General features: G+C 49.5%; 1 protein-coding gene across 1 annotated transcript; it reads left to right on the top strand.

Annotated features, from left to right (window-relative positions):
- Positions 1–4,223: 4,223 nt before the first annotated feature.
- On the top strand, positions 4,224–153,973 carry LOC147725242 (nicotinamide N-methyltransferase-like). Its single transcript, XM_086966555.1, has 5 exons — positions 4,224–4,384; positions 117,518–117,725; positions 138,902–138,950; positions 142,294–142,343; positions 152,267–153,973. The coding sequence occupies exons 1-5, from the start codon at positions 4,234–4,236 to the stop codon at positions 152,688–152,690; spliced, it is 882 nt and encodes a 293-aa protein (XP_086822681.1). The 5' UTR covers positions 4,224–4,233; the 3' UTR covers positions 152,691–153,973.
- The last annotated feature ends 134,385 nt before the right edge of the window (positions 153,974–288,358 follow it).

Consider the following 288,358-nt stretch of genomic DNA (forward strand, 5'->3'; position numbering starts at 1 on the left):
ATGACCATCTTAAATGCCTCCCACAGTGACACAGAGGAAGACACGGAACCTTCGTTCTTGGCAAAGTACGGATCCAGGGACTTAATCAATTCAGCACGGATTTTGGGGTTACGAAGATACCAGGGATTGATCGGGGCAACCCGTCCCTCGACACTCACACTAGTTCCGATTTGGAGCCACAATGGGGAGTGATCCGATATACCCCGGGCCAGCTGTCTAATCTCCCTGACAGAGGAGGCCTGCATCGCTGGCATCAAAACATAGTCAAGTCTGGAGAGACTGCTGTGGGCCCCAGAGTGGAACATGTACTGTACTTGTCCCGGATGCATCAGCCTCCAACAGTCTACCAAACCCAGTATATCTAAAAACCCACCTAACCAAGACCGCGACCTGGTGAGGTCTCTAGGGGGGTAGCGATCTACACTACCGGAGACAACTGAATTGAAATCTCCACCCAACACCAGGATACCTTCCGGAAGCCCCAGCACCACACGCCCAAGATCAGCAAAAGTCAAGGTCTGTAGACCAGGCGGGACATAGACAGAAACCAGCGAGACAGTCCTCCCCTCCAACCTTCCTGTGAGAGCAGCGTAGCACCCCCTGTTGTCAAGGATCATGTTGTCTATTTCCAAAGGGAGAGAGTTCTTGACTAGGATGCCCATGCCCCTTGAACCAGTGGTGAACCCAGAGTGTACAGCAAGACGATATCCTCGCCGATTCATGGCTTGACAAGTGTTTCCAATCAAGTGCGTCTCCTGCAACAATACAACATCAGGGGAGAGGCGTCTCAACAGTTGCAACACTACTCCCCGCTTTATCCTATCCCCCAACCCATTGACATTCCAACACAGTATCTTCAACCCACTACCCCCATCCTGAAAATAAATGCAGAGTCCTCCCCATAGCGAACACAGTACCCAGATATAAGAGTAACACAATACGTTGCCTTGAGAAAAAGTAAAACATGCCCAAACTCCCCCTTCCACCCCCCAACATGAACCCGTTACAATATCCCCCACCCTGCACCCCTGCGTTAAACTAAAAAACATCTCCAACTTGCAGTGTGCCTTTCGCCCTAACAATAAACTAGTCTACTAAAGAAACACAGAGGATGAAAGAGTCCCACTCCCACCGCCACCCTCGGGTATACAATCATAGATCACATAAGTATGAAAGAACTCAAACCGAGCTGTATGGCATGTTAATTGTTCAGAAATCAGGGACCACATTGTCATTCTTGCTCCGGCCGCCACCCTCTGCTCCACCCGAGTGCTCCGTTCGATCGCTCCGCTTTGGTAATGAATCCAGCCAGTCACTCACATTCTCAGGACAATCAAAGAAAAACGTCCGGTCCTCATATTCGACACGGAGCCTGGTTGGAAATAGCATTGCGTATTTCAAGTCCATGATTCTCAACCGTCGCTTCACCCCCTGAAACCCCATCCTCTGTCTCTGAACGAACTGGGTAAAGTCCGGGTAAAAGCTAACCGTTGTGTTTTCAAACTTCACAGGGCCTCCCACCCGCGACGCCTGCAGGATAGCGTCTCTATCTCTGAAGTTGAAAATACTGGCGATAATCGGCATGGAGATTCACCCGGCTTCGGCTTCCCACCAGGTACTCGGTGCGCACTTTCCACGGCGAAGAATTTACGTAGGCCTCTGGGGGCGAGGTGATTTAGGATGAGGTTGTCCACAAGGAGATCAACGGCAGGATTTTCCATTTTTTCAGGGACCCCAATTATACGTACATTATTGCGTCTGGCCCTCCTGTTTTCAAAATCCTCAAGTCGACAAGCCATGAGATCATTGGAGGATCGCAGGTTGCCGACCTCCATCTGTAAGTCGGACACATCGGTCATAAGGCTGGAGGTCTTTAGATCTAAGGATTTGACCTTCTCGTTAGTCTTCTATAAGTCCGCTCTAATCAAATTGACGTCAATGGCCACAGTGTCGAGCTTAAGGGCGAGAGACTCATATTGCTGGCTGATGGAAGACTTAATAACAGCAATGGCACCCATGACATCCTGTAGAGTCAACTCGGTCGACGCAGCCGGGTCTCCCCCCACCTCCTCCAAAATCTTATTCGTACCACCGGGGGACCCCTTAGGCTTGGTACACCGATCCATGACATTCGTTTGAATAGTTCTCCCGGGAGGGGCGTCTTGGTTTTCCGCTTCTCGTTGTCGGGTCTGCCCGCCATATTGGGCAATGTGCCTCCGAGGGGCCTGTGAGACCTGGTGAAAATGGCCCTTCGCGGTCGACCCACCGGCGTCTTCAAAGGCAGGCGTCAGCAACTGCAGCCCAGCACACAGACGCTCGCGACCGTTGGCATACGGTGGAGTCACAGAGTTCGGAAGATCTCGAGTGACCAGGTCAATCTTGGGATAGGATAAGGCCAAAGACCGAAAGAGAAACCGAAAGTTAACTTCAAGGCAGTGAGCTCAGCCCGTTGGGCCGTTGCTGTTCAACTACTGCCTAGGCATCGCAATGACTCGAGCCACAGGCGTCGCCATGGGGTGGGCCTCAAAAGGTCAGGTTGTCGTAGCAAAGGTTCCCGAAGTCCGAATCAATTTTTGAAAGCAGCTAGTTCATCAGCTGAGTTTCATCTCCAACAACCCTTCTTCGTAATCAGGATATCGTTCAGGATATATGCAGAGGGTGGCGATGGTCTCGGGAGCCCTGTGCTCACGCGCCCATCTCGAATGCGCGCGAAGCTCCTCCTCCGGGTCAGGCATTTGTTGATGTATACTGGCCCTTCATTGTGCAGGACCTTGTATGTGTCGGTCAGCATCTTGAACTGGCATCTCTTTTGAATCGGGCCAGGGTAGTTTCTTGATCCCGGCTGAGGTGTGGTCCTTCTGGGGTGGTCGAGTATGAGTCTTGCTGCTCAGTTCTGTATTGTCTGGAACCTCTTCAGGAGGCGTGCAGTGATTCCTATATAGAGCGTGTTTCCATAGTCCAGTCTGCTGGTGATGTGGGCCTGCGAGACGGTCCTTCCGGTGTTTACCAGGATCCATCAGAAGATCTTAGGTAGGAAGCGAACTGAGTGAAAACAGGAAGGTGAGACTGCATTGACATGTTTCATCATGGATAGGTTGCTATCCAGGATGATGCTGAGGTTGTGGACATTATCTGTTGGGACGGGGAGTTCCGAGCACCCTGGACCATCAGGTGTCGTTCCATGGAGCGGTGTTGTTCCCAAAGTTCATTACTTTTTTCTTGTCCGAGCTGCGTTTGAGACAGTTGTCCTTCGTCCAGTCTTTGATGTTCATCATGCATCTGTGGAAGTTGGCTTTTGTGGTGGAGGGGTCTTCAGACAGCGAGAGGATAAGCTGTGTGTCATTGGCGTAGGAGACGGTGTTGAGTCTGTGTGATCTGAGGTAAAAGGACGCTCAGATGAGGTGTTCTGGAGGTTAGTGGTTCTCAGGACGAGCATGAGCGGTGCAAGGTCCTGAAGAGCTGGGCCCGGCCGGAGGGCTGAAGCAATCATCTAAGGTGGTCAGGCAGGGCCAGGCAGGGCCAGGCAGGGAAAGGCAGGGCCAGGCAACACCTTCACGATGGCTGTCGATGCCGCGGCCACCATTAGGAGGGTTAGAGAGAGCGATGCAATTCCTGGGGCGGCGGTCGGGACTGGAATGTGTGGGGGAGACTGCAGGAAGCAGAGGAGCAGGTGAGAGAGTGGCAGGATGGTCAACAGTGGGGAAAAATCTGTGTGGATGGAAAATAACAAAAAGAGCAAGAGAAGCTAATCCAGAGAGTGAGAATACATGGAAAAAAGGGTGACAGAGCCTAACTGAAGCCAAGGGTCTGGAAGAGAGAGCCAAGGTGGCCAAGAGTGGGAAAAGATAAGCAGGGACATGGGGCATCGTCCCTGTTGAAAGGAGTACCCCTGGCGCTGGAGATGACCTGCAGCTCCCTCTCCCCGGGGCAGTCAGAAATAAAGAAAACTAGAGCAGCATGTCACATGGGGCGACGCAAAGGTGACCTTCATCAGGAAATGCAAAGAAGCAACTAGAGGGGGCTTATTTACAAGCCCCTTGCGCCGCAGGTGGGTGGGAGGAAGTGAGGTCCCAGCCGCGTGCAGGGCTTGTAAGTAAGCCCGCGGTTTGAGCTGAAGGCCCCTGGGTCTGTAAACAGAGCAGCTCGTGTTTGACGATCATTTGCAATGCAGATGGCTTTGTATTGATATATAGGCGGCTGCAGGTGAGCACAGCAGCAGCAGCAGCAGCAGACATGGCGCCCACCGCAGCTGACGTCAGGGCCTTCTACGATGAGCACTTCAACCCCAGGGAGGTGATGGAGAGGCAGCTGTCCCCCCACGCCCCTTTCAAAGCAGACTCCTTCATCTGCGCGCTGCCTTACGTGCTGAAGCTCTTCCCAGCAGGTATGTGCCGTCTGCTTCTCACCAGTGCAGCCCCATAGCGCCTGGTGGCTGCCTCAGTGAGCTAGATGGAGCAGCTCTCCCACCGGGGGGAGTGGGTCTGCATGTTTGTAGGTACTTACAAACTTTTCTTTGCCTGGTTCTCATTCTGGAAAAGATCTAAGGTGTACTCCTTCAAAGGCAGGAGTAAATCCATTTCCAGTGTAAAAAGGGATCAGAACCCCACACAGTTGAAGTGTATACTCCTTCAAATGCAGGAGTAAATCAATTTTCAGTGTAAAAAGGGATCAGAACCCCATAAACCTGAAGTGCATACTCCTTCAAATGCAGGAGTAAATCAATTTTCAGTGTAAAAAGGGATCAGAACCCCATAAACCTGAAGTGCATACTCCTTCAAATGCAGGAGTAAATCAATGTTCAGTGTAAAAAGGGATCAGAACCCCATAAAGGTGATGTGGATATTCACAACGGGCTCTCAGCTCAGTGTAAACATTTCTCCCGCGAGGGGAGCAAATGTGCCACTTGCACTGATAAAAGCCATTTCTGCTTGTCTCATAAGATGCCTCAGAGTAAAAGTAAACAGGACTCGCAGGCTCCTCCTGGTGGGCAGCACTGACCTGCGCCTGCAGTCCTTGTGAATTTAGAACAAGCATTTGCAATGCAATCGGTCTCGCCTTTGGGACCTCATATCTATTTAGCTATGCAGCACATTAGCCCCGGTGCTGAAACATCTACTGTCCTTTAACATGAAGAGAAAGTAAGCACCAGACTGTGTGAAACACCATGTATGGGAACACATGGAGGGAAATATTGCCTTTCAGCTGGAAATAGTGTAGTCCAAAGCTCTGTTTTTAACAAAAAATCAGGGCCTTCAGTGGTCATATCACTGAAGACACAAGATTGAAAACTTTTTTTATTGTCTACGGGTGCTCGTGGAAGCCAATTTCAATGGCCTGGAATCTAGAGAATGCTAAAGTAATTCTGGTATTTTACTGACCAATGCTAGTCGTTTTCTATCAAGACAGTTAAATAGAGGCAGTTGAACAGAAAAAAAGTCCCTACGCAGAAGCAGACAAGTCCTAGGGCAGATCTCCAGAGTTTACAGAGTACATACACATATAAGTCTATACTAAATTATATACAAGAGGTCTCAAATGCGCGACCTAAAAACTTACGATGTGTGAAAGCTACTTGAGAACATTTCTGATTTTTCTGAATGTGGGCCAGGATTGTTCTTCTCTGAAACTTATACTGTTTACTTTTTTTAATGTCTTTAGAGGATATAAGAACATTGTTGTTTTACAAGTTATTTTCCAGACTGCCCAAGAGTGACACATTTTTATCTGATATGTAAGACTTCAATATAACACATATTTTTGATTTAAGGTCTTTTTATCGTTGCCTGAAAGAAAATGCAGTAAGCATGGAGACGTGTCTCTGTTTCTTTATTTGTGATGAGCTAACGAGAAATGAGCAGTTAAAGCTGTCCTGGTGAGTGAGTACAATAATGCAAGACATTCAACAAATGAAGGGGTTTATTTATGGGATTTTGGCGTAGGGCAGTGCAGCAAGTCAGCTTCCTGAGCTGGCCTACACTAAAGGGAAAGGGCCGAGATGCACAGTATTCATCCAATTTGGTGCATTCCTGTTCTTTCTCCTGCTATGGCACCGTTTCGGCACCCTTGCACCAATGCAGGCGCCCTCAAACCATGGTGCAGGGGCACCTCCATTGCAAGCGGGATTGTTTTTGGCCAGGAAAGGACACCGTCCTACACAAACACAATCCTGAGAGGCGTTTTACTCATTCAATGTGTGCTGCAGAATGTGTCACACATGTGAAGTGGTAAAAAAAAGGAGACATCAACATATTATTTCTCCTTGTTACTCCTCACCTCAAGAGGCGTTTGTATTTGAGTCTTCCTCAGGTTTACATGATTTACTAAATCTGGGGCAGCGTCAAATTCTATGGCTGTTGCAAGGAAAATCCCACCACCACGCCCATGGAACGCCTCCCGAGTGCAGAGTAGGGCAACGCGCGACTTGTGCTACTTCGCCTTACACGTGATTCATGAGGCCGCTTAGTGCCACGCAGGGTGGCTTTGCAGGCTTCAGAAATCTTTATGAGAGCCCTGTACCATGCATGTACCACGTTATGTGGTGCAAAGGTGACACAGGGCTCTCATAAATAAACTCTTTATCTTTTACGTCATGATTTTTTATTTTTTAATCAAGTCTTTCCCTCGATTGTCACCCAACCTGCATCCGTTCAGTGATTCCCACAATGTTCTGCACTACACTTGCCCCACACCACATAAAGTAAGCACTGAAGGGAAGATTTACAAACATTTTGGGGCATATTTACGAAAATGTTGGGACAGGGCAGCTGAGTAAGTCACCTTGTTGCGCTGCCCTGCATCACTGGGAAATTGCCGGAAGGAGCTCTATTTAAGCAATACGGTACATGCCTGTACTTTCCCCCGGCACTGTTGTCGTTTTGGCACCCCAACACCAATGCAGGCACCCGTGCAGCATGGTGCCTGCATTGGTGTTGACGATTTTTCCCCTTTCTGAGTGTGTGTGCAGAATGCAGGCAGCACACATAGGGGCTTATTTACAAACCCCTTCCACTGCCGGTACGTGACTCACCGGAGGCGCTAAAGCCCCATAGAAAGAGGAAACAATGAGGAGAAATCAACATTTTTATCCTTATTACGCCAGGATCTCCTGTTGAACTGCTCTGGTCCTAACAAGCAAGGCAGCACACTCCAACTTTCAACATCTGACAGCAATTCATCTGAGGGCCTCAAGGAGTCTCTGGAATTCTTTTTAACTCATATACTCTATGTAGTGTTTCCTCAGTACCTGTCACCGCTGCCAGAGGGTGACTTTAAAGGAGTACAATTCCACCGTATGTAAGTACTCCGTTTATTTTATCCCATCAAGGCAGCCCCCAGGCAGCAACTGGCGAAGGCAGAACATTCCATGTTCCACGCAGGGAACCGTGCCACGAGAGCATTCTACAAGGTGAGTACATTCCAACATATTACATATCCAAACAGTGACCTTCTCAGTTTCCTGGTTACTCCACTTCCTGAGTACCTTCCACTTCCTCCAGTGGGTGAACTTCTTTTTCTCTTAAGTTACTCCTTATGGTATTTCCTGAGTACCTATTACTGCAGCCAGGGGGCAAGCTTCTCTGTCTTGTGAGTTACTCCATATGGTGTTTTCTGAGTAGCTTCCACCAGGGATGAACTTCTCTCCCTCCTAACTTACTCCATATGATATTTCCAAAGTACCACTGCTGCCAGGGGGTGAACTTCTCTGTCTCAAGTTACTCCATATGGTTTTTCCTGAGTACCTTCCACTTTCACCAGGTGGAAAGAATCCCTGTCTCTTGAGTTACTCTGTATGGTATTTCCTAAATACCTATTACTGCAGTCAAGGGCAAGTTTCTTTGTCCTTTGGGTTACTCCATATGTCTTTTCCTGAGTACCTATCAATGCAGTCAGGGGGCAAGCTTCTCTTTCTGTCGTCTGAGTTCTCCATGTGGTGTTTCCCGAGTACCTTCCATTGCTGCCAGGTGACATGCTTCTCTGTCTCCTCAGTTACTCCATATGGTATTTCCTGAGTAATTTTCACTTCAGCCACGTGGCAAACATCTCTGTCTTCTGGTTATGCCATACTGTGTTTCCTGAGTACTTTTCCATTGCCTTCAAGAGGCAAACTGTCTCCTGATTTACTCCAATGGTATTTCCTGTGTCATTTCTACTGCTCCCAGGGGGCTAGCATCTCTGTCTTTTTATTTACTTCATTTGGTATTCCATGAGTATCACTGAGTACAGGGCGAGCTTCTCTGTCTCCTGGTTGCGCCATATGATGTTTCCTGAATACCTTCCACTGTTTCCAGGGTTGACCTTCTACTGGCGCCAGGGAGCAAGCTTTGCTGTCACCTGGTTGCCCCATATGGTACTTCCTGAATACATATCACTGCAGCGGGGGGCTTCTCTGTCTCCTGGTTGGTCCATATGGTGTTTCTTACATACCTTCCATTGCCTCCAGGAGGAACGTTTCTCTATCTCCTGGTTACTCCATGTGGTGTTTCCTGAGTACCTTTAACTCCTGGCAGGGGACGAGTTTCTCTGTCTCTTGGTTGCTCCATATGGTGTTTACTGAGTGTCTTTAACTGCCTCCAGGAGGCGAGTTTCTCTATCTCCCAAGTTTCTACAAAGTGTGTTTCCTGAGCGCCATATAATACCATAAGGGAGGAACCTTCTCTGCCTTTTGCGTTACTCGATGTGGTGTTTCCTGAGTACCTTTTACTGCAGCCAAGGGGTGAGCGCCTCCGTCTCTTGAGTTACTCCAAAGGTATTTCCTGAGTACCTAACTCTGTGGCCCGGGCACAAGCTTCTCTGACTCCTGGTTATCCCCATATGGGGTTTTGTGAGTTCCTTACACTGCCGCCAGTGGGCGAGCTTTGTTGTCTCCTAGTTACTCCATATTGTATTTCCTGAGTACCTATCAATGTGGTAGGGGGTGAGCTTCTCTGTCTCCTGGTTGCCCCATATTGTGTTTCCTGATTTCCTTCCACTGTTGCCAGCGGGGGAGCTGCCATGTCTCCTGGTTACTCCATATTGTGTTTACCTACTACCTTCCAATGCCGCCAGGGAGGCGAGCTTCACAGTGTCTTGGTTACTCCATATGGTGTTTCCTGAGTACCTACCTCTTCCTCCTGTGGGCAAGCTTTTCTGTCTCTTGAGTTGCTCCATATGGTATTTCCTGAGTACTTTAAACTGCTTCCAGGGGGCGTGTTTCTCTATCTCCTGAGTCACTCAGACTTCCATGGTACCTTTCACTGCTGGCCAGCAGCCGAGTTTCTCTGTTTCCTGAGTTACTCCATATGGTGTTTCCTGAGTACCTTCCACTGCTTCCAGGGGCCCATCTCTTTGTCTCCTGTTTACTCCATATGTATGGGTTTACCTGCTACCTTCCCCTGCCACATCGGGGTGCAAGCTTCACTGTTTCTTGGTTATTCCATATGGTGTTTCCTGAGTAACTACCACTTCTCATTGTCTGCAAGCTTCTCTGTCTCTTGAGTTGCTCCATATGGTATTTCCTGAGTACCTTCCACTTCAAACAGAGTTTGAGCTTCTCGGTCTCTTGAGTTACTCCATATGGTATTTCCTGAGTACCTTCCACTGCTTCCAAGGAGAGGGCTTCTCTGTTTCCTGAGTTACTCAATATTTCCTGAGTACCTTTCACTGCTGGCCAGCATCCGAGCTTCTCTTGCTCCTGAGTTACTCCATATGGGGTTTCCTTAGTGGCTATCACTGAGGCCGGTGAACCTCTCTGTCTCTTAAGCCAGAAGCTGGGTTCTCTCTACTCTTTGCTGGGCTTGATGTGAAACTTCAGAGGTTCCACTGGTGCCAGATGTTAGGTATACTTTGGCTCAACAGCCACTCCCATGACAGCCTGCATGGCCACTTCTTTTCCCCATGCTTAATCACCTAACTCACCAATCATTAATCACCTGAACGATCGGTGCGTGACAGACTGCATCACCTCTTCAAGACACGTCCCATCACAGATTGCATGCCGCTATGTGACGTCTCACCCCCCACAACTGCCTGCTGTTCAGCAACAATATTCTGGCCTTTGACCACTTCTGACCAAACCAAGATAAACCACTTTGGAAGAAAATTCAAGTCCTTTGGTGCGCAAACCTCATACTCAGGAAATAGAAGTCTGATCTCTGACAGACTGGCTTTAAATTCTATGGACATATCTGTTTGAAAGAAGAAATGAGACCAGGTCCTGACAAGGCGGCTGCCTTTACCTAAGCGGTAACCCTCAAAAACCTATCAGTGGTTCTCTATTTTTATGGCCTGTCCAGATGTTCTACAGGACACATCCAGAACTTTGTGTCCACCGCTGATGGACCAAACTATCAAACAGAGGGCATTTACAAGGGCTTTGCACCATGCTTGAGCCACGCAACGTGGTACATGCACAACGCAAATCTCTCATTATATCTATGAAGCCTTGCAAAGCCACTCTGCATGGCATGAAGGGCTTCGAAAATATGGAGTCATTCAAAGCAGTGCAAATCGCTGCATCGCCTTACTCTACGTAATATAGGTGTTCCATGGCCACTGCGGTGGGTATTCTCACGCAGCACGCATGAATTTTGATGCTTCAAAGTCTTGGGCCTCCGTGGGGAGGCAAAAGAAAGAGAAATATTTTTATGATCCGCAGCACACATTTTATGGATCATTTTTGTGTAGGAAGTTGCTCCTTCCTATGGTATGTTAAAATATTTATAAAGTGTATGGCTGCCCCCGCAATGGGGCGTCCGAGCGCTAGAGACGGAAAAGCAGCGTAGGTGAGAGAAAAATGCGAAATATCAGAAAATAGCCAGGTCTTTATGGCTCTTCTGAAAGCCCAGTGGTCCTGGATGTACCGAGTGGAGAGAGGCAGGGAGTTCCAGCGGACGGGTGCTCTTGCCCTAAATGGACATTCGCCTGCTCACTGGAGCCTTTTAATCACGTCTTAGTAGACCCTAGGAGCATTGCAATTGTCTAACCTCGAGAGCACAGTGGATTGAATTATCAACTGGCGCATGTGGGAATCAAAACGCAAAAATGGGCTCTAAGCCACGTAAGAGTCTGAAGCAAGTGCCTGCCACTGATTTAGCCTGGGCATCGAAGCATAGAGGGCAGTCCACCCAGACACCCAAGTTCTCAACAACTGTTTTTTTCTGCGTGGAGGGCGCTAGAGGGCGCACGGCCGGGATGGCCTGCCAGACCAGGCAGTAAAACAAATGTAATTCCTATCCTGAACCAATATTAAAGCGCACCACGAGCCTAAACGGAGAGCGGACACTATTAGGCACTCCATGAAGTGATTCAGAGAACGAGATCAGCGAAGGTCTGTGCCAGGGGAGGTGGTGAACGGCTGGAGCGGTGATTCGGCTGAGGATGCTGGGACAGGCCGATGCTGACGGGGCCTGCGGCGAGAGCGTGACACGGGCGCTGCGGAGCCACAATACGATAGCAGTGGAATAATAGACACGCAGCAGCTGCTGAGATACAACCGGCACGCGAAGCGGGAGGTAGGCAGATGAGCGTGAGAGACGTCCGGGGGTAGAGGCCCACAGCTACTCCCACAGCGCGAGCAGGTAGAGGCACACAGCTACTCCCACAGCTCCCACAGCGCGAGCAGGTAGAGGCACACAGCTACTCCCACAGCGCGAGCAGGTAGAGGCACACAGCTACTCCCACAGCCCGAGCAGGTAGAGGCACACAGCTACTCCCACAGCGCGAGCAGGTAGAGGCACACAGCTACTCCCACAGCGCGAGCAGGTAGAGGCACACAGCTACTCCCACCGCGCGAGCAGGTAGAGGCCCACAGCTACTCCCACAGCGCGAGCAGGTAGAGGCACACAGCTACTCCCACAGCTCCCACAGCGTGAGCAGGTAGAGGCACACAGCTACTCCCACAGCGCGAGCAGGTAGAGGCACACAGCTACTCCCACAGCCCGAGCAGGTAGAGGCACACAGCTACTCCCACAGCCTGAGCAGGTAGAGGCACACAGCTACTCCCACAGCTCCCACAGCGCGAGCAGGTAGAGGCACACAGCTACTCCCACAGTGCGAGCAGGTAGAGGCCCACAGCTACTCCCACAGCGCGAGCAGGTAGAGGCCCACAGCTACTCCCACAGCCCGAGCAGGTAGAGGCCCACAGCTACTCCCACAGCCTGAGCAGGTAGAGGCACACAGCTACTCCCACAGCTCCCACAGCGCGAGCAGGTAGAGGCACACAGCTACTCCCACAGCGCGAGCAGGTAGAGGCACACAGCTACTCCCACAGCTCCCACAGCGCGAGCAGGTAGAGGCACACAGCTACTCCCACAGCGCGAGCAGGTAGAGGCACACAGCTACTCCCACAGCGCGAGCAGGTAGAGGCACACAGCTACTCCCACAGCCCGAGCAGGTAGAGGCACACAGCTACTCCCACAGCCTGAGCAGGTAGAGGCACACAGCTACTCCCACAGCTCCCACAGCGCGAGCAGGTAGAGGCACACAGCTACTCCCACAGTGCGAGCAGGTAGAGGCCCACAGCTACTCCCACAGCGCGAGCAGGTAGAGGCCCACAGCTACTCCCACAGCGCGAGCAGGTAGAGGCCCACAGCTACTCCCACAGCCCGAGCAGGTAGAAGCCCACAGCTACTCCCACAGCACGAGCAGGTAGAGGCACACAGCTACTCCCACAGCGCGAGCAGGTAGAGGCACACTGCTACTCCCACAGCCCGAGCAGGTAGAGGCACACTGCTACTCCCACAGCCCGAGCAGGTAGAAGCCCACAGCTACTCCCACAGCACGAGCAGGTAGAGGCACACAGCTACTCCCACAGCGCGAGCAGGTAGAGGCCCACAGCTACTCCCACAGCACGAGCAGGTAGAGGCACACAGCTACTCCCACAGCGCGAGCAGGTAGAGGTGTGCTACTCCCACAGCGCGAGCAGGTAGAGGCACACAGCTACTCCCACAGCACAAGCAGGTAGAGGCCCACAGCTACTCCCACAGCGCGAGCAGGTAGAGGCACACAGCTACTCCCACAGCGCGAGCAGGTAGAGGCCCACAGCTACTCCCACAGCGCGAGCAGGTAGAGGCACACAGCTACTCCCACAGCGCGAGCAGGTAGAGGCACACAGCTACTCCCACAGCTCCCACAGCCCGAGCAGGTAGAAGCACACAGCAACTCCCACAGCTCCCACAGCGTGAGCAGGTAAAGGCACACAGCTACTCCCACAGCTCCCACAGCGTGAGCAGGTAGAGGCACACAGCTACTCCCACAGCTCCCACAGCGCGAGCAGGTAGAGGCACACAGCTACTCCCACAGCGCGAGCAGGTACAGGCACACAGCTACTCCCACAGCCCGAGCAGGTAGAGGCACACAGCTACTCCCACAGCGCGAGCAGGTAGAGGCACACAGCTACTCCCACAGCCTGAGCAGGTAGAGGCACTCAGCTACTCCCACAGCCCGAGCAGCTAGAGGCACACAGCTACTCCCACAGCTCCCACAGCGTGAGCAGGTAAAGGCACACAGCTACTCCCACAGCTCCCACAGCGTGAGCAGGTAGAGGCACACAGCTACTCCCACAACTCCCACAGCGCGAGCAGGTAGAGGCACACAGCTACTCCCACAGCGCGAGCAGGTACAGGCACACAGCTACTCCCACAGCCCGAGCAGGTAGAGGCACACAGCTACTCCCACAGCGCGAGCAGGTAGAGGCACACAGCTACTCCCACAGCCTGAGCAGGTAGAGGCACACAGCTACTCCCACAGCGCGAGCAGCTAGAGGCACACAGCTACTCCCACAGCGCGAGCAGGTAGAGGCCCACAGCTACTCCCACTGCTCTCACAGCCCGAGCAGGTAGAGGCACACAGCTACTCCCACAGCTCCCACAGCGCAAGCAGGTAGAGGCACACAGCTACTCCCACAGTGCGAGCAGGTAGAGGCCCACAGCTACTCCCACAGCGCGAGCAGGTAGAGGCCCACAGCTACTCCCACAGCGCGAGCAGGTAGAGGCCCACAGCTACTCCCACAGCCCGAGCAGGTAGAGGCACACTGCTACTCCCACAGCCCGAGCAGGTAGAAGCCCACAGCTACTCCCACAGCACGAGCAGGTAGAGGCACACAGCTACTCCCACAGCGCGAGCAGGTAGAGGCACACTGCTACTCCCACAGCCCGAGCAGGTAGAGGCACACTGCTACTCCCACAGCCCGAGCAGGTAGAAGCCAACAGCTACTCCCACAGCACGAGCAGGTAGAGGCACACAGCTACTCCCACAGCGCGAGCAGGTAGAGGCCCACAGCTACTCCCACAGCACGAGCAGGTAGAGGCACACAGCTACTCCCACAGCGCGAGCAGGTAGAGGTGTGCTACTCCCACAGCGCGAGCAGGTAGAGGCACACAGCTACTCCCACAGCACAAGCAGGTAGAGGCCCACAGCTACTCCCACAGCGCGAGCAGGTAGAGGCACACAGCTACTCCCACAGCGCGAGCAGGTAGAGGCACACAGCTACTCCCACAGCGCGAGCAGGTAGAGGCCCACAGCTACTCCCACAACGCGAGCAGGTAGAGGCACACAGCTACTCCCACAGCGCGAGCAGGTAGAGGCACACAGCTACTCCCACAGCTCCCACAGCCCGAGCAGGTAGAGGCACACAGCTACTCCCAGAGCTCCCACAGCGTGAGCAGGTAAAGGCACACAGCTACTCCCACAGCTCCCACAGCGTGAGCAGGTAGAGGCACACAGCTACTCCCACAGCTCCCACAGCGCGAGCAGGTAGAGGCACACAGCTACTCCCACAGCGCGAGCAGGTACAGGCGCACAGCTACTCCCACAGCCCGAGCAGGTAGAGGCACACAGCTACTCCCACAGCGCGAGCAGGTAGAGGCCCACAGCTACTCCCACAGCTCCCACAGCGCGAGCAGGTAGAGGCACACAGCTACTCCCACAGTGCGAGCAGGTAGAGGCCCACAGCTACTCCCACAGCGCGAGCAGGTAGAGGCCCACAGCTACTCCCACAGCGCGAGCAGGTAGAGGCCCACAGCTACTCCCACAGCCCGAGCAGGTAGAAGCCCACAGCTACTCCCACAGCACGAGCAGGTAGAGGCACACAGCTACTCCCACAGCGCGAGCAGGTAGAGGCACACTGCTACTCTCCCACAGCCCGAGCAGGTAGAGGCACACTGCTACTCCCACAGCCCGAGCAGGTAGAAGCCAACAGCTTCTCCCACAGCACGAGCAGGTAGAGGCACACAGCTACTCCCACAGCGCGAGCAGGTAGAGGCCCACAGCTACTCCCACAGCACAAGCAGGTAGAGGCACACAGCTACTCCCACAGCGCGAGCAGGTAGAGGTGTGCTACTCCCACAGCGCGAGCAGGTAGAGGCACACAGCTACTCCCACAGCACAAGCAGGTAGAGGCCCACAGCTACTCCCACAGCGCGAGCAGGTAGAGGCACACAGCTACTCCCACAGCGCGAGCAGGTAGAGGCCCACAGCTACTCCCACAGCGCGAGCAGGTAGAGGCACACAGCTACTCCCACAGCGCGAGCAGGTAGAGGCACACAGCTACTCCCACAGCTCCCACAGCCCGAGCAGGTAGAGGCACACAGCTACTCCCACAGCTCCCACAGCGTGAGCAGGTAAAGGCACACAGCTACTCCCACAGCTCCCACAGCGTGAGCAGGTAGAGGCACACAGCTACTCCCACAGCTCCCACAGCGCGAGCAGGTAGAGGCACACAGCTACTCCCACAGCGCGAGCAGGTACAGGCACACAGCTACTCCCACAGCGTGAGCAGGTAGAGGCACACAGCTACTCCCACAGCGCGAGTAGGTAGAGGCACACAGCTACTCCCACAGCCTGAGCAGATAGAGGCACACAGCTACTCCCACAGCCCGAGCAGCTAGAGGCACACAGCTACTCCCACAGCTCCCACAGCGTGAGCAGGTAAAGGCACACAGCTACTCCCACAGCTCCCACAGCGTGAGCAGGTAGAGGCACACAGCTACTCCCACAGCTCCCACAGCGCGAGCAGGTAGAGGCACACAGCTACTCCCACAGCGCGAGCAGGTACAGGCACACAGCTACTCCCACAGCCCGAGCAGGTAGAGGCACACAGCTACTCCCAAAGCGCGAACAGGTACAGGCACACAGCTACTCCCACAGCCCGAGCAGGTAGAGGCACACAGCTACTCCCACAGCGCGAGCAGGTAGAGGCACACAGCTACTCCCACAGCCTGAGCAGGTAGAGGCACTCAGCTACTCCCACAGCCCGAGCAGCTAGAGGCACACAGCTACTCCCACAGCTCCCACAGCGTGAGCAGGTAAAGGCACACAGCTACTCCCACAGCTCCCACAGCGTGAGCAGGTAGAGGCACACAGCTACTCCCACAACTCCCACAGCGCGAGCAGGTAGAGGCACACAGCTACTCCCACAGCGCGAGCAGGTACAGGCACACAGCTACTCCCACAGCCCGAGCAGGTAGAGGCACACAGCTACTCCCACAGCGCGAGCAGGTAGAGGCGCACAGCTACTCCCACAGCCTGAGCAGGTAGAGGCACACAGCTACTCCCACAGCACGAGCAGCTAGAGGCACACAGCTACTCCCACAGCGCGAGCAGGGAGAGGCCCACAGCTACTCCCACTGCTCTCACAGCCCGAGCAGGTAGAGGCACACAGCTACTCCCACAGCTCCCACAGCGCGAGCAGGTAGAGGCACACAGCTACTCCCACAGTGCGAGCAGGTAGAGGCCCACAGCTACTCCCACAGCGCGAGCAGGTAGAGGCCCACAGCTACTCCCACAGCGCGAGCAGGTAGAGGCCCACAGCTACTCCCACAGCCCGAGCAGGTAGAGGCACACTGCTACTCCCACAGCCCGAGCAGGTAGAAGCCCACAGCTACTCCCACAGCGCGAGCAGGTAGAGGCACACTGCTACTCCCACAGCCCGAGCAGGTAGAGGCACACTGCTACTCCCACAGCCCGAGCAGGTAGAAGCCAACAGCTACTCCCACAGCACGAGCAGGTAGAGGCACACAGCTACTCCCACAGCACGAGCAGGTAGAGGCCCACAGCTACTCCCACAGCACGAGCAGGTAGAGGCACACAGCTACTCCCACAGCGCGAGCAGGTAGAGGTGTGCTACTCCCACAGCGCGAGCAGGTAGAGGCACACAGCTACTCCCACAGCGCGAGCAGGTAGAGGCACACAGCTACTCCCACAGCCCGAGCAGGTAGAGGCACACAGCTACTCCCACAGCGCGAGCAGGTAGAGGCACACAGCTACTCCCACAGCGCGAGCAGGTAGAGGCACACAGCTACTCCCACCGCGCGAGCAGGTAGAGGCCCACAGCTACTCCCACAGCGCGAGCAGGTAGAGGCACACAGCTACTCCCACAGCTCCCACAGCGTGAGCAGGTAGAGGCACACAGCTACTCCCACAGCGCGAGCAGGTAGAGGCACACAGCTACTCCCACAGCCCGAGCAGGTAGAGGCACACAGCTACTCCCACAGCCTGAGCAGGTAGAGGCACACAGCTACTCCCACAGCTCCCACAGCGCGAGCAGGTAGAGGCACACAGCTACTCCCACAGTGCGAGCAGGTAGAGGCCCACAGCTACTCCCACAGCGCGAGCAGGTAGAGGCCCACAGCTACTCCCACAGCCCGAGCAGGTAGAGGCCCACAGCTACTCCCACAGCCTGAGCAGGTAGAGGCACACAGCTACTCCCACAGCTCCCACAGCGCGAGCAGGTAGAGGCACACAGCTACTCCCACAGCGCGAGCAGGTAGAGGCACACAGCTACTCCCACAGCTCCCACAGCGCGAGCAGGTAGAGGCACACAGCTACTCCCACAGCGCGAGCAGGTAGAGGCACACAGCTGCACACAGCTACTCCCACAGCGCGAGCAGGTAGAGGCACACAGCTACTCCCACAGCGCGAGCAGGTAGAGGCACACAGCTACTCCCACAGCCCGAGCAGGTAGAGGCACACAGCTACTCCCACAGCCTGAGCAGGTAGAGGCACACAGCTACTCCCACAGCTCCCACAGCGCGAGCAGGTAGAGGCACACAGCTACTCCCACAGTGCGAGCAGGTAGAGGCCCACAGCTACTCCCACAGCGCGAGCAGGTAGAGGCCCACAGCTACTCCCACAGCGCGAGCAGGTAGAGGCCCACAGCTACTCCCACAGCCCGAGCAGGTAGAAGCCCACAGCTACTCCCACAGCACGAGCAGGTAGAGGCACACAGCTACTCCCACAGCGCGAGCAGGTAGAGGCACACTGCTACTCCCACAGCCCGAGCAGGTAGAGGCACACTGCTACTCCCACAGCCCGAGCAGGTAGAAGCCCACAGCTACTCCCACAGCACGAGCAGGTAGAGGCACACAGCTACTCCCACAGCGCGAGCAGGTAGAGGCCCACAGCAACTCCCACAGCACGAGCAGGTAGAGGCACACAGCTACTCCCACAGCGCGAGCAGGTAGAGGTGTGCTACTCCCACAGCGCGAGCAGGTAGAGGCACACAGCTACTCCCACAGCACAAGCAGGTAGAGGCCCACAGCTACTCCCACAGCGCGAGCAGGTAGAGGCACACAGCTACTCCCACAGCGCGAGCAGGTAGAGGCCCACAGCTACTCCCACAGCGCGAGCAGGTAGAGGCACACAGCTACTCCCACAGCGCGAGCAGGTAGAGGCACACAGCTACTCCCACAGCTCCCACAGCCCGAGCAGGTAGAAGCACACAGCTACTCCCACAGCTCCCACAGCGCGAGCAGGTAGAGGCACACAGCTACTCCCACAGCGCGAGCAGGTACAGGCACACAGCTACTCCCACAGCCCGAGCAGGTAGAGGCACACAGCTACTCCCACAGCGCGAGCAGGTAGAGGCACACAGCTACTCCCACAGCCTGAGCAGGTAGAGGCACTCAGCTACTCCCACAGCCCGAGCAGCTAGAGGCACACAGCTACTCCCACAGCTCCCACAGCGTGAGCAGGTAAAGGCACACAGCTACTCCCACAGCTCCCACAGCGTGAGCAGGTAGAGGCACACAGCTACTCCCACAACTCCCACAGCGCGAGCAGGTAGAGGCACACAGCTACTCCCACAGCGCGAGCAGGTACAGGCACACAGCTACTCCCACAGCCCGAGCAGGTAGAGGCACACAGCTACTCCCACAGCGCGAGCAGGTAGAGGCACACAGCTACTCCCACAGCCTGAGCAGGTAGAGGCACACAGCTACTCCCACAGCGCGAGCAGCTAGAGGCACACAGCTACTCCCACAGCGCGAGCAGGTAGAGGCCCACAGCTACTCCCACTGCTCTCACAGCCCGAGCAGGTAGAGGCACACAGCTACTCCCACAGCTCCCACAGCGCAAGCAGGTAGAGGCACACAGCTACTCCCACAGTGCGAGCAGGTAGAGGCCCACAGCTACTCCCACAGCGCGAGCAGGTAGAGGCCCACAGCTACTCCCACAGCGCGAGCAGGTAGAGGCCCACAGCTACTCCCACAGCCCGAGCAGGTAGAGGCACACTGCTACTCCCACAGCCCGAGCAGGTAGAAGCCCACAGCTACTCCCACAGCACGAGCAGGTAGAGGCACACAGCTACTCCCACAGCGCGAGCAGGTAGAGGCACACTGCTACTCCCACAGCCCGAGCAGGTAGAGGCACACTGCTACTCCCACAGCCCGAGCAGGTAGAAGCCAACAGCTACTCCCACAGCACGAGCAGGTAGAGGCACACAGCTACTCCCACAGCGCGAGCAGGTAGAGGCCCACAGCTACTCCCACAGCACGAGCAGGTAGAGGCACACAGCTACTCCCACAGCGCGAGCAGGTAGAGGTGTGCTACTCCCACAGCGCGAGCAGGTAGAGGCACACAGCTACTCCCACAGCACAAGCAGGTAGAGGCCCACAGCTACTCCCACAGCGCGAGCAGGTAGAGGCACACAGCTACTCCCACAGCGCGAGCAGGTAGAGGCACACAGCTACTCCCACAGCGCGAGCAGGTAGAGGCCCACAGCTACTCCCACAACGCGAGCAGGTAGAGGCACACAGCTACTCCCACAGCGCGAGCAGGTAGAGGCACACAGCTACTCCCACAGCTCCCACAGCCCGAGCAGGTAGAGGCACACAGCTACTCCCAGAGCTCCCACAGCGTGAGCAGGTAAAGGCACACAGCTACTCCCACAGCTCCCACAGCGTGAGCAGGTAGAGGCACACAGCTACTCCCACAGCTCCCACAGCGCGAGCAGGTAGAGGCACACAGCTACTCCCACAGCGCGAGCAGGTACAGGCGCACAGCTACTCCCACAGCCCGAGCAGGTAGAGGCACACAGCTACTCCCACAGCGTGAGCAGGTAGAGGCCCACAGCTACTCCCACAGCTCCCACAGCGCGAGCAGGTAGAGGCACACAGCTACTCCCACAGTGCGAGCAGGTAGAGGCCCACAGCTACTCCCACAGCGCGAGCAGGTAGAGGCCCACAGCTACTCCCACAGCGCGAGCAGGTAGAGGCCCACAGCTACTCCCACAGCCCGAGCAGGTAGAAGCCCACAGCTACTCCCACAGCGCGAGCAGGTAGAGGTGTGCTACTCCCACAGCGCGAGCAGGTAGAGGCACACAGCTACTCCCACAGCACAAGCAGGTAGAGGCCCACAGCTACTCCCACAGCGCGAGCAGGTAGAGGCACACAGCTACTCCCACAGCGCGAGCAGGTAGAGGCCCACAGCTACTCCCACAGCGCGAGCAGGTAGAGGCACACAGCTACTCCCACAGCGCGAGCAGGTAGAGGCACACAGCTACTCCCACAGCTCCCACAGCCCGAGCAGGTAGAAGCACACAGCTACTCCCACAGCTCCCACAGCGTGAGCAGGTAAAGGCACACAGCTACTCCCACAGCTCCCACAGCGTGAGCAGGTAGAGGCACACAGCTACTCCCACAGCTCCCACAGCGCGAGCAGGTAGAGGCACACAGCTACTCCCACAGCGCGAGCAGGTACAGGCACACAGCTACTCCCACAGCCCGAGCAGGTAGAGGCACACAGCTACTCCCACAGCGCGAGCAGGTAGAGGCACACAGCTACTCCCACAGCCTGAGCAGGTAGAGGCACTCAGCTACTCCCACAGCCCGAGCAGCTAGAGGCACACAGCTACTCCCACAGCTCCCACAGCGTGAGCAGGTAAAGGCACACAGCTACTCCCACAGCTCCCACAGCGTGAGCAGGTAGAGGCACACAGCTACTCCCACAACTCCCACAGCGCGAGCAGGTAGAGGCACACAGCTACTCCCACAGCGCGAGCAGGTACAGGCACACAGCTACTCCCACAGCCCGAGCAGGTAGAGGCACACAGCTACTCCCACAGCGCGAGCAGGTAGAGGCACACAGCTACTCCCACAGCCTGAGCAGGTAGAGGCACACAGCTACTCCCACAGCGCGAGCAGCTAGAGGCACACAGCTACTCCCACAGCGCGAGCAGGTAGAGGCCCACAGCTAATCCCACTGCTCTCACAGCCCGAGCAGGTAGAGGCACACAGCTACTCCCACAGCTCCCACAGCGCAAGCAGGTAGAGGCACACAGCTACTCCCACAGTGCGAGCAGGTAGAGGCCCACAGCTACTCCCACAGCGCGAGCAGGTAGAGGCCCACAGCTACTCCCACAGCGCGAGCAGGTAGAGGCCCACAGCTACACCCACAGCCCGAGCAGGTAGAGGCACACTGCTACTCCCACAGCCCGAGCAGGTAGAAGCCCACAGCTACTCCCACAGCACGAGCAGGTAGAGGCACACAGCTACTCCCACAGCGCGAGCAGGTAGAGGCACACTGCTACTCCCACAGCCCGAGCAGGTAGAGGCACACTGCTACTCCCACAGCCCGAGCAGGTAGAAGCCAACAGCTACTCCCACAGCACGAGCAGGTAGAGGCACACAGCTACTCCCACAGCGCGAGCAGGTAGAGGCCCACAGCTACTCCCACAGCACGAGCAGGTAGAGGCACACAGCTACTCCCACAGCGCGAGCAGGTAGAGGTGTGCTACTCCCACAGCGCGAGCAGGTAGAGGCACACAGCTACTCCCACAGCACAAGCAGGTAGAGGCCCACAGCTACTCCCACAGCGCGAGCAGGTAGAGGCACACAGCTACTCCCACAGCGCGAGCAGGTAGAGGCACACAGCTACTCCCACAGCGCGAGCAGGTAGAGGCCCACAGCTACTCCCACAACGCGAGCAGGTAGAGGCACACAGCTACTCCCAGAGCGCGAGCAGGTAGAGGCACACAGTTACTCCCACAGCTCCCACAGCCCGAGCAGGTAGAGGCACACAGCTACTCCCAGAGCTCCCACAGCGTGAGCAGGTAAAGGCACACAGCTACTCCCACAGCTCCCACAGCGTGAGCAGGTAGAGGCACACAGCTACTCCCACAGCTCCCACAGCGCGAGCAGGTAGAGGCACACAGCTACTCCCACAGCGCGAGCAGGTACAGGCGCACAGCTACTCCCACAGCCCGAGCAGGTAGAGGCACACAGCTACTCCCACAGCGCGAGCAGGTAGAGGCCCACAGCTACTCCCACAGCTCCCACAGCGCGAGCAGGTAGAGGCACACAGCTACTCCCACAGTGCGAGCAGGTAGAGGCCCACAGCTACTCCCACAGCGCGAGCAGGTAGAGGCCCACAGCTACTCCCACAGCGCGAGCAGGTAGAGGCCCACAGCTACTCCCACAGCCCGAGCAGGTAGAAGCCCACAGCTACTCCCACAGCACGAGCAGGTAGAGGCACACAGCTACTCCCACAGCGCGAGCAGGTAGAGGCACACTGCTACTCTCCCACAGCCCGAGCAGGTAGAGGCACACTGCTACTCCCACAGCCCGAGCAGGTAGAAGCCAACAGCTTCTCCCACAGCACGAGCAGGTAGAGGCACACAGCTACTCCCACAGCGCGAGCAGGTAGAGGCCCACAGCTACTCCCACAGCACGAGCAGGTAGAGGCACACAGCTACTCCCACAGCGCGAGCAGGTAGAGGTGTGCTACTCCCACAGCGCGAGCAGGTAGAGGCACACAGCTACTCCCACAGCACAAGCAGGTAGAGGCCCACAGCTACTCCCACAGCGCGAGCAGGTAGAGGCACACAGCTACTCCCACAGCGCGAGCAGGTAGAGGCCCACAGCTACTCCCACAGCGCGAGCAGGTAGAGGCACACAGCTACTCCCACAACGCGAGCAGGTAGAGGCACACAGCTACTCCCACAGCTCCCACAGCGTGAGCAGGTAGAGGCACACAGCTACTCCCACAGCTCCCACAGCGTGAGCAGGTAAAGGCACACAGCTACTCCCACAGCTCCCACAGCGTGAGCAGGTAGAGGCACAAAGCTACTCCCACAGCTCCCACAGCGCGAGCAGGTAGAGGCACACAGCTACTCCCACAGCGCGAGCAGGTACAGGCACACAGCTACTCCCACAGCGTGAGCAGGTAGAGGCACACAGCTACTCCCACAGCGCGAGTAGGTAGAGGCACACAGCTACTCCCACAGCCTGAGCAGATAGAGGCACACAGCTACTCCCACAGCCCGAGCAGCTAGAGGCACACAGCTACTCCCACAGCTCCCACAGCGTGAGCAGGTAAAGGCACACAGCTACTCCCACAGCTCCCACAGCGTGAGCAGGTAGAGGCACACAGCTACTCCCACAGCTCCCACAGCGCGAGCAGGTAGAGGCACACAGCTACTCCCACAGCGCGAGCAGGTACAGGCACACAGCTACTCCCACAGCCCGAGCAGGTAGAGGCACACAGCTACTCCCAAAGCGCGAGCAGGTACAGGCACACAGCTACTCCCACAGCCCGAGCAGGTAGAGGCACACAGCTACTCCCACAGCGCGAGCAGGTAGAGGCACACAGCTACTCCCACAGCCTGAGCAGGTAGAGGCACTCAGCTACTCCCACAGCCCGAGCAGCTAGAGGCACACAGCTACTCCCACAGCTCCCACAGCGTGAGCAGGTAAAGGCACACAGCTACTCCCACAGCTCCCACAGCGTGAGCAGGTAGAGGCACACAGCTACTCCCACAACTCCCACAGCGCGAGCAGGTAGAGGCACACAGCTACTCCCACAGCACGAGCAGGTACAGGCACACAGCTACTCCCACAGCCCGAGCAGGTAGAGGCACACAGCTACTCCCACAGCGCGAGCAGGTAGAGGCACACAGCTACTCCCACAGCCTGAGCAGGTAGAGGCACACAGCTACTCCCACAGCGCGAGCAGCTAGAGGCACACAGCTACTCCCACAGCGCGAGCAGGTAGAGGCCCACAGCTACTCCCACTGCTCTCACAGCCCGAGCAGGTAGAGGCACACAGCTACTCCCACAGCTCCCACAGCGCGAGCAGGTAGAGGCACACAGCTACTCCCACAGTGCGAGCAGGTAGAGGCCCACAGCTACTCCCACAGCGCGAGCAGGTAGAGGCCGACAGCTACTCCCACAGCGCGAGCAGGTAGAGGCCCACAGCTACTCCCACAGCCCGAGCAGGTAGAGGCACACTGCTACTCCCACAGCCCGAGCAGGTAGAAGCCCACAGCTACTCCCACAGCGCGAGCAGGTAGAGGCACACTGCTACTCCCACAGCCCGAGCAGGTAGAGGCACACTGCTACTCCCACAGCCCGAGCAGGTAGAAGCCAACAGCTACTCCCACAGCACGAGCAGGTAGAGGCACACAGCTACTCCCACAGCACGAGCAGGTAGAGGCCCACAGCTACTCCCACAGCACGAGCAGGTAGAGGCACACAGCTACTCCCACAGCGCGAGCAGGTAGAGGTGTGCTACTCCCACAGCGCGAGCAGGTAGAGGCACACAGCTACTCCCACAGCACAAGCAGGTAGAGGCCCACAGCTACTCCCACAGCGCGAGCAGGTAGAGGCACACAGCTACTCCCACAGCGCGAGCAGGTAGAGGCCCACAGCTACTCCCACAGCGCGAGCAGGTAGAGGCACACAGCTACTCCCACAGCACAAGCAGGTAGAGGCCCACAGCTACTCCCACAGCGCGAGCAGGTAGAGGCACACAGCTACTCCCACAGCGCGAGCAGGTAGAGGCACACAGCTACTCCCACAGCGCGAGCAGGTAGAGGCCCACAGCTACTCCCACAGCGCGAGCAGGTAGAGGCACACAGCTACTCCCACAGCGCGAGCAGGTAGAGGCACACAGCTACTCCCACAGCTCCCACAGCCCGAGCAGGTAGAGGCACACAGCTACTCCCAGAGCTCCCACAGCGTGAGCAGGTAAAGGCACACAGCTACTCCCACAGCTCCCACAGCGTGAGCAGGTAGAGGCACACAGCTACTCCCACAGCTCCCACAGCGCGAGCAGGTAGAGGCACACAGCTACTCCCACAGCGCGAGCAGGTACAGGCGCACAGCTACTCCCACAGCCCGAGCAGGTAGAGGCACACAGCTACTCCCACAGCGCGAGCAGGTAGAGGCCCACAGCTACTCCCACAGCTCCCACAGCGCGAGCAGGTAGAGGCACACAGCTACTCCCACAGTGCGAGCAGGTAGAGGCCCACAGCTACTCCCACAGCGCGAGCAGGTAGAGGCCCACAGCTACTCCCACAGCGCGAGCAGGTAGAGGCCCACAGCTACTCCCACAGCCCGAGCAGGTAGAAGCCCACAGCTACTCCCACAGCACGAGCAGGTAGAGGCACACAGCTACTCCCACAGCGCGAGCAGGTAGAGGCACACTGCTACTCCCACAGCCCGAGCAGGTAGAGGCACACTGCTACTCCCACAGCCCGAGCAGGTAGAAGCCAACAGCTTCTCCCACAGCACGAGCAGGTAGAGGCACACAGCTACTCCCACAGCGCGAGCAGGTAGAGGCCCACAGCTACTCCCACAGCACGAGCAGGTAGAGGCACACAGCTACTCCCACAGCGCGAGCAGGTAGAGGTGTGCTACTCCCACAGCGCGAGCAGGTAGAGGCACACAGCTACTCCCACAGCACAAGCAGGTAGAGGCCCACATCTACTCCCACAGCGCGAGCAGGTAGAGGCACACAGCTACTCCCACAGCGCGAGCAGGTAGAGGCCCACAGCTACTCCCACAGCGCGAGCAGGTAGAGGCACACAGCTACTCCCACAGCGCGAGCAGGTAGAGGCACACAGCTACTCCCACAGCTCCCACAGCGTGAGCAGGTAGAGGCACACAGCTACTCCCACAGCTCCCACAGCGTGAGCAGGTAAAGGCACACAGCTACTCCCACAGCTCCCACAGCGTGAGCAGGTAGAGGCACACAGCTACTCCCACAGCTCCCACAGCGCGAGCAGGTAGAGGCACACAGCTACTCCCACAGCGCGAGCAGGTACAGGCACACAGCTACTCCCACAGCGTGAGCAGGTAGAGGCACACAGCTACTCCCACAGCGCGAGCAGGTGGAGGCACACAGCTACTCCCACAGCCTGAGCAGATAGAGGCACACAGCTACTCCCACAGCCCGAGCAGCTAGAGGCACACAGCTACTCCCACAGCTCCCACAGCGTGAGCAGGTAAAGGCACACAGCTACTCCCACAGCTCCCACAGCGTGAGCAGGTAGAGGCACACAGCTACTCCCACAGCTCCCACAGCGCAAGCAGGTAGAGGCACACAGCTACTCCCACAGCGCGAGCAGGTACAGGCACACAGCTACTCCCACAGCCCGAGCAGGTAGAGGCACACAGCTACTCCCACAGCGCGAGCAGGTAGAGGCACACAGCTACTCCCACAGCCTGATCAGGTAGAGGCACACAGCTACTCCCACAGCGCGAGCAGCTAGAGGCACACAGCTACTCCCACAGCGCGAGCAGGTAGAGGCCCACAGCTACTCCCACTGCTCCCACAGCCCGAGCAGGTAGAGGCACACAGCTACTCCCACAGCTCCCACAGCGCAAGCAGGTAGAGGCACACAGCTACTCCCACAGTGCGAGCAGGTAGAGGCCCACAGCTACTCCCACAGCGCGAGCAGGTAGAGGCCCACAGCTACTCCCACAGCCCGAGCAGGTAGAGGCACACTGCTACTCCCACAGTGTGGTAAATATTTAATTACCGTCCTAATTTCTATGCAGGTAAGTACTATAAAATAACTCAGTCGGAAAGAAAGAGACAGAGTCCGTGGTGTTAGAGTTCTAAGGGGTTTTATTCCTTAAAAAGGAATGGTTCTGAACCGGATATCATGTTCCTGACACCGCTGGGGTTCAGGAAGGGATAGAGCATACTTTTTTGACAAAACACAACATTTATAGTTAATGTACAGAATGGTAACCAATACAGAAGGCGTAACAGCTGAGAGAAACGAGATAAGAACACACACGTGTTAGCAATACGTAATCAGGAGGCGTGAACTTGGGCGTACACAGGGGTGTGTGCTAGAAACGTCACATGAAAGTGTCACAAGTGGGTGGGTACATAGCAGAATCTTGCAATGTCAGCAGAAATCTGGGGTCTGGATGCGCGCGCAGCTGCATGACGTGTGATTGACGTGAAGCTGGAGGGTGCAAGGGACTTGACATTTACACTAGAGGAAAGAGACAGAAGTCTGGCATGTCAGATCAACTCGTTCCTATATCATATCTGATATCTGATGTTTGGGAACCATATTATCTAGAAGGAAAGGTCTCTTGGGCAGAGGCTATCCTATACTGACTATGAATGCGTGCATATGTGCCTACGTGTCTGTGTGTAAAGCGAGGGGGCCATGGGCCTACCATGGTAACGGGAGCTATGAATTACTTGCATGGAGACAGAAAGGCCGGGCCCTTTGCTCTGCAGCTGAGGGGTTGTTTATCTACCCTGCTAGACTGGAATGTGTTTTCGGGAAGCTGAGCTTGGCTATGCTGATAACGTGAAGGTAAAATACTGTCTTTGGCAGGCAAGCAGGCCGAGCCAGGCCCCGCTCGCCTCGCAGGGAGTAGGACTGAGTTCATGGGGGCATCCCACGTTGCAGTTTCAGGAGGCAGAGATGACTTTGTAAAAGAAAAGGCTCGATGACAGAAATCGGGGCCTAGCTCACACAGAGCCAGGAATACAGGAAGTGCACCATACAAAGACGGTGGCAAGGCATACTTAGGAACGGAATATCCGACCCATTCAGGGTTGATCTGAAAGAGGACATGTTAACGTTGGACGCAAATGTATTTGCGTTTTCATAGCTGGCACAGGAGGGAAGTTACATGCACTTTAAGCTCGTACATGGAGACGGTGGGGTACACGTTAGGGAACATTCCTGACCATAAAATTTCTATTTCCTCATTCCCTCCTTGTTCCCTACGGACCCTTCATGATATATCAATCTTCATTAATCTATTTATCTGTGTAGTGAGCATCATCTGCTCATCCTTTCTCAAACGGGATTTAGAACGTTGACTTGAATGGGGAGTGCAGGATGTGGCGCACAAGCCGCAAATCGCTGGCCCACATTGTAAACATAGACAGCAACTGAATACTATAAGTAGTATTATTCCAAGGAGTGACAGTATTTTCCATCCCCAAGCTGAAATAGTAGTCCAGAGCCAACCGGACCAAGTCCAGGTGCCTGGGTTCTGATGTATCTGACTAGCTATCTTATGGAGACGGGTAATAGCCTTATATACGGACGGAGCATTATCTGGAATGAAAACACAACAAGCTGACCCGAGGACACTACAGGCTCCTCCTCGATCTGCAAGTATGACGTCAAGAACAAGACGATTTTGAAGAACGACAAGTCTCATAGCAGACTGTTCTTCGGTCAAGTTACCTAGGGCGGAAGTAGTCTCTTTCACTACTGCTTCGAGAGTTCTGGTCAAGTGACGGATAGACTTACTATTAAAGATAGCACCTAAATAGGGAAAGAAACCTTTATTGAAATCTGTGTACTGTTCCCATGCCGTCTCAGTATAGTCGACAATTGGGAGATTTCTTTTGGGTCTGTGAACTAGACGGGAATTTCTATGATAATCGGGTGGAGCTAGGAAAACAGGTGGCAGTAAGAATCCAATGTAACAGGTACCATCCCAATCTAGTGGCAAACGTATGTATGCTGTCTGACCACAAATGAAATAGGAATGACGGGTAGCTTTGAATGTGGACTTTCCCTTATCACTAAATTCGATCACAGTAGTACATTTACTATGACCCAGGTGTACTGAACCATTCTTTCTGACACATAATTCACCCTTAACTGGTAATACTGACATAGTGGGCAAGTCCGGCTCGGTTTCGGATTCAACATTCAGAATCATGAGGTTAAGTGTAAAATTTCCTCATCCATATACTTCATTTTCTAGATCAGTCCCTGTCCTTTTGGGAAGTCCCTCCTTGTCAGGATAACATACTTTATGCAGAACTGTGTTCAGGTTTCCCCATACCCAGTTACCCTGATAAACTACGGAATTTGAATCTAAAGAATTAATCAAACTAAACCATGCGCCACATGAACCATTGTGTGTAAACGGGTACGGGAAGAGGGGCAGAACTCCCTTATATTTCTGGTAGGGGGGGAGTCGGCCACATATCCAACAATTTGTAGCGTTGCTGGTCTGATGAGAGTGATGTAACATACTAATGAATGTATTGTTGCGCAGCGCAAGTCGGTAAGAAAACTCGTGAGGCGGTAATTCACTGAAAGAATGCTCGGCAGTGTTATTAGAAGAAGAATGTGCACGTGTAGCAATAGGAAAATAGATATGCAAAATTACACTTGTGACAATAATCGTAAGACTTAAAGAAAACATGATCCATAAGGTAACAATACAGTAACTTTTGAGAGATTTGCAATATCGTTGCTTCTTGATCTGTTTCTCTCTATCTCTCTCTCCAATGGGGTCTAGGGGATACATGTCAGAAACTATTTAACCGATTCACCTAGGGGAGGACTTAAACAATTAAAACTGTCTGACTTGCTAGACCGCAACTTTGATTTATACTCCTCTTGCGGAGTTTTCTCTACCATGGGAAGTTTAGAGTCACTAGAATCTGGGCAGTCCTTTGAGGGGGTGGAAGAGTCAGTCTCTGGCAACAGTTCATTACATTTCTTTACGTGACTCGAATGGATCCACCCCTTACGGCCTTCAACTTTAATTGCAGTCCTCGTGGTCAGAAGGACGAGCTTCGGCTCCTGCCAGCGGGGCTCCAGCGGACTCCTCCTATCGAAATTTCGTACTAGGACAGTATCACCGGGACGGACATCGTGTGGCTTTACATCAGTGTTGTCGGGAAAAGCTGCAGCAACCTGTGAATGACATGATTGGAGTGCAGACATCAAGGAGGCAAGGTAATCTGTCAGCATATTACAATCAACATCAGTTATTCTCTTAGGCATGGGCGTCCCCCACATATTTGGTGGCCTGCCGAAGACCACCTCATACGGGGATAGTCCTGATCTCGAATGTGGGATCATTCTCATATAGAATAGTGCAACTGGCAGGGCGACTATCCAGTCGACCCCTTTCTCTTTACAGATTTTAGCAAGACGTGTTTTTAGTGTCTGATTGTGCCTCTCTACAAGGCCAGCTGCCTCGGGATGTCGGACGCAATGGAATTTCCACTGATATCCTAGCAAGAGTGAAACCTGCTTCATAAGCTCGGATGAGAATGGCTGTCCGTTATCTGAGTACACGATACGAGGCAAGCCGTACCATGGGAAGAATTCTCGAACCAGCTGCTTGGCGGTGGTCGGAGCAGTGTAATCTGGGACTGGATATGCTTCTGTCCAACGGGAAAGTGCACAAACAACTACGAGGACGTACTTGAATCCTCGACAACGTTCCATCTGGATATAATCCATCTGGAGGACTTCAAAAGGGTGATCAGGAGGATGAAATCCACCTTGCTCTACAGGGACGCTTTTACCTGGATTGAACTGACAACAGATCATGCAAGTACGCACTTTCTGTTTTGCTGCTGCTCGTAAATGTTTGTTGTACCAGAGATTCTGTAAACTGTCTAACATAGCTTTTTCTCCTAAGTGTGCTGGACTATGTGCTGTATTAATTATGACTTGAACCATAGAGTCGGGGAGAAACCATGTGGCTTTCCCTTTTGTCACCCATCCCTGGTCTGTCTGGATCCCTCCTAGTTCAGTCCATTTCTTGATTTCGTCTGGAGTAGCATGCGTCTGAATATCAATTACATCTAGTGTGGGATCCCTAACTGTCATACAATGTGTCGGTACTATTGTCTTTGTCACATCAGTTGTCTGGATGTGAGTCAATGCTGTATGTTTTGCTGTTTGGTCTGCCAGGTCGTTACCCTGGGAAATAGAATCTGTAACTCTAGTATGTGCTTTACACTTCATGATGGATATGCCTGAAGGCAGATGTTTTGCTTCTGACAGTGCTTGAATGAGGGGACCGTGTTGGATCTTGGCTCCGTGAGAGGTCAAGAAACCTCGTTCTTGCCATAACATTCCGAAGTCGTGTACAACTCCGAAGGCATAACGTGAATCTGTGTATATGTTAACATTCCTGTTCTTGGCTAGTATACAGGCTCGGGTCAGAGCGATAAGCTCTGCTGCTTGAGCGGACAATATATCAATACGGTATGTTTCTTTGACTTTAGTTTCAGTGGTCACTGCATATGCGGCCACTAATTCTCCTGTGCTTGTTCTCATACATGAACCGTCCACGTAAAGTGTCAGGTCTGGATTAGTCAGTGCAAAATCTGTCAAGTCTCGTCGGGGCTTTGTTACTGCATTAATGATCTCTATACAATCATGCGGGGCTGAATCTGTCATAATCGAGGGTAACAATGTGGCAGGATTGAGTATGTTACAGCGTCTGATTTCTATGTGTGGCTGGAATAACGTCAATTCATAACCTGTCAGTCGTGCTATAGTCAGGTGTTGAGTCTGTGTTCTATTTAGCAGGACTTCTACAGAATGTGGAACTTGTACTGTCAATGGATGTCCTAATACTATTGAATCGCTTTGTCTGATTGCTAGAGCTGTCGCTGCAACTGATTTTAAGCACGCAGGCAGAGCCTGGGCCACTGGATCTAATGTACTTGAAAAATAAGCGCAAGGCTTATGTGAACCTGCTTGATCTTGTGTGAGGACAGACAACGCTGTACCATCACGTTCTGTAACAAAAAGTGTAAAAGGTTTGCTGTAACATGGTGTCGCTAAAACTGGTGCTTGACATAAAGCTTTCTTTAATTCCTCAAAAGCCTGTGTATGTTCCTGAGTCCAAGGGAGGACAGTCGAAGTCGCTGCCTCCTGTGTTGTCAACTGTATCAGTCGTTTAGCTAGAAATGCATACTGAGGAATTGTCTGCAGTACGAGGTGAGGCCTATAAAGGCCCGCACTTCCTTTTGTGTCTTGGGTTGTGGTAACTGTGCAATTAACTGAATGCGATCAGGTGTGAGCTGTCTCCCCCACTTGGACAGCAAGTGCCCAAGGTACACCACTTGCTGAACACAGAATTGTAGCTTCGAAGGAGACACCTTGTGTCCCTTGTCAGCCAGAAAATGTAAAACTGTCAGTGATGCTTGTTCACATTCGGGTTCACTTCGTGCGGTGATCAGCAGATCATCGACGTACTGGAGTAAGGCAGTGTTAACTGGCATTTGGATACAGTCAAGTTGTCTTTTCAGTGCTTGGCTATAGATGCTGGGGCTTTCTGTGAATCCTTGAGGTGCGCGTGAAAATTTGAAGCTTCGGCCATTTAAACAGAATCCGAAGAGATATTGGCTCTCCGGATCAATGGGTACACTGAAGAAGGCGTTCTTGAGGTCAATTACAGTAAAGAACGTCGCCTCTGAATCAATAGCAGTCAATAATGATGAGATGTCGGGAACCACAGGATACTGTGGTACAATGCATTTATTTAGTTCTCGTAAATCAATCACCAGCCGATATACAGGCGGTGCATTGGGATTAGTACGTTTAAGAATCGGAATGATAGGGGAATTACAGATATTGGAGTCGGCTTCTACGACCACTCCTTGGGCAATGAGCTCTTCAATGATTTCCAGTAAAGCCACTACAGCATCGGGTGGTAACTTGTATTGTCTGATTCGGGTAATACAACTCCTGGCTTGAGTGTAACACGGTATGGTGTGATGTGCATACAACCTACATCGGTTGGGCCTTGTGCCCACAGGTGTTTCGGTACATTTTTCAATCTGACATCAAACTCTCGCAGTACATAGTGACCCTTAAAGTCACGTAAGAAAAGCCTAACTCCCTCCGGAGAACAACATATCACTGCTCCTAGAGCCTTCAGTGTCTTGATACCTAGCAAGTTTTCTAGACATGATTTCGTGAGTAACAGGTCTGTAACACGTGATAATGGACCTACTGCTAGGGGGACAGGTTTTGATACTTCATTTGCAATAGGCTGTCCTGAAAAACCAAGGGAAACATTCTGTGAGCCTGAGAGGGGTGCCCCTGGAACTTCGTCATGACTGATCGTGGTGCGACTTGCCCCTGTGTCAATTAGAAACTTTCTGTCTTTTCCCAATACTTGACTATGTACATAAGGACCCTCTTGATCTACAGGAATTTCAATAAGAGGCAAGCCAACCTCCCTCTCTAGGCTGTTTCATGTGTATCGCTGATAATCGGGATAATCAGATTGGGCATACTGGTACATCTGCTGTGAAACTTGCTGCGTCGCGGCAATAGGCTGTGGCTGTGATACCGCTACGGTCTGTACTGTCTGTGGTGGAGCATGCATAGGCTGTATGTTCTGTGAAGTCTGTTGCTGGACCTGATCTTGTCTAGGCTGACGTGGTCTTTCTTTAGTTTTACCTGTTGCTATATTATGTTTTAGGACCGAACATTCATGTACGTAGTGACCTGGCTGCTTGCAATAGTTGCATGTCCCTTTAACGGGAGCCGCTGAATTACTTGTCTGTGTCACACCCTTTTTCTGACCGTCAGCTGGAACTGACTGGGGAACTAGCATCTTCATTTTTGTGTCTTTCATACGTCTCTGTTCGTGATCTTGTTCTTCTCTAATTCTGTTCTGGTGATATTGTAACATTTGTAACATCTGGGATGGCGTATTTGCTTGCCAAGTGCTTTCAACTTTATATACACGATTCTTAACCTGTGTCAGGGAATTCTCGACTAATTTTGTTACAAAAAGGTGCGGGTATGACTCGCTACTTGGTTTCAGGCCACTATTAATAATAAAACATTTTTCGAATCTTGAATAGAAATCACTAGTATCTTCATCGTGTTTCTGTTTACAGGCTGAGATTGCGTCCCAGTCTTCCTTTTTAGTTGTCAATAGTCTTGGCAAAACCTGTACTATTAAACCTGGTAATGCTTTAGCTTTTTCCCCAAGGCCCAGCCCTGGAGTGCGACCTTTTTCCTCGTCTTCTATTTCAGTCCAAATAATCTTTTTATCTCCCACCTCCCATTCTTTTTCCTTGAGTTTCTCGTAAATGCCTGTGGGCAACAGTACTTTTAACATTTTCATAATATCCGTATACGTGTAATCTCCCATGAGTAACATGTCTTTAATTTCTCGGTGGAAACCTGCCGGGTCTTTATCGTGGCAGGGTACTAGTTTCTTCATTTCTAGTAATTCCATTTTAGTTAAAGGTGTATATACAAATACGCGTTCTAGCGTGTTATCATCTTTTCTGACTGGATGTACTTCTCGTAAAGGATTCTGTCTGTCGAGGTAAAACATTTTTCTTTCTGGGGGCGGAGCTGAAACATATTGTGGGCCTAAGAAAGCGTTATATCTGTGCCGTTGTTCTACAATTATTCTAATTAAATTGGTACTTAGGCCTCTCCATCTATTTAAAAGTAGTGCTTCTAATGTATCAGGTAGGGGACCTGGATCAGAATGTTGATTTCTGTATAACGTAATGAGATGCTGAATCATGTACATACCAGCTAATTTCTGCTCGTCTGGGGAAAGATTTAAAAATGTCTGAGCTACTGTATCATCATTATATGTGCTAGGATTGTCAGCCCATTGTACTGCTGACCGGGCTAGTTCTTGTTCATCCATAGAATTGAGTACATGGTACCCCATTCGTTCTTGAAGTATTTTATCGGTAACCTGAAACAGATATTCAGGAGAGCTCGTTTTTGAGATGCCAGAGAGAAAAACTCTCTTGCTTTCTGGACGAATGCCTTTCTTAAGGTAATTTCCCTTACCTACATATGCTATTATTTCTTTGGTCGTGTCGTTATCCTCTGGTTCTTCCTCCTCTGAGGATTCAATCTTGTCGCTATCTCCTTCCCTTTCTGGTTCCTTTCTTTCATGTATTTCTATTACTGCTTTCCTGATTCTTTTGTACATATTTGCTATACAACTCTGTTTATCATGCTTTCCGTCGGCTATATTCTGGCCCCACTTGTTTAGTGCATCCATCTCGTCCTTGTCTACACCAGGCCTGTCTCGTTCTCTTATTAGACAATTTATGAAGAAGCGTAATATACAACCTTGAGTGTCAGTTTTCTGGTGAGCCATGGCATCTTTAATACTTTCAGGACCTTCCCCTGTCTGGATAAAATGATATATTCTGTCTAGATGATTAGTCATTCCTGGTAATAACATTAAATAATCTGTAACTCGTCGTAGGCGTAGTGATGCTAGCTCCATTCTATCGGCTTTACCGGGTACTGGATCGTATCTGCAATATGGAAGGGGTTCTTTAAGTAGGTCGTAACTCTGTATTCGGGGTGTACGTTGCTTTGCTAGGTCCCTAAGGGTCAATCTGTGTGTTTGTGGCGGGGTCTGGTAACCTCCTGTCGCACCTCCTGAGGCGGAGGCTTGAACATGGCTTGTCTGTGGAGTCTGTATGTGTAACGGAACTTGTCTTTTACCAGGATCAGGCCCAAAAGGATTTAGTGGATTAATAGTAGGAGCGGGAAGTGGTGGGGGAATAGGTGGTACAGGATGTTGAACGGGTGTAGCTTGTTGCGGTACTGGCTGGGCATTGTCTTGGGGTAGGTTGCCATCTCCGTCACCGTCAGTAGGCGGTACGTGGGCACGTGGATTTGTATAAGCGGGAGCTACATCGTCTAGATAGGACGAAAGGAATATGTCTTTTGTGGTTTTGTGCCTTACTTTAGTCGGAACCAATGGTGGCGGCAGATCTTTCGGTATTTCTGGAGTGGCCTTAGGCAAACCCTCGGCCACTAGATACATGCCATTTGCAAGAGTGTTTCGTATACGGTCTACTTGTTCTGCTTGTACTCGGATACCTTCAGCACTAATTCGTTTTCTCGGACCTCATCCGACTCTTCTCTATGTTTTTCTGCTTTTCGGAATGCTTTTTCTGCACGTTTATGCGATTCTTTACGCCACAATTCTATGGCGTCTTTCTGAGATTGTCTGGCTTTCTTTTTCCATAGTGCTTCCTCTACTCTCATGATGCACTCGGCATCCCATGTCCCTGTAACAGGCCACCTATGTTTCTCTTCTAGGTGCTTGGTATAATCGGCCCATAAATCTAGATACAGTATGGCATCTAGGCCATGTTTATGGTACATAAAATTTCCGGGAGTGTCCCTAGGTGGGACAGGAATCGCTTCCTCTAGTATCCCTTTCCTAGTTCCTAACTGTCTTAATTTATTGAATAATGGCATCCTGTTGCTTGGTACTTGATACTCGATACTTGTTACTTACTCTAACTCGAACACAGTTAATATACAAAAACACAATAATGTCCATCAAAACAGTCACTCATACCACGACATTAATCACATGAAACATTTTAAACACATATGGACTACCCTTGAACTCCAGAAAACGAGAAAAAAAATAGAACCCTTGAATACTTGATATACTGCTAAACAGTACAGATACACTGCCAAAAACAGTGCAAGAACTTGAATGCCTGATGTACTGCTAAACAGTACAGATACCCTGTCTAAAACAGTGCAGACCGTGTTTGTGTACCCAAACCCGTCTTTACCGGATACATAATAATGAACCCGTCTAGATGCGTCCCCAGCAACGGTACTCACCGGGAAGCACGGAACGGAAGGCCTCGGACAACTCGACTGGACTGGATCGGACTGGACTCGACTCGACTCGATACGTGAATACTTCGGAACTGGTGGGCCTCTTGACACCTCGGACCTTGTTTCTTTCGGCTAGGCTCTGGTCGGGATCCTCCGCACTCCTCACCGCCTCGTCTGGGTGCTGATCGCAGTCTCCGTCACCTCCGTAGGCCTGAGGGAGATACAGGAAATCCTGCGGGTACGCGTAATTGTCCGTCTTGACTGTGGCAGGGGGCAAAGGCTGCAACGCACCTACCGGCGCGTGGGGTGGGGGAGGGGTCCCTGTTCGGGCGCAAAATTAATGTGGTAAATATTTAATTACCGTCCTAATTTCTATGCAGGTAAGTACTATAAAATAACTCAGTCGGAAAGAAAGAGACAGAGTCCGTGGTGTTAGAGTTCTAAGGGGTTTTATTCCTTAAAAAGGAATGGTTCTGAACCGGATATCATGTTCCTGACACCGCTGGGGTTCAGGAAGGGATAGAGCATACTTTTTTGACAAAACACAACATTTATAGTTAATGTACAGAATGGTAACCAATACAGAAGGCGTAACAGCTGAGAGAAACGAGATAAGAACACACACGTGTTAGCAATACGTAATCAGGAGGCGTGAATTTGGGCGTACACAGGGATGTGTGCTAGAAACGTCACATGAAAGTGTCACAAGTGGGTGGGTACATAGCAGAATCTTGCAATGTCAGCAGAAATCTGGGGTCTGGATGCGCGCGCTGCTGCATGACGTGTGATTGACGTGAAGCTGGAGGGTGCAGGGGAATTGACATTTACACTAGAGGAAAGAGAAAGAAGTCTGGCAAGTCAGATCAACTCGTTCCTATATCATATCTGATATCTGATGTTTGGGAACCATATTATCTAGAAGGAAAGGTCTCTTGGGCAGAGGCTATCCTATACTGACTATGAATGCGTGCATATGTGCCTACGTGTCTGTGTGTAAAGCGAGGGGGCCATGGGCCTACCATGGTAACGGGAGCTATGAATTACTTGCATGGAGACAGAAAGGCCGGGCCCTTTGCTCTGCAGCTGAGGGGTTGTTTATCTACCCTGCTAGACTGGAATGTGTTTTCGGGAAGCTGAGCTTGGCTATGCTGATAACGTGAAGGTAAAATACTGTCTTTGGCATGCAAGCAGGCCGAGCCAGGCCCCGCTCGCCTCGCAGGGAGTAGGACAGAGTTCATGGGGGCATCCCACGTTGCAGTTTCAGGAGGCAGAGATGACTTTGTAAAATAAAAGGCTCGATGACAGAAATCGGGGCCTACCTCATACAGAGCCAGGAATACAGGAAGTGCACCATACAAAGACGGTGGCAAGGCATACTTAGGAAGGGAATATCCGACCCATTCAGGGTGGATCTGAAAGAGGACATGTTAACGTTGGACGCAAATGTATTTGCGTCTTCATAGCTGGCACAGGAGGGAAGTTACATGCACTTTAAGCTCGTACATGGAGACGGTGGGGTACACGTTAGGGAACATTCCTGACCATAAAATTTCTATTTCCTCAACAGCCCGAGCAGGTAGAAGCCCACAGCTACTCCCACAGCACGAGCAGGTAGAGGCACACAGCTACTCCCACAGCGCGAGCAGGTAGAGGCACACTGCTACTCCCACAGCCCGAGCAGGTAGAGGCACACTGCTACTCCCACAGCCCGAGCAGGTAGAAGCCCACAGCTACTCCCACAGCACGAGCAGGTAGAGGCACACAGCTACTACCACAGCGCGAGCAGGTAGAGGCCCACAGCTACTCCCACAGCACGAGCAGGTAGAGGCACACAGCTACTCCCACAGCGCGAGCAGGTAGAGGTGTGCTACTCCCACAGCGCGAGCAGGTAGAGGCACACAGCTACTCCCACAGCACAAGCAGGTAGAGGCCCACAGCCGCTCCCACAGCGCGAGCAGGTAGAGGCACACAGCTACTCCCACAGCGCGAGCAGGTAGAGGCCCACAGCTACTCCCACAGCCCGAGCAGGTAGAGGCACACAGCTACTCCCACAGCGCGAGCAGGTAGAGGCACACAGCTACTCCCACAGCTCCCACAGCCTGAGCAGGTAGAGGCACACAGCTACTCCCACAGCTCCCACAGCGTGAGCAGGTAAAGGCACACAGCTACTCCCACAGCTCCCACAGCGTGAGCAGGTAGAGGCACACAGCTACTCCCACAGCTCCCACAGCGCGAGCAGGTAGAGGCACACAGCTACTCCCACAGCACGAGCAGGTACAGGCACACAGCTACTCCCACAGCCCGAGCAGGTAGAGGCACACAGCTACTCCCACAGCGCGAGCAGCTAGAGGCACACAGCTACTCCCACAGCTCTCACAGCGTGAGCAGGTAAAGGCACACAGCTACTCCCACAGCTCCCACAGCGTGAGCAGGTAGAGGCACACAGCTACTCCCACAGCTCCCACAGCGCGAGCAGGTAGAGGCACACAGCTACTCCCACAGCGCGAGGTACAGGCACACAGCTACTCCCACAGCCCGAGCAGGTAGAGGCACACAGCTACTCCCACAGCGCGAGCAGGTAGAGGCACACAGCTACTCCCACAGCCTGAGCAGGTAGAGGCACACAGCTACTCCCACAGCGCGAGCAGCTAGAGGCACACAGCTACTCCCACAGCGCGAGCAGGTAGAGGCCCACAGCTACTCCCACTGCTCCCACATCCTGAGCAGGTAGAGGCACACAGCTACTCCCACAGCTCCCACAGCGCGAGCAGGTAGAGGCACACAGCTACTCCCACAGTGCGAGCAGGTAGAGGCCCACAGCTACTCCCACAGCGCGAGCAGGTAGAGGCCCACAGCTACTCCCACAGCGCGAGCAGGTAGAGGCCCACAGCAACTCCCACAGCCCGAGCAGGTAGAGGCACACTGCTACTCCCACAGCCCGAGCCGGTAGAAGCCCACAGCTACTCCCACAGCACGTGCAGGTAGAGGCGCACAGCTACTCCCACAGCGCGAGCAGGTAGAGGCACACTGCTACTCCCACAGCCCGAGCAGGTAGAGGCACACTGCTACTCCCACAGCCCGAGCAGGTAGAAGCCCACAGCTACTCCCACAGCACGAGCAGGTAGAGGCACACAGCTACTCCCACAGCGCGAGCAGGTAGAGGCCCACAGCTACTCCCACAGCACGAGCAGGTAGAGGCACACAGCTACTCCCACAGCGCGAGCAAGTAGAGGTGTGCTACTCCCACAGCGCGAGCAGGTAGAGGCACACAGCTACTCCCACAGCACGAGCAGGTAGAGGCCCACAGCTACTCCCACAGCGCGAGCAGGTAGAGGCACACAGCTACTCCCACAGCGCGAGCAGGTAGAGGCCCACAGCTACTCCCACAGCGCGAGCAGGTAGAGGCACACAGCTACTCCCACAGCGCGAGCAGGTAGAGGCACACAGCTACTCCCACAGTGCGAGCAGGTAGAGGCACACAGCTACTCCCACAGCGCGAACAGGTAGAGGCCCACAGCTACTCCCACAGCGCGAGCAGGTAGAGGCACACAGCTACTCCCACAGCGCGAGCAGGTAGAGGCCCACAGCTACTCCCACAGCGCAAGCAGGTAGAGGCACACAGCTACTCCCACAGCGCGAGCAGGTAAAGGCACACAGCTACTCCCACAGCGCGAGCAGGTAGAGGCCCACAGCTACTCCCACAACGCGAGCAGGTAGAGGCACACAGCTACTCCCACAGTGCGAGCAGGTAGAGGCACACAGCTACTCCCACAGCGCGAGCAGGTAGAGGCCCACAGCTACTCCCACAGCGCGAGCAGGTAGAGGCCCACAGCTACTCCCACAGCACGAGCAGGTAGAGGCCCACAGCTACTCCCACAGCGCGAGCAGGTAGAGGCCCACAGCTACTCCCACAGCGCGAGCAGGTAGAGGCACACAGCTACTCCCACAACGTGAGCAGGTAGAGGCCCACAGCTACTCCCACAGCGCGAGCAGGTAGAGGCACACTGCTATTCCTACCGCGCGAGCAGGTAGAGGCACACAGCTACTCCCACAGTGCGAGCAGGTAGAGGCACACAGCTACTTCCACAGCGCGAGCAGGTAGAGGCCCACAGCTACTACCACAGACCGAGCAGGTAGAGGCACACAGCTACTCCCACAGCTCGAGCAGGTAGAGGCACACAGCTACTCCCACAGCGCGAGCAGGTAGAGGCGCACAGCTACTCCCACAGCACGAGCAGGTAGAGGCCCACAGCTACTCCCACAGACCGAGCAGGTAGAAGCCCACAGCACGAGCAGGTAGAAGCCCACAGCTACTCCCACAGCACGAGCAGGTAGAGGCACACAGCTACTCCCACAGCCCGAGCAGGTAGAAGCCCACAGCTACTCCCACAGCGCGAGCAGGTAGAGGCCCACAGTTACTCCCACAGCACGAGCAGGTAGAGGCACACAGCTACTCCCACAGCACGAGCAGGTAGAGGCACACAGCTACTCCCACAGCCTGAGCAGGTAGAGGCACACAGCTACTCCCAAGCGCGAGCAGGTAGAGGCCCACAGCTACTCCCACAGCGCGAGCAGGTAGAGGCACACAGCTACTCCCACAGCTCCCACAGCGTGAGCAGGTAGAGGCACACAGTTACTCCCACAGCTCCCACAGCGTGAGCACATAGAGGCACACAGCTACTCCCACGGCTCCCACAGTGCTAGCAGATAGAGGCACACAGCTACTCCCACAGCTCCCACAGCGCGAGCAGGTAGAGGCACACAGCTACTCCCACAGCGCGAGCAGGTAGAGGCACACAGCTACTCTCACAGCCCGAGCAGGTAGAGGCACACAGCTACTCCCACAGCCCGAGCAGGGAGAGGCACACAGCTACTCCCACTGCTCCCACAGCGCGAGCAGGTAAAGGCACACAGCTACTCCCACAGCTCCCACAGCGGTAGCAGGTAGAGGCACACAGCTACTCCCACAGCTCCTAAAGCGCGAGCAGGTAGAGGCACACAGCTACTCCCACAGCTCCCACAGGGCGAGCAGGATGAGGCCCACAGCTACTCCCACAGCGCGAGCAGGTAGAGGCCCACAGCTACTCCCACAGCGCGAGCAGGTAGAGGCACACAGCTACTCCCACAACGCGAGCAGGTAGAGGCACACAGCTACTCCCACAGCCTGAGCAGGTAGAAGCTCACAGCTACTCCCACAGCGCGAGCAGGTAGAGGCACACAGCTACTCGCACAGCCCGAGCAGGTAGAAGCCCACAGCTACTCCCACAGCACGAGCAGGTAGAGGCACACAGCTACTCCCACAGCGTGAGCAGATAGAGGCACACAGCTATTCCCACAGTCCGAGCAGGTAGAGGCACACTGCTACTCCCACAGCGCGAGCAGGTAGAGGCACACAGCTACTCCCACAGCGCGAGCAGGTAGAGGCACACAGCAACTCCCACAGCTCCCACAGCGTGAGCAGGTAGAGGCACACAGCTACTCCCACAGCTCCCACAGCCCGAGCAGGTAGAGGCACACAGCTACTCCCACAGCTCCCACAGCGCTAGCAGGTAGAGGCACACAGCTACTCCCACAGCTCCCACAGTGCGAGCAGGTAGAGGCAAACAGCTACTCCCACAGCTCAAGCAGGTAGAGGCCCACAGCTACTCCCACAGCATGAGCAAGTAGAGGCACACAGCTACTCCCACAGCGCGAGCAGGTAGAGGCACACAGCTACTTCCACAGCCTGAGCAGGTAGAGGCACACAGCTACTCCCACAGCGCGAGCAGCTAGAGGCACACAGCTACTCCCACAGCTCCCACAGTGCGAGCAGGTAGAGGCACACAGCTACTCCCACAGCTCCCACAGCGTGAGCACGTAGAGGCACACAGCTACTCCCACAGCTCCCACAGTGCGAGCAGGTAGAGGCACACAGCTACTCCCACAGCCAAGCAGGTAGAGGCACACAGCTACTCCCACAGCCTGAGCAGGTAGAGGCACACAGCTACTCCCACAGCGCGAGCAGCTAGAGGCACACAGCTACTCCCACAGCGCGAGCAGGTAGAGGCACACAGCTACTCCCACAGCCTGAGCAGGTAGAGGCACACAGCTACTCCCACAGCGCGAGCAGCTAGAGACACACAGCTACTCCCACAGCGCGAGCAGGTAGAGGCACACAGCTACTCCCACAGCTCCCACAGCGTGAGCAGGTAGAGGCACACAGCTACTCCCACAGCTCCCACAGCGTGAGCACGTAGAGGCACACAGCTACTCCCACAGCTCCCACAGTGCAAGCAGGTAGAGGCACACAGCTACTCCCACAGCTCCCACAGCGCAAGCAGGTAGAGGCACACAGCTACTCCCACAGCGCGAGCAGGTAGAGGCACACAGCTACTCCCACTGCTCCCACAGCGCGAGCAGGTAAAGGCACACAGCTACTCCCACAGCTCCCACAGCGTGAGCAGGTAGAGGCACACAGCTACTCCCACAGCTCCCACAGCGGTAGCAGGTAGAGGCACACAGCTACTCCCACAGCTCCTAAAGCGCGAGCAAGTAGAGGCACACGGCTACTCCCACAGCTCCCACAGCGCGAGCAGGTAGAGGCCCACAGCTACTCCCACAGCGCGAGCAGGTAGAGGCCCACAGCTACTCCCACAGCGCGAGCAGGTAGAGGCACACAGCTACTCCCACAGCGCGAGCAGGTAGAGGCACACAGCTACTCCCACAGCCTGAGCAGGTAGAATCTCACAGCTACTCCCACAGCGCGAGCAGGTAGAGGCACACAGCTACTCGCACAGCCCGAGCAGGTAGAAGCCCACAGCTACTCCCACAGCACGAGCAGGTAGAGGCACACAGCTATTCCCACAGCGCGAGCAGGTAGAGGCACACAGCTACTCCCACAGCGCGAGCAGGTAGAGGCACACAGCTACTCCCACAGCCTGAGCAGGTAGAAGCTCACAGCTACTCCCACAGCGCGAGCAGGTAGAGGCACACAGCTACTCGCACAGCCCGAGCAGGTAGAAGCCCACAGCTACTCCCACAGCACGAGCAGGTAGAGGCACACAGCTACTCCCACAGCGCGAGCAGGTAGAGGCACACAGCTACTCCCACAGCGCGAGCAGGTAGAGGCACACAGCAACTCCCACAGCTCCCACAGCGTGAGCAGGTAGAGGCACACAGCTACTCCCACAGCTCCCACAGCCCGAGCAGGTAGAGGCACACAGCTACTCCCACAGCTCCCACAGCGCGAGCAGGTAGAGGCACACAGCTACTCCCACAGGTCCCACAGTGCGAGCAGGTAGAGGCACACAGCTACTCCCACAGCTCCCACAGCGCGAGCAGGTAGAGGCAAACAGCTACTCCCACAGCGCAAGCAGGTAGAGGCACACAGCTACTCCCACAGCCCGAGCAGGTAGAGGCACACAGCTACTCCCACAGCCCGAGCAGGTAGAGGCACACAGCTACTCCCACAGCTCCCACAGCGCGAGCAGGTAAAGGCACACAGCTACTCCCACAGCTCCCACAGCGTGAGCAGGTAGAGGCACACAGCTACTCCCACAGCTCCAGCAGGTAGAGGCACACAGCTACTCCCACAGCTCCCACAGCGCGAGCAGGTAGAGGCACACAGCTGCTCCCACAGCTCCCACAGCGCGAGCAGGTAGAGGCACATCGCTACTCCCACAGCGCGAGCAGGTAGAGGCCCACAGCTACTCCCACAGCGCGAGCAGGTAGAGGCACACAGCTACTCCCACAGCGCGAGCAGGTAGAGGCACACAGCTACTCCCACAGCCCGAGCAGGTAGAGGCACACAGCTACTCCCACAGCGCGAGCAGGTAGAGGCACACAGCTACTCCCACAGCGCGAGCAGGTAGAGGCACACAGCTACTCCCACAGCGCAAGCTGGTAGAGGCACACAGCTACTCCCACAGCGCTAGCAGGGAGAGGCACACAGCTACTCCCACAGCGCGAGCAGGTAGAGGCACACAGCTACTCCCACCGCGGAAGCAGGTAGAGGCACACAGCTACTCCCACAGCGCGAGCAGGTAGAGGCACACAGCTACTCCCACAGCCCGAGCAGGTAGAGGCACACAGCTACTCCCACAGCGCGAGCAGGTAGAGGCCCACAGCTACTCCCACAGTCCGAGCAGGTAGAGGCCCACAGCTACTCCCACAGCGCGAGCAGGTAGAGGCCCAGAGCTACTCCCACAGCCCGAGCAGGTAGAAGCCCACAGCTACTCCCACAGCCCGAGCAGGTACAAGCCCACAGCTACTCCCACAGTGCGAGCAGGTAGAGGCCCACAGCTACTCCCACAGCGCGAGCAGGTAGAGGCACACAGCTGCTCCCACAGCTCCCACAGCGCGAGCAGGTAGAGGCACACAGCTACTCCCACAGCGCGAGCAGGTAGAAGCCCACAGCTACTCCCAGAGTGCGAGCAGGTAGAGGCACACAGCTACTCCCACAGCACGAGCAGGTAGAGTCACACAGCTACTCCCACAGCCCGAGCAGGTAGAGGCACACAGCTACTCCCACAGCTCCCACAGCGCGAGCAGGTAGAGGCACACAGCTACTCCCACAGCTCCCACAGTGCGAGCAGGTAGAGGCACACAGCTACTCCCAAAGCTCCCACAGCGTGAGCAGGTAGAGGCACACAGCTACTCCCACAGCCCGAGCAGGTAGAGGCACACAGCTACTCCCACAGCCCGAGCAGGTAGAGGCACACAGCTACTCCCACAGCTCCCACAGCGTGAGCAGGTAAAGGCACACAGCTACTCCCACAGCTCCCACAGCGCGAGCAGGTAGAGGCGCACAGCTACTCCCACAGCGCGAGCAGGTACAGGCACACAGCTACTCCCACAGCCCGAGCAGGTAGAGGCACACAGCTACTCCCACAGCGCGAGCAGGTAGAGGCGCACAGCTACTCCCACAGCGCGAGCAGGTAGAGGCACACAGCTACTCCCACAGTGCGAGCAGGTAGAGGCACACAGCTACTCCCACAGCCCGAGCAGGTAGAGGCACACAGCTACTCCCACAGCTCGAGCAGGTAGAGGCACACAGCTACTCCCACAGTGCGAGCAGGTAGAGGCACACAGCTACTCCCACAGCGCGAGCAGGTAGAGGCACACAGCTACTCCCACAGCACGAGCAGGTAGAGGCGCACAGCTACTCCCACAGCGTGAGCAGGTAGAAGCCCACAGCTACTCCCACAGCATGAGCAGGTAGAGGCACACAGCTACTCCCACAGCGCGAGCAGGTAGAGGCACACAGCTACTCCCACAGCCCGAGCAGGTAGAGGCACACAGCTACTCCCACAGCGCGAGCAGGTAGAGGCACACAGCTACTCCCACAGCGCGAGCAGGTAGAGGCCCACAGCAACTCCCACAGCTCCTACAGCGTGAGCAGGTAGAGGCACACAGCTACTCCCACAGCTCCCACAGCCCGAGCAGGTAGAGGCACACAGCTACTCTCACAGCTCCCACAGCGCGAGCAGGTAGAGGCACACAGCTACTCCCACAGCTCCCACAGTGCGAGCAGGTAGAGGCACACAGCTACTCCCACAGCTCCCACAGCGCGAGCAGGTAGAGGCAAACAGCTACTCCCACAGCGCGAGCAGGTAGAGGCACACAGCTACTCCCACAGCCCGAGCAGGTAGAGGCACACAGCTACTCCCAAGGCCCGAGCAGGTAGAGGCACACAGCTACTCCCACAGCTCCCACAGCGCGAGCAGGTAAAGGCACACAGCTACTCCCACAGCTCCCACAGCGTGAGCAAGTAGAGGCACACAGCTACTCCCACAGCTCCAGCAGGTAGAGGCACACAGCTACTCCCACAGCTCCCGCAGCGCGAGCAGGTAGAGGCACACAGCTACTCCCACAGCTCCCACAGCGCGAGCAGGTAGAGGCACACAGTTACTCCCACAGCGCGAGCAGGTAGAGGCCCACAGCTACTCCCACAGCGCGAGAAGGTAGAGGCACACAGCTACTCCCACAGCGCGAGCAGGTAGAGGCACACAGCTCCTCCCACAGCCCGAGCAGGTAGAGGCACACAGCTACTCCCACAGCGCGAGCAGGTAGAGGCACACAGCTACTCCCACAGCGCGAGCAGGTAGAGGCACACAGCTACTCCCACAGCGCGAGCTGGTAGAGGCACACAGCTACTCCCACAGCGCTAGCAGGGAGAGGCACACAGCTACTCCCACAGCCCGAGCAGGTAGAGGCACGCAGCTACTCCCACAGCGCGAGCAGGTAGAGGCACACAGCTACTCCCATAGCGAGCGCGAGCAGGTAGAGGCACACAGCTACCCCCACAGCGCGAGCTGGTAGAGGCACACAGCTACTCCCACAGCGCTAGCAGGGAGAGGCACACAGCTACTCCCACAGCGCGAGCAGGTAGAGGCACACAGCTACTCCCACCGCGCGAGCAGGTAGAGGCACACAGCTTCTCCCACAGCGCGAGCAGGTAGAGGCACAGAGCTACTCCCACAGCCCGAGCAGGTAGAGGCACACAGCTACTCCCACAGTGCGAGCAGGTAGAGGCCCACAGCTACTCCCACAGTGCGAGCAGGTAGAGGCCCACAGCTACTCCCACAGTGCGAGCAGGTAGAGGCCCAGAGCTACTCCCACAGCCCGAGCAGGTAGAAGCCCACAGCTACTTCCACAGCCCGAGCAGGTAAAAGCCCACAGCTACTCCCACAGTGCGAGCAGGTAGAGGCCCACAGCTACTCCCACAGCGCGAGCAGGTAGAGGCACACAGCTACTCCCACAGCTCCCACAGCGCGAGCAGGTAGAGGCACACAGCTACTCCCACAGCGCGAGCAGGTAGAAGCCCACAGCTACTCCCACAGTGCGAGCAGGTAGAGGCACACAGCTACTCCCACAGCACGAGCAGGTAGAGGCACACAGCTACTCCCACAGCCCGAGCAGGTAGAGGCACACAGCTACTCCCACAGCTCCCACAGCGCGAGCAGGTAGAGGCACACAGCTACTCCCACAGCTCCCACAGTGCGAGCAGGTAGAGGCACACAGCTACTCCCACAGCTCCCACAGCGTGAGCAGGTAGAGGCACACAGCTACTCCCACAGCGCGAGCAGGTAGAGGCACACAGCTACTCCCACAGCCCGAGCAGGTAGAGGCACACAGCTACTCCCACAGCTCCCACAGCATGAGCAGGTAAAGGCACACAGCTACTCCCACAGCTCCCACAGCACGAGCAGGTAGAGGCACACAGCTACTCCCACAGCGCGAGCAGGTACAGGCACACAGCTACTCCCACAGCCCGAGCAGGTAGAGGCACACAGCTACTCCCACAGCGCGAGCAGGTAGAGGCACACAGCTACTCCCACAGCGCGAGCAGGTAGAGGCGCACAGCTACTCCCACAGCCCGAGCAGGTAGAGGCACACAGCTACTCCCACAGCGCGAGCAGGTAGAGGCGCACAGCTACTCCCACAGCGCGAGCAGGTAGAGGCGCACAGCTACTCCCACAGCGCGAGCAGGTAGAGGCACACAGCTACTCCCACAGCCCGAGCAGGTAGAGGCACACAGCTACTCCCACAGCCCGAGCAGGTAGAGGCACACAGCTACTCCCACAGCGCGAGCAGGTAGAGGCCCACAGCTACTCCCACAGTGTGAGCAGGTAGAGGCCCACAGCTACTCCCACAGCGCGAGCAGGTAGAGGCCCACAGCTACTCCCACAGCCCGAGCAGGTAGAAGCCCACAGCTACTCCCACAGCCCGAGCAGGTAGAAGCCCACAGCTACTCCCACAGTGCAAGCAGGTAGAGGCCCACTGCTACTCCCACAGCGCGAGCAGGTAGAGGCACACAGCTACTCCCACAGCTCCCACAGCGCGAGCAGGTAGAGGCACACAGCTACTCCCACAGCGCGAGCAGGTAGAAGCCCACAGCTACTCCCACAGCCCGAGCAGGTAGAGGCACACAGCTACTCCCACAGCTCCCACAGTGCGAGCAGGTAGAGGCACACAGCTACTCCCACAGCTCCCACAGCGTGAGCAGGTAGAGGCACACAGCTACTACCACAGCTCCCACAGCGGTAGCAGGTAGAGGCACACAGCTACTCCCACAGCTCCTAAAGCGCGAGCAAGTAGAGGCACACGGCTACTCCCACAGCTCCCACAGCGCGAGCAGGTAGAGGCCCACAGCTACTCCCACAGCGCGAGCAGGTAGAGGCCCACAGCTACTCCCACAGCGCGAGCAGGTAGAGGCACACAGCTACTCCCACAGCGCGAGCAGGTAGAGGCACACAGCTACTCCCACAGCCTGAGCAGGTAGAATCTCACAGCTACTCCCACAGCGCGAGCAGGTAGAGGCACACAGCTACTCGCACAGCCCGAGCAGGTAGAAGCCCACAGCTACTCCCACAGCACGAGCAGGTAGAGGCACACAGCTATTCCCACAGCGCGAGCAGGTAGAGGCACACAGCTACTCCCACAGCGCGAGCAGGTAGAGGCACACAGCTACTCCCACAGCCTGAGCAGGTAGAAGCTCACAGCTACTCCCACAGCGCGAGCAGGTAGAGGCACACAGCTACTCGCACAGCCCGAGCAGGTAGAAGCCCACAGCTACTCCCACAGCACGAGCAGGTAGAGGCACACAGCTACTCCCACAGCGCGAGCAGGTAGAGGCACACAGCTACTCCCACAGCGCGAGCAGGTAGAGGCACACAGCAACTCCCACAGCTCCCACAGCGTGAGCAGGTAGAGGCACACAGCTACTCCCACAGCTCCCACAGCCCGAGCAGGTAGAGGCACACAGCTACTCCCACAGCTCCCACAGCGCGAGCAGGTAGAGGCACACAGCTACTCCCACAGCTCCCACAGTGCGAGCAGGTAGAGGCACACAGCTACTCCCACAGCTCCCACAGCGCGAGCAGGTAGAGGCAAACAGCTACTCCCACAGCGCAAGCAGGTAGAGGCACACAGCTACTCCCACAGCCCGAGCAGGTAGAGGCACACAGCTACTCCCACAGCCCGAGCAGGTAGAGGCACACAGCTACTCCCACAGCTCCCACAGCGCGAGCAGGTAAAGGCACACAGCTACTCCCACAGCTCCCACAGCGTGAGCAGGTAGAGGCACACAGCTACTCCCACAGCTCCAGCAGGTAGAGGCACACAGCTACTCCCACAGCTCCCACAGCGCGAGCAGGTAGAGGCACACAGCTGCTCCCACAGCGCGAGCAGGTAGAGGCACATCGCTACTCCCACAGCGCGAGCAGGTAGAGGCCCACAGCTACTCCCACAGCGCGAGCAGGTAGAGGCACACAGCTACTCCCACAGCTCCCACAGCGCGAGCAGGTAGAGGCACACAGCTACTCCCACAGCGCGAGCAGGTAGAGGCCCACAGCTACTCCCACAGGGCGAGCAGGTACTCCCACAGCCCGAGCAGGTAGAGGCACACAGCTACTCCCACAGCTCCCACAGCGCGAGCAGGTAAAGGCACACAGCTACTCCCACAGCTCCCACAGCGTGAGCAGGTAGAGGCACACAGCTACTCCCACAGCGCGAGCAGGTAGAGGCACACAGCTACTCCCACAGCTCCCACAGCGCGAGCAGGTAGAGGCACACAGCTACTCCCACAGCGCGAGCAGGTAGAAGCCCACAGCTACTCCCACAGTGCGAGCAGGTAGAGGCACACAGCTACTCCCACAGCTCCCACAGCGTGAGCAGGTAGAGGCACACAGCTACTCCCACAGCTCCCACAGCGTGAGCACGTAGAGGCACACAGCTACTCCCACAGCTCCCACAGTGCGAGCAGGTAGAGGCACACAGCTACTCCCACAGCTCCCACAGCGCGAGCAGGTAGAGGCACACAGCTACTCCCACAGCGCGAGCAGGTAGAGGCCCACAGCTACTCCCACAGGGCGAGCAGGTAGAGGCACACAGCTACTCCCACAGCTCCCACAGCGTGAGCAGGTAGAGGCACACAGCTACTCCCACAGCGCGAGCAGGTAGAGGCACACAGCTACTCCCACAGCGCGAGCAGGTAGAGGCACACAGCTACTCCCACAGCGCGAGCAGGTAGGAGCCCACAGCTACTCCCACAGTGCGAGCAGGTAGAGGCACACAGCTACTCCTACAGCGCGAGCAGGTAGAGGCACACAGCTACTCCGCTACTCCCACAGCGCGAGCAGGTAGAGGCACACAGCTACTCCCACAGCGCGAGCAGGTAGAAGCCCACAGCTTCTCCCACAGTGCGAGCAGGTAGAGGCACACAGCTACTCCCACAGCCCGAGCAGGTAGAGGCACACAGCTACTCCCACAGCGCGAGCAGGTAGAGGCACACAGCTACTCCCACAGCTCCCACAGTGCGAGCAGGTAGAGGCACTACAGCTACTCCCACAGCTCCCACAGCGCGAGCAGGTAGAGGTACACAGCTACTCCCACAGCGCGAGCAGGTAGAGGCACACAGCTACTCCCACAGCCCGAGCAGGTAGAGGCACACAGCTACTCCCACAGCGCGAGCAGGTAGAGGCCCACAGCTACTCCCACAGTGCGAGCAGGTAGAGGCCCACAGCTACTCCCACAGCGCGAGCAGGTAGAGGCCCACAGCTACTCCCACAGCCCGAGCAGGTAGAAGCCCACAGCTACTCCCACATCCCGAGCAGGTAGAAGCCCACAGCTACTCCCACAGTGCGAGCAGGCAGAGGCCCACTGCTACTCCCACAGCGCGAGCAGGTAGAGGCCCACAGCTACTCCCACAGTGCGAGCAGGTAGAGGCCCACAGCTACTCCCACAGCGCGAGCAGGTAGAGGCCCACAGCTACTCCCACAGCGCGAGCAGGTAGAGGCACACAGCTACTCCCACAGCCTGAGCAGGTAGAGGCCCACAGCAACTCCCACAGCCCGAGCAGGTAGAGGCACACTGCTACTCCCACAGCCCGAGCCGGTAGAAGCCCACAGCTACTCCCACAGCACGAGCAGGTAGAGGCACACAGCTACTCCCACAGCGCGAGCAGGTAGAGGCATACTGCTACTCCCACAGCCCGAGCAGGTAGAGGCACACTGCTACTCCCACAGCCCGAGCAGGTAGAAGCCCACAGCTACTCCCACAGCACGAGCAGGTAGAGGCACACAGCTACTCCCACAGCGCGAGCAGGTAGAGGCCCACAGCTACTCCCACAGCACGAGCAGGTAGAGGCACACAGCTACTCCCACAGCGCGAGCAAGTAGAGGTGTGCTACTCCCACAGCGCGAGCAGGTAGAGGCGCACAGCTACTCCCACAGAGCGAGCAGGTAGAGGCCCACAGCTACTCCCACAGTGTGAGCAGGTAGAGGCCCACAGCTACTCCCACAGCGCGAGCAGGTAGAGGCCCACAGCTACTCCCACAGCGCGAGCAGGTAGAGGCCCACAGCTACTCCCACAGCGCGAGCAGGTAGAGGCACACAGCTACTCCCAAAGCCTGAGCAGGTAGAGGCCCACAGCAACTCCCACAGCCCGAGCAGGTAGAGGCACACTGCTACTCCCACAGCCCGAGCCGGTAGAAGCCCACAGCTACTCCCACAGCACGAGCAGGTAGAGGCACACAGCTACTCCCACAGCGCAAGCAGGTAGAGGCACACTGCTACTCCCACAGCCCGAGCAGGTAGAGGCACACTGCTACTCCCACAGCCCGAGCAGGTAGAAGCCCACAGCTACTCCCACAGCACGAGCAGGTAGAGGCACACAGCTACTCCCACAGCGCGAGCAGGTAGAGGCCCACAGCTACTCCCACAGCGCGAGCAGGTAGAGGCCCACAGCTACTCCCACAGCGCGAGCAGGTAGAGGCACACAGCTACTCCCACAGCGCGAGCAGGTAGAGGCCCACAGCTACTCCCACAGCGCAAGCAGGTAGAGGCACACAGCTACTCCCACAGCGCGAGCAGGTAAAGGCACACAGCTACTCCCACAGCGCGAGCAGGTAGAGGCCCACAGCTACTCCCACAACGCGAGCAGGTAGAGGCACACAGCTACTCCCACAGTGCGAGCAGGTAGAAGCACACAGCTACTCCCACAGCACGAGCAGGTAGAGGCACACAGCTACTCCCACAGCGCGAGCAGGTAGAGGCACACTGCTACTCCCACAGCCCGAGCAGGTAGAGGCACACTGCTACTCCCACAGCCCGAGCAGGTAGAAGCCCACAGCTACTCCCACAGCGCAAGCAGGTAGAGGCACACAGCTACTCCCACAGCGCGAGCAGGTAAAGGCACACAGCTACTCCCACAGCGCGAGCAGGTAGAGGCCCACAGCTACTCCCACAACGCGAGCAGGTAGAGGCACACAGCTAATCCCACAGTGCGAGCAGGTAGAGGCACACAGCTACTCCCACAGCGCGAGCAGGTAGAGGCCCACAGCTACTCCCACAGCGCGAGCAGGTAGAGGCCCACAGCTACTCCCACAGCGCGAGCAGATAGAAGCCCACAGCTACTCCCACAGCGCGAGCAGGTAGAGGCCCACAGCTACTCCCACAGCGCGAGCAGGTAGAGGCACACAGCTACTCCCACAGCGTGAGCAGGTAGAGGCCCACAGCTACTCCCACAGCGCGAGCAGGTAGAGGCACACAGCTATTCCTACCGCGCGAGCAGGTAGAGGCACACAGCTACTCCCACAGTGCGAGCAGGTAGAGGCACACAGCTACTTCCACAGCGCGAGCAGGTAGAGGCCCACAGCTACTACCACAGCCTGAGCAGGTAGAGGCACACAGCTACTCCCACAGCACGAGCAGGTAGAAGCCCACAGCTACTCCCACAGCACGAGCAGGTAGAGGCACACAGCTACTCCCACAGCCCCAGCAGGTAGAAGCCCACAGCTACTCCCACAGCGCGAGCAGGTAGAGGCCCACAGTTACTCCCACAGCACCAGCAGGTAGAGGCACACAGCTACTCCCACAGCACGAGCAGGTAGAGGCACACAGCTACTCCCACAGCCTGAGCAGGTAGAAGCACACAGCTACTCCCAAGCGCGAGCAGGTAGAGGCCCACAGCTACTCCCACAGCGCGAGCAGGTAGAGGCACACAGCTACTCCCACAGCTCCCACAGCGTGAGCAGGTAGAGGCACACAGCTACTCCCACAGCTCCCAGAGCGTGAGCACGTAGAGGCACACAGCTACTCCCACAGCTCCCACAGTGCGAGCAGGTAGAGGCACACAGCTACTCCCACAGCTCCCACAGCGCGAGCAGGTAGAGGCACATAGCTACTCCCACAGCGCGAGCAGGTAGAGGCACACAGCTACTCTCACAGCCCGAGCAGGTAGAGGCACACAGCTACTCCCACAGCCCGAGCAGGTAGAGGCACACAGCTACTCCCACTGCTCCCACAGCGCGAGCAGGTAAAGGCACACAGTTACTCCCACAGCTCCCACAGCGTGAGCAGGTAGAGGCACACAGCTACTCCCACAGCTCCCACAGCGGTAGCAGGTAGAGGCACACAGCTACTCTCACAGCTCCTAAAGCGCGAGCAGGTAGAGGCACACAGCTACTCCCACAGCTCCCACAGGGCGAGCAGGTAGAGGCCCACAGCTACTCCCACAGCACGAGCAGGTAGAGGCCCACAGCTACTCCCACAGCGCGAGCAGGTAAAGGCACACAGCTACTCCCACAACGCGAGCAGGTAGAGGCACACAGCTACTCCCACAGCCTGAGCAGGTAGAAACTCACAGCTACTCCCACAGCGCGAGCAGGTAGAGGCACACAGCTACTCGCACAGCCCGAGCAGGTAGAAGCCCACAGCTACTCCCACAGCACGAGCAGGTAGAGGCACACAGCTACTCCCACAGCGCGAGCAGATAGAGGCACACAGCTATTCCCACAGTCCGAGCAGGTAGAGGCACACTGCTACTCCCACAGCGCGAGCAGGCAGAGGCACACAGCTACTCCCACAGCGCGAGCAGGTAGAGGCACACAGCAACTCCCACAGCTCCCACAGCGTGAGCAGGTAGAGGCACACAGCTACTCCCACAGCTCCCACAGCGCGAGCAGGTAGAGGCACACAGCTACTCCCACAGCTCCCACAGCGCAAGCAGGTAGAGGCACACAGCTACTCCCACAGCTCCCACAGTGCGAGCAGGTAGAGGCAAACAGCTACTCCCACAGCGCAAGCAGGTAGAGGCCCACAGCTACTCCCACAGCACGAGCAAGTAGAGGCACACAGCTACTCCCACAGCGCGAGCAGGTAGAGGCACACAGCTACTCCCACAGCCTGAGCAGGTAGAGGCACACAGCTACTCCCACAGCGCGAGCAGCTAGAGGCACACAGCTACTCCCACAGCGCGAGCAGGTAGAGGCACACAGCTACTCCCACAGCTCCCACAGCGTGAGCAGGTAGAGGCACACAGCTACTCCCACAGCTCCCACAGCGTGAGCACGTAGAGGCACACAGCTACTCCCACAGCGCGAGCAGGTAGAGGCACACAGCTACTCCCACAGCCTGAGCAGGTAGAGGCACACAGCTACTCCCACAGCGCGAGCAGCTAGAGGCACACAGCTACTCCCACAGCGCGAGCAGGTAGAGGCACACAGCTACTCCCACAGCTCCCACAGCGTGAGCAGGTAGAGGCACACAGCTACTCCCACAGCTCCCAGAGCGTGAGCACGTAGAGGCACACAGCTACTCCCACAGCTCCCACAGTGCGAGCAGGTAGAGGCACACAGCTACTCCCACAGCGCGAGCAGGTAGAGGCACACAGCTACTCCCACAGCCTGAGCAGGTAGAGGCACACAGCTACTCCCACACCGCGAGCAGCTAGAGGCACACAGCTACTCCCACAGCGCGAGCAGGTAGAGGCACACAGCTACTCCCACAGCTCCCACAGCGTGAGCAGGTAGAGGCACACAGCTACTCCCACAGCTCCCACAGCGTGAGCACGTAGAGGCACACAGCTACTCCCACAGCTCCCACAGTGCGAGCAGGTAGAGGCACACAGCTACTCCCACAGCTCCCACAGCGCGAGCAGGTAGAGGCACACAGCTACTCCCACAGCGCGAGCAGGTAGAGGCACACAGCTACTCCCACAGCCCGAGCAGGTAGAGGCACACAGCTACTCCCACTGCTCCCACAGCGCGAGCAGGTAAAGGCACACAGCTACTCCCACAGCTCCCACAGCGTGAGCAGGTAGAGGCACACAGCTACTCCCACAGCTCCCACAGCGGTAGCAGGTAGAGGCACACAGCTACTCCCACAGCTCCTAAAGCGCGAGCAAGTAGAGGCACACAGCTACTCCCACAGCTCCCACAGCGCGAGCAGGTAGAGGCCCACAGCTACTCCCACAGCGCGAGCAGGTAGAGGCCCACAGCTACTCCCACAGCGCGAGCAGGTAGAGGCACACAGCTACTCCCACAGCGCGAGCAGGTAGAGGCACACAGCTACTCCCACAGCCTGAGCAGGTAGAAGCTCACAGCTACTCCCACAGCGCGAGCAGGTAGAGGCACACAGCTACTCGCACAGCCCGAGCAGGTAGAAGCCCACAGCTACTCCCACAGCACGAGCAGGTAGAGGCACACAGCTATTCCCACAGCGCGAGCAGGTAGAGGCACACAGCTACTCCCACAGCGCGAGCAGGTAGAGGCACACAGCTACTCCCACAGCCTGAGCAGGTAGAAGCTCACAGCTACTCCCACAGCGCGAGCAGGTAGAGGCACACAGCTACTCGCACAGCCCGAGCAGGTAGAAGCCCACAGCTACTCCCACAGCACGAGCAGGTAGAGGCACACAGCTACTCCCACAGCGCGAGCAGGTAGAGGCACCCAGCTACTCCCACAGCGCGAGCAGGTAGAGGCACACAGCAACTCCCACAGCTCCCACAGCGTCAGCAGGTAGAGGCACACAGCTACTCCCACAGCTCCCACAGCCCGAGCAGGTAAAGGCACACAGCTACTCCCACAGCTCCCACAGCACGAGCAGGTAGAGGCACACAGCTACTCCCACAGCTCCCACAGTGCGAGCAGGTAGAGGCACACAGCTACTCCCACAGCTCCCACAGCGCGAGCAGGTAGAGGCAAACAGCTACTCCCACAGCGCAAGCAGGTAGAGGCACACAGCTACTCCCACAGCCCGAGCAGGTAGAGGCACACAGCTACTCCCACAGCCCGAGCAGGTAGAGGCACACAGCTACTCCCACAGCTCCCACAGCGCGAGCAGGTAAAGGCACACAGCTACTCCCACAGCTCCCACAGCGTGAGCAGGTAGAGGCACACAGCTACTCCCACAGCTCCAGCAGGTAGAGGCACACAGCTACTCCCACAGCTCCCACAGCGCGAGCAGGTAGAGGCACACAGCTGCTCCCACAGCTCCCACAGCGCGAGCAGGTAGAGGCACATCGCTACTCCCACAGCGCGAGCAGGTAGAGGCCCACAGCTACTCCCACAGCGCGAGCAGGTAGAGGCACACAGCTACTCCCACAGCGCGAGCAGGTAGAGGCACACAGCTACTCCCACAGCCCGAGCAGGTAGAGGCACACAGCTACTCCCACAGCGCGAGCAGGTAGAGGCACACAGCTACTCCCACAGCGCGAGCAGGTAGAGGCACACAGCTACTCCCACAGCTCAAGCTGGTAGAGGCACACAGCTACTCCCACAGCGCTAGCAGGGAGAGGCACACAGCTACTCCCACAGCGCGAGCAGGTAGAGGCACACAGCTACTCCCACCGCGCAAGCAGGTAGAGGCACACAGCTACTCCCACAGCGCGAGCAGGTAGAGGCACACAGCTACTCCCACAGCCCGAGCAGGTAGAGGCACACAGCTACTCCCACAGCGCGAGCAGGTAGAGGCCCACAGCTACTCCCACAGTGCGAGCAGGTAGAGGCCCACAGCTACTCCCACAGCGCGAGCAGGTAGAGGCCCAGAGCTACTCCCACAGCCCGAGCAGGTAGAAGCCCACAGCTACTCCCACAGCCCGAGCAGGTACAAGCCCACAGCTACTCCCACAGTGCGAGCAGGTAGAGGCCCACAGCTACTCCCACAGCGCGAGCAGGTAGAGGCCTACAGCTACTCCCACAGCTCCCACAGCGCAAGCAGGTAGAGGCACACAGCTACTCCCACAGCGCGAGCAGGTAGAAGCCCACAGCTACTCCCAGAGTGCGAGCAGGTAGAGGCACACAGCTACTCCCACAGCACGAGCAGGTAGAGGCACACAGCTACTCCCACAGCCCGAGCAGGTAGAGGCACACAGCTACTCCCACAGCTCCCACAGCGCGAGCAGGTAGAGGCACACAGCTACTCCCACAGCTCCCACAGTGCGAGCAGGTAGAGGCACACAGCTACTCCCAAAGCTCCCACAGCGCGAGCAGGTAGAGGCACACAGCTACTCCCACAGCCCGAGCAGGTAGAGGCACACAGCTACTCCCACAGCCTGAGCAGGTAGAGGCACACAGCTACTCCCACAGCTCCCACAGCGTGAGCAGGTAAAGGCACACAGCTACTCCCACAGCTCCCACAGCGCGAGCAGGTAGAGGCGCACAGCTACTCCCACAGCGCGAGCAGGTACAGGCACACAGCTACTCCCACAGCCCGAGCAGGTAGAGGCACACAGCTACTCCCACAGCGCGAGCAGGTAGAGGCGCACAGCTACTCCCACAGTGCGAGCAGGTAGAGGCACACAGCTACTCCCACAGTGCTAGCAGGTAGAGGCACACAGCTACTCCCACAGCCCGAGCAGGTAGAGGCACACAGCTACTCCCACAGCTCGAGCAGGTAGAGGCACACAGCTACTCCCACAGTGCGAGCAGGTAGAGGCACACAGCTACTCCCACAGCGCGAGCAGGTAGAGGCACACAGCTACTCCCACAGCGTGAGCAGGTAGAGGCGCACAGCTACTCCCACAGCGTGAGCAGGTAGAAGCCCACAGCTACTCCCACAGCACGAGCAGGTAGAGGCACACAGCTACTCCCACAGCGCGAGCAGGTAGAGGCACACAGCTACTCCCACAGCCCGAGCAGGTAGAGGCACACAGCTACTCCCACAGCGCGAGCAGGTAGAGGCACACAGCTACTCCCACAGCGCGAGCAGGTAGAGGCCCACAGCAACTCCCACAGCTCCTACAGCGTGAGCAGGTAGAGGCACACAGCTACTCCCACAGCTCCCACAGCCCGAGCAGGTAGAGGCACACAGCTACTCTCACAGCTCCCACAGCGCGAGCAGGTAGAGGCACACAGCTACTCCCACAGCTCCCACAGTGCGAGCAGGTAGAGGCACACAGCTACTCCCACAGCTCCCACAGCGCGAGCAGGTAGAGGCAAACAGCTACTCCCACAGCGCGAGCAGGTAGAGGCCCACAGCTACTCCCACAGCCCGAGCAGGTAGAGGCACACAGCTACTCCCAAGGCCCGAGCAGGTAGAGGCACACAGCTACTCCCACAGCTCCCACAGCGCGAGCAGGTAAAGGCACACAGCTACTCCCACAGCTCCCACAGCGTGAGCAAGTAGAGGCACACAGCTACTCCCACAGCTCCAGCAGGTAGAGGCACACAGCTACTCCCACAGCTCCCACAGCGCGAGCAGGTAGAGGCACACAGCTACTCCCACAGCTCCCACAGCGCGAGCAGGTAGAGGCACACAGTTACTCCCACAGGGCGAGCAGGTAGAGGCCCACAGCTACTCCCACAGCGCGAGAAGGTAGAGGCACACAGCTACTCCCACAGCGCGAGCAGGTAGAGGCACACAGCTCCTCCCACAGCCCGAGCAGGTAGAGGCACACAGCTACTCCCACAGCGCGAGCAGGTAGAGGCACACAGCTACTCCCACAGCGCGAGCAGGTAGAGGCACACAGCTACTCCCACAGCGCGAGCTGGTAGAGGCACACAGCTACTCCCACAGCGCTAGCAGGGAGAGGCACACAGCTACTCCCACAGCCCGAGCAGGTAGAGGCACGCAGCTACACCCACAGCGCGAGCAGGTAGAGGCACACAGCTACTCCCACAGCGCGAGCAGGTAGAGGCACACAGCTACTCCCACAGCGCGAGCTGGTAGAGGCACACAGCTACTCCCACAGCGCTAGCAGGGAGAGGCACACAGCTACTCCCACAGCGCGAGCAGGTAGAGGCACACAGCTACTCCCACCGCGCAAGCAGGTAGAGGCACACAGCTTCTCCCACAGCGCGAGCAGGTAGAGGCACACAGCTACTCCCACAGCCCGAGCAGGTAGAGGCACACAGCTACTCCCACAGTGCGAGCAGGTAGAGGCCCACAGCTACTCCCACAGTGCGAGCAGGTAGAGGCCCACAGCTACTCCCACAGCGCGAGCAGGTAGAGGCCCAGAGCTACTCACACAGCCCGAGCAGGTAGAAGCCCACAGCTACTTCCACAGCCCGAGCAGGTAAAAGCCCACAGCTACTTCCACAGTGCGAGCAGGTAGAGGCCCACAGCTACTCCCACAGCGCGAGCAGGTAGAGGCACACAGCTACTCCCACAGCTCCCACAGCGCGAGCAGGTAGAGGCACACAGCTACTCCCACAGCGCGAGCAGGTAGAAGCCCACAGCTACTCCCACAGTGCGAGCAGGTAGAGGCACACAGCTACTCCCATAGCACGAGCAGGTAGAGGCACACAGCTACTCCCACAGCCCGAGCAGGTAGAGGCACACAGCTACTCCCACAGCTCCCACAGCGCGAGCAGGTAGAGCACAGTGCGAGCAGGTAGAGGCACACAGCTACTCCCACAGCACGAGCAGGTAGAGGCACACAGCTACTCCCACAGCCCGAGCAGGTAGAGGCACACAGCTACTCCCACAGCTCCCACAGCGCGAGCAGGTAGAGGCACACAGCTACTCCCACAGCTCCCACAGTGCGAGCAGGTAGAGGCACACAGCTACTCCCACAGCTCCCACAGCGTGAGCAGGTAGAGGCACACAGCTACTCCCACAGCGCGAGCAGGTAGAGGCACACAGCTACTCCCACAGCCCGAGCAGGTAGAGGCACACAGCTACTCCCACAGCTCCCACAGCGTGAGCAGGTAAAGGCACACAGCTACTCCCACAGCTCCCACAGCGCGAGCAGGTAGAGGCACACAGCTACTCCCACAGCGCGAGCAGGTACAGGCACACAGCTACTCCCACAGCCCGAGCAGGTAGAGGCACACAGCTACTCCCACAGCGCGAGCAGGTAGAGGCACACAGCTACTCCCACAGCGCGAGCAGGTAGAGGCGCACAGCTACTCCCACAGCCCGAGCAGGTAGAGGCACACAGCTACTCCCACAGCGCGAGCAGGTAGAGGCGCACAGCTACTCCCACAGCGCGAGCAGGTAGAGGCGCACAGCTACTCCCACAGCGCGAGCAGGTAGAGGCGCACAGCTACTCCCACAGCCCGAGCAGGTAGAGGCACACAGCTACTCCCACAGCCCGAGCAGGTAGAGGCACACAGCTACTCCCACAGCGCGAGCAGGTAGAGGCCCACAGCTACTCCCACAGTGTGAGCAGGTAGAGGCCCACAGCTACTCCCACAGCGCGAGCAGGTAGAGGCCCACAGCTACTCCCACAGCCCGAGCAGGTAGAAGCCCACAGCTACTCCCACAGCCCGAGCAGGTAGAAGCCCACAGCTACTCCCACAGAGCGAGCAGGTAGAGGCCCACTGCTACTCCCACAGCGCGAGCAGGTAGAGGCACACAGCTACTCCCACAGCTCCCACAGCGCGAGCAGGTAGAGGCACACAGCTACTCCCACAGCGCGAGCCGGTAGAAGCCCACAGCTACTCCCACAGCCCGAGCAGGTAGAGGCACACAGCTACTCCCACAGCTCCCACAGTGCGAGCAGGTAGAGGCACTCAGCTACTCCCACAGCTTCCACAGTGCGAGCAGGTAGAGGCACACAGCTACTCCCACAGCTCCCACAGCGCGAGCAGGTAGAGGCACACAGCTACTCCCACAGCGCGAGCAGGTAGAGGCACACAGCTACTCCCACAGCGCGAGCAGGTAGAGGCACACAGCTACTCCCACAGCCTGAGCAGGTAGAAGCCCACAGCTACTCCCACAGCGCAAGCAGGTAGAGGCACACAGCTACTCCCACAGCCCGAGCAGGTAGAAGCCCACAGCTACTCCCACAGCATGAGCAGGTAGAGGCACACAGCTACTCCCACAGCGCGAGCAGGTAGAGGCACACAGCTACTCCCACAGCCCGAGCAGGTAGAGGCACACAGCTACTCCCACAGCGCGAGCAGGTAGAGGCACACAGCTACTCCCACAGCGCGAGCAGGTAGAGGCACACAGCTACTCCCACAGCTCCCACAGCGTGAGCAGGTAGAGGCACACAGCTACTCCCACAGCTCCCACAGCCCGAGCAGGTAGAGGCACACAGCTACTCCCACAGCTCCCACAGCGCGAGCAGGTAGAGGCACACAGCTACTCCCACAGCTCCCACAGTGCGAGCAGGTAGAGGCACACAGCTACTCCCACAGCTCCCACAGACCGAGCAGGAAGAGGCTCACAGCTACTCCCACAGCGCGAGCAGGTAGAGGCACACAGCTACTCCCACAGCCCGAGCAGGTAGAGGCACACAGGTACTCCCACAGCTCCCACAGCGCGAGCAGGTAAAGGCACACAGCTACTCCCACAGCGTGAGCAGGTAGAGGCACACGGCTACTCCCACAGCGCGAGCAGGTAGAGGCACACAGCTACTCCCACAGCGCGAGCAGGTAGAGGCACACAGCTACTCCCACAGCGCGAGCAGGTAGAAGCCCACAGCTACTCCCACATTGCGAGCAGGTAGAGGCCCACAGCTACTCCCACAGCGCGAGCAGGTAGAGGCACACAGCTACTCCCACAGCTCCCACAGCGCGAGCAGGTAGAGGCACACAGCTACTCCCACAGCGCGAGCAGGTAGAGGCCCACAGCTACTCCCACAGGGCGAGCAGGTAGAGGCACACAGCTACTCCCACAGCGTGAGCAGGTAGAGGCACACAGCTACTCCCACAGCGCGAGTAGGTAGAGGCACACAGCTACTCCCACAGCTCCCACAGCGCGAGCAGGTAGAGGCACACAGCTACTCCCACAGCGCGAGCAGGTAGGAGCCCACAGCTACTCCCACAGTGCGAGCAGGTAGAGGCACACAGCTACTCCTACAGCGCGAGCAGGTAGAGGCACACAGCTACTCCGCTACTCCCACAGCGCGAGCAGGTAGAGGCACACAGCTACTCCCACAGCGCGAGCAGGTAGAAGCCCACAGCTACTCCCACAGTGCGAGCAGGTAGAGGCACACAGCTACTCCCACAGCCCGAGCAGGTAGAGGCACACAGCTACTCCCACAGCGCGAGCAGGTAGAGGCACACAGCTACTCCCACAGCTCCCACAGTGCGAGCAGGTAGAGGCACTACAGCTACTCCCACAGCTCCCACAGCGCGAGCAGGTAGAGGTTCACAGCTACTCCCACAGCGCGAGCAGGTAGAGGCTCACAGCTACTCCCACAGCCCGAGCAGGTAGAGGCACACAGCTACTCCCACAGCGCGAGCAGGTAGAGGCCCACAGCTACTCCCACAGTGCGAGCAGGTAGAGGCCCACAGCTACTCCCACAGCGCGAGCAGGTAGAGGCCCACAGCTACTCCCACAGCCCGAGCAGGTAGAAGCCCACAGCTACTCCCACATCCCGAGCAGGTAGAAGCCCACAGCTACTCCCACAGTGCGAGCAGGCAGAGGCCCACTGCTACTCCCACAGCGCGAGCAGGTAGAGGCACACAGCTACTCCCACAGCTCCCACAGCGCGAGCAGGTAGAGGCACACAGCTACTCCCACAGCGCGAGCAGGTAGAAGCCCACAGCTACTCCCACAGCCCGAGCAGGTAGAGGCACACAGCTACTCCCACAGCTCCCACAGCGCGAGCAGGTAGAGGCACACAGCTACTCCCACAGCTTCCACAGTGCGAGCAGGTAGAGGCACACAGCTACTCCCACAGCTCCCACAGCGCGAGCAGGTAGAGGCACACAGCTACTCCCACAGCGCGAGCAGGTAGAGGCACACAGCTACTCCCACAGCGCGAGCAGGTAGAGGCACACAGCTACTCCCACAGCTCCCACAGCCTGAGCAGGTAGAGGCACACAGCTACTCCCACAGCTCCCACAGCGCGAGCAGGTAGAGGCACACAGCTACTCCCACAGCTCCCACAGTGCGAGCAGGTAGAGGCACACAGCTACTCCCACAGCTCCCACAGCGCAAGCAGGTAGAGGCTCACAGCTACTCCCACAGCGCGAGCAGGTAGAGGCACACAGCTACTCCCACAGCCCGAGCAGGTAGAGGCACACAGCTACTCCCACAGCTCCCACAGCGCGAGCAGGTAAAGGCACACAGCTACTCCCACAGCTCCCACAGCGTGAGCAGGTAGAGGCACACAGCTACTCCCACAGCTCCCACAGCGCGAGCAGGTAGAGGCACACAGCTACTCCCACAGCTCCCACAGCGCGAGCAGGTAGAGGCACACAGCTACTCCCACAGCGCAAGCAGGTAGAAGCCCACAGCTACTCCCACAGTGCGAGCAGGTAGAGGCCCACAGCTACTCCCACAGCGCGAGCAGGTAGAGGCACACAGCTACTCCCACAGCTCCCACAGCGCGAGCAGGTAGAGGCACACAGCTACTCCCACAGCGCGAGCAGGTAGAGGCACACAGCTACTCCCACAGCGCGAGCAGGTAGAAGCCCACAGCTACTCCCACAGTGCAAGCAGGTAGAGGCACACAGCTACTCCCACAGCCCGAGCAGGTAGAGGCACACAGCTACTCCCACAGCTCCCACAGCGCGAGCAGGTAGAGGCACACAGCTACTCCCACAGCTCCCACAGTGCGAGCAGGTAGAGGCACTACAGCTACTCCCCCAGCTCCCACAGTGCGAGCAGGTAGAGGTACACAGCTACTCCTACAGCACGAGCAGGTAGAGGCACACAGCTACTCCCACAGCGCGAGCAGGTAGAAGCACAAAGCTACTCCCACAGAGGGAGCAGGTAGAAGCACACATCTACTCCCACAGCCCGCCAGGACAGAGAGGTGGCTGCAGCCTACATAACGTGATTGCCACCCCACCACCCCCAGAGTGTGTAGGGGGCATAGAGACTGGGGGCACAGACGGGCGGCCTCTGAAGCTGTAACCAGCATGGAAACCACAGCAAAGAAGCGACGCCACCAGGCAAGGAGAGACCACAATATAGGGCCAGGCTCCAGCAAGAGAGGTCACTCACAGCAATAATTGGCGCAAGGATAAAGCACATAAACCTAACTACCTTGCATAGGAACGCGGAGGCACAATTGGGACACATACAGGTAGTGGGAAAGTGAATGATACAATCACGCTGCTCAGTCACCATTTCAAGAGGACATAGCCACCTGAGAAGAAGAGATTGAGCGGAGACTAACTGAGGCCCAAACAAGGAAATTAAGCAAGGTGGGCGCGGCAACTAGAGTAGGGGGTTTGCACGCGTAGTGCAGAATTAAACTTTGCCTTCCAGCTTAAACCTCCCTAGAATAGTAGAGATTCAAGGGGACCCGGAGCCGGGAATACAGCAGGACTGGACGGCCTAGCTGCGGGGGCAAGTTGGAGATACAAGCTCCGAAGAGATCGAGCATCATAGACACAACATACTGGACTCCAGTCTCAGGGAGGCGTGCAGATAAGGATCGCAACAGTAGAGACCCTATCGCTGGACCCACTGAGAGGCCCATCCGCACATGAGCACCAGTAGGCAGAGAACACCTACAACTCGGGGTGCTGCTGTAGATCTCTATCCCTACATACTGCCCCAAGCACATAACGGACAATCAATATGGAGCGTACCGACGCCAAACAGCCTAAAATATCGTTTGACTCTCGCATACCGCCAAGATCACGATCATCGGAGAAGATGGAATTGGAATCGGCTGACCACCAGGAAGAAGACTGGAAAGCACTGCTGCTGGTTATGAAACAGAGTCTCAAGCTGACGATTCCCCGTGTAAAAAGAGCTAAAATGGGAGGTCAATCTTTTGGAGTCGTAGCTGCTCTAAGCTGGAACAGACTCCCGATGTGCCTCAGACTAGAAAGATCGGAGGCCAAGTTCAGAAGTCTTCTCAAAACTCACCTGTACAACTTATAAAGCTAAGGTGTGGGTGGGTGAGGTGTTAATGCTACCTGCGGATTCTCTCCACAGCGCGGGGACACGCCGGGATGGCGTAACCATGTGCTTTATAAGCTACTTTATTATCATTATTATTATTATCAAGTCCATTGATGCGAAAATGGACACCATGAACGCCAGAATGGACTCAGTGGAAAATAAGTTAAACCAGTATGACCAGCGAATCAAGGAAGCAGAAACGAGGGTATCGGAGCTGGAAGATGAGGCAGTGGCAAGCAGAGAACAAGTACTCCACATGGACAAGTTCCTTACAATAATTGCACTTAAGAACAAGGATTTGGAGGCGTGCTCCAGAAGAAATAACGTTTGAGTCCTGGGCCTAGCTGAATCCACCAATACTGGCAAAATGGAGGACTTTATAGAAAACCTGATCATCAAATTATTTAGCAGAGATGCCTTTTCAGCACACATGACAGTGGAGCGGGCTCCTAGGTCGCTAGCGCGCGCCCACCATCAGGAGCGGCACCGCGACCTATCATTGTTTTATTCCTCAACTATCGAGACAGGGATGCAGTGCTACGTCTGGCCCGGGAGAAGCAACCAGTACGATACGAGAATATCACTCTGGCATTTTTCCCTGATTTTACGCAAGCGGTACCGGAGGCCCAACGTAAATTCGCTGCAGTGAAGAAAAAGCTAGCGGCACAGAACATACCATTCGCCATGATGTACCCTCCAAAACTGCGCATAACACACATAGGGAAGCAAAATGTTTTTGGCAACCACAACAAGCGGAAGACTATCTCAAGAAGAATCGCCGAGCAGCATCCCAAGAAGCTGAAGCGCGTAGGAGGTCCAGATCCCTCTCGCCTATGGCGAATCCAGACTGAAGAAATTTACTGTTACCAGCGTGAGCAACACTATCAAGGCACTTATACTGTCTGTGAACTTCTCCAAATTGGTGACGTATTATAATGTTTCTAACAGTATATTTAGTTCCCCCCGTACACTGACCTCCATCCCACTGAAGTCGTCTGCTTTATTTAGCGGAGTGGCGGGTAGGTGAAATAGAGGAGGAGAGGGGCAGGTTGTGGGCCTCTAGCGACTCCCATACGAGGGCGAACCCCATAGATTCACCCCCAGTGAGGGTGTCGTTAATGCTTGCCTATGTTTTTTCTTGCAGGGACTAGTATATATACCTGGGAAGTTGGGGAAGCCAGAGTGGGAGGTGGGTGAGAGGGTAGGGAGGGAAAAGTTGTATATTACAGAGATGTGTACTGAAAGCGAAGTAACTGTACAAATTATCAGGAAGAATACAGGGGATGGCAGACATTACAAAAGATGTAAATGTGCTGAATGTCCTCACTTGGAATGTACAGGGATTGAACAACCCAAGGAAACGGAGGCAGGTGCTTGGGTATTTAGATTGGCATCATGTCAAAGGGGGTTTTTCTGCAGGAAACACACCTAGACCCAGAGGAATATGCTCCGCTTTGCAATGAAATGGGCGTCTCATCAGTGTTTGGGGTCGTACTCTAGTTATTCTAGAGGAGTAGCCATCTTAATTAAACGGGAGTGCAGTTTGTGATAGGAGGCTCGGATACGGATAGGGAAGGAAGATACTGCCTACTCTGGGGGAGGCTGAACTCTCAGGAGGTAACATTCGCAAACTATTATGGAGTAAAATTCAAGAAATAGGCACTACTTATGTCATATGGCGGCGACTTCAATACTGTACTAGACCCGTAGAATGAAAGATCCCGCGCCTCTCCCATGCATTATACCAACACGCACCGAGCATTCAAAGACATAATTGACACCAATTATTTATTGGATGCGTGGACGTATAAGCACCCTACGCAGCAGGAAGGGACACACCACTCAGTGGTGCATTAATCATGGGCAAAATTAGACTACTTGATAGTGTCAGTAGGAATGGCGCACTGGTTGTACAGAGTTGATCATCTAGCCCGCACCTACTCTGACCACTCCCCCGTTATTGCGGCCTTGCAGGCTTCAATTACTCAGACCCATATATTGACTGGAGACTTAATCCCTTGCATCTACAAGATGAAGTGTTTAAAGCAGAAATTGTGAAGGAAACCCAAGATTTATTTAAGAGAAATGTGGATTCGGTATCAAACCTCACAACTGTGTGAGAGGCATTCAAAGTCACTGCACAAGGTTGGTGCATCTCTAAAGGGAGAGGAATTCTTAAAGACTTGCTCAGAGAATTGCGTAAATTGGAGGGAGAGATTAAAACTCTTGAGAGGGAACTAGCATCTGGAGGTAAGGTGGATGCTACGAGGGCCAGAATACATACCAAAATTACAGAATATGGGGAAACAGCCGACCGAGAATGTAGGTTCAGGGGAAAATCCCATATGACGCTGATCTATGGAGAGGGAGACCGCCCAGGAAAGGCTCTAGTGAATGCTGTGCGCCCTTCCAAATTTGCGAATTTCATAGTGGAAATGCAGGATGAGCAGGGCCAGACACATAGGATCGTATAAGGGCAGCTGGACACCTTTGTCAACTATTACAAAAAACTCTACACCTCTCAGAGGGGCCTTCCCCTGGATTTGCAGAAATATATTGTGGATACGGCCTTGGCATGGCTGGGCGAAACCCAGCAAAAATTCCTCAATCTGGACTTGGAAGTAGATGAGATTAAGGAAGCAATAATGGGCATGAGTTCGGGGCACGCACCTGGATCGAATGGATTGCCGGTGGAATTCTACAAAACATCCATGTGGATCCTCGCTCCCATTCCGAAAGCAGTGTACTATGAGGCACTGGAGGAAGGCAGACTACCGGAGACTATGAGGGAAGCCCAGATAAGTTTGCTACTAAGGCCTGGAAAGAACACAGTATATTGCGATTCATACTGCCCTCTCTTGTTGCTAAACTGTTACTCCAAAATATTAGCAAAGGCTTTAGCTACCCTTCTCAACTTGCTAATGGAGCGATTGGTTCTGCCTGATAAGGCGGGATGTGCCCCAAACCGAGCTACGTCCCACAATCTGAGAACCCTATTAGCCGTAATGCAAGATGTATATCAAATTGATCGGCGGTGGCAGTCTTTTTAGACTCCATCAGGGCGTTCGACTCTGTCGAGTGGGACTACTTAATGGGAACTCTGTGATATATGGTGATGCAGCAAACCTTCCTAAAATGGGTGCAGCTACTATACCAACACCCGTGAGCCACATTATTACTGAATGGGAACCGATCTGCCAACTTCACCATCTCAAGGGGCACGACACAGGGGTGCCCGTTGTCCCCAATTTTATTTGTGTTCGCTATTGAACCTTTAGCGTCGAAATTGAGGCAGCATCATAATAACAGAGCATTAGTGTACCCGTCTCGACAGCTGCTAATCTCCCTTTACGTGGACGACATGACCTTCTATATAAAAAATCCCCAGGAAAACCTGAATCCGGTACTGAGAGAGATCACTAAATATGGGGCTATCTCAGGGACACAGATACATTGGAACAAATCTGCTGTATTCCCTTTCACGAATAAGACTATTCAGCACCAAATCTGTTCTTGGCTGCGGGGGCAGGAGTAGCGCGGTAGGCCACCAGTGGTTGCCCCATAGATGGTATCTCTTCCTAGAAGGAGAATTTCTGGTTTGCTTGAACGATCATCAAATCTTCTTGGAATTTCACAGGATCCTGCATAGGGTCATTGGAAAAGGAGAACACCAGCTGCTTGTCGTCGGCATATGACACCAATGTAATGTTGCGAGATATCGCAACCAGTTCCAGCGGCCGTATATACATTTTAAAGCGTATGGGGCTCAATGCAGAGCCCTGGGGGACCCCATATCATGGCAATTGAGTGTTTGAGTGATAGGGCGGTGAAATGACTTGAACATTTCTATCAGCTAGGAAAGACATAAACCAGGTCAGAGCTTTGCCACTGATAGAGCGCTTACAGCACCCTAAATTGTATGGGTGCACTATACTCATGGTTTAAAGGCACTCACATGTACTTTTGTCGTTTTCAGTGTTTCATGATTATTAAGATGCTTTATTCAAAGTTATGTTAGCATTGAACTGTAGTGTGCACATTTGAGTAGGACTATATCTGTATTAAAGAACCTATAATTCCTGTATGTATAATGTGCAGGACGAAATATTACTTGTACAATGTAACTAGTGTTTAGTTTATGTTGCCTGAATTGTAAGCCCAAACAGCAGGTTGTTTTGAGTTTCGTTTCTACTTGGTTGCTCAAGAATTATAATTAAATTAATCCTTTTTGTGCTCGAAGGTAGTGTGTTCTCATCCTACTGCAGGTGCAGGAATTCAACCTCATTATTCTTAGATTTAAGGAGATACCCGGAAGGTCTTTGAAGAAGGCTGGAAGGCGAAAAGGGAGGACGCCTTTTGTGTCTGGCCTATCTGTGACCCAGTTGTTATATATATATAGGTAGACCCAAAGGTACTGGTACCTGGGTATTAGACAATACAATGGGGAATGGTCCCAGTAAAATGTTCCTTTGCCACAAAACTTATGTTGCATACTCTCACACATTTTAGAAAAAACATACATAGAAATAAAAGATTGACCAATGTTATTTATTCACACTGTCATGTTCTCAAATATATCTAGTACATAGTCAAAATTCATATACAAAGTGCCTAGAGCGACAGGGTAAGGAGGTCATACAAGAAGTGATTTTGTGAGGGTAAGGTGTGTTTAGCAAGAAGTAATTGTGCAAACAAATGAAGCATAGTTGTCAACAAAGGATTCTCAGTTTGTTTTTGCCATTAATGCACCATAATATACATATTTTATTGTAGCCAGGCCCCTTCTCCCCCCCATGTCCAGAAAGCTCCTCATCCAGGGCCTAGTACTGTCCCGTTTAGACTACAGCAATCTGGTCTATTTGGGAGCACCCGAGGCTACCATCACAAAACTCCAGCGGACGCAGAATGCGGCAGCACGCCTGATCACCAACACCTCCTCCAGAACTTCCGCCAAGCCAGCCCTTAAAACCCTGCACTGGCTCCCTGTTCGCCAAAGAGTGCACTTTAAAGCTATGTGTACCACTCACAAGCTCTATAACGGCTCAGGCCCAGCGATCCTTAGCAAAATGATTACACCCTATATAGCCTCTAGATCGCTACGATCTCAAAACGAGAATCTAGTCCTCATTCCTAGATTCAAAAAAGTCCGCACAGGAGGCCGTCAATTCTCCGTTCAGGCGGCTAAAGGCTGGAACGCACTCCCTCGCACCCTCAGACTGGAATCCAATTTCCTTGCGTTCCGAAAAAAACTCAAGACCCATCTGTTTCCCAAATAACTCCCTTCAGCCAGCTCCCCTCTCAGTAGGTTCAAGCTACATAGCGCGGGGATACCCACGGGTCACCAGGCGCTGTAGAAATCGCTAAATAAATAAATAAATAAAAATTGAAAAAAACACAATGGAGCAATCTCTGTTGTTTCTGGCTGGCTCATGAAGGATTTTCATCGTTTTGACCCCGAATATATGTAGGTTTAGTCGCACCTCCTTTATGAGCCAGCCACAAACAACAGAGATTGCTCCACTGTGTTTTTTCAGTTTTTGAGAACATGACATTGTGAATAAATAACACTGGTCAATCTTTCATTTCAATGTATGTTTTTTCGAAAATGTGTGTGATTATACAACATACATTTTGTGGCAATGTAACATTTTAATAGAACCATTCCCCATTGTACTATCTGGGAACCAAGGCCACTGGAAGAGAATTAATGAAAGCTTTTGTGTAATCTTACTGAAAGATGTTGCAAATGGAAAAGTTTACCTTGTGACGTATTGTGGGTTGAACATTGCCTTTTTGTATGATGCGCAGGGACAGATTCGAGAGACTTCTGCTTATTTCGGAGGAGAAGGAATATCTTAGAACGAGCTCCATAGCTTTAAGCTAGCAGACCCATTACACGTGAGTACTTCTTAGGAAGTCAACACGTGCTGACACCTTTGGGATAGGATATCGGGGAAATAGGTAGGATTTTAATCTCGAGTAGAGTAGGGAAAGATGCATTTGTTTTCTTTTCTAATAAAAAGAGAATTGGACTCAGCTTCTATTCTTTGTTGCATTTTGATTTTGGAGTTCATCATCTTATGAAAAAACAAAGGTGGTGATGGACGGAGCGTTGACAATACAAACACTCACCCCCAGTCAACTGATCTGGGTTTAATCCATCACCGTTATTGGCTCACTCCGCCACCCCAGTTCAAACATGGCCATATGCAAATCAGTCAGACCCTGTGCCTCTTTGGAACAGTCCAGACCGAACTGCCAAGCCATGTCTTCCCTGGACCGGAATCAAGCTTCCCAGGACCTGTTTCTGGCATTATAGCCTTCTTCAGCCGGGCTTGCTTGACTCCAGTGGCAAAGTGAGCAAGGGACTCACGTCTTAGCATACCCTGCCAACTTAGGACGAACAAAGAAAAATCAAAGGTGGTGATGGACGGAGCGTTGACAATACAAACACTTGTAGAAAATGAGCCCGCATTACTATCGATGCCCAGGCTGCTGGCGCAAGTCGCCTATTAGTTTCCATTCTGGATAGTTACCAAAAAAGAGACGGGCGCTGGGAGCAGGAATCACAAGAACAGAGTTTATTTCTCATGAGGAGAGCCAGTCATTTCAGACACGAAACAAGGTGTCATCGGGAGGTGCTCTAACAAGTGAGCTGAGACTCTGGCTTTTATACCTTACAAAACACTTGAGAGTACAATCAGGACAGTGTGACGCAAAGGAAAAGACATCCCTCTAATCCTCGTGTCAATCCTACCCCACATGTGTTCACAATAGGGACCCTTGACCTGCTGATAAGAGGGGAGGGCAATCACGCAGCTGAGTGTTTCATCAACAGTTTAGGATGTGCGCGCCTAATCATAGCCAGGGGGTGGGGTGGCCAGGATCAATAGTGGGTCCTTTGAAGAGGAGTGACTTCATACAATAAGGGCAGTAAATGGTATCTCCTGGCTTAGGCGATGGCCTCGGACATGTGTGGTCAGCCGGGCTCGGGGAAAGGGGGTCATCAAAGGAGTGGCATTCATGCTGCGTGGACAATCGAGCACGGAGGGAAGGCTTGTCAACAGAGGGGCATTCATGGAAGGAAAGGAGGTGTTGGTCAGGCGCGGTCGTGGTTCTCAAGGACAGGGTCTTGCAGAAGAAGAAGGTTTACGGCCTGCTCATGTGAGGAGAAGGGAGGGGGAGCCAGGGCGGACACGGGGGCAGAGTCACATAGAGAGAGAGAGAGATCCTATGACCCGTACAAGAGAGAGAGCGGGGGCAGTCAGGTGCAGCTGGGGAAGGCTATGTCAGCTAAGGCGAAGGATGCCTCTTCAAGAGGGAATGGGGGGGGGGGATTTGTGCGGGTCAAGCAGGAGAGTTGCCTTTCACAGCAGGGTCGCGCAGAGGGAGAGGGTTTCATGGTTTATGCATGAGAGGGGGGGTGTAAGATACGGGCAGGAGGGAAGCCGGGGATTCCAATGGGTAAAAAGGCCATGGTGCCTAGAATGGCTGTGCATATGCATATAGGTATGGGCTCTTACTGGCAGAGTGATACGGTCAATAGTTTATGGTATTCATGGTGCTCACAGGGAGAGGAGTGGGAGAAGAAGGGAAATGAGTGCTGTTCATGTACATCAATTTCTTCAATTTCTACAGTCGCCCCTTTTTACATTACAGCAGTCATTTTTTGTAATTGATGGGGTTACAGGCAGACAAGCATCGTTGATGAATTAGCATTTTGTCGATACTAACATTTGGCGTACAATCATAGACAGTTGAGGTGATGGGCAGAATGCAGCACATAGGAAATTGCATTTCGTTGTGTTCCTGACAATTAAACGCACTACATAGCCTAAATCTTTCTAACTTAAAAATGTGACCAATGAACAGTTTTTGACCAGGTAGTTGAGAGCGGAATTCAGTTCAATACACAAGATTTCTTCGTCACAGTGTCTTTTTATCAGCGAGCCATCACTGGTAGGCTCTAATCCGGGTACTTTCGTTGGCGCTGTTGAGCACCGGCGGTGGAGCTATAGGTCCAGCTCGGTTCTATCCTTACGCGTTGCAGGGTGCGGTCAGTCCTCTGCTGTTAGACCACAGTCCTGTTCCCTAAACAATCCGTTTGGCGGCGCCTTATGCTCGGCACCTATATTTTCCGTGGCAACACCCTATTCCCATATGAATGCAGTTCTTCCTTTTGGCAAAAAGTCACGTGGAAAAGAGGGTGAGTGTGGTTCAAATAGTCGATAGGAGAGAGAGAGCGGAGTTGGGTCAGAGTTCCTGGGACGCACAAAAGGGACCAAGGGAGCAAAGGATAACAAGCAGGCAGGCCCATCAATCGGGCCCAAAGAAGGGGGACAGAGACTCCAGGCACACGTGGGTTAGCAGACGGAGGGCTTCAAGGCGGCCCGTCATTTTTCATTTTCCACGTTGAAATTGCGGTCTCGTCCCGTATCTTGTTGCTCTGCAGCTCCACCTTTGGTCGAGGTCATACGTGTCCCAAGATCTGCAGTCAGGCTGTACGTCACATCTGACCCATCTCCTTCTGTGATCGTGAATCTTTGAATAGGTACAAGACAAGGTTTTAGAGAAATGGCAGAAGAAGATATCTACGCATGTGAATTCCTCCCTCAATTCTACGCATTTGGGAGATACGCTCACTGGTCACAGTCAGAGGTCCATTACCAAGCAGTGCATGTGTCAGCATTCCTACTGAGTTTATGGCAGGTCTATTCATCGTCCTATTTATAACTCAAGTGAGGATAAATGAGATTCCCATCAACTGTGCATTACATCATATTCAACATTACGGAGCATTTCCCTTCAGGACTGGCTAACCTTTTCAAACAGGGCGGGGGGGGGGTGCCATCATCGAGAGTCAGGCAAAACAAGGTTTTCTCGAGGGTCAACAGCTACTCGTGGTCATCATGTTTATATCCGGGACAGCAGCTGGGGCCTATCAAATGGGATGGGGATACTTCGGGCGCTCGCGCTTGGGTGCAAAGGGGTGGGGCAATCTGGGCATTGGGGGTCAATCTAGACGTTGGCGTTCGCCTCTGATGAACGGAAAAATAAGGTGCCATTGACATACAGTTCCCCTATAAATGGCCAGATTTGGGGGACTTTAATCGTCTTACCTGTCCTTTCCTTTTCAGCCAATTCAAGTTCATTCATTTTGTAGAAAGGAGAGGTAGTAATATGGCGAGGTACAATCATTTTTAGTTTTGGTCAATTTCGCTGAACACCTTCGCGTTCAATGAGTATCAAATCAGACTGGTGCCGGTGGGGCACAATTTTACCAAAAAGAGGGAGAGAAAATAGGGAGACCCTCATAGAGAGTGAGAGTCGTCCGCAATCTAAACGAGCCATTCGGTACACGTATGACATGTAGAGAGAGAGAGAGAGAGAGAGAGAGAGAGAGATAAGGGGGTGGTGAGAGAGAGAGAGAGAGAGAGAGAGAGAGACGTGTACGAAAATAGGTCATTTAGTGCGCTCACAATACAGAACAGCAAAGGTCAGGTAACACGCAAATACAGACAGAGGGAAGACATAAATCCGTACATTACACACACACAAACTCAGACAGGGAAGACGGCACATGCATTACACATATATAAGACATTCACGACAGGACAGGAAACAACAGGTGGCCAACAAAATCCATATTATATCCTACGTATCTTTACTATCCTATTTATCTATGTGCTTAGCTCTTTTTACCCTTTCCTCCTTTTCTTTCTCACCCTTTATCTCTGTGAGTGTTCTCAATTGCCAATACTTACACCTCGATCAGTCGCTCAGAAATTGACCGGGTTGCGCTATTTACCCACTGTTGGATCTTAAATCATTTTTCAGTTCCTTCTTTTGGTGGGAAGCACTCCGGGCTGAGGCAACGGCAAGTATTGATCGGGAGAACAGTCGGACAGCTTGGCTAGATCTATAAGAGTATGAGAAGGGGGAAGCAGTACTTTTTTGAACATCAGCAACATTTCTAATTCCCAGACGGGTGGTGCCGTGGTAACCCTTACCCGTATATTTTTCTTTGTCCTTTCCCTACCTAGTCAAACGTCCAGTTACATTATTTAACGCGTCATTTCTAGTCAATTTTTCGTCATTCAGTACCTGTCAAGTCTCTATGTCAGTCCATCCTCCCAGTCACTATGTTCTGGGGAGATACAGTCATGTCAAATCTACGTCTTTTTAGGAACTTATCGTTATGAGGACTATGCACATATTCCCTCCTTCCCTTTTTCGTCGGTGGTTCGACCATCGCTCTCCCATATTTCAGCCGACGTTCTGACGTGACCTGCAGAAGGGAGGGAAAAGAAGGGGTGGGGGGCAGCATTCAAAGTACATCAGCATGCAGTAGTCCGTAAATGTTTTTACCTACCACATACTCGACCTATCTCCACGTACTGCATTTCTTTACCATCTCGGCGTTTAAGCCCAGAGGGACCAGTAATGTCAGACAGATAATCATTGACGATCTGCGTATCTACATGAGTTACTTGGTCGCAACCCCCTTTGTTGGGTGCAAGGGTGGCGGCCAGGTGGCATTTCTGTGGTGTTCTTTCAAGGGCGTCTAAAACACTTTTTCCGGCTGCCTGTGACACATAATGTAGCTGCTAAATATCTGATCCTTTTTAACCTTCAGCTTTCATCATACTTATTCTTCGCTCATTGTAGTAAAACATCCAAGACTCATTAATGCAACTGCTACAACCATACTTTCCCTTTCAAAATACTTTTAATAAAAAAGTGTTGAGGTATAAATACAGGCCTACAATCCCGTGGACCAGCCACGGAGCAGATTGGAACTGTACATAGGAAGAAAGAAGTTGATGGCAGTTCATTGCATAAAGTGCGGCAGTGCAATAAAATCGTATCGAGCTTTACCACAGAGCAAGCATGATGCATGTCGAGTATTCAGTCAAAAATAAATTAATTCATTATCCAGATGCTCGTTCACTGTCTAAATTACACCAATTCATTGTTCCCATTCTCAATCAGTACCCACCCTAAATCAGTTCATTTTCAAAACACATGATCAATATCTGCATTGCTTTCTTCTCTAAGCACATAATCACTATCCATCTTATCGACTTTCATTGTCCAAAAATGCATACATATCTCAGAGCACCAATATTCGAGCAATCCGGGCGAACAGGGAGTTCGAAAGTTCCGTTTTCGTGTATTGGCGCCATTTTGGGCGAGGTCAGGCAGGTTCCGGTGTAGTCAGAATGTCAGCCAATGACTCATGGTTGGACCAGAACCTTCTGTTGGCAGTTCAAAATGTTTTTCGCAATGTGGTAACAGTCTAACAGATGGACCATCAGTCAAAGAGTGGGGAGGGCAACAACAAGTTTCCTACCGGGTCATTCTGGAGTTCCACCGGAACTGAACAAGTCTGTACTTTGGCTGCGTTTTAGCCATTTCCAAACTGAGGCTGGCGCCGGCAGGGGTGTCGATGTCGCGGGTCCCAATGAGGGGGGACGGGGGCACCCATGCAGAGGGGTCGGGGGCCCCCCGGCTCTTATAGAATCTTCAAGGTCGAGGAGAGACGGTATGGGGCGTGTGCCCGCCCCGGGTAAAAGACCGCTTTTCGATGTGGACCCTCTTTAAGTAAGAGCGTTGGGGTGTCGCTGGAAGCCTCCACCTGGAGGGAGGTGGGGGAGGCTCGTTCGCGCCACCTCCCCCTTCCAGCGACCCCTCGCCGATCCTCGGCTCCGCCGTTTCGATATTGGCCGTGCCGGCTATTGAAGATGGGGGGGGGGTGGTCGGTGGCTGAGGCAAGACAGCCCCCCCCCTTTTTGACATGTGGCGGGACTACCTGTAACTGTCCAGGCGTTGTCGTGTGGCTGGGCTACCTGTAACTTCCAGGCGTGGACATGTGGCGGAACTACCTCCAACTCTCCAGGAATTTGAAATGTGGCGGGACTACCTGTAACTATCCAGGCGTCGGCATGTGGCGGGACTACTTGCACTTGTCCAGGCGTTGACATGTGGCGGGACTACATGTAAGCGCCGCCGCTCTTGTTTGTGGCTTCGGCCTTCTTCGCGGGCCGGTCCAGGCGAGAGACAGAGGAGGGGGGGGGTGGTCGGTGGCTGAAGCAAGACAGCTCCCCCCCCCCCGTGGCCCGCAGGGCAGCAGAAGAGGAGAGAAGAAGAGGCCATCACCGTTTTCTGGGCCGTCCGCCCCACAACCTCCCCCTCCAACTGCGTCCAGGCGAGCCCCGCATGCCTCGAGGCCTCGCCTACCGGATGGGCGTAACCGCGGACCTGTGGCACTTCGGGAGTTTCCGGAATGGGGGTAGGTACCTATTGATTTGTATCTATTTCATGTGACCGTTATTTGGGCGTGGTGGGCAATGAGGCGGCATTTTTAGGGCAGGAATAGGCAACGGAACCTAGCTACCTCGTGGCTTGCCTTGGTGTCAAGCTTGTCTTCCCTCGCCATTTTTATGTTTCTTATTACGGGTTGTTTCTAACATTTCTTATTTTATTTTTAGCGAAGTTGATAACTCCTCAGTGGCCTACTGATTTCGCTCAACTCCTTTTCTTGTATTTTTATGCCATAACCTATTATAAGCTATAACGACTAGTCCACACTTAATGAACAGGTCCTTATTAGGTGTGCCTTCCAGTGGAGCTGGATGGTTCGACTCTAATAAATGGTCCGGGCTAAACAGGCTACCAACCAATGGGGAGAAGATAGGCATGACGGATTACAACGGGGACAAAAGTCTGCACTACCTATCTTATCACGGCGGACAAAGACTAGACAGAATATTTCTATTCTACGTTGTTTGGAGGCCGTGAATACCTCAAAAGAACCAATACCGAATAATCGGTCAATCAAACAATCCAGTGGGGAGAATAAGTGGGCACGAAAAGTTATCGTTACCTACTCTTTCTCTACCTGCAAAGAGAGACCTTGTTCCTCCCCGTTTGCAGACAGAGAATCTCCAGACAATAATCCACGAACGGTAGTTCGGGAAACAGTGGGGGAGGAAGATAAGCACGACGGATTACAATGGGGACAAAAGTCTGCGTTACCTATCCTTCACTGCTTGCAAAGAGAGAGCCTGTTGTTTTCTCCGTTTGCAGACAGCGAATCTCCAGAGGGTTTCAACAAAGCGTAATACTAGTATTATCCAAAACAATCATTTCACAATTTGTCGCATTTACGCGACCTTACCCGGACCGGACCGTGTGGGCAGTTCTTCGCCTTCCTCCTTCCAGCGCCCGATCGTTCTCTTACTCCGTGTAGCATTCCTGTGGGATTCCAGTCAGGAAAATAGGTCACTCAAGAGAGGTCCGTTCAGAATTGGCGAAGTTCTTTTGATCGGCAGCCGGGCTAGGGCCCTCTCAAGGCAGGTATACTCCGATCATTTAGATGTTCACCTCATCGTCTGGATCTCTCTCATTGGACCTTATGTCACTGATGGACCCCGCGTTGGGACGCCAATTGTAGAAAATGAGCCCGCATTACTATCGATGCCCAGGCTGCTGGCGCAAGTCGCCTATTAGTTTCCATTCTGGATAGTTACCAAAAAAGAGACGGGCGCTGGGAGCAGGAATCACAAGAACAGAGTTTATTTCTCATGAGGAGAGCCAGTCATTTCAGACACGAAACAAGGTGTCATCGGGAGGTGCTCTAACAAGTGAGCTGAGACTCTGGCTTTTATACCTTACAAAACACTTGAGAGTACAATCAGGACAGTGTGACGCAAAGGAAAAGACATCCCTCTAATCCTCGTGTCAATCCTACCCCACATGTGTTCACAATAGGGACCCTTGACCTGCTGATAAGAGGGGAGGGCAATCACGCAGCTGAGTGTTTCATCAACAGTTTAGGATGTGCGCGCCTAATCATAGCCAGGGGGTGGGGTGGCCAGGATCAATAGTGGGTCCTTTGAAGAGGAGTGACTTCATACAATAAGGGCAGTAAATGGTATCTCCTGGCTTAGGCGATGGCCTCGGACATGTGTGGTCAGCCGGGCTCGGGGAAAGGGGGTCATCAAAGGAGTGGCATTCATGCTGCGTGGACAATCGAGCACGGAGGGAAGGCTTGTCAACAGAGGGGCATTCATGGAAGGAAAGGAGGTGTTGGTCAGGCGCGGTCGTGGTTCTCAAGGACAGGGTCTTGCAGAAGAAGAAGGTTTACGGCCTGCTCATGTGAGGAGAAGGGAGGGGGAGCCAGGGCGGACACGGGGGCAGAGTCACATAGAGAGAGAGAGAGATCTTATGACCCGTACAAGAGAGAGAGCGGGGGCAGTCAGGTGCAGCTGGGGAAGGCTATGTCAGCTAAGGCGAAGGATGCCTCTTCAAGAGGGAATGGGGGGGGGGGGGTTTGTGCGGGTCAAGCAGGAGAGTTGCCTTTCACAGCAGGGTCGCGCAGAGGGAGAGGGTTTCATGGTTTATGCATGAGAGGGGGGGTGTAAGATACGCGCAGGAGGGAAGCCGGGAATTCCAATGGGTAAAAAGGCCATGGTGCCTAGAATGGCTGTGCATATGCATATAGGTATGGGCTCTTACTGGCAGAGTGATACGGTCAATAGTTTATGGTATTCATGGTGCTCACAGGGAGAGGAGTGGGAGAAGAAGGGAAATGAGTGCTGTTCATGTACATAAATTTCTTCAATTTCTACACACTCACCCCCAGTCAACTGATCTGGGTTTAATCCATCACTGTTCTTTAGCTCACTCTGCCACCCCAGTTCAGACATGGCCATATGCAAGTCAGTCTGACCCTGTGCCTCATGGGAACAGTCCAGCCCGAACTGCCAAGCCATGTCTTCCCTGGACCGGAATCAAGCTTCCCAGGACCTGTTTCTGGCATTACAGCCTTCTTCAGCCGGGCTTGCTTGACTCCAGTGGCAAAGTGAGCAAGGGACTCACGTCTGAGCATACCCTGCCAACTTAGGGCGAACAAAGAAAAATCAAAGGTGGTGATGGACGGAGCGTTGACAATACAAACACTCACCCCCAGTCAACTGATCTGGGTTTAATCCATCACTGTTCTTTAGCTCACTCTGCCACCCCAGATCAGACATGGCCATATGCAAGTCAGTCTGACCCTGTGCCTCATCGGAACAGTCCAGCCCGAACTGCCAAGCCATGTCTTCCCTGGACCGGAATCAAGCTTCCCAGGACCATCTTATGCCCTTTGTGCAGAATGAATTATATTCGTAGACTCAGCTCTGTATTGGTTTTTATGTACCTATATACTCTGATATTGAGGTGTGTTCATATTCAATTATTGTTGGCCTTATAATAGATCGACAAAACTGGAATTCGAATTTGTGGTCCTTGACTGACTAAATTGAAAGTATAATCTTGAATTGTTTTACTCCCCTCAAATCTTTTTGCAGGCTATAAAAGACCATCTGCCTTGAATCTAGTAAGGAAGGCAAGGAGTTAAATTTAGCGTAATCACCACCAATACCAATCTCCGCAACCGGTGCAAAAAGCTCTTATGAGAGACTGTGTCGAATGCTGCACTCCGATCAAGCTGAATCAGTGCCAGAGAACTGCCCTTGTCCAGTGAGATTCATAGCAGCTCAGTGACCATTAACAGAGCAGATTTTGTGCCATGCCGGGGTCTAAAACTGTTTTGGGTGGAGTCCAGAATTGAGTTGGATTCCGGGAACTGAGTTAAGGTAGCATTGACATCTGAATCTGTCATTTTTAGCACAGACAGGGAGCAGAGAGTATGGACGGAAGTTTTGAGGCCTGGAGATGTCCAGCCTAGGTTTCTTTAGCAGTGGAATAATGTTTCCAAGATTCTGGTACCAAAGCTGAAAATAGAGACAGATAGGTTAGTCCCCGACACTCAGGCAGCAGGCAGTCCTGGAACTTCAGGAAGAGGTCAGTTTTGATGGGATCATCTGGAGACCCTATCTTTAACTTTAGCCCCAGATCTTTAAGGGTGCATCAATTTGTCAGGAAAACCCCTGTCTAGTGCTTGGTCGATCCTGTCCAGGAAGGAGCTTTTAGCTGCCTCTATATTAGAGGAAAGTACAGGGCTCAGAGTGCTAAGGGCAGCCAGTAAGTTATTCGAATCAAGCTTATGCCACCGATGTTTGATCAAAGGATTAAGATGGAACTGAGATTCAGTGACTTTAGGGCTTAAGGATATGCAAATGAGAGAGTGGTCAGTCTATGTGAAAGCAAGGGGGGCCTGAACCTTTAGGAAGGGGATATTAGAAAAAACAGGGTCCAGGAGGTGTCCAGCCAAGTGTGTGGGCCCTGAGACTGATTGAGACAATTGACAAGCTGCCACGTCTCCTAGGACATTATCAATGTTGGAGTCCAAATGAGATTCCAAGTGGAGATGGAGGTTGCCTGGAATATTAAAATTTGCTGTTTTTACTGCCTGGGTGGTAACTGCATTCACCAGAGTTTCTCTGCATGCTTTGGACAGGCCTGGCGGGCGATACATTAACAACCCTAAGAATGTGAATTTGTCGGTGAATGTAATTTTTAATAAGATATTTTCGCAGTCAGAAACAGCCTCAGAGATAAAACTACAAAGGTAAACTACTTTGTGAATAACTGCTGTGCCATGGTCTATTCAAATGGGGGCAGGGACAAAGCTGGTATAGCAGCAGAGTGCCGGGTCAGCCAGGTCTCTGTCAAGAATAGAACATCAGGGGTCAGTTCTTGTAGAAGGTCAAACACCTCAGCATGGTGTTTGACCAGAGAGTGCTAATTTAGGCTGCAGAGTGGAGAAGCGTGGCTCAGTGGTTAGAGGCGGCAGACCCGGAAGCTGAGATCGACCGTGGACCAGGGTTCGATTCCCCGCCTCGGCGGGTCTTGGGCTCAAAAATTCCACGGACTCGACAATTCTCGCTCCGGTGCCTTCTCAACTCACGGGGTCACACTCTGCGACTCTGGGCAATAGCTTGCTTAATCTCCACTACGGCCCCTCGCGGCGGGATGCCTGGCTTTCACCTTGTGGACACCCTTCTGTGGTTTCTCACAGGGGAATACCAGGACGGGTTCCCTAAGCAAGCGCCGGGACGCTTACGGGCAGCTGTGCGCTTTACAAGTCCAGCACATTTACAAGTCCAGCACATTTAGAGTTTAAAGTCCATCTTATGAGTGAAGGTACGTGTGTGACCAGACAGGTGCTTGCCTTAACCTGACAGAGGCTGCAATGAAAGGTGCGACAGGTGGAGATCAGCCTTGATTCCTACAGCCAGGGACTGCATGATTCAAGCCAAAAAGGGACTCCTGCGAGTAGACCAACCTGTGAGGGGGCACAGAGGCAGAGTGCCTGGCTCCTGGCGATGTCCTGGCGCGGACGGGCGCACACGTGCTTGCCTTTGCATGAAATACCTGGGGGCACAACTGCCCCTGCCCAAGCTCGTCACTGATTGGCTAAATGTGCCCAATCAGGATGAAGCAAGGCTGAACGAGACAAAATATTAAAATGTTAAAAGAAAGTTAGCTGCAGGAGGTAACCACATAAAAAGAAATTATGAGCAGAGTGCAGTTCAAGCAAATTAAAATAGTTCCCCAGATCAAAGACTTCGAATCAACCCTGCAACAGCACCTGTACTCTGACATCTGTAAGCCCTGCCTTGCCAAATATTGCCACTCCAGTCCTGGGCCCTTGAAAGTGCTTGTCTCCATACTGAGCCACCAGAATCCACGCTGCGATGACTTTGCGCCAATTGGAGCCGACACATCGCCCTTTGACGCTGACCTAGCTGCTCCCCGACTACATAACTTTAACAGTCTGTGCTCGACAATGAAGGGACTGAGGGCTAGACAATGACACATCACCTGCATTGCAAAGGGGTTCATCGATGAGGGGAAACAGCCTTTACTCCGAAGTACTAACTTTGTAGTACATTTTCCTCACATTTTTTCGATCGTAAAGACTGCTGGCACGCATGTCTTTACATTGCAAAATAAAACCAGGCATTAGAGGATAATTAAATAAGGGAGCTTGGGGGTCTCCCCCCAAAAAGATACCATGTTCAATTATCTAAAAATGTGTAAACGACAAATGGATTGGAATTTAAAAATTGTTTTGAGTTAATGTACACATTTTCAACAGTAGGTGGAAGTGTTGCACTGTGATATAATTTTTCCGAGGTAGTAAGAGTGGTAAACGTATGTGTGGTAGTGGAATGTGTGGTGAAGGTGTTTGAATGTGAATGAGGGTAAATGCCTGGTAGTGGTATGCGTTGTGAAATATGCGATGTAAAGACATGCGTGGTGAAGGAAGGCACGGTAATGACATACAAACCATCGATGAGGCTTCACTGTATGGGCAAATCGGAACCGATGCATTGCCTGCATCCACAACGATGCATAACCTCCTCTACTCCTGGCACCAGCTCCTTGGCATCGACCCCTCCTCCATCCAAGGTACTTTTTTCAGTGGGACATGCAAGAGTCCTGTTGCCGGCCTTCCCTCCATCACAGTTGGCTTGAACTTTGGATTTACCCCGGTCTGGTGCGACCAGGTACCCCCGGTTGGAGCTTTACAATTTTAAGCACTATGGGGCATATTACCAAGATTAAGCGATAATTATCGCTTAACATGGTTAGCGGCAATACCAAGGTTTATCTGAAAAGCAATAAAAATCGGCCGAAATGCATGATTATTGCTGAAAAGTCAGCGATATTCATGCATTACTGAGCTAATGCTCTTAGCCATGTTATCCACCTCCCATTGGATAACATGGCTAAGAACTGCTCAGGGCAGGCGTTAGCTTTTGGAGATATTCGCGCTTAGTGCGAATATTTCCAAAAGTACACCTTTGTAGGTAATAGGAGATAGCGATGTTAGCGACTGTTTACAGTCGCTAACATCTTGGCACGCCCACTTTGCATGTCATTAGCGATAAATATAGCTGACATGCAAAGTGGGCCTCAAGATGAGCGCTATCTCCTACTAGCTGTCACTAACTGGTGTTAGCGACAGCTAGGTAATAGGGAGATAAAATTATTGCCGCTTTAGCAGGAAAAATTCCTGCTAAAGCGGTGATAAGGCCCTTGGTAATATGCCCCTATATTTTGATTTACTCTTAAGAAATTCCTAACTGAGGTTTTACTTATTGGATTTTTGTTATTTCGGTTTTGATTTGCTTATAACATTATTATCTAATTTCCTCACTCTGTGTGGAGTATTTTTTGTGGTATTTCCATTGTTTTACTGTGTGTGTCAATCATTCAATCAATCACGGCATTTGTATAGCGCGCTACTCACCCGGGAGGGTCTCAAGGCGCTGGGGGAGAGGCAGGTTACTGCTCGAACAGCCAGGTTTTGAGCTGCTTCCTGAAGGAGAGGTGGTCTTGGGTTCGCCGAAGGTGGGTGGGGAGGGAGTTCCATGTCTTGGCTGCCAGGTAGGAGAAGGATCTTCCTCCGGCGGTGGCTCTGCGGATGCGTGGTACGGTGGCGAGTGCGTGGCTGGTCGATCGTAGCTGGCGGGTGGGCGTGTAGAAGGTCATGCGCTCTTGAGGTACTTGGGGCCCAGGTTGTTGAGAGCCTTGTGTGCATGGGTGAGGAGTCTGAACATGATTCTCTTGCTGACGGGGAGCCAGTGCAGGTCTCTCAGGTGTCTGGTGATGTGGCTGTGTCGGGGGATGTCGAGGATGAGTCGTGCGGAGGCGTTCTGGATGCGTTGGAGTCTTTTTTGAAGTTTGGCTGTGGTTCCGGCGTAGAGGGTGTTCCCGTAGTCTAGTCGGCTGTGTTGCACAAATAGTTTATGCTACTAGAGGATGAGCACAGGTTACCTTTTAGTGTGCATACCTCTACCTACAAAGAACTCTAACCCTAAACCGCGAGTTGTGGTAGATTACAAAGATTCATTACATCTAGTGAAATTCTGTGAGCTATTGTTTCTTTGAAAATTAATATCTGCAAAGCCCTCAGGTGGATTTTTGATATTAAGTTCTCATTTTAAAGATACAAATACAACCTATATGGGTAATGTGGGGTTAGATTTGTATTGCATTATGTTTTCTTCTTGTTCACCTGTTTTTGTACTTCTTATAGGTTGTTCTTTAGTAAAGCCTGACTGCTCTGGAACTACAGTTACCAAGGACAGAGCTAAGGTTTTAGAAGGAGCCTGGTACAGGTTTGTGTCATTACACGGAGAGGCTGCCCATACAATAATACACATTTCCATCCAATTTGTCTCTTAATATCAGAAAATCCTCAGTAAAAACTGCCCAGCGAAAAAAACAAAGAGCACATTGACCTGACAGAATAGTCCTTCAGCCTGTGCCTTATTGCCCCACAGGCCAGTCTGACCTTGGGGTCGGTTGTGTCATGGAGTGAAATGCAAAGGGCTCTGTAGTCTGGTGAGCGCACCATGGGGCATCTTAGCAACAAATAGCAATATTTGCACTAAATGAGCTTAGCACATTTTTTTTATCGCCGCGCATTGCCGGATACTATCGCTGAGATAACGTGCTATTAGCAACGTTTATCTCAAAAGTGATACAATATCTGGCGATAGCGGCTTAATGCATGAATATCGCTGGAAACCCAGCGATATCCAGGCATTATCGCTAATGGGGTCTTAACCTGAATATCCAACTCCCATTGGATATACAGGTTAAGAAGTGGTCTGAGCAGGAGTTAGGTTTTGGCGATATTCGCGCTTAGCACACATTTTTGTATCACTTCGCCTGCCTTAGTACTAGGCGATAGCTGTGTTAGCGACTGCTTTCAGCCGCTAACAGGTTGGGTACGCCCACTTTGCATGTCATTAGTAATAAATAGTGCTGACATGCAAAGCGGGCCCCAAACCAGTCGCTATTGCGTAAAAGCTGTCGCTAACTGTTGAAATTATCGCCACTGTCGCAGGAAAAAGTCCAGCTAAAGCAGCGATAATGCCCTTGATAATATGCCCCCATGATCTTTGGCTGACGAGAGCGGCAGTATGTCAGTCTCAGTAGCAGGACAGGCTTCTGTTACCTATGACCTGCACTCGGAGCGCTCCTACTGCCTCTGTTGTCAGTCTCCTGAAACCAGATACTTTACTAATGAATGTTATATTATAGTTTAATATAAAAACAATAATGTGTCCTTAAAGAACGCAATTTGTGCTCATGTAAAGCCCTCTGATACCAGATACCTTTGGGTCAAGTTCGCAATATATAAAACTCAGAGAGAAAAAAAATGTGCATGTGTGTGGCAGAGTAACAACACAATCTGCTGCCTTTTTTTACAAACTAAACCAGGAAACATTTCTGCACTCCTTGTTGTAGTTTTAAAGGCACTAAAATGTGTTGAGCCTGTTTTTAGTGATTCCTGGAACGAAAGAATACAATAATCAATGAGAGAACCATTGAAAGCCGTGATCACAGACTTCCTGCAGCCATCAGGCAGCAGTGGGAGACTGGCCTGTCCATCCTGAGTTTACTATCAAACTTTATGCCAGAGCCAAAATGTGATGCTTAGACTTTAGAAAAGGCCTTTCTGACTGTGGGCTGGAGAGGAGACCAAATGTGGGGATTATTGGGGACTACTAGGTCCTCAATTTTTTAGGTCGAGCCTGCGACAAAACAAGTTCTTCATACGCTCATGCGTGTGAGACACTATTGTTTACAATTAAGGGTATAGAGACCGCCCATTGCTTACCATTTGGTTTCTTCAATGTCACCCTTCCAAGCAGCCTCCTAATTGGCCAGCACAGGCCAAGTGCCACTTCAGCTCCTTTCTGTGGAGCACTGTCAGAACCACCCTGCCCTCTAATCAACAAGGTTACACTATTAGTGTCTGTAGGTTGAGAAGTCCCACAAAATTCAGCTATGGACAACATTTACATAAAATGAGAGTTCAGAGGCCACCAAGGAGCGACCATTGGTTTACCAGGTTAGCGTTCCAGTGCCTGTTGCCAATTTAGAATGTTCAGGTGAACCTCCCTCTGAAGTGCGCCCCTCACCTGAGGAGTTTGAGTAGGAAGGAGCTCAGAAGATATTGGCGCGAGAGTTTAGTCGGGGAAAAACTCATTGTGTTTTCTCTCGACGTTTTACCCGTGGTGCTATTGAATTTTCGTCTTGAGGAGTAGCGTTTATGGAGTGTGCAAGTCAGTAAGCCTTAGTTTTGGTTTAATCATGTAGGAGGCTACAGAGTACAAGAGGAGTTAGTCGGATAATGCGGCTTTGCTCCTGCTTTTCCCAGAGGATTTTTCTTCACAGACTTTGGGAGAGTAGTGCTTTACAATAGGCAGAGTCAGCACAAATGTGTGAATACTGTATATTTGGATTTGAGAGTAATTTAAGAGGATTTAACCTTTGAGGTTGCCGAGAGAGCGTGTATACCTGTAAAACAGCAGAGTACACTGATGATTCACTAATCCTTCTGTCTGTCAGGACTAGGGTGGCATGCGGTCTAGGCCGCGCCCCACTCAGTACCTTTTTGAACAAGTGTTGCAAGAAATTGTGTGGCAAAGCACACAAATCCACCCTTGCGGGACGTTGGTGGTTGAGGTGTGCAGCAGGGGCACAGTCTCACAGAAATGGCCTTGTCTTTGTCTTCCTGTAGTCTGGGGTGCTGGGGGCCTGAGTGCATCGTGTATTGGGGGTTTTGCAGTGTCTTTGCATGTTGTTTTGTTCTCTTTTGTTGTTTCCTCAGCTTGCGTGGGCTTTGGCAGGGACAGGAGCGCATTCGAGGGGCAGATTTGGACATCCCACAGAACATCCAATTTGAATCCAAGCTAAGTGCAGAGTAGGTCGTACTCAGCAGGTAGCAATTTTTGTTTAATAGTTTAACAGTATCCTAGAAACATTCGAACTAAGTGCAAATACTTAGCTTATTGAGAAGGCTCATTTGCATAAATCTCGTGTGCCCAAAGGACCACAGTTTGTAGATAGAAATAAGTAAAGCTAAAGAAACTGAGAACTGAATTACATGAAGTACGGATTATTGTTTATAAACAAATGGTGTTTGATCAGTAATTTTATTAAGGTGATATCAACCTTAGGAAAGAATAGCAAAAATCAGAATTCAATTGTTAAAATCAGCAACAGGTTTACATGCTGGAATCTTTTATTACTCATTTGAAGTGCCCAAGTAATAAACCAACAATACAGTGTTTTTAGTGAATATTTAACTAATCACTAGATGGTTCAAGAACAATTCATGTGTTTAATGTTCATAAGTCAATCTGAGATATATGTGAAGACTTTTATCTAATTAATCACGCATAAGGGGATAGTAAGTTATTGTGCTTTTCTTCGCAGTTAACTTTTCCTTTTCAGATCTCCTTCCCAGCAGTTCCTTTCCCTAAATCCCTTTTTCCCCCCGCTTAATCACTTCAATACTCTGTGTAAATATTACATTCAGAGGAGTTGGAGGTATTGAGAGGTGGGCCCTTTTGTCATCGCATCAGACCCTGAGGAAGACTTCACCTGACAGAATACTGAGCCCACAAATATTATTCCTCCTGGTCTGTGTGCGTTAACATAATGGCCACCTTGGATGACTTGATGAAAGTAATTATTCAAATGCAAAATGATTTAACTGACACTAGAAATGCTACTGCACTTCTTTCTGATAAAGTGGATCGTATACAACGTTTGAGTGCACCGCTTCCTCAAGAAGCACAGGGTGCGTAAGCAAAATCTTCAATAAATATTTCTGGAACTGTGCCTGCTCAGATTCCTTTGGCACCCCCAAAACGCTTTTCAGGAGACCCTTCTAAAGTGCAGATATTTTTAACTCAAATTGAACTGCATTTTACAATCAGACCAGCTGCCTTCCCTGATCCCCAATCTAGGATCACCTTTTTAATCTCTTATCTCTCTGGGGATGCTGCTAATTGGGCCGTTACTTTGGTTCGACAAGACAGTACTTTACTATATAATTGGAGACGTTTTGTAGAAGAATTCGAAAAAATCTTTGATAGACGAACAGTGACTCTGTCTGCTGATCGAAAACTTTTGCAATTGCGACAAGGAAATCGGGATCTTATATCTTATTTGTCACATTTCAATAGGCTAATTGCAGAAACCTCATGGCCGGAAGAAAAGAGAGCAGTACTCTTTTATCAAGGTTTAAAAGTTGATTTGAAGGACGTTCTTGCTCAAATTGACCCTCAGCCAACCACTTTTTCTGAACTAATTAATCTAACTTTACGTTTAGATCACAGATTATCTGAAAGAAGAATAGATAAAAAAAGATGTGATAAACCAAATTGAAAGTTTGAAAGTAAACCTAGGACACAAACAAACAATTCAGAAGTAACTTCTGAACCAATGGAGAACGGGACTCTAAGACAACCATTGTCAAAAGAAAAGAAGGACAGTAGGCGAAAAAATGGTCAATGTCTCTTCTGCGGACGGAAAGGACATTTCATCAAAGATTGTCTATTAAAACCTAAAGGAAAAAACGTAAGTACAAATAAATCTTTGGCGATCACAACAACAGAACAGACGTCGGAAAAATAATTTGTCCAAGATATCTAGAAGGAGATCTCTTGGGAACCATCGCCTTCCCTTCAATAAATTCCTGTGTATCTAACTATAAAGCTCATTTTCGTTTAGCTTTTCAAATTCAATTGACCTCAGAAATATACCAAATGGAAGTTTTGATCGTCTCAGGGGCTACAGGAAATTTCGTACATTTGGTATCTGCACAACGATTACGAATAGTTTGTGAAAAGAAAGAGACACCATAAATAGTGCAAGCTGTTGATGGCAAAGTATTAGCTGGGGGGCCTGTTACCATGCAGACTTCTCGAATTCACATGTTTTGCATTGATGCAAAGGAACAACAGCATAACAAAGAAGTTCATTTTGATGTGATTCAAGCTCCACAATATGGCTTTATTTTAGGGATGCCCTGGCTTAGTCTGCATAATCCTTTCATAGATTGGCAAAAAAGAGAACTTGTTTTTCTTTCTCCATACTGCCATTCCACATGCTTGAAGGCTGTAAAAACAACAAATGGACAAATAGAAACAGCAGAAGAGAAGGAAACGGTCCTCCCAACTTCCTATGAACAATTCAAAGATGTCTTCAGTGAAGCAATGGCCTCAACTCCTCCTCCGCATCGGACATATGACTGTCAAATCGATCTTGTACCTGGTTCATGTGTGCCTAATTGTAGAATTTATGCATTGTAAGAAAACGAAAACTAACATTTAAGACAACATCTTGATCAATATTTAGAGAATAGTTGTATCCGCCCTTCCAAATCACCGGCAGCCTCTCCACTGTTTTTTATACCAAAATCAAATGGTGAATTAAGAACTTGCATCGATTACAGAGCCTTGAACAAGATCACGGTGCAAAATAAATATCCTCTTCCATTAATCCCTGTTCTTTTGGACCAAGTTAAAATGGCAGTAATCTACACCAAACTTGACCTTCGGCGCGCGTACCATTTGGTACGCATTCGAAGTGGTGACGATTGAAAAACGGCGTTTAAAACCAGAAACAGATTATTTGAATATTTGGTTATGCCCTTTGGGCTTTGTAACGCCCCAGCTGCGTTTCAGTTTTTTTTTAACAATGCTTTGCGAGAGTACCTTGACCTTCCCGTCATTTTCTATATAGACGATTTTTTGATCTATTCCGATTCCATCGACCTTCATGAATGGCATGTTAAAAAGGTTTTAAATTCACTTCAGAAACACAATTTGTACTGCAAACTATCTAAATGTGATTTTCATGTTTTTGAAGTCGAATTTTTGGGAATACTCCTCACACCTAATGGCATGAAAATGACTGACAGAAAGATTTAAGCTGTTGCAGAATGGCCGATCCCAAAGACAGTTCGTGACATACAATGTTTTATGGGTTTTGCGAATTCTATCATCACTTTATAGATCTTTTTTCTGCAATAGTAGCACCAATCACTCGATTGCTGAGAAAGAAAGTGAAATCTGAGTGGACTCCAGAAGCCAATAGAGCATTTAACACTTTGAAACAAGCCTTTACAGCAGCTGCGATTCTAAGGCATCCGGATGTTCGAGAACCCTTCATAATTAGCAGATGCCTCAGATGTAGCTATTGGTGCCATTTTGTCTCAAAGAAAACAAAATTCTGGTCAAATGCATCCTGTGGAGTACTTGTCACGAAAGTTAAATCTAGCTGAACAAAATTACACTATAGCTGAGAAAGAACTGCTTGCCATCCATGATGCTTTCAAAGAATGGCGTCACTACCTTTTGGGAGCACGATTCACAGTGACTGTATATACAGACCACAGAAACTTACAATTTATGAGTTCTGCAAGAATGTTGACTTCAGGTCAACTTAGAAGGATGATGTTCTTTGCAGAATACAATTTTATTGTAACCTATCACCCAGGACAAGACAACAAAAAGCCTAATGCACTTTTCAGAAAAGATTCCTCATTCCATAGGGGTGAAGGTACTCCTCAAGCTATAATCGATCCAGACACGATGATTTGTGTTTTAACGGCGGATCCATTTTTGGACGCCCTCCATGAAAATTTTCCTCCATCATTATGGACAAAATGGTTAAAAGAAGATACAATCCAAACCATCAAGGAAGGAATACCATTCCATGGAAAACAGGTTTATTTACCCACTAAAAGCTTACAAGAAACAGCATTCAGTTGGTTGCATTCCTTTCCTTTGGCCGGGCATCCAGGACCCAAGAAAACTGTGGAGAAATTACAAAAATTGTTCTGGTGGCCTTCTATGAAAAAAGACGTTTTCAACATGGCCCAGAATTGTGAAACGTGTGCACGTTTCAAGACTGATCATAGTAAACCAAAGTGTTTATTACAGGTTATTCCTACACCAATTAAACCATGGGATCACATTTCTTTGGACTTTATTACCGGTCTGCCATAAGTAAGACAACATTCAGTAATTTTGGTTGTCATAGATAGTTTAACGAAATATGCTCATTTCATTGCTTGCAAATGATTGCCAACTGCAGGACAATTAGCACAAATATTTTTGCAGAACATAGTGCGTTTACATGGATTACCAACAGTACTTTTGTCTGATCGAGGTTCGCAATTTTCATCTAAGTTTTGGCAGCAATGGTGTTGTAGCTTACAGATGTCATTAAACTTGTCAACCAGTTATCATCCGCAAATAGACGATCAGACCAAACGTTTAAATCAGACTTTAAAACAATACTTAAGATCTTATGTCTCTGACACCAAAAGTTTGTGGTTAGATTTATTGTGGATGGCACAAGTAGCTTACAATTTTAGAAACAACAAAGGTCCCCAAGAGTATGAAAATCCACAGTCTGATGAATAATAGTCCACAATGGGAACTACCTTGGCCACTGTCCAGCCGGACAGGGTAATTTATTTTTTCAATGATAGAGATACTGGGGTGTGGAAGGGCACAGTCCTGTACCGTTTCCAGGAACAAACAGGGGGAGTTTTTAGGCAAGAAGGAGCATAATTGGCCACTTATATTTCAGTAGACATTGGAAGTAGTGCCAAAAAACAGTGCTAGATACAGCATAAATTAAACATAATAGTAAGTCTGTGAAAACACTCAAAACAAGTCGACGTTTCGATCCCATATGCTCAATGTTGCGGGATCATCATCAGGACTAACAATACATATATTTGCTTGCCTGGTAAAAGTTAAACACACAACCGCCTAATAGAAACCGGGAATAAAGAGACAGGTTGGGAAACAAAAGAGAATTAAATAGTAAATATGCGTAAACCCCTTTTGGTTGTACTCTAAACGAAATGACACTGCATTATAATCGGAACCGACTTAACGTGTTCGTCTAACGCATGCAGGTGGTATCATTAGCATTGGAACATGTGGTTGTTGTATTGCGTGTCAATAACCTTGATTCATACAAGTGGTGCAGTGCGTGACACGTGTGTGTGGAAGATCATACTGTACAGTAATTATCCGTTTTATTTAGATGTATATACATCGGCAGATCCGCTCGCATTCCTTCCGTTTTATGCATATTCATGCTCATGCATTCATCACCTTCTAATGTGAACACTTACCCATATGGGTCGGTGGGGTTTTACAGGGATTTTTATATATATGCGGGTCCTCGTTTTGTTTTCGGTATTTGCCTACAGGGGGATAACCAATGGTGAGCCATAGATTCGTTTAACTAGGGTTTAAAAGAGGTTTAAAATTGTGCATCATATTGGACTGTTACCTGTATAATGCAGGACGCACCGTTATGTCCACCTCGCTGTCCGTTAATTGGAACAATATCTATGGAAATTAAGGTTTGAGGGGCTGCTATCAGTCAAGGGGTTCATATTCAGAGCAGCCGGTATTACAAAAAAAGGGGGGGGATAAGAGCGACGGCGAGCTTACCTCTTGGAGGGGATCGGCCTTGGAAGGTCCGTGTAATTCAAAACGAGTCTGTGGTACAAAACTGAGTTTTAATATCAGCGCGGGTGGCCAGCATAGCGTTAAACGCCCATAGGTCTATAAACTTACCGGGGGGAGGAAATGCCTCCGCGGTGTCTCTGGTCCCTGGGTGCCCTGCCGGATCACAGTCACTGGGGCCCGGGGAGTCAGAACGCTAGATATGCGTGCACTTTGGGAAATAGAAAAAGGACTGCGCGCACATGGGCGCCATCTTGGAGTGGGGTAATATTGGTAAGGATAGGATTCGGGAAAGGATGTGGAACGTGAAATCGTGCACAAGTGATCAAAATTATCGGCGCAGTGACACAGTGAATAAAGAAAATTTTAAGAATACATTTTTTCAAAAAACATAGGTTATTTGCAATAAATAAGGTTCCTTCCTTTACATGTATAGAGAATTTTCATATACAAAGAATTAATAGCCATAGGACAAGAATATTTCCTCATTCATAGTTAGTTAATGTCCTGTTCTTTGTGATTTCTGCTGTTTTCAAAATAGAACATTCACAGTAATGTTGTCCAGTCCTCCGCACGGTTTAGACCATTGCGGATGGTGTTGAATTGGATCATTATACGCAACTCCTCTCTGTTGAGCATCTGGCTGAGGTTGCCGCCTCTTGGCGGTGGTTTGACCACTTTTAGAACAGTCCATTTGATATCATTCTCGTTGTGCCCTGCTTCGGTGTAGTGTTGCACCAGCGGTGCATTGGCGGTGTGGCATCTGACTTTACTCCGATGTTGGCAGATACGGGTCTTCACTTTTTGTGTGGTCTGCCCCACATACAATTTGGGACATGGACATTCAATGGTGTAAATCACGTTCTGCGTATTACAGTTTGACAAAGAACGCCTCTCATACGTGATACTATTGTGGGTGAAATCTTTTCCCTCCACCGTGAAGTCGCAGACATTACAGCCACCACACTTGACATGTCCAATGATAGGCGGCAATCCCCATAATAGGTCAATGGTAGGATTCATGGCTGGGGAAGGTAAGGCCGCTCTTACTAGGTGGTCCCTTAGATTTTTACTCTTTTTAAAGGCAAAAAGTGGTTTTTCAATAGTCAGGGTACCTACATTTAGCGTTGGCCAATGTTTTAATACTGACTTCCTGATTTTATTGGAAATAGGTGAGAAGGTTGTTCGAATAAATTGAAAGACAGGGGCTACCCTAAAAGGATCATAAAACAATCCCTAAAGCGTGCATGGTATTGCCCTAGGGAGGTGTTATTATTCCCCAAAGAAAAAATCCAGAAAGAAATCGTTGCATGTGTAACAACCTTCTCACCTATTTCCAATAAAATCAGGAAGTCAGTATTAAAACATTGGCCAACGCTAAATGTAGGTACCCTGACTATTGAAAAACCACTTTTTGCCTTTAAAAAGAGTAAAAATCTAAGGGACCACCTAGTAAGAGCGGCCTTACCTTCCCCAGCCATGAATCCTACCATTGACCTATTATGGGGATTGCCGCCTATCATTGGACATGTCAAGTGTGGTGGCTGTAATGTCTGCGACTTCACGGTGGAGGGAAAAGATTTCACCCACAATAGTATCACGTATGAGAGGCGTTCTTTGTCAAACTGTAATACGCAGAACGTGATTTACACCATTGAATGTCCATGTCCCAAATTGTATGTGGGGCAGACCACACAAAAAGTGAAGACCCGTATCTGCCAACATCGGAGTAAAGTCAGATGCCACACCGCCAATGCACCGCTGGTGCAACACTACACCGAAGCAGGGCACAACGAGAATGATATCAAATGGACTGTTCTAAAAGTGGTCAAACCACCGCCAAGAGGCGGCAACCTCAGCCAGATGCTCAACAGAGAGGAGTTGCGTATAATGATCCAATTCAACACCATCCGCAATGGTCTAAACCGTGCGGAGGACTGGACAACATTACTGTGAATGTTCTATTTTGAAAACAGCAGAAATCACAAAGAACAGGACATTAACTAACTATGAATGAGGAAATATTCTTGTCCTATGGCTATTAATTCTTTGTATATGAAAATTCTCTATACATGTAAAGGAAGGAACCTTATTTATTGCAAATAACCTATGTTTTTTGAAAAAATGTATTCTTAAAATTTTCTTTATTCACTGTGTCACTGCGCCGATAATTTTGATCACTTGTGCACGATTTCACGTTCCACATCCTTTCCCGCATCCTATCCTTACCAATATTACCCCACTCCAAGATGGCGCCCATGTGCGCGCAGTCCTTTTTCTATTTCCCAAAGTGCACGCATATCTAGCGTTCTGACTCCCCGGGCCCCAGTGACTGTGATCCGGCAGGGCACTCAGGGACCAGAGACACCGCGGAGGCATTTCCTCCCCCCGGTAAGTTTATAGACCTATGGGCGTTTAACGCTATGCTGGCCACCCGCGCTGATATTAAAACTCAGTTTTGTACCACAGACTCGTTTTGAATTACACGGACCTTCCAAGGCCGATCCCCTCCAAGAGGTAAGCTCGCCGTCGCTCTTATCCCCCCCCTTTTTTTGTAATACCGGCTGCTCTGAATATGAACCCCTTGACTGATAGCAGCCCCTCAAACCTTAATTTCCATAGATATTGTTCCAATTAACGGACAGCGAGGTGGACATAACGGTGCGTCCTGCATTATACAGGTAACAGTCCAATATGATGCACAATTTTAAACCTCTTTTAAACCCTAGTTAAACGAATCTATGGCTCACCATTGGTTATCCCCCTGTAGGCAAATACCGAAAACAAAACGAGGACCCGCATATATATAAAAATCCCTGTAAAACCCCACCGACCCATATGGGTAAGTGTTCACATTAGAAGGTGATGAATGCATGAGCATGAATATGCATAAAACGGAAGGAATGCGAGCGGATCTGCCGATGTATATACATCTAAATAAAACGGATAATTACTGTACAGTATGATCTTCCACACACACGTGTCACGCACTGCACCACTTGTATGAATCAAGGTTATTGACACGCAATACAACAACCACATGTTCCAATGCTAATGATACCACCTGCATGCGTTAGACGAACACGTTAAGTCGGTTCCGATTATAATGCAGTGTCATTTCGTTTAGAGTACAACCAAAAGGGGTTTACGCATATTTACTATTTAATTCTCTTTTGTTTCCCAACCTGTCTCTTTATTCCCGGTTTCTATTAGGCGGTTGTGTGTTTAACTTTTACCAGGCAAGCAAATATATGTATTGTTAGTCCTGATGATGATCCCGCAACATTGAGCATATGGGATCGAAACGTCGACTTGTTTTGAGTGTTTTCACAGACTTACTATTATGTTTAATTTATGCTGTGTCTAGCACTGTTTTTTGGCACTACTTCCAATGTCTACTGAAATATAAGTGGCCAATTATGCTCCTTCTTGCCTAAAAACTCCCCCTGTTTGTTCCTGGAAACGGTACAGGACTGTGCCCTTCCACACCCCAGTATCTCTATCATTGAAAAAATAAATTACCCTGTCCGGCTGGACAGTGGCCAAGGTAGTTCCCATTGTGGACTATTATTCATCAGACTGTGGATTTTCATACTCTTGGGGACCTTTGTTGTTTCTAAAATTATAGCTACCCACGGTCCCCAGATAACCGTTTGGGTTCCCTTGTTGTTTTATACAAACAAGTAGCTTACAATACATTGCTTCATTCTTCTACTGGATCTACTTCCTTTGAAGGACTCTATGGATACATGCCTAACACCATTCCTTTGACTTTGACAAACATAGAATGTAACACACCGGCCATACAGGACACTATTCGTTCTATGCAAAAAGTTCACCAGCAAATTCACAAAAGGTTAAATCAAACCAAAGAAAAATACAAGAGGCAGTATGACAAACATCACCGATCAGGTCCTTTGTATGCTCCAGGAGATAAAGTATGGTTATCCACCAAACATTTCATTTTTAAACAAAGAAACATGTTGCATCCGAAATTCATTGGCCCGTATTCAGTTATACGTCAGGTTAATCCAGTCACATACAAGTTGCTTCTACCCCAAACTTTGCGAATTCATCCTGTATTTCACACATCCCTCTTGAAACCTGCTGGACAAAACACAACCAAGAAACCCGCACCTCTCTTAGTTCAAGGAAACTGGGAGTATGAAGTACAAAACATTTTGGACTCAAAACGCAGAGAAGCTAAATTATGGTGTCTCATATCTTGGAAAGGGTATGGGCCTGAAAATGACTCTTGGGAACCAGCTGAAAATATGCATGCTTTTCGCTTGCTGTGACGCTTCCACCTCCGAAAACCTCTAAAGCCGGGCCCTAGACTGCTTCAGGGAGGGGGAAGTACTGTCAGGACTAGGGCGGCATGCGGTCTAGGGCCCGCCCCACTTAGTACCTTTTTGAACAAGTGTTGCAAGAAATTGTGTGGCAAAGCACACAAATCCACCCTTGCGGGACGTTGGTGGTTGAGGTGTGCAGCAGGGGCACAGTCTCACAGAAATGGCCTTGTCTTTGTCTTCCTGTAGTCTGGGGTGCTGGGGGCCTGAGTGCATTGTGTATTGGGGGTTTTGCAGTGTCTTTGCATGTTGTTTTGTTCTCTTTTGTTGTTTCCTCAGCTTGCGTGGGCTTTGGCAGGGACAGGATCGCAAGGAATATCCTGCCCGCAGCATGCACGGGAAAAGGCATGCGTGACGTCACGTTTATTTCCGTGGCCGCGCCCTGTCTCCGGTGCTCACTATTCTTTATCATCCGGAGAGGAAGGAAGTGGAATCTGGGCTCATTCTTCATTTCCTTCTGCAATCCTTGGTTGGCAGAAGTAAGTGCTCGGTTTTGGACAGTTTCCAGAAGGCTTTCAGGAGAGTGGGCAGAGGAGCTTAACGCGAGCAGAGAAGCAGTTCCTTTTGGTGATTTCGAGCTCCGAGCGCATTCGAGGGGCAGATTTGGACATCCCACAGAACATCCAATTTGAATCCAAGCTAAGTGCAGAGTAGGTCGTAGTCTGCAGGTAGGAATTTTTGTTTAATAGTTTAACAGTATCCTAGAAACATTCGAACTAAGTGCAAATACTTAGCTTATTGAGAAGGCTCATTTGCATAAATCTCGTGTGCCCAAAGGACCACAGTTTGTAGATAGAAATAAGTAAAGCTAAAGAAACTGAGAACTGAATTACATGAAGTACGGATTATTGTTTATAAACAAATGGTGTTTGATCAGTAATTTTATTAAGGTGATATCAACCTTAGGAAAGAATAGCAAAAATCAGAATTCAATTGTTAAAATCAGCAACAGGTTTACATGCTGGAATCTTGTATTACTCATTTGAAGTGCCCAAGTAATAAACCAACAATACAGTGTTTTTAGTGAATATTTATAGATGGTTCAAGAACAATTCATGTGTTTAATGTTCATAAGTCAATCTGAGATATATGTGAAGACTTTGATCTAATTAATCACGCATAAGGGGATAGTAAGTTATTGTGCTTTTCTTCGCAGTTAACTTTTCCTTTTCAGATCTCCTTCCCAGCAGTTCCTTTCCCTAAATCCCTTTTTCCCCCTGCTTAATCACTTCAATACTCTGTGTAATTAATACATTCAGAGGAGTTGGAGGTATTGAGAGGTGGGCCCTTTTGTCATCGCATCAGACCCTGAGGAAGACTTTGCCTGACACTCTCAAGGACTGGGCAGAGTCAGCACAAGTATTGAAGATTCCCTAGTTGGTTAAATATCCATTGTAGAGATTGTTCGTACCTTCCAATATAATCCTAATGGAAAAGTTTAGTTGGGACAGCGTTCCTGAACTGTTATTTCCACATTATTAAAGGGAAAAAGATGTATTTTAGAGATAAGATTCCCAACTGTAAAAGGTGTAAATATATGTTAATACTTCAAGCTTATCCAAAGAAAAGAAACTAGAGATGATTACCAGATATACATAAGATCTCATTTAAGGTACCTTCTGTACAGGAAGAGGTGAGAGAAACTAATAATTAAAACATAGAACAACATTGTAGAGATACTAATTAAGAAAAATCGCATTAAAATTACAATTACTGAAAAAGGGCACTTAAAATATTAAAAGAAGAAAGAAGAGAGGCATTGGTCACCAGAAACTCAGGTAGGTCCTATCAAGTCAGTTATTAAAGAAAAATAAGATTAAAGTATGATAAGGTTAAGAGAATAAAAGTATTAATTATATTAAAACATTTGTTGCAGTTCCAATGTTGATGAAGCAATCTTGCAAGAAAAAAAGATAGCGGAATTCTAGAAGAGCAACCAGAGTGAAGAAGTGTGGCTGTCTCTTCTCTCTCTTTTTCCCCTTCCCCCCCTGTTGGTTCCCCAGTTATTCATGTGCTTGGCATAACATGGTTGGCTGGGAAACTGTAGTGGGGTCATTGGGACCTGACGTCGTTCTGCTCCCGTGCATCTAGTGCAATATCCCCGTCCTGACAAGCACAGACCAAGCACAGATTGATTCAACTTAATCAGTGCCTTCCCACTACCCCCGTCATGATTGAGGTACTGTTTCTTCTCCTCACTACTCCATCTGCCCCTGTCTGCTTCTCCCTACATAGTGCTTTATTTTCTTGTTTTATTATAGCGTGTGAAAAGCCCAACAATTTTCCAAAGTGATCGGTTCCGTCAGATGTGTCATTCCAGTAAGTAAGATATCCTGGTGGCGCAAGCAAGTTTATAGTTCGGTATTATATTCATAGTTTTCCCATAAAAATCACTAAAACAGCTCAGGCCAGAAACGGGCCGCCCAGCACTTTGAAATTCAAAGATCATAACCCTTTTTTTCCTGTCAGCGTGTCATAGCTAGCACAGGGCATCTCAGATTAACCCAAATATATACATCTTTTGCTGAGCTTAACTTCACCACTGCTTAACCCTACTGATCTTACAGTTAAAAAGGCCTTCTGTTTTGAGAAACGCATAATTAATATTGGGCAGTTTGACATGGGTTCCGCAACACACGCTGGCAGGACGCATAGGACTTTGACATTTGCCATTGTACACTTGGGCCCATAATTATCAATATTTCATGCAACGTAATGCAACAAAGCTACCTCGCTTCACGGCGTGAAAGAGGGAGGGCAGGAATGGTTCGTATTTAACATTATACTGCTTATTCCTACTTGCTGCCGGCACTGATGCATTAACTGCTGTCATGTACCAATGTAGACACCTTTGCACCATGGTAAACCATCATAAAAAAGGGGTACGAGTCTATGTGAAATTACTCAGCAACGAGGGAGGACCGGTCTCTTGTGAGTGTGGTGCACGGCTCCTGTATGTTTAATTTTCTTGTTTATTTTGCCTGCTTGTTTGCATGCCATGCTGGAAAGGGGACCCTTATCACTGGGGTCCACAGATTGCACTTAAGATGTGATCAAAAATAAAGAAAAAGAATTGGAGCCATAAGACCACTTCATTCCAGAAGATTTGACGTCTACATTTGTTGTGCGTTTTTTTTAGTATATGCTTTTTTATTGTTTTAGGTCTGACATTAGTAAAGGTTTTTTTTATTCTAAAAAAATGCATACATAAATAAAGGAATGTTACCCCAGCAGTCTTCAACTATCAGTCTGTTAATTTGTCATTCACATTTTGTTTCTGCCTACCAAAGTATTCAACATGGGTCAAGGGGTCAACGGGTCAGCCCTCTAATTTAACTTCATTACTTTTTATATTTGCAAACGCTGCTTTAACATTATTTAATTTGTGTGCAGGACTGGCAGTTTCATACACACCGCAAGTGGGCCATTCACCACAAACAACAATCAGCAAACACACAAAAAAATGCAGGTCCTGCCTTGAGTTAACTCACCAGCTGTTTCTCCAGGTTTCAGGGACGTTATAGTTAGTGTGACATTTCAGTCGTACAAAACCAGAAAAATTCAGCCGTTATAGTTGGTTGAGCTAACTATAACTCGCTCCCCCGTAATGCAATGCTGAATACATCACTCCTGACATGGTCAGTGACATCACTGATCACATCAATATAATGTCCTTGAAACTTCTGTTTTCTTCAGTGAATATAAGGTTTATAAAATGCTAATTCCTAACTATAGCGTCTCTGAAACCTGTTTTTTTTGTGAGTTTCAAAGGTTTTTAAATGCTAATTACTAACTATAACGTTCCTGAAATCTCCGTTTTTTCAATTAAAATACATATATTTATATATACTACATAATATGAATGTACTAATGAAGTGGGACTTACTTTAAGAACATATACACAGATTCATAGACTCTTAAGCAGTGCAGTCTGCAAAGAAGGCTGCCTCGTCTTCCATCACCATATCACTCTCCTTAGGAATCAGCGGTTAAAGCCCTTGAAAATTATCATAAACACCTCATATGGTTGGTAGCACCAGTAGCAGTGCATGTTTACTTCACTATTGTGCTTTTATAGCGCTACCGACACCTATCCTAAAGTCCTGAACGCATCCATGGCTCAATGAATGGTCCACGCTGTTATATTCGAAGAGTAAAGGAATGGCTGTGTGTCATTTCCTAAAATTCCATGCATATAATGTGCTTTTATTTAATATTTCTAAGGCTTGTGGTTGTCCTCAGGCATCCTGGCGGGAGCATAGTTAAGCTAATAATTTACTCAATAACTCAGGGTGATGGCTGCTCCCACAATGAGGGTTGGGCCCACTTCAGGGTCACAAGCTGATTACTGCATGGCTGCTGCAGCTACTGGTTGTTTACAGGTGTGCAAAGAAATTCTGGCATTCTTGCCATCTTAAAGAAAATGCAGAATTTATTTGAGGACTTGAAGGCAAGACAGCAGCACAATAGAAGCTTATGACATACATTGTAATAGTAAGGACTGTGAATTTCGGCCCCTGTCTTATACCAGAAGTTACAGGATAACCAATGTCAATAGAAAATGAGCGAGCAGCTGAAATTCAAACCAGAAACATTGGCTTAGAGACCCAGAGATGCTCATAAGTGTTTACTGGGGCTGCAGGGCAGTGCAAAAATGCACTTCTATTTCCTATTGGCTGCTTTGGGGCACCTTTATCAAGACCTTACACCATCACAGTCATGCTCTGCAGCACTAAAATCTTGAAATTGTCTTTTAAGTTGAATAACAGCCTTTTTTAGAGCTTTGCACTTTTTCAGCACTTTGCCTCGATGGGCCTCACATAGGTGGTTCTGGGTATTCCAGCAGAAGCACTCATATTGTTTGACACAAAGCTATATTTAGTGATTTGTCAGACTTTAATTTTGCATACAAAATGTCTCCTTGAGGCCAGCCCAAAGTTGGAAAAATATATTTGTTTCTCAAAACTTCACACATTGCATGTGTGTTGCACTGTATAGCACACATCCGGTGTGTAAAATGTTTTAAAAAATGTCAAGTTATAGAATTTTCTATGGGGTTTATGCTTTTAGTTCGAAACCTGTGCTGGAACACACATTCACCTGTGCATCATGGTGCAGGGCTGTGTGCCATTCAGCCTGTTTGTGCGGCAGTGCAGGTAAAGAGAGCAGCACCAGAACAGATTTGACAAATGTGGCTTTGTGTTGAGCTATATTAGTCTGCCCCATTGTGTGAGCATACATCTGTTCAATGCTTCAGAAGGACATTGTGTTAGAATAATTACATCACTCTTCAGTGATCCCCACTGTTCACATGTAAAGTAACTGAGTTACAGATGCACAACATGATCACATACTGGGATGCTTTAAGTGCTGCCTCACTCATGCTCTATGAAGTCTCAAGCACGAAGACAGCTGTAACATCTCTGAATTCATCCATGCATTCACTCATTCATCTAGACTTCCATTCATCCATGCACAAACATGCGTGTGTGCATACACATAGCCATGTCACTCACTCATTCATCCATCTGTCCATGCACTCACCCCCCACTCACTAACTTATTTTCACATCCACCAGAACAAACAGGCACACAAGCAATACACACGCCAACTAATCTATATAGAAGCACTTTGACCAATAAGTTAGCCTGCCCAATTGGTTTTGTCAATGTTTGTTCTTAAGATGAGACATCACTGCATTTCTTGCTCTATGGTGGCAGGTGGTGCCTCCGGTTTCTCTTTTCTGGTGAAGTGCAAACTTACGTGGGCTTGGTTGATGGAAATGTGCTCTTGCATGATCATTTCAGTGCCTGCGTAAATGACATTATCCTTTAATACACAAGCAGCAAAGAAACACTGGACGGCCTATTGTAAGAGAACAGGGCTCTTTGCAGACGCCCCCACTTTGGGCTCCAATGCAGATGGTTTTCGACTCTGACGGTGCACTGGGGCCTGCTAACCACACTCCACTGCTCTCTCCCTAAAACTGTTAAGCGTAAATTGGAGGCTCCAATTGGCCAGGACTTCATCCGTCCCCAGTATATGGTACCTGTGGTACCCAGGCCATGGGTGGTATAGGGGTCTCCAGGGTACGCAGCACTGTTAGTGACACCCTGAGTCACCCAAGTAAATTACTGGCAGCAGGCCTGCCATTGCAGACTGCAGGAGCCGAGCACACTACTGAAATTCAACTTTGCCCTCACCATGTGTGGTAAAGTCAATGCACTGTATCAATACATGCCAGTCACTCCTAAGGAAGATCTTACCAAAGACCAGGAGGCAGGGTGCCTGATATTAAAGGGGTGGACATGTAAGTGCAAGCTCATATATACCTATTGTGTCCTTTACCATTAAAGGACACTATAAGTGATAGAAGGTCCACAGGATGACATGGGCTGGCACCAGGCAAACACAGGGTTGGCAGCTTCTAAATATGTCATGTTTGGTACTAACAATGTGCCTTCTCACCACTGACATGAAACTCTTGCTAGGAGCAAAAGCAGGACTGTCTGTGATATGTGTCCAGGCTGCCTCCCAAAGGTCGGAATAGTCATCCCCATGCATCCAGGCACATTTGCATCTGGGTGGGTGGGAAAATTCGATAAGCAAGAAACGTAAACCCCCAGATGGCTAGCCACAATTCCGTATTACCGCTCCAGGGTGAAACCTAAATGCAATTTCAGCGCCGAGACGCCTAAGGGTAATTGTATGCGCTTTATAAATAGCATTAAATAAATAAATAAATAAATAAATAAATAAGGTGGGCTACCTGGTCTGTACAGTAGAGGAAGTCTTCTGCCATTTTTAAAAGTGGTAGAATAGTGGGTTCTAGGTAGAAAAGGTGACCTACATCCCCGGATGTGGTCTATTCAGGGGGGGACTAGCCTCTGGGGCTAGTAGCCATTGGCCACTTGCACCATGCCACTAACATACCTAAATCTAGGGTTTATGCCCACTCCTGACACCAGAACCTCAGTTCTGAATCAACCTGAACCGAAAAGGACAAAAGAAGACACCAATGTCTGTGAGAACATGATTTGCACAAACCAAAATATGGTAATCTGTACTTGTGAAAACGCTCCCAGAACTTCCTGATCGAGACTCGTCCTAGCCAAATTCTTGGTTCCCCTAAACAGAGGCACCCCTGTGAGAGCCTGAAGCCCCCTCAGACTCTCCTGGACTAGTGGCACTAGCCCCTGCAAACTGCAGGTACAACAACACTCCAGATCCGAAGAATTGCTGGGCATCGTGCCTGCCCAGGGTTCACCCAAATCCACTTTTTTTATGTTTTCTTCTAAAATCCATAGCTCCAGCTAAATGTATTTGATCAAGTTCACTCTGGTGTCTAAATTAAGATAAAAATCAGTTTTATTTTTATGAATTGGTGTCAGATTTTTTTCGAGTCGAGTGAATTACTTATGGTCCATGCTGGTGCTCTGAAATGCTTAACACATGTTCCTCTAGTAAAGACTGACTGCTCTTTGCCACACTTCAGGGACTGAGGTATAGATTTATCTTTGTGAATGCGAGGAGATTCTTTGGGGTTCAAAAAAGTATTGCACAGTGAGGCACCTATGAATGCTCGTAGAGCCATCTGAGGTAACATATGCTGTGAAATTGTACTCAGGACACCTTGCTCTGGGTCTCTTCCTGTCCACCCTGTCAGTTTTTCCCCAAGCTATAGATTTGTTGTCATCGACTCTGGATGGTTCTACTGACATCCCTGTCAGGAAATCAATCTATCACTCCCCACTTGATTGACTCCATTCACTGGGTGTTGTATCATAAGCTACAACTCTGGTGTAGCTCTACAAGGTTTGCTTTCCCACCCACGGGTGACCTGAGTAAAGGCAGTTCAATGCACCAATGCTGAATACTAAAGGCAGATTATTGATGTCCCTCAAAACTCCACTCAATACATTGTTGAAGGGAAATCAGTGGGCTAATAACAATCTCTAAAAAGGGATCGGGCATCACAGTAACACTAATCCTATTTCACTCTTCCCAGTCACACACACAGAACTAAGAAGAAGAACAGACACTTGTAACTAAAAGTGTTTATTACAAAAGGGTGAAACTATTTTTCAGTATATCTAGAAGAATCATGTAAGATATCATAAAGACCGCAAGGAGACGTTGTAAACAATGAGAATAAAATCAAAATTTTTAACAATTTAGAAAATGTGATCTAAGAGTCTAGCACTCTAAATCTACTTCTAAGCGCTACCCTAGGAGAGCATGTAGTAGAGCAACTAGTGGACTAGAGTTTCTTGGAAATAAGCAGCACATTGCACACCTTGTTGACCGCTCAGGCCTTTGTTATCAGAGGGGCCCTGGCAGAAGTATTCCCTGCGAGTGGCAAACGCACTGTGGGAGCAGCTCTCTGGGGTACTTCACTCCTATCAGCTTCAGGCAGGATGCATCAGCTGATCTGAATGCAGGCAATCACCAGGATCAACTTCGAATGGTGTCTTGCAGGATAATCTTGGATGAAGGACCTCTCTCCCTAAGGGTCTGAGTCGTGGTCCTTAAATACTGAACATTATCAGGGATGAAGACCTTTGACATAGTTTAGGAATGTGGCGTATAGATGACAGGCACCAGAGAAAAGGACCTGGACATATCTCTAAGAAAATGGGAGACAAGTTGACGTAAATTTGAACTACACGTCTTTGATAACTTGTCTGGAGAGGGTTCTTGGTGGCCTTGACATATTGATAGAAGCACTTAGATCTTGGCGGACGGGTAGCTCGGTCACATCTGTAACGGATATCCTATCTGCTGAAATACAAATCCCATAATATCACGTAGGATTCATGAATCGGGGGACTGGTTTTACATCACTGTTGTAATGAAGTAACCCATCCGTTGAGTTCTAAATCAGGCCTCAAGTGTCTAATCAGATGCTATATTTGGGCCTTTATCAGAACACATTGACTCTTTCTGTCATTTCCTTAAGTCGACAAATGATAAGGCAGAACGACATGCATGAAATTATTTTTTATAACAGATATGGCTGAACCTGGAGGGAGTGTGATCGGGGTTTGATCTGAGGACCTGTCAGAAATGGAGTCCTATCTTTAGGGACTTTACGTCAGTGTAACTCTGTCAGAAAACTTGCTTTCAGTGCTTGCTCACTGAGATGAGGCCGAAGGGAACTTCATATACACATTAACTTACACATAAAGCCAATCCTCTAATCTCAAAAATAATTAAAAAGATGCTGATAATGTATACGATGTTCCCAACTTTGAAAAATATTATTACTGTGCGCAGGCGCACTTTGCAGTATATTGGCTCCACGCGCCTCCATTCATGCCTCATCTGGTGGTGGAGGATGTCTTATGGCCCCGACACCCCCTGAGGGGTACCTGTTTACATCAGTCAGGGAACGAGAGCGCGATCCGTCCACCGTGGACTGCACTATAGCGGCGTGGCAGTGGATGGCCCACAAGCTGGAGACTACCTTAATGTATTCCCCTAGGATGGCCTTGTCTTGTAATCAGCTTTTACAGGTCACATATGAAGGAATATGTCGTAGAATGCTTGACAAACTGCACTACAGCACCAGCGGGGGATCTGTATACCGGGGGACAGTTCAGGACCCAGAAACAATTTTTGGGGGAGCACCCACCTACCACTATGGACATATTTATGTATACTCGACTCAGACAAAGTGTAAAAGCTATAACCCCGTCATTTCCAACAGAACCTGATACATTTGCACCGCTGCACACACTGCTGCAGGCAGAAGCCCCCAGACATGTCACTTCCATGTTGTATAAGTGTGTGGCCAATTCCCCATCTCACCCTCTAAGAGCCAGAACGGGATGGAATAATGATTTGGACGTTCCCCTCACAGACGAACAAGGGGAAGCCTGCTGTACACAGACAGAGGCAATAATGGCTAACAGGAGATTGTAGTTAATGCATTTTACATTTTTACATAGACTGTACCATACACCGGTTCGGCAACATAAATTCCTCCTACGGACCGATGACAAATGTGAACGATGTGGGCAGGAAGGGGCGGATTTCATGCATTTGGCATGGCCCTGCCCTCAGGTGGCAGCTTACTGGGCAGAGGTTTTTGAGGGCATGTCCGCTATGATAGGAGCAAAAAACAGCAGCGGCCGTGGAGGGAGTTACGGTGGGGCAGGGAGGCGGGGAGGAGGAGGGGCAGGGTGGAGGGTGCTAAAAACCGGCACATGGATAATTGGCAGGTAAGTACACAAATTAATAAATAAAACGAATTTCGTAGCTCACACTGCATCGCAAAATGCGATGCTGTGTGTGCTACGAATTTCGTCTGTTGCCTCTGGATTTCGAAGTGGACTGTCGTTGATTTCTGGAACATGTCATCAAGCTGGGGTGTTTGGGATGGGGAGGGTTATATTGGGGGGGGAGGAAGGCATATAGCATGTTACAAACTTTTTCAGCAAGGAACATGTACAAGATGATCTTAATAATTTTGAGTGAACTTGATGTCATACAATATGTACTTTGCAAGTCTCCAATAAAGGTTTTTGAAAAGTAAAAATAAATAAAAAATAAAATGCTGATAATGTTGAACAATCACCTGTTTTTTTGCAGCACTTGATAACCTTTGGTGCAACACTCTTGCCTTATGCTACCTGTGCTGGTACATTATGCCATTCATTAAACGATTTCAGCGGAATACCACTGTCACTACTTTTTCATGAAATTAAACTTAGCAGATGAAATGCAATTGACCCTCTTCTTCCCATCCTCTCCCAGGGTGCACCTTTGTATTATTTGTGATCACTTCAAATTTCCCTTTTTCTTCCCATGTCCCCTTCTTTCATTGTGCATTTTCTGCCATGTGTTTAATATATTGTTTCTTGCTGCAGAAATGTTGCTCTTTGTATCAGTTCCCATTCTTAAAATAAAAAATGTATTGATTATTAGAAAAAGAGAAATATATTCAGTACACACGTAAAAAGACATTGGCAGGGCCAATGGCTCTCACAAAGAAGAGAACTATAGACTTTGCCAATGCTCTTTTATCTTGAGGAGACAGTCAATAAATCTGTAATTTTGGAAGACACTTGGAAAGTCAGAATATTAACTGCATAAAAACTACAATGGAACTTTAGAATTACTGAGCTCCACAGGAAGATGGAAATGGTAAATAGATGTGGTGAAAGAAATGATCCTTATGGAGCTCCAATGTTGAGAGCCCTTGGTCCAGAGAAGATCATATCACCCATAATGGTATGGCTGCGTCCTTTATTCCACAGTCCAGAAGTCTAAAGAGGAGTAGAATATGGTTTACCGTGTCGAATGCCACCGACAAATGCAGCAATAGGCAACAGAAGAGATTCTGCCTCCGATTCAGGTGAAACCCTCCTTGGGAGTAATCTAGGGTCCATCATGACTCAGTTGTTGGCTGGCTACAAAGCGTTCCATAATCCCTGAGCCTGCGGGGAGAAGAGTAACCGGCCAATGACTGGCGAGTTCTATAGGGTCATGCATATCCTATATTTGGGTATTTGCAGTTAGTATCTGTAACAGCAATTGTGGGTGAGGAACTTACTTCGTTTCAGTCTTACCGTGTTGAGATCCCCAGTGCTTTACCCCACACCCCCCTTTATTGTTAATGTTGTTATATATGTATATGACTTTCACATCTGTCCTGGGTGTAGTTATTCTGAATATCAAATCACCTTTTGAGTGCCTATCCTTTCTGAGTTCTAGCTATCTTGTTCCTTTGTGCAGGATTCTACTTTGGATCCCTTTTCTCCTCTGACTTCTTGTGTGATCCTGGGCAGCACTGTGCTCATCTTTGCACTTACATTTTCTACTGAGTTACCAGTGCTTGACTGAGTCCCTGATTGTGTCCAACACAGTCCCAGACAGTCCTCAATGTTATCCGCTGGAGGTGCATCACCCTGACAGTGAGTGTGGCTGTTGCTTGAGCAGGGTTAACTCCCAGGTCAACCAACAACCTAATTTCTCCTATTCATCTTTTGATTTTGCATGGAATAATAAAAAGGCACTATAGGTGCAGTGTCGGTCTTCGTCTGATGCTGAGGGGGAGTTCATTCCAAGTCTCTGCCGTGATGTAGGAGAAGGATCTGCCACCCGCTCTGGCCCTGTGGACGCGGGGGACCAAGGCTAGAGCACAGGTTTCTCTTGCGGGCATGGAAGGAGATTCTTTCATTGAGGTATTGGGGTCAGTGCTATGGAGGGCTTTGTAGGCGTGTTTGAGCAGTTTGAAGGTTATTCTTATTTCAACGCGGAGCCAATGGAGGTTGCAGAGGTGCTGGGGGATGTGGTCCTGTTGTCCGACGTCAAGGATAGGTCTGGCTGCAGCTTTCTGGACGGTCTGGAGTTTGTGCAGGAGTGTTTTGTTGGTTCTGGCATACATTACGTTTCCATAGTCCAGTCTGCTGGTGATAAGTGCGTGGGCGACGGTCTTCCTGGAGTCGAGGGGGGATCCATTTGAAGGTGTTGTGGAGTATGCGGAGGGTGTTGAAGCATGTGGAATACAGCATTGATCTGTCCTTTGATGGTGAGTGAGGAGTCGACTCTGATGCCGAGATTGCAGGCGTGGTCTGTAGGGGTGAGTGAGTTTCCAATAGGCGGGTAGCCACCTGCTGTCGTCCCATGGGGAGGCGGCGGATCCGAGGACAAGAACTTCCATTTTCTCCGAGTTGAGCTTCAGGCAGATGGTGCTCATCCAGGATGTGACGTCCTTCATTCCTTCCTGGAAACTGTGCCTGGTGATTTCGGGTTTTGTGGTGAGGGAGAGGATGAGCTGTGTGTGGTAGGCATATGAAACTATGTTGAGTCCATGTTTTCTGATGATTGGTGAGAGGGGTCCGTGTAGACGTTGAAGAGCATTGGGCTGAGGGAGGATCTTTGGGGTACTCCACATCTGATCTCTGTGAGTTCAGAGAGGGAGAACTGTGTTCTGCCTGAGAGAAACAATTAAATACAGTGTAAGGCTGTTCCCTGGATAACGGCATCGTGGACTCTGGTGGCTAGTGTGCGGAGAGAGGCGGTGTGAAAGGCTGCTGAGAGGTCTAGTAGTATGAGGGCTGCAGTGTGGTCTTGTTCGAGGAGGGTGCTGAGGTTCCGTGACGATTTGAACCCGTGTTTTCAATATTGTCGGAAATACATAATATTAGTATCAGCGAACCGCAAATGATCCATTTAGCATATCCTGGTGTTTTCGCTATACTACGAGCAAGAGCACTCCTGTTATGAACACATTTCTGATCTACCCACGGCATCCATCTTAGATCATGGCCGCCATTTTGTGTTTCTTGCCCTCACATATGCAATAACCTCTGATCACTTCATTTCGATTAAGGACACGTAGCCTTAGCCGGAGATTCACCTCTTTCATGACACGTGCACCTTAAAACAGATCACGCTGTAGCTACATGACTCGACAAAGGCTGCCTCCTCTGCCCGAGGCCAGCCCACCTGAACTGGTTCTCGTGTCCATTGTCCCGATCATGATTAGGCGGCCGAAGCCGGTAGCCTTGCCCATTTACAACCCACAAACATCTCTTATCCCGCTTTCCTATCTTCTGCACCTGGCTCTGCTCCTTTCCTTCTTTGCCTTTATTAGGGGGAGGTAACGAAATTTACGATGGGGCGGTCCGGCTCTTGAATGCAATATTGACAAGGGATTGTGATGAACTAGTGGGAACCCCTCTCCATAGATGTTTTGTATCAGATTTTATCAACGGTTCCTGTGTACACCAAATATTTATTGTTTGTGACACAAAGGTTTTTGGGAAAGTACTAACATGTGAAGAATTCGCCTGAAGGCCAAAAAATCAGTATATGAGCAACCCTCTTTGTACAATTTGAACAGGCTCCTAGACACTGCCCATGCGTAGTTTCTGTGACTTCTGTGTCCCTGCAGTAATAAACCTTTGGTCTTTGACGCCACCATCGAGAAGCCCGTGTTTCTGTTCATTTGCGCACCAAGGCAGGTGGAACTCCGGGGTCTTTGGGTGTTGTTCCCTGACACCTCTGGACGGAACCAAAAAGTCCAGAACTCCAGTGCGGATGTTGTCAGTGGTGGCTATGAGGGTGGTCTTGGTGCTGTGGTTGCTGCGGAATCCGGATTGAGGGGAGTCGAGGATGTTGTTGGTTTCTATGAAGTGTGTTAGCTTGGTGTTGACGACTTTCTTGATGACTTTGGCAGTGAAGGTGAGAAGGGAGATAGGCCTGTATTTCTTGAGGTCAGTCGGGTCTGCAGAGGGCTACTTGAGGAGGGGTTTGACTTTGGTGCACCTCTGGCCATTGGGGAATGTGGCTGTTTCAAGGGTGCAGTTGATTGTCGTAGTTCTGGTGCGATGGTGGTGGCTGCCCTAGTGGAAAATGTGCAGCAGGCAGGGGTCAGTGGGTGCTCTGGCGTAGATGCTTTTCATAGTCTTTGCGGTGTCTTCTGTGGTGACAGGGGTCCAGGTGAGGAGGGTCTGCTGGGTTGCTTCCCTGATGGGGGGGTAGGGTCGGTGCCATGGTCTTGGTCATCGAAGTTGTCGTAGAGCGTCTTGAACTTGTGTGGAAGAAGGATCTGAGTTTGTTGAAGAGGTATTGGGAGGGAGGGACGTTGGTAGTTTCACTCTGGGGTCTAGTGAATTCTTGTATGATGGTGAAGAATTCCTTCAAGTTGTGCGAGTTGGAGTGAATTCTGTTCTTTATGGGGTTTCTCTTACTTGATTTGATGATTTGGTGGGGGACGCACAGTGATGCCCACTTTGCATCTCATTAGAGATGCAAAGCGGGGCTACGGCAAAACGGCTGCTAACATGTGCTAATGCATGTTAGCACTGGCTTGCAAATAGGGTGAAAAGATTATCTCTGCTTTTTTGGCTTTAAAAGCCAAAAAAAGCGGAGATACGGCCCTTGTAAATATGCCCCCAAGTGCTTGGGCACCTACATGTCATCAGTGATGTTATTTGATTTCACTGACCATGTCTTGAGTGATGTAACATGTGATGTCATCAGCAGTGCATTGCGGACGCGCGAGTTATAGTTAGCTGAACTAACTATAACAGGTGAATTTCAATGGGTTTGTATGAGTGAAATATCCAGCTAACTATAACATGTGTGAAACCTATGTTTTTTTCAGTGAATTTCTAAGGTTTTTTAAATGCTAATTCTTAACTATAATGTGGCTGAAATCTATGGTTTTTTCAGTGAATTTGCAAGGTTTTTTAGATGCTAATTCTGTTAAATAGGTAGAACCAAGGCACAAGAAAGCAGTGAAACAAAGGTGCACAACACATAAAGGGGGTAGGGTAGAAGCACCCTGACCCCCTAGGCCTGTTCAGGGGGTCCTACAAGGCCCCCCCAAAATATTTATTTTTGGGAAATCGCGGGGGTACGCGTACGGTGCGCGTACCCCCGTGATTTTCTGAAAAAATAAAAAATTAAGGCCTGGGGGGGCCTTGTGGGATCCCCTGAGCAGGCCTAGGGGGTCAGGGTGCTTCTACCCTGCCCCCTTTTTGAGTTCTACACGTTTGTTTTTCTACCTTCCTGTGCCTCAGTCTACAGAGGCACAAGATGGCTGCCAACAATGTCTGTTTTGGAGTCTTGACAGACAGTGGCAGCCAATCAGCATGCAGCTCATACTCGGGAAGGTATAGAGTACAGTAAGCTTACAGTCCACTCACGGTGTCCCGCCCATAGATGTATAATTTGGGAAAATTCAATTTTCTCAACAACTACTGGAGCGATTTTCACCAAATATAGAAAAGGCACTACTACATACCAGTCACTACCATTTTGCCAAGTTTGGTGTAATTCCATTGAGCCGTTCGGGCTGTAGCCGTGTCTAAAGTTTCCTATGGAAATTAACATGGCAAAAACACGTTTTGGGACCCCCCTTTTTTCTCGGCCCCCGATTGACGAATCCCCCCGAAACTTTCAAGGAAGGAGCGGAGCGGAGGGAGGCAATTTTAAGGAAAATTACACACAGATTCCTCAATCAGCTCCAAAGTTATTCCCAATAGAATGTTGGGGATTTCCTATGGTAACTAGGTCCTAACTATATATACCTACTGGCTATCGAGTCGCCCTTTAGCCACCCTTTTTCCATTTTGTAATATTACTTGTGAAGACACACCCATCTAATTCAACCAACTCCCCCCCTCTTTTAATTCAGTCTGTCTCAGCGTGGTTCATTTTGTCCTGAAGAAGTCCCTACATGACTCCCTTTCCGTAATACAGATACCAGGGTTGAAACGTTGATGTACAATTTACTCATGTCCTTAGTCACTGTAACCATGAACTGTTGAAATGGCGGGCAACTTTTGAACTTTATAATTGGACAGAGATCCTTCATTGTTTTGTTATTTATGCGTTTATGGAAAGTTTGTCATTCTATCATTGGTAAATCATATATTACTATATGTCACATCAGTCACCTATAAACTGTTTTTGTTCAAGTTGTGTATGACAGCCATACTCACTAAATGAAATATATATATTATTAGAATCCATACTCACTAAATGAAATATATATATGGCTTGAAGTATCTTTGTGGTGTGTCCAGTTCTATATTTAGACTACAAAAAAAGTCTATTAATTTAATTGTCATGGTGCAAAAGTAATATTTTTCACCCAACTGAACTTTTTGTAGACTAGATCAACAATATCCACGTTCCTGGAGGCACAGGGTTATTCCTTCGCCTTTAATGGTATGCCCACTAGCAACAATTAGTTTACAGGCCCTGGGTACTTTTAGAACCATATAACAGGGATGTTCTAGTACCATGTGCCATTTAGGTATAGGCCAATTTCACCATCAACAGACGACTCAGCTTCTACACCCCCACCCACCAGCTCTGCTCCGCCAACCTCGCCCTCGCCAAAGTCCCCCACTTGTGAAGAGCGACCTCCGGCGGCAGATCGTTCTTCCACCTCGCCGCAAAGACCTGGAACACCCACCCCATCCACCTACGGCAGACCCAAGACCTGCTGACCTTCAGAAAACTCCTCAAGACCTGTTTTTTCGAGCAATAGCAGCATTCGCCACCGCAGCAACTTGAGACCCTCACGGGTGAGTAGTGCGCTTCACAAATGATATGATTGATTGATTGATTGATTGATTGACTGATGTTGAAAGGGGAGAGCATAAGCACTTTAGCACTGGTTATTGGTGGTAAGGTGTGCAGAGTTGTTATGCCAACAAATCACGTTCAGGAAAATAAGAGGAGTGCAGGCAAAAGCTTTGGCGGGGATACCACGCCATGTATGTCAGGGCATAGAACTCGCCCCATTCTTCACAATCATCTACTTAAATTAGAGACTGCTTGAGACACAAGTACCTGATGTTTCATCAGAAAGAGACAGCTTGCATCTGAACATGAAGTCCCACCACCTTTATTGATGTCTTATCCAAGGGGCAAGAGTGACAGAGAAAGAGCTGATGGAATGGCAAACATAATAAAGAGACAACTCTTTGAAAAGGGGGAGGAACTGTGATCAGCAAGGTGAGAAGGACAAATAGAAACCAAGTAGGAAGAGGAGATCTGAGAGAAGAGCAGGAACCTTCAGAAAGCTCCCACGAGAGGTGGAAAGGGGGCTGGCTTTTCATCGGCAGCATGGAAGGAGGTCCCAAAGCCGAGCATTGCTCCCACCTGGATGGCTCAAGAACATATGCCTTCCTACCAAATAAACGCTCTTGTGAATGGTGTCACCACTTTGGACCAGTCTCTGCATCTCTCCGTCCCAGGCCAAAAGGCTCCGGCTGTGGCCTCAAGTAATTGCAACACACTGGTCTGCACAAAGGAGTATGCGAGGGGTGATAGGGAAAAAGATGGAAACTCGTGGAATATCCTTTTCTTTCATGATAGGGGACACAAAAAATTGCTGCACGGTGACAAGTTTGTTTCAGAATGAAATAGATCCTTGCCTCCAACGTTCTGGATAGCTCACAGTGCACCAAATGTACCCCTAACCTACCAAGGTAACAGGTGGTATGTGCAGTCTCAGAGCATGACAACTCTAACTCCCAAAGGAAATCACGGAAATAGAACTAGACCCCTTTCATTTGGGCAACTAATATATGGCTAAAGAGAGACACACGATATACATATGGAAGCAAAGAAATTCCTGTGTAAAATACATGCTGTGCAATGAATAATAGACAGAAACCAAACAGAGTAATCAGCATCACAAGAATGTTAAAGAAAATCAACAGTCCAACCTTTGTGCTGTTACATAGAATATATGCTTTCATATATGCACAGCGATATTTATGCTCCTACTCAATGCTCAATATCTTAGTGTTCCTAAGATGGGCAAATCCTCCGGAATCCCTGGCGGGTGATCTAACTCCCAAGTTACCTGTAGGTATGTATCATCTTGTTAGAGAGTTGGGCACCATCCTTCTCAGGATGTAAGGAGGATTAATCTGGGCTTGAAATCCATCAGGGGACGACCTCGGCAGTGCAGCGAAATGCTCCTCTAACTAAACAAAAGAGTGATGTTGATTATATAATAAACTGCAAACATGTTACCATACGGAAGCCCCAGTCAGGCCGTTATTATTGATTTCATCCTGACACAGCTGTCGCAGAGCAAACAAGAACAAACATAGCAATGTGCGCAGTAACCTTCAGCTGTCATACAGAATGCTCTGGGTGCTGAATATATGCCGACGAAGAAATGTAAATGTAAGAAAAATTCATTTCAGAGAATATTATCCATACAGGCATGCAAGCAGATGTGTGTCAATTGTCAACACTCAAGAAAGATGACAACTTTAAAAAATGAACATGTAAAATGGTGTTGCATTTACCCATGCCTAATGTGACCGCTTATTACTTGTAAATAACCGTCTTCTGCTTTTCTGTGACGGTGCAATATGGCACCTTCTGAGGGAGACTGGGCAGCCACAGCATATGTGTCAATGCTCATGGGAAGGGCATGAAAGTTCCAGTTTGATGATTTTAAAGACATTTGGCTCATATTATCAACTGAAGTTCACTCACATGTACTCTTTCTCTGCACAGGTGCTCCGAAGGGAGGTGTCTTCCTGGAGATGTCCCTGGCCCCGCTGGCGCATTGCGCTGTGACTGTCAGTGACCGGTTCGCGGATACCTACTTCGCCTGCCCCAACGCTAAGGCCATGGAGGAGGTGCGGAAGTGGGTGAAGAACGAGCCAGGTTGTTTCAACGTTACTGACTTAATAAAGACAGCGATCGAGCTCGTGGGCAGTGGGTAAGAATCCAACGGTGTATTATCTTTATACAACTTTCCCTTCCTATTAAAAGTCCCATAGAGTCTCAATAAAACCCTCATGAAGATGCTCTTAGATCCTGACTCCGGGTTCATCATCATCGTGACGCTGTTTCTCACAGTTTGTGAATAATGTTTGCGCTGGATCCGTTGTTTATTGAATGTGTTAAATAACACCTATTATGAGTTCTTGGGGAATAACATGCAGAGATTGCTACTTACCGCACCAACATCAGCATGGAACGGTATATCATGTATACTTTTCCCCTGTTAAATTTCAGCAACTAAAACCTGCCAGAAATGAACCAATGGTGAGCTATTAAACAAACGCAATGATTACTGGGTGTGTTAAAAAAAATACAACTCATAATTCCAATCCGTCTGCAAACACCGACCCCCTCCAGATGAAGGCTTTAGATTGAAAAAGAAGGGACCAGGACATGTTCCTTCCTGGAGACCGACCACAATGCCACGACTCAGCTGTTCAAAATCAAAGGCTTACCAAAACTCTGTCAGGATTCCTCAACTCTCTTTTTCATAATTTTTTGCTATACCTTGGGCTTCACTTGGAAAATTTGTTGAATTATGTGAAAAATATACAGAGGTCGAACCATGAACTAAATACATAGTAACAATCTACACAGTTTAAAGTCAAAATAATATACATGTCAGAACAAGAACAATATATAATGGATCAAAAGAGAGCAATATAATCATGCCAAAGTAAGAACAATGTACACTGGTGAAAACAAAAAAAAATTGTCACAGGTTAAAACATGAACCATATATATTGGATGATGCATCAATGTAAATTATAGGGATATTGCAAGTAATTGAGAAGCTCCATGACCATATAGAGATGTGAGGTTGAAGGCTGAGTTTCTTTATAAGGTCAGAAAAACAAGTGTAGCAGAGGGTATTTTATTCCTTCTAATAAATGGTTGCACCAACACCCTTCACAAACACTGCTTAAATCCTTGGTAACTTGTTCTTTCATACTCATTGCAGGCAAGATGAATAAAAGTAGAATATTTACTATGAAATTAGACGTACTAAGTAATGTTAGTATTTTAAAATATGTTGCTCAGCAAATTTGCCCTATTTTTTGTTTTCCTCATTCTTATTCTCCCCTGATCATTCTCCCATTTCTGAACCAACAATGATGGCATGGGGGGACAGAAAAGAAGGAACTGCCATTCCATGTTACACCATGCGGGGAGAGAATGCCGAGGCAGAATGCACAGATGGATTATAGAGTCACTGTCCCACCCTACAATAAAAGAGAATGCTCTCTACTTTGGTCATTAAGAACCAACATTCACTGTCCGGCCATACACTGGGAGAGAATGTGGCACAGACAGCAGAGACAAAATGGGTATTCACTATCCGGCCAGCCACACAAAGAGAATGATGTTATGGGCAGTGCTGACAGTATTGATATTCACTGTTCATCCATACACTTGGAGAGAATGCCAGTACAGACAGTGAAGATGGAATGGACATTTGCTGCACAGCCCTATAGAAGGATGATCAGGCCAATTGAGTTGCCACTGGTGTTACCCTTAGTGGCTGCATGCAAATGCAGTGGGGAGTTGAGGGTGTGTGTTGAACAGAGATGCTGGCAGCATTGGTTAGGGCCAAGTGTTCCAGTAAGCTTGAAATTGTGTGACACAATGACCAGGAAGAACTTTCCCCCCAATCCTGGCATTGCACTTCTTTTGTGTTTGCTGTGGGAAATCTTCAGTTTTAAAGGATACCTGTTTGGAATGGTCTCTGCAGCTTCTGTTTTCCAATGGATAAAGTTCAATATGTTTAAGGATGTAAAATGATATCTTATTTTTCAAGATGACAGGCTGGCTTATACTGCTAAACGGAGTGAGTCGCTCTACTGCCCTGCTCCTCATGCCTGCAGCCAGAATCTACAGTTATCCTCTCTTTAAAACTTCTATTTCAGGGTGCGCTAATCTGAGTGTGACACCTAGGATAAGGTAAACACTGCGGCTGTGATCCAAGGACTCCAGCCAACTTGAAAAACTCTGCCTGAACGTACACCTAGAATCAAGGTGGTGGCTCCCTTCTGAGTAGGCCGATGAGGAATGTGGAGTAGAAGACATCCTTGAGTGGTGAGAGACTGTCCTCTTATTCGTTACTTAGATATGACGACCCAGCGGAGTCAGGGAATATGACGTTTGGGCCCTGAGGAAATATAAATTTTATGGTCAAGAAATGTTCCCTAACGTGTACCCCACCGTCTCCATGTACCAGCTTAAAGTGCATGTAACTTCCCTCCTGTGCCAGCTATGAAGACGCAATTACATTTGCATCCAACGTTAACATGTCCTCTTTCAGACCCACCCTGAATGGGTTGAGTATTCCGTTTCTAAGTATGCCATGCCAACGTCTTTTTGTGGTGTACTTTACACGTTTTCCAGCCCAGGCGAAGTAGGCCCTGAATTCTGCCATCGAGCCTTTTCCTGCCTTCAGACTCTGAAATGCCTCAGCCTGGGCCGGCCTCTGTACCCGTGACCTCTGCCTTACTCCCTGCGCGGCTCACGGCGCTTAGCTCAGCCTGTTGCCTGCCAAGACTGTATTCAACCTTCGAATTATCTGTTTCGCTCCTCAAAAATACATTCCTGCCTACTAGTTTAAGTAAACATCCTTCCAGCTGCAGAGCAAAGGGCCCGGCCTCACTGTCTCCGTCCAAGTAATTCATAGTCTCTGTTACCATGGTAGGCCCATGCCCCCTCGCATCTCATGCAGACACCTAGACGCTTATACACGCACTCACAGTCAGTATAGAATAGCCTCTGTCCGAGAGACCTTTTCCTTCTAGATAATATGGTTCCCAAACATCAGATATCAGATATGATATAGGTACAAGTTGATCTGACATGCCAGACTTCTGTCTGTTTCCGCTAGAGTAAATGTCAAGTCCCCTGCACCCTCCAGTCCCACGTCAATCACACATCATGCAGCTGCGCGCGCATCCAGATCTCAGATTTCTGCTGACATTGCAAGATTCTGCTTTGTATCCACCCCTTCGTGACACTTACATGTGACGTTTCTAGCACACTCCTCTATGTTCACGCCTAGTTCACGCCTCCTGATTACGTATTGCTAACACGTGTGTGTGCTTATCTTGTTTCTCTCAGCTGTTACGCCTACTGTATTGGTTTTCAGTATATGATTTAAGTATATAAGCTATGTATTGTCAATAAAGCATTGCTCTATCCCTTCCTGCACCCCAGTGGTGGCAGGAACCCGATATCCGGTACCAGAACCATTCCTTTTTAAGGAATAAAACCCCTAAGAACTCTAACACCACAGACTCTGCGTCTTTCTTTCCGATTGAGTTATTTTTGTTTAAGTACTTACCTGCATAGAAATTAGGATGGTAAATCAAATATTTACCACATTATTCTGGCGCCCGAATAGGGACCCCTCCCCCACCCCACGCGCCGGTTGGTGCGTTGCAGCCTTGGCCCCCTGCCACAGTCGAGACGGACACAACGCGTACCCGCAGGATTTCCTGCATCTCCCTCAGGCCTACGGAGGTGACGGAGACTGCGATCAGCACCCAGACGAGGCGGTGAGGAGTGCGGAGGATCCCGACCAGAGCCTAGCCGAAAGAAGCAAGGTCCGAGGTGTCAAGAGGCCCACCAGTTCCGAAGTATTCACGTATCGAGTCGAGTCGAGTCCAGTCCGGTCCAGTCCAGTCGAGTTTTCCGAGGCCTTCTGTTCCGTGCTTCCCGGTGAGTACCATTGCTGGGGACGCATCTAGACAGGTGCATTATTATGTATTCGGTAAAGACGGGTTTGGGTACACAAACACAGTCTGCACTGTTTTAGACAGTGTATCTGTGCTGTTTAGCAGTACATCTAGCATCCAAGTTCTTGCACTGTTCTCAACAGTGTATCTGTGCTGTTTAGCAGTACATCTAGTATCAAGGGTAGTCATATGTGTTCAAAATGTCTCATGTGATTAATGTCGTGGTATGAGTGACTGTTTTGTGTACATTACTGTGTTTTTGTGTAACTAGCTGTGTTCAGAAGTAAGTAACAAGTATCGAGTATCCAGCACTAAGTAACAAGATGCCGTTTTTCAATAAGTTAAGACAGATAGGAACTAGGAAAGGGATGTTAGAGGAAGAAATTCAGGACTACAAAAGACATATTCCTTGCTTCCTATCTAGATGATGTAGCTCCCGCTTACGCCAATCCACCTGCCCAAGTACCGCCGGCTGACGGTGACGGAGGTGGCGACCCACTCCGAGACAATGTCCCGCCATTACCGCAACAAAGTTCACCCGTTCGACAGCCTGTTCCTCCACCTCCACCACTTCCCCCATCTAAGATTAATGTACTAAATCCGTTTGCGCCTGATCCTAATAAGAGACAAGTTCAGGTACACATACAGACTCCACAGAGAAATAATGCTCAAGCCTCTGCCTCAGGAGGTGCGACAGGAGGTCTTCAAACCCCGCCATCAACACGCCGATTAAACGTTAGGGACTTAATGAAGCAACGTACACCCCAATCACCAGGCTTTAACGTACTTAAAGAACCCCTTCCAATTTGCAGATACGATCCAGTGCCCGGTAAAGACGATAGAATGTTGTTAGCATCACTACGTATACGACAAGCTACAGATTACCTAGTGTTATTCCCAGGGATGGCTGACTACCTAGATAGAATATATCATTTTGTCCAGACTGGGGAAGATCCTGAGAGTATAAAAGAGTCCCTGGCTCACCAGAAAGTTGACACTCAAGGTTATGTATTACGTTTCTTCATAAATTGCTTAATAAGAGACCGAGACAGGCCTGGAGCAGACAAGGAAGAGATGGAAGCACTAAACAGGTGGGGTCAAAATATAGCCGAAGGAAACCATGATAAACAAAATTGTATAGCAAGCATGTACAAGAAAATCAGAAGAGCAGTAATAGAAATACACGAAAGAGAAAAAGAGAACGACAGGAACGACTCCTCTGAGGAGGGCGCACCTGAAGAATCAGAAACGACTAAAGAAATGATAGCGTATGTGGGTAAGGGAAATTACCTTAGGAAAGGTATTCGCCCAGAAAGCAAGAGAGTTTTTCTGTCTGGCATATCAAAACCGAATTCTTCTGAATATCTGTTTCAAGATACCGATAAAATGCTTCAAGAACGAATGGGGTACCACGTACTAAATTCTATGGATGAACAAGAACTAGCCCGGTCAGCAGTACTATGGGCTGACAATCCTAGCATATACAATGATGATACAGTAGCACAGACATTTCTGAACATTTCCCCAGACGAGCAGAAATTAGCTGGTGTATACATGATTCAGCATCTTCTCACGTTATATAGAAACCAACATTCGGACCCAGGTCCCTTACCTGATACGTTAGAAGCACTACTTATGAATAGATGGAGAGGCTTAAGTACCAAGTTGATTCAAATAATTCTAGAGCAACGGCACAGATATAACGCTTTCTTAGGCCCACAACATGTTTCAGCTCCGCCCCCAGAAAGAAAAATGTTTCATTTGGAGCATTTTGACAGGCAGAATCCTTTACGAGAAGTACACCCAGTTATGGGTGCCGATAATACCCTGAAACGTGTGTATGTGTACACACCTTTGACCAAGTTAGAATTGTTAGAGATGAAGAAACTAGTACCCTGTCATGATAAAGACCCTGCAGGTTTTCACCGAGAACTTAAGGATATGTTACTCATGGGAGATTACACATATACGGATATTATGAAATTGCTAAAAGTACTGTTGCCTACCGGCATCTATGAGAAACTCAAGGAAAAAGAATGGGAGGTGGGAGATAAAAAAATTATATGGACTGAAATAGAAGACGAGGAAAAAATTTGTACTCCAGGGCTAGGCCTTGGGGAGAAAGCTAAAGCATTACCAGGTTTGATAGTACAGGTTTTGCCAAGATTATTGACTAACTAAAAAGGAAGACTGGGACGCAATCTCAGCCTGTAAACAGAAACACGATGAAGATACTAGTGACTTCTATTCAAGATTCGAGAAATGTTTCATTATTAATAGTGGCCTGAAACCAAGCAGCGAGTCATACCCACATCTTTTTGTAAGTAAATTAGTAGAGAATTCCCTAACACAGGTTAAGAATCGTGTATATAAAGTCAAAAGTACATGGCAAGCAAATACGCCATCTCAGATGTTGCAAATGTTACAATATCATCAGAACAGAATTAGAGAAGAACAAGAACATGAACAAAGACGTATGAAAGACACGAAAATGAAAATACTAGTTGCCCAGTCAGTCCCAGCTGACGGTCAGAAAAAGGGTGGGACGCAGACAAATAATTCAGCAGCTCCTGTTAAAGGGACATGCAAATATTGCAAGCAGCCAGGCCACTACGTAAATGAATGTCCAGTCCTGAAACACAATATAGCGACAGGTAAAACTAAAGAAAGACCGCGTCAGCCTAGACAAGACCAGGTCCAGCCACAGACTTCACAGAACACACAGCCTATGCATGCTTCATCACACACCGCCCAGACCGTAGCGGTATCACAGCCACAGCCCATTACCGCGACTCAGCAAGTTTCACAGTAAATGTACCAGTATGCCCAATCTGATTATCCCGATTATCAGCGATACACATGAAACAGCCTAGAGAGGGAGGTTGGCTTGCCTCTTATCGAGATTCCTGTAGATCAAGAGGGTCCTTATGTACATAGTCAAGTATTGGGAAAAGACAGAAAGTTCTTAATTGACACAGGGGCAAGCCGCACAACAATCAGCCATAATGAAGTCCCAGGGGCACCCCTCTCAGGCTCACAAAATGTTTCCCTTGGTTTTTCAGGACAGCCTATTGTAAATGAAGTGTCAGAACCCGTCCCCCTAGCAGTAGGTCCATTATCACGTGTTACAGACTTGTTACTCACGAAATCATGTCCAGAAAACTTGTTAGGAATAAAGACGCTGAAGGCTCTAGGAGCTGTGATATGTTGTTCTCCGGAACGAGTTAGACTTTTTCTGCGTGACTGCAAGGGTCACTATGTATTACGAGATTTTGATGTCAGATTGAAAAATGTACCGGAACACCTGTGGGCACAAGGCCCAACCGATGTAGGTTGCATGCACATTACACCATACCGTGTCACACTCAAACCAGGAGTTGTTTTACCCCGAATCAGACAATACAAGTTACCACCCGATGCTGTCGTGGCTTTACTGGAAATCATTGAAGAGCTCATTGCCCAAGGAGTGGTCGTAGAAACCGACTCCAATATCTGTAATTCCCCTATCATTCCGATTCTTAAACGTACTGATCCCAATGCACCGCCAGTATATCGGCTGGTGATTGATTTACGAGAACTGAATACATGCATTGTTCCACAGTATCCTGTGGTTCCCGACATCTAATCCTTATTGACTGCTATTGATTCAGAAGCAACGTTCTTTACTGTAATTGACCTCAAGAACGCCTTCTTCAGTGTGCCCATTGATCCAGAGAGCCAATATCTCTTCGGATTCAGTTTAAATGGACGAAGTTTCAAATTTTCACGCGCACCTCACGGATTCACAGAAAGCCCCAGCATCTACAGCCAAGCACTAAAAAGACAACTTGATTGTATCCAAATGCCAGTTAACACTGCCTTATTGCAGGACGTCGATGATCTGCTGATCACCGCACGAAGTGAACCCGAATGTGAACAAGCATCACTGACAGTTTTACATTTTCTGGCCGACAAGGGACACAAGGTGTCTCCTTCGAAGCTACAATTCTGTGTTCAGCAAGTTGTGTACTTGGGTCACTTGCTGTCCAAAGTGGGGAGACAGCTCACTCCTGACCGCATCCAGTTAATTGTAAATATGCCACAACCCCAGACACAAAAGGAAGTGCGGGCCTTTATAGGCCTCACCTCGTACTGCAGACAATGGATTCCCCAGTATGCATTTCTAGCTAAACCACTCATTCAGTTGACAACACAGGAGGCAGCGACTTCGACTGCCCTTCCTTGGACTCAGGAACATACACAGGCTTTTGAGGAATTAAAGAAAGCTTTATGTCAAGCACCAGTTCTAGCGACACCATGTTACAGCAAACCTTTTACACTTTTTGTTACAGAACGTGATGGTACAGCGTTGTCTGTCCTCACTCAGGACCAAGCAGGTTCACATAAGCCTTGCGCTTATTTTTCGAGTACATTGGATTCAGTAGCCCAGGCACTCCCTGCATGCTTAAAGTCAGTTGCAGCGACAGCCCTAGCAATCAGACAGAGCGACTCAATTGTATTAGGACATCCATTGACAGTACAAGTTCCACATTCTGTAGAGGTCCTTCTAAACCGAACCCAGACTCAACACTTGACTATAGCACGATTGACAGGTTATGAATTGACGCTATTCCAGCCCCACATAGAAATCAGACGCTGTAGCATTCTAAATCCTGCAACACTGTTACCCTCAATTATAACAGATCCAGCTCCGCATGATTGTATAGAGATCATTAATGCAGTAACAAAGCCCCGACGAGACTTAACAGATGTTCCACTGACCAACCCAGACCTGACACTTTACGTGGATGGTTCATGTATGAGAACAAGTACAGGAGAGTTAGTGGCCGCATACGCAGTAACCACTGAAACCGAAGTCAAAGAAACACATCGTATTGACACACTGTCCGCTCAAGCAGCAGAGCTCATCGCTCTGACCCGAGCCTGTATACTAGCCAAGAACAGAAATGTTAACATATACACTGATTCCCGTTATGCTTTCGGAGTCGTACACGACTTCGGGGTGTTATGGCAAGAACGAGGTTTCTTGACCTCTCATGGTGCCAAGATTCAACACGGTCCCCTCATTCAAGCACTGTTAGAAGCAATACATCTGCCTTCGGGCAAATCCATCATGAAGTGTAAAGCACATACTAAAGTTACAGACTCTGTTTCCCAGGGTAACGACCTGGCAGACCAAACAGCAAAACATACAGCATTGACTCACACCCAGACAACTGATGTAACAAAGATTATAGTGCCGACACATTGTATGACTGTTAAGGATCCCACACTAGATGTAATCGATATCCAGACACATGCCACTTCAGATGAAATCAAGAAATGGACTGAATTAGGAGGGATCCAGACAGACCAGGGATGGGTGACGAAGGGAAAATCTACATGGTTTCTCCCCGACTCTATGGTTCAAGTCATAATAAATACCGCACATAGTCCAGCACACCTAGGAGAAAAAGCTATGTTAGACAGTCTACAGAATCTCTGGTACAACAAACATGTACGAGCAGCAGCAAAACAGAAAGTGCGTACTTGCATGATCTGTTGTCAGTTCAATCCAGGTAAAAGCGTCCCTGTAGAGCAAGGTGGATTTCATCCTCCCGATCACCCTTTTGAAGTCCTCCAGATGGATTATATCCAGATGGACAGATGTCGAGGATTCAAGTATGTCCTCGTAGTGGTTTGTGCACTTTCCCGTTGGACCGAAGCATATCCAGTCCCAGATTACACTGCTCCGACCACTGCCAGGCAGCTGGTTCGAGAATTCTTCCCACGGTACGGCTTGCCTCGTATCGTGTACTCAGATAACGGACAGCCCTTCTCGTCCGAGCTCATGAAGCAGGTTTCACTCCTGCTAGGATACCAGTGGAAATTCCATTGCGTTCGACATCCCGAGGCAGCTGGCCTTGTAGAAAGACATAACCAGACACTGAAAACACGCCTTGCGAAAATATGTAAAGAGAAAGGGGTCGACTGGATAGTCGCCCTGCCAGTTGCACTGTTCTATATCAGAATGGTCCCCCATTCGAGATCAGGACTATCCCCGTATGAGGTGGTCTTTGCAGACCACCAAATATGTGGGGGACGCCCATGCCTAAGAAAATAACTGATGTTGATTGTAATATGCTGACAGATTACCTTGCCTCCTTGATGTCTGCACGATGTCCGTCCAGGTGACACTGTGCTGATCCGCAACTTCGATAGGAGGAGTCCGCTGGAGCCCCGCTGGCAGGAGCCGAAGCTCGTCCTTCTGACCACGAGGACCGCCATCAAGGTTGAGGGCAGAAAGGGGTGGGTCCATACGAGTCATATAAAGAAATGCAATGAACTGTTACCAGAAACTGACTCCTCCACCCCCTCAAAGGACTGCCCAGAATCTAGTGACTTTAAAGTTCCCAAGAGAGAGAAAACTCCGCAAGAGGAGTATAAAACGAAATTACGATCTAGCAAGTCAGACAGTTTAATTGTTTAAGTCCTCCCCTAGGTGAATCGGTTAAATTAGTTTCTGACATGTATCCCCTAGATCGAGATAGAGAGAGAGAGAGACAACTCAAGAAACGTGCATATTGTAAATCACTCCGTAGTCACTGTATAGTGACATTATTGGTTTTGTTTTTTCTAAGCCTTCTGATTATTGCTGCTAGTATATTGCTGCCTGTATATTACCCTATCTTCAAGCATACACAATCTGCTTACAATGTCTCTGCCGAACATTCTTTTAGTGAATTACCCTTACACGAGCTATCTTACAGACTTGCGCTGCGCAACAATACATTCATTAGTATGTTACATCACTCCCATCAGACTAACAATGCTACCAATTGTTGGATATGTGGCCGACTCCCTCCCTACCAGAAATACAAGGGAGTTCTGCCTCTTTTTCCGTACCCGTTCACTCACAATGGCTCATGTGGTGCGTGGTTTAGATTAATTAATTCTTTAGATTCTGATATTGCTATTTTCGAAGGAAATTGGGTTTGGGGAAACCTGAACTTAGTTCTGCTTAACGCCTGCTACCCTGACAAGAAGGGACTTCCCACTAGGACAGGAACTGATCTAGAAAATGAAGTATATGGATTAGGTAATTACACAATTAACCTCATGATTCTTACTGTTGAATCCGAAGCTGCACCAGTTCTCCCTGCTATGTCAGTATTACCAGTCACTGGTGATTTATGTCTCAGAAAGAAGGGTTCAGTACACTTAGGTCATAGTAAATGTACCACTGTGGTCGAATTCAGTGATCAGGGCAGGTCTACATTTAGAGCTACTCGTCATTCCTACTTTGTTTGTGGCCATACCGCATACATACGCTTACCTCCAGATTGGGATGGTACCTGTTACATTGCCTTCCTTCTGCCCCCTGTTTTCCTGGCCCCTCCCGATTATCACAGAAATACAAATCTAGTAAACAGTAGACTCAGAAGAGATCTCCCGATTGTCGACTATACTGAAACGGCATGGGAGCAATATACAGACTTTAATAAAGGTTTCTTCCCCTACTTAGGTGCTGTCTTTAACAGTAAACTGATACGCAAATTAACTAGAACCCTCGAAGCAGTAGTGAATGAAACTACTTCCGCTCTAGGCAACTTAACAGAGGAGCAGTCCGCCATGCGGGTTGTTGTTCTTCAGAATCGTCTTGTTATTGACGTCATCTTGGCAGATAGAGGCGGAGCTTGTAAGGTCATCGGGTCAAGTTGCTGTGTTTTCATTCCAGAAAACGCGCCAACTGTATATAAAGCTATCACACGTCTTCATAAAATTGCAAGTTTGATACATCAGAATCCAGGCACCTGGACTTGGTCCGGTTGGTTATGGACAACGTTGACTGCTTGGGGATGGAAGATCCTATCCTTCCTAGGCATTGCCCTTGTCATAGTATTCAGTTGCTGCCTGTGCCTACAGTGTGGGCCAGCGATTTGCGGTCTGTGCGCCACGTCATGCATTCCGCATTCCAGTTTTCATGCAAAACGCGAGAAGAAGAAAGAAGAGCAAATGATGTTACGTGAACAGACTGATCGGTTCATGAGGATCGATATATCATGAAGGGTCCGTAGGGAACAAGGAGGGAATGAGGAAATATAAATTTTATGGTCAAGAAATGTTCCCTAACGTGTACCCCACCGTCTTCATGTACCAGCTTAAAGTGCATGTAACTTCCCTCCTGTGCCAGCTATGAAGACGCAATTACATTTGCGTCCAACGTTAACATGTCCTCTTTCAGACCCACCCTGAATGGGTTGAGTATTCCGTTTCTAAGTATGCCTTGCCAACGTCTTTTTGTGGTGTACTTTACACGTTTTCCAGCCCAGGCGAAGTAGGCCCTGAATTCTGCCATCGAGCCTTTTCCTGCCTTCAGACTCTGAAATGCCTCAGCCTGGGCCGGCCTCTGTACCCGTGACCTCTGCCTTACTCCCTGCGCGGCTCACGGCGCTGAGCTCAGCCTGTTGCCTGCCAAGACTGTATTCAACCTTCGAATTATCTGTTCCGCTCCTCAAAAATACATTCCTGCCTACTAGTTTAAGTAAACATCCTTCCAGCTGCAGAGAAAAGGGCCCGGCCTCACTGTCTCCGTCCAAGTAATTCATAGTCTCTGTTACCATGGTAGGCCCATGCCCCCTCGCATCTCATGCAGACACCTAGACGCTTATACACGCACTCACGGTGAGTATAGAATAGCCTCTGTCCGAGAGACCTTTTCCTTCTAGATAATATGGTTCCCAAACATCAGATATCAGATATGATAAAGGTACAAGTTGATCTGACATGCCAGACTTCTGTCTGTTTCCGCTAGAGTAAATGTCAAGTCCCCTGCACCCTCCAGTCCCACGTCAATCACACGTCATGCAGCTGCGCGCGCATCCAGATCTCAGATTTCTGCTGACATTGCAAGATTCCCCTTCGTGACACTTACATGTGACGTTTCTAGCACACTCCTCTATGTTCACGCCTAGTTCACGCCTCCTGATTACGTATTGCTAACATGTGTGTGTGCTTATCTTGTTTCTCTCAGCTGTTACGCCTACTGTATTGGTTTTCAGTATATGATTTAAGTATATAAGCTATGTATTGTCAATAAAGCATTGCTCTATCCCTTCCTGCACCCCAGTGGTGGCAGGAACCCGATATCCGGTACCAGAACCATTCCTTTTTAAGGAATAAAACCCCTAAGAACTCTAACACCACAGACTCTGCGTCTTTCTTTTCGATTGAGTTATTTTTGTTTAAGTACTTACCTGCATAGAAATTAGGATGGTAAATCAAATATTTACCACAGCCCGAGGTGACCCCTGGAGTTGAGTACCAGCAGCCACGCTGGGTGCTGACCCACGATGGTCCCGGGCCTACTACAACCCCAGATGCGGGATGCTGCAAAGGGCTGTGCACCGCTGTGCAGGGATTTCTGCCCTTGTAGCTGTGCCCAGAAAGCTAGCTCACTGGGGTGTGAGCAGTCCTTGATTTGGGGTACCCAGGAGCCACCTTGTTGTGAATGCTATTTACTGACTGTTTAGGACATGACCTCCGCCATCCCCACCTTGGATGGGTCCTTATTTTGGGGTCCTCTGTGATATTTAGTAGTGAGTGATGGCCACACCAGCAAGTGCATACTTTAAATTTCAAGGATATATATAGGAAGAGAAATATAGGGCAGTAGGTTCGATCAATGCCGAAAGGTGTCTAGGGGAGCGGTTCTCTGCACTCTGAATATCCTTTGGACCCAATGACAAGACTGAGTGGAAGCTGAGAGTGCCACTGCAGTGAGCCAGGTACAGACAGTGGACACACCCATCACATAATGATATGTAAAATATATTTTGTGATGGTTCGATCTGAGGGAAGTAAGAGCTTGCGAGTGCAGAGCTGGCAGTGATGAGAGGTGATGCTGTCTCTAAGACTGAGGGAGCTCTAAAATTCATGGAAACTATTTTAAAAAGACACAAAGAAAGGTTTGAAGCCATATTGCAAACCATTTTGGATACAAAGTCTACTCTGGAACATAAGACCGATGCAATTGCCATTCATTTGAACCTGCTTCTCGCTGATCATAAGTAAATATCTAAAAGGTTGCAGCAAAATTAGTTTGTTCTTTCCTCCTTAAAGCTTACGATGCTAGAATATAAAACACAGATGAAGGATGTAATGGGGCAGTTCACGGTCTTAATGTAAAGTGTGGAGGATACTGAGGAGTGCTCACGCAGAAATAATAACCATCTGGTTGGACTTCCTGGAAACGTGGAGTGCCCCTTGGACAATCCTTTCATAGAAAATGCTTAATAACTAATGTTTTGACAATGTTGCACTGCAATTCCTTTGGTGCAAAGGGCTCACATGGACCCATGATGTTGCCCGGCTCCTGGAGTGCAACTTAGACCCTTTGTGGCTTGACTTGAATTTCCACGACAGTGACAAGATTCTACAGCAGGCAAAAGATCATGGTCCATGGTCCAACGAGAATGCAAAAGTGCATATATTTCCAGTTTACATTACACATGTCTAGAGGTAACAGTGTGGCTTCCAGGAAATTAAACAAGCTTTACAACAATGTATTGTGAGTTATGCACTTTTATACCCAACTAAACGGATAGTTGTTGGAAAAACACATTTCTTTGTGCATTGGAGAAAACTTTCAGGAACTATCGGACCTCACAGAAGAGTTTGATGAATACAGAACAAAATGTCAGATGGAAACCAGCATCAGTGTAACCGTCCAGAAAAGAGAGAAGCTGGCGCTGAACATCACACAGTACAGAGACCAACGTGGACGCACCTTGGAATCAGAATGTGCGTCGTAGGATGAAGAAAAGTCCTCTGAGGGGCCCATCGCCTCTGGGATTCCGAGCCCCAGCATGGAAGTTATACCAGTGAGATCAGACATGATCACATAAGTAAGATAGTGCCTTTTTGCCTGATGTTTAACTTTCATGGATTAGGAATGGATTTATAAACTGTGGCAAATCACCTGTGAGGATCTCAAGGCGCTGCAGTTTCTAACTGCTTTGTGGTGCTCTGTTCACTCAAACAGCCAGGTTTTCAGTCTTTTCCTGGATTCCCAAGAGTGATGCAGTGGTCCTGAGGTGTAGGGGAAGGCCATCGAGTTTTAGGCTGCCAGGTGTGAGAAGGAGCGCACTCTGCAGTGGGGTGGGTTTAGGTGGCTAGTGAGGGGCTGGGGTTAGCAGTATCAATCTAATGCTCCTGATGCCCGAGCGGAGGAGTCACACCTGCATTGCCATCTTTCTTAGGTTTTCAGGGGACTTGGGTATGCTTGGAGCAGTTTGGGAAGGCCGTCCAGAGCGAGGATGTGTTGGGACCAAAACAGAGGTTATAGGATTCCAGATTTGAGTCGTGTTCTGGGATACCCCAAAAATTGGTGATAGAAGCCAGTGCTTTAACGATAGAGAGATACATTGTATTGTATTGTATTGCATTAGAAACTCATATAGCGCAAAACTGTCACCCTACTCGTATCCTGGCACTTGGATCAGAGAGAAGGCCGGAAAAAAAAGAAATCAGAGTCAGCTGTTTAAAAGAATATTTAATACCCATTGCTTGGGAAGAGCCAAGTTTTCAGGCTCTTCCTAAAGCCAATCAACGAGCTAGCCTGTCTAAGCATTAGGGGCAGTACATTCCAGAGACGGGAGGCCATCACTCCAAAGGCTCTACCACCTTTCCGAGACCTCTTAAATCTGGTGGTAGTTATCAAACTGGAGTTTGATGAACGGAGCTGCCTACTTGGATTGTACCAGGTAAATGTTTCTTGTAGGGGCACTGGGCCCTGACTATATACTGCCTTAAATACAATACAGAGGGATTTGAAATGAATTCTCTCCCTGATGGGCAGCCAATGAAGGTCTCTAAGGGGCAGCGTCGTGGAGGATCTGCGTTGTCTATTTAGGCCCAGTTTTGCTGCAATCGATTGAACTCTCTGCAACCCTTGTACAATATATTGTGGTGCTCCCAAGTACAGGGAGTTGCAATGGTCCAATCTACTCAATATTATGCTCCTCACTACAAGAGGACGGGTGTCCTCGGGGAGTAGGGGAAGGATTTTCCGTAAGGTTCGGAGCAAGGAAAGGCAGGTACTTTCAGTTTTATTGGCCTGTGCATCCATTTGGAGGTTTTCATCTACAATGACTCCCAGATTGCGCACCACTTTAGCCGAGGCCAAAGCGTCACCCTCAGGAGTGAGCTTAAGCTCTATCGGTATGTGGCGGGATATTTTTGTAGCAAGACAGTATATTACCTCGGTTTTTCCCTCGTTAAATTGTAGGGCATTTCTCTTAAGCCAACCTGTAGTTTGACACATGCACTCCTGGAGGGTGTCAGTAGATATCGCTCTTTACCCTTCCAGTGAGAAGATCAGTTGGGTGTCATCTGCATAGTTGAAGAGATCTACCCCAAAAGATTTAATAATGGGAAATAGAGGGCGTAGGTAAATGTTAAAAAGGATGCGGATTATTGCCGAACCTTGTGGTACCCCATGGAGTACTGGGGACACGTCAGAGGTAAATGGCGATAGGGATACGGCCTGTTGTCTTCCAACAGATGTTCCCTATGCTCAGAGAAGTGGCCAGAAGGTTTCCTGAACCATCAAACCTATCCTCCAGGTGTAAGCACACACAGAGACATTTATTCCATATAGGTCCTTCAAAATCACCTTCATACTGGAATAAAAGAACAAAGCAAAGAAACTGAGGTCTCCCACACGTGTATAAAATCATCACACATCCTCTCAATAGGCATTACCAACTCACGGAACTCCTCCCTGGGGTGCAGCAATGCAGCAATGCGCTCAGCATTGCATGACTCCAGATTTAGTAGCCACTCTGGGACACGTGAGGTGGCCTTGCATGACTTGATACGCGTGAAGTGGCCTTGCATGACTTGATACGCGCGAGGTGGCCTTGCATGACTAGATACACGCGAGGTGGTCTTGCATTACTGGATACAAGTGAGGTGTCTTTGCATGACTTGATACACGCGTGGTGTCCTTGCATGACTTGATACACGCGAGGCCGCCTTGCATGACTTGATACGTGCGGGGTGGCCTTGCATGACTTGATACACGCGAGGCGGCCTTGCATGACTTGATACACACGAGGTGTCCTTGCATGACTTGATACACGCGAGGTGGCCTTGCATGACTTGATATATCTAACTTAAGAATTGCGTCGCTCTTGAGTTCTGTTGTGGTGCAAGGGCAACGTAACCCTTTGATAAATATGGCCCTGAATTTTCACAGGTTCATATTCAGTTTCTGTCTTTTCTGAGTTAGTCTCCTCTCTGGGCACAGCCATGGAAAATATATCATTTTTTTTGCCAATACTGAAAATCCTAATATTATTTGATTGAGTATCCACGGTTATTGCCATAATCTTGAGTACTTTCTCTCTGTATCTTGTATCTAAATCCTTAGCATTAATAGCTGGTTATTGTTGTAAATTAGCAAACTTTTAATAAAGGTGACCTTACTGTTGTCTTTCAGATGTTTCACATTTACAAGACGTATGACATCCACCTTTTAGTAAACTATTTGTGTGGTCAAAAGAAAGAAAAAACATATCCGTCCTCAGTCGTGTGACCACTAGGGAAATACGTAACAGTGATACCTTTGGACCCTTATGCGTGTTGCTGGAGTGAATTGGGAAGTGGGTTAGTGGAGGCCCCTTTGAAGTGCAATCAGGGCAGGGACTTAGCTCCTCTCCAGTTATCTTTTCGGGAAGACAAACACTGCCCCACACCCAGACCCTTTGTCCACTGTCTTGTAATAATACACATCTCCCTCCAGGGAGCCATCAGGGGTCAGGTAGCACATGGGAACTAGCAGTAATGCAGTTTAAGTTTCCACATAGAAATGAAAATGTCCTAAATGTGTAATTTTCAAAATAGTTACTTAAAATCCAACTTTACCATTAAGTTAGATTTTAAATTACAATTGAAATATTTGTTTAGCTTCTCCCAAACTGAATGCAGCCCTATTAAATGTAATAGGATAAACCCGCGTTAATGTGCAAGGCCAGCCTTGCCTCAGTGAAAAGCACTTTGGAGATATTTGTTATTGCCGGGACATGTAAAACATTCATTATACATTCCCTACTTTTTAAAAAACATGCCCCCTGTGCTATGGGCAGTAACGCCTACCTTAGGGGATGACTTGTTAGTATTTAAAAGGAAGAACCAGACTCGGTAAATGCTGTGGTGTAGCAAAACCTGAGCCCCCCCCCCCTGCAAAGTACATGGAGTGAGCCCTATCCGCCGACACTCTGGAGCTCTTAGGCCAGGGTACTATGCTGAGGGGGCCCGCTGGCATTCGGCGCCCCCCACACCGTGAGGTCTACAGGGACCTTTGTTACACGACTGGGCAAACAGTTTCTTTTGTCAGGTTGAAATGGCCCCATTAACCTTGACTGGTATCTGTAATGGCGTACCCGAGCCCTCTGCAACAGGGTCACCTGAGTGGGTCGCTCAATCAATTCTGCAACCTACTCGCAGTATTTAATTTAGAACCCCAGGATACATGTGGCACCATGCCCCGGGGACTTATCAGTGAAGAAATGTGCCAATCAGAGTTAGGCTAATTTTACCATGTTGAGAGCACATGCGCTTTCCGGCTAGTTAGCAGGAGTAAAGTACACAAAGTCCTGTGGCCAACAAAAACAGGTACTTCAAAGCAAGGGAAACTCTGGGGATACTCTGCAACAACTGCAAATGTCCAACACTTTTACTGTAATTGTTGTCCACTCCATAAGGTACCTCTCCTGAAACAACTTCTCATCTTGTCAGAGTTTCTCTCTCTCTTTCTTCTCATGGTCCATGAAGCTCAGTTGCTAGCTGTCACCTTTTTATTCACTTGTGAGGCTAGCTATGGATGCATGGCTGGTGTTAGTGTTGTGTAGTTCCTATAAACCGTTATATGATCTGCCCGTTTAGACTACATACACTGTAGGATTGGTGTACGGACTGATGCTAGACACCCCTACTGGGTAGGTTAACCCGTATACCAACTATCTTACAGTACCACTAAAAACCCCTCTTATCAAGGAGATAATAGTTCTTGGCAACTATTGAACATGACAACCCTGTCCCATCAGGGATCGTGGAAACAGTCTGATACTTCCCGCTGAGTCACTCGTACTCACTTGGTCTCAGAGAGATACACAGAAAAAAGGGGGGGGGGGGACATTTTTCAATAAGCGTTTATTGAAGCAGCTTCGTTCTAGTGTAAAATAGGTGTGCTGGAACAACCACTAAACAGTAACAGATATATATGATTATAAGCACCAACAGAGTAAAAGGATGGTAGATTTCTACCATTGTGCTAACACAATGAATACAGGCAAGTATATAAAATACATGACAGTAGTAAATGCATACTCCAACGATGCCACCCTAACTCGATGTACCTGAGTGTACCTAAGTGTATCTAGCATGTAAGTCGATGTAAAAGTCAATAATCCATCTAGGACAAAGTCAACCCCATTACCTGAAGTGAGAGACGGTGGGACCCCATCTTGGTCTTGAGATGGACACCCCGCAACGAATGTCAGACCACTGAGTGTCTATATGTAGAGAACCCTCCAGCATCTCTCTCACGTCAGTGTGTTGGCATTGAAGTCCTTTTTCTCCTTTTACTGCCTCAGCAAGATGTGGGGTATGTATACCCAAAGTGGTACCTTTAGGAGATATACCTTGCAGTGTCATGTCTGACTAGGATGACGGAAGGAATGACCCTTGTACATAGTCATTATGAAGGAGATGGCATTCCGCTATGTACTACTGTGTTTCCATGAATCCTCATGCATAATGAATGAGGCTAGTTTTCAATGAAAACCCATGTCATTTAGGCATTTCTGTAACTAGGTAAAAGGTCAGTACTAAAACCGTCATGTAGTGTAATGGTAGGGGAGAATATTGGTGAGGGGTTAGGTGACTGCCTGAGCCTATATTGGGGTACCTATCTGAAACATAACACTAGGATCAGTGGTGTGGCTAGAGCAGGAATCAAAGTATGCAGGCAGCACTCCGGGTAGGGTGCACTTTAGAGGGGGAAACATCCATTACAACGTGGTCATTACAACGCACTACCTTTACAACGCAGGACTACATTTACATTGCATGCCATAACAACGTTGCTATTAGAGTGCATGTCACTACAATGCATGCCATTACAACACATACTATTACAATGCATGCCATTATTTAGGGTAGGTATATGTATTGGGGTACATGGGAATAGTACATTTTACCCCTACGCTATCCAACACTTACCCTACAGTTGCACTCACTTGAATGGGAATAGTCATTTTTACCCCTTCACTATACAATACTTACCCTAAGATTACCCTAAAAGAATTAAGTGCTGTAATGGTATGCGTTGTAATGGAATGCGTTGTAATGGTAGTTTCTTATAATGTGTTGTAGTGGCGTAGGTTGTAAAATCATGCAATGTAATGGTAGTTGTGATGTAAAAACGGCATTGTAAAGGCATTCATTGTAATTGTCTGTGTTGTAACGTCATATATTCCTTTTGTGGTCACTTTCTGCTGGGCTTACGCTAACAGTAGTATCATTACCATGCTCACTGTGCGTGCTGTGTGTTCCCTCTAGCTCAATCACTAACTCTGACATATGCAAACCAGCACAAGTGTCCTGCCTGACTCCTCCTGCTGCTCTCAGATCACAACTAGACATAAACCCCGACTTATCTTCAGTAAATCATTAGTTGTTTGCTATCACTAAGCAAAGCACTATGGCCTTGAATATAATGCCAGAGCTGAGTTAATTCTTTCAAGAAAAATATGTCCTCATTTGATATTAAATAGTTTGCTCGGTCAGTTTTGTGTTAAAATCAGTACTCTGAATACATATCTCACTGCTCGGTGAGGTTTGTGATGTGCCCTAGTGAAGCAACTTCTTTCCCGTTGTTGACATCTGCTGTGACTGATCTGAAACCCATCACCTAATCAATAAAACCCTTGCAGCTCATTTCAATTGTTGATTCGACCATCAATCAGCAGAGCTGGGCAGTCTCTCAGTCAGATAACTATTTCATTAAACTTGTCAGTGTCACTTTACTATTTCAATGGAAACAGCACTACAGCTTAGTTTTTATAGGTGTCAGGATTACTCCCACGCGACTGAGATTCAGTGTAAGGGATGTCGCTGTAAGCAGATAGAATACACTGTCAGCATCAAATAGGACATTTCCAAGGCTATTTATTGCATTTGTTTGGCAGCTACTACACAATTTGGATTCTGCTCTCTCCACACCCTTTCTCCACACCTTCAAGTCCTGACAATTAGTAAATACAGTCTCATCATTATATTCTTTGTCTCACACACTTTGTTACTACCCCAATTATTTAACATATGTTCTTTCTTGTCTTCACAGTCTGGACTCCCTTTTTGGTGTCCCCCTTGGAATCAAAAATGTACCTGTGGTGAGTGTGGGACATCTCTGCCTCTCAAGCTTGATCTTTCTTTATATTGATTCTCTTTGACTTATGCTTCTCTCGCTGATACTGTCTTCTTCTCCTTCTTCTCCTTCTGTTCTCCATGATTTCTCTATCTGTTTTCTAAATTTTGCTCTTGCACTCTCTTGACTCTACTAACTCCAAGCAGGAAGGAAGAGAAGCAACATTTGCTGAAAAGAGATTACAGATATAGTGTAATATTCTTGTAAAAGCATTTTTGATTTCTGTGTTAGAGTGTATTCTTTTTTTCTGAGGATTTCTCTGTTTTTATAAGTTTTATTCTATTTTTCTTTTACTGTTTATTTCTTGTATATAACCAAATAATACCATACTACCAGACTGGATTTCGGGCAAACTCGTCAAAAATTGATAACGCCCTAGCATTATCATACCTGGTAACTAAGGCTACAGAGGGGATAAACCCACCTCTGTACGCCTGTTTTGTTGACTACAGCACTGCCTTCGATGGCATCGACCGCAATATACTGTGGGAAAAGCTTGCAAAGTGGGGGATTCCAGGGAAACTTCTGGCAGCCATCATGTCCCTCCATACTGGCACATGGGTCCGCACGAAGCTCACACAGTCACACGCAACTGCCAAGACCTATACGAACAAAGGGTTAAAACAGGGCTGTGTGATTGCGCCAACTCTGTTTAATCGATATACCGCGGACCTGGGAGCGGCACTCTCTAAAACTGATATCTTTCCACCTAAATTGTGCCACCTTAGAATACCCATCATGCAATATGCGGACGACCTTGTCATCTTGGACCAAACCAGAGTAGGCATGAAAAGGGCATTGGAGACTCTCCATTTATATAACTCAGAAAACAAGCTCCAAACTAATGCAAATAAAACCAAGGTTGGTCTTTGGACATAAACCAAAGAAATCTCTGTTGGGTTGGAACATCGGACCACTCAGAATTGCAACTGCAAATAAATACACCTACTTGGGTGTACAATTCTTAGATACCGGCAGAACAACATCTCAGGCCAAATCAATGGAGACAAAATCTGCTATGGTCACACAGGCCCTATGAAAAAATCCATCAGAACCTTGTGAGTCACTCAACTAAGGGCATTCGAAGAGTAACACAAGCCAAGCTCTTTTCAACAATCAGCTATGGCCACTTGGATTTCCCGGGCTTATTGTCCGATAAACTGGAGCATCGACATATTATGGCTTTCAGGAAAATCTTCAGGCTACCATTCTCGACAAGGCGCACACTGATCAGACTTGAGATCAACTTAACATCAATGGACATAGAATGCAAAAAAGACATAGATAGTGAAATTATACCACTGTGTGTACAAGGCTAGCCCGGGCACCCGAAGGTAAGCACTTCAAAAACTCTTCATAGATCAAACCAGCCGTTGGGCTAGGTACCTTGTTTTAGCTAATAAAACACTATGCCTGACAACTGATCAAATATTAAATTCTGCCAACAGTTAGCCTAAAACACCTGTTAAAAAACAGGGAAAGACCATCTCAAGGCTCTGGGATATAGATACGATCAGAACAATTCGTGGCACTGAGGGCCTCGCAAAATCACATGAAGCCACTCAATGCCAACCATAACTAAATGCCGGCCTGGGGAGATTTGCTCTTCAAAATGTCTTGAAGACCAGGCTGCTAAACCTACCAATAAAGGACTATAGGGCTCGCTGGTCATCCACACTAAGTGGAAATAGAGGATGTCGACTGTGTCAATACCACAGAGAATCGGCAGAACATATCATCTGTTGTTGCCCAGCGTTGGTAAGTCCGAGGCGCAAATACTTAAGGGCTATATTTAATCTTAATAAAGTAAGACCATGTAAGAAGGCCTTAATGCACATTTATAGCACAACAGTGCCAATGGAGCTGGCACGTTCCGGGAAGTTCTTTGTCTCTGCTGGACAGACCTTATGTCAAACGCAAAGTCTAGAAAAATAACAGCTAAACTATAATTGGCACATGGACGAGCATCCATAGTATTAATAGTGATGCTTCATCAATTCCTATGGTCATGAACATTGCCACCCTAATTGAACAGACAAAAAAAACAAAGTATTACATGACCATTGGTGACTCGGTACCAATCTTGTTAAGCTAAGATGATCCGACATTAGGGTACTGATTGTCCAACCCGATGTATATGTATACGTTTTTTATTTTTTTTTATTAACTCTCTTCTTTTAATCTCATTGCATTTTAAATGTTTTGTTTTTGTTCGTTTTTACCATGGTCGTACTATGCTTCGCTTTTTGTAAATGATTTTAGGTAATCATACAATAAAAGTATTTCATTTCATTTTCATTTGTTTGTTTTTCCTATCCTTCTTTCTTCTCTTTAGTCATCTATAATCAAATCTTTCTCTCCCAGCATGTCCACTCATGCCCCATCCCATGACCTGCATCCAGCGACCTCGGGCAGCTTCACACTTATACTTTCATGATTCCAGGGTCATGTCTCTTACTCACCCCACCTTGATCTGTGCCCATCTCCCTCACTGCTGGTAATGTTCTTCCCACTCTCGGCCTAGGAATCTATCTCCATCAGTTAAGTAGGATACTTTTTCCTAGGTTTATACCCTAATTTTGACAATTTTGGATTCATATGTTTGCGGCCCCTATCTTTGGTCTGGTGCTTCATGAATTCACGTGTCCTCTCTTTCCTTGCCTGTGTTTCCTCTTCCTCCTCTCTGTGCCTCCTCTTGTCTTCTCCTTCCTTGCCAGTGGGGCCTCCACCTCCACTCCATGCCTCCTCTTGTCCTCTCCTATCTTTCCTGTTTTTACAACTCCTATTCTCCGCACCTCCTCTTATCTTTGCCATTTTTGGGTGCCTGTGTTTCCTCTTCATCTTCTCCACACCTCCTCTTGACCTCTCCTTGCTTGCTTCTGATTTTCATCCTCTTCTCCACACCTCCTCTTGACCTCTCCTTGCTTGCTTCATCCTCTTCCCCATGCCTCCTTTTGACCTCTCATTCTTTAGCTGTTTTTCCTCATCCTCTTTTGCATGCCTCCTCCTGCCTTGCCTTACCTTGCCTGTGTTTCCTCCTCCTCATCTGCATGCCTGATCTTGTCCTGGCCTTCCTTGGCTGTGTTTCCTCTTCTTCTTGTTATTATCCACCCTTCCTCTTGTCTTCTTCTTTCTTGCCTGTGTTTTCTCTTACTCTTTGCCATACCACGTCTTGTCCTCTCCTTTCTTGCTTGTGTTTCTTCCTCCTCTTTTCCATGCCTCCTCCTAGCTTGTCCCTCCTTTCTTGTGTTTTCTCCTCCTCCTTTCTCTCTCGCTCATGTTCTTTCTCTGCTTTCTTCCCTTTGAAGGTTGGCTCTCTTCTCGGAATAGTTACTCAGACAGTCACATCTGTAGCTACGTAAGTATTCCCATGACTGTAACACTTTCCCTCAAATGATTCTCTCTTTGGTGCTCCAGCAACATCCAGTCTATTAGGTCTTTACTTTATTCTCCAAAGCATCCCTTATATCAGGAATCTTCACCGCCCTCTTTGTGACCTCCTACATTGCCTACCTTGTCAGTCCTCAATATATGAGCGTTGTCTCTGTCTCGCACAGGACTCACCCATTCATTTTATAAATTGTTTACCTTGTGCCCCCCCAGTATGTCCACTGCCGGAACGAGTGGTTGTAAGTAGAAATTGGAGGGGCCAAAAATAGTGCTTCCTGTTTCTTCTTTTGTCTTCCGACAGGATCACCCAACGTGGGAAAGATAAGTTTGTATTTTTTTTACCTTTGCATTGTTTTACATTTTTTATGTTTTTGTGTATTCTTTATCAATAGTGTGCCTGCTTTTGTGGCACAGGTGACGCTCTGTCATGAGGCATAGCTATGCCTGCTACCTCCTCCACTAAGCCATTAGGGGGTAGCCATTTCCAACCCCAGGGGCATAGGAACGGCGTTAAAATTATCACCACTTTATCTGCAGGAAATTGCCGCTAAAACGGCGATAATGAACTTGATAATATGCCCTTGAGAGTTCCCATAGAACCCCAGTTCACTCCCTCCTGTTTTTTCTTTATTGTTTTCCTGTCCATGTAGGAAATCACTTTATTTTGAACCGAGAACAAAGTAATGATTTTTGTGGCTTCCATTCCCATAGCTGACAAGGGTTCAAATTGCTTATATATGACATTTTGACATTTTCAGAACGTCCTCAACTTCCACCTGGACAACCTCCACAACAATGGACTCTGCCAGATCGTGACCACACCCACGCACTCAGTAGGACACACCCTCAACCCCCTCTTCACAACAGGAAACTCCATCACTTTCAGACACATCCCTTGTTAGATCTGGGGGTCTCTAGTTGGCTATCACCTTTGTCTAAATAGGAACCCTTTCTTCTACGTCAGGATAAGGGGATTACACTCCTTAATAACCCCTGCTCACCCCCTTGGTAGCTTGGCACGAGCAGACAGGCTTATCTAAGAGGCAGTGTGTTAAGCATTTGTGAAAATACAGAGTAACACAGTGACAACACTACAGATGAACACACCACAGGTTTTATAAAAATAAGTATTCTTTATATGGACTTAAACACAAGACCACAAATAACAAAAATCCACAATACTACACTTAAGATTACATAAAAGATGATTAAAGTATCTTAGATCAAGTTGATGGTGAATGTGACAAAGTTCTCAACAAAGTACCTGGATGTGTAACGCAAAGTAAACAAAGGCTTGCAAAAGGGGAGATGCGTTGGTTCCGTGATCCGGGGGAACGGTTGCGTCCTTCCTCAATGCTTGTGCAGAGTAGGGGACTCGTCGTGAGCCTTACCGGAGCGAAGGTGATGCGTAGATTCTCAGCTTGTGGGCCCGTTGCAGTGTGCAAGATGGCGCCTTGATGCGATGCGATGATCCAGTTGCGATGCGAGAAGATGGCACACTTGATGCGGCGATGCGACGGCGATGCGATGACGCCCTGTCAGCCTTGCGACAACTCTTTACTGTGGAGCCGAGATAGGCCCTGCGACACACTTCTCCGGTGATGCACTGGCGACTCTCTCAATGTTGTCACTCTTCTCCGGTGATGCGACAGCAGGCAGCTTCAATAAACACAAGCTTCCATGGAGATGCGGCGAAGGCTCGCTTCTCCGGCATTGCGATGATTTCAGCTGCGGCGGCGACACGCTTCTTCTCGATTGCGTTGCGCTTCTAGCTCCCAGCGGCACGCAAGTGATTGGAGTCAGAATTCCCAGCAAGGATATTCAGGAGGGAGCTGGAGGTGAAGTCTTTTGGCCCTGAGACTTCAGCAGGAGGCAAGCACAGTTCAAGCCCTTGGAGAATATTCTGTAGATGAATGTCCTTACAAAGTTCCTTCTTCTTTCCCTTGGCAATGAAGCAACAACTGCAGGCCAACCCATCAAACAGCACACTGGCAGAGGGGCAGTCCAAACTCCTGCAGCTTCCTTGGTTCTTCTTCCTTGGCAGAAAGGTTTCTTGTTCCAGAAGTGATCTAATTTCTTGGTATCAGGGTCCCAATATTTATCCCCCAAAATCCTTTGTTCTCTGAAGGCAGAGAGGCCTCTGCCTAGTCCAAACCAGTTCCTGAGCACTGTTTACATGGGTATACATGGGTTACAACGAAGTTTTTACCACGCACTACCATTACAACGCAGGCATTACCACGCATACCATTACAACGCATTGCGCTGGGGGGCACTCTAGGATAGGGAATAAGTATAATTTTATATCCAACACCTTCCCTAGTGTCCACGGGGACTGGAGTTGGAATATAAAATTATACTTACCACTATCCAGCACCTCTAAGTGCTATGCGTTGTAAAGGTATGCGTTGTGAATACCGCGTTGTAATGGTATGCGTGGTAAAGGTATGCGTTGTAACGTCATACATCCGTTTACATGACTATCTTCTTCCTTTCACTCTGCAGGGCAGAGACATCAGACGCCCCACAGGAGGTAGAGCCAGCACAGGGGAGGGAAGATACAGCTCTGGAGTACTCTGTTGACATGATTCCCCTTCTCCTTTCACAGTGCAGGGCAGAGACATCAGACAAGCCACAGGCGGTGGAGCCAGCATTGTAGAGGGAAGGCCCAGTCCTATTAAGGTCCCAGGTGCACTCCTCCCTCCCATCTGGATGTAAATCTCTCTGTTCACCACTGGGCTGTCCCAGCCTGTCTCCTGGAATTCCCCAGCCCTGTCACTCACAAACCCAGACAAGGAATACACAACTCAGCAGAAGCAGGTTCAAATGGTTAGGCAAGCAAATACCTGCTTTCTAAAAGTGGTATTTGCAAACACAGAATATTAAAATAAACTTTACTAAATTTTATTATTCTGAGTTCAGGCATACTAAATTCAAATTTCTACCATGTTCCCTGAGTCAGTTAGGATTGTAAGAATGTAACAATCTTAGCTTCCCATTCCGGCCTATGAGAACAGGTAGCCTTCAATAGTGAAAAACGAAAATGGCTGTAATTCACTGTTAGAACATGCTACACACATCAGAGCATGTCCTACCTTAAACTTACAATGCACCCTGCCCTTGGGCTTACCATAGGGGTGTCTAATATCAACCAAAGGGAAGGTTTAGGGACAGGTAAGTGGGTGCACTTGGCCAAGTCGACATGGCAGTGCTAGATTGCACACAGGCCTTGCCATGGCAGGCCTGAGACACACTTTACAAGATGCTTCTGTGGGTGGCACAACCAGTGCTGCAAGCCCACCAGCAGCATTTGACTTACAAGCCCTGGGCACACATGGCGCACTGTACTAGGGGCTGACAGATAAATCAAATAACCCAATCATGGAATCCAATCAGTATCTCCATTTAACATAGGGAGCACTTGCTCTGTGGCACTGATCAGCAGTGGCACAGTGCCCAAAGCATAAATCCAGCAAAAACATATCAAAACAGAGGAGGCAATCCGTCCAAATGGAAGGGAGACTCACGCCAATGGTGCCAGATCTAACACCCTGAACTCCCGTGGATACGCCATCGATGCATCCACTTCACCTTTATAACACCCATCATCCACAGACCCCAGCACCTGCTCCCACAAAGAAACTGGACCAAATCACCGATGACCAGCTCACCCCTTTACTCGGCAACTCCGCCCCAACCATTGCAGAAGACGACGACCCCAACACTGCAGCCCGGAATCTGCACAGATGGATCTCTGACAGTGCCAACAGCATAGCCCTCCTCAAGTAGAACAACAACACACACGCTAAGAAAGCTAGTTGGATTACCACCAAACTCTGAAAGTCCAGACACACATGCCTCCACCTCGAAAAGGCCTGGGGAACTCCAAATCTAAAGAAGCCTACAACAACTTTATAGCTGCCACCAACACCCACCACCAACTCATCAGAAATACGAGAAAAACTGCGATCAAAGACAGAATCTCCACACATGCATACAACAGCAAAGACCTATTCAGCATCATCAAGAAGTTCACCCAATCCACCAGCGAGTCTACTGACATCCCCCCTCACAAGACCTCTGCAACAAACTCAGCACCTTCTTCCACCATAAAATCAAGAACATTTACGACAACTTTGACAAAGACAGCCAATACACTGAACCCTCACCAACCACCCTGACACCCTGAAGCCAATGATTGACAGCTCAACAGCCCTCCCCACCAAAGACACACTGAAGATGATGAAGTCAATCCACTCTGGGGTCCCCACGGACCCCTGCCCCCACCACTTCTTCAACAGAGCTGCCGACACCAACCCACCCATGCTTTGCCACACCATCAACCACTCCTTTGCTAACGGCTCCTTCCCTGACAACTGGAAGAACGCTGAGATCAACCCCCTCCTGAAGAAGCCCTCAGTGGACCCCAGCAAACTAAAAAACTACAGACCCATCACCCTACTCCCATTCCCAGTGAAAGTCATTGAGAAAACCATCAACAGCAAACTTGCCTCCTTTGTTGAAGAGCACAACATCCTTGATTCCTCCCAATCCAGCTTCAGAAAAACCAAAGTACAGAAGCCTCCCTCCTCGCCGCAACAGATGACATATGCTCCCTCCTGGACAGAGGAGAGACAGTAGCCCTCATCCTCCTTGGCAGCAGCCTTCGATACAGTCTCTCACTGCACCCTCACATGCTGAATTCATAACGCAGGGATCCGGGACAAGGCCCTCGACTGGATCCACTCTTTGTCTCCAGCAGAATGCAGCAGGTCAGACTCCCTCCTTTCCTCTTGGACCCCCCACCAACCTCCTGCGCAGTCCACCAGGGATCTTCCCTCAGCCTCACGCTGTTCAACATCTACAGGACTCCGCTCTCCCCGTCATCAGAACCCATAGACTCAAAGTTGTTTCATACGCAGCCAATACCCAACTTATCCTCTCCCTATCCAACGAACCCAACGCAGCCAAACACAAGTTTCAAGAAGGCATAGAAGCAGTCACCAAATGGATGAAAAGCAGCTGCCTACAACTCAACACTGACAAAACAGAAGTACTCATCATGGTCCCACCCCTGGTGTCTTGATCGACACCTGGTGGCCCCCGGCCCTCGTAAGCCCACCACCCCCACGCATGCAACCTCAATATCATCCTGGACTCGGAACTCAAAATGTACTACCAGATAAACTCCGTTGCATTCTCCTGCTTCCACAACCTCCACCTCCTAAGTAAGTCCTTCAAATGGATCCCCCTAGAACACAGATAAACCGTCATTCACACCCTCATCACCAGCAGACTTGACTACGGCAATGCACTCTACGCCGGAATAAACAAAAACCTCACCTACAAGTGACAAAGCATTCAGAAAGCCGCTGTAAGATTTTTCCTCAAACTGCCAAGACACATCTCCCAGCACCTGTGCACACTCCACTGGCTCCCCATTGAGGCTAGAATCACCTTCAAGATTCTCACCTATGCACACAAAGCCCTCCACATCACCAAACCAGCATCCCTGAAAATCTGACTCAAATTCCACGCACCCGAAAGGACCCTACAATCAGCCTAGCTCTCTTAATGCCATGGTCCCCAGTGCCAGGAAGAACGGATCAAGAGGACACTCCTTCTCCTTCCTTGCGGCCAGAGCATGGAACACCCTGCCACTCCAACTCAGACAGGCGACATCACTCCCCATCTTCACGAGAAACCTCAAAACGTGGCTCTTCGATAGACCTCCTCCTTGATGGACTGGAACCTGCACCTCCCCTCCTCCAGCACCTTGAGACCCTTACGAGTGAGTAGTCAATCTCTATAAGCACCTGATTGATTGATTGAGTAACTTTCAAGGACTACGAGTGACACTTTCTCGTGACCAAAATCAAGCAGTGAATGAAAAGGAAACAAAAATCAGAAATTGCACCCATTTGAGAAACAACAAACTCTAAGAAGACATTAAAACTGTTGCAAAGCACCAGAAATGGAGAGGCACCTCATATCCTGCTCTATCGTGTCAAGAGATACAACAAGACACAGTGTGGCAAGCGTTTAAAAGGAATATATGTATACAGCACAGTGCTGCCATCAGGATCCACATGACCGCACTGTCTCAGCCAGTGTTGCTGGTCCAGATACATGTTTTTTATTTATCAAGCACTTCACTGAGACAAACAAAGAGGGCATGTGATTCTCTCACTCTGAGGCGGACGGGTGACTCTGGTTAACAAAGAAGAAATAATACAGCCTATTTTAATGATAAGCTGATTGATATGCATAACCTACTTTGATGCAAGGGGACACTAGTGGCCCCTGCATGCATCACTCATGTTTATACATTTGCCTGTGTACCGTGCAAAATATTGAATTCAGGAGAGAGCATGAACCAATGTTATTACAGTACGTCAAATTCCACCACCACCAACCCTGGTTAATAGCTCCTCAACGAAAAGATTGATCCTACCAGGCACTGTATGAGCTTGGGTGAGGACGTGAAGATGAAGCATGCCATTCGATACTTCAAGTGGGGGAGAGTCCTTTTAACAATTAGAAAGAATTCCCCTCTGGAAGGGTTGGGGACAAGTGAATGGCTTGAGATAAACTCAACCAAGCAGTAGGTTATCTCAGTATTGATTTGGTTCATAGAACAAGTGGAATGGGGTGAATCCAAATGTAAACACTTCTATTGACCTATCTTGGCATTATAAGGACTCTTTACATGTGCCTTCTGTCTGGTGAATGACCCTAAATGAGGTGTGAAAACTGCTCCGAGGGCAGAGATAAAGGCCTGGATGTTGGAGGTGTTTTCATTACTCTGGCAGGATGACCATTTATTTTGTGTCCAGAACTTATTTTTTACTTCAAGAGGCCTCTCCTATCACAAGCAGACAACAGGTGATACCTAGAGAGGCCCCTTCTCTGGTCCTCCCAGTCAGGAAACCCACCCATGGGGGAGAGCTGCTCATTATCCTGGCCATACCTCTGGGTGGGCACACAGGCTCTGCACGCAGGGAGTAGGGTTTCAACATTTTAGATGTTAGGGTATGGGGTACTGTAGTATTCTTTGCGGAGGGACCAATAGGAAGTGCATCAAAAGTAGGTAGGGTTACCCTAGGGGTCTTTTACCCCATTGGTTAGGAAGGGGCTTGGACTCCCTCCCACCCACAAGACAGTGCCAGACATAAATGTGGCATGTCCTGGCACAATATTCAGAACACTAATGAGACTGAGGAAGACCACAAGAGGACAAAACCTGTGACATGACAGGAGACATGAAGGACAGGACCGGCACTGTTTTGTACGGAGGGCACAGACATGGACCCCAATAGGCATAAGGATGTACTCCTGTTTAAGTTGAGGGAGACAAAAAGCTCAAAGAGGCCTGTTTCTGTAACTGTCCAACTGACTAATTCCAACAGAATCTACTGCCGGCGTCTGCTGGAGTGAGTCCTGATTCACAAATGTTGCTCATTTTGGGGGTCTTGGAATCCTCGGCTGTGTCTGGCTGTGCTTCTACCATCAGTGGGAAACTGGGACTTAGAAACCTTTTCAAATTCAAAACAACCAGAGGAATAGGACAAACCTGTGAAGGCCATTATTCCAAAGTGTGTTGCTGCTGGGCTAAGGATTCAGGTTGCTCCCACTCAGAGCTTGTCTGTGGCAGCACATCCGATTCAGTTGGACCTTGTAGAGAAGGTGCCCAGCCTCATCGACTACAGCCTGAAATCTCGCCCTGCTGACGGATATGGAGCTCCAAAAAAGTGACTAAGTGCAAACGTACACATTTTGGCCAGGTGTATGCGCCAACAGTATCGGGCTGGCAAAAGGACTTCCCTTGGTGCAAAATCCACATTTCTCCCACTTTGATCTTTTCCTGTCAAAATGAACAGCTTTACTGGGACAGAATGCAACGGCTGTTCAACCTCATGGAGTCCTCTTCGGCTACTGCTGCCTTGCCAAGCTGAGCATTTTTTACTTCCATTTTTTAGACTTAGTTCCAAGGTAAAAACGTTTGACTGTGTTGAATTGTGTAGGGGTAACATTTACTATTTCCACTCCTGTCAGTACAACATTAAAAACAAGTCAAATATCTTAAACAAAATAAAAGTAATTAAACAAATTAAAAACATTCAAATATATGTTGAATAAAAAATACAAATATATGTAATATTAAAAATGTTAAATTAATTTACGTCACATACCATACAAATACAAAACCTACAACTCACATCTAAATAAAAAAATAATTTGATTGCTCAATTAACATAATTATTTATCACTTCAATTTCAATTCAAAATGTATCAATTAAACACATATTATATATGAACAACTAAATATGAATTCATTTAAATTAATTGACTTTGCACCCTTTACTCCTATAAAGCCCACAACCCAGCCTAAAATTAAACTCAATTAAATTGATTAATTTACATTTAAATAGTTATTAGTATTTAAAAGATACTTAACAAATAAAATTACATATTTTACTCCCCACCATTAACCCTATAACCCACCCACAATTCACACCTAAAACATTTAGTTAAACAATTAAAAAACATAATTATCAATTAATTAATATTAATTAACAATTACTTATTAATTATTTGCACCACAAAATAAATAAATATACACGATTAACATAATAAATATCAATAATAATATTAATTTGCTTCTAATTATTACGTAATTAAAAATAATTGCTTTCAACCATTTACCCCTATAAATGCCAAAACCAGCAAAAAATATTTCCATTAAAAAAATTAATAACACTATCAACAAAATGTAATATATCAATTAAATAAGATTACTTAAAAAATAATCATTAATTTATTATAATTAAATTACTTCCCTCTATAAACCCCTATAAACCCACAACCAGCTAGAGAACTAAAAAGCACAAAATGAAAAGAAATGAAATTTCATAACCACTAAAAATGTAACTAATACAGTAAGAAACATAAACAATCATGAAACAAAAGAATTATGTCATATAAATGTAAAATATATACTAAAATACATAACACTAGATCAAACATCGATATTTTAAACAACTACATTTTTGCAAACGATATTAACAACTTCTATATTTTTTAAATCAATATTACTTACCTTCAAAAAGATATTCTTGACAACGATAATCTTGCACTCACTATTTCCATTCCACAATATCTGACACTCGGTATTATGATGGATCGATTATTTCGCTAATCAGTCTCATTCCTGCACTTTCCCCTTCCCTGGCGCTAAATTCAGCTGCCTTGCTCCAACATAGGTACCCTTGCACCATAGTACAAAGGTGCCTGCATTGAGGTAAATATTGTTTATGTGCAGGAAGGTAAACAATCTAGAATGGCAATTTGTAAATTTTATATGTACTGTATTGTGCAACACACATAGAAGTTGCAACTCATCATTTTGAAAATGATTGTTTATGTGCAGGAAGGGTTACCTTCCTGCACGGGAGAATGGATTATCACCACTTTTAATGATGTTCCTGTCGCAATAGGGGCTTGTAACTATTACTCATTCTTTTTGCGACACTAGAAGTGGCCAGGCAGTGGATGCTGCAAGGGTATAATCTCTTGTGCATTAGCAGGTGAGTGTCAACTCATTTATAAAATCATACAGGTGAATTTTTCTAGAGAAGTCTGTGATACAAAGTCTACAGCACAAATATTTGTGGAACTTTACTCTTATATCCCGGATGAATTTCATGCTTTCAACAAACTTATAAAATCAAACAGAGAAGTATGTGATGCAAGGTGTACAGCAGAACCCATCTTGAGACGTGATAACTTGTTTTGTCATATCTGGTAACAATCATGGCAACTTAGGATGCACACAAGCTGCTGATGAATAATTAATTGCATGTTAGTAATGACATATATCTTTATTTTCAGTGGTGTTTTGAATCAGATACAAGGTGTGTTCCAAAAACAAGTCAAGAATGTTCTCCCATGTAATTTCATGAGCAGCAATCCATTGGATCCCACCGTGCTGCCCCCCGTGGACTGCCTGGTCTTGTCCTACTTTGAGAACTTTGCAGCAGATGAGACGTCCTACAGTGATGCTTTGAGAAATGTCTCCCCTCTGTTAAAAAAGGGAGGATATCTAATGATGTATGCGTGCCTTGGAGCAACATTTTACAAGGTTGGGGATGTCAGGCTCCCTCTGTTCTGCCTTAAAGAGGATTTTCTTAAAAAGGTTCTCATGCAAAATAGTTATAACATTCTAGAATCCCAAATTTTGAAACGGAAAACACAAGATTCATACGATGTATCTGACTTTGAAGGTTTTATCATTTTAAAAGCATGTAAACAATGAGATATTTAGAACCATGGGGTGGGGCAGTGAAAGAGAAATCACCTCTTACCTGCGTCAAATTCCTTCATATTACACTTTTATCATGATGATTTTTAAATGCTATCTTGAAAATAATATGCAATATAGGGTATGATAATACATCAATTTTATGATATAAATTAAAACTCTTGAAAAGAATTCAGCTCTAAATTGGGGCAACATGATCAAAGCCTAGTAAAACCTTGCTGAAGCTTGCTAATCAATGGGTGTGGACTAAAGTCAATCCGGCGAGCAGTAAGCTCACTTTACTTCACAGCCTTGTTCATGCCCTCTTGATCCTACCTGGTTCTTGTGGACCTGCTTCCCTCATGGAGTCTCCAGCTTCCTTCTCCTCTCCCTTCATCTTCTTGGTTCCTGTGGACCCTGCTTCCCTCGGGAAGTCTGCTAGCCTCCTTCTACTCTCCCTTCTTCTTCTTGGTTCCTGTGGACCCTGCTTCCCTCGGGAAGTCTGCTAGCCTCCTTCTACTCTCCCTTCTTCTTCTTGGTTCCTGTGGTCCATGCTACACTCAGGAAGTCTTCCAGCTTCCTTCCTTCTCCTCTCCCTTCTTCTTCCTGGTTCCTGAGGACCATGCTTCCCTCAGGGAGTCTGCCAGCTCCCTTCTCCTCTCCCGTCTTCTTCTTCTTGGTTCTTGTGCACCATGCTTCACTCAGGAAGTCTGCCACCTTCCTTCTCCCCTTCTTCTTCCTGGTTCCTGTGGACCATGCTTCCCTCAGGGAGTCTGCCAGCTCCCTTCTCCTCTCCCTTCTTCTTCTTGGTTCTTGTGCACCATGCTTCACTCAGGAAGTCTGCCACCTTCCTTCTCCCCTTCTTCTTCCTGGTTCCTGTGGACCATGCTTCCATCAGGGAATCGGCCAGCTTCCTGCCTCCTCACTCTTCTTCTTCTTGTTTTCTCATCACCTAGGCTATGGTCTGTGTGGCCCTTGTTCCTTCTCTGTCAAATACACGAATGGCCTTCCTCTGGTGTTCAACTTTATATAATGACCAGAGCATCAGGAGGGGCTTCAATTCGTATTTCATCAAATCTAAGCATGCACATGCTGGGTCAGAGCACACTTTGTTCTGTAAACTCTCAAACGCCAGCACCCTAAGACAAGATATTATTTTTTGTGTTAAGAGATGGGAACCTTTTATGTGGATAGGTGTTAGACAGCATTATTGTTAACATTTTACCGCACACTCTTGGGAAGTAATTTGAAATGTATATAACAAGATGAATGTGAACTAATAAAACCTGTGAATTCTCTATTTTTGTGCCTGGTCTTTTTTGTTTTACATTCAAGATGAAGCTATTGAGAAACAGGTGAATTGAAATAATATTGTTTACACCATACATTCTAGATGACTCCATTCTTTGCACATTAACCCCTCTATAGGAACGGTGGAGCAGAATAATATTTTGCGTATAATGGATGGCACTCTACTATATATATATTTAATGAAAAACCACAGGTTTCAGGGACATTATAGTTAGTATGACATTTCACTTGTACAAATCCATAGAAATTCAGCTGTTATAGTCAGCTGAGCTAACTATAACTTGCGCCCCCCCAATGCACTGCTTAAGACCTCACATACTACATCAATCATGATATGGTCAGTGATATCACTGATGACATCTTAAATGACAAAAAACACAAAGGGCCTTGACTCAAAACTCAGCAAGGCTGAGCCAAAATATCATAATCAAAACAAAACAAATGCCAGTGCTGAGAGCCCGACTGAAAGGCAAGTCAACTGTGGAAGAAATGGTTATTATGAATGAAACATAAAAACCTACTTAATGGATTGCAACAAATGACTTTTTACTATTTCTTTTTAAAGTTGAGGTAAAGCTAAATCAATTTAGTACATGGGAATACAAAAAACGATATATATACATTCTATATACAACATGAAAATTATAATGAGGTTTTCAAACAATCCAAACACACTTGGCCAATTTCATCATCCATCCACTCTTTCATACCACATAAAAAAACATGTACAAAAACATAGATTGGTCTCGGTCTCAATTACAACTTTTAACCATGAATTTTGAGGACAGAATCCTAAGCACGGTCTGCCACTGTCAAAGTCTTTTCAAAAATTCGAATTTGGACAAAGAATCAATCTCTTGTTGTTCACAAACATCCGTTTGTGTAGAGGATGTTTTTTCAGAGACCCAAGACCAGATAGGTCGACGCGTTTTAAACCCCTTTACTGTCGGGGTTCTCCTCAGGACCAATAATACAACTGAAATAATAAAAAACATGGCTTTAGGACTGCTGTCTATACTCAGAGACAAGCCCCTGTACTACGAATATGCACACTCTCGTACCTTAATTCTTCACTTGAAGACTCAACTGGTGAAAGGTAGTATTCCCGATAGTGGTGGTGAGTGGGGGCTACAGATGAAATAGAAGAAGAAAACCCACATACGACATTTAGTGCAGATTCACACTCATACTGATCTCACGGCTAGGTGGCGGTCATGGCGGTTTACTCACCCTCAGTAGGAAAGGCTCCTCTGACCCCGTATTTCTAAGATAGCATTGGGCGGTGTATCAGCTCCATCCGCTGTGGAGGGGAGACGAGACAGAACGTTAGAGAGTGGGACCGGGACGCGATTCGTCATGCCTCGTTGGTGCCAAAGAGCCGGACAAACCTCGGCAAGCCGGTCTGTAATTCCAGGAGGGTTTACTCGTTGTCTTCACCCTAGCTCACCACGCCGTGAAATGTCGACTGACTGAGGCTTCCTGTTTGGTTAAAGAGCTGTCACCCAGGGCTGATGGGAGCTGTAGTTCAGACGCGTGCTTGCAACCACCAGTGCTTTCTGGAGGGCTAAAGGCGAGGCATTAAAAGACGATCTAGCTGCTGGGTTTATAAATTTCAGAAATTTCATTCAACCCACTAAAGGCAGTATTAAATTTCATTATTAGCAGCGCTTCGCGCTGACTTAGCATGGCCTCCAAATCACCCCCTCTTGGATCTTTTTCAATTTTGGACAGGACTGTCCATCTTAAATCTGTCTGTTCGTGCTTTTGGCTTATCCAATGGTTGACTAGTGGCGCATTCTCGGTCCCTCACCGGATCCTGGATTTATGCTGCGTGATCCGGTGTCTGATTTCTTGCGAAGTCTTACCTATGTACACTTTGGGACAAGGGCAGATAATCGCATAGACCACGTTTCGGGTCTTGCAATTGGTGAAAACATCGTGTTTCCAGTGAATGTTGTTGACTGAGAACACTGATTCCTCTAGTGTTGTTTCGCAACATATACATGTTCCACACTTATGGTGCCCTTTGGTTGGTGGTAATCCAAATAGGCTTCTTAATGTGGGGGCTTTTTGAATTGGAAGGGCTGCCCTTACAATATGGTTAGCCACACTCTTGTCTTTTTTGTAGGCAAATAGAGGGGGTGTTGAAAAATCCTCATGGAGATCTTTGAGAAGATGCCAGTTGGACATTATCAGCTTTTTATGTTGGTTGACTGCTGGGCAAAATGTGGTCACACACACTAATCTCTTTACTTCAGATTTGCCTTTTCTCTCTAGCAATGTCTCTCGTGGTGTCCACCACGCTCTTTTGAGTGAGTTCTTTAGTAATTTTTTTGGGTAGCCTCTTTGGATTAAACGATCTTTTAATTTTGTGGCATGTTCAAAGTATTCCTCTTTACTAGAACAATTCCAACGGATTCTAAGGAACTGTCCGTACGGGAGGTTCTGTCTCAGGCTGCGAGGGTGGTTACTGGTGAAGTGTAAGGCTTTATTTCTGTCAGTTGCTTTACGAAATAAGGTGGTACTCAAGCCCCCTTCATTTGGCTCTATTTTGACGTCCAAAAATGTAATAGATTTGTAAGAGGCCGTACAAGTGAACTTGATGTCATTGGTTCTAGATCCAAGCCAGTCAACAAATTTCATCAGTTCCTCGTGTCCCCCTGTCCACACTAGGAATAAATCGTCTATATAACGCATATAACTCGATATGCAGTTGCTGTAAGGGTTGTTGTTGTAAATACATTTTTCTTCAAAAAGGCCCATAAACATGACTGCCAACTCCGGTGCAAATGGACACCCCATCGCCACCCCTTTTGTTTGATAAAAAAATTCAGAATTAAACGAGAAATAGTTTTTTTGTAGGGCAAATCTTGCCAGTTCCAAGATAAAGTCAGTTGGAACTCTCATTGGTCTCTCCCTGTTCTCCAAAAAGACTGTGAGTGTCTCCAATGCTTGGTCTTGAGGAATTTGAGTGTATAAAGATACAACATCTAAGGTGACTAATAGTTGGTTGTTGCAATCAAACCGGATGGTCGCTATTCTGTTGAGGAATGCCGTGGTGTCTTTAAGGTGTGCTGGAATGGTTTCGATAAAAGGCTTCAGGAAAAAATCTATGTATTTCGCCACGGGTTCTATAAGTGAGTCACAGCCCGAGACTATCGGGCGGCCTGGCGGATTGACTTCATCCTTGTGCATTTTGGGCAGCACATAGAACACCGGGGTTCTCGGGTTTTTGTTCTGTAAAAATAACAATTCCTTTTGACCAACAAAACCTTGATCAAACCCTTTTTGGATCATGTCAAACAGTTTGTCCTTTAGTTCCAAAGTGGGATCTTTTCCAATACGTCTATAACAGTTGTTATCTTCTAATTGGCGGTAAACTTCAGCTTTGTATTTGTTGACATCCCAAATAACTACTGCTCCTCCCTTATCGGCTTGCTTAATGACCACGGTTTTATCATTCTTAAAAGTCAACAAAGCGTCTTTTTCGGCTTTAGGAAGATTGTATTTGATAAAACGTTTCTTTTTCTCTATTGCAGAGATTCCTGAGAGGACTGTACGTTCAAACGTCAGGACTTCTTTCGGAATTTTTGAGCCTGTGGGGCAAAACGTGGATTTTCTTTTTAAGCCTGTAGTCTCTACAGGTTGTTCATCTGGCGAATCCTGGAAGAAAGTTTTTAGTCGAATTTTTCGACAAAATTCAAGTGTCTCCAACTTCATTTTAACGAAATCCGTTGGCCTTGTTGGAACAAAGTTGAGGCCTTTGGTTAAGATTGATTTCTCTGCTGTTGTAAGTATCCTGTCAGATAAATTAAAAATGGGTAATTCATTCAATTCTTGTAAAACTGACGGCGGGTTCTCATCTCCCATGGCTGGGAAAAGTGGACCCGACCCCTGCCTCTCTGGTTGCCTCGTTCTAAAAAAGGCATTTGGTTTTGCTGCTGTTGTTGTTCTGGTTGATCACCCTTTCTAGTTTGCGGTGTCCTGGCAGTACTGTCAGAGTCACTTCCAGACGATGACGATGTTTCTGAGAACGTCAAAAATTTACGGCGTGATCGTCCTTGGTTGTCCTGCAAGTATCTACGGGATTCCGAGCGTGTATAAAAATCCTTATTTAAGTAGGGATAGATGGATTCCAGAGAGAAGTTTTTTTTGTCAGTATCAAATTTATTGTTTTTTTGTGTTACCGTGTAATCTTTGAATTCCAAGATTTCCTTTTCTATTTTTTCTAATAGTGTTTTAGAATTGGTGATCAATTGGTTATTCTCGATTTCTCTTTGTAGATTTGCTATCTCCTCCAGTTCTTTAACTGAAATTCTGTGAGCTGTCTCAATTGTGAGGACCATCAAATCCCTACCACATTTCGTTTCAATTCCGCTAAACCCTTTCTTATAGTTCGGGTCGTCTGTGAACACAACAGGGATGTTGCGAATTTGAAGTCCTGATGGAATGGTCCCTGCCCGCAAATGTTGAAGTAAAAAATAAACGTGAAGGTCAGTCCTGATCTGTTTTTTACGCAAACGGATTAGCTTGTCCGATTCGTTTTGAGTGTTGGCGGTAAGGCTGAGAGTTGCCGATGCGAATGCAGGGGGGTCTCGTATCAGATTCTGAATATGCTCTTCGCTGAATGCAAGAGTGTCTTTTTCAGCCATCACACAAGTGCCAACACAAATTGCTTAACACAAACACCCACAAAAGCTGTGAAGAAAAAAGAGAAAAGAAAAGATACAACTGACTATTCAACCCACACACAAATGTCTAATAGTGGACTAAACAATTAGACCAAACTGTACCCTGTGGCAGCCACTTCTCTGCCCAACAGGACCTTGCGAGTAAACTACCTGCACAATAGTCAAATAGCAAGGCTGAGCCAAAATATCATAATCAAAACAAAACAAATGCCAGTGCTGAGAGCCCGACTGAAAGGCAAGTCAACTGTGGAAGAAATGGTTATTATGAATGAAACATAAAAACCTACTTAATGGATTGCAACAAATGACTTTTTACTATTTCTTTTTAAAGTTCAGGTAAAGCTAAATCAATTTAGTATATGGGAATACAAAAAACGATATATATACATTCTATATACAACATGAAAATTATAATGAGGTTTTCAAACAATCCAAACACTCTTGGCCAATTCCATCATCCATCCACTCTTTCATACCACATAAAAAAACATGTACAAACACATAGATTGGTCTCTGGTGATATCATCCAGTGACTCTAAAGGGTTGATGACGATATGGCTTGTAAAGGCTCTAACTGCAGTCGGAGTCTTTAGGGCCGTATCGTTTTACTTTCCAACTGACTCATTATGTTGGAGGCAGTCGGAAAAAAACCAGCTGATCTGCCAGTCGGAAGCTGGCAAGTAATCTGAAGGGCGGATCTTTCCGATTACGATCATGGTTTCCAACATGTTTTTTATGCCAGCCTGTCCAACATGGAAACCATGTCCGAAAGTGTGTTTGGGGGCATGTATCAGAGCCCCCGATGGTGCAGGACCACCGGTTAGAGGCTGAGAGGGCACCTATTGTGCCCCCCTTTTGATTCCTGCAGCTTGTGGCAGGTACCTTGAGGTGCAAGAACGAACTGCACCTCCCGTGACTAAGAAGCACGAGCTTCAAAATGTGTTGGATGTTTTGTATTGCTGCTTGATGAAGAAAATTATGCTAAGAGGAATTGGGCCCTGGCGGTCTTCCATTTTTTGACGAAACACTGTTAATGTGAGGAGACTTGTGTTGAGTGTTATTTAGGGGCTAGCCACCTCACCTCACCTGTGTGAAGAGGCCAGAATCAGCATTGCACATGATGGTATATATATAATTATAGATATTTACATATCATTGAAAAAAACAGAGGTTTAACACATGTTATAGTTAGCTGGACATTTCACTCATACAAAACCTTTGAAATTCCCCCGTTATATTTAGTTCAGCTAACTATAACTCGCACGCCTGCAATGCACTGCTGATGACGTCACATATTATATCACTCATGCCATGGTCAGTGATGTTACGGCGGGATTTTTGATCTCTTATCAGATCACTATAGATCTAGATCCCACTCAGGTCGACTAAACCTTTATTACCTGTCATAGAGTAAGAAGCAATCCACTACTAGGTTAATCAGTTCAAGACTTTACACAACTCTGAAGAACCACTTACTACGAATAAGTTTTAACGTTTTATTATAAAGCCAAAGATAACTGGAGATACAAACATCTCAATATAAGGTTCAAAAGATACACTGGCATCAATACAAACATGAATTCTCTAAATGCTCTTAGGCGACAGATTAATATCACCAAGACTGATTCAAACATCAGCAAGTTTGCAAGAATAGACACAAGTTGTAACTTGAGCGTCATTTACAAAAGGAAGAAAAATCCAGATTAGACTGTCCCTACACTAGACTAAGTGACATCCCTACTTAGCAGGATCTTAACCTAAAAAGGTGTCAGCCGTGGTGACTTCCAAAGAAGATCACTCACTTTCCCTTAGTCTTTGTTGTAAATCTGTGCATCGCAGTTATGCCCTCTCTGCCTACCCATCCGCTCTCTAAGGTTCCTCAGGCCATCTGCTCTAACTCCACCCAAGGGTGCTGTCCCTAATACAAAATCACAATTACAGTTGAAACGCCCCTCAGAGACGCCCCTCACGTACACCTCTCACGTGGTGTCGGTTCTTGCTTTTTCCATGCTGATACTCCTCTGGGCTCCTTGTTAGCGTTGACCTTTCTTCTCAGGCTTTTCTCCGGCAAGACGGTACCCCCCAAGAAATTCCTGAAGCCTCCTCCAGGCCTGTGCCTGTCTCCCAGAACAGAGCTCTATTCATCACTCTCTTGATTGGAACCCCCTCGCACCTGCAAACAGACACCCATGAAGTGGGCCCCAAATTCCGGCCTCCAGCTTATCTCACAAGTCGTAAACCTTCGAGCATGGTCCACAATTTATGCTTAACACAACCTGATTTTAACTAGCACATGCAGATCAAAAGAAACAACCTTATCTCTCCAGGCCTACTAGAATTACATGAAACAGGCCTGTGCACTCTATGAACCTTTATTTCTCAGCCTAAACAGTATTCTAACTTATTACACACACTGGTTATAGGAAACACTTCTATAAAACATATATTTTCAGTCTATGATCAATAATACTTTGAATTATAATAACAGTAATCCATCTCATGTGAAATTGTAAAGGCACGTTTTCTTTCTCAGTGAACTGACATGAGGCCTACACATTTCTACGTTTGGCAGCATTACATTCTCCTCTGCAACAGTCACATAACATGGAATTTAATATCATTCTAACATCTCTAAACATTACTACATTAGCTTTTCACACTGATATATGCACTCTGTATTAATTAAACACTCTTATATGTATGCACTCTATAAATTTGACACTCTTATATGTTCCTTTAACTAGACTTGTGCAACGTGCTTGTAAATATGGTGCACTTCTACATTTTACTTGATTTGCGCTCTCTTAGTTCCCCCCTTTGATGACCTTTAGAGGTCATCACCATCACAACACCATCCCTGAGGGAATGAATTGAATCAAACAGAACTCGTTGCAATGCTCCCTTGCTTCATCATCTCTAGAGCCCTCAGACTCCTGTACTGGTTATCCTGCATCGCAGCTAACCTCTGCTCCTGCTCTCTCATGGATCTTTGCAAACTATTTGACCTATACCATTGATACAGCCTCACCAACCCCCACAATGTGATTACACAAATCACTATTATGATGATAGGTTTCAGGATGTACCAAATGAAACTCTTCCCTAGATTGGCAAACCAACCTCCAACTTTACCCATTCCATGACCCACTTTTTCCCACACATTTACCTGTGTCAGATCCTTAATCTCATGATGAATTTCAGTGATGTTCTGTATATATTTCTCAAGAGGTTTTGAATTGTCTGGAATGTAAGTGCAACATTCCTGGACCTTCAAAGCCTTACAGACTCCGCCCTCTTTGGCTAACAGAACGTCTAAAGCAAGTCGGTTCTGGAGAACCATTGCCCTTATCGATTGCATCTCTCCCTCCACCAACATTAATGATCTAGCAGTACTGGCAGATAATCTATCTACAACTGTTGCCAGTCTCCTAATCTTGACATCATTCAGTATTAACCCTAAAAGAGGGAACTTGGCACCAAATACGTCTCCAACTACCTCATCATTGCTTACATCCCTTCTCCCTCTAGCTTGAGTTCTTCCTTCTATGATTTCTAGATCCTTAGCATGATATATTTTGGGGAAGACAATTGCTAAATAACATGATCCGTACCAATTATCTGGTAGTTTCACGTATGCATTTCTTCCACAGACAAAATATATATTCGGGATCACCTGCATTCCTTTCAAGGAATCCTTTGTATAGTATTCTATTTGGAAAGCATGTTCACAATTTACTTCTCCCACAAACACATTCTCATAGTAGGTTTTACCCCTGTATATACATTGTTTCCCTCTTTGCACTCGATCTAAAGCTATTGGACCATTACTACCCTTCCTCTTGTGTGACTTTTCCTCCTCGGTCCATTCTGTTTTCCATTGGCCCGAAGCCTTTAGGATCTTCTGCCTTCTATATCGATCATCCACCTGCCCTATAAACTTTTTCTCAATTTCTAACACTTTACAGGTCAAATTATTTCTTCGGGCATATGAAGTATCTAGCGTTCTCCAAGGAATGAAAAATTTCCTTAATTGATCCTCACTCTTATAATAGTCCCACTTGTTCATATGCTTGTAGGCCGGGACCTCTGGTAAAACAGCGTCAAAGTTTGAAAAATAATACTCAAAGCTATCGCGTTCATAAAATATACTAAGCAACAAACTACATGTGATTCCATAAGTCAATGGAAGATGATGATACCTAATACCTTCGTCTACAGAGGCTGGCAATTGCATGCAGACGTAGCAGTCCTTTGCATCCATAGCATCAATGTATTCATAAAGTAATTTAGCATATGCATTTGATTTGAAATTTCCTTGTGATTCATCTACGTGCAACCTACGAGCTTCTGCTCCTAGCAAAGCTTTATCTTTCTCTGTATTGTCCCCCTTTTTACCAGCAGTAGTAGGTTTCAATGTTACTACAACTTTTGCTTCTTTTGTTGCCTTCTCTTCATTTTCATGTCCCACTATATATGATACAGTAACTATTAGAACTATAAGAAAATGTTCTCCCACTAAAAGTGTGCCTACTATGCATTTTGCTTTGCGGTTTGGGTTGCCGGCCTCCATGATCTCAAGACAGTGTAGTTCTAATTTTCTGCCACGACACAAAGTCTCTTTTCTTTGCTCCTTCAACAGTTTTCTTTGCTTATTCAGTCTTTTCGAACCACACCTGGAAGCTGACAATCCCTCTTGCAAGATCAGTCTTTTGAATTATAGCAACAGACAACCCTAGCCCTTCTCCATCCACTAAATAGAAGAGTCCCTAAATTTCTTCTTCTTCCACTTGGCGCTAGGTTATCTCTCAATCTTGTTTATTTACAAAGTCTTTAGCAGTCTGTAATCATGCGTGTTCCAGCAGCTCTAATCACGTATTCTAAAATTTCTAAGCGAAGAATGATCTCCTCGAGTGCTGGTATCGTTGGACCAAAAGATGAAAATTCTACTCTGTTTAAAACCAGTTCTCTTATTCTGCTCAGATAAGGAGGATTGGGAACAGTGAGTGTCAGCAACCCTTCGATCTCAAGTCCAGGTACCAACAACACCACTTCCAATGTTATGATTGGGTCAGTACTGGTCACTGTCACTTCCCTCACCCTTCCAGATCTCCGTGCACTAGACATCTGCTGCTAGGTAGGTCCACTCAGGAGTGGCGTATCTTCTGCAGGGCACTCGCACCCTCCTTGATCTTCTTGGACCCTCCTGTTCTCGATTCTGTGCACCTTCGTCCAAATCTGAGTCTTCAGATATAGGAGCAAGGGTTCTCCCTGGAGTTGGCTTCAAGCTCAGCCTCTTCTTCCTTTCAGGCCAACTATCTTCTTCACGCTTTGTTCTCCTATTTCTTGTCCTCACACTCGGTTCTTGATCACTTGTAACTTGATCAGTGTCTGAGCCGTATTCACAGCAACTTTCTCCTTCAGTGGCAACTTCAGTTTCACTGTTGTCCTGTCTTTCTTCCAAAATTTCTTCTGAAGCACTCCCAGCTTCCTCCGACACCCCCACAGCTTGACTGATCCCCTCTAGTGGTTTGCCGTCCACAGCTGGATTTTCATCTGTGAGAGGAGCTGTTTCTTCCAGGGGTGCTGGAACTCTTCGAGTATGGGAGGCGTGAATCCAATTTGCCAGCCCTCCACACTTTACTGCAGTGTTCGTTGTCAGTATTATCTGGTATGGTCCCTTCCAGCGCACGTCTAGGCAGTTCTTCCGGACGTGCTTCTTCACCAGCACCCAGTCACCAGGGCACAGATCGTGACATAGGTCTCTGGAAGATGGAATTTCAGCAGCCTGCACCTGAAGAGACACAGTATGAATGACAACAGAACCGTCCCTTGCAATAATCCAGGATCAGATCATCTGTGATATTCAACAAAGCTGCAGTTGGGACAGATGGAAGTCTCATTGCCCTCCCCATAAAAAGATGGTCTTTGTAGAGTATGGCTAGCCCGCACCTCTGCCTACCGGTCTGTTCAAGCAGCAGATTTGGTAACCGGGTGGGGCTGCAATGACCATATCGAAGCCACTATTAGGGGTCAGCCATGTTTCAGTCAGAAACAGTACATCTAGCATAAAATTTTGGGCGAGGATGTTTATTTCGTGAGCGTGTTTTACCAGGGACCTGCAGTTCAAAAGGCCGAATCGAAGCACTTGGCCGCGTTCCGTTTCCTCTGACGTGTTACAGAGGATGCATCCTGTGAAAGGGGTGTCTTCCTTGAGGATGAATTTACACTGTGGATGTTTTTTTGTGTTCCAGGCTCGAAGCGTATCTTGGGTGTAGGATATACGTTTCTGCGAGTTGGGCATAGTGTCTAGGCCTGAGGCCGTCTGGGCCCGTACGGGCCCAGACGGGCTTGCCTTTGGCGCACCTTCGGCGCGCTGACGGCACGCCCGCTGCGCCCGTCCGCTGCGCGTCCGGTGGTTGCACATCTTTTCAGGGGCGGAAAAGGGGCGTGTGGGCGTGGCCTAAGGGTAGGCGTGGCCTCGTTCCTCGCCGTCAATGGCGGCTGAATTGTTTTGTTTACGCTTTCCTTTTTCAATTCGGTGACCCAAGTACTGTACTTCTGTCAGACAGTACTGTAATTTGCTCGGAGACACCTTATGTCCATTTTCAGCTAAATGGTTCAGCAAGGTGATGGTGTCTATCTTACAAGCTTCCTCTGTTTCTGATGCAACAAGTAGGTCGTCTATGTACTGAACTAGAACTGAGTTCTGTGGTAGTACTAGACTTTCAAGATTTTTCTTCAGCAGCTGGTTGAAAATCGATGGGCTTTCTGTATACCCCTGTGGGATACGACATCATGTTAAGACGTGATTTTCCAGCTTAAATGCAAAAAGAAACTGGCTCTCCTCATCTAATGGAATTGAAAAGAAAGCCTGGCAAAGGTCTATCACTGTGAACCACTCAGCTTGGAATGGTATCTGAAACAATATCACTAATGGATTCGGTACCACTGGACAACATGAAACAACTATGCTATTAACCTTTCGGAGATCCTGTACTATTCTGAATTTCCCGCTAGGTTTCTGCAAACCCATAATCAGGGAGTTGCATGGACTACCCACGATTTCCTTCAGTATTCCCTGCTTAATCATGGAGTCGATCACGGGTTTTATTCCTGCAATCGTCTCCGGGGTCAATTTGTATTGAGGTGTTCTTGGATATTCAACATTTGGTTTTATCATGATTTTCACTGGTTCTACTTCTTTAATCAATCCTATCTCTTCTCCAGTGAAATCCCATACTTCAGATGACACAGTATCTCTTAAGTCCCAAGGCAGCTCTTCCACCGTCAGGGTAGGATACAGTTCTACACATACTCTTGAATTTGCAACTTTAAAGGTGGCATCATCATCGTTAGTCTGTACCTCTACTCCCTGAGCCGTGCAGTATATTGTGCAATTTAGTTTGCACAATAAGTCTCTTCCTAACAGACACACAGGGCTAGAATCACATACTACAAACTGATGTTCATCGCTGTAGTTTCCTATCCTCACTAGCACTGGTTCTGTCAATGGGTTAGTCATTCTCCTATTTGCGACTCCTACCACTTGAATTGTTTCCCCCGACATTGGCAGGTCCGGAACCACGGCTGATCTCAAAGTTGATCGGGTAGCTCCGGTATCTACTAAGAATGTCGTAGGACACCCCGCCACCTCAGCCTCAACAAACGGTCCTCTTTGGTCCACTTCTAGAACTGCCCCGAGGGTACAGTCCTCTTCTCTACTCACACGCCGTCCAGTCAGTGGATCAACGTAGTAACACTCTTCTCCTCCTACTAAAAGAGGCATTTGTCTATAGATCTTGCCCCCTGTCGTAATCTTTGGTGGCTGCGGGAACTGGGCTCGAGGAGCCGAAGTCCCCCCTTTGGCCACCTTACTCTTAGGTACTGTCACCCCTTGTACTGGAACGCTCTGAACTTCTTCCTCCTCTACTTCCAGTTCTCCGTTTTCAGGGTTATAGGGACACTCGCGTTTCCAATGTCCCACCTGGTGACACTGGTGACACTTTGTCGTCCTTTTCAAGGTAGCAAAGTCTACTCTAGGTCTCGGATTTTCCTCGTTGTCCCTATTCTTATTATTTGATCTCCTTCCCATCGTCCCTGTTCCCTGTTGCTGTTGTCCACCCTTTCCAGCCGACTGCATCTGAACCATCATCAACTTCTCCTTAAGTTTCTTTGCTTTGGAATCTATTTCATCACTGCAATACCTTGCGTATCTAAAAATTTCATCCAATGGTTTGTTTTGCCAGCAAATTAAGTGTTGCTGAATCATCAAACATATATCAGGTCTCAACCCCAAAACGAACTTCGATACAAACTGTCCTATGTCTTTGGGATCCATTACATCTAATCCACTGTATTGTTTGAACGTTTTCAGCAATCTCTCATAAAATTCATGGACTGTCTCCTTGGGTTCCTGTCTAGTTCGGTCTATTTTTACCCAATCTATATCTTGCGATGGCACCTTATCTTTCAGCCATGTCATCACCTTTTCATATTTTATCATTACTCTTTCTGACAGACCATTAGTACGAGCATCTCTTTTTGGTTCCTCTGTGGGCCATTCGACACTAACTTTGCATGCTGTCCACAAGTCTCCTGGGACCACAATATCAAATAAGGTGTTCAAATCAATCCACAGTACTTTTGAGATCTTCACAAACCTCTCTACCTGTTTGTACCATTGTACAGGATTCTCTCTTAACTTTGGAAATGAATTGGTAAACGCAGCCAAATCTCCCCTACTCCAGGGCACATGTACATAACTCCCATTCGATATTTCTCGCAAAGGGAATGCCTCCATCCGTTTACTAAACTACCAAGAATACTATCTGACCATAGTAATAACCTATTAAAGGAGCTACCGCAGAACAAATAGACCACCATGGTCTTTTGAGAGGAGATTACTGGAGGATGCCAGATTTACTGCCCATATTAAGAGCTGGGCAGATGACTTTTTTTCGGCCAATAGATATAGCTCTACCAGGAACATAGTGTGGGATTGTTTTAAAGCGGCTTTGAGGGGAGAAACTATTAGCTATTCGACCAAAATAAGAAATGATGATAAAAAAGAAGAAGAAAAATTACTTGATAGACTCATGAATATCGAGGAAGAGCATGTGAAAGTCATTGCATCAGGGGGAGACGGTAGCAACACCCATAAAGTACTTATGGCAATTAAGGCAGATCTCCAGAAAATCTCCACTCAGAAGGCGATGGGTGAATATCAGGCTACAAGATCCAGCCGTAATGAAACTGGAGAACACGCCGGCAGAGCCTTAGCCCTGCGACTTAGGCAGGAACAGTCAAAAAACACTATTTAAAAAAATAGAAGAAAGAGGTAGAGAGTACACAGAAACAACAGACATCCTCCGTGTTTTTAGAGACTTTTATAAAAAATTATATGACGAAGAAACAATGATCGGGGGGCATTATACGAACTTAGAAGACTCTGGTCCCCGTCTTGATCCCTCCCTTCAAGAGGAATTGGACAGAGATATTACCGAACTGGAAGTTAAAACTGCCCTTCAGGAGTTGGCTCCAGGAAAGGCTGCCGGCCCGGATGGCCTCCCCTTGAGGTATACAAATGTATTGAATCCGTAATCATAACTTTATTAGCTGACCTCTTTAATGGGATAGTATACAAGGGAGAAACCCCGGAATCTTGGAAAGAGACAAACATCATTATCTTCCACAAAAAAGGGAAACCTAGCGAGAGTCCGGGGTCATATAGGCCGATATCCTTGATTAATTCCGATACCAAGCTTTATTCCAAAATATGGGCCTCTAGAATGGGCAGGGTCATTGGCGGTCTGGTCTCTCCGTGGCAGCATGGGTTTGTTCCTGGACGAGGCACTACCGATCATACAAGCAGAGCAATAGCTATATTTGACGCCCATGCTGTCACGGGGGGGAAAGTCGCCATGATCCTGCTAGACGCGGAAAAGGCTTTCGACCGTGTGGTGTGGAGATATATGTGGGAAATCTTGATAGGGAGAGGTTTTGGGCAAAAAATTATCGGAGTTCTAAAAGCTATGTATCTTAATCCTGTGGCAAGAGTCACGGTCATGGGTGAGAAATCTGATACTTTTAACATTAAAAGAGGAACCCGGCAAGGATGCCCATGTTCCCCTATCCTTTTCTCCCTATATATTGACCCACTTATTCAGGCAATTCTGGGATGCCCTAGGTTAAAACCGGTGGTAATAAATGGCTTTGAAAATAAAATATTAGCCTATGCTGATGATCTGGCCGTTTTTACTGAGGATCCCCAACAAGCAATGTCAACGTTGGTCGATCTGACAAAACAATTTGGCTCCAAGTCAGGTTACCTATTAAACGAAGCAAAAACTCAGATAGTATGTACAGGAAATGTGGTAAAGGCAGACTCTAGATACGTGGATGAAGCAATCTATTTGGGGGTCACAATTTATGCTTCTGTAGAGAAAATAGTGGAAGGTAATTATTTACCATTGATAAAATCAATAGAGACGGACCTAAAAAGATGGGATGGACTACACCTCTCATTGATTGGCAGGATAAATGCAGTCAAGATGACGATGTTCCCAAAGCTTTTATATCTTTTTAGAGCCATACCACTATTTATTGAGGAAAAAATAATGTCAAAACCGGAATCGGTCTTCATCAAATTTATTTGGCAATATGGCAAAATAAGAAGGTCAACAAGTCTTTTATCTCTCCAGCGGGAAAGGGGGGGGCATGGATCTTCCCAACTTAAGGCTATACCACTGGACCTGTCTCTTAATACAAATGAAAATACTATTTCAATTAGATGTTAATTCGGAGAACGTTAGACCCGAAGCCTATCAACCCCCCTCCATGTATGAATTATTATTGGGAAGAAAGGCTACTGGTATCATGTTATGTGAAGTAGATCAAAGATTTTATAAAAAAGTAAGATATAAGGTAATTGATAGCTCTTGGAGTGTGTGGAAGGCCAGTAGAAAATTGTGTAATATTCCCACAATTAATGCCTAAATCCACATCTACAGATTAAGCCTCTTTTCAAGGCTTGGGATTGGAAGGGTTTTAAAAATTTGGAGTGAATTGGGCATCAATACACTACGAGACATAATGGATGTAGAAGGATTTATGAGTTTTGAGGTATTACAAAGGAGGCATGGTATTCCAGATAATCACTGGTTCGCCTATACCCAGGTTGACCGCTCCCTGAAGTCCATTAAACCAAAACCACCTCCCCCTGAAAATAGCCCCTCTTGGAACCATTGTCCAAAGGATGCAGTACAATCAAGCCTCTATACAACATCCTTCGGGCTGAGATCAAGGATGATGTTGAGAAAACAGAGGTTGCATGGTCTAACAAATTAGGGAACCCGAATGTAGATGTTGACCAGGCTATAGAATTGAATAAAAGAATATTCAGAGCTACAAACCTAAGAGCCCAACACTATAAAACGATATTTAACTTATACCATACCCCGGCGAAATTACACACATGGGGGGCTAGAGCGGATGATAATTGCCCAAGATGTGGGGGGGTCAAGCAGATCTACTGCATATGTTCTTCTCTTGCACTCTCTTGACACCAGTGAAAAAAGAGATTGAAAAACTATGGGAGGGGCTGCTAGGTCATAAGATCGATCTATCCCCTACCCTGATGATTTTGGGCACAGACTCGAATTTAAATTTGGGCAAGGAAGAAGAAGCACTGGTATTTATTTCTGTCGCTGTTCTTAGGATCTTGATCTCTGCGGGGTGGAAGGATACAGTTGCACCATCCTTTCAAATGTGGCTATCTAGACTCCTTGGTATACACAATATTGAGATCTGCCTATATGAGTATAAGAGGGGGAAAGTACGGGACTTCGGAAGAAGGTTCTGGGCCCCGGTAACCAATTGGAGGGAGGCTCATGTAAAAAATGTATGAAATGTTAAATTAGCATATTTGGATGTTTATTAATATTGGAAATACAATTATACACCCTGTCTCCCCCTCCTATTTATATTCTGATGATTTTACATGAGCTTTTCCATTTTAGAAGTCTTAACTATTTATCTAATGTATGTTTGGAATGATTATTTGTCTTTTGTATTTAAAGATTATGAGAATTAATTATTAAGCCTGTGTCCTGAATGATCAAAATATGTACTTTTAAAAATCTTCCTTTTTCTGTGATGTATTTCTGACTCCAAATAAAAAATTTAAAAAAAAATAAAGGAATGCCTCCATCCGCAGTGGCCCTCCCTCCGGGGACATCACAATAGTGCTCCGCCTGACAGTTCCTTTCTTGGACCACCTTTCTTCCCATTTATCCAGATCTCTCCATGCCCATATTCCGGTGATCAGTTCCCTTATGTGTATTTTTAATCTAATTGTCCTCCTCTCGTCCAGATCCTGATCTGAATAATGCAACCTATGGTTACCCTGTAATGCCTTTGTTCTCGACAAGTCTACCATATATTTGTCTGCCAGTTCAGACAATTTCTCGTGAATTGCTCTTGCCTTCCGAGTAATATCCTTTGCTATAAACAGCACCTCATCTTGCTCGTACATGTTGATCCTTTCTAAAGGTAACGTACCATCTATTATCTCATCCAGGTCAGATTTTAAACTGGTCACATCGAGCCTTTTTGCCTTTATCACAGCTTTCAGTGTGGTGTCTCTAGAGGGCCTATTTATGTCTCTCCCATCACAGATCTGAGTCCTACGTCTGGGCTAAGGCGTGTTATGGGGAGTCCTCCCATGCTCCCATCTCTCCATGTCCCATGCTGTTCCATCCTCTCTTGGTGTATGGTGAAACACTGCTCGATTCCCCATAATCCCACATCTCCCATTCTGCCTGGTGTCTCTAGGTGCATGGTAAGACACTCCCTTATTCCCCATGCTTTCACAATTCCCCTGCTGTCCATGATCGCTCGACGCATGGCAAGGCCCTTCACGGCTCCCCATGTTCCCGCGATCCCGCTCCTGCCCATGATCGCTTGACGCATGGTGAGACACCTCGTGGCTCCCCATGTTCCCACGATTCCAATGCTGTATGTTATCACCAGGTGCATGGTGGGTGCACTTAAAGCTATCCCTGTACTCTTGCGTCCTTCGGTCTCCCTCACTGTGAATGAGACAAGACACCCCTCCACACTCTGTGCTTCTACCTTCTTGCTCCTGCCTACTTCCACCGTGGGTATGACGGGTAGCTCCTCTACTCTCCTGACTCTTACCGTCCCACTCCTGACCGCTTTTGCTAGCCCCACAATGAGACAATGTCCCATCGCCTCGACTTCCCCATTCAGCTTCCGCTCTTGACCTGTTACTCTGTGTTTCTGTGGCAGCATCCCATTCCCTCAAGTCAGCCCTCAACTCCTTAAAGGACTTCGGCCGTGGTCCTCTCAGATCCATCGGTCCTCTCTGACCCCCCTGATCTGTTATGGGATCCACTGCTGAATACAATGGGGTGCTCCATTTTGTCGGTCCTGGCAATTGCCTCCAGGCATTTGTCATGTTGTTCCTTCTTTCCATTTCTGCTCTTTCTCTGTCTAACTGTACCTGTTCCGCCTCTTGCACTTTCTCTGGGTTATAAACTGACACTATAGGACCTATGGTAACGGGTACTTGAAGAGCATCTGGCAATCCATGAGACTCAACGCACTCCGTTGCTGGCACCTTCTGCACCACAAACCTTCCGACTACCCTCTGTACTGGACTAAGTTGTGGTGTTTCCTCACCTCTGGTAGGTACCCGGTCCGCTATAGGGAGTCATCTATTCTCCTCTATGCCAACCCTATCTTCCCTTGGGAGCTCAATACCTTCCATCTCCCTATTGTACGGAGGCGGTCTATCTATCAACAACCTATTTATTAGGCTATCCTCTGTCTCACTCTCGTAATCCTCCTCTGGGGTTCTCTTTTCTCCTGTAACCTCTCTCACTGGGTACAGCTTATCTACTTCAATAGTCTGTACCCTCCATTTCTTGGTTTCCGCATCCCATTTGGCATCTTGTACTGCTCTTACCGATCGTCTCACTCTTTCTTGACGTCTGTTCTGATTCCTGTCGTGCGCCGCCCTAATCCACGCATTAAGGGCCTCAAACTGTGTTGGTCTAGGCAAAGGTCTCGATGAAGACATAACTGCTTTTAGCTGGTGCAACACTTCTAATCTAAACGTTCCGTATTTCGGAAAAGTCAGTTCCTCGTTCCCTTCTGTAATCTTACTCCAAGTACTAAGCCACAGTTTAGTATGCAACCCAACATTCGTAGCCATATAATGAGCTGGTGTACCCTCTGGCGGGGCCTCTTCCCCGTAATACGATTCTCTCCTTTTTCTCTTAAAGATCGCTCTCAAGTATTTAAAACACTTCATGTTCAATATCTACAATTTTTTCCTATTTCCCTGCGTTCGTTTACTTCCTGATGGCAATCCACCAATCCCAGCGTGGTTCTCGCTAACCGGCCTATCCCAGCGCGGCTTCACACCAACCGGCCTATCACAGCGCGGTTCGCGTCAATCGGCCTTCACAGCGCGGCTCTCTCTGACATCACTCGTCTCCCCTTCGCAGCAGTTCCCCTCCTCTCTCAGCTCGTCTCCCGGTCATGCGTGCGTCCCATTCATACTCTGAAAAATGATTACTTCCGACTAAGCGATCACTTTTCGTGACTGTACGCCCACAGTCTAACTGTAATTGTCACCTTAACTGACAAAATGTCTTTCCGTGTACGTCCAGACAATCGCCTTGACTGATAGGTTACTTACACACGGTAACTTCCGACCTGCGTCCGTTATCCATACACTCACTCTTGCGTTCCCCCTATCACGGTCCTGCGGGCGATCAATGGTACCTCATGACCCCCTTTACAATGGTCGACAATTACTCTGGATGTCCAATACACGCGAACCACTTAAGCTCTTCTCTGAACTTTAGATTTTCACCAGGTTGCGCGCGCTCACAACCCTCCCTCAATCACACTACAGGCATTCAACTCGCATGACATTACAATACAAATACAACACAAAACACCGCAATCTGACAACGCATGACCCTTATTATACTCACTCTCGTCCGACTCTGCTGCTTTTCTCTCGCGCCGTCAGCACCTTCTTTGGTAGGCGATTCTTCTGCTGCTCATCTCTCGATCTCTAGTGGCCTCGGGGTAATCTTAACCTAGTCTAGATCACTTTCCTCTAGAAGGTAACCATCCTACACTGCTACCAACTGTTACGGCTGGATTTTTGATCTCTTATCAGATCACTATAGATCTAGATCCCACTCAGGTCGACTGAACCTTTATTACCTGTCATAGAGTAAGAAGCAATCCACTACTAGGTTAATCAGTTCAAGACTTTACACAAGTCTGAAGAACCACTTACTACGAATAAGTTTTAAAGTTTTATTATAAAGCCAAAGATAACTGGAGATACAAACATCTCAATATAAGGTTCAAAAGATACACTGGCATCAATACAAACATGAATTCTCTAAATGCTCTTAGGCGACAGATTAATATCACCAAGACTAATTCAAAGATCAGCAAGTTTGCAAGAATAGACACAAGTTGTAACTTGAGCGTTATTTACAAAAGGAAGAAAAATCCAGATTAGACTGTCCCTACACTAGACTAAGTGACATCCCTACTTAGCAGGATCTTAACCTAAAAAGGTGTCAGCCGTGGTGACTTCCAAAGAAGATCACTCACTTTCCCTTAGTCTTTGTTGTGAATCTGTGCATCGCAGTTATGCCCTCTCTGCCTACCCGTCCGCTCTCTAAGGTTCCTCAGGCCATCTGCTCTAACTCCACCCAAGGGTGCTGTCCCTAATACAAAATCACAATTACAGTTGAAACGCCCCTCAGAGACGCCCCTCACGTACACCTCTCACGTGGTGTCGGTTCTGGCTTTTTATTATTATTATTATTATTATTATTATTATTAATTGAGTTTTGTAAAGCGCAAACAACCCGGAGGCCTCGTAGCGCTGTGCATAGTCAGACTATTATAAGTGAAGAGGATTAGATGAACAGGTGGGTTTTTAACTCCTTACGAAATTTGAGAGTGTTGGGTTCACTGCGAAGAGAGATGCTTCTTCCATGCTGATACTCCTCTGGGCTCCTTGTTAGCGTTGACCTTGCTTCTCAGGCTTTTCTCCGGCAAGACGGTACCCCCCAGGAAATTCCTGAAGCCTCCTCCAGGCCTATGCCTGTCTCCCAGAACAGAGCACTATTCATCACTCTCTTGATTGGAACCCCCTCGCACCTGCAAACAGACACCCATGAAGTGGGCCCCAAATTCCGGCCTCCAGCTTATCTCACAAGTCGTAAACCTTCGAGCATGGTCCACAATTTATGCTTAACACGACCTGATTTTAACTAGCACATGCAGATCAAAAGAAACGACCTTATCTCTCCAGGCCTACTAGAATTACATGAAACAGGCCTGTGCACTCTATGAACCTTTATTTCTCAGCCTAAACAGTATTCCAACTTATTAAACACACTGGTTATAGGAAACACTTCTATAAAACATATATTTTCATTCTATGATCAATAATACTTTGAATTATAACAACAGTAATCCATCTCATGTGAAATTGTAAAGGCACGTTTTCTTTCTCAGTGAACTGACATGAGGCCTACACATTTCTACGTTTGGCAGCATTACATTCTCCTCTGCAACAGTCACATAACATGGAATTTAATATCATTCTAACATCTCTAAACATTACTACATTAGCTTTTCACACTGATATATGCACTCTGTATTAATTAAACACTCTTATATGTATGCACTCTATAAATTCGACACTCTTATATGTTCCTTTAACTAGACTTGTGCAACATGCTTGTAAATATGGTGCACTTCTACATTTTACTTGATTTGCGCTCTCTCAGTGACATCACTCATGACATCACTGATAACATCTCAAATGACATCACTCATGACATCACATATGTACTCTCTCCTAATCATCATATTTGCTCCCTTTTAATCCTCCGCTGATTTTTAACATTTCTTCCTTCCTCACGTGACCTATAGTTGTTTTATTATGTGCTCTAGTTGGCCTACGAAAGTTTTGCCTCCTCAGACTAGCATAGTTTTATTCATAATAATTGTTGGATTTATAACCTTGACACTACAGTGTTGTACTGGCCATTTATTTGGCTTGGGTTACCTAACCATTTTTCCCTCTATCGTACATCTTTTTATCACATGCTATCGCCAAAATACATGTTTTGAACACTTCACCACTTCATGATCAGTCTTTAAGTGCAATTGCAGCCTTTTTTGAAAGTGTAATGGTAATTGTTTGTCCATGATTAAAATGTTAGTCTTGATAGTTATGTATATTATGTATACCAAGGCTACTCATGTAAATGCTACTACAAGAAACTCTAAATTTAAAAATCAAGCCTATCACTGCAGGGCCTGAGCGCCGATTGTTAAACTGTCATATTTTCAAGCTGCATCCATTTGACAGGCTTTACCTCTGTATTTATATAGACTGTGCTCTATATCCCTCACTTAAACTTTCTGCACACAACATATTTTTCAAACTACATTAATATAAGAAAGTTATTTTGGATGAACTTTTGTGTTTCAGAAACGTTTGTGTTAGGTTGTTAAACTAATTTCTTCTTTAAGAAATGTTACTTTTCAAAATTAATTTGCAGGAAGCATAACCAGTGATAATTCAGCAGCACCTGTACCATCTTCACAACCTGTCCGATCTTCACAACCTGTTCCATCTTCAGAACCTGTTCCATCTTCAGCACCTGTGCCAGGTACACCATGTTCTGCTACATGTAAATTGTGCATACTATAGCTAATAGCGTATGATGTACATATTGGTTCCTCTTTAGAAGCTTATGTGCTTTCATATATTTTTACAAGTAATCGATGCCTTCCTCTCAGAAATATGTCTCTCAACACCAAATATATGTATATTTTCATTTCTATTACAGTTACTTATCTTTAAGTAATAATTTCCCATCAATGTGTGTACTGAAATTCTCTACTGTGAAACCTATGATTGCTTTATCATTCAGGTTCGACTTTTGTTCAACATATCCATTTGTTATTATGTTTTCAGTTTCAGAATGCTGCCCAACTCAGCAGCCAGTAGCCCAGATTTTCACTAATGTAATATTTCTGGGGAATTATGGACTGAAAATTGCAATGAACCTAATGGAGTCATCAGGTTTGACTTTAACATTTGAATTATAAATAAGGTCTCACACTCTAGTGTTGTCCTGAACATTGGAATCTTCTTTAGTTTGTTTTTTCATCCAAGATCTTTCATAGATAAAGACATATCATTACTTTTTAACATAGTATAGTAAGATATTGTCATTATAGTTGTGAATTTTCAATATTGTTTGTAGTGAAGCCATTTGAATATGTTTACAACAGTTGTAACTGTCTCTAATCCTGGATCTAAAAACAACTAGACGCATAATATATTGCAAACGAAGTTTTTAATTGTTACAATTGCTGTTATGATGTCCTAATGTACATCTTTTTTTACATTTAGAGTCTGTTGAAAAGTATTGTGTTGTCTGCAACCAAGATACTTCAACAACATACTTGCAAAGGTTAATGGTAAGTACTCTCAATGAGTGTAAATGCAGAATATCAAAATTAAGTGATATAAGTCCTTGGAGTCTTTAGAACGCATTAACTTTCCAGTTCACATTTGTCTGATACAGAGAGTATATTACTCTCACTCAGATAACTGAGGCATTTGCAAGGGTCTTTTTACAGTTACGTCCACCATGTTGGAAAGCTGGCTATGCACCCCTCCAAGTTATGGAGTCATTACCACGTTTCCACTAAGTGATGAGAGATAACTATGTTTACCATGTAAATATATATAAAGTTTTCATTTCAAAAAGCTATTGACCTTTAAGCAATGCAAACGTTAATAACTAGTTACTTGTCACAATCTTCCCAACAGGCCCAATGTTTTGAATGCAGCAGATGACTCCACCTTGACTTTATAAAACCAAATGTAAATCTTAGTTACCTTTTACCTTTTACTGGCTAGATATGTACAATTACAATTGTAATCAATTACAGTATTACAGACAAAGAACTGTTGGCCATAAAAAGAGCATGCGAAGAGTGGAGACATCATTTGATGCGGGCTAGACACACAGTGGAGATATATACAGACCATCGTAACCTACTGTTTTTGAAGCGTGCTAGAGCCCTACAACCACAGCAACTTTGCTGGTCCTTATTTTTCGCGGATTTCGACTTCATCATCAAATACCGTCCTGGAACCCGGAAAGGAAAGGCCGATGCCCTGTCAAGACCTGTACCTAGTTCTGAACCCGACTAGATTGAAATAGATGAACCTCCTGCCATTCTTCAGAATGCTGCGTTCCAATCTAAACTAGTGGCTGTGACTACATCTGAGAACTTCCTAGAAGAAGTAAAGGAGCAATACAACATCCCAGACGAACAAGAATGGGTGGACAAAGATCCTCTTCATAGATGCAAGAGAAATGGCTTATTGTTTCAGGATAAGCAGTTGTTTATACCCTCAGGTCCTTTGCAACAACAAGAACTACAATGGACTCATGATTCCCCTTTGGGTGGCCATCTGGGGCAACAATAAACCGTGCAGAACCTGTCTCCATATTTCTGGTGGGAATCGATGAGGAAAGACGCCAAAAAAATACGTCACAGAATGTTCCATATGTACGCAAGTAAAGACTAGTCAACAACCACCCAGCGAATGGTTGAGGCCAATACCTGTACCTCCAGTACCGTGGCATTCTGTTTCCATGGATTTTATAGTGGAAATGCCTCCAAGTGCAGGACAAAATACAATTTTAGTCGTAATAGACCATTTAACTAAAATGGGGCATTTCATAGCTTTAACTAAATTACCCACCTCTGGAGAATTAGCTAAAACATTCCTACATCAGGTAGTACGGTTACATTGAATTCCAACGGTCCTGATTACAGATAGAGGAACACAATTCATGTCAAAGTTCTGGAAGGCACTCTGTAACAGCATGAAGATTGACGCCCGTCTATCAACAAGTTATCACCCGCAGACAGACGGCAAAACTGAGAGGTTAAATCAGACTCTGGAACAATACCTCAGATGTTTCACCCTACAACATAGTGAGGAATGGAGTACACTCTTATGGACTCGAGAGTTTGCAAATAACAACACCACTCATTCTTCTTTGGGATGTTCTTCCTTCTTCTCTCTCAATGGTTATCACCCTAACATGATGCCATTTGAACAGCCAGCTACCTCCTCACATCCTACTATACAGGAACATCATGCACATCTTAGAGCAGTGTTACAGGAGGCTCGAACACATTTAGAGACATCCAGAGATAGAGATAAGCACAATGCAGATAGGAAGAGAAAGGCAGTACCTCCCTATAAAGTAGGTGACACAGTGTGGCTCAGCACAAAACACCTGAAGTTTAAGGGAAACACCAGACTCCAAACTAGATTTGTGGGGCCATATGTGATTTACAGCATCATTAACCTGGTGGCTATGAAACTCACACTTCCTTCCACGTGGCACATTCATCCAGTGTTTCACATGTCACTACTGAAACCTTGTCTCCCTCACACTAGGTTAGTCAAGAAACCTTTGCCTTTGGAGATCGAGGGGGAGGAGGAGTATGAGGTTCATGCCATTCTAGATTCCAAACGTCTTAGGGGGAGGTTGCTTCACCTTGTGGACTGGAAAGGGTATGGTCCTGAGGACCGGTCTTGGGAGCCTCGGTCAAACTTGCATTGTCCAGCGCTTCTTCTGCGTTTCCACGCTAGGTTTCCTGGGAAGCCTGGTGGACCGCCAGGACATCGGTCGTGGAGAGGGGGTTCTGTCACGTTCAACCCCTGTTTACATATGCAAATGAGGAATGTATGAGGCATGTATGCATTGGGACTACATTTCCCAGAATCCTGTTGGAGGATGAGTCTCTTCTTTCTTTTTTTCTGCCTTCTGTACTTAAACCCCTCCTCTTCTTTTATCTGGTGCTTGTCACCTGATATCATAGCCAAGCGTTTGTGGATTCCCTATGTTTGTTGTGGAGTCCGATCAAGTTCCGTTTTTTTGGTAATCACTCGATAGCGCATGCCGCGCTGGATCGCATATAGCGCTTGCCAGGCTGGATGAGAGGAGCCGACAACAAGTTCCGGTTTTTGGGTACTAACTCTAGAACGCCTGCCGCGCAGGGTTAGAGGAGCCGACGAATGTCTTATCGAGAGTAGCGGTTTCAATTGAAAGCGCGAGGAAGCATTTTCACCACTCGTGACTTCCTTTTTTGTTTTCTTTATATTATTCAGTAACGCGCTCGCTACTGAAGAGTGAACAGCTAACAAAGAAGCTGTTATTTGGCTTTGTATTCTTTGGTGCATTGAAGCACGGTAGAAGGCATACTTTGGTGCTCAGGTTGGGAGTAGATTCACTCTCACAAAGGTCAACTGAGGAGTGAGACTCATTCATATTACATTGAAGTAAGTTCTATAAGTATACAAGCTGAAGACAGGCTCAGGAATACTTTTGGGCTCTAAGAAGCAGGACTACCTCACCAGAAGCCCGTCTAATTTTCAGCTAGTAATGATTTCCTGTTATAATGATGAACAAACAAATGATTTCATTTGATATTGACAATCACAGTTTTAAGTGATCAGAACTTGTTTGCTTTCTTTTTCTTTGCTTTCTTTTTGCCTTTTATGATTTTTCTGAAGAATACTTGTGGCAGTTTAACCTGTAAGTTTATATCATCACATAGTCTTATTGATCTACACCGCAGAGAGTGTGTATTGTATGTATGACGTATTCTCTCTCCCTTACAGAATTCATGGGCTAAAGAGGAGTGAGGTCCACGCAGCTCCTAGACAGATCAGGATTGAGTATTCAAACTGCTGCAACTTTATTGTTTCTTTATCCCTTTTTTCCCCTTCCCCGGGTGTAGTGCAATCTGTTTAGTTTACTAATACTCGCAGGTTGTCCCATACAGGGGGAAAAGGAGAACAAGCACCAGCCATCGCTTCCGCTGTAACCGGATGATGAGGTTAGTGTTAACCTATGTTCACTTCATGACAAACAGTCTATAGACCTAATAAAATGCAGGGATCAGGAGCATCTCTATGCTCAACATTTCTTTTTTTGACATTATCTTGTAATTGGTATCAACTACCCCAGCCGAAAGCAGTTCTAAATTTGCACACTTGCTGCCTTCCTTGGCTGGAATTAACAATTATTTTTCAATTTCATATTCTGATTGAACGTCAAGGCCCCTTATTGAGCCTTTTTGTCTTATCTTCTACTCCAGCCGAAGGTTAATGCTCCAAAAGTAATCTGTAAAATTTACCAAACAACTCTTTCAAAGAATAATCCATCCAAAAAAGACTGCTTTGACACAGCAAATATAGTGTAACATGTGAAGAACTTGCACCCCAACAACTTTCCTTGAGCTGCAACACAAAAATTGCAGGGCAACTCACCTGCTGCTGCACCAAGCACATAAACTCCTGCAACAGCATCTTCGCAAAGCAAGTCCATACTCACGTATAATTCTTGATTTTAGTAAACTTAAATTTCTATACATTTATTGCGATGAACTTTTCTGTTTTCTGTTATGTGAAACAGTCTATCAACTTCATAAAAAACAGAAAACAGGATCATATCTGTCCTCAACATTACTCATTAGACATTTATCAACCTATTTTGTTGTAACTACTCTGACCGAAAGCAGTTCGACATTTGCAAACTTGCTGCCTTTTTTGACTGGGGTTATCAATTATTCTTCTTTTAATACAAATTCAAAGTGCACACCCTTAATTCAGCCTTCTTGTGAACTACTTCCCGTAAATTAGAGTGTGTAATTTTCACACTCGCATCCTTTCTTCTGACGCAAAGTGTGTGCAATGAGCTGGGTATCCAAATATTAAGCAAGGGCTGAAAATTCAATCCGCTCGTGGAATTTGCGGATTTTCTGCAATTTCACGATCCGCGAATCTCGCAAAATCGCGGTAAAATCCGCGAATCAGCGGGAACGAATTTTCAGCCAAGCACTTACAGGGTTACAGCAGCAGGTGCAAAAGTTGAAGCTAATTTCTTTGTAAACCTTTTTTAAAAGGTTACAAAAAATTAGCTTCAACTTTTGCACCTGCTGCTGTAACCCTGTAAGTGCTTCCTGGCGCCTCGTTGCCTACTTGCAACTATTCTCTGACCCTGCTCTGACCCTTGAAGCAGGGTCAGAGAATAGTTACAAGTAGGCAATGAGGCGCCTGTCACGAAAATTAAACCTCAACAGGAAGCACTGACAGATATTAAAACAAGCAATAGGTCTCCCATTAGGAAAGTTTGAGCTATTGGTCATGTAAATGACAACTTTTTTTATTTTTGTGTTGGTTTTGAAAATAGCTAAATTAATATCTTTGTCATTTACAATGCCAATAGTTATAAATTTCGCAAATGTGACACCTATAGCATTTGTAATGCAACATGTTTTGTATTTACGTGACTTAGATGTATTGATATTACAAATTACAATGGCTTTTAATTTTTTTAAATAATACTTAAATAAAAGTGATTTTAATATATAATGGCAATAGCGTAAACTTTTGTAAATAACTTTTCTGAAGATTATGTTCTGTGTATTTTATTGTGACGAAAATCCAAGAACAGAAGTGAAATATTAACATCTTTTTGTGACATTTGTAATAAAGCTTGAAACATTGAGAGAACATATTTGAACCAGTTGTTGTTGAATGGTTGCGCAGATTGATGCTGGGATGGTGCTGAGTGGTGCTGTGGTGGTGCTGAGTGGTGCTGTGGTGATGCTGAGTGGTGCTGTGGTGGTGCTGAGTGATACTGGGATGGTGCTGAGTGATGCAAAAAAATCCGCGATTTCGCAGGAAAATTGGCAAATTCGCAGATTTTTTTTTGCGATTTTGAGAGAAAATCCGCAAATTTGCGGAACGTAAATTCGCAAATTTCGCCCATGCTTACCAAATATCTACTTCCATGATAAGGCAAATGTTACTTTGCACATCTTCAACATTTCTAACTTTTTACCTTACTCATCTTCCATTCAATGAACACATCATCCACATGTACACACACTTACTTGCTGCCTTTCTTGGCTGCGGTCATCAATTACTCTTCAATTTCATATTCTGATCCAAACTCAAAGCCCTTTATCAAGCCTTTTTAATGGAGATACTACCCCGGAATAAGGCAGTGGAAAATGTGCACACTTGCTGCCTTTCTTCGCAGGGGTTATCAATTATTGTTCAATTTCATATTCTCATTCAAATTCATAGCCCTTTATCGAATCGTTTTGATGTAGCTACTACCCCGGCCAAACAAAGTGGGAAATGTGCGCACTTGCTGCGTTACTAGGCTGAGATTATCAATTATTGTTCACTTTCATATTCTGATTCAAAGTCAAGGCCCTTTATCGAGCCTTTTCCCTGTAACTACCTCCCCAGCTCAAAGCAGTGGCTAATTTGCACACTAGCAGCTTTTCTTATTTTTTACATAATTCATCTTCCACTCAATCAACACTTCATCTACACATACACACACCTACTTGCTGCCTTTTTTAACTGAAGTTATCAATTATTCTTGAGTTTCACATTCTGATTCAAAGTCAAGGCCCTTTATCAAGCCTTTTTGTTGTAGCTACCTCGCCCAAACAGAACACAACATGACAGGACTATGAAAAGCATCTAAATCTACAGCACTACATGCCAAAAAATAATACTTACTGTGTAAGTGACATTTTCAATTGTTAAAATATAAAATCTGTCAATAGAAAAGAAACATGTTTCCAGTGAACTGAAATGACTTTTTGTGATATATTGAAACTATTTTCACAACCTCTTTACTGTTGTATGTTGTTACAGTGTTTTTTTCCTCCTCACGTTCAATATCATAATCTACACTGCAACTGCTTTCACAACTTCATTACTGTAATATCGATGTTTGTGGTACTCACATAAAACATATTATGACACCTTGAAACTATTCTGAAAAATTCGTTACTGTAATATCAATGTTTGAGTTGGTAACAGAAAAAAAATGTAATACATTGTACTGTGTGGCTCACTACAATATTAAAACTGAAATGTGATAGTGTTTACTGGAAGTGTAAGGATACAGAGCGGGATATTCAAGGTATAAAACACAAGTTTTACGGTGCATGGAAGAGTGCCTACATAGTCTATAGGAGTTTGAAGCAGTCCATGCCTTAAGGCCCACTTTGCATCATGAGTTATTATTATTATTATTAAATGAAATTTGTAGAGCGCACTGACACCATGGGTTTCCTGGTGCTATAGGACAAAGGTGATACACAGACTGGGGTTTATGCAGGGATTAACAGGGTGGGGGGAAGAGGAAGGTTTTGAGCAGCTTCCTAAAGTGAAGGAGGGAGCAGCTAGATTTGATGGTCAGGGGAAGAGAGTTCCAGAACTTCGGGGCCAAGAGGGCAAACCTTTGTCCACCGAATTTGTTGGTTCTGGTTTTGGGTACAACAAGCGACTGAAGATGAGCGGAGCGTAGATTGCGATTAGGGCGGTAGGGAGTGATGAGGGAGGTTAGGAAGGCGGGGCTGGTGCAGTGAAGAGTTTTGAACGTGAGACATCCCAGCTTGAAGGCCACCCTCTGTTCTATAGGCAGCCAGTGCAATTTATGCATCAGGGGTTTGGCCGATTGCCATTTTGGAGATTTGAAAATGATGCAGGCTGCCTGGTTCTGGATTACCTGGAGGCGGTGGAGAAGTGTTTTTGGAAGTCCGTGGTAGATGGAGTTGGAAAAGTCCAAGCGGGAGAGCACAAGAGAAATGATTACTTGGATCAGAGCAGGTGGGGGAAGCAAGTGACTGACCTTCCGAATCTTTCTGAGTTGGAAGGAGCAGGATGAGATCACGGAGCCGACATGGGTTCGGAGGGAGAGTTCGGCGTCGATGGTCACGCCGAGGCTCTTTACAGAGATTGAGGGGGTCGGTGGGGGGCCCAGTTCAGTGGGCCAGAACTGGGTGCCCCAGAAAGAGGGGCTGGAGCCCGGGAGAAGAAGCTTGGTGTTCCCGGGGTTCAGCTTCAGTTGATTGGAGTTCATCCAATCTTGGATGTGAAGCATAACGGAGTGGAAGTTGTCTACCGAGTTGGGGGAGTTGAGTGGAAAGATGATCTGCAAATCATCGGCATAGTTATAGACTGTAATGTCCCAGTTACGGAGTGAGTGAAGTAAGGGCCGGAGGTAAAGGTTGAACAGTAAAGGCGACAGGGAGGAGCCCTGGCGGACTCTGCATGATGTAGGGGTCTTGGGTGCTGTGTAGGGGCCCAGCCGGACGGCTTGAGTTCTACCAGACAAGAAAGACCGGATCCAGCTGAGGGCGGGATCCTGGATGCCGGCCTGTTCGACACAGTGAAGCAAGATGTTGGGGTCAACCGTGTCGAACGCGGCCGAGAGGTCCAGGAGAACGAGGGCCTGGGGGGTCCCCGAATCGTCGTTTCTCCTCAGAGTGTCAAGAACAGCTAGGATGATGGCTTCAGTAGAGAAGGAAGGCCTGAAGCCAGCCTGATTAGGCTCCAGATAGCTCGAGGTCTCAATAAAGTTGGAGAGGCATCTAGTGACATGCGCTTCGAGTAGTTTGGAAAGATAGGGCAGAAGCGATATGGGGCGGTGGTTGGACAATAAAGCTGGGTCCGCGCCAGGTCTTTTTCAGGAGCGGGACTAGGATAGCCTCTTTGAAGGAGCGGGAGACAGTACCTGTGCTGAGCCAGATGTTCAATAAGGGTAAAATGCATTCGGGTGGGTAATGACAGACGCTTCGTAGGACTGACGGTGGGCAGCCATCTTTCGGGGAGCCTGATTTTATCCGGGACGCAAGCTGTGCTAGGGAGGCAGAGTTGATGGGGGGGAATTCGGTGAAGATGGAAGAGTTGTTGAGGGGAGTGTCAGGAATGGTGGACTGAGGGACGGTGGGGATCGATACTTTAATTTTATTAATTTTTTCAATGAAAAAGAGATTGAGAGCTTCACAAGTTTCTTGGGTGGGGGTTTGGCCTGGGAGGGTTCTGTCATCGGATGTAATTTCGTTCATGATTTTGAAAATTTCTTTAGATTTGTTGTCTGAGGAAGAGATTCGGTTAGAGAAGTGGGTTGATTTAGCTGAGGCGATAGCGATTTTGTAGTCTCTGCGGGCTGAGGTGTATTGCAATCTGTCAGAATCGGAGTAGTTGCGTCTCCACGTCCTTTCCAACTGACGTACCTTCAGTTTGAGTTTTTTGGGGTCGTCCGAAAACCATCTGTGAGAGTTATGGTGTCTGGCCGGGGGGAATTTGGTTAAGGGGGCAAATTGATCGCTGGCTGACTGCAGCCAGGTGCCTATGTCGCTTTCTAATTCATCAATGTTGGATCGCGAATCGAGGGCAGGCCGGGTGTCTGAGAGAGTCACGAGGAATCCTTCGTGACTCATTGGAGCTCCATTTACGAGAGAGGCCGCCAGCCATCAGTGGGGTGGAGGTACTGCCGGTGACCGTAAGGGTGGTATCTATTAAGTGGTGATCTGACCAAGTGCAGGGTGTGACGGATGGGGGAGAGAGAGTTAAGTTTTGGGTCCATATTTGGTCCAGAATGTGGCCCTTAACATGAGTAGGAGAGGTGATTTGTTGAGTCAGATTGAGGCTGGTGAGAGCCTCGAAGACCTCCAAGGCATGGGGCCCAGCGTTGATGTCGTTAAACCAATAATCTAGGTCACCGAAGAGGGCGAATCTGGGGTTTGAGGTGAGCAGGTTGATCAGCTGATCGGTCAGGGTGACCGGGAAGGAAGGCATCGGTTGGGGGGGACGGTAGAGGAGAAGGAGTGTTAAGGCCCCGCTATCAGTTTTTAGGCTGAAGATAAGATTATCTACTCCCAAGAGGGTGCTGGACGGAGTGGAGATGAAATTAAGCTGTTTGGATTTTATGGCCGCTACCCCGCCCCAGAGCGATTTCCTGACCGATCAGTACGGAGGATATAAGAGTCTGGGGAGGGCTGCCAGAATGTCAGGGAGAGAATCTGCAGTCAACCATGTTTCGGTGAGCAGGAGGACATCTGGTTTCTCATTGGATAGAAGAATGAAGATGTCAGCGTGATGTTTTACCAGGGAGCGGGTGTTCAGATAGAGAACCCTAATGGTAGTATTGCTCTCGGTAGATTGGGTGAGGGACGCGCCCCAACTGGTGGAGTACCGATCAGACGAGGTGATACCGGTCATGGAAATGCGTCTAATGGTGGAGGGGGAGGGTATGAGGTTGGGGAGTAGCCGGCTTGGCTGGTCCCTGGGCCCGGTCTGGCGCGGACGGGCACAGACGGGCTTGCCTTTGGCTCGCCCGCTGCACGTCCGGGGAATGCACATTGATATCGGGTGTAGTGGGCGTGGCTTCGCAGGAGTGGGCATGGCCGAAGTCTTGCCGCGAAATGGCGTCAGTGGTGATCTCAACCCGCGGCAGCGCTAAGATCCGCTGTGCGGGGGAATGTGGCAGAGTACAGTTGAAAGGTGCCCAGGAGTGAGTGAAAGTACAGGTAAAATTAGCACAAATACAGTGGATTTTAAAAAACCAAATATCGAGCATTTCCTCCCGGCTGTGCCTCAGGAGTGATCAATGTCCTATGGCGCGCTAGTTCTCAGCGCGGCTTATATAGGCGGGGCGGAGTGGGCGTGGCCGAGGTCTTGGCGCGAAATGGCATCAGTGGTGATCTCAACCTGTGGCAGCGCTAAGATCCGCTGCGCGGGGGAATGTGGCAGAGTACAGTTGAAAGGTGCCCAGGAGTGAGTTAAAGTACAGGTAAAATTAGCACAAATACAGTGTTTTTAAAAAAAAGCAAATATCGAGCGTTTCCTCCCGGCTGTGCCTCAAGAGTGATCAATGTCCTATGGTGAGCAAGTTCTCAGCGCGGCGTATATAGGCGGGGTAGAGTGGGCGTGGCCTCGCAAAAGTGGGCGTGGCCGAGGTCTTGGTGCGAAATGGCGTCAGTGGCGATCTCAACCCGCGGCAGCCCTAAGATCCGCTGCGCGGGGGAATGTGGTAGAGTACAGTTGAAAGGTGCCCAGGAATGAGTGAAAGTACAGGTAAAATTAGCACAAATACAGTGTTTTTAAAAAAAACCAAATATTGAGCGTTTCCTCCTGGCTGTGCCTCAGGAGTGATCAATGACCTATGGCGCGCTAGTTCTCAGCGCGGCTTATATAGGCGGGGCGGATTGGCGTGGCCGAGGTCTTGGCGCAAAATGGCGTCAGTGGCGATCTCAGCCCGCGGCAGCGCTAAGACCCGCTGCGCGGGGGAATGTGGCAGAGTACAGTTGAAAGGTGCCCAGGAGTGAGTTAAAGTACAGGTAAAATTAGCACAAATACAGTGGTTTTAAAAAAAAACAAATATCGAGCGTTTCCTCCCGGCTGTGCCTCAGGAGTGATCAATGAGTACTTCAGAACTACCTGAATGATTTCAACTCTGCAAGAAGTGTGTCTCAAACCATTATTATTTTATAATAATAAATGTATTCTTGTAACATCTCATAATTTAATAGAACTTTTGAAATATTTTCATCATGTATTTCATTTTCCTGCTTATCAATTTCAAAAGTCATATAATCATACTCAATGTCATCTAAGGCTTCCAGAATATTAGCATCCAAGATTTTGTCAACAAAATTACAACTGATATCTGATATCTGCAGCATTCATTTCTTCCTCTTCATTGTAGCTACTTACAAAAAGTATGTTCAACTCTTGTATGACACTGTTATTAATTTCGAAACCGTCTTCCAACTTCTTTTGTTGATTTCCCATACTATTCTTCTTATTTTGTACGTCCTTCTACAAAATTATAAACACTTAATTCTATCCTAACTGTAATATCAGCATATTTTGTACTTGAGTATATATTTTTTTGAAAACATTCGAAAAATAAATACAATAAATACAGTCAGTATGCATTGTGTCAAGTGCTTTACTTAGCATATACACACACAAACCAAAACAACATACAACACTACAACACATTACATATTGGTACAAAGCATCTCATTGGAATGTTGGGTATTAGGATAACATACACAACTCACACATAAAATGACTTTAGAAACTTGTTACTTTTTCGATGATAAAGATTATTAATATCGTTCCGAGAACATTTGAATTTTTAAAAGGGTAAAGTAAGAGGTGAAGAACACAGGTAAGAAGTTACATCTCAATATGCAAGAATGGATGAAAAGGGTAGTCCAAAATCTCCATGTAAAATATCCAGAGGACACTCAAGGAATTCTATAATAACTGTTGCAATAACACCACACTGAATGGGCAAGAACAGATACAATGATGGATTGTATGTGCTTGGACTTTGAGGGGAATACACTGCAGAAAGACCACAGTCAAGTGCAAAGATTAAATAAAAGTGATGGCACTGACCATGTCATGAATGATGTAATATGTGACATCATCAGCAGTGCGTTGCGGGCGCTCGAGTTATAGTTAGCAGAACTAGCTATAACGGAGGAATTTATATGGTTTTGTACGAGTGAAATGTCCAGCTAACTATAACACCCCTGAAACCTATGGTTTCCATTGTGAAAATCGAAGGTTTTTTAAATGCTAATTTCCAACTATAACGTCTCCGTAACCTATGTTTTTTTCAGTGAATTTCAAAGCTTTTTTAAATGCTAATTTTTAACTAAACCGTATCTGAAACCTATGGATTTTTCATTGAATTTCAAATGTTTTTTAAATGCTAATTTTCAAGTGTAATAGAAGTTATACCTTTTTTTTGTACTGATTTTCTACAGTTTTTTTATTGTTTATTTATAAATATTTGATTCATTAAATAACATGATATATTTTTCTGAAATTTGCAACAAAAAAATATTTTCAAATCAAACTGAAATATGGTTTAATTGTTTTTTTTTTGTTTTTTTAATATATATATATTATTTTCTTTTTACATTTTTTTTCCCGAATTTTTTCCGAGTCGTGAACCCAAAGCATACACATCACAGTGGGTGCGTGGACTCTAGCCACCATTTTAGAAGAGTCATGAATGATCTGCGTACGGTGTGCGACGGCTGCGTGTTTTTCAGTTACATCATATACATTTAATATTAGGTGATGTGCGCGATTGGTATGCGACCAGTCCGCGACTCCTGCTCCTGCACATTTGCAACACATACACATTACAGTACGCGACATTTGTGCGGTGGCGGGTCTTGGGAGACGTCATATAAATGCAGGGGCACGCTGGTTGCGCGACTCCCGCAATTTTGTTTTATGTTCTAAAATGATATGTATGTGTCTTTAATATACATATTATGGCAAGAGATTGTCTAAGATATTCATACAAATAATATATTTGTACTTATAACAATATTATATTATTTTTAAATATATTTTTGGGAAGTCGCTTCATGTGTGCAGAGTGTACGGATCCCATGTGACCTTAAAAAAATGAATTTATTGGTTATAACATTTCCCACTGTAACTATTGAAGGACCCCACCCATTTTAATCATTCCTGTTGGAGCATCTGGACAGCAGCAGCAGCAGAAGGAAGTATCTTCTGAAGAAGAATTCTTGCTGGAGGCACCACGTTCACAAAAGCCGTAATCTGTTGTGTGAAAATTCTTCACTTTTCCACCTGGAGAGAAAAAAGTAAATGCGAGAAAGTTGACGTGCAAAATTTGTGACAGAGTCCTGTCAAGAGTCAGTAAAACAAATACCCTTGTGGCACTGCTTCTATGTACAAGCATCTCCGGACCACACATCCTCTCAATCTTGCTTGGGAGGAAATGATTCAGAAAAGGGGGTGGTGATGAACAGAGTGTCTGAATTAAGCAGACCACTCTTACCCAGTCCAAAGATCAGGGCTTGATCCATCACCGTTTTTTAGCTCACTGCACCATCCCAGCTCAGAACTTGGCTATATGCAAATTAGTCTGACCCTGGCCCAGTGCATCATGGGAACAGGGCAGACCAAACTACCGAGCCAATTCTTATACTGGGAAGGAAACAAGCTACCGGGGACCGGTTTCTGGCATTTCAGCCGTCTTCGGCCCGGCTTGCTTGAATCCTGATGGTGCAATGAGCTAGGGACTCACATCTGAGTATACCCTTCCACGCTTATGGTGGACAAAAATTATTCAGAAAAGGGGGTGGTGATGAACAGAGTGTCTGAATTAAGCAGACCACTCTTACCCAGTCCAAAGATCAGGGCTTGATCCATCACCGTTTTTTAGCTCACTGCACCATCCCAGCTCAGAACTTGGCTATATGCAAATTAGTCTGACCCTGGCCCAGTGCATCATGGGAACAGGGCAGACCAAACTACCAAGCCAATTCTTATACTGGGAAGGAAAGAAGCTACCGGGGACCGGTTTCTGGCATTTCAGCCGTCTTCGGCCCGGCTTGCTTGAATCCTGATGGTGCAATGAGCTAGGGACTCACATCTGAGTATACCCTTCCACGCTTATGGTGGACAAAAATTATTCAGAAAAGGGGGTGGTGATGAACAGAGTGTCTGAATTAAGCAGACCACTCTTACCCAGTCCAAAGATCAGGGCTTGATCCATCACCGAAGACGGCTGTAATGCCAGAAACCGGTCCCCGGGAGCTTGTTTCCTTCCCAGTGTAAGAATTGGCTTTTGTAGTTTGGTTTGCCCTGTTCCCATCATGCACTGGGACAGGAACAGACTAATTTGCATACAGCCAGGTTCTGAAACTGGGATGGTGCAGTGAGCTAAAAAACGGTGTTGGATCTAGCCCTGATCTCTTGACTGGGTGAGAGCTTTCTGCTTAATTCAGAGACTCTGTCCCTCACCACCCCTTGTTGTAAATATTTTTGTCCACCCTAAGCGTGGAAGGGTATACTCAGACATGAGTCCCTTGCTTCTTGCACCATCAGGATTCAAGCAAATGGGCCGAAGACGGCTGTAATGCCAGAAACCGGTCCCCGGAGCTTGTTTCCATCCCAGTGTAAGAATTGGCTTTTGTAGTTTGGTTTGCCCTGTTCCCATCATGCACTGGGACAGGAACAGACTAATTTGCATACAGCCAGGTTCTGAAACTGGGATGGTACAGTGAGCTAAAAAACGGTGTTGGATCTAGCCCTGATCTCTTGACTGGGTGAGAGCTTTCTGCTTAATTCAGAGACTCTGTCCCTCACCACCCCTTGTTGTAAATATTTTTGTCCACCCTAAGCGTGGAAGGGTATACTCAGACATGAGTCCCTTGCTCATTGCACCATCAGGATTCAAGCAAACCGGGCCGAAGACGGCTGTAATGCCAGAAACCGGTCCCCGGGAGCTTGTTTCCTTCCCAGTGTAAGAATTGGCTTTTGTAGTTTGGTTTGCCCTGTTCCCATCATGCACTGGGACAGGAACAGACTAATTTGCATACAGCCAGGTTCTGAAACTGGGATGGTGCAGTGAGCTAAAAAACGGTGTTGGATCTAGCCCTGATCTCTTGACTGGGTGAGAGCTTTCTGCTTAATTCAGAGACTCTGTCCCTCACCACCCCTTGTTGTAAATATTTTTGTCCACCCTAAGCGTGGAAGGGTATACTCAGACATGAGTCCCTTGCTCATTGCACCATCAGGATTCAAGCAAACCGGGCCGAAGACGGCTGTAATGCCAGAAACCGGTCCCCGGAGCTTGTTTCCTTCCCAGTGTAAGAATTGGCTTTTGTAGTTTGGTTTGCCCTGTTCCCATCATGCACTGGGACAGGAACAGACTAATTTGCATACAGCCAGGTTCTGAAACTGGGATGGTGCAGTGAGCTAAAAAACGGTGTTGGATCTAGCCCTGATCTCTTGACTGGGTGAGAGCTTTCTGCTTAATTCAGAGACTCTGTCCCTCACCACCCCTTGTTGTAAATATTTTTGTCCACCCTAAGCGTGGAAGGGTATACTCAGACATGAGTCCCTTGCTTCTTGCACCATCAGGATTCAAGCAAATGGGCCGAAGACGGCTGTAATGCCAGAAACCGGTCCCCGGAGCTTGTTTCCATCCCAGTGTAAGAATTGGCTTTTGTAGTTTGGTTTGCCCTGTTCCCATCATGCACTGGGACAGGAACAGACTAATTTGCATACAGCCAGGTTCTGAAACTGGGATGGTACAGTGAGCTAAAAAACGGTGTTGGATCTAGCCCTGATCTCTTGACTGGGTGAGAGCTTTCTGCTTAATTCAGAGACTCTGTCCCTCACCACCCCTTGTTGTAAATATTTTTGTCCACCCTAAGCGTGGAAGGGTATACTCAGACATGAGTCCCTTGCTCATTGCACCATCAGGATTCAAGCAAACCGGGCCGAAGACGGCTGTAATGCCAGAAACCGGTCCCCGGGAGCTTGTTTCCTTCCCAGTGTAAGAATTGGCTTTTGTAGTTTGGTTTGCCCTGTTCCCATCATGCACTGGGACAGGAACAGACTAATTTGCATACAGCCAGGTTCTGAAACTGGGATGGTGCAGTGAGCTAAAAAACGGTGTTGGATCTAGCCCTGATCCCCTGACTGGGTGAGAGCTTTCTGCTTAATTCAGAGACTCTGTCCCTCACCACCCCTTGTTGTAAATATTTTTGTCCACCCTAAGCGTGGAAGGGTATACTCAGACATGAGTCCCTTGCTCATTGCACCATCAGGATTCAAGCAAACCGGGCCGAAGACGGCTGTAATGCCAGAAACCGGTCCCCGGAGCTTGTTTCCTTCCCAGTGTAAGAATTGGCTTTTGTAGTTTGGTTTGCCCTGTTCCAATCATGCACTGGGACAGGAACAGACTAATTTGCATACAGCCAGGTTCTGAAACTGGGATGGTGCAGTGAGCTAAAAAACGGTGTTGGATCTAGCCCTGATCTCTTGACTGGGTGAGAGCTTTCTGCTTAATTCATAGACTCTGTCCCTCACCACCCCTTGTTGTAAATATTTTTGTCCACCCTAAGCGTGGAAGGGTATACTCAGACATGAGTCCCTTGCTCATTGCACCATCAGGATTCAAGCAAACCGGGCCGAAGACGGCTGTAATGCCAGAAACCGGTCCCCGGGAGCTTGTTTCCTTCCCAGTGTAGGAATTGGCTTTTGTAGTTTGGTTTGCCCTGTTCCCATCACGCACTGGGACAGGAACAGACTAATTTGCATACAGCCAGGTTCTGAAACTGGGATGGTGCAGTGAGCTAAAAAACGGTGTTGGATCTAGCCCTGATCTCTTGACTGGGTGAGAGCTTTCTGCTTAATTCAGAGACTCTGTCCCTCACCACCCCTTGTTGTAAATATTTTTGTCCACCCTAAGCGTAAAAGGGTATACTCAGACATGAGTCCCTTGCTCATTGCACCATCAGGATTCAAGCAAACCGGGCCGAAGACGGCTGTAATGCCAGAAACCGGTCCCCGGGAGCTTGTTTCCTTCCCAGTGTAAGAATTGGCTTTTGTAGTTTGGTTTGCCCTGTTCCCATCATGCACTGGGACAGGAACAGACTAATTTGCATACAGCCAGGTTCTGAAACTGGGATGGTGCAGTGAGCTAAAAAACGGTGTTGGATCTAGCCCTGATCTCTTGACTGGGTGAGAGCTTTCTGCTTAATTCAGAGACTCTGTCCCTCACCACCCCTTGTTGTAAATATTTTTGTCCACCCTAAGCGTGGAAGGGTATACTCAGACATGAGTCCCTTGCTCATTGCACCATCAGGATTCAAGCAAACCGGGCCGAAGACGGCTGTAATGCCAGAAACCGGTCCCCGGGAGCTTGTTTCCTTCCCAGTGTAAGAATTGGCTTTTGTAGTTTGGTTTGCCCTGTTCCCATCATGCACTGGGACTGGAACAGACTAATTTGCATACAGCCAGGTTCTGAAACTGGGATGGTGCAGTGAGCTAAAAACGGTGTTGGATCTAGCCCTGATCTCTTGACTGGGTGAGAGCTTTCTGCTTAATTCAGAGACTCTGTCCCTCACCACCCCTTGTTGTAAATATGGGAGGAAATGAGGCAAGCTGCTTTGAACCCCTCACCTGCTGTGGCAAGTATGTCTGGAGCATCCTCAGGAACAGCTGCAATGGACATTATGCCAGAATTCGCCTTTCTCGAGCAACACTGCGTGAAGTGTAAGAAACTTAAATGCTTCGGTGAGCAGTCGGTGGATGCAGTTTGTGCTGCGCAACGCAAACATCGTTGGTAATATTTTAGTTTTTTTGTTTTTGGAAAGATAAGTAATTCCAAAAGTTTCCTTTTTTTATTTGTTCTTTTATTTGTTCAATTTTTGAAAAAACACAAAAAAAATACAAAATTATTTAAAAAAAGAAAAAAATATAACTATAATGTCCCTGAAGTCAGTGAATTTTATCTGCATGTATTTAATCTTCTCTCACACTTACAAGGAAGGAATCAGCACTCAGGATGTAGTTTGGAAGTATTTAATCTGCAAAAGACGTGATGCACAAGTTTCAGCTCGCCCGAACCTTGATAACGACATCATTGTAGCATCCTTATTTAAATGTACAAATGCCTCCAGTTGCCAACATTAACAAAGGACTACATATTACTTTAATGAAAAAATCTGGCAGCCATATTGGCCTGGTCATGATGTGAAAATTCAGGAATTGATACAATAACGAAACGAAATCAAGTGTTAATATGCACACAATTGATATGGCTGGGTTCAAACTGGAATGGCATGGTGAGCAAAAAAAGGATGGATTTAGGCCCAGATCTCTGTATTGGGGTGAATGTATGACATAGTTCTGCCTTCTGTCCATCAACTGTTGTTTTTGCATTCGTCACCCCGAGTGGGACGGGTATGCTCAGACGTGAGTCCTGTGCTCTCCATGCCACTGGAATCAAGCTATCCTGGCTAATGAGGGCTGAAAGCCTGAAACTGTTCTAGAATACTTGTTTTTAGTCCAGGGATGACCTGGCTTGGCAGTTCGGGCTGGACTGTTCTCATGGGGCACAGATGTGAGTCCCATGCTCTCAATGCCCCTGGAATCAAGCTATCCTGGCTGATGAGGGCTGAAAGCCCGGCCCCGGCCCGAGGATGCTTGTTTCCAGTCCAGTGAGGACCTAGCTTTGCAGTTTGGGCTGGACTGTTCCCATTGGGCACAGGGTCAACACTGTTTTGCATGTGGCTGGGTTCGAACTGGAATGGCATGATGAGCAAAAAAGCAATGGATTTAGGCCCAAATCTCTGTACTGGGGTGAATGTATGACATTGTTCTGCATTCTGCCCATCAACTGTTGTTCTTGCAGTTTTCACCCTGAGTGGGACGGGTATGCTCAGACGTGAGTCCTGTGCTCTCCATGCCACTGGAATCAAGCTATCCTGGCTAATGAGGGCTGAAAGCCTGAAACTGTTCTAGAATACTTGTTTTTAGTCCAGGGATGACCTGGCTTAGCAGTTCGGGCTGGACTGTTCTCATGGGGCACAGGGTGAAGACTGATTTGCATATGGCTGGGTTCAAACTGCAATGGCATGGTGAGCAAAAAAACGATGAATTTCGGCCCGATCTCTGAACTGGGGTGAATGTATGACATTGTTCTGCATTCTGCCATCAACTGTTGTTTTTGTATTTGTCACCCCGAGTGGGACGGGTATTCTCAGTCGTGAGACCCGTGCTCTCCATGCCAATAGAATCAAGCTATCCTGGCTGATGAGGGCTGACAGTCCGAAACAGGTCCTAGGATAATTGTTTCCAGTCTAGAGAGGACCTAGCTTGGCAGTTCGGGCTGCAATGTTGCAATGGGGCACAGGGTCAAGACTGATTTGCATATGGCTGGGTTGACACTGGAATGTCAGGGTGAGCAAAAAATGATGGATTTAGGCACAGATCTCTGTACTGGGGTATGACATTGTTCTGCATTCTGTCCATCAACTTTTGTTTTTGCATTTGTCACCCCGAGTTGGATGGGTATGCTCAGACGTGAGCCCCGTGATCTCCATGCCACTGGAATCAAGCTATCCCGGCTGATGAGGGCTGAAAGGCTGAAACTGGTCCTAGGATGCTTGTTTCCAGTACAGGGAGGACCTGGCTAGGCAGTTCGGGCTGTACAGTTCCCATGGGGCACAGGGTGAAGACTGATTTGTATATGGATGGGTTCAAACTGGAATGGCATGGTGCACAAAAAAAGTATGGATTTAGGGCCAGATCTCTAAACTGGGGTGAATGCATGACATTGATCTGCATTCTGTCCATCAACTTTTGTTTTTGCATTTTTCACCCCGAGTGGGACGGGTATGCTCAGGCGTGAGTTCCGTGCTCTCCATGCCACTGGAATCAAGCTATCCTGGCTGATGAGGGCTGAAAATCCGAAATGTGTCGTAGGATGCTTGTTTACAGTCCTGGGAGGACCTGACTTGGCAGTTCGGCTGGACTGTTCCCATGGGGCACAGGGTCATGACTGATTTGCATATGGCTTGGTTCAAATTGGAATGGCATGGTGAGCAAAAAAAACGATTAATTTAGGCTCAGATCTCTGTACTGGGGTGAATGTATGACATTGATCTGCATTCTTTCCATCAACTGTTGGTTTTTGCATTTGTCACCCGAGTGGGACGAGTATGCTCAGATGTGAGTCTCTTGCTCTACAAGCCACTAGAATCAAGCTATCCTGGTTGTTGAGGGCTGAAAGCCCGGACCCTGTCCTAGGACGCTTGTTTCCAGTCCAGAGAGGAACTGGCTTGGCAGTTCGGGCTGGACTGATCCCATGGGGCACAGGTTCAAGACTGATTTGCATATGGCTGGGTTAAAACTGGAATGGAATGGTGAGCAAAAAAACAATAGATTTAGGCCCAGATCCTTGGCCCTGTTGTCACAGACAGGGGATGGGACACTTGGCCCTGCTGTCACTGTCAGGGGATGGGAAGCTCAGCCCTGCTGACACTGTCGGCAGGTGGGATGCTCGACACTGCTGTCACTCTCAGGGGATGGGACGCTCTTCACTGTTGTCACTGTCAGGGGATGGGAAGCTTGGCACGGGTGTCACTGTCAGGGGATGGGATGCTTGGCGCTGGTGTCACTGTCAGGGGATGGGAAGCTCGGTCCTGCTGTAACTGTCAGGGGATGGAACGCTTGGCCCTGGTGTCACTGTCAGGGGATGGGAAGCTCGGCCCTGCTGTCACTGTCAGGGGATGGGAAGCTCGGCACTGCTGTCACTGTCAGGGGATGGGAAGCTCGGCACTGTTATCACTGTCAGGGGATGGGAAGCTCGGCCCTGCTGTCACTGTCAGGGGATAGGAAGCTCGGCACTGTTATCACTGTCAGGGGATGGAAAGCTCGGCTCTGCTGTCACTGTCAGGGGATGGGAAGCTCGGCACTGTTATCACTGTCAGGGGATGGAAGCTCAGCACTGCTGTCACTGTCAGGGGATGGGATGCTTGGCGCTGCTGTCACTGTCAGGGGATTGTGCGCTCGGCACTGTTGTCACTGTCAAGTGATGGGAAGCTCGGCACTGCTGTCACTGTCAGGGGGTGGGACGCTCGGCCCTGCTGTCACTGTCAAGTGATGGGAAGCTCGGCACTGCTGTCACTGTCAGGGGGTGGGATGCTTGGTCCTGGTGTCACTGTCAGAGGATGCGAAGCTCAGCTCTGCTGTCCCTGTCAAGGGGAAGGGAAATTCGACACTGGTGTCACTGTCAGGGGATGGGACGCTTGGCGCTGGTGTCACTGTCAGGGGATGGGACGCTTGGCGCTGGTGTCACTGTCAGGGGATGGGACGCTCTGCACTGGTGTCACTGTCAGGGGATGGGACGCTCTGCACTGGTGTCACTATCAGGGGATGGGATGCTTGGCACGGGTGTCACTGTCAGGGGATGGGACGCTTGGCGCTGGTGTCACTGTCAGGGGATGGGACGCTTGGCGCTGGTGTCACTGTCAGGGGATGGGACGCTCGGCGCTGGTGTCACTGTCAGGGGATGGGACGCTTGGCACGGGTGTCACTGTCAGGGGATGGGACGCTTGGCATGGGTGTCACTGTCAGGGGATGGGACGCTTGGCGCTGGTGTCACTGTCAGGGGATGGGACGCTTGGCGCTGGTGTCACTGTCAGGGGATGGGACGCTCTGCACTGGTGTCACTGTCAGGGGATGGGACGCTCGGCGCTGGTGTCACTGTCAGGGGATGGGACGCTTGGCACGGGTGTCACTGTCAGGGGATGGGACGCTTGGCACGGGTGTCACTGTCAGGGGATGGGACGCTTGGCACGGGTGTCACTGTCAGGGGATGGGACGATTGGCACTGGTGTCACTGTCAGGGGATGGGACGCTCGGCGCTGGTTTCACTGTCAGGGGATGGGACGCTTGGCACTAGTGTCACTGTCAGGGGATGGGACGCTTGGCGCTGGTGTCACTGTCAGGGGATGGGACGCTTGGCGCTGGTGTTACTGTCAGGGGATGGGACGCTCGGCGCTGGTGTCACTGTCAGTGGATGGGATGCTCAGCCCTGGTGTCACTGTCAGGGGATGGGACGCTCTGCCCTGGTGTTACTGTCAGGGGATGGGACGCTTGGCGCTGGTGTCACTGTCAGTGGATGGGATGCTCAGCACTGGTGTCACTGTCAGGGGATGGGACGCTCGGCCCTGCTGTCACTGTCAGGGGATGGGACGCTCGGCCCTGGTGTCACTGTCAGGGGATGGGATGCTCGGCCCTGGTGTCACTGTCAGGGGATGGGACGCTTGGCGCTGGTGTCACTGTCAGGGGATGAGATGCTCAGCACTGGTGTTACTGTCAGGGGATGGGACGCTTGGCACTGTTGTCACTGTCAGGGGATGGGACGCTCGGCACTGTTGTCACTGTCAGGAGATGGGAAGCTTGGCGCTGGTGTCACTGTCAGGGGATGGGACGCTCGGCCCTGGTGTCACTGTCAGGGGATGGGACGCTCGGCACTGCTGTCACTGTCAGGGGATGGGACGCTCGGCACTGGTGTTACTGTCAGGGAATGGGACACTTGGAGCTGGTGTCACTGTCAGGGGATGGGATGCTCGGCCCTGGTGTCACTGTCAGGGAATGGGATGCTCGGCCCTGGTGTCACTGTCAGGGGATGGGACGCTCGGCACTGTTGTCACTGTCAGGAGATGGGAAGCTTGGCGCTGGTGTCACTGTCAGGGGATGGGACGCTTGGCGCTGGTGTCACTGTCAGGGGATGGGACGCTCGGCACTGCTGTCACTGTCAGGGGATGGGACGCTCGGCACTGGTGTTACTGTCAGGGAATGGGACACTTGGAGCTGGTGTCACTGCCAGGGGATGGGATGCTCGGCCCTGGTGTCACTGTCAGGGGATGAGATGCTCAGCACTGGTGTCACTGTCAGGGGATGGGACGCTCGGCACTGTTGTCACTGTCAGGTGATGGGACGCTCGGAACTGCTGTTACTGTCAGGGAATGGGACACTTGGAGCTAGTGTCACTGTCAGGGGATGGGACGCTCGGCGCTGGTGTCACTGTCAGGGGATGGGAAGCTTGGCACGGGTGTCACTGTCAGGGGATGGGACGCTTGGCGCTGGTGTCACTGTCAAGGGATGGGATGCTCGGCCTTGGAGTCACTGTCAGGGGATGGGACTCTTGGCACTGTTGTCACTGTCAAGGGATGGGACGCTCGGCCTTGGTGTCACTGTCTGGGGATGGGACCCTCGGCACTGGTGTCACTGTCAGGGATGGGACGCTTGGCGCTGGTGTCACTGTCAGGGGATGGAATGCTCGGCACCGGTGTCACTGTCAGGAGATGGGACGCTTGGCGCTGGTGTCACTGTCAGGGGATGGAATGCTCGGCACCGGTGTCACTGTCGGGGGATGGGACGCTTGGCGCTGGTGTCACTGTCAGGGGATGGGACGCTTGGCACTGGTGTCACTGTCAGGGATGGGACGCTTGGCGCTGGTGTCACTGTCAGGGGATGGGACGCTCGGCACCGGTGTCACTGTCGGGGGATGGGACGCTCGGCCTTGGTGTCACTGTCAGGGGATGGGACGCTCGGCCCTGGTGTCACTGTCAGGGGATGGGAAGCTCGGCACTGTTATCACTGTCAGGGGATGGGACGCTCGGCCCTGGTGTCACTGTCAGGGGATGGGAAGCTCGGCCCTGGTGTCACTGTCAGGGGATGGGAAGCTCGGCACTGTTATCACTGTCTGGGGATGGGAAGCTCAGCCCTGCTGTCCCTGTCAGGGGATGGGAAGTTCGGCACTGTTATCACTGTCAGGGGATGGGACGCTTTGCGCTGGTGTTACTGTCAGGGGATGGGACGCTTTGCGCTGGTGTCACTGTCAGGGGATGGGACACTCGGCACTGTTGTCACTGTCAGGAGATGGGACGCTCGGCCTTGGTGTCACTGTCAGGGGATGGGATGCTCAGCACTGCTGTCACTGTCAGGGGATGGAATGCTCAGCACTGGTGTCACTGTCAGGGGATGGAATGCTCAGCACTGGTGTCACTGTCAGGGGATGGGACGCTTGGCACGGGTGTCACTGTCAGGGGATGGGACGATTGGTGCTGGTGTCAGTGTCAGGAGATGGGACGCTCGGAACTGCTGTCACTGTCAGGGGATGGGACACTTGGAGCTGGTGTCACTGCCAGGGGATGGGATGCTTGGCACGGGTGTCACTGTCAGGGGATGGGACGCTTGGCACGGGTGTCACTGTCAGGGGATGGGACGCTCCGCACTTGTGTCACTGTCAGGGGATGGGACGCTTGGCACGGGTGTCACTGTCAGGGGATGGGACGCTCGGCATTTGTGTCACTGTCAGGGGATGGGAAGCTTGGCACGGGTGTCACTGTCAGGGGATGGGAAGCTTGGCACGGGTGTCACTGTCAGGGGATGGGACGCTTGGCACTGGTGTCACTGTCAGGGGATGGGAAGCTCTGCAATGGTGTCACTGTCAGGGGATGGGACGCTTGGCACTGGTGTCACTGTCAGGGGATGGGAAGCTTGGTGCTGGTGTCACTGTCAGGGGATGGGACGCTCAGCACTGGTGTCACTGTCGGGGGATGGGAAGCTCAGCACTGGTGTCACTGTCGGGGATGGGACGCTCGGCCCTGCTGTCACTGTCAGGGGATGGGACGCTCGGCACTGGTGTCACTGTCAGGGGATGGGATGCTCCACACTGGTGTCACTGTCAGGGGATGGGACGCTCGGCACTGGTGTCACTGTCAGGGGATGGGACGCTCGGCACTGGTGTCACTGTCAGGGGATGGGATGCTCGACACTGGTGTCACTGTCAGGGGATGGGACGCTTGGCACTGGTGTCACTGTCAGGGGATGGGACGCTCGGCACTGGTGTCACTGTCAGGGGATGGGAAGCTCGGCACTGGTGTCACTGTCAGGGGATGGGACGCTCGGCACTGGTGTCACTGTCAGGGGATGGGAAGCTTGGTGCTGGTGTCACTGTCAGGGGATGGGATGCTCGGCACTGGTGTCACTGTCAGGGGATGGGACGCTCAGCCATGGTGTCACTGTCAGGGGATGGGACGCTTGGTGCTGGTGTCAGTGTCAGGAGATGGGACGCTCGGAACTGCTGTCACTGTCAGGGGATGGGACGCTCGGCACTGGTGTCACTGTCAGGGGATGGGATGCTCAGCAATGATGTCACTGTCAGGGGATGGGAAGCTTGGCACGGGTGTCACTGTCAGGGGATGGGACGCTCGGCCCTGCTGTCACTGTCAGGGGATGGGACGCTCTGCACTGGTGTCACTGTCAGGGGATGGGACGCTCAGCGCTGGTGTCACTGTCAGGGGATGGGACGCTTGGCGCTGGTGTCACTGTCAGGGGATGGGACGCTTGGCGCTGGTGTCACTGTCAGGGGATGGGACGCTTGGCACGGGTGTCACTGTCAGGGGATGGGACGCTCTGCACTGGTATCACTGTCGGGGGATGGGACGCTCGGCCCTGGTGTCACTGTCAGGGGATGGGACGCTTGGCGCTGGTGCGCTGGTGTCACTGTCAGGGGATGGGACGCTCGGCACTGCTGTCACTGTCAGGGGATGGGAAGCTTGGCGCTGGTGTCACTGTCAGGGGATGGGACGCTCGGCCCTGGTGTCACTCTCAGGGGATGGGACGCTTGGCGCTGGTGTCACTGTCAGGGGATGGGACGCTTTGCACTGGTGTCACTGTCAGGGGATGGGACGCTCGGCACTGGTGTCACTGTCAGGGATGGGACGCTCGGCCCTGGTGTCACTGTCAGGGGATGGGACGCTCGGCCCTGGTGTCACTGTCAGGGGATGGGACGCTTGGCACTGGTGTTACTGTCAGGGGATGGGACGCTTGGCACGGGTTTCACTGTCAGGGGATGGGACGCTCGGCACTGTTGTCACTGTCAGGGGATGGGACGCTTGGCGCTGGTGTCACTGTCAGGGGATGGGACGCTCGGCACTGTTGTCACTGTCAAGGGATGGGACGCTCGGCCTTGGTGTCACTGTCAGGGGATGGGACGCTCAGCAATACTGTCACTGTCAGGGGATGGGAAGCAGGCACCGGTGTCACTGTCGGGGGATGGGACGCTTGGCGCTGGTGTCACCGTCAGCGGATGGGACGCTTGGCACTTGTGTCACTGTCAGGGGATGGGACCCTCGGCACTGGTGTCACTGTCAGGGATGGGAAGCTCTGCACTGGTGTCACTGTCAGGGATGGGAAGCTCTGCACTGGTGTCACTGTCAGGGGATGGGACGCTTGGCGCTGGTGTCACTGTCAGGGATGGGAAGCTCGGCAATGTTGTCACTATCAGGGGATGGGACGCTCGGCCCTGCTGTCACTGTCAGGGATGGGAAGCTCTGCACTGGTGTCACTGTCAGGGGATGGGACGCTCGGCACTTGTGTCACTGTCAGGGGATGGGACGCTCAGCAATGATGTCACTGTCAGGGGATGGGACGATTGGCACTGGTGTCACTGTCAGGGGATGGGACGCTCGGCCCTGGTGTCACTGTCAGGGGATGGGAAGCTCGGCACCGGTGTCACTGTCGGGGGATGGGACGCTTGGCGCTGGTGTCACTGTCAGGGGATGGGACGCTTGGCGCTGGTGTCACTGTCAGGGGATGGGAAGCTCGGCACTGGTGTCACTGTCAGGGATGGGAAGCTCTGCACTGGTGTTACTGTCAGGGGATGGGACGCTCGGCACTGTTGTCACTGTCAGGAGATGGGACGCTCGGCCCTGGTGTCACTGTCAGGGGATGGGACGCTCAGCACTGATGTCACTGTCAGGGGATGGGATGCTTGGCACGGGTGTCACTGTCAGGGGATGGGACGCTTGGTGCTGGTGTCACTGTCAGGGGATGGGACGCTTGGCGCTGGTGTCACTGTCAGGGGATGGGACGCTTGGTGCTGGTTTCACTGTCAGGGGATGGGACGCTTGGCACTGGTGTCACTGTCAGGGGATGGGACGCTCTGCACTGGTGTCACTGTCGGGGGATGGGACGCTCGGCCCTGGTGTCACTGTCAGGGAATGGGACGCTTGGCGCTGGTGTCACTGTCAGGGGATGGGACGCTTGGCGCTGGTGTCACTGTCAGGGGATGGGACGCTTGGCGCTGGTGTCACTGTCAGGGGATGGGACGCTTGGCGCTGGTGTCACTGTCGGGGGATGGGACGCTTGGCGCTGGTGTCACTGTCGGGGGATGGGACGCTTGGCACTGGTGTCACTGTCAGGGAATGGGACGCTAGGCGCTGGTGTCACTGTCAGGGGATGGGAAGCTCGGCACCGGTGTCACTGTCGGGGGATGGGACGCTTGGTGCTGGTGTCACCGTCAGCGGATGGGACGCTTGGCACTTGTGTCACTGTCAGGGGATGGGACCCTCGGCACTGGTGTCACTGTCAGGGATGGGAAGCTCGGCACTGTTATCACTGTCAGGGGATGGGAAGCTCTGCACTGGTGTCACTGTCAGGGATGGGAAGCTCTGCACTGGTGTCACTGTCAGGGGATGGGACGCTCGGCCCTGGTGTCACTGTCAGGGGATGGGAAGCTCGGCACCGGTGTCACTGTCGGGGGATGGGACGCTTGGTGCTGGTGTCACCGTCAGCGGATGGGACGCTCGGCACTGGTGTCACTGTCAGGGGATGGGACGCTCGGCACCGGTGTCACTGTCAGGGGATGGGACGCTCGGCACCGGTGTCACTGTCAGGGGATGGGACGCTTGGTGCTGGTGTCACCGTCAGCGGATGGGACGCTCGGCACCGGTGTCACTGTCAGGGGATGGGACGCTTGGTGCTGGTGTCACTGTCAGGGATGGGAAGCTTGGCACGGGTGTCACTGTCAGGGGATGGGACGCTCGGCGCTGGTGTCACTGTCAGGGATGGGAAGCTCTGCACTGGTGTCACTGTCAGGGGATGGGACGCTTGGCGCTGGTGTCACTGTCAGGGATGGGAAGCTTGGCCCTGCTGTCACTGTCAGGGATGGGAAGCTCTGCACTGGTGTCACTGTCAGGGGATGGGACGCTTGGCGCTGGTGTCACTGTCAGGGATGGGAAGCTTGGTGCTGGTGTCACTGTCAGGGGATGGGACGCTCGACACTGCTGTCACTGTCAGGGGATGGGAAGCTCGGCACCGGTGTCACTGTCGGGGGATGGGACGCTTGGTGCTGGTGTCACCGTCAGCGGATGGGACGCTTGGTGCTGGTGTCACTGTCATGGGATGGGACACTTGGTGCTGGTGTCACTGTCATGGGATGGGACGCTCGGCACTGGTGTCACTGTCAGGGGATGGGACGCTCGACACTGCTGTCACTGTCAGGGGATGGGAAGCTCGGCACCGGTGTCACTGTCGGGGGATGGGACGCTTGGTGCTGGTGTCACCGTCAGCGGATGGGAAGCTTGGTGCTGGTGTCACTGTCAGGGGATGGGACGCTTGGCGCTGGTGTCACTGTCAGGGGATGGGACGCTTGGTGCTGGTGTCACTGTCAGGGGATGGGACGCTTGGCGCTGGTGTCACTGTCAGGGGATGGGACGCTCGGCACTGTTGTCACTGTCAGGAGATGGGACGCTTGGCGCTGGTGTCACTGTCAGGGGATGGGACGCTTGGCACTGTTATCACTGTCAGGGGATGGGACACTTGGAGCTGGTGTCACTGCCAGGGGATGGGACGCTCAGCACTGGTGTCACTGTCAGGGGATGGGACGCTTGGCACTGCTGTCACTGTCAGGGGATGGGACGCTCAGCACTGGTGTCACTGTCAGGGGATGGAATGCTCAGCACTGGTGTCACTGTCAGGGGATGGGACGCTTGGCACTGTTGTCACTGTCAGGGGATGGGACGCTTGGCGCTGGTGTTACTGTCAGGGGATGGGACGCTCGGCACTGTTGTCACTGTCAGGAGATGGGACGCTCGGCCCTGGTGTCACTGTCAGGGGATGGGACGCTCGGCCCTGGTGTCACTGTCAGGGGATGGGACGCTTGGCACTGCTGTCACTGTCAGGGGATGGGACGCTCAGCACTGGTGTCACTGTCAGGGGATGGGACGCTTGGCACGGGTGTCACTGTCAGGGGATGGGACGCTCGGCACTGTTGTCACTGTCAGGAGATGGGACGCTCGGCCTTGGTGTCACTGTCAGGGATGGGAAGCTCGGCCTGCTGTCACTGTCAGGGGTTGGGACGCTTGGCACTGCTGTCACTGTCAGGGGATGGGACGCTTGGCACTGCTGTCACTGTCAGGGGATGGGAAGCTCGGCACCGGTGTCACTGTCGGGGGATGGGACGCTTGGCGCTGGTGTCACCGTCAGGTGATGGGACGCTCGGCACTGTTGTCACTGTCAGGGGATGGGACGCTTGGCGTTGGTGTCACTGTCTGGGGATGGGAAGCTCGGCCCTGCTGTCACTGTCAGGGGATGGGAAGCTCGGCACTGTTATCACTGTCAGGGGATGGGAAGCTCGGCCCTGCTGTCACTGTCAGGGGATGGGACGCTCAGCACTGGTGTCACTGTCAGGGGATGGGAAGCTTGGCGCTGGTGTCACTGTCAGGGGATGGGAAGCTCGGCACTGTTATCACTGTCAGGGGATGGGAAGCTCGGCCCTGCTGTCACTGTCAGGGGATGGGACGCTCAGCACTGGTGTCACTGTCAGGGGATGGGAAGCTCGGCACTGTTATCACTGTCAGGGGATGGGAAGCTCGGCCCTGCTGTCACTGTCAGGGGATGGGACGCTCAGCACTGGTGTCACTGTCAGGGGATGGGAAGCTCGGCCCTGCTGTCACTGTCAGGGGATGGGAAGCTCGGCACTGTTATCACTGTCAGGGGATGGGAAGCTCGGCCCTGCTGTCACTGTCAGGGGATGGGACGCTCAGCACTGGTGTCACTGTCAGGGGATGGGAAGCTCGGCACTGTTATCACTGTCAGGGGATGGGAAGCTCGGCCCTGCTGTCACTGTCAGGGGATGGGACGCTCAGCACTGGTGTCACTGTCAGGGGATGGGAAGCTCGGCCCTGCTGTCACTGTCAGGGGATGGGAAGCTCGGCACTGTTATCACTGTCAGGGGATGGGAAGCTCGGCCCTGCTGTCACTGTCAGGGGATGGGACGCTCAGCACTGGTGTCACTGTCAGGGGATGGGAAGCTCGGCACTGTTATCACTGTCAGGGGATGGGACGCTTGGCGCTGGTGTCACTGTCAGGGGATGGGACGCTCAGCACTGGTGTCACTGTCAGGGGATGGGACGCTTGGCACTGCTGTCACTGTCAGGGGATGGGAAGCTCGGCCCTGCTGTCACTGTCAGGGGATGGGACGCTCAGCACTTGGGTCACTGTCAGGGGATGGGAAGCTCGGCACTGTTATCACTGTCAGGGGATGGGACGCTCGGCCCTGCTGTCACTGTCAGGGGATGGGACACTTGGAGCTGGTGTCACTGCCAGGGGATGGGAAGCTTGGCGCTGGTGTCACTGTCAGGGGATGGGAAGCTTGGCGCTGGTGTTACTGTCAGGGGATGGGACGCTCGGCACTGTTGTCACTGTCAGGAGATGGGACGCTCGGCCCTGGTGTCACTGTCAGGGGATGGGACGCTTGGCCCTGGTGTCACTGTCAGGGGATGGGACGCTCAGCACTGGTGTCACTGTCAGGGGATGGGACGCTTGGCACTGCTGTCACTGTCAGGGGATGGGACGCTCAGCACTGGTGTCACTGTCAGGGGATGGAATGCTCAGCACTGGTGTCACTGTCAGGGGATGGGACGCTTGGCACTGTTGTCACTGTCAGGGGATGGGACGCTTGGCACTGGTGTTACTGTCAGGGGATGGGACGCTCGGCACTGTTGTCACTGTCAGGAGATGGGACGCTCGGCCCTGGTGTCACTGTCAGGGGATGGGACGCTCGGCCCTGGTGTCACTGTCAGGGGATGGGACGCTTGGCACTGCTGTCACTGTCAGGGGATGGGACGCTCAGCACTGGTGTCACTGTCAGGGGATGGGACGCTTGGCACTGTTGTCACTGTCAGGGGATGGGACGCTTGGCGCTGGTGTTACTGTCAGGGGATGGGACGCTCGGCACTGTTGTCACTGTCAGGAGATGGGACGCTCGGCCTTGGTGTCACTGTCAGGGATGGGAAGCTCGGCCTGCTGTCACTGTCAGGGGTTGGGACGCTTGGCACTGCTGTCACTGTCAGGGGATGGGAAGCTCGGCACCGGTGTCACTGTCGGGGGATGGGACGCTTGGCGCTGGTGTCACCGTCAGGGGATGGGACGCTCGGCACTGTTGTCACTGTCAGGGGATGGGACGCTTGGCGTTGGTGTCACTGTCTGGGGATGGGAAGCTCGGCCCTGCTGTCACTGTCAGGGGATGGGACGCTTGGCGCTGGTGTCACTGTCAGGGGATGGGACGCTCAGCACTGGTGTCACTGTCAGGGGATGGGGCGCTTGGCACTGCTGTCACTGTCAGGGGATGGGACGCTCAGCACGGGTGTCACTGTCAGGGGATGGAATGCTCAGCACTGGTGTCACTGTCAGGGGATGGGACGCTTGGCGCTGGTGTTACTGTCAGGGGATGGGACGCTCGGCACTGTTGTCACTGTCAGGAGATGGGACGCTCGGCCTTGGTGTCACTGTCAGGGATGGGAAGCTCGGCCTGCTGTCACTGTCAGGGTATGGGACGCTCGGCACTGTTGTCACTATCAGGGGATGGGACGCTTGGCACTGCTGTCACTGTCAGGGATGGGACGCTTGGTGCTGGTGTCACTGTCAGGGGATGGGACGCTCTGCACTGGTGTCACTGTCGGGGGATGGGACGCTTGGCACTGGTGTCACTGTCAGGGGATGGGACGCTCGGCACTTGTGTCACTGTCAGGGGATGGGACGCTTGGCACTGTTATCACTGTCAGGGGATGGGAAGCTTGGCGCTGGTGTCACTGTCAGGGGATGGGACGCTTGGTGCTGGTGTCACTGTCAGGGGATGGGACACTCGGCACTGTTGTCACTGTCAGGGGATGGGACGCTCGGCCCTGGTGTCACTGTCAGGGGATGGGACGCTCTGCCCCGGTGTCACTGTCAGGGGATGGGACGCTCGGCCCCGTTGTCACTATCAGGGGATGGGACGCTTGGCACTGTTATCACTGTCAGGGGATGGGAAGCTTGGTGCTGGTGTCACTGTCAGGGGATGGGACGCTCAGCAATGATGTCACTGTCAGGGGATGGGAAGCTCGGCACTGGTGTCACTGTCAGGGGATGGGATGCTTGGCACGGGTGTCACTGTCAGGGGATGGGACGCTCGGCACTGGTGTCACTGTCAGGGGATGGGACGCTCGGCGCTGGTGTCACTGTCAGGGGATGGGACGCTTGGCACTGGTGTCACTGTCAGGGAATGGGAAGCTTGGTGCTGGTGTCACTGTCAGGGGATGGGACGCTTGGCACTGGTGTCACTGTCAGGGGATGGGACGCTCGGCCCTGGTGTCACTGTCAGGGAATGGGAAGCTTGGTGCTGGTGTCACTGTCAGGGGATGGGAAGCTCGCACTGGTGTCACTGCCAGGGGATGGGACGCTCGGCCCTGGTGTCACTGTCAGGGGATGGGACGCTCAGCACTGGTGTCACTGTCAGGGGATGGGACGCTCGGCACTGCTGTCACTGTCAGGGGATGGGACGCTTTGCACTGGTGTCACTGTCAGGGGATGGGACGCTCGGCCCTGGTGTCACTCTCAGGGGATGGGACGCTTGGCACTGGTGTCACTGTCAGGGGATGGGACGCTTGGCACTGGTGTCACTGTCAGGGGATGGGACGCTCAGCACTGGTGTCACTGTCAGGGGATGAGACGCTCGGCACTGGTGTCACTGTCAGGGGATGGGACGCTTGGCACGGGTGTCACTGTCAGGGGATGGGACGCTTGGAGCTGGTGTCACTGTCAGGGGATGGGACGCTTGGTGCTGGTGTCACTGTCAGGGGATGGGACGCTTGGTGCTGGTGTCACTGTCAGGGGATGGGACGCTTGGTGCTGGTGTCACTGTCAGGGGATGGGACGCTTGGTGCTGGTGTCACTGTCAGGGGATGGGACGCTTGGTGCTGGTGTCACTGTCAGGGGATGGGACGCTTTGCACTGGTGTCACTGTCAGGGGATGTGACGCTTGGCACTGGTGTCACTGTCAGGGGATGGGAAGCTCTGCACTGGTGTCACTGTCAGGGATGGGAAGCTCTGCACTGGTGTCACTGTCAGGGGATGTGACGCTTGGCGCTGGTGTCACTGTCAGGGATGGGAAGCTCAGCACTGGTGTCACTGTCACGGATTGGGAAGCTCGGCACTGGTGTCACTGTCAGGGGGTGGGAAGCTCAGCACTGGTGTCACTATCGGGGGATGGGAAGCTCGGCACTGGTGTCACTTTCAAGGAATGGGAAGCTCAGCACTGGTGTCACTGTCAGGAGATGGGAAGATAAGCACTGGTGTCACTGTCAGGGATAGGGAAGCTCAGCACTGGTGTCAGTGTCAGGGGATGGGAAGCTCAGCACTGGTGTCACTGTCAGGGATAGGGAAGCTCAGCACTGGTGTCAGTGTCAGGGGATGGGAAGCTCAGCACTGGTGTCACTGTCAGGGGATGGGAAGCTCGGCACTGGTGTCACTGTCAGGGATGGGAAGCTCTGCACTGGTGTCACTGTCAGGGGATGGGACGCTCGGCACTGGTGTCACTGTCAGGGGATGGGACGCTTGGCGCTGGTGTCACTGTCAGGGGATGGGACGCTCGGCCCTGGTGTCACTGTCAGGGGATGGGACGCTTGGCGCTGGTGTCACTGTCAGGGGATGGGACGCTTGGCGCTGGTGTCACTGTCAGGGATGGGAAGCTCTGCACTGGTGTCACTGTCAGGGGATGGGACGCTCTGCACTGGTGTCACTGTCAGGGGATGGGACGCTCGGCACTGGTGTCACTGTCAGGGGATGGGACGCTCGGCACTGTTGTCACTGTCAGGGGATGGGAAGCTTGGCGCTGGTGTCACTGTCAGGGGATGGGACGCTTTGCACTGGTGTCACTGTCAGGGGATGTGACGCTTGGCACTGGTGTCACTGTCAGGGGATGGGATGCTCGGCATTTGTGTCACTGTCAGGGGATGGGAAGCTCAGCACTGGTGTCACTGTCAGGGGATGGGACGCTCGGCCCTGCTGTCACTGTCAGGTGATGGGACGCTCGGCACTGTTGTTACTGTCAGGGGATGGGACGCTCGGCACTGTTGTCACTGTCAGGAGATGGGAAGCTCTGCACTGTTGTCACTGTCAGGGGATGGGACGCTCGGCCCTGGTGTCACTGTCAGGGGATGGGACGATTGGCACTGGTGTCACTGTCAGGGATGGGAAGCTCTGCACTGGTGTCACTGTCAGGGGATGGGACGCTTGGCGCTGGTGTTACTGTCAGGGGATGGGACGCTCGGCACTGGTGTCACTGTCAGGGGATGGGACGCTCGGCACTGTTGTCACTGTCAGGAGATGGGACGCTCGGCCTTGGTGTCACTGTCAGGGGATGGGACGCTTGGCACTGGTGTCACTGTCAGGGGATGGAATGCTCAGCACTGGTGTCACTGTCAGGGGATGGGACGCTCGGCACTGGTGTCACTGTCAGGGGATGGGACGCTCGGCACTGTTGTCACTGTCAGGAGATGGGACGCTCGGCCTTGGTGTCACTGTCAGGGGATGGGACGCTTGGCACTGGTGTCACTGTCGGGGGATGGGACGCTTGGCACTGGTGTCACTGTCAGGGAATGGGACGCTTGGCGCTGGTGTCACTGTCAGGGGATGGAATGCTCAGCACTGGTGTCACTGTCAGGGATGGGACGCTTGGCGCTGGTGTCACTGTCAGGGGATGGGACGCTTGGCGCTGGTGTCACTGTCAGGGGATGGGACGCTTGGCGCTGGTGTCACTGTCAGGGGATGGGACGCTTGGCGCTGGTTTTACTGTCAGGGGATGGGACCCTCGGCACTGTTGTCACTGTCAGGAGATGGGACTCTTGGCGCTGGTGTCACTGTCGGGGGATGGGACGCTCGGCACTGTTGTCACTATCAGGGGATGGGACGCTTGGCACTGCTGTCACTGTCAGGGGATGGAAGCTCGGCACCGGTGTCACTGTCGGGGGATGGGACGCTTGGCGCTGGTGTCACCGTCAGCGGATGGGACGCTTGGTGCTGGTGTCACTGTCAGGGGATGGGACGCTTGGCGTTGGTGTCACTGTCAGGGGATTGGACGCTCGGCCCTGGTGTCACTCTCAGGAGATTGGAAGCTCGGCACCGGTGTCACTGTCAGGGGATGGGACGCTCAGCAATGATGTCACTGTCAGGGGATGGGACGCTTGGCGCTGGTGTCACTGTCGGGGGATGGGACGCTTGGCGCTGGTGTCACCGTCAGCGGATGGGACGCTCGGCACTTGTGTCACTGTCAGGGGATGGGACGCTCGGCACTGTTGTCACTGTCAGGGGATGGGATGCTTGGCGCTGGTGTCACTGTCAGGGGATGGGACGCTTGGCGCTGGTGTCACTGTCAGGGATGGGAAGCTCTGCACTGTTGTCACTGTCAGTGGATGGGAAGCTCGGCACCGGTGTCACTGTCGGGGGATGGGACGCTTGGCGCTGGTGTCACTGTCAGGGGATTGGACGCTCGGCCCTGGTGTCACTGTCAGGGGATGGGAAGCTCGGCACCGGTGTCACTGTCAGGGGATGGGACGCTCAGCAATGATGTCACTGTCAGGGGATGGGACGCTTGGCGCTGGTGTCACTGTCAGGGGATCGGACGCTTGGCGCTGGTGTCACCGTCAGCGGATGGGACGCTCGGCACTTGTGTCACTGTCAGGGGATGGGACGCTCGGCACTGTTGTCACTGTCAGGGGATGGGATGCTTGGCGCTGGTGTCACTGTCAGGGGATGGGACGCTTGGCGCTGGTGTCACTGTCAGGGATGGGAAGCTCTGCACTGTTGTCACTGTCAGTGGATGGGACGCTCGGCCCTGCTGTCACTGTCAGGAGATGGGACGCTCGGCACTGGTGTCACTGTCAGGGGATGGGACGCTTGGTGCTGGTGTCACTGTCAGGGGATGGGAAGCTCGGCACTGGTGTCACTGTCAGGGATGGGAAGCTCTGCACTGGTGTCACTGTCAGGGATGGGAAGCTTGGTGCTGGTGTCACTGTCAGGGGATGGGACGCTCTGCACTGGTGTCACTGTCAGGGGATGGGACGCTCGGCACTGGTGTCACTGTCAGAGGATGGGAAGCTTGGTGCTGGTGTCACTGTCAGGGGATGGGACGCTCTGCACTGGTGTCACTGTCAGGGGATGGGAAGCTTGGCACTGGTGTCACTGTCAGGGGATGGGACGCTCAGCAATGATGTCACTGTCAGGGGATGGGACGCTTGGCACTGCTGTCACTGTCAGGGGATGGAAGCTCGGCACCGGTGTCACTGTCGGGGGATGGGACGCTTGGCGCTGGTGTCACCGTCAGCGGATGGGACGCTTGGTGCTGGTGTCACTGTCAGGGGATGGGACGCTTGGCGTTGGTGTCACTGTCAGGGGATTGGACGCTCGGCCCTGGTGTCACTCTCAGGAGATTGGAAGCTCGGCACCGGTGTCACTGTCAGGGGATGGGACGCTCAGCAATGATGTCACTGTCAGGGGATGGGACGCTTGGCGCTGGTGTCACTGTCGGGGGATGGGACGCTTGGCGCTGGTGTCACCGTCAGCGGATGGGACGCTCGGCACTTGTGTCACTGTCAGGGGATGGGACGCTCGGCACTGTTGTCACTGTCAGGGGATGGGATGCTTGGCGCTGGTGTCACTGTCAGGGGATGGGACGCTTGGCGCTGGTGTCACTGTCAGGGATGGGAAGCTCTGCACTGTTGTCACTGTCAGTGGATGGGAAGCTCGGCACCGGTGTCACTGTCGGGGGATGGGACGCTTGGCGCTGGTGTCACTGTCAGGGGATTGGACGCTCGGCCCTGGTGTCACTGTCAGGGGATGGGAAGCTCGGCACCGGTGTCACTGTCAGGGGATGGGACGCTCAGCAATGATGTCACTGTCAGGGGATGGGACGCTTGGCGCTGGTGTCACTGTCAGGGGATGGGACGCTTGGCGCTGGTGTCACCGTCAGCGGATGGGACGCTCGGCACTTGTGTCACTGTCAGGGGATGGGACGCTCGGCACTGTTGTCACTGTCAGGGGATGGGATGCTTGGCGCTGGTGTCACTGTCAGGGGATGGGACGCTTGGCGCTAGTGTCACTGTCAGGGATGGGAAGCTCTGCACTGTTGTCACTGTCAGTGGATGGGACGCTCGGCCCTGCTGTCACTGTCAGGAGATGGGACGCTCGGCACTGGTGTCACTGTCAGGGGATGGGACGCTTGGTGCTGGTGTCACTGTCAGGGGATGGGAAGCTCGGCACTGGTGTCACTGTCAGGGATGGGAAGCTCTGCACTGGTGTCACTGTCAGGGATGGGAAGCTTGGTGCTGGTGTCACTGTCAGGGGATGGGACGCTCTGCACTGGTGTCACTGTCAGGGGATGGGACGCTCGGCACTGGTGTCACTGTCAGAGGATGGGAAGCTTGGTGCTGGTGTCACTGTCAGGGGATGGGACGCTCTGCACTGGTGTCACTGTCAGGGGATGGGAAGCTTGGCACTGGTGTCACTGTCAGGGGATGGGACGCTCAGCAATGATGTCACTGTCAGGGGATGGGACGCTTGGCGCTGGTGTCACTGTCAGGGGATGGGACGCTCGGCCCTGGTGTCACTGTCAGGGGATGGGAAGCTCGGCACCGGTGTCACTGTCGGGGGATGGGACGCTTGGCGCTGGTGTCACTGTCAGGGGATGGGACGCTCGGCCCTGGTGTCACTGTCAGGGATGGGAAGCTCTGCACTGGTGTCACTGTCAGGGGATGGGACGCTCGGCACTTGTGTCACTGTCAGGGGATGGGACGCTCAGCAATGATGTCACTGTCAGGGGATGGGACGATTGGCACTGGTGTCACTGTCAGGGATGGGAAGCTCTGCACTGGTGTCACTGTCGGGGGATGGGACGCTTGGCGCTGGTGTCACTGTCAGGGGATGGGACGCTTGGCACTGGTGTCACTGTCAGCGGATGGGACGCTTGGTGCTGGTGTCACTGTCAGGGGATGGGAAGCTCGGCACTGGTGTCACTGTCAGGGATGGGAAGCTCTGCACTGGTGTCACTGTCAGGGGATGGGACGCTCGGCACTTGTGTCACTGTCAGGGGATGGGACGCTCAGCAATGATGTCACTGTCAGGGGATGGGACGCTTGGCGCTGGTGTCACTGTCAGGGGATGGGACGCTTGGCGCTGGTGTCACTGTCAGGGGATGGGACGCTTGGTGCTGGTGTCACTGTCAGGGGATGGGACGCTTGGCACTGGTGTCACTGTCAGGGGATGGGACGCTCTGCACTGGTGTCACTGTCGGGGGATGGGACGCTCGGCCCTGGTGTCACTGTCAGGGAATGGGACGCTCGGCGCTGGTGTCACTGTCAGGGGATGGGACGCTCAGCACTGGTGTCACTGTCAGGGGATGGGACGCTTGGCGCTGGTGTCACTGTCAGGGGATGGGACGCTTGGCGCTGGTGTCACTGTCGGGGGATGGGACGCTTGGCGCTGGTGTCACTGTCGGGGGATGGGACGCTTGGCACTGGTGTCACTGTCAGGGAATGGGACGCTTGGCGCTGGTGTCACTGTCAGGGGATGGGACGCTTGGCGCTGGTGTCACTGTCAGGGGATGGGACGCTTGGCGCTGGTGTCACTGTCAGGGGATGGGACGCTTGGCGCTGGTGTCACTGTCGGGGGATGGGACGCTTGGCACTGGTGTCACTGTCAGGGGATGGGAAGCTCGGCACTGGTGTCACTGTCAGGGGATGGGAAGCTCAGCACTGCTGTCACTGTCAGGGGATGGGACGCTCGGCCCTGGTATCACTGTCAGGGGATGGGACGCTTGGCGCTGGTGTCACTGTCAGGGGATGGGACGCTTGGCGCTGGTGTCACTGTCAGGGGATGGGACGCTTGGTGCTGGTGTCACTGTCAGGGGATGGGACGCTTGGCACTGGTGTCACTGTCAGAGGATGTGACGCTCGGCCGTGGTGTCACTGTCAGGGGATGGGACGCTTGGCACGGGTTTCACTGTCAGGGGATGGGACGCTCGGCACTGGTGTCACTGTCAGGGGATGGGACGCTTGGTGCTGTTGTCACTGTCAAGGGATGGGAAGCTCTGCACTGGTGTCACTGTCAGGGGATGGGAAGCTCTGCACTGGTGTCACTGTCAGGGGATGGGAAGCTCAGCACTGGTGTCACTGTCAGGGGATGGGACACTCGGCCCTGGTGTCACTGTCAGGGGATGGGAAGCTCTGCACTGGTGTCACTGTCAGGGGATGGGAAGCTTGGTGCTGGTGTCACTGTCAGGGGATGGGACGCTTGGCGCTGGTGTCACTGTCAGGGGATGGGAAGCTCTGCACTGGTGTCACTGTCAGGGGATGGGAAGCTTGGTGCTGGTGTCACTGTCAGGGGATGGGACGCTTGGCGCTGGTGTCACTGTCAGGGATGGGACGCTTTGCACTGGTGTCACTGTCAGGGGATGGGACGCTCGGCGCTGGTGTCACTGTCAGGGGATGGGACGCTTTGCGCTGGTGTTACTGTCAGGGGATGGGACACTCGGCACTGTTGTCACTGTCAGGAGATGGGACGCTCGGCCTTGGTGTCACTGTCAGGGGATGGGACGCTCAGCACTGCTGTCACTGTCAGGGGATGGAATGCTCAGCACTGGTGTCACTGTCAGGGGATGGGGCGCTCAGCACTTGTGGGACACCCCCGCGCCGCACGGCCACCAGCTGCTGCGTGTGCCCCCTGCCTGCCTTCTGCCTCGCTGCTGACTCGTTTGCCGGTTGCCGGCTGCCTCCGCTGCGGTTGTTTTTGCCCTTTGTTTTGTCGTGAATTTGTGCCTGTATTGTTTTATTCTCGTTTTGCCCTGGTTTTGCCGAAAATTAGTGCCTGTTTGTATTTTTTTCACTTTCCCCGTGTTTAGCTTTTCCTTCCTTGTTGTCCGCCTACCGCGCCGCCCCCCGCCCTCCCTTCCCGCCACCTCCGCTTTTCCCCGCCCCTTTTTCTTTTTTGTACCCTCCCCGCTCCCGCCTCCCAGCTGCTCCGCCCACCCGCGCACTTCGCCTTAAATGGCGACCGTGCGAACGCGCAGCGGTCACGCGCAGCGGGCGCGCCGTTTGTGCGCCGAAGGCGCGCCAAAGGTAAGCCCGTCTGTGCCCGTCCGCGACCGGATCGCGACCAGCGCCAGGACCCCTGGCCCCCGAAGACCCCGACCGACCCGCCTGACGTACTCCGCCGCCACCCTCACCGATCTCAACACCGGCCGAATCCCAGATTGCCATCAAGCCACTCCAAGACGTACCCACGGACCTTTCAGCTGCCAAGCCTGCAAGTTCACCTGCATCCGGACCAGCCCCGCACCAGCACCCGCAAAGTCGAACTCCAGCAGCACCCACCTCAAGTGCATCCTGCTCAACACCCGCTCCGTCCACAGACACGCCATCGAACTCTGGAACCTCCTAGACGCCACAGCCCCTGACGTTGCCTTCCTCACGGAGACCTGGATGAACGCCTCTTCAGCTCCCGACATCGCCATCGCTATCCCAGAGGGCTACTATATCGTCCGGAGGGACCGAAATGCCAACCAGATGGGAGGAGGCATCGCCATCATCCACAGGAGCACCATCCGTCTCACGACCAGCATCGACAACACCCTGACCAGCGCCGAACACCTGCATTTCCAGATCCACACCAACCCGAAGACCACCCTCAGAGGCACCCTGATCTACCGACCCCCTGGACCACGCACGCAATTCAGCGAGGACATCGCCGACTTCGTCAGCCCGCATGCCCTCCCCTCCGCTGACTACATCCTCCTGGGGGACCTCAACTTCCACCTGGAGAACAACAACGACCGCAACACCAGCACCCTGCTCGACAACCTCGCCAACCTGGGACTCAAGCAACTGGTGTCCACCCCCACCCACCTCGCCGGACACACACTTGACGCAGTCTTCTCTTCCAGCACAGACATCGACTTCAGCCACGCCACAGAGCTTCAATGGACGGACCACAGCTGCGTCCACTTCACCTTCAAGAGAACGACGACCCACCAACACCAGCAACAGGCCGCCCGCAGAAGCTGGAACAAGATCACAGCAGACCAGCTCGCCACCTCCCTGAGCCAGCACCCTCCTGCCAGCTCAGCGAACCCCAGCCAGGCCGCCGACAACTTCACAAAGTGGATCAGCAACTGCGCGGACGAACTCGCCCCACTGAGGACCCCGCCTAGCAGACCCGGCAGCAAGAAGGCCCCATGGTTCACCGACGAACTCAAGAGCTCCAAGAAGAACTGCCGAGCCCTCGAGAAAGTCTGGAGAAGGGAACCGACACCGGACAACAGGACCACCTTCAAACTTGCCACCCGGAAACACCACCAGCTGATCCGCGCCGCCAAGAAAACAGCATTCAAGGACCGGTTGGACAACAACGCACACAACTGCAAGGAACTCTTCAACATCGTGAAAGAGCTTTCCAACCCCAGCGCAGGAAACAACGACATCACCCCATCGCAAGACCTCTGCAACTCCCTCGCTTCATACTTCCACAACAAGATCGCGGACATACACAGCAGCTTCGATAACCAACCAACGCACACCATGACCGAACAACCACCCCCCACCACCACCCTCCACGCCTGGACCCCGATCAGCACCGAAGACACCAGCCGCACGATGAACTCCATCCACTCCGGATCACCGACCGACCCCTGCCCTCACCACGTCTTCAACAAGGCCGACGCTGTCATCGCACCCCACCTGCGAGACATCATCAACACATCCTTCGACACCACCATCTTCCCTGAGAGCTGGAAACACGCCGAAGTCAGCGCTCTACTCAAGAAACCAACAGCGGACCCCACCGACCTCAAGAATTACCGCCCCATCTCGCTCCTCCCGTTTCCAGCCAAAGTCATCGAGAAGACCGTCAACAAGCAGATGGCCGCCTTCCTCGAGACGAACGGATCCCTCGACCCCTCACAGTCCGGATTCCGAGCAAACCACAGCACCGAGACCGCCCTCATCGCCGCCACCGATGACATCCGAGCCCTGATGGACAATGGAGAAACAGCGGCCCTCATCTTCCTAGACCTCTCCGCGGCATTCGACACGGTCTGCCACCGCACCCTAGTACGGCGCCTCAGCAACATCGGAATCCAGGACAAGGCGCTGGAATGGATCATCTCCTTCCTCGACGGAAGAACACAGAGAGTCCGCCTACCACCGTACAAGTCAGAGGCCTCCGAAGTCATCTGCGGCGTCCCCCAAGGATCATCTCTGAGCCCCACCCTCTTCAACGTCTACATGAGCCCCCTCACGGCCATCGTACGCAAACACAACCTCAGCATAATCTCCTACGCCGACGACACCCAGCTGATCCTCTCCCTGACCAACGACCCCGCCGCCGCCAGAGCCAACCTGCACGAAGGGATGAAAGAGGTAGCCGAGTGGATGACGACCAGCCGCCTGAAACTGAACTCGGACAAGACGAAGGTCCTCATCCTGGGCTCCTCACCCTCCGCCTGGGACGACTCCTGGTGGCCTCCCGCCCTGGGCACTGCACCCAAACCGACAGACCATGCACGCAACCTGGGCTTCATCCTGGACTCCTCCCTCTCCATGACCAGGCAAGTCAACAACGTCTCCTCGGCGTGCTTCAACATCCTACGCATGCTACGGAAGATCTTCTGGTGGATCCCCACCGAGACCAGGAAGACCGTCACCCAGGCCCTCGTCACCAGCCGACTGGACTACGGCAACGCCCTCTACGCCGGTACCACCGCCAAGCTCCAGAAGAGACTCCAGCGGATCCAGAACGCCTCAGCCAGACTCATCCTCGACATCCCACGAACCAGCCACATCTCCGGACATCTGAGAGACCTTCACTGGCTCCCCGTCAACAAAAGAATCACCTTCCGCCTCCTCACCCACGCACACAAAGCCCTACACGACCAAGGCCCGAGCTACCTCAACAGCCGAGTCAACTTCTACGCTCCCAAACGCCACCTCCGATCAGCCAACCACGCCCTCGCCGCCGTCCCCCGCATCCGAAGAGCGACTACAGGAGGAAGGTCCTTCTCCTACTTGGCCGCCAAGACCTGGAACTCCCTCCCAACCGACCTGCGCCTGACCCAAGACCACCTCTCCTTCAGGAAGAAGCTGAAGACCTGGCTGTTCGAGCAGTAGCGGCACCCCCCCACCCCCAGCGCCTTGAGACCCTACGGGTATGTAGCGCGCTTTATAAGTGTCACTGATTGATTGATTGATTGGTGTCACTGTCAGGGGATGGAATGCTCAGCACTGGTGTCACTGTCAGGGGATGGGAAGCTTGGTGCTGGTGTCACTGTCAGGGGATGGGACGCTCGGCACTGGTGTCACTGTCAGGGGATGGGAAGCTCCGCACTGGTGTCACTGTCAGGGGATGGGACGCTCGGCCCTGGTGTCACTGTCAGGGGATGGGAAGCTTGGTGCTGGTGTCACTGTCAGGGATGGGAAGCTCCGCACTGGTGTCACTGTCAGGGGATGGGATGCTCGACACTGGTGTCACTGTCAAGGGATGGGAAGCTCAGCACTGGTGTCACTGTCAGGGGATGGGAAGCTCAGCACTGGTGTCACTGTCAAGGGATGGGACGCTCGGCCCTGGTGTCACTGTCAAGGGATGGGAAGCTTGGCACTGGTGTCACTGTCAGGGGGTGGGAAGCTCTGCACTGGTGTCAGTGTCAGGGGGTGGGAAGCTCAGCACTGGTGTCACTGTCAGTGATGGGAAGCTTTGCAGTGGTGTCACTGTCAGGGGATGGAAAGCTCGGCACTGGTGTCACTGTCAGGGGATGGAAAGCTCAGCACTGGTGTCACTTTCAGGGGATGGGAAGCTTGGCACTGGTGTCACTCTCAGGGGATGGAAAGCTCAGCACTGGTGTCACTGTCAGGGGATGGAAAGCTCGGCACTGGTGTCACTGTCAGGGGATGGAAAGCTCAGCACTGGTGTCACTTTCAGGGGATGGGAAGCTTGGCACTGGTGTCACTCTCAGGGGATGGAAAGCTCAGCACTGGCGTCACTGTCAGGGGATGGAAAGCTCCGCACTGGTGTCACTGTCAGGGGATGGAAAGCTCCGCACTGGTGTCACTGTCAGGGGATGGGAAGCTTAGCACTGGTGTCACTGTCAGGGGATGGAAAGCTCAGCACTGGTGTCACTGTCAGGGGATGGGAAGCTCGGCACTGGTGTCACTGTCAGGGGATGGGAAGCTCGGCACTGGTGTCACTGTCAGAGAATGAGAAGCCTGGCACTGGTGTCACTGTCAGGGGATGGGAAGCTCTGCACTGGTGTCACTGTCAGGGGATGGGAAGCTTGGCACTGGTGTCACTGTCAGGGGATGGGACGCTCGGCCCAGGTGTCACTGTCAGGGGATGGGAAGCTTGGTGCTGGTGTCACTGTCAGGGATGGGAAGCTCTGCACTGGTGTCACTGTCAGGGGATGGGACGCTCTGCACTGGTGTCACTGTCGGGGGATGGAATGCTCAGCACTGGTGTCACTGTCAGGGGATGGAATGCTCAGCACTGGTGTCACTGTCAGGGGATGGGAAGCTTGGTGCTGGTGTCACTGTCAGGGATGGGAAGCTCTGCACTGGTGTCACTGTCAGGGGATGGGACGCTCTGCACTGGTGTCACTGTCGGGGGATGGGACGCTTGGCACTGGTGTCACTGTCAGGGGATGGGACGCTCAGCAATGATGTCACTGTCAGGGGATGGGACGCTTGGCGCTGGTGTCACTGTCAGGGGATGGGAAGCTTGGCACGGGTGTCACTGTCAGGGGATGGGACGCTCGGCCCTGCTGTCACTGTCAGGGGATGGGACGCTCTGCACTGGTGTCACTGTCGGGGGATGGGACGCTTGGCACTGGTGTCACTGTCAGGGGATGGGACGCTTGGCGCTGGTGTCACTGTCAGGGGATGGGAAGCTTGGCACGGGTGTCACTGTCAGGGGATGGGACGCTCGGCCCTGCTGTCACTGTCAGGGGATGGGACGCTCTGCACTGGTGTCACTGTCGGGGGATGGGACGCTTGGCACTGGTGTCACTGTCAGGGGATGGGACGCTCAGCAATGATGTCACTGTCAGGGGATGGGACGCTTGGCGCTGGTGTCACTGTCAGGGGATGGGACGCTCGGCACTGCTGTCACTGTCAGGGGATGGGACGCTCTGCCCTGGTGTCACTGTCAGGGGATGGGAAGCTCTGCCCTGGTGTCACTGTCAGGGGATGGGAAGCTCAGCACTGCTGTCACTGTCAGGGGATGGGACGCTCAGCACTGCTGTCACTGTCAGGGGATGGGACGCTCTGCCCTGGTGTCACTGTCAGGGGATGGGAAGCTCAGCACTGCTGTCACTGTCAGGGGATGGGACGCTCAGCACTGCTGTCACTGTCAGGGGATGGGACGCTTGGCGCTGGTGTCACTGTCAGGGGATGGGACGCTCGGCACTGCTGTCACTGTCAGGGAATGGGATGCTCGGCACTGGTTTCACTCTCAGGGGATGGGACGCTCAGCCCTGGTGTCACTGTCAGGGGATGGGACGCTCGGCCCTGGTGTCACTGTCAGGGGATGGGACGCTCGGCACTGCTGTCACTGTCAGGGGATGGGACGCTCAGCCCTGGTGTCACTGTCAGGGGATGGGACGCTCGGCCCTGGTGTCACTGTCAGGGGATGGGAATTTCAGGGATGTTTCACTGTCAGGTGATGGGACGCTCGTACAGCTGTTATTGTGAGATGGGGGCCTTGGTGTTAGTGACATGGAGAAGGGAAACTCCACCCTGGCATTGGTGTGAGTAAATGGTGGGCCTGGGCTAGTGGTTTTATGAGAAGAGACACGCTGAGCTGGAGTCACTGTGAAGGAAGGAGATGGGAGGCCATGGGATTCAGATATTAGAAGTTTAAGCCTGCAGCAAAGGCACTGTGAGGAAACACACAGCTGTGCACTGTTACAAGACTATAAGTAACAGAACTGTGAAGAAGATTCACAAAATCTTGGCAGCAAACAATGGATATTGAGAGAAACACGAAATGCTAAGGTTCTAAATTTTCCAAGGAAATCAATGGAAAGGAGCATGGATAAATACAAGGAAAGATGGAGACATACTGGAAGAACACATATCATTATGAAAAGGGGAATGTATAAAAGGCAGAGGAGGGAACATGAAAAAGACAAAAGGAGAAATAGAAAATAATATAGGGGAGAATATGTGAGAAAAATATAGACCAAAGGAGAATAGAGATGGGAGGGGTGTGCAGAATCCATGGCCTAGTCACAGGCATCACAAAACAGAGAAACATATTGATGGTTTCTATTGTCGGTGCTGAGATCTATGAAGAGCGGCTCCCCGAAAGACCCAGCACCTATTAAATATCTTAAACAGGTGTCATCTACTATCGTTGGCCCTGCTACGGACTTGATAAACCTGTCTCTCGCCCATGGGGTGGTCCCCCCCAGTTGGAAAGGGGCGGTGGTTAAGGCTCTTTTGAAAAAGCCTAACCTTGATCCCGCCGATCTCGCCAACTTTCGGCCTATCTCTTTGCTGCCGGGTATCAGTAAGGTGGCTGAGAAGCTGGTGAATAGCCGCCTCTCCAACTTCTTGGAAGCCAATTCCCTCCTGGGTGACTCCCAAACGGGTTTTCGGCCCGGTCAGGGGACCGACACCGCCCTGCTGGCGGTCGTGGAGAATGCGAGGAGCATGCTGGATTCGGGGGGATCAGTGGCAGTGATCCTCCTGGACCTCAGCGCTGCTTTTGACACCGTGGACCATCAGGTGCTTCTCCAACGGCTGTCAGGGGTCGGGGTCACGGGTTTGGCCCTCAAATGGTTCGCCTCCTTCCTGGAAGGTCGTACATTTGAGGTGTGGGAAGGCCAGGAAAAATCATCTTCTACCCCTCTCCAGTGTGGTGTGCCACAGGGCTCTTCATTGAGCCCTACCCTATTCAACGTTTACATGGCCCCCCTGGAGAATGTGGTACGGCCGCTGGGTATAAAAATCATCAGTTACGCTGATGATACCCAGCTGGTGGTAGGCCTCTCCCAGTCGGCGTACCATCCCGACCGGCTGCACACGTGTCTTGAAAAGATCTACACGTGGATGTGCAGCTCAGCCCTAAAGTTAAATGGCTCCAAAACTGAACTGATGCTGCTGGGGAACTCCTCTCCATCTTTGCCCCCCAGCAGCTGGCCAGACTGTTTGGGACCGATGCCCCCCCCCCAAGCAGGAGATCAAGAGCTTGGGGGTATGGCTGGAGCAGGACCTATCATTTAAAACCCATGCCAAAAAGACTGCTGGCGTGTGCTTTGGCCTGCTCCGTTCAGCCCAGAAGATTCTGCCCTTGCTCCCAGTGGCCACTCGAAGGCTTCTCATCCAGGGACTTATCATCTCGCGGCTGGATTTCAGCAATGCGCTTTTCCTGGACGCACCCGAATCTACCCTGAACAGACTGCAGCAAGTGCAGAACGCGGCTGCCAGGCTTTTGACGGGTCTCCCTAGGCGGCAGTCTGCCCGCCCGGCGTTGAGGGCACTGCACTGGCTCCCTGTGAAGGACCGGGTGAAATTCAAGTCACACTGCATCGCCCACAAAGTCCTGCACGGGGTGGGTCCACCTATTCTTGAGGAGATGGTCCAGCCCTATAAGGCCTCTCGTTCCCTCCGCTCTGACCACCAACATCTCCTTCAGGTTGGCAGGGTGAAAAAGGCAAGAACTGGGGGCAGAAGGTTTTCAATAAATGTGGCCTCCTTGTGGAACTCACTGCCCCTACAACTGCGCTCCGAAGCCAGTCTCTTCAGGTTTCGTAAACTTTTAAAAACTTTTTTGTTCTCTGTTTAATCCTTGCATTCTTGTAGCTGTGTTATGTTCTGATAAGCGCGGGGATGCCTATTGGTAACCAGGCGCTATATAAAACTCGGAATAATAATAATAATAATATTGTCTAGCTGCACCCACATACTTATATGTCTTCATTGACACGTCTCCTAAATAGTATATATCTTTCTAGCCTTGCATGGAAAGAACAGGGGCGTAAAGGCAGCTGTGGGGCCTTCAGAAGTAAAGAGATCCAACCTGAAGACTGCATCACCAAGAACAGCTGGATCTGTCAAAAGAAGGCCATCTGTGCTCAGTGTCTCAGACATGTTCTCTTTGTGTCTCAGAAGAAAAGATGGAACAGGACCTTTTTGACATTATTTGACACTTTATAGGGAATTGTTTTTACTCTGTGCCCAATTTAGGGTTACTGTCCGCACAACCATAGAAATCTCCAGGTCCCCCAACAGGCTGGCTATCGGAAGAGTGGACAAGATCACAGATGCAAGGCAGGGTGGAGACTAACCAGAGCCAGGTAGCTGATGGCACTAGGGAGGGTCACATAGCACACCATGTGATGGGAACAGGGAGAGACAAGGGAGAGACAAGTCAAGTCAAGTCAAGTTTAAATTTGTATAGCGCACTACTCACCCAGAGGGTCTCAAGGCGCTTGAGGGAGGGGGGAGCTTTACTTATTGAATATCCAGGTTTTTAGTTGCTTTCTGAAAGAGAGGTGGTTCTGAGTGAGGCAGAGGTGGGTGGGGAGGGAATTCCAGGTTTTGGCCGCTAAGTAGGAGAAGGATCTTCCCCCCATGGTGGATCATTGGAAGCGTGGAATTGCAGCGAGCATTTGATTGGACGATCGTAGTTGGCGGCTGGGGGTGTAGAAGGACAGGCACGTGTGGAGGTATTCGGGTCGTAGAGGGCTTTGTGTGCGTGGGTGAGGAGGCGGAACGTTAATCTCTTGTTGACGGGGAGCCAGTCGAGGTCTTTCAGGTGATCGCTAATGTGAGCTTGGCGGGGGATGTCTAGGATGAGTCTGGCTGAGGCGTTTTGGAAGAAAACAAAACGCCACCAAATGGTAGAACATCCCCTTTTCACATATTTCTGCACACATGTAGCACCATAAAGTGTTAACTGAGGGCAATATCAGAACAAGTAGCCCCGGCAGGAAAGTATTATGTTATGTTATGTTATGTTATGTTAATAACATTTATTCGGCGCAACAGCTGCCCCAGCAAAGGGGCGTCCTGGCGCCTGATCATATGCAACAACACAACAGATCAGAGCTGAGAAGAGGGGACATTAGCTAGCAGAGATGAACAGGTGGGTTTTGATGGCCCGTCTGAAGAGAGTCAAGCTGTTGAGGGCGCGAATGTGTACAGGGAGGGAATTCCACAGATCCGCTGCCAGAACACGGAAGGAACGTCCTCCCATCCTGCTAAGCCTGAACCTAGGCTTGTTCGCCAGATGCTGAGCTTCGGATCTGAGGGACCGCGTGGGGACATAAGAAGAAATAAGGCCTGTCAAGGCCGGGGGAGAAGAAAGCTTCAGAATCTTGAATGTCAGACAGAGAGCCTTAAATTTGATTCTCTGTCTGACCGGAAGCCAGTGCAGAGAGGCCAGGACAGGAGAGACAGAACATCGTCTCGGAAGACCTACAATGGCCCGTGCAGCAGCGTTCTGCACCCTCTGGAGCCTAGTCGCCTCAGCCTGGTTGACTCCAAGGAGCAAGGCACTCCCGTAGTCTATCCGGGAGAGGATAGAGGCCTGAACCACCAGTTGACGCGTGGGAGGGTCGAAAAATTTGAGGACTGGTCTGAGTCCTCGCAGAATACCATAGCAGGTAGCTGCTGTCTTCTTTGTATGGCTGGTAAAAGAAAGATTAGAATCCAGCCATACCCCCAGATTTTTGACTTCGTCCACTGGAATGGGCATCGCCCCCAATTCGAGAGGCCACCACTGGTCTCCCCAGAGTTCCGCCTGCTTCCCTACAATCAGGACCTCGGTTTTCTTGGCATTAAGCTGTAGGCAGTTGTTACGCATCCAGCTAGCCACAGCTATAAGTCCTGCCCGGAATCTGGGTGCAGTCACCTCAGGGTCCCCACTGAGTGTCACCGCCAGCTGTGTGTCGTCGGCATACGATGTCATCGTAAGGCCATATTGCCTGACGACGGCAGCCAGCGGTTTCACATACAAATTAAATAATGTGGGGCTAAGGGCAGAACCCTGAGGGACTCCCAGTTCCAAAGAATGGTACGAGGACTGGCCAGGTGGAATGGCTACTTTAAAAAACCGGTCCGAGAGGAATGAGCGGAACCACTGAAGAGCCTTCCCTACGATCCCCACTTCCTCCAGACGCCGCAGCAAAATGTCATGAGACACCGTGTCAAACGCGGCGCTCAGGTCTAACAATAGGAGCGCCGCGGTCTGCCCCGCATCTAGCACTGACCGCAAATGCTCGATCATGAAGAGCAGAGCAGTTTCAGTGCTGTGTTGAGCGCGAAACCCATTTTGACTCTCGTCAAGAATATTATTGCGCGAGAGGTGGGCAGACAGAATGGTGTTCACGTGCGCCTCCATGACCTTGGCGGTCCAAGGCAGGAGGGAGAGGGGCCGATAGTTCTCCGGGAGCAAGGGGTCAGAATTAGATTTCTTCAGAATGGGCTTGACCACAGCTTGCTTCCAGGATGGCGGGACCACGCCCTCACTGAGGGAGAGATTGATCAACTCCAGAATGGGCTCACGACAGAGAGGCGGGAGAGAGGCGAAAAGCTCCGGCTTCAGAGGGTCTGAGGGGGAGCCTGATTTAATTTTGAGGCTCAGAGTGTCGAATACCTCATTAGACATAGTTGGCATGGTTGGCAGGGTTTCGGACACCAAGACCTCTACGTCGCTAAGAGCATCCCCGGGGGCGGCTGGTGTGAATCCTCGGTAGATTTTCTGCACTTTCTCCACGAAAAAGGATGCCAAGCTTTCACAGTGCGAGTCCGTACAGATTTCTTGCGAGGTGGCCCGTTTCCCCATCAGGTCTTTAAGTACCTTGAAGATTAACTTAGAGGGGTTGGGGCTGTTGGAGAACTCAGCTGCGTAATATGCGGCCCGGGTTTGACAAATAGCTCTGTGGTAGGACTTAAGCTGGGCAAAGTACAGCGATTTTAACGTGGGATCAAAGGCTTTTCTCCAGGCCCTCTCAGCTTGCCGGCAAGTTCTCTTAAGCTCGGCAAGAGTCTCATTGTACCAAGGGCTACGATTTTTAGCGTGATATTTTGCCCACCGCAAAGGTATGAGAGAGTCGAGGGCAGTAAGAACCCAGTTGCAGAACTGTTCATAGCCCTGTTCTACATTCTGCAGTTTGCCTAGGGGTTGTGCCTCCAATATCCTGACAAACTCCTCCAGCTTAAGTTTACGCCAATTGCGCTTTAAACTCTGTTTATCTACAGGTTTCAGTTGTGGGTGTCAAGGGGACATGACACTTTAACCAGCAGATGGTCAGTCCAACCCACCACCATCGGGTCAGCTGATCTAGCCCGAACTAAGGTGGTAAAAAAGGGGTCCAATATGTGTCCTCCTATGTGGGTGGGGGAGGTGACTAGTTGGTCAAGTTGCAACGCTTCTAAGTCCGCCAGCAAGGAGCTGATGGAAGGAGATGACGACTGATCCAGATGTATATTTAAGTCACCTACTATATTGAAGTTAGAGCATGTTGCGGTCAAGGAGCTGACTACATCCACAAGGGCAGCCTTGAAGGCGGTGTCATTTCCAGGTGGACGGTAGATAAGCACACCGCTGAAGGTGAATTGATGACTGACCTTTACCTTAAATGATGCGCTTTCACACATAGGGAGGTCCAAAGCCTTCCACTCAACCGGGAAACAAGATTTAGTCGCCATGGCTATACCACCTCCCCTAGTCGAGCGGTTCAAGATAGACACCGTATAGGTAGAGGGGAAAGCCAGGTTAATGATGGCAGTGTCCGCGTCCTGTAACCAGGTTTCGGTCAGGAAGATGATATCGGTAAGGTCCGTATCAATCATATCCCGAAGTGACTGATGGTGTTTGACCAAAGATCTTACATTCAAACTCCATATGTTAAGTGCTTGTCCGGTCCATTCCGTATGGGTACCACGGACAGTCCTGCTAACTGGATGAACTCCAATGGGAGAGGCCAGTGAGAAAAAACCGCAGGCACACTCATAAGGTCCTGAAAGAGGGGGTAGAGGGTCATGATTACAAACCCAAAGACTATCTCTTATTGAGATGAGAGCCGCGCGATCGTACCTGAGCGCCGCCATGGTAAACAGGCTGCTAATAAGGGAGGGAGCCAGAGTCCATAGCCCGCACCCGCTACCTCGACGCTGACGAGCGCAGACGGGCAGGACTCTGGCACGACTCCGGCTAAGCGACGGCGTCCCACTGCGCGTTCCCGCTGCGCGGGTGAGGGCAGCTTTAAATAGGCGCCTCCCTAAACAACTCGAGCGTCAGGACGCTCCAAAATGGCGCCCGCGCTCCAAACACTTACCCCGAGCTAAGATGGCGCCCACGATTCCAGCCCCAGGGACCCGGACCCGCCAAATGGCGGTGCGAATTCCAAAATTAAGTGAGAGTGAGGGGGCAGCCCAGACACAGAGAACGAGTTAAAATCAGGGAATAATCGAACTCAATAGAACAAAAATACACAAAGGTAGGTTTTAAAAGCGTAAATAACGCAGCACGATAGCAGCGCGACCTGCGCTAATGCAGCAGTGATCAGGGCAGAGAGAACACAAAAAACGCCTTAAATAGGCGCCTCCCTAAACAACTCGAGAGTCAGGACGCTCCAAAATGGCGCCCGTGCTCCAAACACTTACCCCAAGCTAAGATGGCGCCCACGATTCCAGCCCCAGGGACCCGGACCCGCCAAATGGCGGTGCGAATTCCAAAATTAAGTGAGAGTGAGGGGGCAGCCCAGACACAGAGAACGAGTTAAAATCAGGGAATAATCGAACTCAATAGAACAAAAATACACAAAGGTAGGTTTTAAAAGCGTAAATAACGCAGCACGCTAGCAGCGCAACCTGCGCTAATGCAGCAGTGATCAGGGCAGAGAGAACACAAAAAACGCCTTAAATAGGCGCCTCCCTAAACAACTCGAGCGTCAGGACGCTCCAAAATGGCGCCCGCGCTCCAAACACTTACCCCAAGCTAAGATGGCGCCCACGATTCCAGCCCCAGGGACCCGGACCCGCCAAATGGCGGTGCGAATTCCAAAATTAAGTGAGAGTGAGGGGGCAGCCCAGACACAGAGAACGAGTTAAAATCAGGGAATAATCGAACTCAATAGAACAAAAATACACAAAGGTAGGTTTTAAAAGCGTAAATAACGCAGCACGCTAGCAGCGCGACCTGCGCTAATTAGGTGTGGGCGGAAAATCCGTTCCGCTCGCGGATTTTGCGGATTTTCGGGAAATCCGCAATCCGCGAGATTTGCGAATTTCCCGCAAAATCCGCAAATCCGCGAGCAGCGGATTTTGCTCGCGCTGCTCGCACTGTTAGCGTGAGTTCGCGCCCCGCGAATAAGTGCGAAATTGCAGAAATACGATCTTGGCAAAACTGAAAGTAACTACTTACCAGGTTCAAAAGTTCAGGCACATCATTAGTAGCCATTTCCTGTAGGGCTTCCTGAGGGGCCCCTCCAGAGTTCAGTTGCCAGTTGAAACTATTATGTGACCCTGCTCTGAACCTCAGAATAGTTACACATATGCCACAAAGGTCCTGAATTACAGCTAAGGGAGACAAGCAGGAGCCAGGCTGGAAGTTAAAATCCATTAATCAGCCCCTAATTCATTATTGTCAGTTGGGGCAGGGCAGGTGTTGTAACTAATTTTGAAAGCACTTAGCAAGTGCAAAAGATCACTAATCAGGGCGCACTAAGGAAGCAGGTGCCAGCTAAAAAAAATATTCTGTGACACATTAATCAGCCCCAAATTAATTCAGGTCACTTGAGGCAGGGAAGGTGTGCTTTGCTTTGCCGAAAATAATGTACACTGGACAACCAGAGGGTGTAGTGATGAAACAGAGGGTGGCATGGGTGGGCCAGAGGGTGGCATGAGTAGTCAGAGAGTGGCAGTGGTGACAGAGAGTGGCAGTGATGAAGAAGAGTGTCCCAAACAGGCTGGACACGTAGAAACAACAAGTTCGCAAAACTTGCGACCCGACAGGTAAGTTCGCAAATTGCGAAATTGTAAAAACCCTCGCGAACTGGCAGAAACACGGGCGAACACAAAAAAAAAAAAAATCCGCAAATTCGCGGGAATTCGCGGATTTTGCGGATTGCGAATCCGCAAATCCGCAAAATTCGCGGATTGCCAATCCGCAAAATCCGCTCATGCTTAGCGCTAATGCAGCAGTGATCAGTAAAGGTGCTGCACAGCAATCACGCTTGCATGCAGGTACCTAGCAGGACGATGCTGGAAACCAGTTATGCCCGTAGAACACCCGCTGATAGCCACAATATTACCTAAAGACTGATCTGACCATGCAGAGGCAAACATTGCAAGAAATGATCCCCGAGACACTCCAGGCCTCATGTATGAGGTTTTATCGTAGGGCAGCGTGGCAGGTCTCCCTAATGAACTGTCCTACGGTAAAAGAAAAGGGTAGAAATGTGCGATATCTATGGGATACGGCGCATCCTTGTCCTTTTTCCCTGCGCTGGTGCACAGAGGGCTGCCATGCACCAATGCAGGTACCTTTACACCATGGTACAAGGATGCCTGCGTTGCGGGTATGATTGTTTCTGTGCAGGAAGGTAAACCTTCCTTCACAAAAACAATCACAAGAGGCGGTTCCCTCTTTCTATGTGTGCTGGAGATTGTAAAACACACAGAAAATGGAAAAGCAAGGAGAAATAAAGATATTTTGCCTCGTTGTGCAAGTTTTTGATGCTGCCTTAGATTTACAATTTCTCTTAAATCTGGGGAAGTGTAAAAAATGCCATGAATGTTTCTGAGAATGTCCCCAGGAGCACCCATTGGAAGCCCCTTTAACGAAGAAAACTGTGTTAAAGGAATCAATATTGACGAGGCAGCATTAAGTTGAAAAAAAGTGGCTTAGTGCTGCCTGGCAAATATGGAGCAGGCTCCTGCGTCACTGAGCATCACAAAAAGTGACATTCCTGCATTGCAGGGGACCTCATAAATGAGGCCCCCCCATCAAGATAGGAAAGGCAGAGGGGAGCTCAACGGCTTATTAAAAATAAAATCTGTCAAATTAATTAGAATTTACCCTTACTTCCCTAACCACTGAAAACATATTCAACAGGGGTCATCTTTTAACACCAGAGCCCGACTGGTAGGTTGCTGGGTGCCTAACCCTATGACAAAATACAGGAAGCCTAAACCTTAAGAATGGAGAATTTGTGATAAAATTGAGTTTATCAATCAACAGAGTTCTTTCAAAACAGGTAGCCGCAAGGACAGCAAAGTGCTCCAGTGCTGATTTGTCATCTACTCCCACGACTTAAGGAAAAAGGGCATTGTTGAACTGACATAAATGGAAGGAGGATAAGCCTACGGGCCCTCAGCGAGTGGTCTGCCTGACAACTGCAGCCTTCACAGAGGAGGGGGAAGTGCTTGAAGGTGCCATTTTAACATGCGGTCCAGCCCTTCCATGAGGACATCACCTCAGGACCAAAAACTATGAACTATCACCAACTGGTCAGAAAGGTCAAAGCCATCTGAGGAACACAGACAACTCTTAGGAGACACATACCAAGACCTGCAAAGTCACATCAAAAGTTATGTATGATTCTTTTGTATTGCACAATCTGTCTATTATGGGTAGACACACACTTGTTCACTGACGAGGAACTGTTGAGGAAAAAGATGTCTACTGAAAGGTTACCACAGCACCTGAGTAGGGATCTCTCATATGCCACCTACAATGACACTAAACAGAGCACCAGCATCCGGCACACACTATAGAGTGCCGTTGTGCACAACACATCTAACCGCTGCTGGCCTCAGACGGCTCCCAAGCATAAGGCAGGTCATGTTAGCTCTGTTCACTAATCCCAGATGAACTAATTACTGAGAGGCTTTACCTGTTCCAAAAAGTAGACCCTTGAGAAAGCAAAATGCCTCATACACTTCTGTCTATGTGGAATAAGGGCCAATATCCAACCCAGCATGGTAGAACCACACAGGGTAGGAGTAAACATATCCCAATGTGACACAAACTCAATGGCTTTATACATTGGGACTGAGCTCACTGATATACAAACCAAGCTGGACAGGATGTGCAGGAAGGGGAGATATTGCATGGCCCCAAGATTTCTGGAAGAAAATATTCCTGGAGTTGGCAAAAACCTCCACTCAGTGCAGAAATACGTGTTTGCTCCAGCATCCGTCTGCTGACTGAGATCTGTTCTTAGTGTAACTGGGACAGTTTTCCTAAACAACAATTGGACCCCCAACATGGAATTCCTATGTAGAGCCATTCTACTCGGGGATAAAAGAAGACATGGGTCGCATGTGGGGGGTTAAATAAAAGCATGACTACCACATCTCTGGAAATATGAGACGCCGAGGTGGGCGGATACACTTAGAAAGAAGGGCAGGGACAACCCCTAATTGTACAGAAACTAACCATGTTTTAGAGGAAAATGAACTGTTCCGATGGGCAATACTGCTAACTTTGAAATGATTCTACATATCCCGGTTCTGCAATGGGCATATTCACACTGATGGATTTTTCCTGGCAATGCAACAAGTACGTCTAAACTCATCTTTCTCCTGGATGGAGAGGCCTGTGGTCCATGGTCACTATGCACACCAACCCTGGTCATTCCTGGAGAAGAGCTATCTGGCTTATAGCAGCACCTGTTAAAGAAGACAACCTTGCTCTGAGCTTGTGAGAAGAGCATCATGGACTATTTTGGCTAGGCTCAGTTCAAACACATTCCAGAATAATTCAGATTGTCCACAGAAGCACAGTGTTAGATTTGGGGGTCTCTAGTTGGCACAGGTAGGTACTTGTGACCAATAGGGACCTTCGCCTCTAGTGAGGCCAAGGGAGTACACTCCTAAAATAACCCCTGCTCACCCCCTTGGTAGCTTGGCACAAGCAGACAGGCTTATCTCAGAGGCTGTGTGTAAAGCATTTATGACCACATACAGTAATCCAGTGACAACACCACAAATGGACACCACACAAGGTTTATATAAAAAATAAGTATTCTTTATATAGACTTAACACAAGACCATTAAACGACAGGAATCCACAATACTATACTTAAAAATTGTACTTTTAGCTAAGTTCTGTTCAGTTCTAAAGATGCGACACTTTGTGTCAATGTACCTTACGATGCGTTGCGCTTCCACAACAAGTAATTTTGCAGCGATGGAAATGCAGCAAAGTTCCAGTGCAAAGATATAAAGTTGTGAAGATATTCCAGATGCGGCACGCTTTTCCGAGGATGCAAGAAGTCTTGGTTCGATGAATCAACGGCAGCGGCTACACCCTTGTTCAGCGATGCGACTGCAACAGCCTTGGCTGTGGAACTCTTCTCTGACATTGTGATAGGCTTCTGCACAATGTGACAACTACAGCGCCGACATCCACGATGCAACGGCAGCAGCTCGGAAGGCGGCGCGCTTCTCCGGGGATGCGAGGCACTTTTCTCGATGCAGTGCAGTACGACAGCTACAGCGGCGACACCCTCCTTCGGAGTTGCGATAGCAGCAGGAATGACGGCGACATGCTTCTTCCTCTTGAGTCACGATTCCAGCTCCTTGCGACACGCAGTCCCTCAGAAGGCCCAAAACAGCAGCAGGCACTTCCAAAGAACTGTGGGGAGCTAGGGTTTGAAGTCTGTTGTCCCTGAGACTGCAGCAGGGGGCCAGCTCTGTTCCAAGCCATTGGAGATCCTTCACAAGTTGAAAATAAAGCACACAAAGTTCTTTCTCCTTTCGTTGGCAGTCAGGCAACCACTGCAGGCCAATCCCCCAAGCAGCACTTCAGCTTAGGGATAGTCTCTCTTCAGTTTCGTCAGGTTCCTCTTGGGATCAGGGTCCCAATATTTATACCCAAAAATCCTTTGTCCTCTGAGGGGAGAGGGGCCTTTGCCCAGTCCAAACAAGTTCTTGATCACTCTGTTTACATGACTCCTTCTTTCCTTTCACAGTGCAGGGCAGAAACATCAGATGCTCCACAGGAGGTGGAGCCAGCATTGTGGAGGGAAAGCACAGCCATGGAGCACTCTGTTGACATGATTACTCCTCTTTTTTCACAGTGCAGGGCAGAGACATCAGCTGCACCCCAGGAGGTGGAGCCAGCATTGTGGAAGGCAGGCACAGCCCTATTCAAGGTTCAGATGCAACTCCTCCCTCCCATCTAGATGCAGATCTCTCTATTCACCACTGGGCTGACTCATTCTGTCTACTGGAATCCTCAGCCCTGTCACTCACAAACTCCAGACAAGGAATACACAACATAGCAGAGGCAGGCTTGAAAGGTTAGACACGCAAATATCTACTTTCTAAAAGTGGTATTTTCAAACACTGAATGTTAAAACCAACATCACTAAAAGATGTATTTTATCATTCTGAGTTCAGGCATAATAAACTCGAATTTCCACCATGTTATCTGAGTCAGTTAGGATTATAAGAATGTAATAATCTAACTGCCCATTTTGGCCTATGGAGAATAGGTAGCCTTGCAATAGTGAAAAACGAAAATGGCTGTAATTCACTATTAGGACATGCCACACACACCAGGGAACATCCTACCTTATACTTACAATGCACCCTGCCCTTGGGCCTACCATAGGGGTCTTTGATATGAAGAAAATGAAAGGTGTAGGGACTGGCAAGTAGGTGCACTTGCCCAGTCAGCATGACAGTACCAGACTGCATGCATGCTCTGCAATGGCAGACCTTAGACACACTTTTACAGGCTGCGTCTGTGGGTGGCACAACCAGTGCTGCAAGTCCACTAGCAGCATTTGGATTTACAAGCCCTGGGCACTCCTGGTGCACTGTACTATTGACTGACAAGTAAACCAAATAGGCAATCATGGAATCACCAATGAATACATTCATTTACAGTAGGGAGCACCTGCACTGTGGCACTGGACAGCAGTGGCACAGTGCCCAAAGCATCTAACAGCAGCAAAAACACGAGGCAATAGCAAAAAATGGAAGGGAGACCCACGCCAATGGTGCCAGGTCTAACACACAGTTATTGTCGGGGGGTCGATACCCTTTTTCACCCTGCAGACAAAAGCAAATGCCCACTGGGTCCAATTTACCTCGTAAGAGATGCTCAGAATGTTGAACAGCACTGAGCTTGGCTTCAATTCGATCATGGACGAAATGCAAGCAATCCGCCCCATGGTGACGCATCACCAATTTGTATTGGAACTTAATTACTGCAATGGAGTGAAGGGGTGTATGGTAAGCTCAGTGGGGCCTGCATCACGTTCATCCCAGGGAAAAACACGGACAATGGAAGACTGACACTTACCATCCAAATATTGCACACATTACAAAGAGACATGCAAGAAGAAGGAGGTGCCCCTAAGCAGGAGTGGCTTTTAAATTGGTTCTCCTGGCTCCCACGATGGATATCCGGTTTATGTAAATCACTGTTGCCAGTTATCATTGTGTCTCTGTTCTATGTGTGGCATGCAATTGAGGATCACCTGCTGTAAAAAGCAGTTCTCAAAATGGGAAGAATTCAAGTAAATAGAAGGGTAGGTGTAGTCAAAAGGTAGCTTAAGGATCAACGGGCCTGAAATAAAGTGACTATCCAAATGCAAGTGTTAGGTAGCGCAGTTTGACAAACAACTAGAGGGGGGAATGCTAATATGGAATCGGATACATTTGTGGATGAAAATTATATCTTGTTCTTATTATTAGATTCGCCCATTGTGAACTCTACATCAACCTCGACTGTTAGTTAAACAGGCCCTCAGATCCAGGAAATGGATTGCTCAAATATAACTACTATATGTATATCTATCGTATTTTGCAAAGCAAATCCCTCAAACTTTAATTAATTAAACACCCTTTTTTCTTCCTCCCAGGCTCCCTGTGTGAGATTTGCCCTTACAGTTGGATGCTCTCAGGAGGAAGGTGACATTTCTTCTCTGAGGAATTGAAATCCTGTAATTCAAGTTAGAAATACTGTACCTCCCAATTGTCAAACCTCAACCATTGGTGATGAGAATGAAATGGTGGAGTTTGGAGTCTATGGCAGGGTCTTCTGGCTTCACAAACTCATTAGACCCCGGATTCCATAGGGGAAGGAAGATTTGTTTAATAAGATGCTCAACATTAAAATCATAATCCACATCCGAAACAGTGAGAGTCAGAGAGAATACTTAAAAATGTAAGCTTTGAGGTGTTAGAGCAAGAGTTATCTGCTGTATAACACTCACTTCAAGCCTATCTCCAATAACACTGCATGTATGATTTAGTTAAGAGAGTGGCAAAGAAGTCATTGTACGCGGTCGGATCGGCTTGAGATTCAGTGAAGTCACAATGGACTTGAGGTGGCTGAATGGATCCAGTCTGCAGACTGGGAGGTTGGGCTGTGACTCTATCCATTGCATTCACTAACCTTTGGCTGTGCTATTGAAGGACGCTGGTGACTCCAGTTACTTATTGAATGACAACAGCCATAGAGGGGCTGACCTGTTTCAGTGAACAGCAACCAAGAGGGTTAAAAGGGGGCTCAGCTCTGACACTGCTGGAGAGAAAATGCATGTGTACATAGACTGAGGAAGATCACATAGAGAGATTAGGATGACAATATCTTTAAAGGGACAAGTGATACTCTACAAAACATAAATTAAGGTGATGTTTTAAGCATTTCAATTTTTATTGAAGCATTGTGATTCTTGTATAAAATAAGTGTGTTCAATAATCAGCAGAATGAAATGGAGTAAAGTAATTAACATTATGAGAATAGTGAAAAGGATGGACAATTCCACCATTGTGCTAAAGCAGTGAATTTATGAAGGCACATAAACACTGTGTATAGTTTACTCCTACCTAGCGCCCCCTATCCTAATCTTGCCTAGGGCGGATGATCTGCCTAATCCTTGCTGGGTGGTCTAAATCCCAATCACCTATGGGTAAAGGTCATCAGGCTTTACATCTTGGTGTAGAGCTGGACATCCCTTGCTTTGGTAAACAGGAATCAGCTGAGCGGGAATTCCGGAATGCATTGACTTTGCAGTTTCAGCTGAGATTTCCTCTACCTTGAACAAGGAACTGTTCTGCATATATAATAAACAGCACCCATGTGGCCATGTTGAAACCCCAGTAAGGCCTCAATTGTTTTTTCTAGTTTTATAGCTTTGTCGCTTACTGGACAATAACAACAATTACATTTGTGCAGCAAACTTTATCCTTTGTACTAAAAGGTCAAGGTGTCGTTATAATGTGCCTATGAAGTGGACATGTAAGTAATGACGATACAGAGAATTTTATCCTTCATTGTCACACAAGCAAATGTATTTCAAAAGTCATTGAGCCCGATTTTCAAAATATGCATGCAATGCATCGCAGCCGTCAAAGAGACTGCACTATGACAGGGAGGGAGCAGCAGAGTGTCATGTCAAGAGAGCTATGGCCCTCTCCTCTGTAGCACCATCACTGATTTCAGCTGCTGTGCGCTAGGCAGATATCTAAGCACCATAGAGTATACCATAGGCTGGCACAGAAAGGGTACCCTTCCTGTACAAAATACCATGCCTAGATAAATGCAATTTTTTTCTCAATTTGTATGTGTGCTACAAGAAATATATATTTAAAGCTCAGCGCCCACTCGGTGGGCCCCAGAGCATAACATATATATATACACTCTGCTCCAAAAACCACCAAACAGGTGCCGAACCATACACACATATTTGGTCAACATTTTTTATTTTTTTTTAAACAATTTTGATTAAGGAGAAAGAAAAACATAATGCATTGTGAAAACAACAATTGGGTCTACAGTATACTTTTACACAGAGCAGTACAGACGGTTGCTGAAAAGTCCAATACACTCCCTCCGTTTAACCATAGTGAGAATGTCCAGTACATCCACCATGCGGCCATTACATAAATGATAAAATGTGCATACTTGATACGCACACCAGTTAGTAATCGAGCAATCACCTTAATGGGTTCCAGGTGTGGGCACATGGTAGAGCTCAGGGAGGTCCAGTAATGTATGTCCTTCACGCTGTAATTCAACTGTCGGAGGTAAACAGATAAGGGCAGATTTCAATCGATCAATCAATCAAAAAATTTATAGAGCGCACTACTCACCCGTGAGGGTATCAAGGCGCTGGGGGGGAGGGTGGCTGCAGCTAGTGGTGGAAGAGCCAGGTCTTGAGTAGTCTCCTGAAGGTTTGTGGGTCTTCTGTCTGGCGTAGGGATAGAGGGAGGGAGTTCCATGTCTTGGCGGCGTGGTGGGAGAAGGACCTGCCCCCGGAAGTGGTTATGTGGATGCGTGGGACGGTGGCCAGTGAGAGGTCTGTGGAGCGGAGTTCTCTGTTGGGTATGTAGAATGACAGTCGGCTGTTGAGGTATTCTGGGTCAGTGTTGTGGAGTGCCTTGTGTGCATGGGTCAGGAGTTTGAAGGTGATTCTTCTGTCGACGGGGAACCAGTGCAGGTCTCTCAGGTGGGGGGTGATGTGATCTCGGCGGGGTACGTTGAGGATCAGGCGTGCAGAGGCGTTCTGGATTCTTTGAAGTCTGCTGATGAGCTTGGACGGGGCTCCGGCATAGAGGGTGTTGCTGTAGTCGAGTCTGCTGCTGATGAGGGCGTGGGTGACGGTTTACTGTGTGTCTGTACGGATCCATCTGTAGATCTTGCAGAGCATGCGGAGGGTGTAGAAGCAAGTTGAAGAGACTACGTTGATTTGGTTGGCCATGGTGAGTTTCGAGTCCAGGATGACTCCCAGGTTGAGTGCGTGGTTGGTTAGAGTCGGGACGGTGCCCAGGGAGGTGGGCCACCAGGAGTCGCCTAGGCGGAGGGTTTGGGTCCGAGGAGGAGGATCTCCGTCTTGTCCATGTTCAGTTTGAGCCGGCTGTCTTCTATCCAGTTGGCGACAGCCTTCATACCACAGTGAAGGTTGGCTTTGGCGGTGAGGGGGCCCTTGGTGAGGGAGAGGATCAGCTGGGTGTCGTCGGCATACGAGATTATGTTGAGGTCATGGAGTCTGGCGATGCGTGCGAGTGGCGCCATGTAGGCGTTGAAGAGTGTCAGGCTGAGGGATGATCCTTGCAGGATGCCGCAGATGGCATTGGTGACTACTGAATGGAACGGGGGGAGGCGGACTCTTTGGGTTCTGTCGGAGAGGAAGGAGGTGATCCATTCCAGGGCCTTGTCACGGATCCCTGCGTCGTAGAGGCTTGTGCGTAGTGTGTGATGGCAGACGGTGTCGAAGGCGGCGGAGAGGTCCAGGAGGATGAGGGCTGCTGTCTCCCCTTTGTCGAGTAGGATTCTGATGTCATCTGTGGCTGCGATGAGGGTGGTATCGGTGCTGTGGTTCTTGTGGAAACCTGACTGAGAGGGGTCAAGGATGTTGTTATCTTCCAAGTAGCGGGTGGGCTGGGTGTTGACGATCTTTTCGATGACCTTCGCAGGGGACGGGAGCAGAGAGATGGGCCGGAAGTTCTTGAGGTCGCTCGGGACCGCCTTAGGTTTCTTCAGTAGGGCGTTAATCTCGGCGTGCTTCCAGAACTCAGGGAAGGTCATGGTCTTGAATGAGAGGTTGATGATGTTACGCAGGTGGGGTGCGATGGAGCTGTTGGCCTTGTTGACGATGTGGTGGGGAAGAGGGTCGGATCGGGCGCCGGAGTGGATGGTGATCATGGTTATGATGGTGTCTTCGGTGGTCACGCTGGTCCATGCAGTGAGGTGGCCGTGGTCGGTGGGTGTTGGTGGTACCGGTGTGGTGGGGTTGGCGGGGTGCGTCCGTGGATTGAAGCTGTCGTGGATGTCGGCGATCTTGCGGTGGAAGAAGGCAGCGAGTGCGTCGCAAAGGGCTTGTGATGACAGGATGTCGTTGGTGCAGGAGCCAGGGTTAGAGAGTTCCTTCACTATGTTGAAGAGCTCCTTGCTGTTGTGTGAAGGAGGCCTTCTGGGTGGTCCTGATGAGGTGTTGGTGGCTGCGGATGGCATCCTTGAAGACTGCATGGTTATCAGGCATTTTGTCGTCAAGCCAGGTGGTTTCCAGTCTCAGACAGGTGCGCTTGGAGGCTAGGAGTTCCGGGGTGAACCAGCTGGCTCTCTGGGTGGAGTCCCTGTTGGTGTGCTGTCTCATTGGGGCTAAGGTGTTGGCGCAGTCTTCCATCCAGTGTCTGAAGGGGCAGGCCCCCTCCTCTGGGTCGATGGGGTTGGTCGGCGGGTTGAGTGCGACGTGAGCTTGTAGTAGTTCCTAGGTGACTTTGCCCAGCGGCGTCTAGGGATCTGTCGGGTGCGGTGCCGTGGGAGGGGTTTCCGGAAGCTGAAGTGGACGCAGTGGTGGTCGGTCCAGGTGAGTTCGGAGGAGTGGCAGAAGGCAACGTGGGGACTGAAGGTGAAGACGATATCGAGCGTGTGGCAAGCGATGTGGGTAGGTGTTGTGACAATCTGTGTCAGTCCGAGGGTGGTGAGGTTGTCGATCAGGGTGGATGAGTTGCTGTCATTGTTGTTTTCCAGGTGGTAGTTCAGGTCGCGTGCTGATGAAGTCGGCGATGGAGTTGCAGAATTGGGGACCGGGTCTGGGTGGTCTGTAGATGAGGATGCCTCTTAGGGTTGTCTTGGGGTCCGTGTGAATCTGGAAGTGCATGTGTTCAGCAATGTTGAGGGTGTCGGCGGTGCTTGTGGAGACCCTGATGGTGCTCTTGTGGATGATGGCGATTCCTCCGCCTACTCCGTCGGTGCAGTCTCTGCGGGTGATCTTGTATCCGTCGGGGATGGCCACTGCGATGTCTGGGGCTGAGCCTTTTGTTCATCCAGTTCTCGGTCAGGAAGGCGGTGTCTGGTGATGTGGAGCCGAGTAGGTCCCAGAGCTCGACGGCAAGTTTGCGTGCGGAGCGGGTGTTGAGCAGGATGCATCAGAGCTGGTTGGGCTGTGTCGTGTTCGGTGACACAGTGACCTTGGTGCAGGAGAAGCTGCAGTTCCGGCAGGTGAAGGGGCCGTGGGTGCGCTTGGGTGTGGCCTTGTGGCAGCTGAATGGTCATCCGGGGTTGAGTGCGATGAGGGTGTTAGCATCGAACCGGATGTGGGCTACCTGGATGGTGTGTGGTCCAGGGGTCGTGGCGCTAGCCGGGGTCCAGGGGCGGACGGGCGCAGCCGGGCTTGCCTTAGGTGCGCCTTCGGGGTACAGAAGGAAGGGGGCTGGGTCAGAGGGCGGCGAATCAATCAGGGGCCAGGGGCCGGGAAACCAGGCTCTGCACGGAGCGCTCAGGAAGCCCGAACAGGCACAGGAGCAACGCCCAGGCAGGTCAGGAGGCGGTCACGGAGGCAGACATCGGCGGAGCTGCAGCGGGAGGGCAGCGACCTACAGGAGGGTCAAGGGTCGCTTCCCTCCATCGATTTACAAGCCCATGCGCCGCTGGTGCATCACGTTGCATGACGCACTTGTGGTGCATCCTGCTAAGGGATATTTACAAGCACAGGTAAAGTCACCCTGCATGACATAACCTGTGCTTGTAAATATCCCCCCTGTTTACACAACAGTTTGCATGTTAGAGGCGTGACATGGGTGTTGCTGTGGGTGTTCCCAAATAACACCCAAAGCCACTGATGTATTTTCAGATTTACGAGAAATCGTAAACCTGGAAATGCGTTAGTTTGCTGCGCCACCATAGGGGTGGCGTAGCCAAGCGAAATGAGGAGAAATGTTTTCATTTCTCCTTGCTTTTTCCTCTTTCACTGCGTGCTGTATTCTACAGCACGCATTGAAAGAGGAAAATGCCTGCAGGGATTGCTTTTGTATAGGAAGGGGCCCCTTTCTTCACAAAATCTTTCCTCCTTCCCTACCTCCTTCCCCTACACTTCTTCCTCCCCTTTGCCCGTCCCCCTCCTCCCTCCTCCCACTCCTCTCCCCATTTCCCCTTCCACTTCCCCTCTCCTTTCCCATCCCCCTCCTTCCTCCTCCCCTCTTCTTCCCCATCCCTCCCTCCCCTCTCCTCTCCCTCCCATTCTTCCTCCTCCTCACTTCCCCCTCCCCCTTTGCTTACCCCTCCCCTTCCTCTTCCTCCTCCTCCCCCTTCCCCACTCCTTCCTCCTCCCTCTCTCTCCTCCCCCTCCTCCATCCTTTCCTACGCCGGGTGTAACACTTTTGCGTGACAATCTCGGGCAGCCCGGTAATGCGGGGACATTGCGGAAAATGCATTATTCTAACACAAGATGCGTGACACTTAGCAGGGCTGCAGGGTATAGTCACTTCACAAACATCTGCCATAAACACAAACAAATGGAGTGTGTACTGGTTAAAAGAAGTAGTGATTGACTATCATTTCATGAAGATGATGCATCAGCGCCACCTAGTGGCATAGACAGGTCTCTGCAGCCTCCACAATGCTGCAGGGGGATTCAGTCATAAGACCTCTTAGTACAGATGTAGGGTCTGGGGAGATGACAGCCAGACACCCACAGGGCTCTGCTTCCGATGTAAGCGCACTCCCCGAAGTCTGTGATTGTACATCTGGGAAGAGAGAGAGACAGGGTCAGAGTTAGACAGTGTGAGACAGGGTCAGAGTTAGACAGAACTAGACCGGGTCAGAGTTAGACAGAGCGAGACAGGGTCAGAGTTAGACAGAGCGAGACAGGGTCAGAGTCAGACAGAGCGAGACAGGGTCAGAGTTAGACAGAGCGAGCCAGGGTCACGGAGCGAGACAGGGTCAGAGTCAGACAGAGCGAGGCAGGGTCAGAGTTAGACAGAACTAGACCGGGTCAGAGTTAGACAGAGCGAGCCAGGGTCACAGAGCGAGACAGGGTCAGAGTCAGACAGAGCGAGGCAGGGTCAGAGTTAGACAGAACTAGACCGGGTCAGAGTTAGACAGAGCGAGACAGGGTCAGAGTTAGACAGAGCGAGACAGAGTCAGAGTCAGACAGAGCGAGACAGGGTCAGAGTTAGACAGAGAGAGACAGGGTCAGAGTTAGACAGAGCGAGACAGGGTCAGAGTCAGACAGAACTAGACCGGGTCAGAGTTAGACAGAGCGAGCCAGGGTCACAGAGCGAGACAGGGTCAGAGTCAGACAGAGCGAGGCAGGGTCAGAGTTAGACAGAACTAGACCGGGTCAGAGTTAGGCAGAGCGAGACAGGGTCAGAGTTAGACAGAGCGAGACAGGGTCAGAGTCAGACAGAGCGAGACAGGGTCAGAGTTAGGCAGAGCGAGACAGGGTCAGAGTTGGACAGAGAGAGACAGGGTCACAGTGCAAAACAGGGTCGGAGTCAGACACAGCGACATAGGGTCAGAGATAGACAGAGTGAGACAGGGTCAGAGTCAGACAAAGTGAGACAGGGTCAGAGTTAGACAGAGTGAGACAGGGTCAGAGTTAGACAGAGTGAGACAGGGTCAGAGTAGGACGGAGTGAGACAGGGTCATATTTAGACAGAGCGAGACAGGGAGAGAGTGCAAGAAAGGGTCAGAGTCAGAAAGAGCGAGACTGGGTTAAAGTTAGATAGAGCGAGACAGGGTCAGCGTTAGACAGAGCGAGACAAGGTCAGGGTCAGACAGAGTAAGACAGGGTCAGAGTCAGACAGAGTGAGGCAGGGTCAGAGATAGACATAGCGAGACAGAGTTAGAGTTAGACAGAGAGAGACCAGGTCAGAGTTAGACAGAGCGAGACCGGGTCAGAGTTATACAGAGCGAGACAGGGTCAGAGTTAGACAGAGCGAGACAGGGTCAGAGTCAGACAGAGCAAGACAGAGTCAGAGTTAGACAGGGCGGGACAGGGTCAGAGTAAGACAGAGTGAGACAGGGTCAGAGTTAGACAGAGGGAGACAGGGTTAGAGTTAGACAGAGCAAGACAGGGTCAGAGTCAGAGTCAGACAGAGTGAGACAGGGTCAGAGTGAGACAGGGTCATAGTTAGACAGAGTGAGACAGGGTTAGAGTTTGACAGAGAGAGACCGGGTCAGAGTTAGACAGAGTGAGACAGGGTCATAGTAAGACGGAGCGAGACAGGGTCAGAGTTAGACAGAGTGAGACAGGGTCAGGTAGAGTGAGGCAGGGTCAGAGTTAGACATAGTGAGACAGGTTTAGAGTTAGACAGAGAGAGACCGGGTCAGAGTTAGACAGAGGGATACAGGGTCAGAGTTAGACAGAGAATGACAGGGTCAGAGTCAGACAGAGTGAGACAGGGTTGGAGTGAGACAGGGTGAGAGTTAGACAGAGAGAACAGGATCAGAAGCAGACAGAGTGAGACAGGGTTAGAGTCAGACAGAGTGAAGCAGGGTCCGATTCAGACAGAGTGAGACCAGGTCAGAGTTAGACAGAGTGAGACATGGTCAGAGCGAGACAGGGTCAGAGTCAGACAGAGCAAGACAGGGTCAGATTCAGACAGAGTGAGACACGGTCAGAGTTAGACAGAGAGAGACAAGGTTAGAGTTAGACAGAGAGAGACTGAGTCAGAGTTAGACAGAGTGAGACAGGGTCAGAGTCAGACAGAGCGAGACCAGCGGTCCAGGGAAGGCGGTAGAGTGCTGAGCCTCAAGGAGGCTCAGGGTTACACTTCCCAGAAGGCACCTGGCTGGTTACTTTTGAGCTCACTAACACGGTGTCTACTTGTCTTTCTCTGGATTGTGTAAGTGTGGTTTGTGCCTGCCGACTGCAGGGGACTAGTACCTTTAATGCTAGGGGGGTCATGATGAAGTCTTTAGGTTGTAGAGTAGTTTACCTTTCCTGGGGAACCCTTCTCTGGTCCTGGATGAGTCGTACTCCAGCTGATGAACTGGGTTCCCATTGGTGCACAGGTTGCCCCTTCTCATCGTGGAGTCCTGCCTTGTGCTGATATGGGTCTCTTCTATGTCATTCTTCTTCAGAGCAGATCTGGAGTTGTGGTTTCAGGGGTGCCCCTAAGAGGACCATTTCCAGTGGGTGTATGAACCCACTATTTTTGTGACTTTTCAAGATGGCACAAGCCATGCTTGGCTGTACAGACACACTAGCCCACCATAGAGGTTTGGCTAGTCTTTACGGGTTGTACACCTCCTGCATACCTAATTTTCCTCCTGGGGGCAGGAGGGGAGGCTTTGTCTACAGTAGGAGACAATTCACATTCATACCAGGCACTGCAGCATTTGAAGCTGACCGCCCTGAAGGGTCTTTCACTAGCCATCCTAGGAGGGTGGAGGTGGGGCCTCTTTTCTGCCCAGGCCTATTGTCTAAAGTCCTCTGGGAGTCAAAGCACTCACCAGCAGGAGGTCAGACATTTGTCTTGGCAGCAAACAACTCCAAAAGCCTGCCAAGGCACAGAGAACTTGGAACCTGGTGGGCACCCTCTTATGATGGCACCTGGGTGCATGCCAGTTCACCCTCAGTATGAGAATTGTGTCAAGGGAGAAAAAGCATTGTGTTTCATACCAAACATGACTAAATTCGGTGGCGTCATTTTGGAGCTGGCTATCCCAGCTTTGTTCAGTAGCCAGTCCATGTTAACCTACGGACCGACGTGCACTTACAGTAAACTTGAATTGCAAGGTTTCTGTAGAGGTATTTATGTCTGTATATATTACCTACTGGCGGTCACCAGTTGGTAGTTATAGTTAGGACCTTGTGTTTTTGCTTTTCCCAATAACGTTGGTGCCGGTTGACCCATCGTCACGAAATTTTCAAAACTAGTGGGGCGCTCTGTTCAGCTCCTATCTTAAAAGGTTCGAGGTGAATCATCAAGTGGGGGCTGTGAAAAAAGAGGGGTCCAAAAATGCGTATTCCCCATATAATTTTCCATAGGACACTTTAGACAAAGCTACAGCCAGAACTGCTTAACGGAATTGCACCAAATTTGGCAAAAAGGTAGCCCTTGGTTCAGAAAGAGCCCTTTTTGGGTCTCGCCTGAGCCAGCGCATGCGCTGTCAGGCGAGACTTTTAGTATGTGGGCTTTAGAAAATGCTACCACTAGAGCTTGCAGTTATACGCGCAGGCTTTCCTCGTGGCTTCATTTCGTCATGCTTTTTTATCCCCCTCCCATTTTGCACTTTTGCGTTCGCGCTGCTGTATCCCTTTCAGGGCCATTTGGCTCTTCATGCTTTTTTATCCCCCCCTCCCGCTTTGCACTTTTCCTGCCACGTCACTTTTACAGCCACACGGCTCCCTCACTGTCTGTGTGCTCTGAGTGCTTGACAGGATATGCTGTCCCCTCTTGTTTAACTAGCAACACAGCACACTCTTCACTCATTCTTCAATTGTTATAAAACTTAGTATAATATGGCCAATGTTATGCTAATATTTCAATTGTATCCTCAGCATATAAATTAAAAATGTTCTGTTTGCTTTAAAACTGTATGATTAGAATACATTTAACCAGGTCAAGTATGCGCAGCTATGTCACTGCAAGCTTGTATTAGGACTTGAAATGAGCTACAGGTGAACCCTCGTATGCATCAGATCAGTGACCCACACTCCGGTAAAGACACTTGATTTCCGACAGTTTTAAGTTACAAAAATACAAATTTATATCAGTGAGATATTCCCAAAAAACTTTAATTTAACCCACTGCATTGTGTCGGGGGTGGAGGTGTATCCAGGCAGAAATCCAATAGCCTCAGGAGCGCAGATAATATCAATCCCTTTCCCAAAGATATCACCCTCCCAGTGTCTATAGACACACTTAGGAGTAAGGTAAACATCTCATGAAGAGGGAGAGACCAAAAACCAAAAGGTCCGCCCAAGGAAGAAGGAAGCAACTCAGGCAGGGCTCCAGATCAGCAAATCTCACTGCAGTAGGGAGACAGACAAACACAATATAGCAACAATAAGTTTAAATACGCTAGATAACAAATGGATACAACAAATAGCCCCGGGTTGTGTGCTATCCCACACTCACCTGACCTGGTGACTGAAGAGCTCTCCAAGCAGTATCCAATAAGGGTCTCAAAATACAGAGAAGGAAATAAGGGAAATAATTCGATATCTCCCTGAGAGCAATATTCGGTATGTGGCAATGCTCTCTATTAGCAAAAGGAAATAGGTCGAAAACGCTTCCTTGCGTTCTAAAGTGACTGCTACTTGATGCGATTCCAGAGTGTCATAAAAAACAAGCAAACGCGTCCTCACGTTTCAAAGTGAAAAGCAGTTTTGATTGAATTCAGGGTTTACAGAAAAAAACAACTAAACGCGTCCTCGCGTGTCCAATGAAAAGCGGATTTACTAGATTCCAGGGTCAGGGTTCACGGAAAACAAAATAAACGCGTCCTCACGTTTCAAGGTGCAAGTGGCTTTGTGAGGTTCTGGAGTTAATGGAAAGAAAACAAATAAACGCGTCCTCGCGTTTTACAGGACACAGGAGCAATGGAGGCAAGGTAGCAGAGCTCCCCAATGTCGGCTGGTAACGGAGCTAGGAAAACTCACCGCAGCTACAGGCAAACACGAGCAGCGTTGTCACTGCCACAGCGCTGCATGGAAACAATAAAGTTCACGTGAATGAAAAGGAAAAAAAAAATTCTCGAGCAGTTTACTAGGTTGCGATGGTTCGCAGGCAACGTAGAGTCCAGGGATGAGGAGAAGATAAGGGAACACAAACCTATAGCTTCAGGAACAGATAGCCAGGGATACAAGATTACAGGCAAGATAAGGAGTATGAACAGCTCTCTCGGGTATAGCTAGGAAAACCAAGCGCCGCCATCTTTGCTGGAGAGGCTTAAGAACCTCCCCTCTTGTCACATGGTTTGCTTCTAGGCAGTATGGGACAGCACACAATCCTTCTCCCTTGCAGTGCATTCTGGTACTGGTAATGAGGTGAGGGTGCACATGCTTCTAGTCCTAACACATTGCTATTAAAAATTCAAAATTCAAAATAAGTCTGCCTGAGAACTATCCAGTGTGGAACTATTTTAGAGCATACTTGCCAACATCCGAAAACAACCAGGGTTGGGTTTAGGACATTTCATTCTTGCCCTCACTCGCAATTGGGAGTATTTCGAAGTGAGAATTAAAACAGATTAAACTTAACACAACCTGTAGTTACGAACTGACAGACGTAGTGCAATGAGAGGCGACAAAACCTAGGTGGCCTCTGTACTCACCCAACAGTCTGCCAGCTCCGGACCCCAATAGCTAGCCACTGGCAGCCGCCATGTTGGGACGGCGTGACTCACAGTCCTGGGTATGCCCAGAGCTGTAGTTCCGAAAATAGGATTGTTCACAAGAACCTGTTTTTTTTCTACTCCATATTCTTTTAGCCTTAGAAAACAGACTAACTTTTGTTCACCCGTGAAAAAGTTATAGTTATTCAAGCAGCTATATAAGGAAAACTCAGGAATCTTCACGATTATCTGCTTTGATATGGAACAGAATAACTTTACCCAATTTGAAAGATATTTCTTACACGAAAAGAAAAATGCAAGTATGAGATGAACTTTATTATTACTTTGGCCTGTACCGTAAATTCAAATATCTATCGGTGTGGCCAGGGCTTTAAGTGGGCCGGGTCTCACCGGGTCTGAGCACCAGCAGTTTTTTAAAGGCGGACTCGAAACAGGTCTCTTTCGAGCTCTGGTTTGTGCCCTGGCACAAGCGGTCCGTTTTTTTCAAGCGTTGTAGGGAAGGGAAATCCTTTAAAGAGAGTAATTTTCTCTCTGGATTTCCCTTCTCTTTTTTGAAACTCAGGAGCAGAAACATTGTCGTGGTGTCACCAGGGCTTTAAGTAGAAGCTTTTTCAATATTACATACAATAAGCCATAGTTGTTGCTTATTTATCTTATGCAACTAACAACCATTGACAAAGCCAATAGTCCTGACTTGTTGTAGGTATGGTGTTACTTGTGATATTATATATCTGGATGCAATGACAGAAACAGCGAAATAAAAGTTGGGCGGTACACTATGCTGAACTTATGTGTGTTTAAGCCACGCCCTTAATTACATTGGCCACGCCCCTTTGAGAGACCCCCCCCAGTATTTTCATCCCCCTAAAAGCCCTGGTCGTGGCATATACGGTACATCATCTTTGCTAAATAAAACACCATTCGACAAGTGAGGGAAGCTCGCCCAGTCCCGGCGGGACCTCGGTGGTACAGCCGCCTCTGTGCCAGCGATGAAAGCGCGTGCTAGTCTGCCTTGCTGAATCTGTTGTACAGGGAAAATAAATGACACTCGATGCGTTCTTTGAAATAGTGTTGCTTGCTTTGCTGCTGCCAAGCTGTGCATGTTTGCCAAGGAAGCCCAAAGTGTGACCCAGGACTCCATGGCATGTATTACACCGTTTCCAAATTCAGAATTGTTAGCCAACTGCACTTTGCAAGTCTTTTTAGCTCATAATGGCAGCTTTAAAAGCAAAGTCATACGTCCCACAATGCAGCATGCTATTGGCTGAATTGCCAGTATGGTCTGAAAGTATTGTGTCACAGTGCCACTGGCAGACTTGCAAAAATGCTAATTAAAATGAAGCCCCTGACCTTTGGCTATTTTTCCGGTAGGCAGTCAAAAAGTAAACAGATCAGTGCGACACAATATGCAGATGAGGGCAAATGAATGCTAATTGGATAACATCAACACTCCAATCAGAATGCAGAAACGATTGTATTTACCCAATCAATGCACGCTAGGGCTCCTCCGCCAAGTGTCGCTTGGTTCCAGTGGGCGTAAGTGGCAAATAAAAGCAATGTAATGATATGAAGCCAGGAGTGAAGTCTCACTGTAGCATGTTCCTCAGCAGTCTGGCCCCATCCACAGCTTCTGGCACAGGACCTGGCCTCGCCCACTGATCACTAGTGGAATGATTTCAGTACAGTAATATTTACATAATCATGAGGAAAAGGGTTTGTGATTAAATATGCAAGGTTCGACGGGGAGCTAAGAAGGCAGTTGTTTCCAACTCATTTTGTGTGCACCATGGATGCCCTGGCATGCGTAGTTGGTGGCATGGACAGTTGATGGGGCAGCTCCAGTTCTTATTTATTCTTACTGGGCTGAGACCCCAGTTCTTCCAAAAGTGGGTTTCTTCATCAGTCCAACCTTCTTTTCCCGGAATTCATCTCTGGCCAGTTGACAGATGTTTTTTGAAGAATACATTTCATGAAGTTGCAGATGTGTCCTGATGTTATTGGATCTGCACTGTCATTGGATCTAATCTTTGGATGTCATGTGTAAAGTGTGGGGGGTCCATTTTAATGGCTCTTTCAACATGCAGCAGAGCTTACACTCGATGCTCCTTTTCACCGTGGAGTACACTGGCCAATACCTTTGCAGAGGGATGCACGGCGAGGAATGTTCAGGGAGAACGTCTCTGGAGCAACAAAATACCTTTAAAAAGATTGAACTTGATTATAAGACGAGAGAAAAGATTGGAGATAGTGGAGAGTTTTGTGAAGTTTTTGTTGATTTTATCCAGGTCGGAATTACAACCTACATTAACGACTGAGTTAATTAAGGAAACTTCATAGAACACACGGCCCAGAGGAAGGCATGGAGCAGACTCCATCATGGCTCTAAGGCTAACAAGCATTGGCAAAGCCAATAGGTTTCATGTTTGTTGGTCTACTGACTCTGCCAGTGCTTTCTACCAATGCTGTGCAGCATCCTCAAAACCAGGGACAGGCGCACTGATGTAGCCGATGTTGCAGGCTGCGTCCTATTTCAGGCATGCAAATTGTTGATATGAATGAACATGCATTAACATGCAGGGTTGCACATACAGAAGGATGTAGGCTCCCTTTTCTTTTATTTTTATTTAATGGTGGGAAACGCTTACATTGGCATATGAAAAAACTAATTTGGATTAGGATGACATCGCTTTTCATATAACGTAGTGACTCTGATGCAAAATGGCAGTTGCTAGGGCCTAAAAAAATTAGATTAAAAAACAAGCATTGGTATAGCCAATAGATCTCGCCTTTGGGGACTTATAAATGTTTAGCCAAGCAACAGGTGTTGCACCAAGGATATTGTGCTTGATAACTAAACACTTATAAGCTCCTAAAGGCGAGACCTATTGGCTATGCCAATGCTTGTTGTTAAATGGTGTAAATCTGTTCAGTAGTTCCTGAGAAATTAGAAAAAGAAAAAAGTTTTGATATTGGGAGCAATCATAGAACTATACTCACACACCTGGGTACAAATAAAAAAAGGAGATGGACGATGCTTAACAAAGAAATATCAAACTTCTAATGGACTAAAGCAAGGCTGCGTGTTGGCTCCCAGCCTTTTCAACATCTACACCGCAGACCTAGAAAGTGACCTACGCACAATTCAGGGGGACCCACCGAAATTGGGACAAATACCTATTGTGAGTCTACAATACGCAGACGACATTGTGCTCCTCTCACAAACGCCGCTTGGCTTACAACGCTTGATTTCCAAACTCGCGTTATACATCTCCAAAGCACAACTAACAATAAACCTCAAAAAATCGAACATCCTATGCTTCTCCAGTTCCCGAAAGAAACAACTTAAATATGTCTGGAGGCCAAATTCTTCTATATTAACACAGGTTGATAAATACAAATACTTGGGCATCATACTTGATTACCAACTAAAGTACAAACATCATTTAGAACAGGGGAAATCAAAAGCCAAACAACTGCATTTCGCTTTTAAAACCATACAAAAACATTTAAGTGGAAGCTCAACCGGCCACATGTTAAAGATCGTAGCTGCTAAATTCTTGCCATCTCTCACATATGGCTCGGAACTGATGGCATCTAGGGACTCTACAGCGCTGAATCTTGCTCAATCTAAACTGTTTAAACACCTTTTTTCGATCCCGCGACACATTTCACAGGCCCAAATACGTCTGGAATATGGATTAACAAACCAGACCCCGGCAAGACAAGGAGCATTGGCCAAATATTACTGGCGTATGAGGGACGCCGAAGACCACTCACTTGCCCACCTCTGTTGGCTAGAGTTCGAAAAACAGGCTGGGTTCTCGAATTCAACATATAAGTCCCTTAGGCAAGCGCTTCAGTCTCTAAAGCTGGAAGAAGCCTGGCTTTCACCCGTGTCTTATAACATTTTTAAACAGATCACTAACAAAGCTATCAAACAAGCATCGCTGATAATGGACAAAGGCGCAGTGGCTGGCAAAAGCCACGCCTGGATTGTGTTACCAACATATAATCATCTGAAACATCAGCCATACTTGCAAGATTGTTTTAGGGATCACTACAAGAGGAAATTAAGTCTTCTGAGGCTGGGTTGGTTCTCGAGCAAAGACCTCACCCCCAAATGGCTGCGTACCTGGCCAACTTCAAACTGTCGCCTTTGTGGCAAGGGCGTAGAGTCATTATTGCATTTATTATGCATATGCCCGGCACTCCAAAATCTAAGGAAGACGCTCTTGTTACCACTCCTAAGAGAAGCACAAGTAAGAACCTGCAGGGCGGCTGTAATAAAATGCCTTAGCGGGTCTTGGATACAACTTTCCTGCAAAACTATAAAATTCTTGGCCCACGCTGCCCAAGAGCTGGGAAACAAGGAAACAATTAAAGACGACCCGTGCCAACTGGCCCCCCCAAGGCTGGGCCCAGACTCTCCCTCAATCTCTTAATGGATACCCTTCATTCCACTCTTCCGGCATAAAAAAAAAAAAAAAAAAAAAAACCTTCACTCTGAGTTAACAACGCGTTACTTCCATCAAGTTACACTTAACCCCCAAGCACTGTACCCCGTTTAGAATATCCATTTGCTGACTGGCAGCTGCAATGAGACATTTATCCCCGTGCCCAGTTCCATCTGTGCTTCTCAACTTTACACAGTAACTGCACATTCGAGCAACTTGCTACTGCTTTGCGTCACTTTAATGTATTATCTTTTCATGGGATTTATGTTGTTTTTATGCTGTTTCAAAGATGTAAAGTTTTATCCCATGGTGGTAAGACCCACCCTTTTATGATTTTCACAAATCAAATAAAGTATTACTTACTTACACTTATAAGCTCCTAAAGGCGAGACCTATTGGCTATGCCAATGCTTGTTGTTAAATGGTGTAAATCTGTTCAGTAGTTCCTGAGAAATTAGAAAAAGAAAAAAGTTTTGATATTTGGGGCAGCGGTGGGTCTGCGAACCCTCCCTGGCACGATCTTCACTCTGATTGGCTGCCAACACTTCAAACCAGGAAGTGTTGGCAGCCATCTTGTGACTCTGTAGAGTCACAAGCTCTACCCATGCTCACCAGCCATCGCCCTCTCACTACCCATGCACTCCTCTATTCACTCAGCCAGCACCATGTACGTATCCAATCACTCCTCCAAATCCAAGCACTTATAAATTCACCAGGCACTCTCCTTGCAGCAGCATAATCATCCAGTCACTACCCATGTTCTCATGCAATGACCTCAGCACTAACTCATGCACGGCTACAATCCCCTGAGTACTACCCATTCAGTACAGCAAACGCAGTATCACGGTCTATGCACTCCCCCAATCACCCAGTCAGCACCATGTACTTATCCAATCACTCCGCCAAAACCCAAGCACCTGTAAATTTACCATGCAGACTCCTTTCAGCCCTCCAATCATCCAGTCACTACCCATGCACTCATGCAATAAGCCATGCACTAACTCATGCACTGCTACAATCCTTGAGCACTATGCAAGCAGTCCAGCCATTGCCTTTGCACTACCCATGCTCTCCTCTAATCACCCAGCCAGCACCATGTGCTCCTCCAATCATTCTGCCCAAACCCAAGCACTTACAAATTCACCATGCACTCTTCTTGCAGTACTCTAATCATCCACTCACTAACCATGTACTGATGTAATCACCCAGGTACTAACTCATGCACTGCTACAATCCCCTGAGCACTACCTAATCAGACCTCAAACCACCTACACACTACTGATTTACTCCTTCAATTACACAGGTAGTACCCACGCAGTCCAGCAAAAACCGTTTCACTACCCATGTACTCCTCTAATCACCCATCCAGCATCATGTACTTATCCAAGCACTTATACATTCACCATGCACTTTCCTTACAGCACTATAATCATCCCGTCAGTACCTATATACTCATGTCATGACCCATGCACTAATTCATGCACTGGTATAATCCGCTGAGCACTACCTATGCAGTCCAGCCATCTCCTTGTCACTACCCATGAACTCCTCCAATCACCCAGCCAGTTCCATGTCCTTATCTAATCACTACACCAAAACACAAGCAATTATAAACTCGCCATGCACTCTCTTTGCAGTACTCTAATCATCCAGTTACTACTCATGTACCCCTGCAATGACCCAGACACTAAAACAGGCACTGCTACAATCCCCTGAGCACTACCCATGCAGACCTCAAACCACCTACACACTACTGATTCATTCCTCCAATTACCCAGGTGGTACCCATGCAGTCCAGCAATCCCCTGTCCCTACCCATGCAATCCTCCACTCACCCATCCAGTATCATGTACCTATCCAAGCACTCCGCCAAATCCCAAGTACTTACAAATTCACCATGCGTTCTCCTTGCAGTACTCTAATCATCCAGTTACTACCTATGTACTCATGCATTGACCCAGGCACTAACACATGTAGTGCTATAATCCACTGTGCACTATCCATGCAATCATCTAAATACCTAAACACTACTCATTTACTACTCCAATTACCCAGGAAGTACCCATGTAGTGCAGCAAACCCCATGTGATTTCTAAAGAAAGCACAACATTGGTTTGTATGTAGAACGTGTTTCTTTGGTACTAGAATAGTATATTTCTATATAGTTTTATTAATAATATTACATTGATTTTCTTTTTGCTCCAGATATTCTTCATCATCATTAAGAAAGACTTACCATGACCAAAAAACAGAAATGAGAAAACAAGAAAAGAAACAGTAATATTTAAAGAAAAGACAACAGCAAGAATTAGATGAACTACATGTGGGAAAAAAGAAAAAGTCTTGCGGCAAAAGAACAAAAGAATTTAATAAAAGACTTTCAAGGAGTAGAAAAGATTTTGACAATGTAGAAAATAGAAAGAATAACTCAAGAACAAAGAAGAATGAAATGAAAAAAGGACAAATAAATGGCAAATCACGTTCTGAAAAAAATCTATGCTAAAAGAAGAATGAATCATTTTTGTGAAATAAGGAAACGTATGTTTCGAGCTAGAGTAGTACAAAATGTATTAAAAGTTGGCAAGAAATATAAAAGATGATCAGCATTTTATAAAAAGGAAAAACAGATTGAATCTATTGTTGAAAAGGCTTTTGAATTAAAAATAAAGTTATTCATTCTAGTTTTAAACAGAATGCGATCATTAGATAAACCAAGGCATGTTATGAAAGACAACATTTAAAAGAAGTGACTAATTAACAGAACAGACTTTTGTGATTTATTTATGGTGTGAATGGAGGCACACTTCAAGTTCAAAGCCTTTTTTAATGAAGAGATCTATTTTCAAACCAATACTTTAGTTCATACAGTAGATACCAGTGGTCGTGCTTATGAAGTGAAAAAACGGTTCTGCATTTGATAGTTCCTAGATATATAGAAGAATAAGTGATCTATGATGAAGTTCTAGAGAGATGTTTTAAAGCCCCAGTGTATACTTGGGATTGTAGTAGTATTTGTAGTATACGACAGGAGTCTATTGATATTTTACGCAATTTCTTACAAGAGTATATTAAAAAACATGTTAAACAAACGATTAAGATGCTACAAGGACTAAATCATTGCAACATGAGAATAAATACTGGTTTGCAAGGTCATTCTCTGTCTTGTATTTCTAGAAAAGTGTGTCAAAGTGTTTTTCACCATTTGAGAATGCTAGCAGTACATCACTCTCAAATGTGGAAGTTAGTGAGAAAAGAAGATTGTACTATGTAAAAAGTCCTACAATAATTGTAATTGACTGAAACAGTGCTCTTTTGCATGGGTCACTATAAAAATCAAACTAGGAATGTCGATCTGCATTTAAAAAGTGAAAAAGAAAACAATGATAAGTGGAAGGAATTTGCAACTTATTTGTTGGTCAAAGATTGCTTTGATTTGGGTAGTGATCAATGTATTTGTAAATATTGTTATAACAAATTAGAGGACAACAAAATACCAGCTAGAGCTGTATATAATAACCTAGAGTTGGTAGGTATTCTTCCAGAACTGGTAGATTTAAAAACATATGAGTCAATTTCGATTCAATCTGTGCACCTGTTTCAGGCTATTGTTCGTATGGAGCCTAAAACAAGTAGGTTGTGCACGATGTGCACAGCCTGGTCTTCCATAGGGTGAGACAGATGAAGACACCGTGAAATCAGTCCTGCTCAGGGGCACCCCCAACTCCTACATGTCCGTTTCTAGACGATACAGTGCTTGGATGACAAGAGAGAAAATTTGATTATCAAGATCATTCCCAGGAAAAAAAGTACAACAGGAATTAGCGATCTTGGCACACACTCTCCCCTCCATCACTGTCATCAACTCCAACACATATCGATGTTGCATCCCCATGAGATGTATGGCTCTCAGATTTTCCCTGATAGCATTAAGGCACACCTCAGTCCCAATAATCATTTTTAACATTTCCCACCTGATAATTTGTACCCAGTGGGCATCTGCTTTTATTTAAATGGTGAAGAAAGGTATGAACCCAACTGCATTCATTTGAGTTTCCGTGCACAATCTAAATTCTCCTCGAATGTCCTTGTACTGAGCCCAACCAAAAAAATAAGCAGTTCTTGTTCTTCAAGCTGGAGACAAAACAGTTGCTTTCTTATGTAGCAGATTTTGGAACAACACTGACCGATCTTCTCCAGGTATGACCAGGGTCATGGTGTGTATGGTTATGAGGGTGCAGAGACCCTGCCATCCAGGAACAGGTTGGGCATGAGCAAAGTCACCACTATGTCAGGAAAAATCCATTAGCGTTAACTCTGGGCGTAGTTTGCATAGTAGCGCTACACGTAGCTACGCAAAGTGCTCTTTGCACTACGCACGCTATGCGTAGCCACGCAAACTGCTTAGTGCGGTAGGAAACATGCTGTTTGCACTGTTTGCACAGTGCCGGATGCTTGTACGCACTGTGCAATCATTGCAAACGGCATCTTGCACAGTGCAAGCAGTTGTTTTCTGCCGCTCAGTAGATTTGTTTCTCATCGACAGTGGTCGTGAGCATATGCGACCACTCGCAATGAGAAACCTGACCTCCCTGCATTGGGAATCTCCCTGGTAGGTTTATTTTCCACGCTCGTGATCAGCAACTTGATGTTGCTGATCGTGAACGAGGAAAAAGTCTCACTTGCGGTCGCCAATTTGACGTCAAAGACCGCGAGCGAGCAAAAAATGCCCGCTATGCATTTTTGCACTGTGCTACATGCAATTCGCATATCGCATACTTACGCAAACTACACACACTCCATGAGCATAGGTTTCATTAGCATGGAGGTACCCTATTGGAGGTCCGGCATGTGCAACACTGCTTGACAGTTGACATTGTTCCTGAGCGGTATTGTCCCTTTGCCTCTCAGACACAAAAAAACTGTAAGTTTTCGTACAGTTAGGCGTTGACCCTTTCCTTCCATACCTATTCATGGCTGTATTACAGGTTTCCTGGCATGTGTCGTTTGTGATTGAGTTTGACCCCCTCCCGTCGGACTTATTTCCCTTAGCTTTATTGTGATGAATGGTCCTACACTGGAATTCTGTATCGGGGATCCAAGAGGCAGCCAAAAATAGGTTAAGGGCCATCCGGGGTCCACAGGCAGAAGCAGGATGAACTCTTTGTACACTGGAGCAGTGGTTTTGCTACCTCTAAGAAATTATTTTCCTCTAAGTTTCTGGGCCAAACTGACCTCGCCTACAGTGCTCTTCAGCACATCCTGTCTAACTCTGTTTGACTGTTTCTAGGTTCAATAAAAATGTACAGTGCTCTGGGATTGGCCTTGTATCAGGTGATGTTTACTTTTGCTTGATGTGGTTCTACTCTACTGGGTTGTATCTTTGCCCTAATCCTACAGAGATACAGGCAGATGTGACATCTGGGATTTTCAGGGGCTATCTCTTGGGGTAAGTAAAGTCTGTCTGCTTGGGGTATCAGTGAGCATATGTTACAGGACATGTTCATGATTTGAGTGTCCACAATGGTCATGTGTTGATTCCATGTGTTGTGTACTTGCACGCTGTGTAGTACATGTGCGATGCTAGCATTGGGTTCAGTGTATGAGTAGTACGTAAGGTACAAGAGGTCTCTGTCCATGCATTGCAAGTATATCACAGCAGTTTTCATTGACTAGGCACATTTTGGGGATAGACGGGATGTTTGAACATCGCGGCTAAGCAGTGTGTTAAAAAACTCAGGGGTACATAACTTAAAAAACATTTGTAGAATGTAGTATGGTCCTGAGGGGGGATATTTATTGTGTGGGTGCCCAGAGGTGTCTTGTCTTGGTGAAGAGCAATAAAGAGACTTTGTTATTAAAAATGGCTGTAAAGTCAATTTGTCGTCTGTTCTCTTGAGCGTTTGGCTTGTGGAAGTCCTTTTGGAGGCAATGATTGACATCTTTTTCGGAGGTTGCGGCTGAAGAGGTGTCATCCGCTGCAATGATGGTGCACATTTGGTTAGATCACAAACTGTAGGATAATAGCTGAGGGTTGTTTGTTAGCTTGGAAAAACACATTGTTAGACAGTTTTTAGAACAATTCCCGGATTCCTGTATATATGGGTACATTCAATGGCTTTACTGGTGCATGAAGCTACCTAGCAGGGTTTCTGAAGAGTTGTGGTAGCACTTTTAGGGAATTGTGAGTTTAAAGTTTGTTTTAATTTTTTTCATACCTTTGCTCCCCCCTCTGCTTGCTATGGTAGGGACAGTATTTTCCTCTGTGGTCTGCTCCTTAACCCCTTCTATGCTGATGACGGCCCCCTACCGTCATTCATCACGGTGCTCGTGTGCTGATGACGGCTGGGGGCCATCATGAACCCGCCAACTCCGAAAAACGCCGCACAGGTGCAAAATCGCGGCCGCGCCCGAGGGGTTGAAAAGGTGTACTATTTAATCAGTGTGAGGTCGTTGTTTTGACCTGCAAGTATTGAGTGCAATTTTGAGAAGCAGAGGAGTCCTAAATATTTGGCAGTCTGTCTATTGACACATGAGCAGGTCTCTGGTCTCTGCACGTGGCACACCATAAGTTTCTCTCTAAACAAGATTGGGTTATTGGGTTATCTCTGAATTCTGGAAGGTTTGAGAATTGTGGGCTATTTCTAGGGTGCCTTGTGTGGGTTCTGTTGGGAGTTTACCTGTGGTTTGGTCGTTGCTGCTTTTAACAAGGAATACCGGAGCTGGTCAGATGGTTGTTTGTGGGTCCCCATGGGGCCATGCATGGAAATGGCTGTGATCAAGTTTCTTTGCTGTGTTTTCCGATGAGGATCTAGTGTGTCGCTGAGACTCAATGTCCTATGGACTGGGATCGTGTGATTGCTTTTCTTTGGATTTTTGAGGACATCTTTGACCTTCTCATGTGAGAAACCCGGCTCCTGACACTGGAGCATTTGTCTCATTTTGGTAATCAGGGAGGGCCTCCATTGGTGTTAAACCCTGAAGTTGGTGAAACATATGTAGAGCCTGCTCAAACTTGGGCTTGGGTACCTATATTTCTGCACTCACTGGAGGACCACCCTTCTCCCGTATCAGACTGTCCTCCTCTGGGCAGTGGTCAGCTAGCCCCCCAGCTGTAGCCTCTCTCGGATGTCGAGATAGATAGTCTGCTGGATTGTGGGATCCAGGCTGGTATTCTAGTCCACAGTTGTAGTTCTGGAGTTGCAGAATCCATTTCTCTATCCTTGGAGGAGGCTTCGACAAGGTACCTGAGAAAAAGGGATAGCAGAGGTTTGTGGTCTGTGGCTACTACAAACAGTTTGACATAGACATAGAAATGGAAGTGTTGACACCCCCAATGTATAGCAATGTCCTCTTTTTCAATGTGCAAATATCGCTGTTCCGTGTCAGTAAGCTAGCAGCTTGCAAAAGCCACTCGGGCCAAGTCTTCTTCTTACTCCAGAATTGCATCAGCACTGCTCCCAGCCCTTTCAGGCCAGCGTCTACTGTGACCAGCATCATCTTTTGTGGGTCAAAGAACACCAGGGTGGTGGAAGCCAACAAGGCCTCTTTGATGTCCTGGAACGCCTTGGCCTGTACTTCCCCCCCTGTCCATGGGACTGAGTACTTGGTGAGCTCCCTCAGCTGTTGGGTGCGGGTTGTAAGGTCTCAAATAAACCACCCACAATAATTAACCATGCCAAGAAAGCTGCGGACTTCAGTGATATTACCTGGGGCTGGTGCGTTCTTGATGTCACGGACCTTGTCCGGGTCCGGATTCACCCCTTCTGCCGAGAAGGAATAGCCAAAGAACTGAAGGTTTGCTTTGAGGAACTCACAATTTTCCTTATGTAATGTGAGTCCAGGATCTCGGATTCTCTGCAGTACTTGAGTGAGGCGAGAGTTGTGTTCGGCTATAGTCGTGGCATGGATCATGATATCATCACTCCCATTGAAGACTCCCGGGATATCCTTGATCAGCTCGTGGATCACATTTCAAAACACCTCGGCGGCGCTGGATACCCCAAAGCTCAGGTGTGTGTACCTTCAGAGACCGCCATGAGTGGGGAATGTTGTGATGTTCCGGGAGGCTTGATACAGGACCAGTTGGTGGTAGCCGGATCGCAGGTCGAGCTTCAAGAACCAGCATGCCCCGGCCATTTCTAAGATTAAATCATCAGTGGTGGGGGTGATGTGGCGCTCCCTTTTGATGGCAGCATGGGAATCCTCATGTCTACACATATTCTCATGGCCGCCGGCTGCTTGGGTTTGCGGGCTACAACCAGCGGGAGTAGGTGGAATGCCACTCTTCTATGCCGCTGTGCCATGGATCTATGTGGAGGTGTATTTCCTTTCCCTTGAATTTTCCAATTCCCTCAAAAACCGAAGCATATTCCATGAGGATGTGCTGGACGGATTCCTGATGAATCCCAAACGCGAAGGTCACTATGCCTAGGCCTTCTGCCGCTCGGCATCCTAAGAGCATGCCCTGTCCGTCTTCAGTTACAAATACCATGGTGGTGATCAATTTGGTTTCATAGGTCACCGTTGTCTTGAATTTGCCTCGCATTTTCAGCGGCTTGTCCTGACAGTAGGCGAAAACGGTGATCGTCTTGGACTGCAGTGTGGGCGCGGGGTGCATGGTTTCATATAGGGCTGCCGATATTATGTTTATGGTGTCTCCAGTGTCCACAACGGCTTTGACATTGTCATGGGGGTTGGACCTTGCATTTACATTGTGTTAAGTTAGCATGAGCTTATTAGAAATTTAAACGCCCTTTTCCTTTCTGCTGCCTTTGCACAACTTTTTACAAATGTTTAGCGTCTAGAGGACTGTTTTGCTTCACACAAGAATAACATGTTTTTCTATAATACCAGCTTGGCTTGGTAAGCTTTGTCTGAACAGTGAGTGCTGAAGCTGTTAGACCTGGCACCTTGGCGTGAGTTTCCCTTCCACTTTTTGCTGGTGTGCCTCCGATGTTTTGCTGGTTTTCCGCTACTCAGGGCACTGCGCCACGGCCAACCCGTGCCGCAATGCAAGTGCTCCGTACTGTAAATTGTACATGTGATTGATGTCCATGATTGGTTCATTGGATTTACTGTTAGTCCCTAGTAAAGTGCACCAGGAGTGCCAGGGCTTGTAGATGCCAATACTGCTAGTGGGCCTGCAGCGCTGGTTGCGCCACCCACAGAAGCAGCCTTAAGATGTGTCTAGGAACTGCCATTGCAGAACCTGCATGCAGTCGCGTACTGTCATGCTGGCTGGGCAAGTGCACCCACTTGCCAGCCCCTGAACCTTCCCTTGACTTCATATTAGTCACCCCTATGGTAGGCCTGAGGGCAGGGTGCATTGTAAGTGTAAGGTAGGACAACCCCTGATGTGTGTGGCATGTCCTAGTAGTGAATTACCACCAAATTTGTATTTCACTATTGTAAGGCTACCTGCTTCCCTTAGGCCAGAATGGGCTGTGGAATTATTACACTCTATAATCCCAGCAGGCTCAGGGAGCATGGTAGAGAGTCATGTTTAGTATGCCTGAACTCAGAATAATAAAATACTTCTTTTAGTAAAGTTTATTTTAATATCCTGTGTTTGCAAATGCTACTTTTAGAAAGTTAGCATTTACTTGCCTAACCATTTCAGCCCGCCTCTGCTGGTATGTGTATCTGACTGTCTGGGATGTGTGAGTGACAGGGCTGGGGATGACAGGTGGTGAATGCGAAGATTACACCTTAGTGGGAGGTAGGAGTGGCTCTTGACTCTGAATCTAGCTGTACTCTGCCACCACAATGCTGGCTCCACCCTCCTGGGGAGCGACTGATGACTCAGCCGGCACCTGGCCCAGGAAGGGCGATGCCCCATCAACAAGGTACTTCTGGCTGCCCCTGTCCACACAATGCTGGCTCCACCTCCTGTGGAGCGTCTGATGTGCCTGCCCCTCACACTGAAAGCAGAAGCCAGATTGCACCCAACAAAGTACTCAGAGACTGAAAGTGGCTATGCAAAGGCCCCCCTGGCCTGTAAGAACAAAAGACACTGGGCATAAAAGTAGGAGCCCTGCTCCTTGTAAATTAGATCCTGTTTGTGCTACAGAAGAAACTCTGCCCGAAGAGAAGGACCTGGAAGGACAAGGAGGAGTGCTGTCTCTGGCCTGTGTCTGGTGCCTTGCTGCCGAAGGAGAGGGAAAGAAAAGACTACAAGAAGACTTTTGCTTTGTAAAACTTTGTGCCAAACTTTGCTGAGAGATCTCCAAGGGCTTGCCTGTGAACTTGCCCCCTGACCAGCGCCCCAGGACCAGTGGGCGCTACCCCCTGACAGAGGAACCACTGCGAGACGCTGTCTCCCCTCTGCAAGCCTCTCCAGGAAAAGCGGAGCGCGCTGTGACCATCGCGCTCTTTAGCAATGCTCTGGGAGCTGCCCTCCCTCTAAACAAAGTGACTGCCGCCTGCCTGGCCCAGAAGCATCGTAAAGATCGGCCCAGCTGATCCGAGCACAGGGACTGAACCCGAGCCACAGCTCGCAACGTGAAGAGAGGTGGCGCCCGGTGCCTGCTTGCCCCCTTCGTGGCTTGTGCCCCTGAACGCGCCGCCGCTGTCCGAGAAACAGCTGTTGCGTGGGGTACCTGAACGTCGCCTGGAATAATAGAGGCCTACGCCGAGGAGCGCTGTCCCCTAAGTGCGCCCTCCTGATCAGGAAACTCCGAGGCGCTGGCCCCGTGCAACCCGGCCCGCACAGCAAAGTCGACCCACGAGCCAGAGCCGAGCCGCCGCTCGCTCCAAGCATCGGACGGAAGACAACGCGACGCGGACTGCCGCACTGACCTGCACCTCACCAAGTCTCCCACAAGGTACTGTGTTCTTTGTCCTCCCGGTGCGAGCGTCCTGCGACCTGAGCGCTGCCTGTTCCTCAATGCGAGCCGCCTCTGAAACCGAGGCTCGCACTGCTCCTGGTCCTCGAGGCCCACGCGGGAAGCGTGAGCTTTGGCCGGCCGGGCCCGATCTCTCTGAAGCGAACGGAGACAGCGGAACGCGCACTGAGGCGTTACGAGACACTGAACCTTGTTGAACCTGGGCAGAAGGCCCAAAAGATTGCTTAATTGCTAAGGAAGAACTGTGGCAACTTGAAACTAAGTAAACTGGAACCGCTATTGAAAGTTTGACAACTGTATTTACAAGCCTGCTTGAAATTTATATAAAGATATATATTTTTACAAAATACAGTTTGGTGTCATTGTGTGGTGGGTTGGTTGTGATGGTGTAATATTGCAAATGTTTAACCCTATGTGCCCCAGAGATTAGCCTGAGACTGCTTAAGCCACACTACCTAGAGGGTAAGCAGAGGTTGTCTTGAAGGTAACCCTCAGCCCTGACGAGGAAGAGAGAGTCCCTGCTTGTCGCCAGTGCCGCACTGCGCCAACTAGAGACTCCCCCTTCCTACAGAAGCCTTCAAGGTTATTTCAACACAGTGGTTGTTGTTCGGTCTGATCAGCGCACGTTCTAGACATAACATGTATGCAGTTGTGGCCACCTCTGATTTTGGCGCGTTTAATAATGCACTGCGCAGGCATGCTCAAACACACTTTGGATAACATTTGCATGCAGAGAGCTGGTGTAGAAAATGATGTGATCCATTTCTACTAGGACCAGAGGTATAGGGGCCGCCCTTGTAAACCCAAGAGACCTTCTGCAAATATAAAATAACCTAATAGCAAGGGTGTGTATAATCTAGATGTAATCTAGTCTATTTCCATTTAGCATTTTAACATGCTTTCTCCTTTTGTATTTTATGGACTAGTAACTATGCTGATAATCTTGTGGCTTATATTATGTCTGCTTGTATTAGCTAAGATACTCTGCTTGAGAACACAGCATTAGAAATAAATATTTCTAACTTGCACTTGTCTTCATTTACTCCCTGTTTTGGACTAACATGAGTGTATAACGAAAGAGTGTCCATGTGTTCCACATTGCCTGAGGTATTCCAAGTTCCATGTTCTGGGTTGTCTAATCATTGGAGGTATGGAAGAACCAATGGCACAATGATTGCTAATCTGGTAGGGGATTTTTGCTATTAAAGTGAGTTTTGGCACAATCTAATTCACTGAAGTTCCAAGTCTCTATGCACAGTTCTGTGTAGGAGCAGAATCCCTGCTACAACATTGTGCTGGCCTACCTGGATGTGACACTGGGGAAGCCGTCTGAGTTTACTAGTCACCGCTCAAATCATATGCATTTTGTGTACTGTGTGCTACTCCTCTTCATCTTCATCCATGTCACTTGTTTCACCGCTTCCTTCAGGGACTAGGTTGAACGTTGTCTTGGGTCTTCCATATCTCTTCGAGCGACATACTTTTTCAAAGTGATTGAACCTGCTGCATCCAGCACATTGCTTGCCTTTGCCAAGCATTCAGCTGCCTTGTGAGGTGGTCCCCCGCAATAGCCACAGTTCTGCTGGTTCCCTTGTGGACTGCTCGCTGGTTCTTTACTGTTAGGGTGAGACGCAGACTTCATCATCACCGCATTTACCGGTTCCACTTTGACAGGCGATTTCAGGGCTGCCTCCATGTAAGCCACTCTGGCTTTTGATAACACTTTGGTGCACCCTAGTGTCAAAATGTCCGTCAGCGACTTGCCTGATTCCTCAAGAATCCTTTCGCGGAGTTTCGGTGATGCACAGCCCTGGATTACTTGCCCTCTGATCTCCGTCTTGTCTCTGAAGCCACACGTGGATGTCAGGTTTTTGAGCCTGGCATGGAATGTGTCAAGAGATTCTTTAGGCAATTGTGGAGCTTAGGGAAAAATGAATCGCTCGTAGTCCTGGTTGGCCATAGGTTTGAAATAGCCGGTGAGGGCATTGATAAGTGTGTGGTGTGTCTTGCGCGTAGCCTCAGCGAGAGCTTTCATTATTCTGTGAATGTCTTTTCCCCCAAGATGGAGTAGCAGGGTCCTCTTTTGGTCCTTGAGGACTTACTCGGCCTCGTAGAAGATGGAGAGTCGCACCACCCACTCTTTCCATTTGGGGGCTTGAGCCGATGGGGGCCCCTCCACCACAAAGGGCTCTATAGGGGTAATGGTAAACATGATAGTCGCCTGGATCGTTGGGCGCTGGAGTGCTCCCTTTTGGTTATGCCAACCTCACCCTCTTTGGTCAGGACCTCCTCCCCTACGCATGCCCAGCCGTGATTGTCATCCTCCCCCACCAGGCGCAGTGGGAGCACGGGTAGGTGAATACGCTGATGGGCGCGCTGCTGCAAGACAGAGGGCGCTCTGGAGGCCGAGTGAGCACTGTGAGAAGTTGGCCTGATATATGATGCTCACTACTTCTAGTGATCACCTTGTATCAGTCCAAACAACCCTTATGGTGATTGGTTGTAAGTCAACCTTATAGACCAGCTATCCTAGTAGCGTGGACAAAAGCAGTCTTTAGGCTAAACTCTGAATGGCATGTGAAGCCAGCTGTTTTACCACATATAACCCCTTGAATACCAAGTGAAAGGACACCACACAGGTTGTTATGAAAATAAACAGACATTTATTAACTAATATACACCTCTGAACTCTTTATGAGATCAGAGGGCTAAGCACATGACAATACTCAAAAGGTAATACGAGTTCGCACAATATTTACAAGTGCGCCTTAGGGGCACGACAAACCATATACTCAAAACAATGGAATGCGAGGAAGGAAAGTACTGTAAGGAGATCCAGAGGCTGGAGGATCGCTGGGACTACGCTACAAACTAGGTAAGTAAGGAGCAGGAGGTCCACGGGACTCACGTGCAGAGTGGAAACTCTCATGCGGGATGCGTACAAACGTCTATGGAACGTACAGTTTAGAAAGTTACGGATTCCGGACGAACCCGGCTGGATGGAGGGAAAACAACAGTGGACCTGGACACTAGGATAGTGTACACAGACTTCAGCACCTAGAAGCTTTAGTTACCTAACCCACAGGCTGCGGGTGCATAGGGCTGAAGTTGCGTCGGGTTTGCTGCGTTGATCCCGGTGATGCCTGAAACAAGGAGTTGCTGGCAGGCAGCCAGATGGAGGAGTCCGGTGGTTCCAAGGATGGAACTTAGAAGAAGGAGTCCTGAAAGGGAAGGGGACAGAGTCTCGGTCACTAGCCAGTGACGGTGCTGGAACCAGGAGGGAACCAGATGCTGTTGCCGCAGTCAGGTGAAGGAAGGGTCGCTTCTCTCTGTAGCTGCACGGACCAGGAGCTGCTCTTCACAACCAGGCTGGAGGCACGAGCTGTCCCACGTACTCTGCTGCTGTTGGCGGTGTCGGATCGTCGATCTGGACAACAGGCCTTAGCTAATGCAAGCCACCCGGTGGAACAAAGGTGACGTCTGGTGCGGACCAGGAGGGTCCGGGGTGCTTCTCGTTCACAGGAAAGCAAGGGCCAGTCTGGGGGACCAGACCAGCAGTGTTAGATTCTTCGGGTCGTCGTCTCAGAGGTCACGAGCCAGCCGGCAAGTGACCAGACAACAGGACAAGCAGCAACCAGGCAAAAGGGCCCCACGCAGATCTCGTGGATGCTGGGGGGCTGGTCTTTGTTGCATGAGCTGCATCGGAGTGGGGTTTCTCAGACCCCAAGGCACTCACTCGAGGATCCCTCAGCGGTTGTGCTGGAAGCGTTGTGCAGGTTTCGCAAGATGGCCGTCTCCACTTTGCTCGTCGCACCCACGGGTCCCAGCTGTGCTGTGGATGTGGGTAGAGGTCAGAGAGGTCTGGAGGTCTGGGTCTTGTTGAGCTGGGTCGTCGGATTCTAGGATGAAAGGACTTTGCAGCAAACCGCACAAGAGCTTGATGGTGCCTGCGAAGCAGGATGGTCACTCCCTGACCATAGGGGAGATTCTTAAGTCTTCTGATGGTTCAGGAGGGAGAAGGTCAAGAGTTCTTCGTAGAAGTTGTCAAGAGTAATCTGATTTGGAATGGGACCAGCTCCTACCTTTATTCAACTAAAGGGGGCTGCACTACGACTAGGTCCCTCCTCTGGGTGGGACCAGGAAGGGGGGTGGTTACACCCCCTTTCCTTTGTCCGGTCTTACGCCAGCTCTGGGGTGCCCCAGGAACTGGTTTAGACCGGCATATGCACAGGGACACCTTGTGTGCCCCAGGCATGTCTCATTCCTTTCAGCCCTGTTTTACCTAATACACAAAATCCTGTCTGGGGTGGTGCTAGCACCTCCCAAGGCAGGAAACCCTTTGTCCAAGCCTCCCTCGCTGGAAGGACTCCCAGCAGCAGGAGGTCAGACTTTTGTCTGTGGTGGCAGCATCCATTTTGTGATGCTGAGGCTCGAGTTAACTTTAACCGGGGTTCACAGTTACATACATGTCGTGTCCCTCTAGAAGGGTGGAATGCTAACCCCGTCGCCAGAACTGGCGAGGGGTTAATATTCCAATTCGTATGACACCTTACTCGACATGTTTTGATAATGCTATGCCAAAGTTAGTATTTGACCGCGAGGTTCATAATGCACTTAAGAGTATATGGTATAGCGTTATCATGGAACAGCTATTAGGACTTGGTTCTGCCAGCTGCAAACGGGCTCAGCTCATGCCAGAGCACCATCTCACATAATTCCAAGCACTCTGCCTTCAGGATTGTTAAGGCCTACCATAGGAGTGACTGATAGGAAATATGTGTCCATTTTAGGGTTAGATATAGAGATACTATATCTAAAGCAAAGGGTGATTACACCACCTTGCCCCAGCTGTCGTGCAGCCAGTTGTGTCAGATTTGGATGGCCAGCCAGGGGTGGCATAATACATGCTTCACCCCTGGTAGGCCCTGGGTACACCTATGCCCTGGATACCTAAGGTATGCTGTACAGGGACTGATAAGGTGGCCCAGTACCAATTGGTAAATGCACCTTAGGTACATGCTTGTCAATTTAGAGAGAGAACAGCTAGGCTGTGGGTCTGATTAGCAGGCCCACAGCCAGGGAAAGTCGTAAACCAGTGAAGCAAAAAGCAAAAATCGGCGGTGACCATAGGATTGCAGACCCTACTCTCCTATATAACCCCCCCCCCCCAAACTTAGGGACATTAAACTTACCTTGACCAGGGGAGTCTTCCTGTTCTAAGTGGAAGTACCTGGAGAGACCATCTGCATTACCATGGTCAGTCCCTGGGCGGTGCTCCACTGTAAAGCCCACCCCCTGTAGGGAAATGGACCACCTAAGAAGTTTGGGGTTTTCACCCTTCATTTGATTTAGCCATAAGAGGGGCTTATGTTCGGTCTGAATCTTGAAGTGAGTGCCAAACAAGTATGGCCTCAGCTTCTTCAGGTCCCAAACCACAGCAAAGGCCTCCCTCTCAATAGCTGACCATCGTTTCTCTCTAGGGGTCAGACTTCTACTTATAAAAGCAATGGGCTGGTCATGACCATCAATATTCAGTTGAGATAGAAAAGCTCCCACACCCAACTCAGAAGCATCTGTTTGAACAATGAATGGCTTGGAGTAGTCTGGACTCTTGACAATAGGTGCAGTGCACATGGCCTGCTTTAGGTCATCGAATGCCTTCTGACAGCTAACTGTCCACTGAACTTCCTTTGGCATTTTCTTACTTGTCAGGTCATTAAGTGGAGTCACAATGGTTCCATAATTTCTGACAAATTTCCTATAGTAACCAGACAGGCCCAAGAAAGCTCTGACCTGTGTCTGGGTGGTTGGAGGAGCCCAGTCCTTTATGTCCTGTATCTTGCTCTCCAAAGGTTGAACTTGGCCTCCACCTACAAGGTGGCCCAAGTATACAACTTAACTCTGCCCTATCTGGCACTTGGTAGCCTTGATAGTGAGGCCTGCCTTTTGCAGGGCCTCCAAAACTTTCCTCAGGTGGATCAGGTGATCCTCCCAGGTGGAGCTAAAGACAGCAATATCATCTAGATATGCTGCACAGAAGTCATCCAACCCAGAGAGAACTTGGTTCACCAACCTTTGAAAAGTGGCAGGTGCATTTTTCAAACCAAAGGGTATCACCACAAACTGGTAATGACCTCCTGTGGTAGAAAATGCTGCCTTTGCCTTGGCATCCTCAGCTAACCTGATTTGCCAATAACCAGCTGTCAGGTCAAATGTACTCAAGAATTTGGCAGAAGCCAATTTATCTATGAGTTCATCTGCTCTTGGTATTGGATGGGCATCTGTCTTAGTGACAGCATTGAGACCCCTGTAGTCTACACAAAACCTCATCTCTCTCTTACCATCCTGGGTGTGAGGTTTAGGCACTAGAACTACAGGACTGGCCCAAGGGCTCTCTGAGGGTTCAATGACTCCCAATTCCAACATCTTCTGTACTTCTTTCTTTATACAGTCCCTGACGTGGTCAGGTTGCCTGTAGATTTTACTCTTTATAGGCAGACTGTCACCAGTGTCCACCTCATGGGTGCACCAGTTTTTCTGACTGGGTGTCAGAGAGAACATTTGTCGTAAGGATTGAAGAATCTGTTTACAATCCTCTTGTTGATGCTCAGAGAGGCTGTCAGAAAAGACTACACCATCTACTGACCCATCATCTGGGTTCTGAGTGAGAAGGTCTGGGAGAGGGTCCCTCTCTTCCTCCTGTCCCTCATCTGTAGCCATGAGCAAGCCCATGTCTTCCCTGTTGACAAATGCCTTGAGCCTGTTCACATGAAGTACTCTGTGAGGGCTCCTGGGAGTTCCAAGGTCTACCAGATAGGTGACCTCTCCCTTCTGTTTAATGATAGTATGGGGTCCAGACCATTTGTCTTGGAGAGCTGCTGGGGCCACTGGCTCCAACACCCACACCTTCTGTCCTGGGTGATACACAGTCAGGACAGCCTTTTGGTCATGCCAAGCTTTTTGCAGTTCTTAGCTGGCCTCAAGGTTTTTAGATGCCTTCTCCATGTACTCTGCCATCCTGGAGCGGAGACCAAGTACATAGTCCACTATGTCTTGCTTAGGCTTTTTGAGAGGTCTCTCCCATCCTTCCTTCACAAGACACAGGGGTCCTCTTACAGGATGCCCAAACCGAAGTTCAAAAGGGCTGTAGCCAACCCCCTTCTGTGGGACCTCTCTGTAAGCAAACAAAAGGCAGGGGATAAGGATGTCCTATCTCCGCCTTTGCTTTTCTGGTAACCCTTTTATCATACCTTTGAGGGTCTTTGTTGAACCTTTCAACAAGCCCATTGCACTGTGGGTGATAGGGGGTGGTGAATTTGTAATTGACACCACACTCCTTCCACATTGCAGTCAAGTATCCTGACATAAAGTTTGCACCTCTGTCAGAGACAACCTCCTTAGGAAACCCCACTCTAGTAAAAACTGAGAGCAGGGCCTTGGCCACAACAGGAGCTGTAGTGGTCCTAAGGGGAATAGCTTCTGAATACCTGGTGGCATGATCCACTGCCACCAGTATAAATCTGTGCCCAGATGCTGTTGGGGGGTCCATTGGTCTAACAATGTCAATCCCCATTCTTTCAAAGGGTACCCCCACCACAGGTAGTGGTATAATGGGGGCCTTTGTTGTGCCACCTGATTTGCCACTGGCTTGACAGGTGACACATAAGCGACAAAACTCTTTAGTGTCTTCAGACATATGAGGCCAGTGAAAGTGTGGGGCAAGTCTGTCCCAAGTCTTGTTCTGGCCTAAGTGACCTGCAAGGGGAATTTCATGGGCCAAGATGAGAAGGAAACCTCTCAGAGACAAGGGGATGACCAGCCTCCTGGTAGCACCAGGTTTGGGGTCTCTTGCCTCAGAGTAAAAGAGTCCATCATCCCAGTACACTTTATGGGCACCTGTGGCATTCCCTGCAGCCTCAGCAGCAGCCTGCTGTCTGAGGAGTTCAAGAGATGAGCAGTCTAATTGAGCCTGCCTCAAGTCTGCCCTGGAAGGTCCCCCTGTCCCAAAGAACTCAACCTGTTCAGGTCCAAGCTCCCCCTCTAGGACAGTTCCTTCTGGGGTCTGTAGGTTAGCCTCCTGTGAGGGCTGATCCTCTACCTGAGGCAAGGGGGAAGGCACTGCCTTAACCCTACTGTTCTTACTCTTGGTTAGTGTCTGGTCCATTGTTCCAGGATCCAGCACTAGTTCAGCTGGGCATTTCTTGGCCTGTGACCTAGTCTCAGCAAGGACATGTGCTGACAAACCTAACATCTCCACATGAGTCCTATACTCCACATCTGACCATAGGGAGGATTCCAAATCATTGCCCAAAAGACAGACCACTGGGAGGTCTTGAACTAACAACAACCCTTTTGAGGCCATTTACCCCTCCCCAGGAGAAATTAACAAGTGCCATACTATGGGTGGTAGTGACATTGCTAGCGTTGGTCACTAGGTAGTCTGAACCTAGTATTACCTGATCAGGGTCCACAAAGTTTGGTGTCACCATAGTGACACTGGCACAAGTGTCCCTGTAGGCCTGAGCCAATTTTCCATTGATTAAAGGCGTTTGCCTGTACTTGCCCAGAGTACTGGGACTTATAGTAGGGGTCATATCCATGTCCCCAGTACAAACAAGAACAGCCTGGGTAGGTACTCTGACTAGGTCAGAGCCTGCCTCAGAAACCAATGTCAACCCCACTATAGCCTTAGGGGGAACACTACCACTACTAACTGAACATGGGGTTGCAGGTGCCTTAGGGGCAGTAGTGGTAGGAGCTGGGCCTTTCTTGGTTCACTCACTAAACCAGTGAGTATTACTTTTACAGTATTGGCACCATGGTCTCTTCTGACCATTATTCTTCTTCTTTTGGGGATTCTGGGACCCACCCTCCTTGAATTGGTGGGGCCCTGTTGAAGACTTCTGGTCATTTTGCTTATTCTCATTACCCTTCTGGTCTGCTTTCTTCTGGTCACCACCCTGGTTCTGGTTCTGCTGCTTGACCCTTGTCCTGACCCATCTGTCTGCCTTCTTTCCCAATTCTTGGGGAAAAGGTCAGATCTGAGTCAATAAGGTGCTGATGCAACAACTGATTTTGACAATTACTTAAGATTTGTTCTCTCATAATTAGATTATACAATCCTGTGTAATCAGTAACTTTACTTCCCAGTAACCAGCCTTCAAAAGCCTTAGTGGCACAATCAACAAAGTCAGCCCAATCCTAAGACTGAATTTTCTGGGTGTCTCTGAACAGCAACCCGTACTGCTCAGTGGTTAAACCAAACCCATCAATCAGTGTTTTCTTCAGGACTTGGTAATTCAAAGTTCAAAAGATACTTTATTCGGTTTAAATCACAAAAACCATAAAAGTGTACAGGCATTAAAAAGGTCCACAAGTCACCAGACTACATAATATATGATAAGATACAGCATAAATAAAAAACAGGGAGTACCCAATAAAATATGCAGTACATGGTGGCAAGAGTTTAAAAACAACAACATAACCATTGATCACATGATTGAAGAATTCATACAGTAGTTGACATTTATGGAGAATCAACTAAGACCAAGCGATCTTTTTACCAAGTCTCACTGCTATGGTTAAAAAATGTGCCACATTGTAGATAACCCATATCTCTGTCAAAAGTTGAAGGTACAACAGAGCTGGCTTCACTTGCCTAAAGCCTCTTCCTTTTAACAGTGGTATAATAAATGTTGATCTTATACCCTTAACCCCTTCCGTGCTGCGAACGTCCAACGGTCGTCGCGTGCACTACCTCGCTGATGCTGCGCACGACCGTTGGACGTCCGAATCCCGTTAGCGCGATCGAACGTCCACACTGGGGCGGAATGTCCGACGCGCTAAACGGGATAAAGTGATCGCAAAAAAACAAAAAGTGTGCAGTGTCCATGATTGAACAGCCATCGCATTTGCATAGATATAAGTCCGTGCTCCTGGTCCAGACAGGGCGGCCAGAAATTAAAAGTTGAATTTTGTTCAATCGGAGCCTCGTCAACAAGTACCTATGATTGGCATCATTTACAACTTTGAGGTACAGTTCCGGTTCAGGGCCAAAGGAAGCAATCAGCGGGTGTGTCCTGACAGAGGGCTTTAGCAGTTCCCTACCCTCTCTGTCCATTTCTCTGTTCAGCAAAAAAGTATTTTTGACCCATTTCAAATCCCCTTTCACCAAACTAAACGGTTTATCAAACAATTCGGGCCGACCCAGCTTTTCACACATTTGTTGCACATATTTCAACCAGGGGATCTTTTCCCAGTGATCTAGCAATAAACAATCTTTTAGAATTTCATGGTTCACTTCAAGCTCTGGGTTTAGCCAGACTGCCAACCATTTTAATAGGGGGGCCATGGCAATTTTATCCTCCAAGTAACCCACGCCACATTCCTGATGAACCATGAAGCTTGCAGTGGATCTTGGAAGGGAAAGAACTGTTTTTAAAAAATTGTCCTCTGTGACCTGAAGCGATGTAACTTGGTAATTGTTAGCATCCTCAGCTCTAGTAGTGAGGAGTTTATCTCTACCTTTACCTTCAAAGGAGAGCCACAGTACAGCTGCCCACTGACTCTGGGGGATGCACTGTACAGTGCAGGCCCTCTCCAAAGCAGTCATCCATTTGTGGATGTCATCCCCTTGTTTAAAGGGGGGCACTATTTTACTCATGTGTCTAGTATCAAAACTCCTGTCCTTATCTCTAGGGATAATGCTGCCACCAGTGGGGTCTGCCCCACTCAATTTCTGCTCTCTGGCAAAGGCAAGTCTTTCTTTGGCAAGGGCAAGTTCCTCCCTCTTAATCCTCAGATTGACTTCCCTCATCTTATCTTCATGCTCTCTTCTCTGAGGGGATGTCATCCCTCTCTGAGAAGATGCCTGAGAGACATGGGTATGAATAGATCTTATAGAGCCTCTGGAGTGAGACCTAACCAGTCTATTCCCAATGTTAAACCTGCCTGAGAGTGGGCCTGGGGGTCCCCCAGTTCCATTCTCATGTATGCTTAAGTTGGTCCTGGTGAGCCCACTGACTACTACTGGACCTTTGTCTGCCTCATCCCCAGATAACTCCTCCTCTTCCTCTCTTCACTTTCTGTTCCATGGAGGTTAAGGTCGGGGTCACCAAGGGTTCCCTCTAAGGGGGGCATGCTCCCATCTGGATTAGAGGGGCCTGTGTTAGAAGCCCTTCTGGCATCATATGTTTTTAAGAGACCTATCAGAAAAGGAGTGGTAGGGTTAGAACCCTGTTTTAGTTTCCTGGAGGTACACAATTGCCTCATCTCCTGGAAGCTAAGGGATTCATATCTGGAAGTGACCTGTGGAGGGTCAACAACCACAAGGGGAGTCTCTGAAGACTCTCCATGGGTAGACATGCTTCTAGTGAGGTGTAAGTGGTGCACTTACCTACACTATGGGTTTACCTACTGATCCCTTGCTAAGAGTTGTAGTCAGGGTGTGCTACTCCCTTTCTACTATAACAGCTGGTTCAGTTGAACTCAGAGTATTTCTAAGCTTGCTATATGTACCTATGGTACCTTATGTGATCTTTCAAATGATATCTCAAGATTATATTTGGTAAAAACAACAGCAAGCTCAAATCCCAACCGCTGCACACCAATGTGAGAAGTTGGCCTGATATATGATGCTCACTAGTTCAAGTGATCACCTTGTATCAGTCCAAACAACCCTTATGGTGATTGGTTGTAAGTCAACCTTATAGACCAACTATCCTAGTAGCGTGGACAAAAGCAGTCTTTAGGCTAAACTCTGAATGGCATGTGAAGCCAGCTGTTTTACCAGATATAACCCCTTGAATGTCAAGTGAAAGGACACCACACAGGTTGTTATGAAAATAAACAGATATTTATTAACTAACATACACCTCTGAACTCTTTATGAGATCAGAGGGCTAAGCACATGACAATACTCAAAAGGAAATACGAGTTCGCACAATATTTACAAGTGCGCCTTAGGGGCACGACAAACCATATACTCAAAACAATGGAATGCGAGGAAGGAAAGTACTGTAAGGAGATCCAGAGGCTGGAAGATCGCTGGGACTACGCTACAAACTAGGTAAATAAGGAGCAGGAGGCCCACAGGACTCCTGTGCAGAGTGGAAATTCTCACGCGGGATGCGTACCAACGTCTATGGATCGTACAGTTTAGAAAGTTACGGATTCCGGACGAACCCAGCTGGATGGAGGGAAAACAACAGTGGACCTGGACACTAGGATAGTGTACACAGACTTCAGCACCTAGAAGCTTTAGTTACCTAACCCACAGGCTGCGGGTGCATAGGGCTGAAGTTGCGTCGGGTTTGCTGCGTTGATCCCGGTGATGCCTGAAACAAGGAGTTGCTGGCAGGCAGCCAGATGGAGGAGTCCGGTGGTTCCAAGGATGGAACTAAGAAGAAGGAGTCCTGAAAGAGAAGGGGACAGAGTCTCGGTCACTAGCCAGTGACGGTGCTGGAACCAGGAGGGAACCAGATGCTGTCGCCGCAGTCAGGTGAAGGAAGGGTCGCTTCTCTCTGTAGCTGCGCGGACCAGAAGCTGCTCTTCATGACCAGGCTGGAGGCACGAGCTGTCCCACGTAGTCTGCTGCTGTTGGCGGTGTCAGATCGTCGATCTGGACAACAGGCCTTGGCTAATGCAAGCCAGGTGGTGGAACAAAGATGGCATCTGGTGCGGACCAGGAGGGTCCGGGGTGCTTCTTTTTCACAGGGAAGCAAGGGCCAGTCTGGGGGACCAGACCAGCAGTGTTAGATTCTTCGGGTTGTCGTCTCAGAGGTCACGAGCCAGCCGGCAAGTGACCAGTCAACAGGACAAGCAGCAACCAGGCAAAAGGGCCCCACGCAGATCTCGTGGGTGCTGGGGGGGCTGGTCTTTGGTGCAGGAGCTGCGTCGGAGTAGGGTTTCTCAGACCCCAAGGCACTCACTCGAGGATCCCTCGGCAGTCGTGCTGGAAAGCGCTGTGCAGGTTTCGCAAGATGGCCGTCTCCACGTTGCTCGTCGCACCCACGGGTCCCAGCTGTGCTGTGGATGTGGGTAGAGGTCAGAGAGGTCTGGAGGTCCAGGTCTTGTCGAGCTGGGTCGTCGGATTCTAGGATGAAAGGACTTTGCAGCAAACCGCACAAGAGCTTGATGGTGCCCGCGAAGCAGGATGGTCACTCCCTGACCATAGGGGAGATTCTTCAGTCTTCTGATGGTGCAGGAGGGAGAAGGTCAAGAGTTCTTCGTAGAAGTTGTCAAGAGTAATCTGATTTGGAATGGGACCAGCTCCTACCTTTATTCAGCTAAAGGGGGCTGCACTACGACTAGGTCCCTCCTCTGGGTGGGACCAGGAAGGGGGGTGGTTACACCCACTTTCCTTTGTCCAGTCTTGAGCCAGCTCTGAGGCTGGGGTGCCCCAGGAACTGGTTTAGACCGGCATATGCACAGGGACACCTTGTGTGCCCCAAGCATGTCTCATTCCTTTCAGCCCTGTCCTACCTAATACACAAAATCCTGTCTGGGGTAGTGCTAGCACCTCCCAAGGCAGGAAACCCTTTGTACAAGCCTCCCTCGCTGGAAGGACTGCCAGCAGCAGGAGGTCAGACTCGTGTCTGTGGTGGCAGCATCCATTTTGTGATGCTGAGGCTCGAGTTAACTTTAACCGGGGTTCACAGTTACATACATGTCGTGTCCCTCTAGAAGGGTGGAATGCTAACCCCGTCACCAGAACTGGCGAGGGGTTAGTATTGCAATTCGTATGACACCTTACTCAACATGTTTTGATAATGCTATGCCAAAGTTAGCATTTGACCGCGAGGTTCATAATGCACTTAAGAGTATATGGTATAGCGTTATCATGGAACAGCTATTAGGACTTGGTTCCGCCAGCTGCAAACGGGCTCAGCTCATGCCAGAGCACCATCTCACATCTCTCACCATCTCACATCTCACACATCTCACATAATTCCAAGCACTCTGCCTTCAGGATTGTTAAGGCCTGCCATAGGAGTGACTGATAGGAATATATGTGTCCATTTTAGGGTTAGATATAGGGATACTATATCTAAAGCAAAGGGTGATTAGACCACCTTGCCCCAGCTGTCGTGTAGCCAGTTGTGTCAGATTTGGATGGCATAATACATGCTGCAGCCCCTGGTAGGCCCTGGGTACACCTATGCCCTGGATACCTAAGGTATGCTGTACAGGGACTGATAAGGTGGCCCAGTACCAATTGGTAAATGCACCTAAGGTACATGGTTGTCAATTTAGAGAGAGAACAGCTAGGCTGTGGGTCTGATTAGCAGGCCCACAGCCAGGGAAAGTCGTAAACCAGTGAAGCAAGAAGCAAAAATCGGGGGTGACCATAGGATTGCAGACCCCACTCTCCTACAAGCACCAACGCGCATGTGTGTCGTGTGCATTGTCAGAATGAAGCCTATGCACCGACAGGGGCCAGCAGGCTTCTGCGTTCTCACCGAGGGTGCAGCGCGGTCCACCAGATGTATCCAGTGCGGTCCTCCGAATGTTTCCTCAACCTGCAGGGCGTCAGGCAGTGCAGTTTGGGAGGCCAGTGGCACGCCCACCCTCGTCACCAGTGTTGTGTCGTAGAGGCAATGCTAGCGCTCTCCGATGTGGGGCATGGGCTAGTGTGCGCTGTGCGTCTGCCAATAACCACGTGGAGCCAGTATCAAGTTGCGGCGGCTCCCGTGTATGCACGCAAACAGACGTCACGTCTGCGGCAGTCCTTTTATTAAACAGAGGTCACGTGACCTGGGCCATACTAACTAGCCATGTTCTCAAGGGGTATATATACTAGGCGCCCATCCATTGGACACGAGGGCGGCGTGCCCTGCAGGACACATACATTACATCATGGGGGCGACACAACACCCCTCTATCTGCCTGTGTTTCCTTGAGTGTCTCCGCTCCTCTTTTATTCATATATTATGGTATCCTCTTCCCTTGGCCAGGAAAGTAACACAGGCTCCTGCTTTAATCTCTCAAACGGCACAGGACAAAGAGGTGTGTACTATCCGATTGCAACATCGGAAATAAAACATTTCCGAAAGCTGGTCTTTTTCATCAGCTCTCTTCATTTGCAGCATTCTGAGACCTCTGGCAGCCACTGCATTGGTGAACTTCCCTTCCAGCACTCATGGTGTGGTGGAGCCATCGCCGCCAGTTTCCAGACATCTCTGTGAGCGTTGGATTGACTGCAGGGTTGTAGATGGCAGGACATGAAAGGCAGTGGGTCACTTTGGTGCAGTCACTAACTAGGTCACAGCAGTCAGGTGACGGGACAAGCGAGGTACGTCATATCGAGTGATGCTTTTTTATGTCCCTGAACTGTGGCATTCCAGTCTACTAATCCCAAATAATTGCAAATATATTTCGTTGCAGCAGGGCTTTCTGGGCATGCCGCTGACATGAATGGTGCCCGCGGTTCACAGCCCCTCATCTCCGGCCTGCTCATGTTGTGCATGCTAGCATTTCACATGCTTTATTTAATTTTGTTTATTAACAGCAGGCTGCTCGGCCCCCAGGGCTTGGACATGCTGTTATGCTGATCTCATTATCGCCCCACCCGTCCATGCATAAATGTGGCAGGCGCCCGCTGTTTGCACCAGTGTACTAGCAGGACAGCTGACCCGCTCTGCCCGTATTTGAAGGCAAGGCAAAAGTCAGGAGAAAAAAATATATAATTATGCGCTGCTTTTACGACTAATGTCATAATTGTAGCAGCGTATACCTATAGTCTTACTTTCTCCTGACTCATTTTTCAGGAAATAACAGGATTTGGAGCCACTTCTGATCTCTGCCATTGGAACAATCCCACTGGGTTGCAGGTCCAAGTGAGCTTGAACTTCTCAAATTATGGACAAGTGGTCCTCTGGCAGGTGTTGTAATGTAAGTGGCATACCTGAGGGATCCGGCAGGAAGGGCAGGATGTAACTGTGGTAGCGCGGGCTACTGGGGCAGTGAAAAACCTACGCCACTGTTTAGGGCCTAACTCTATTAAACAAAACCGCACAGCCACACTTTCTAACTCTGGACCAAAGACCCCTGGCGGTCTTGCGCCCCTTTTATTTATACCCTCGGGCGAGCCCGCCCTCGGGTGTGTGTGCGTGCGTGTGTGGACGGGCCGGGTGGCTCCGTCCTTACATCCCTCCAATCTTTCGGACACATAGTCCTAAATGTGGTAAACCTTAGGCCTTGTTCAGGTGCCAGGCATAGTCCTTCAGTCTCTGACTAGGAGTTGGGTTCGGTCGTAGGCTGTACCTCTGACTCCGGGGATTTCCACTTGTCTCCGACTCTTCAGGGCGCTCCACAGGGACATCTTGACCTTCTACTGTGCTGCTCTGGTTGGCAGGTGTCTCGAGCGCAGTTCTTTGGGGTTTTGGCACTTCTTCCCCTTGACATTGAGAGGTTTCTGCCGAGGTTGGTCCTTCTCCCTATTCGGCGTCCACAGGAGGCTGTTCAGCCGGCTCTCTAGGGACTCTCTTGAACCATAAGGTGTTCCACATGACCACTCGGGTACCTCTTGCCACCGACACCATTGTTCCTTGGATGTTTACCTCGGGTTCGTAAGGTGTGCAGTATTTCCAGTTCGGGTACCGGTCCTTTAGTATCACCTTGTCTCCTACCACGAGAGACATGGGTCGGGCTCTTATCATTTGGCTTGCTTTGTCGTTGGCCCATCTTCTCCTATTCTGGGTGGTGTCTGGTCAAGTTTGGAGGGCACCGGGATGGGCCAGCTGGTATACAGTCTCTGGGGGCTTTTCAGAACAGCAGGTGTGTGGGGGCACACTGGGTGGTGCAATGGGGTGTCTGGCTGTATGCGCTGAGGAACTGAGAGAGACATTCTTCTGCATCCTCCCCTTTCTCCACCCCGATTCGAAGAGCACGAATCAATGTCCGCATCAAGTGCTCAACTTCCACAGTCGCCTGTGGCCACTGTGGGGTAATTTTCCGACGCCCCTGGATGCTAGATAACCTTGAAAGTCTTTGCCCTGAAACGGTGGCCCATTATCTGACAGAATCTCCTCCGGTAGACCCATACTTGCAAATGTCTGATCAAGTATTGTCTTGACATGCGAGAATGCAGTGGAGGGACCCACCTCTACTATAGGGAAACGTGAGTGTGAGTCTAACAGCACAAGGGTGTTCAGGCCGATCTAGGAACGATCCAAAGTCAATACTCATTTTAGACCACGGCTCCTGACAGGGTTCTTCCGTGATGACCGGGTGTGGTACTGGATCATTGCCTGTGATGGCGCACGAGTGACAGTTGCGCACCTCCTCCTCTACCATGGCATCCATCTCGGGAAACCATACTTTGTTTCTCATCCTGGACTTGGTCTTGGATGCTCCTTGATGGCCTTGATGTGCCAGCCGAATGACCTCTTTTTACAGGCTCATTGGGATTACCGGTGATGTGCCTTTTAGCACAACTCCGTGGGGCCCTTCACTGAGGTCTCTCTGAACCCTCCAGACTTTTTGCCTAAAAGCTTTCTCCACTGCTGTTAACCAACTGAAACCATCAAGGAAGTGTTTTCAGCTCCGATTGGCCAGCGTGTTCTTCACCTTCATGAGACATTCATCCACCTATGTTGCTTTGCCTATGTCTTCCAACGTGAGGACAATGGGGCAGGCTTCCTGTGAGATCATCTGCATGAATTCTTCGACCTCCTCGGCCTCGTTCTGCATGGGATCAAACAGGGCTGCACTCGGGTGACGCAACAGGAAGTCAGCAGGATTGTCTGCCCCGGGCCTGAAGTGTACTTCAAAGCGATATGTCTGTAGCTGTACTGCCCACCTTTCAATCGAGGAGGGGCGAGCCTCGCAGTCCCAGCAAACAGCGGTACAAGCGGCTTGTGGTCTGTGATTACCCGGAACTCGTGTCCATACAGGTATAAGTGAAAATGTTGGCAGGCCCACTTTATCGCTGGTGCTTCGCGTTCGTTCTGGGAATTGCGCATTTCTGTGGAAGTCAGCGCCCTGCTGGCGTATCCCGTGGGTACCCACTCTCTTGACTCAGTCTCCTGCATAAGAACAGCTCCGAGTCCGACGGGGCTTGCGTCAACAATGACCTCTGTGCGTCTGTTCGGGCGAAAGTACGCCATTACCCTGACGTCAATGAGGGCACTTTTGACCGCTTGGAATGCCGCCTCTTCTTTTGCTGACCACGCTCACAGTTGCCCAGCTTTGGTTAGGGCCCGCAGGGGCTCCGGGAGGGATGCAAGGTTGGGGATGAACTGGCCACAGTAGGTGGCCATCCCCAGGAAGCTTCTGACCTCTGTCGCTGTTGTCGGCCTGGGTGCTGAGCGAATGGCTTCCACCTTCTTTGGGTCTACACGTAGACCTTCCCTTGAGAATATACATCCAAAGAAGTCTACTGACTCTTGGTAAAAGGAGAATTTGGCGTGGTGCAGGGTGAGCCCATGATCAGCCAGGCGCTGTAGAGTGGCCCGGAGGTGGATGTGGTGTTCCTCCAGGGTCTTAGAGAAGACCAAAATGTCATTGCTTAAGTTGATTAGGCCTGGCAGCCCAGAGAGTGTCTCTTTTATCGCATTCTGGAAAACTTCTGCCGCTGAAGAGACCCTGAAGCTAAGCCTCTTGTATCGGCGCAGATTGACATGTGTAGAAAAAGTGGTAATATTGCGACTGTCCGGATGGAGTTCCAGTTGGTGGTACCCTGCGTTAAGATCTAATTTGGTGAACCACCGGGCTCCGTTCAGGTCTGCGACTATGTCATCCATCGTAGGTGTTAGATGGCGTTCTCACTTCACGGCCTTGTTTGGTAAGCGCATGTCAACACATAGTCGTATGGCTCCGGGCTGTTTTGGTTTCGGGGCGACCACGAGGGGTGAACCCCAGTTCTTCCAGCTTTCGCAGTTCCTCCTCCACCTGCGGCCGCAGGTGAAACAGCACTCTCCTGTGTCTCAATGCCATGGGTCTGACCGTGTGGTCCACATGTAGTTTAAACATTTTTCCTTTGAGGTGGCCTAGTCTTTGAAAAAGCATTGGGAAGTTCTTTAGCATTCCCTCCGCATGTAACTCATGGACCTGGTTCACAAAAAATACTAGCTGTAGATCTTCCGCTGTTTGACAGCTGAGGAGGGTCCCTCTCTGTCCTTCTGTGATGTGAAATCTTGTCTTGATGGCTTGGCCATTGCTGGCAATGTCCACTTCCATGACTCCTCACAGCGGGAGGGGTTTGTCACTGTAAGTGTAAATCTTTGCTCTGGACGGCTGAAGGGGCGGGCGAGGCGATAACTTATCGTACTGAACACCGTCCATTACATTGATGGAGGCCCCAGTGTCTATCAATGCGTGTGCCAGAGAACCTGCTATGGTGATGTCACACATTGGTGGTGGTCGTCTTCGTGAGCCTTCCCTGCCGACGAACGATACAAGAAATACATTGTCATCTTCGAGATTGAAGGCTGATCGAGCTGGGTCACTGCATGGCCCGGGGTCCTCTAGTGTCAATTGGCACACTGCCTGCATAGGCCCTCGTGTTCCAGGCGTGTTACGCCGCCCCCCACTGCTGTGGCACAGTTTTGCCAAGTGGTTTGGTTTTCCGCACTGTGAGCAAGTCTTTCCCTACGCAGAGCATCGTCCTCCTGCGGGATGGTCCAAGCGGCAGTTGCCACACATGGGGCTCTGCGAGGTCCTTGTGCTTCCTCTGAATTGTTGAGGTCGTCTGCGGATTACGTCGACTCTCTCTTCCTTGATCACGGGCATGCGTGTTACCGCTGCAGGGTGACTTAGGGCCGCTTCCATCTCGTCAGCTCAAGCATTGGACAGTTCATGAGACCTTGAGTGCACTAGTATTTCGTCGAGGGAGATGTGGGGTTGTTTGAGGATGAGGCGCCAGAGTTGAACGGACCTGCAGCCTTGAATGAGCTGCACGCGAATTTCTAGTCTCTGATCCGGCAGTTCACATGAGGTGGCTAGCTTCCTTAAGCAGGCGTAGTAGGCATCAATGGTCTCCGTGTCACCTTGCCGTGACTGTCGCAGTTTAAACCACTCGTAGTCTGGGTTAATTTGTGGATCGAAATGGCGATTCAGTGCGGCCACCACTCCGACGTAGTCATCATCGTTGCCCCTGTCTGGCAGTGTCTCAAACAAAACTGTAAGGAGGGGCAGGATGCACACCTCGTATTCCTCATTTCTCAAGCTTATCTTCTTACGTCTAAAGGGTGTGTGCTGATTGAGTCTTTTGAGTGCCATGCCCTATCGGCCCTAGAGTTCTACACATCACTGTTGTGGGGCTTCATCTCGCCCCAAACAACCTCACTGCTAAATGTGCGAATTCCGCAAATGTTTGTTTGTTTATTCACCATGATCAAACTTCATCCTTGTACTCCTTAGTAATCCTGCCCCCCCTTACAGTGCAGTTTGTTACAGATGCCCTACACCAGGAATGCACCCAAAGATGAAGATGGAGAAGATTGATAAAAATGTAGCAAAAAACACGAGTCTGCATGCTAGGAGTAACAACGTGGTTCATAAACGACAGTGTTAGAGACGCTCGAGGAGTTAACTTTGAATACGACCATGAAAATACGAGGTGTGCATCCTGCCCCCCCTTACAGTGCAGTTTGTTACAGATGCCCTACACCAGGAATGCACCCAAAGATGAAGATGGAGAAGATTGATAAAAATGTAGCAAAAAACACGAGTCTGCAAGCTAGGAGTAACAACGTGGTTCATAAACGACAGTGTTAGAGACGCTCGAGGAGTTAACTTTGAATACGACCATGAAAATGACTTTTAATATATTCACACTCATTAAGTGTTTGCACAGTGCGACTTACTATTGTTTTATATGTTCTTGCATTTCTGTGTGCTACAGTGGTTCGTTTAATTGAATTGAACTGCATTATGGGAAATGCAGTTACTCACGGAGAAAACCTACACGTAATGCGTAGAGGGCGAGAGGGCGGGAGATTTGAATCAAAGAACCTCATTGGGCAGATATAATCAGGGGTTAAATAAGAGAGGGATTATGGGAAGGAGATTGATGGGATGGAAGACAGAGTAAGGACAGACGTTTTTTAACAACATATGGCAGGTACGAGCCAAGTAGAGTGTTTTTGAAGGGTATGGTTCAGTGCACGAATTACCTAAGGCGGAGGGGAGGGAATAGAGAGAGGAATGGAGAGAGGAGATGTCGCTAGATAAACAGCGGTTTTAAGAACGGAGGCGGGGAAGTAAATATGAGGGAACTGCTTACGGGAGGGGAAAGGGTGATTGTAAACTGATGAGCATATGGTTGGAAGTGTAACAGAATCGAAACGCTGTCCGGTCTGAGGGACTTAGGAAGGTTGTATGAGAAATCAATGGGTATGGAACAGGGCTAGGGGTTGGGTTCAATCTTTTTTAATAAGACTGAAAAGTGATAATTAGGAAAAATATAAAAACAGAAAGGCACGTATGAGGTAGGCTGCCTGTTACCTTTGTAACATATTCATTCATTGCGCATAGGTGGTGTTGAAGTGATAAAAATGTTTTAGTTATCGCACAACATATTCACAATTGGGTTAGCATTAGGAAATGTTATACCGAAGTGACGAGCATAATTAGTGATTGTGGTTATTTATTATTTATTCACAGTGACCCCCGAAGAAGGGCGTTGAGCCCGAAATGCATTGGGTACTTTTTAAAGAATAAACGCTGCCTGACATGAATTAATGCTTCAGTCCTGTTCATTCATAAAGCCCGGATAGACACAGAGTGAACAGTAAAAAATCGGAAATGGCATATACACACAGCATGTGGACTCGCATAAAAATTTGAGAATAAGTTAAACAAGTTTGGTATACTAAGGAGTACAAGGATGAAGTTTGATCATGGTGAATAAACAAACAAACATTTGCGGAATTCGCACATTTAGCAGTGCGGTTGTTTGGGGCGAGATGAAGCCCCACGACAGTGAAGTGTCTCAAACAAGTCATAAAGCTCAGCTCTGCCATAGCACATGAGGAGCGACCTTTTCACCTTTCCATCTGTGCTCAGCTCTGCCATAGCACATGAGGAGCGACCTTTTCACCTTTCCATCTGTTTCTCTGACACCGATGAAATAATGATCCAGGCTACCAATCCAGGAGCGCCATCTTGTTGCTGCGGTGGATGGGTCTGAGAGTTTGCTAAACAGTGGCAGCGGGGCAGCAATACCATGGCCTGGAGGGGCAGGAATCTGTTGGTCCCCTTGGGCAGGAGCTTGGGCCTGTGCAGCGGCTTGTTGCAGAATTGGCACGTTTTGCTGAGTGGCCCACCGGTGGTGGCTTGAACGCTCATTGTCATGAGGTGTGGCTGGCGGCGGGGCGCGGTGTCGGCCTCAGGGCGCGGGAATGCGCTGGCACGCTGTTTCCTCCTCCTGCAGTGTGCTCGATCTGGGGTAGTTTATCGAGGGGCTTCTGGTGTTGCCAGTCGAACCTTGACCCGCTCCCACAGTCACACCCGAGTGCTGCTCCTTCCTGGGCTTGGGGTATCTCCCCCAGTGTCTTTGGAGAATTGCTTCTATGCCCCTTCCTGTCCTCCTTGGATTTTTTTAATGCCTTTCTTTACTTTGTATGCTTCTGGGCAGCAGATGCAGCACGTGAAATCTGGGCTGGGGCAGGCCACGCCCCTTTTCTGATTGCTGTGATCCGCGGGGCTGGAGCGGGGCAGCACGAGATCCGAAGCGGCAGGAACAATGAGCCCCCTGGTCCCCGCAGCTCGCGAGGGCCAACACAGTCCCTCCGCGAGAGCGCTGATAAGCGCGGGCTCCGGCACGAGTTTCCTGCTTGGGCCACACCACGTCGGTGGGCGCGCGTTCGGGAATAGGAAGCTGCTGGGCATGCAGTCAAAATGCGGCGAGGTGTGACGGTGGAGGGGGCAGCATGCAACGCAGCCACCCCATGATTGGGACACCCCACCTCGGCGCCACGTCCGGCATGATGCGGGATATCTGGCAGACTCAAGGAAGCGCAGACACCGGTGCAGGCACCAGCAACAGGTGGGATCAGCGGGGTAGGCACCCGCAGCGCGGTCTTGGCGGCAGCTCAAACGCTAGACAGCTCGAGCGCCATGGATAAGGCACGGGGCTGACACCTGTCTGCGGGGGCAAGGCGTGGGGTAGACCCACCTCGTCGCCAGTGTGGTAGTGCGGGTTACTGGGGCAGGTAAATACCTACACCACTTATTAGGGCCTAACTCACACGGACACACTTTCTAACTCTGGGCCAAAGACCCTGTGCGGTCTTGCTCCCCTTTTATTTAGAGCCCGCCCTCGGGTGTGTGTGTGTGCATGCATTTGTGTGGACGGGCCAGATGGCTCCTTCATTACAGTAACCATGCTAATTATTCTGGGGCACACATTGGGCAGATGTGCTGATTCTCAACACGGGAAGGTGCAATCGATGCAACCTTCAGCCAGGCCATCAAATGTGTCACGTCCAATGCACTCTCAACATGGAACGCTTCCATGGGCCTTTAGGAATGAACACTGGCACACATGAGTAGTCTAACTTAATAAAAGCTCCCCTCATCATCACAAATAATATATTAACATGAGTCAGGAATAAATGGCGAATAATTCTATGTGGTCATGGAAGACTTCATGTCCCATGATGCTATACGGACATTTTGTCCGTCCTTCTATAACCTCAGCAGGAAGTGGGAGAAGCAGTACTATAAATCATGCCTCTGGCCGGCAGCGCATTGCACGTCACTCATTTCTTCAGCATGAATCTCAGTAGGGCTCGAGTCAGGGTACCACGCGGGTGGACGGCGTCCCCCCACTTATTTTACCAGGGGGACACCGTCCCCCCTGCCAAACAACTGGACTTCACTCTTTGGCCTCTCTGGGACGAGGTGCTTGGCACCTTTCGTGACG

The sequence above is a fragment of the Lissotriton vulgaris genome, chromosome 4_1 (assembly GCF_964263255.1).
Source record: "Lissotriton vulgaris chromosome 4_1, aLisVul1.2, whole genome shotgun sequence".
NCBI classification, from domain to species: domain Eukaryota; kingdom Metazoa; phylum Chordata; class Amphibia; order Caudata; family Salamandridae; genus Lissotriton; species Lissotriton vulgaris.

Bases quoted from the DNA above. Each gene is read 5' to 3' on its own strand.
- LOC147725242 (XM_086966555.1), top strand. From the start codon at position 4,234: ATGGCGCCCACCGCAGCTGACGTCAGGGCCTTCTACGATGAGCACTTC. The intron at 4,385-117,517 runs GTATGTGCCGTC...TTCTCTGCACAG, and splicing joins GCTGAAGCTCTTCCCAGCAG to GTGCTCCGAAGGGAGGTGTC. The intron at 142,344-152,266 runs GTAAGTATTCCC...CTTTATTTTCAG, and splicing joins ACAGTCACATCTGTAGCTAC to TGGTGTTTTGAATCAGATAC.